Raw genomic sequence first — 288,358 nt, forward strand, 5'->3', positions numbered from 1 at the left:
TCGAATACCTAGTTTCAAAACTGCGGTACTTAACTGAGAGGCATTAGAGTGGCAATAAATGCTATAATTTCTCTTGCATTTTTTAATGCTTCTCAGTATATATGAACTGCAGTGTCGTATTAAGGTATTCCTACTTGTAAATATTTACATGTAAATAGTTCTGTAATAGATGTCGTGATAGTCATTCAAACGACATGTTGTTTTGTTTCTTTAGTTTTTGCTTCTTGTTTCAAATTGTTTCCACGAGCCTCCTCAGCCTCCGATGACCACGTATTCATTAGCTCCAGTGTCACTCTCCAGCTGCAGTGTCTCACAATTGCCATGGCAACCCCTGGAATGCAAGCATCATGTTTCTCCTACAGCAAAGGAAAACAGACGAAAGAAAAGACATGGCTACCAACCAGGGGCTGATCAATACTCTTTTCAATGATCACTGCAGAGGGACCCTGCTGCCCATCCATTTTCTTACTGCTTTGTCCAGTACAGAGCTGCAGGGGAGCTGGAGCCCAGCCCAGCAAGCAACAGGTGCAAGGCAGGGTACACCCTGGATGATGACCAGTCAACCACAGGGCACACACAGACCACAGACATAAACACACACACTCACACTCCAGGACCAATTTTCCCAGAGGACCATTAACCCACGATTATGGTTTTGGACGGTGGAAAGAAACTGGAGCACCCATAGGAAGCACCCAATGCAAACATAGAGAGAACATGCAAACTCCACACAGACAGCACCCCAGGAATTAAACCCAAGGCCCCATTGCTGCAATGTAGCAATGTTAACCACTGCTGCCCTGAAAGAATTTTAGCAAATGTTGAGACTTTTCTTTTTGAATGATTTGCAGGAGCCTTAATATACCCTAAAAATGAGACACTCACGATTTAGTTTTTTTTTTTAATTTTCAAATATCAAAAAGTATGATTGAGCACTCAAGAAGGAAAAAAATATTTTTCAACGGATATTACAGACTGCAGTATGACAACAGAATAATATATTTCCAACAATATGTTTATTGCAGGAGAAGGTTCTAGATCTAGGTTCTAGAAACACTAGATCTTTATTGAATCTATATTGCAACCAAACTAAGAGCTTATCCTCTACTGTCTTAATTCCCTCTGGAAAGAGGAAAGACTGTAACAGAGCACATCTCTTACTCCACCAACATAATGACCATATGAAAAAGAATGTGCTTGTTGATATGGTAGACATAATTGTATAAATCACAAATATATCACCATTACTCATCAGGAAACCTCAAATGACATGACCCTTACAGTCATGCTGTTGCCTGAACTCATAGTTTGCCATTTGAAGCTTGCTTGCACACATTCTTCTAGAAAATTAATTTAGGTTTTGTTCCTAATTTATTACATTAAAATTACAGACAGTCTACTACAAATCTAGTCATTGGCTTAACTGGTTACAGTCCTGAGTGTCCAGAATGGTGACCAGTGCACCAGTCTGGTGTTCTATGAAAGGAATTGGAGCTGCCTACAGAACACCACTGTAAATCCTTTGATAGACATGAAGCAAATACATCTAAAACCTAAACTTTCGTACTTCATATCATTCTTTTATTTGATTCAACTGATTATAAAATAACAGTTATATATAATATGTATGCCTATCCCAATTCTAATAACTTAAGATGAAGTAACAAAAACCTGTTGTGATTTATAAAGCATAGGTGCACATAAAAGTCACACTCCCTATTTGCACTGCCTGAAAATCAGCCAACAGCTCTCAAGATCGCTGCCGAGAGGCTCTTAACCTTGTTATTTGTCATGCTTCCATGTGTATCATGTCTCACAAATAACCAAACCACAAGAGTCTCTAATGGGCCTTTGGGGGAGTTACATGACATTGGCAGAAAGAATGTGTAAATCTTCACTGTTATTGAAATTGTGTAGCGATTCTGGCACTACTTCTACAACAAGCTCTGTAATGGATAAAAAAGCATAATATATGATCCCGTGAGGCTTAAGATGTTAGAGTGCATAACAGATTAAGATTTTAATTCCCGGTGCTGCAGAAAGATACATGTGTCAACTAGGATTAAATTAACATTTAACAGCTAAAAGACACAGTATCACAGAAAATCCAAACAGCAATGCTACTGCTATCATATTAATCGCTTTAACTTTTTGACCAGGTTAGATACAGGGTCAGAATCTTTAGTATACTTTGTAATCTGAACCAAAGTAAATACTGGACGTGTTTAGATGGTGACTAAAGCCACATTTCAACTTTCTGTTTCTCTGGACTAGAGTAATCCCTGCAATACCTTCAGGTCAATACATTATTTTACGTCATTATAAGAGTGACACTAAATTGTAAAACCAACAGCCGAAGCAGTCATAGTTTTTGTTGCAGAAATCTCACCTGCCTTTCCTCTGTGTCACATTAACATACAGTACTACCTTAATCATAGGATTCATCGTAACCTCCCACGAAAAATGGTTTAAAAAGTCAAATTCATCAAATCATACTGATGCAAATATTTTGTACACAAAGGTTGCCTTCACAAATACTTGCCTTATGATTTACAGTAGTATCTGAACTTCTTTCCTGCAAGAACCCCAAACACACAGTTCACTGGTAGGCTAGCTCAATGTATTCACTTCAGTACTGGTGTTTAAATGCATTGGCATGGCTTTGTGCTTGTCTGCTATGAATGTTATCATCAAGCTTCATGGAAATGGGCTTTATTTTTCAGACATTTACACAAAAGAATGACTGCAGGCAAGAGCTGGGTCATATGTTTGTGTCCTGTGCTTTTTGATGAATCATGCAGTAAGACATTTAACTAGAGATTCAATTACAGGTTTCTACAATATGCTGTAAGTATGTAATAACAAGAAATGTTGCTGCAGGTGTTAATATTCATGGATGGATCACAGATTAATCTTCATTTTTGGTCTGCTCAAATCCGTTTCACAATATTCCAAAATAGTGTTAATCTGCGTACATCACTTGTATAAAACACACATGGGAGAGTGATGGCTGATGACTTTCTCCTAATAATACTCAGAAACCACAGCTTAGACCTACCCTAGGCATATAGTTTAATACTAAATGGGATCTGAATTATAGAAAACTTGTAGAACTTTCTAAAGACCTTCCTGGGTGTCCCATACAGAATGGAAACGTGTTAGCTCTCCAGGGAACTGAGAAATATTTGCACTTATTTGCAAAATAAAGCTGACTCAAATAGTAACTGTTGGGGAATGTTCTATGTGGTCCCCTACATTGCTTCCTTGAGATAATAGAGGTCCCTTTATTTAGCTCCCATTGCACCAGGATACTGAGTAAACACTTCGGGGTGACCCTTTGTAAAGCAGCTCCCCTCTTCAGAACATCATTAAAAGCTTGCATGCACTTGTAAGCGAAACGGTACCAAGGAGCTCATCCTCTTTAACACAATTCAGCCAAAATGCCTTCACAGAGATCTTGACTACTTCTGAAGAACTGGAAATAAGTTCGCTTGAAGTCGAATTAAAAAAAAATATTTAAAAACAGCAGGCAGGACCCGTGGTGGAGCTTTGCCAACAAGGAACTAACTCCATGGCTTTGACGGGATTTAACAAGTGAGAATCTCTCCTATTGATATCCACGCGCGCTGAAGTGTTGGCTGTCAGCTCTCATCAGCGTTAAGACGCGGTAGATCGTTGGTCTTTTTCAACGATTTCTTAATCCCGTTATCTCCTCCGTTATAAATACTAATGGCCTAACTGATAATATTTCATTGTATTTTGCCAGCCTTGCTGCTCTCAAGCCAGGCACTCGAGATTCATTCACATGCTTCCATCAGCATTCCCTACGGATCTCGGAGAAATGGAAGGAGCGTTCCTGGATACTCCCGTTATGGACTTCGTAACGGACGTCAACTTTCTGGACTTGCCTCTGCAGTCGCCCGGGCAGCCCAAACCGACCTCGGCCACGTCACTCGCGGACCTGCGAGGGCTTTATGGCGATATCGCTTCCGTTCGTGACATTGGGGAAGGGCCGGTTCCTTTCGCTGGAAAGGTGTGTCTGGGCTCTCTGGGGATGGAGATGTCGCCTGAGTACGACGTCGGCCCATTAACGGGCCGATCGAAAAGGAAACGCGTGATCACCACATCCCAGCGCCAGGCCGCCAACATCAGGGAGAGAAAAAGGATGTTCAGCCTAAACGAGGCCTTTGATGAACTGCGGAAGAAGGTGCCCACCTTCGCCTACGAGAAGAGACTCTCCAGAATCGAAACCCTTCGGCTAGCTATTGTGTACATCTCCTTTATGACAGACCTCCTGAAGGAGAACGAAAGAGAGACCGAAAGCTGATCATGAAAAAACGGCGGATGGCTTTGAATGACGGAAACAATGTGAATTAAGTTATGTTCATGTCCTTTAGGACATCCTCTTCAAAGATTTGCTATTTTTTTATTACAGACATACGAATATTAGATATATGTCCGCATACATATCATCATAATAAAAAGAACATTGTATACATGTCGTGGGCATTGCGACCCACACACGATGCACGCTATTGCTGGATGTTTCATTTTTCGATTAATACATTTTTAATTTGTTGAATATTGAATCAGCGCGTGAAGCTGACGGCTATTAAAAGGCTCCGAATTTAAGACAGGCAATTGTATTTTAAATAATGGGGGAGGACAGTGCCTACTGTAGTGTGATCCAGTATTGTGGATTTACAAATCTGCAAAAAGTCATGTAAAATGAATACGTCTGTGATTATGCAATAAATTCTTCTTTTGCTTAATCTGAGTCATACCAAAGGTGGTTTGGTGGCTCATGGTTTTAGTAGTGCTGCGTGAATACATTAAAATTAACCACAGGCATAAAATAATGAAGGCGCGGAATTATGCTGTGTGTTTATAGTGGGAGTGTTTTTCGTGATATCCTGGCTGGGGTTTAGTTGGAGTATTATGGAGACGTGATAATAATTCGTTTGTTTTTTTTACTTCGCAGAGAGAAATTGGGATAAAGCACCCGTGTTTAGATATATCTAGATTTCTAGCTTATTCGGTTGTACTGTACGTCAAATGTTTTGAAACAAATAAAGGTCAAGAGAGGTTGGCTCCCACATAATTTATAATTAATTCCAATTGTATTAGTATCAAACACACAGCTTTGTTCTTCAAATCAGTGTTTAGACTGCAGTAGCAAGGTTATTATTTCCCAGAACAACTCAGCTCAATCGATAGTTTCCTTTTTTGAAGCGAGAGATCTCTGCTACATTTTCCAAACTACAGGTCCGCTTTTTAAAAACATTATGCTCCATTAGTCCAGGCTGTTTTGAGAACCGCCCATGTTGTTGTCATGGGCTTCATCTTGTCATCAGCGCGCCTCATTTGAGGTTTGTGAAAGGTTTGATATGGCCCGGCATTGGAGGATGATTCCTGAGAGATGAGGACAAGGGAACATCCCTAGAGAGCTAAACTGGGAAGAATCCTGATTTTTAAAGTAAGGCTGTACCGTGAAATGGCCAATATAGAAGTACTGAAGAGACTACCGGCGTTTATTTAACAGGATTAATTGAAGGGATCACAATTGTTTCAACTGTGGTGTTGCCGCGGACAGAAAAAAATAGTTTACAGTATAAAAATAAAAGATTTTTGTAATGAATTGGAGAGCAAATTCTCCACACATTCTTGCGTAAAAACGACGTTTTGTCACATTTATCACATATGTACATTTACATTTTCTATAGAAGCAGAAGGAAAATGTTTTTGCATGTACCCACATCAACCCGTACTACGGTACACATCTACACTTCACACACTGTTCCTGGGAAATTAAACACTTACTATTGTTAATTTGAAAGAGTAGTTGGAGACCTTTATCAGTGCTTTAGTCTGGTTTCAATGAGCAGACAGTTATCTAGTAAGAAGAGTCAAGATATTAACTTGAAGGGCATCAGAGAAATGAATACGACAGGGTGTTGTTCAGCTGTAGTCATACCACACTTCTCTGTGGTTTTTGAAAGACTGGCTTGTAAGACATACTCGGGCATCCAGCTACCGAAAGACGGACACCTTTGAGCAAGGATTTTCAATTACGGTACCAAATTACTCTGTATCTGTGGTCTTTTACGTTTAAGCTCCATTATTTAATTAAACATTTCATTTAAAATACATTTAATGTAATCAGACCTTCTGCGATTTTTTATTCTGAACTATTTAGAGATTGTAAGGTACTTGCAGAATTTCGAAAGTCACTTAAAATCTTCTGCTTTGCAGAAAACTGGAACAAAAATAAACATCAATAAAAGAAAGGTACTGTAGCTCGCTCGGAACAGGAACCGACAGCTCTGGGGTTAATATAACCAGAATGAAAGAGGGTTATAAAGGACTGGATGAGAACCTCGATCGATTAGCTGAAAGAAACGAACGACACGAGCCGAATTAACTATTTTTTTCGTTTTGAATACAATTGCCAGTTTTACAAAGAGCACGTCAAATAATATTCATGAGCTTGAACGATACACGTCTTTCTGGGCCAGACAGTGAGAAGGAATTGTTACAGCCCCTACCACCTGCGATCTAAAACTGTTATACTGTATTTGCCTTGATAGCTGAAAATTAAATTCTCATGCGGTTGTAATTCACTCGAAGCGCTTGTCTGGATATCTGACGCGTGGTACTTTGCGATTTGTGCAAGGTTTTGAAATGTTTCCTTTAACAATTAACATTTTAAATGATGTTTATTTTAACTTGGAAATAAATCATGGTCCACGCCGTGATTTCCAAAAGCTGTGCAGCTACATTTTGTAACAAGACATCTCTAAATGTTCCATGCTGTTAGTTTTTGTTTTCCACGTAAATAATTCCATACCTCATAGGAAAACAACATGAGTAGATGTCTCAGACGTGGAATGTCTAATTAGTTTAGCGAAATACTAAACTGCGGTTTAAAGGTTGGACAGTGTTTCATCTAGGCAGCCAAAGCAGGAGACAAAATGAAAGTCTTGGTACTGTAAATGGTAAAGGGGTTTTCTGTATTTTCCTTCTAAACAATATCACTTAGGTTTACGAGAAATGCGGGAAAGAGCACACAGAAAGGCTGTCATAGAATATTACGGAACATATCTAGAAATCTCGGTTCGGATTTTGGAGAATTCGGAGTAGCAGTGCCAATTTAATGTACAAGTTATTTCAACGTGAATGACTTGATGTGATTTTAGTTTACGCGGTTAGCTCACTAGTTTTCTGAAAGAGAACTAGAGGGATAGATAGCCTTATTAGACCTTACTAGCTCTCCCCGTATTGACTGTTTGCATAACACAGCGCGGGCCTGATCTGCTGTCCGATCCGATATTTCATCAAAATAGCGACGTTGTATCTTGTTTCCCCACTGATTTTCTGTGAATGTGGTACAGACACCAGACCTCTGCGGCAGACGAGGGTGTGGGACTCAGGGCCTGTTGAGGGCCTGCAGCCTTGGCACGTGTTGCCTTGCTCCGTTTTGTGCTTAGTGTTCTACCTCGCAGTTTTAGTATCAATGTCAGTCCAAGGTGATGCAGGTACTGTCATTATACATGTCACTCCCCTGCATTAAGACACGTCCCCCACCAACACTAGCTCCACCCTGCACACACACCGCGAACACTTTGTCTTACACAGTCACAATTAAAAACAAGGCAAGTCTCGTCAAGGACTGTATCTCATTAACACACGCTTAGAAGGGTGTCCATTAGAAGCGAACATCCTGTAACAGGGCTCAGTGCAGTAAGCATTTCACTGTAGTGGCGCAGAGCAGAGCTACCGCTGGACGGTTTCATCTGGAAGGAGTCAGAAAAGAGGTACACAACCGTCTTCAAAAGCAGACGCAGAGGGTTTGTGTTGGGCGCATAAAGGAGTCACATAGAGCACCAGTTTCTGCAGACGTCCGATATCAATTTTCTTAATACTTTAAGGCTGCTTAAAAAGTTTGTTTTTTTTTTCAACAAAGGACATAAGGTTATTCCTATCAGTATTCTTAAACTAAGAGAATACGTTAAAGCCGCAACTCGTTTACGTGTTTCGGGTAACAAGGGCACCGAGCATAAACATCGCCACTGGTTTCGATCGGTTCTTCTGAATCGTCACAGAACGTTCTGCTGGGTCTCCGCCGGGACCGTCTGGGCCAGGAACACAACTGGCCCCCCATTCCGCCCCAATAGTACGAACTACCTCTACAGATGGCTCTCTGTGCGCCGAGCTCGGCTTGGCGGCCATGGCAACCGCTAAACTAGGGCCTATAAACACGAAATACCCTTGTACTGGTATGCTGGAGTTCGCTCAGACTTGCTAAAATAACGAGAACGCTCGTGAGGATGATTTCAATGTCATGATCATTTTTTAAGGTTGTTTTATTGCAGTTAATGGCAGTTGAAATCAGTAGAGAGTGAATAACAAAGTTCTCTTCAATTCCACCCCCTGCTGAAAAAAGTGCCACTACTCCACTTTGACATAAAATGTTACTTACAGCATATTTCAAGTCTATCTTTTGTACACTTCTGTTCTTTTAGAGCATAAAGTATATCTTGTGTTTTGTGATGTCACGAATACTCTGCAAGTATGAACAAATTATTTAGTTGGGGGCACACACTTAAAAACTCACAGATCCTCAACTCATTACGCTAATGCAACTGTTGACAACTAATTCTGACCTAAATTCAGCATGACCACATGCATGCAGGCCTAAAATAAATCATATTTTAAAATAAGAGCTAATTGGGTGCATTTGTTTCAAACTGGTTCTGCAGTCAGTGAGGCAGCCACTGCCTTCGTCTGTATTAGGACTTTAAACTGACAGTGTGTCCTACAGTGTATTTCAATCACTGCTTTTCTCTGCCGTTAGGGTTCCCCACCTTTGACTCGAGTGTGATGTTGAGCTTCCTGTATAGAGATTCATTTTCAAAGACTTCATTTTAAAAAAGAAAAGAAAAACATAACCTATATTTATTTACATTAAGGCAGTTTTGATTTCACATGTAGGAAACGGTGGCTGGGTACAAATAAATCAAACTAAATTTAAATGAGTTCAAGAGCAGCATCACTCTCGTACTCTCGTACAGAATGTGTCTGTTTCCCACACGGTGTTATGCAATACTGAAGAAGGCTGTAATCATTTCTGTCTCTTGTGTGCTTTGGTTACTTGCGGAATTTGGTCTGTAAGGAGCTTTTCTGGAAGGTGAATCAGATTATGAAAAAAAAAACGTTTTGGCAAAAATCTTAAGTAGTATTTTTACCACAAAGGAAATAGCAGTAGGGTTTCATTTTGAGAATTATAGAAAAAAAATGAAGAAAATAAAAACACATTTTGGCTGTGAAAATTTCCTCAGGTGTGTTAAAGTGCTGCATGCCTGCTTTGAGAGATTTTTGTCAGCATTTGGTATCTATTGCAATAATATTTTTCATCGAGGTTTTAAAATAAATGGCTGAGTCGAAATGTTGATCTTTTTACCGAAACGCTCTTTCTTTGTTCATGAGCGGATTCCTCTCTACATGCAAAACAGCACTTCCGCAGCTCGACTTGAAAGTCTGTCAGGCCAGCTTTGAGCAAATTGAGGTTTTTATCAGTTGTGAAAGTTCTGTCAGAAAGTGCCCTTTCACTTTTCCTCTGCTCTGACAGATACATGGGAAATCGCGCCCTCCCGTGGTCGGCAATGATGCCTGCAAGCCACTTCCTTCCCCTTTGCTCCTCTTTCCTTTAACCCCGTTCTGTTCAGGAAGTGTGCAGTATGACAACACACGCTAATCACTTCAAGTAGTTCAGAAGATAGATGCACACAAGCACTACTGGAACTCGTACTTCATTTCAGGGAATAACCTCAGTTTCTCCTAGCTCTTGCGGAGGAGGACTACGGTGGTTAAGTGTAAGGATGAAGACTCATTTCAATAGGCGAGCTCCACATCCGTCAGCTGAGTCGGTTTCTCAGTCGGTCGGTCGGTTGGTTGAACTGCTGAGTGGCAGGACGCTCAGAGAGCTGTCGTTCAAAGCTCCGCCAAATGTGGGTTTATACAGAGACGGACAACCTCAAACAGAGGTCATACGAGGTCACAGGGGCGATGCCCTGCCTCGCTAGGACCTGCTCTGACCTTTTCTGTACGGAGCTATCGACGTTTTCCCCCCTTGAAATTTACCTTTCAAGCGCTTTCGTGGCACCTACAGTTTCGTATTTGGCGGGACTGCAAGCAGAAGCCCACAGCCCCGGTGTGCAATTTCTGGGGTAACAGCCGTGGAGATGAATGGTTTGCCCACCAGGCGGTTTCACACTGCATCCGTTGACATTAAAGCGTTTTATGTGTTAGCTGTGGGTGCCTGCTCTCGTGTGTCTCGCCAGGTAGTGTTGGCGGTGCGCTGCGGCCTCTCGTTGTGGGTCTGAGCAGCCGCCGCCGGTCTGCCCGCCGCTGTGCCCAGCCCTGACAGGGAGAAACCGGGCTCACCGGGCTTGGGAGAGACGCTACACCTATCCCCCCCCAGAATCGTGGTATAACCTCCGCACACCCCCGCTTCTTTATGGTGGACAGGTTTTTATTACTCACACTAGCACCTCTCTGAGCGACTCACTCGGAACTAATAAATGAAAATAAATGTTGCGGTCACCTAGTGTCGAGGTGGAAGAACTTTGCAGGTCCCCTACTGACAACAGAAATAACCTACTGAAATAACCTCTTTCAATAATAATAAAAAAAATAAAAGTGCTTTATCAGCAATTCAGCAATAAAGAACAATATTTTTCTTCTTTCATTGTTGGCAACAGCTTCATCTTCAAAGGCTCAAGGGTGTCGTTTTACTTGTATCCACATCATTCTCATTTTGCGCCTGTGTGATTCTTCTCCTTCTGTGCTGTCTGTTGTAAATAATATAATAACTGTAAATATTATCTTTTGTCAACACCGTCTACAGAGGTCCAAATGTGTCCTTACAGCTAGTAACAGAAAATGCGGGTGGATATTGCATTCGCCCTATTCCCTTTAAATCACAGGAAGGCCAGTGACACGGGAGGAGATAGAAAGCACAGCTGCTAATTAAATTGACGATCCAGCACCAAACAACTGATTTCAGTCTCGATTACCAGCTCTGGATTCAGTCTGTTAATTCGAAAGAAGGCCGAAACGGGAGTCTATTGAAATAACCTGAACACAAATTAAATAGCATTTGTGATTTCCATGAATAATGACGTTTATTACACCTAGAGTGACATTTCGTTTGACAATATTAGCTAGTAGACCATTACATTTTGCTTGGGTGTATCTATTGTTTGTATTTATACAGACCTTTGTAAGAACATGCTATGTCATTACTAGAATTCAGTATAATTAGTCATACCTTTCGCACTTTATATTGTGGTATTTGGATCTATTTATGTTTACGAAACCCCTGCGCCGGTGATAACATCATCTTACCACGACCCATTTGGCCTGCTTGGCTGCATAAATACGTGGGGCCGGCATCCAGGCTCCTGAGATATCCGTTGATTTATGTTTGCAGCAGCAATATTTCTGACTATAATCGTACTGTGGAATCGTAACAACTGGTAAATATATCAGTCTTTTGCTATTTGCTCCGCGCCGAAGCCGGAGAACAGCTTCAGCGCCGCCTGCGCGTCACTCCAGGTGAAATAAAGCACGGAAAGCGCGTGTGAAATGTACCTTTTATAGGTCCCCCCTTTCACTGGCATTGTTCACCAGGCTGCTACGCTACTCTGAAAGGGCTGCATCTTGAAAAACGGAAACTTTTTTGATGGTTCCTTGGACACCTCCGTCCTTCTTAGTCACGTCATTTGCTTTCTTGACCAATCGCATCATTCTCCAAACACTTAGCGCCGTCCAGGCTATAAGAACTCCCAAAGTTTCCAAGAAGCCAGAAACACCTCCGTGGCTAGGACGCCAGAGTACGGATATTTTAACTGACTTTATATAACAAGGGACTGAGGTCTTCAGTTTTAAATTAATGAAATAAAGAAGCGCGATCTTGTGTCTTTTCTAAGTGGAAGCTGATGTTTGAAGAAATGATGCAAGAGGAATCCGGCTCCCCTGTGTCTCCAGTGGACAGTCTAAGCAACAGTGAAGAAGAGCTCGACAGGCAGCAGAAAAGATGTGGGAGGAAAAGGAGATCGAGCAGGAAAAATGGGGAGGATTCAGATAGCCCTACCCCTGGGAAAAGAGGAAAGAAATCCAGCAGCAGCAGCCCGCAGTCTTTCGAGGAACTTCAGACCCAGCGAGTCATGGCTAATGTGCGCGAACGCCAGCGAACGCAGTCTCTCAACGAAGCCTTTGCTGCCTTGAGGAAGATCATTCCTACCCTTCCTTCAGACAAACTGAGCAAAATTCAGACCCTCAAACTGGCTGCCAGGTACATCGATTTCCTCTATCAAGTACTACAGAGCGATGAACTGGACTCCAAAATGGCAAGTTGTAGTTATGTGGCTCATGAGAGACTAAGCTATGCCTTTTCAGTTTGGAGAATGGAGGGCGCCTGGTCCATGTCTGCATCTCACTAGCGTCTGTGAAACTAGGCTAACATGGTATGCCTCTTTTCCTCAAACATATCGTAACTTTTGTAACATTACATTTGTAACTTTTATAGATGACAGAAGCAACAGACCTTGAGTTTTTAACTCATTTGGTCGCCTTGGTTTAATTGCTTGTACGCTGGCGAAGTGCCTTTTTTTTCTCCCATTATTTTTAATTGATCGAAACAGAATGTATTTTTATGATGACGATCGTCAGTATTGAAAGAGTTTTGTTCTAATGTAATAACGGTTTTTTTTTTCTTTCTCGGTGACTGCCAGCTAGTTTCCATTTTAAGGTTTCCCTGCGTTAAATGTCGCTACATGTTAACATTGCACGGGCCACAAAAACAAATTTGGTCACGCGTGGATCTCTGTCAAATTGTCTCTGACTTATTTTGTTCTTTGCAGGTGACAACTGGTGTCCACTTACCCACCCGTGATGGGGACTCTCGAGTCTGAAGCTGGATATGTACAAAGCTGCGTTTTTTGGGGGGAAATACGAAAATCTTCCAACCCAAGAGGGCAGGGCGGGGAGCACTTAGAGACAACGAGGCGACGGACACCGACCAAGCACACGTGCGACTTCACGGTCACAAACTCGACATTCTGATCTGTGTTTGAAACATTTCTGTCTGACGATGAATGTTGGAAATTTATTTCATTATGCATGCCTTTTGACCAGCTGTGCCTGTGTTCTATGAAGGGGGTGAAAAAACAAAGGATAAAAAGCATCGAAACTTTTCATTGCTAGGCTGTCGATGAAAACTGTCCTATAATATAGTCTGACACCTGGCTCATACCTGTGCAAACCTTTTTAAGGTTTTTTTTTCCTGAAATACATTTATTTATTTATTGATGACCCATGTTATAATGCAGAATAGATCCGGTGTCTAAATGCATTCTTATTTTTATGATTGTTTTGTAAATATCTTTGTATATTTTTCTGCAATAAAATAAATATGATTTTTAACAGTACGTTCTGGTCACCTTTAACTTATCGAGCACAGCGCAGAGATAGAGGTAATCAATTAGGTGATAAAGACTATCCTGGGACGCAGAAACACAGAAACGTGGGCAAACTTAAATAAGCAGCGGTGACAGACAGATGATCGCTTCATCTTGATAACGTGACGCGAATCAGTCTTGGGGCTGCAGTCCTCTATTCACATCGAGGACAGGAATCTTACACGCGTAGGTCAGAGAAATACATTCGATGGACTTTGGGAATTATTTAGGAAAATATAAATTGGTAAACCTCAGCAGCCGTTCCGTGAATCGTATGTCAGAACCTAGGCAGTTTCTCTGTCGGAAGTTCACACGGGTATCTGTACATAGAACTAGGGGCAGGATGGTTAAAGGCTTTTTTTTTTTAGATTAAGGCATTCTTGTCCTAACTCCACACATATTGGAATGTATTTATTTTACATGAAAATAGTCATGTATATCTGCCTGTTTTTAGCCTCAACAGAAACAGTTTAGCGCACATTGAACAAAATAATTACTAGTACGGATACATGTTGATATCCAATTCTCTGAAGTTTTGCATGTACAGTATGAAAAAGATCTAAGTCTTTATGAGATGTAACTTGACTTTAAAATTTAGTCTGGCGTATCATATCTTCGCTTTAGAAGCATATTCTGATATATATATATATTTCGACTTTGATTTTTGGCAAAACATGAGCTGTTAACGGTGACCTCATTCGAATGTTTTGTATTTGTAAAATCTTTATTTTTTTAAATAGCGAAATGCATTTAGTTTAGTGATGTGCAAGACGGAGAAAACAATGGCTTACACTTTGATATATAACAATGCCAGTATTGTAAAATAACAACCAATCTCGAAAAATTGGTTATCCGTGGTGCCACTGGAGATCAGATCTCGGCCCTGCAGTTTTCGGGATGTTTGCACGCCTTTCTGTGCCTTGAACTGAACCCATGGGCGCTGGTATTAGGTTTTATGTTTGTGCTGCCAGTCGCTGTCTTTGACACTTTATAATACATAAAAGACTAGTAAGACATTTCCGCGTTCATTTAAAAAAGGGGGTATTTAAATGGGATCAAATGGTTAAAAGCAACATTTTTTTAAATCCGATTTTATTTATCTGGCCTAATACCCCGCGCTAATTTAAAAACGAGATGAAAGCCAAATAACCAAAAAATAATAATCCGGCCCCAAACTGTGAGTTACAAATTACCTACGCTTGCTTGTTGCTACTGGGATTTTGACTAGAAAGATATTTTTTTTTTGTTCAAAAGGAAAGAGCGCATTAAGTTAAATGATTGAAATGGCAATTTATTTAGTATGCATTCCTTGTCCCGTCCGTACGAAACTAACACATTCAATAATAAAAACTCCTTTATGTTTTGACGCGGTTTTTACCCTGGAAGTTCATACTGCTGAGGTCCCAGCTACAGCACGTTCAAAAGTAATACTGTGGAAGTATTAGTTTGTAGCGCAACAGTTACTTTCACTCTGTCCGTGGAAGCATGACTAAGGCAGATTAATTTTCTCCCGTTAAGCACAACCTCTTTGCTTTCACGTTGAAGGGAAACGAGCAAGGAGGCGATTCTGACGGTTAAGAGTTTCAAAGGAGGAAATATTATCATTTAGCCGTTATTAATACTACAGTCATCGCCACCGTCATCATCTTCACCACTGCTGTTGCTAGCTTGTTGGATTAGATGAGCACTCTCGGTGTGTTTTCTTCTTCTTACTTGGGGTGGTTGGCCTGGCTCAGCACTGTTGTTCTTCAGGCCAAAAGTATCAAATTCTTCACTGACAGACGATTTTGATCCAGCGGTTCCCAGGCTTGCTTCAGAGACACGTACAGAGCAAATAGGTAAGTTTGTCATTTTAACGAGACAAAACAAATAAGTGTCTATTAATATCTTTCCACCACCAGTGAAAGAAACCGCTCTTCTGCTCTGCTGCTAAACAAATACGCCAGAATTACTGTATGTGAGTCATAGCACCAGGATTATAAATTGTGTAATATAAAGCATTATATAAAAAAATAAAAATGAACGAATTTAACCAAATAATAAATCGAGTTTAAAATCTAATGGGGTTTTAATGACAATTTTTATAGCGCGCTTGAAGTAAGTTCTGGCCATGCAGTCATCGGTAGAATGACTTTAAAGTGCGCTTTGGGTTTTTAGTTTAGTAATATTTTGGTTTGTGCTCAGCAACAAACACTGCCGGAGAGAAGAAAGCTCTTGTTTCTCGCGCGGCGTGGTCTGGAAAAGTATTTTAGAATTCTCCGAGCTTAAACTTCTTGCAAATCAAAGCACGTGTCCGTTTGAAGAAGGTGTGTAATTGGGGTTTAAGGCATGTTCGGAATTCCCAGATGTCCATAAAATAGAAACAGCATTTGGCAGGTCACTTGAAGGTGGAGCAGGTTAAAATCACTTGCACAAAAGTTCTTTTTACGGCTCCAACAGTCAGCCATTTATACGCGTCTGACTTGGTAAAAAATAGAGGAAAGCACAGAACAAGCTGGGAGAAAAATTAAAAATATGAACGCACACTTTGGGAGTTTTTTTCTTCTTCTCGTTTTATGTATCAAACAGGCCCTTTGAATTAGTAACCCCTATATGGCCCACCTTACAGTAAGTGGAATCTCTGTTTTACAAACACCTGTTTTCGACGTTTCTTATTTTTATACATCCAGTATTGAGCTGAATATAATAGTTTGTTGCACTGGACGTACTTCAGGGTGACCCGCTCGGTATATTTTTCTTTTTAGTAACACGAACGAGAAAATATACACGAAATCGTTTACAAGGCCTGTAGTTTGACTTAAAATACAGATAAACACACAGTGTTTTCATTCACTTTTCTAGCAATATTCCTGCTTTTCCTTATAGATCGTGGTTGTTATTTTTTCACTATCAAAGATTAAGTAAGTATAGGATTAAGTGAGAGTTGCTATTGTTGGAGGATCTTGGCAAGTGAAAAGTTACGCAGGCACCTGAAGGAAACTTATTTTCACCAGATGTTAGTATTTTTGTTAAACGTCACGTGAAATGAACAGATGTGCAGCTTTAGTAGAGACACGCCTTCGAATGCATTGCAAGAGAAAAGTGGTTGAAATAAGATTTGGACATAAATCACTCTTATTCTAAAGAAGAGAAAGGTGAATTTTGTTGGAAGATGACGTTTGTTATATTTTGTTAATCAAGGATTTGTTCGAAGCGGCAAGAGAATCAGAATCAGATCTGGGGACATGCTGAGGCTAATCGATTGCTTCTCAACGCGTCTGAATCTGAATGGTAAGAAGGAGAAAATACCGTTTTGACTTTTTCCTTTCGGTCATGAAAAGATCAAGATGAAGACTGGCATTCAGCCTAAACTACATGACCGTCTTTTATAACCGATTATATATAATAATTCTGTACTATGTATATAATAAAGTCTACCATGTGTATTTTATGTCCTACGTGGAGTACGTATTTACTTACAGTACATATGAATTAGAATACAGACGCGACGTGCGCTCTAAGTGAGGTGATGATGTGTCTTTGTATGTCTGCTTACGAGATTTATAGGCCTGATTTTCCAAGCTGGCAAACCCGAATTAAGCAGAGGAACATGGTAAATCGTTTTATAAACCTTTTTACTTGTGCTTAAATGTCATCATGTTATTGTTTATGCATTTTAAATTAATAAAGTCCCAACATGTATGGAATTATCATCACTGGTAGCCGTAGTTTTAGCAGCAACAGTATGAGAATTAATAGTAAGTGGGGTATTGATGGTGTTACTATTTCTCCCTGTTGCGGGTTTAGTGTACGGACAACATATTTAACAGGTTGTATAAAGACGTTTTTATATTATTATTTTTGTGTGATTTAATATTTTGTTTTGTGTACTATTGCACCGCGATTATGGCTTTATCGATGATGCGAGAATATCCCGAAGCTTTTTTCTCCGTCTAACTGAATACTTGTTAGATTTTCGCTAACTTCCGAAATCCAAAGGCAAATTGTATCTTTGTCAAGGTGAGTGCATTTCCGCTCCGTGACCGAGCACACGGAAACTGTGATCACCGTGAGGAAAATAGTCCAGGTCGGATTCAGCTCCGTTTATCACCCTCAGTCTAGATGTTTAAACATCTCTATGGAGAAAAAAGGAGAAATAAAAAACAAGTCCAATTGTCGTGTTTTTACATGTATTGAAAGTAAATCATTTAGTAAATCGCAATATTAAGAGTAACAAGTCAACCCATTTTACTTTCATACTCCACAATAACACTTTATATTGAACTTTCCGCACTGGGCAACAGGTGGAATTCCTTTTATAAGTATTGATGGATATTGATATTTTTTTATAAGTATATACACTAATATACAATGAAACGTATAACAATTTGATCAACGTAAACAATTGCTATTAGTTTCAATAATCATTGGTCACGGTCTTTCATGCCTCTCAATAAATCTGAACAAAATCCGCCAAGTCAGGAGTGGGATGAATAGTTTGCATTGACGTGTGTACTGTGTGCATATCCCCTTGAGTGGGGACGGTTGGGAACCTCAGGAGATAACCCTCAGCCTCTATTGCAGCCGGGCGAGCTTTCTGACAGGCGCGCAGGGAACTGAGCAGTGCAAACTCTTGGATTTGATCAAAGGGCCGTTTGATTCTCCAGCAGAAATCGATTCCCACCCTTTCAAGTGACCGTGTCTCTGTTAATTTAAACTTCAGTCTTTTTTTTTTCCTTAGGTGCACGTTGTCATGCTTGCCCGTTTATAGTCCTTGACAATTAAAACGAAATTCCATTGCAGGGAAATGTACCTTTTTCTCGGCCCTTTCATACACACACTCTGATACAGCGTGTACAGTTTAAATATGAAAGATAACGATATATTTTATATATGACTACATACTGTTAAATGTATTTTATAATAAACATAATCTTCCTGTGCTTTCGGAAACGCGTTTGTTTTTGAAACAAATACAGCTACACTGTATTATTTTTTTATTGTTTACTGTGCCTCTTTGAACCCCCAAAAATACTTTTTATTTTTTAAGGCTTCTGCGTGCGCCTGTGTTTGGAAGTGTGATATTTCCGAGTGGTTTACCGTATACTATTTAAAATATTTCACAATACGTTCTCCTTTATTTATAGTCAGAAAAAAGTGTTTATGGTTTTAAAAAAGCCATCCTTTGATGTTAAGGTTTAGGATTGAATGTATGAGGAGTCTCAAGGCACCCATTGGATTTGGACGTTCATCGGTGTGATTTATTACAAATGTCTCTTGCTCTGACACTTCCAGAGGGTCAACCCACCCCCCCCCCCCCAGCCTTTCAGCACTCACAACAGAGAAACCTGTTCGCTTCGCTGCTGAATACAGTTCAGCCTGCAGTGAGTGGCAAGGAAGGGTTAATCAGAGTGTAAAGGCACCATTACGTATATTTTAGTAAGCTAACTAACGTCAGAAGCGAGTGGCAGTATTAGTTGTCTGCGCGATCTGTCCAAGGATGACAAGGGAAAAAAAACAAAGCCAGGGACCCATTTTCCAACCCCCCTTCCCCGAATTAAGAAAACCATTTTTTTCTGACATAGGGACATAGGCTCATTAAATACCTGTCACAAATACAATTTGTTTACGTATTGCTTTAACAGAAAACTGGGTAATTGCGGCCGTTTTGTCCACGAGTCAAAAATCGGATTTTTTTTAATTGCAAACTGGGCTTGATCAGGCGGGCAGTTAGACGCGTGACAGATTCACGTCGACAGGTGTTTCTTCGTATTTGTACATTTAAGCTTCGAAGTAGCCCAGACCACATTGTTTATTTTCCTTTGAAGGTTTAGCTAATACGAAGGTAAATCGAGTTTCCAATATAAAAGGTACGTGGCACAAATCAGATTACACGTTTTACAGTTTGCTCATTGATAAAATATCAAATACAGATGAAATACCCCGTTCACGTAAGGTCTGTACTTGTGGCGTGGGTAAAATATATTTGCAGTGTAGCGTTACCGCGAGCTGCTAAGGCTTGAGAGTGCACCTGTTTTAGAGGTACTGAAAGCAGAGAAGTCTGTAAAACAACACATTTAAAACAAAACACAGATTTTAATACAGGCCTAAACGTCATTCAGAATCGAAATGGAGGAGAAAATTATTTTGCGTTTGCCTACTTTCTGATTAATCACTTTATTTGATTTTTTTTTATTTGTCCGAGTAAATTATGTAAATCCATTTCCGCCTCCTAAAATTTAAACCTGAAGCCTTTACTTGGAACAAGTCTGGGGGGGGGGATGTACTTTAATTGGAAAGGAATGCTGTTTTAAATGACACGCACTTGAGGTAATACTCTTGTTTTAAAACGGCCTTCTTACATCTATGCTCTTGAAACGTATCCTTTTGAAAATCAAACGGGCAGCAAAAAGAAATCTGTTGTTCGAGGAAACCTCAGTCTTCAGTGGGTCTAAATTCAAATGCAGGTGAATCATGGTTCACTTCAGACTTCAGAATTTTTCCTTAATTCGTTATGATTCGGTGTAGCAGCTGCATCGCGTTAAGCAGTAGTAGCTGTAACAGCAGAAGCAATAGAAGCAATATTGTTGCAGGTTCACATTTTAAGACAGTAAAGTAATTGTATGTGGACCGTCAGGGATATTTTTACGATAGTTCGTTTGTACCCTAGCTTTGAACAATTACCCTAACTAAAAGAGTAACTGGAGACGCTTTCTAATTTCTGCAACAAAGCGGTAAATTTAAGTGTTTCAATTTGCAGTGTATAGTAGGCATCAGACTTCATGTGCAAAACGAGTGTGCTTTCTAAAAAAATCGATACATGTAATAACTCTTGCATTACTATTTTCAGTTCCTTATTGTGTGAACTATATGACAGATTATAATCTCCATTTTGTTTTCGTCGTCAAATAAATGTTCAAGTATAGATCTTTATTAAAAGGAAAATACTTTCTACAATTACCAACTCTGATTTTAAATAGTGGTTCATATTCTCGGTGAAACATAAGTACAAGGTTTTAAAACACACGTAACAGACAAGGCTGTGAGTAAAATGTAATCGTAACGTGTTATATTATTTTTATAAAACACACAATACGCATTTACCAATGCGTAGCAAAACTTTATACTGAATAAGTATTGTTAGGAAATGTTTGCACCCCGCGGTTATTCTCCAAGTTATGGGAAAGTATCCACGGGGGATTAAAGGTATGTATCCTCATGGACCTCTTTCTGTTTTTGCTTAGCAGCTAACTGTAGCCCATTACCCATATTTAATAACGCTAGGCCTTCGCCACACCTGTATCCTGAACGCGTCCTGAGTACACAATTTATTGAACACCGAAGCTGGTAATTCTGCATCCTGACTCGGAGCATTCCCGAAATAATAATAATAATAATAAAAAAAAGAATCCTGTATCTAATAAGCCTCTCAAAACGTAAACGATTCTAGGGTAGTGGACGAGACACACACACACGAAAAAGAAAGAAGTGTAGTGTAACTACGGATGGTTGTGTATCCGATGCACTGACCTGTTTATTTGAGACTTGACCTAAGTGTGGTTCATCCAGACTGTCAATTGATCTTTAAACACACAGTTACGGGCTTGCATCCCACACGCACAAACAGAAATCAAACCCTGCTCTTCAAAGTTTGTTGTGAGGTCGTTTTTCACTGCAACAGTGATCCCCTCGTCTCTCCCTCGCCCTTCCGTTCTGGATACACGCTCTGAGTCCCGTAGGCTCGCTGTCGTTGAATTGCATCACCATCACAGAACGGGGGGAAAGCGTTTTTAATTTTTTTTATTTTAAAATAGTCGTAAAGACAATATACAACACACAGGTTTCATCTCCGTATAAAATGTAGAGCCAAAACATACAGCTGAGTGCCACTCTAATGACATGATCATGTAGTTTTGTAGTCGGAAGCAAAACACAACACACGCAAACGGAATAGAAACGAACAAAAGCTAAGCAAAGTGAAAAAACACATTGATGCACAATAGAGCTTTATCATAACAGTACAACAACTATAAATGTAATATAGTATGTGAGTACACAATTCAAAATGCCCGTTTGTGCCTTTTGCTACATGTAAGGAACTCTCACAGGAACATTTCTGTGGATATTTCAGAAATTTGCACACGGTCAACTTTAGGGTTTGAGGAATTAGAAATATCAAGTTCCCTAACGAAATCTGTGTAAGAAGGTATTGTTTAGCACACACTGAATATTTCACATTGATTCATTCAAAAATATTTAGTTGTACACAGAATGTCTAACTTTGTTGAAGTTCAATCATTTTGTCGCTCTGATTTGAGAACACAGTGACCTTATCTGGCTTCAGTGTAAGTGCTTCATAATAATTAATTTAATGCAGATTCTACTTTGTTACACTAGACATATCCCTGTCTACTAATTTTAATGATTACATTTTTATGTTTAAATGTACTGTACACATTGTGTCTGTCCTGCTTTCACAACTATGTCACAAAACCCTTCGTGTTTTTAATTCACACATGCCCAAATGGTAAGAGAATGAGCAGGTGAAACACTTCCCAAAAATGACCTACAAAGTTTACTTACAGATGTTCACTTACCAATATTCGGAAGCGATGCTGTATATGGAATGAGTTTCACTTCTGATTAAACACCTATCAATCACTGATGGTGAGGAGTGCAGTCCTGAACAGGGGACGGTTATAATATGATAAAAAGTAACCTTGTTAGAAAATGGTTAGACGATATAAGATGTATTTAATACTATTGTTCTTCTTATTAAAAAAAACAGTAATCATGATTTTCCTCAAATGGAGCTATTAGTCTGAGTTGCTGCGGATTATTTATTTATCAACCCAACACAAGGTCATCATCTTTTCTCTAACAGTTAAAAAGGCTTGTTTAATGGTTGATTATTTTAACACAGGCCAGAAAATGTATGTGAAGCAACATCACACTAATTCACTTTCTGCTTTTTATAACTTAAAACCTCAGTGCTGCGTGAGTCCTTGTGGACCAAGGTTAGCATCCTAATTCACAGAGGGGAGCCTTCAGCTGCAGGTGGACCAGCCAGAGTTGGTGTATAAATCTGATCAAGACTTGAGGCGTCTATCTCCATACGCATTCAAGGCGGTGAGACAGGAACTGTGGAGCGTGCTTTCTCCAGCTTGAAAACCCCTCACACTCTGAGGCCTGACCGCAACAAACCATCGACGTTTTGATACAGCTGAGTCTTGGGACCGAACTTTTTCCCTGCCTGGTTTCAATAGACATTCAACAACAATTCGAGAACATATTTAGGAATTGACAGTTACTGTACTCTAGCCCCCACCCCCCAGTATATGTGCTGTTAAAATGATTGTTTGGGTGAGTGCAGTTATCTCAAATGCGTGTTAGTAGATTATTTCTTTCTCTTAATGTCTCCATTTGTTCTAAATTTAATTAAGAATTTAGATTTCTGTCATAGCTTAACCCATTTACAACAGACATCCAGTCCATTTTATCTGCTGCAAAATTGAATGAATGAATTTAACCTCATTTCTACTTTATTAGAAATAGAAGCAGCATATGTTTATCATGACTTAATGATATTCTGACAGAATTATGATTTCTTCCTGTTTTCTCAAGATTTTACATTGCCAAATAGGCACGAGTATATGGATGATAGAAAATGTCTAGAATATTTTAAATGGAGTAATAGTCATAGTGCCCTGATACTGTGACTACCGGCTGCTGAGCTGGGCCTCAGGTTGGGTGAGGCATGTTCCCTCTGACCTGTCACACACATTTCTGCAAGAGCCAAGCCGCATGGGTGTTTAGCTGGTGAAAGGAAATTGTTTCAATTCTTATGCGATGATTGCTTGATGATAAGGAACTTGGCAAGGCATGGAGTTAGCCAATATTGCCAAAAACAGTTCACCTCATTTAATAGATCAATTAATTAGCATGCATTTCTGTATTGAAATGTAGTGGGAGCAGTTTTTTTGCTAACAAAAATAAAACTGATAATGTGTTATATCTCTTTCACTGCATAACTCATATTCCCTGGTCATTCACATCTGGAACAGACGTGCTGGAAGATTATGTGAGCCACACGAACACACATGGGATTTTACTGAAGAGGAGCTTTGCAATTAAAATGTATTTTAAAAATAATAATGCAGAGTTTGCTCAGCTCTACGTCTGCTCTCCATAAAAAAAAAATCAGTTCTTTTGTCCTGAGCTTCCATGATTCAGTATAAAACAAACATGCAGTGTTGCTCATCTACCTTGCGACAGTGACCTACCAAAAATAATACACTAACGTCAAATTATATAAATGAAGGAAAAAGAAATCTGTGAAGCTAATGGTTGCCTTAAAGCATTTGTTAGGGAGCTCCATTAGATTACCCTCATTAATATATCAAAGCGTAGTCAAATAGTTTAAATAAAATTGCACTCTTCGTTTAATTAAATGACCAATAAAGCAACATTTTAAATTTCATCAAAAGGACCCATACTGCAAATTTAGCTCTAGTTTTTTATTTTGTTAGGGGCTCTATTGAATAAAAAAAAACAAATCCATAATTTTGCATAATTGCATATTAATTCCGCTGTGGAAAGAAATAAAATGACAAAATGAAATGCACATGGGAAATCAGTCATGTAGTGCACACTAAAGATTCTTCTTTGAATTCTTTTTCAGTCTCACAACAACAGTTATGAGATAAGGGTGTCAAGCATACAGAGTCTCTTCTATCTTTTAAGTTTGCCATTACACAAGAAAACTGTCAATTGTTGCATGGACAATATTATTAATAAGAGAATAATTCAATATCACAACCACTTAACTAGACAAAATTAAAGAAGAGCTGTTATTCACAGGGCATGAGTACAACCTTTCCTACATGGGTGTACAACATTGCATTTCAAAGGTTTAGTATTCACAGTCACCCTTAAGGGTTAAAAATCTGACCTCTGGATCAAACATACAGTAGAAATAATGTGATGGCTGAAGGTGAGGGCATTTACTCCAGACTTTGAGTTGAATAAAAGACGTTGAGTAGCTAGCTATTGCTTTTAATAAAAACAACACGTTCAATTTAGTCACATCTGCTATTTTCGATCTGAGTCACTGTAAGTTTTAGAGCTATAAAAATACTTTAAAATAATAACGACAATCAATGGCACTTACTAAGAATATGAATGACCTAATGTGTTTTATACTAATCTGAATGAGCTGTATTTCACTCAACTCTGGAATATTAATCACCTGTAAAATGATTTTCAAGTACTAATTACTAGTGTCCCTCATTCTTTACAAACTGCAGGACAAGGTGGCTTTTTGTACTGAAGCTTAAGTTTTCATCTTCCTTTTCAGTATGGCCAACCATATTAAATTAAATCAGACATCGCACACATTGAACTTCATTTTTATATTACGAGATATCTTGGCTTGGACTTGTAAGTATTGCAGTAACAATACATGCATCCAACTGTCACCCCTGTTGTGAATTACAATTATTAGGGTTAGTAATCTGTTACAATTGCATTGTTCAGAAGGATCTTGATGTTATCTGTTGTTTACTACACACAAGGTATCTGCATTATTGCAACCTGCACCCGTGCTCCTGGTTTAATTATGCCCATTACTTTCCTTTCTCTGTGACAGGTTCATCTCAGGAAAGGTTTTTTGTAGCAAAGCTGCAGCAACTTCAGGGCACGAGCACGTCACTCTCAAAAGGTAAGTGGAATCTCAGCATCTCTTATACCATGGCTTGCCACCAATATTTTGTCAACATACCTCCTTGAGCTCTTTTAGAACAAAAACTGGAATGACATTGTATTGTTTTTAAATAATCAGTTCTCCCTCAATTCAGTCCTTACAGCTGTTGACTATTAACATTTGCACACTAGTCATCTGTGCTGTTTTGTAGCTCATGCCCTTGTACTGAACGGTGCCCTATGTTTTGAACGGTGCACACTATGTTTTCACGATCAGTTGTCACATAAATAGATGTATCTTGTGACACAAATAAGCTGATTGACTGTTTTCACAGAACGAACTCATGGTTACTTAGTATATGAAAAGATAAAACCTAAAGGAATCCTTAGTCTCCTACTAGGCCATAAATAGGATGTTCATGAGAACTGCCTTTTGACAGGATCTAGAGGTAGAACTCTGGATCATCTGGATGTGGAAGGAGTAAAAAGTTAGCTGTAGCAGTCAACTCCCAGTGTTACAGAGGGTGCAGGTGTCCAGGATAGCCTTTAAATGTTCACTCTGTAGCAGAGTGCATTCGATAGTGTGCCTCTTCTCATTTTGCAACATTGTCGTTGAGTGCAGTGAGCAGCACAGATACTAGCAGGCTGTCCTTCCTCAGCCTGTTACTTGAGGCTGGGTTTTCACAGTTCTTGGACAGTGGGTATGCACGTATGTCACTGGATGCTACATATTGTACACACATAATGTTACACACTTTAGCTTCTGCGCTGACAGAGCTGATGGCCTATAATAACCAGTATGTTGAGACCAGGGAACACCTGTCTGCCCCTCTGATGTGATTCACGTGGATTCAGACTTTTGTCTCAGGCAGACATCAAAGCCCAAGTGAGACTCAAAACCATTAGGTCACTTTTGAGATGCCAGGGACTTTACTTGTTCCAGGTATTATCCTGTATGTCCAAATGTGGGAAGTACTTTTGTTATTTGAATGGAAGGTGCTCAAGATGACAGTATCCGTGCACTCCAGGAAAGACAAGAGAGCTGAGGCTTGCAAACAGGGAATTAATATCATTGAACTGCGGCATCTTTGACAAGTTATTTGAAACTTTTGCCTGGGACCACCTCTTCACATACATGTTCTATGACAGGTGTGGGCTGCAGTGTCCGCGATGTGTGAGCACCTTGCTGTCGTCTGTGAGCACTGAAAATGGAAGTACCCAGCATTAACACACTCATATCCTGGCAGTGCTGTTCATGGATCCAGTATAAACAGGGTGCAGTGATACTTGGGTGTCTGTTTACCACAGTGGAGTCTGTGTATGTCTGTACATTTTTAGCCTCAAACCTCTTGCCCTAGGTTATAAGATGTTTTAGTACTTTCACATGTGCTGTATATAAAATATAAAATTATCTAAAACAGAAACTGTGAACATTACAAACATAGATGGAGTGATAGCTTTATAGTCGAGGTACAGAATAACAAAAATAGCAAAACTGTTAAAAGAAGAAGGAACTAGCAGAGGTTCATTCCAGGCTGAAGAGTAATGTTTTGGCTGTTTCTGTGCTTCCTTCAGGTGTTTGTGCCTCTTTCTTTTCACTTTCCACGTAGAATAAACCGCTGTTCCTTCCTTTGCAGGCTGATACAGCTCCCACCTCGAAACTCGGCTAAAAGCATTTGTCTGAATGCATATTTAACAATTTCTCTACATCGACGCGTAACTGACTTTCACCTTTGATTAGAAACCTTCCTAAAGATCACTCAGTCTTCCTTTATTTCTGACATTTTATAGTCTACAGCTTTTGGCACTGGTAGACAAAATTAGATTTGCGCCTTTATTAGTTTTTCAAAGTTCTTTAGGGATAAAACACATTGCTCAATAGCATTGTTTACCTTTGGACGTTTAATTGTCGACTCCCCCCCCCTCAGATATCACCTTTCATTATTTTATTATCTGAAACAGAACCCCTTCAGGAAAATGAAATGACTGACCTTATTGCATGCCCAAATGCCGAAAAAAAAATGCCTGGCCGGATGACAAAAGAGAAATCTATAATTCCATTTGAATGAAATCTTTTCATCTTTGATTTACAGGTTTCAGTTGCCTTTAACTCAAACCATATTGTTCGATCTTTCATATCATCATAACCTTTGAGCAAAGCTTGTTCTAATTAAGGTTTCCTTCAAATTTCTGAATCGGGACACAATGCTCTTCGGCTGTGGTTTTAAGGCTGTACTTGAAAGCTGCTTAGTTAGAAAAAATATAATGAACATCATAAATTACTCAGTAGTTAAAGTGTCACTAAATAGTTTATAATTCTCAGAGTTTTAACAGGAATTTGAGCTATTAAAGTATCTTATTCTTGTTAACCTAATTGCTTCTAATTATAATTTTATTGTTGAATTCCACTCTTAAAGCATTTCTTTTTGACTTTAGTAAACTTGAGGCTTATTTTCATTGACTATCATCTTCTTTGGAATTGTTCTTTGTTATTTTTAAATTTTATAACTGTAAAATAATTTTAATATTCTCTACCCAGGATGTGTTTTTTTTGGAAATGCTGCAATGTATTATTACAGATAATGTGCAGTAGTTTTAAAAAGAAATAAAAATCCCATCTTTTTAGTTTGTGCATACACATAAATTCGAATCTACGTGAAACATGAACTGAATATATTGTTTCGCTGCTATACACTGCACAAGTGTCCTGTTTTTAAGTAATTGAATAAAATGAGCGGATTCTCAAAGGAGAATATAATAGTGAAATTTTAAAATTTTATATTTTAAAGATAAAAACAGAATCAAAAAGTCAATGCAAATGTTTATGAAAGAAGTGCGTTGCTCAGTAGTTTTCTTAATTATGGCTCTGTTTGATTCCTCTGGTCTTGTAAATAGTAGTAAAATTAGAAAAAAAATAATGGATTGAAGGCAATAAGCAAAACTGACACACCTCAGTTGTACACAATAAAAAATGTCTTGACCCCACAAAATGATTTTTGCTCTTTTTTTATAATTATAAAACACTGGGCGCGTTTTCCCAAAATGCAATATTGCTTGATAAAAAAAAGAGCCGCTGGGGAAAAAATACCATTTAAAATAGGGCTTGGCAAAAAGACGAATGTAGCTCCTTTGAAATGGTAACAAAAAAAAAGTCTGGGGTAACGAAGTGTCAGTATTATTCTGCACTGTAGGTCATAGTCGTAATTAAAACAGACTCAAGGCATGAGGGTACAGTATGGCATCTTTAAATTAAGAAAATCTAAGCCCTCCTTTCATACATGTCCAAGGAACAAGTGAAATGAGTCCTATGCACCCCATGTTTATGGGCCATCTGACGTGCGCCACCCAAGCAGCAGACAAGACATGTCTCAGGGTGCCCTGAGGGGTTACACAATGAAGTCACATACAGGAAATATCTTGGAAGACTTGGCACTTCACAGAGCGGGTTCCTCTTCCATTGGCTCAGCTGCAGTTCTGTAAAAATAAACAGGCAATCAGAATACGGCGCAAGAGTACACAATGACATTGTAGAGTTTCATGGATAATCAAAGCTGATTTTTCACTTCTGTGTGATGTTTATTTGCGTTATCCAGTTGTCCATAAATAGAGGTTCTTTCACAGGAAGTATAAACAGAATGTCAAGTGGAAAAACAGTTTAAGTCCAAAGCAATGATTTCAAATGTTCCTGTTTACATTATGGCATGTTTGAATATCTGTATATTTGAGTTAAAGTTATGGTTTAAAAAAAGATCCCCTTTCTGAGGAAAGAGAAAGGAAAGAGCCAAGGCAGAGAATGTAAACGATTTTACTTTCATGGTAGTTCAGGCTGTTTCACTGTGAAATCAAACACCCACTTATCCGACATGCATCTACAGCACATGTGGACAGGGGCAGTGTGCATCTGAAACTCATATCTTTTGAACGCAAAGTAGCAGGCCATACATTTTTGAATACAGTTGCAGTATAAAAGTCATCTTGCTCTGGTTTTCTGCAGTTTCCTGTGTGAAGACTTTTTGTAAACCCGAGCTTTTTTGTGTCTTGCAGTAAACACGGGTGTAACAGACCACACAGAGAATTGTGAGAATGAGAGAAGTCTTCGGACCCGAGACATTTTTCCCAAGTAGATCAACTCTGACGTTTTGCCTGAGGCCTGTGCAAAGTCATTAAATAAGAATAGCAGCCAAATGAACACGGACTGGTTTGCAACTTCTTACCTGCCTTCTCGTCCTTCGCCAGACTGGTCTACATCAACAGACAGTAAAGACATCGCTGTCACAGCGTCTGTTTCTTCTTTGTCGGACTTCTGGAGCTCCGAAAGAGAGAGGTCCACAGCTGAAGAACATTTCTCGATTGATTTCCAGTACTTGCCTGAAAGACATGCTGAAAATTAATATATAATAACACCAGAAAAATGACGGTTTTCCTTAATTACCCTACAGATGCACGTATTTGGATAAACACAGGCACAGATTTTGAACTCTACGAATATTTCAGACAGTAAATTGAAATAAGAAAATGACCCAAATAGCCTTACCCATCTGTTACTGAAAGAGCGTTGATGCAGGCAAAGGGAAATACCGTACGTGGCCAAGTCTGAAATAAGAGCTGCTTTTTCTGGGGCTGCACAGAGCAATAGACAATTTCGAGTGGGGTCGCTCGAACATTATTGTGGGCTGTGGGTTGTGGGAGTGTGGAAAGAGCTACCCTGCCGTGTTGACGAAGCCGATGCCCTGATCCTCCAGTCAGGACTTGGTGTACCATTTTACTCAAAGGACTGTGGAAGTGTAGAACAAGCTACTCTGTCATGTTGCTGAAAGCCAACATCCTTTCTTCTTTCGAGAAACAGCTGGATGAGATTGTGAGACTGATCAAGCAACTGCTAGCTACCAAACGTTCTTGTTGGGCGAAATTGGCCTCTCCTGATTTGTGACCCGTCATCTATTGTTATTGGTACGGTCCTCACTTTATTTGGAGAAGGTCCTATTTTGTTGAAACTTGAACAGAACTTCTTAAGCTCTGTTATATGGGATTACTCTCTCTGTGACAGAATCTGTTAGAGTCTTTCTAGAAAGCCTTGGAACATGAGAGCAGATGAACGTAATAACGTTACCACAGAGAGCAGTTCATTCGGCCCATCTGGTCTATTTTGTAGTTCGTGACTCATTGATCCAAAGATCTCTTGAATGGAGCCATGGTATCAGCTTCAGCGACATGGCTGGGTAGTCTGTTCCTCAGCAACAACCACTTAATGCATGGCCACATGTGCTCAATGTGGTGCCAATTTCCACCCTGGCTCCTTTTCCATCTCTGTGTTGCAGAGCCAGATGGACCTACGGCACCATCTTCCCTAGGAAAACCGCTCCATCTGGACTGAAGAGAGACCACTGGCATAACTAAGCAGCAGTCCCTCCAGGACCTATGGGAGGGAGGAGGAAGCTATTGAAGTTGCTTTGCAACAGGAGGACTTGTTGACTGTCTGGCCTGCCTGCAGTCCTGAACCACGCCTCGTATAGCTGACACCTGCCACTGGGAAAGGTGAGGAGACATTTGTAATTGTTTGCACGGCTGTAATGGAATGACCTACCTGTACATTGTGTGTACATCGGCTCTGGGTCTCCAAGACCCACATGCAAAGATGGATTCTGTCTTCTGTTCAATCAAGAGATCATTCTGTTGTCAGTCTTAAGTAGAACGCATCCGTTTCTTGGAAATGTCAAGCTAACATCTACCAATGTCAACTGTACTCCTAGATTTCACCTTGAATCCCCTGTTTGTGGTATGGTTGTCTGCAGACTGAGGCCTTTTCTGCTCTTATAGGATGAGATAATGTATTTCACACACCTAACTGAATCTAACAAACTTTCTAGTTGTAAAGGTCAGATGTGTAAATTTTAATTCATAAAATCTGTTTAATGTATTCAAAAACAAAAGGCATCATGATTCATGAAATAAGTATTTTAGGTGTGGTGTTTGTGCAGAGTGAGTCATTATCCCATACAAAGCACAGGCTGAATTATTAAGTGTGTATTTCATAGTATTACAATAATAATATGAATTTATTAATATAATATTATTAATTTAATGAATAATATACATAATGAAATTAATCTATTAATTCAGAAAGCAGTTATCCAAAAAAGTGTGACAGAATTAAAACAAATTAATAATTTACAACAATTACTAATAATTTAGTAATTAATAATTACATGGATATAGAGGTCAAGAAGGTAAACTAGTGCAACAGAGCTGAGCAGAATGAAATCATGAAGTCTCATATTCAGGAGGTAAGGCAGCAGCTCTCTGTAGTCCCAAGAGCAGAGCTCCAGCAGTGTCATGGCACTCTAGATGTGATATCATGCATCCCTTGTCTAGTTAACACCCAGTGAATACACTTTTAAGTGAAAAATGAACCTTAGAAGGGAGCAGAATCAGAGTTTAAATGCAAGCTGATTGGATATAATGCTGACAAAGTAGTGTCACGCTGCACAATCGAATTTCATAATGAATTATACGAAAGTCTTTGTCCGAACAATACCGTGAATCAGAACACTTGGACACATTAAGGAGTCAGAAACATACAGCAGCACACCTTTAAACTGCGTTCGTTCGCTGTGCAGTTTCTGAGCCTCTAGCCTGTCAACAAAGTCTTAATGAAGTTTGGTTTCCACAATGGGGAAGGAACCAGGCAGCTCTGTCCTGCTTTCCAACCTCGACCATCTACAAAGATCCCTACGAACGTCCTCACCAGGCAGAGGTTTTGCTGGGAAGGCAGGAACACCCTCCCTGTACATATCCATTTGTGCAAATACTGTGCAAGTGCCTGAGGAATCAAAGATGTTCAGTTGGTAACAGAGGTTTCTTTTCTGTGTGTACATGTGAGTACATCATAATTGTCATTGTGCCAGAGAAGCTGGATGACAGTGTGGGCTGCACAAATTGAAATCGCATTCCTGTTATACGCCTTTGCTCCAGGTCTCACTGAAACCAGAATGACTTCTTATTCACAGCGCCTGGAATTCAAAGGTTTGTGTTACTGAACACAGTTCACAGGAAATGTGGTTTCCTGTCATAAACTATTAGGTTGAATCCACTCATAAACAGTGCTCACAGAAGGCGTTTTGATTAACTTGTTTTTGTCAATAATCGGTTTACGTCTCGTTCTTTTTTCACTGATTTAGGGTCATTTTGGATGGGCAGAAGTAGTTATTATTAGAGATAATTATTTTTGACGTAAATCGACAACAGAGAAAATGAAGGACAAATAAGAGGTTCCCTTATATTAGCCTGCAGTGGACAAGCCTGTTCTTAGGAGAAAGAACAGGGAAAATGAACAGGACCTGACCTGCAAGGTTGTCTGCCTGGTGTACTGTCAACTCACCACCATTCATCAGCGTTTTTAAAGGACCAGGAACGAGTCGGCACACCGAGCAATCTCAAACTGTAGCCCAGCATCTGATCTGGCGGGGTCATTCATTATCCTACTAATTAAAATAGCGGGTCTGTAATCTGAGTTGGGTCAGTAAATCTTTACCTCTCAGGAGGAGGTTGACAGGTGAGCCAGAGTCCTGATCTTTGCTGGGAAAATGGTGTCAACCAGGCTAACCCCAGAGATCGGCAACAGTAACAGTAACATTTAAAACAATAAGATGTCCAACAATGAAACAATGAAATGATGTCCAAACAAAAACAGAAACTCACGTTGAATCTCTATTGTCTTTGCAATAGAGGAGACAGCATTGGCGTTTGGTTTTGAGCGAAGAACTTTCTCTGGGAGGGCTTCCAGCTGCAAGAACAGATACCATTACCTCAGATAACATTATGAAAGGTGGAGTGTAACTTAAGTAAATATATTAAAAATGTGGATTTGTTTTCTTTTTCTCCTTACATTCTTTGAGTGTGAGAGAAAAATACTTGACAGAAGTATTTGAAACTAAAACATGTCGCTCTTCACAGAATGTGCTGTAAAAGTTTTTTTTAATATGCTACACAGCGATTCTTCTCACCTCTGGGTTCTATCATTTATTTATTTTTCTCAGTTTGTGTCTACAAAGGAAGGCAGCAGGGCTCATGGGGAACATAAGTCATTCTTTATCGAAAGTACAAGTGCTAGCACTACCTAATAAAAGAGGTGAACATCAAATTTCAGTTTTCTAAAAAAACACAGGTATAGAAAAATACAGATCACATTTTGGCACTGTGCTTTCCTTGCTCATACATCCAATATTCCATCATACAGTACATACACAGCGGATCATAGTTTAGGTCAGTACTTACATCAGCCCTCATGTCCTTAATTTATAAATAAACCTGCCTTACCTGTTTAAAACACTTGTGATCCATGCAAAAATAAATAATGTAGTTTACAGCCGTATGAGTTAGAAATAAATAGCTTTTTGTGCTTTTTCATAGTGTATAAAAAAAGCCATAATGCTTTCTTGATTTCCTCTTAGCGTATGAGATAAGGAAGGCAGTCCCACTGTGAGGCACAGTAAGTTCAGGCAAAGTGTCCCTGGTTTCAGTGTAAAACTTATTATGCAACACTTGAAAATCAATTGGAACTTTGTTAGGACAGCTGTGTAAATTCTAGAGTTCTTCTTATGGAGCTGATAGAAGTGGTATGATGTCAATTTCCAGCATTTCTGAAAATCTTTCACATGTATATTTATGTAGCTGGTGCCATTTTTGTTGTAAATTTAATCTGTTTGGGTTTGAGAAAGTATGTCTGGTGTAACGCTAGGCAATTTACATCTCCTGGCTCGCTGGCTCTTTTTATAGAGCGATTTTAATTTGAGGTGAAGCTAACCATGGATACGAAACAGGAAGAAGAAAGCCTGTTGCAGTTTAAGGGACACCTTTAACCTGGCCCTCGGCACCCACTGCCAGCAGAGTGCTGTCCTCTCCTCTGTAGGAATTAGCTGGAAGTGACACCCCCTCCCCTCCTCTCAGGGGGTGAGTCCCTGGCAGGCTGGAGGCTTCTGGTTTAATTAACTTGAGGATCCAGAGGGGCTGGTGCCATGTGGCCAAGGAGTGACATTTATTTGAAAGGAAGAATTGATGTGTTGTTCTTAACTATTACAATGAATCTCTTCTTCCTTCCCTAGTGTGCCTGGTCTTTTAATTTGGGCTAATTCAGGCTAATCCCTTAGCACATCAGGAGGTGGGGGACGGTCCATCACCCTGGGTTGTCAGCTCTGGTCCCTGTGTTTTCACATCTTATTTAGAGACCTGCGTTCATTAAAACTGGGATTTTCAATCAAGGCGACATTCAATTTAAAGTCCAGAGCAGAGCCCTGCACTGGAGATAAAGATAAGCCCACCTGGAATGAGAGCAAATCACTGCGGTGTTGCTGAATGTGTGAGGAAGCATTTAACAGCGGACAGCGATTGCCTCTTAACATACTGTACTGTGCTGCTTAGGCAGAGTATCCAAAACACTGAACCAGGAACTTTCTGAGACACTGGCAAGCTCAAATTATTATATGTATGAGAAGATTTACGAAACATTTTTTTAAGAATAAAATTAGGGATTTCTGTTTTATGTCCAGGAAAAAACAGCAAAAGAAATGAAGCCTATATACTGTATTTGAGTTAGTACAGGACAGGCAAACAACACAGGAATGTAAACGTCTACTTAAAATCCCTCATTTTGAAATTGCTTTAATAAGAAGTGACTGTGTTCTAAGAAGTGTTGTTGAATCAATGCTGCACGTGGAGTTTCTAATTATATGTAAAAGAACAGGCTTTTCTGAGTAAAGAAACAACAGAATTTGCTATCAGCTTACAAAATGCACATCAAACATCTGATTATATCACACCCTGAATATTCTTTACCCGTTTACACTAACAAAGTGTCATTGGATGCACATTTTACAGGAATATTTAGAAAATACTAGGGAAAGTATCTCAGTATGTAACTCCATAGACATAAATGTACTGTGACTATTTCAAGGTCCATTAATGCTAGCAAATGACTGCACTTCAGATGTCTGGTGAGATAGTTTTATTGTTGTCCAAGAAAAAGCTGACTAAGGACTAATAATTTGATTCTGCTTCAAGACAAACAATTAGGGTATCACGTGCCACGTGCTACAAAGCTGTAACATCTTTTCCATTATTACAATACAGCCATATTCTTACAGCTGTCAGCTTTGTGTCAATTTTCTGCAGCTTTTCTATCAAAATTACAAAGACCATAACCTGAGTATTCTCTGCAGTCCCGAGGAAGTATCTGTACAATTCAATAGATAACTCTAACTTTAAAAAAGCTATACTGCTATTTCATTGCATTATGAATAATTAGTCTTAGAAATCATGGCATTGTTGTATTGACAGCTAGTGGCCAAGAAAAACAAAGAAAAAGAAATAGTGCCTGAAAAAAAACTGCAAGCTGTTTATGAATTCTAATCCCCCGCACATGAATAAATACATCTGACAAACTGCAGAGTGCTCAAACAAAGCTTTTGCTGACCTTTCTAATTTGAGTTCAGTCAAATTTGCAGTGTATCCTAGCCAAAGTAAATCTTGCCCAGCTATAGACCAAAGCTCTACCACCTACAATTATTTGTAAAGCTGAAGTACTAGATAATTAGTGATAATTATCCTATTAATCATGTTGAAGAAATGGCTTTGATGGGGAACATATCTGTAATTATAACTGTTGAGTCTGAGATGTTTATTTAGGCAGTTTTATGGTCTTTTATTGCAGATCAATAGGATAGGCAGCATCTCTAGCTGCCTGGCTCTGCAGAGGATCATTCCACTATAGAACGTCTCAGAATCTCCTAATATAAAATGATAACCTCAAAACATAAAAAGTAAAGACCGAAGCATCGAAACTGTTAATGAATTGAGACAATTATTGTTTGTCCAGTTCTCATTCAAAATTTGACCACAAGTATGTTTGCAAATGAACTCAACAAAAAGTTGGCAGATGTATTAGAGCTTGAACATCATTAATTCATCTCCATTAATGCTTTTATATTACAGATAGTAGAGAGGAAAACCATACACTTCGAAGTGATGCTTCTGTGTTGGTTTCTAAAGGCGAAGGAACCATTCTGCTCTGCTCTGCCCAAAGGCCATGTGTGCTTATAGAAGAATTTTTAAACTGAACTGAAACAGAAGTATTTCTCCTCTCAGAAAAAAACCCAACTAAATGACTTTAGTGTTTTGTTTTTTAATACTAACACAAAATGTTGCCTGATCAGTTATTGCCCAACTGTTACCAACAGCCCTTTTTTTTGCTGTCATTGCTCTAGTTTTGTTTCCACATCTTGTACAAAAGTTGTTTCTCGCAGATTTGGACAAACACTGAGTTTTGTTACCTTTAATTGTCACGCACTGTCAAATTAACTCGTGCCTGGAACTCAAATTAATCTCAACTCTGTAGTCTACACCAGACTAGATCAGTCCTGTGTCAAAGGTGATTGGCTGTGAATGCTCATTCCATCCATCTGTTGACCGTACAGACGTTATACACCCTATGTTTTCTTTAGCCTGTTATTTGTCACTTCTTGTTTATTGTTGACTTGTTGCCCTTTGTGGTTTGTACAGTCCTTCCTCCCCTGTGTCTGAGCTCTTCCAATTGACTGCATCATCACATCCCTGCGATTTATGCAGCAACTGAGACTGAGTGTGCATATTTACTGCATCGCGTTTCCAGTGTGATGTGTTAAGGTGTTGTTTAAAGTGTAGCTCTTTTAGGTAAATTAATTTTAATCTGTTTTGTGTCAGCGGGTAAAGCTTAAACTGGACTGTTTATAGCTCTTTTGTCTGCTGCATACACATTTTTCAGTGCAACCAAATGATACCAAAAACGTAAATGAATTGTGCGACACGTTTGCTTATTTTCACCTGTGTATTTTGGTTGATTATTAGGTCCAGTGATTGTGGCTGGGCTTTATTTTTTGACTTGGCACCGCCAACTGACTTGGATCAAGGTGCACTTATTCGGGAAGTTCAATAATTCACTTATTCGGGAAGCTCAATAATTTTGCTTTTCTGATTAAATGGAATGCAGCCTCTGTATTTAAAAGCCTTTTAGAAACGAAAGCCCAGCAGAGGAGACAACCCCGGTCTCTTACCCCTGACCCAGCTTCCTGTCTAGGACTAAACACAGGTCATTAACCCTTCCTTGCCCGCTCTCACTCAGGCAATCGAGCTGTCCCTAGATCTGCCTGACAAGGTGAGGGCGGTGGTGGGACAGACTGGTCCCCACGGCTACGATCTCATTGCTCAGCCAAGAGCTTTGCTCCTGTGCAGCGACCCCCCGAGAAGGAGGCATGGTGCGGCTTGTGAGTTTACGGAGTAAAAATGTTTCTGTGTTGATTTAAAGCCTCTCGTTAGCCGTCATTTTGCAGTAAAACTGTCTCATTCAGATGGTCAGAAAATATCTTTTACATCTCAAAGACTGGTGTCAACCAACCGTACCATGATTGAAAGGGAAGGAAATGTAATCTTGCAATTAAACTTTTTAACACCTTATCCTTTAACAAATATTCCTTTTTCCAAATATTAGGGAAAATCCAAATGTTTGCAAAGCATGAGGCTATAGGATATATCATGTTTGTTTTAATAATACTGTTGGGACGGTGTATTTAAAGCCTCTCTCTAGCACAGTTGTTACTAGATATGAGGTATTATTAGAGTTTGGGGTTTCATTGGACTAAATACAGAGTATATAGTTATTCCCTACAAGAGTACAACAAACCACCTCATGAATACATGCTCAGAAATACACAGTTGTAGATATGGAGATGTAGAAAGTCTGAAAGTTTCTTGGCTTGCTTAATTTTAGCGTGAAACTAACAAGAGTAAGTGACCTGGGGGACAATGCCATTGTTTATTGTGCAGCCCGATGAACAGACCATGTCGGTATGCGAGGCACTTTGCTGAAAATCCTGGGGTATCGATTGCTATTTGTAAGTTGCCAAATCCAAACCATTGCCCAAACTCGGTGATGCTTACGAGCTTAAATTGAGCAGATCCCTTCTTGCGATAAACAGTCTCCAATGATTATTACTGCAATGTGTTGTCTAGCTTGGAGTATTTCTTTCTGTGGCTGAAAACTTCGCGATGTGCAGTACATTGCGACAGGTTTGCCCCACTTATTGCAGTATTACAGTATGGGCTTCAAGAAGCAGCCCGGATGAACAATGGGAGGGCCGTACAGCTCCTTCCATTGGTGCCTTAGGAGTCAGATATTAACCCAGTAGAGCATGTAGCAACTGTTTGGTCAGAGACTTTAGACAAACTTTTCGTGTCCACTTTTGATCACAGGGGTAGTACAGTACCAGATTGCACTTTCATGTATAAGCGTTCTTTGTGTAAGCATGGAGATCACGGAATTGACCAGTACAAGCAACATGGCACTCAGTTGCATTGTGTGGAGCCTTTCATTCTCTTTCACTCCACTGTGGATGTAAACCACAGCGATATTTATCGTTATTGTTATTAATATCTCACTGCGGCCCGCTGCAGTGCACGCTGGCACCGAGCCAGGCCTGACTTCAGCGCTGTGACTCATCCTCTTTTACCTCATTTCCCAGCAGGGCGTTCACACAGGCCTCTGACGCATCGCAGATGGCGGTAAGATCGTGTCCACCTTCCAGCGCCAGGATCACCCGTCCGCCTGCCAGCTCCATCAGCTGTTTCGTCAGGTGACCAAAACCTTAACCGCAGCGGGGAAAAAAAAATGAAGTCTCCTGTAGGGTTTATTGTTTGAGAGATTGAACGGAGCCCAGCTTACTGTGGCATTTTTTTTCCCCACAGGGATTTTTTTTTTAATGGCCCCAGTACGTTTATGTGTTTAAGTCAGCAGAGCTATAAACAAGAACAGAGTCATCTGTGATACAAAAACAACAGCTAGCCCTTTCGTTTGGCTTATGGGTTTGGTGTCCTGAATGCAGTTTAGTTCAATATTGCACTTTGCACATGACTTTCTTTTATGCCTATGAGTCACCTTAAATGCACAGATACAGCCGCGCATCATACAAACATTCTTGACACCAGGGACTAAAAAGGAAGTGTTTATCGATACGTGCTGCCCAAGATATTTTTGTTTATGAGCCCGTAGATATTTACTGTCTGTGAAAAGTCAACCAAAAAAAACAAAGTTAAAAGAAACGTTATCTAACAGTAGTTCAGAGCTGATGCTGATGTGTGTTGAGGAATGGTACTGACTGCCTCTGAAGCAGACTGTACCTACTCATCGGATGCAAGCTCATCAGGCAACCAGACCATGAGATCATGCAGCAGTGATTTGCTGAGCAATCATTTACGATATTAAGACGCCCCCTCTTCCCGAAAAATACCCCCCAAAATATTTGTGTGCATGCAGCCCCTTTTGTTTTAATCCTGGGAGTTTAAAACATTGCATAAATACTAACTAGTGGTGAAAATATTTTAGCACTGTGTTTCTACTACACTGTAGTTTAAATATGTATGCAGTCTTTTTGTGTTCTTAAGTACTCTGTGCTTTATTTAGATTATTTTTATACGGTTAACAAATTCAAAACACGAACAAAACGTATACAGAACATCCAAATACAATGTTATAAAAGTAGTGTGCAAAAATAAGCTGCTTTGATGTGATTATCTGGCGTTTTATAAAATCCAGCGACCCCTTCTCCTCTAGGGCACCACATTATTGGTGATCCTACTGTAATTATAGAAATTAAATGAAAAAAGTGTAATTTCCATCTGCATACTGTAATTCCCATGTCTTTTGAGTTCACATAAGTATAATATGCCAAGCTGAACTGCTAATCCACTGCTGATACTGACTGAGCTGTCAACGGGGAGCAGGGGGGTTAGTTCCCACACTTCTGCCTCTCTGTGTTTGACTGAGACCTTACCTGGACTAGTGCTGATTTGTAAGGGGGTTTCTACTGTACCTGATCATTGTCTGTCCTCAGCCTGTTTTACACTGTGTAGATCTAGAGACCGATTTATACTGTATCTTTAGAAGCCAGTCTATTAGTAAGTAAGCGAATAAGCAAATTGGCAATTTATATTAATCGAATTCAACTCAGCTCTTTTTGCTCTTAAACTCCTTAATATATAATTTAACTTCCAAAATACAGATGGTTTTTCGTGCCAAAGATCCTGCTTTGTTTTCTTCCCGAAATTCCTCGTCGTCAGCCGACGAGAGCCATTAGGGACCAATTACCTACTGTATTGGGGAAGGAGTGTTCATTTCTTCATACCTCTTTGAGGGTGCGTTTTACAGTAGGAGCCCTTTTGATGGATCTGCAGCACTGAAGGAATGTGCTGTTTCCCTGTGAGGACACTTGTGATGTTAAATGCTTCCAGATGAGGCCAACGTTTCATGCATTTTGAATCTAAACAGTCAAGCAATCGGAGACGTTGCAACAGGAGGTGAAAAGTGCCATCGAAATGACAGGAGCGCAGATGGAAATTGGACGCATGGGATTAAGAAATAAAAAAAACAACAACCAACGAAACAGGTTGAGTGGAAGAGCTCCTCCAGAAGCAGTGACTCACTTGCTTGATTCTCCATATTCAGGAGACACGCACAACCTCCGAGTCTTAGTGTTTAATGTTTCACATCTAAGGCGTGTTTCAAGCTAGGAAAGAACTTGCAATGCGCTGAGAAAGGATCGGCAAGATCATTATTGAATAGCTAGATTCAGTTTAGATACAATGGCAATTAAATGTTCTTTTTCCTAAACAAGCTGTCATCACTTGTAGTTTTCCATCAGAACAACTGATAGAAGAAACTAGTTTGGCACAAATCAAGCTGATAGTTTTGCATTCCTCTGCATTATTTCATGACAGTTTTGGTGACTGAATATTTTCCTTTGATTCAAATATTCTCAGAACATGCTGCCAACTCTGCACCAAGCTGATCTGTGCTTTATCCCTGTGGTTGCATTGTGACTAAGTGATTGATACACATTGATACCATTCCAACAACTGTATCCAGAATTAACTAGGTCAGGTTTCTCGCAATATTGTGACATACTGTTCAATATGCCCCATATACAAACTCCACCAGTGTTTGCTTGAAACATGAAACTAGTGCCTCACCAAGATGTTATTAAGCTATAAAACTTAACTGTAACTATAAAAGCTATCTTTGAAATGTGATTTTTTTCAAATAGATTGTATCAAATTCGATAAACAGTCTTAGTTTTAGGTTTAAAGACATGATAACAACATAATTTAATCATTTTTGCAATTCAGTAGGTGTCAACAAAGTAAATGCAATGGTAGGTATAACTCTTGTGCATGGACATTAAGAACCCTGGTAAGAACAGGAATAAACTTCTACAGTGACAGTTATAGGATGTTTTGATCTATGACCTGTATAGTACCATTGTTTCATCATTAGTGAGACATACTGTGCTCCTAATGGCAAAACACATTTTAAACATTACTGAAATCCTAAACACTGGAGTCATTTATGTCTGTATTTAGTTTTTTTTTTATGAATGTATTTATCCATGATTTTTCTAAATAAAAAAAATGCAATACAAAAATTAATTGTTAAGTTTATTATTTTTATCGCTAATCTTCTATGTTTACGAGAATGTTTTATTGCAGATTTTAAAAAGATCAAGAGTCTGCAGCTGTAAACTGGATAAACCCTGGTCTTCAAAAAGAGGCAGTTTGTGGTATGTCTTTGCTTTGTGTGATTTCTAAATTTTGCTTTATAAAATTAAGTAGAAATGCAAGGCCTCAACTTCAGTATTTTTTATGAAAGAAGAAAAATACTTGAAATAGGGTTCAACATTTTCCCTTAATGAAAAGTGCTAAGATTAATTTAATCCAAGACTGTTTAATTCTCTTTAATTTTTGTGAACTATATAGAAAGGAAGAACATATTATGATGCAAAATAAATTGTTTGGTTTACAACATTAAAAGGATTGCATTTACTTCTTAGAATATTGTTCCAGTTCTAGAAAGTTCTTCATTTTTGTTGAAAATCTCAAGAAATGTCTTTTATTGGTAATTTTTAACATATTAAAAATAACATTCATGAAGGGGTTTCGTGACTGAATTGGTGCCTATATGGAAACCGTGATTCTCTTTTGTGGAGCAGTAGCTAGAGGGAGTAGAGACCAGAGATCAAGACCTATAACTTAAAGGTTGTGGCTTCAGACCCGGAGCATGAGGCTGCTTTTGTACCCTTCTGAGAAAGGCTGTTCCCTCCAGTCAACTGCCCTGCCATGTAAACAGTTCTTTAGGTTGACGTTATAAGTGTGGATTTGTTTTCAATTGACATACCGGGTTAAATAATGTATTATTATAATTATTGTCATTGTTATGGATTGTTAAACGACCAGCAGGCAAGAAGGGGGAGGTGCAGAGCTACTTTTGCACTATTTTTTTTTGTTTCTTTTGTCACGCTCAGTACATCGCTTGTTATTCACAATTGTGTTGTATTTTTCACTTCATTTACTGTTTTTACTTCTGTTTACCTATTTGGGATGAAAAAGGCAGTTCCTGAGGGGAGGTCTCAGTACAGAAACGTCCCGGTGAGAGCTAGCCAGGATGGTACACCCTGCCGCAGAAGAAGATGGGGAATGTATAGTACAGTACAGGCAGGCACAGTCCTAGAGTTTCCTCGCTTTCAGTGGTGAGAAGCTATCGCTGCTAGGACAGCTAGGACGGCACACAGCAATCTGAGCAAAAACCATACACCAGTATGAAAAAAGAAGGTAAAAATATGTGATGAAGGATGTGCAGAAGATAAGCAGAAAAACGAGAGGAGAATGCAGACAGCATGACGTAAATTTGGTCTGGTGATAGGTTGGTCCCATTGCCAAGCATGGCTGTATTTCAATGCACAACTGAACTCTTCACCATGGAAATATTTCCACAGCTCTCAAAAAGCACATTAAAAGTCAGTCTACTATCATGGAAAAAGTCTTATAAAATATGTTGGATTTCTCTGGAAGGAGGACAAGACTTTCTAAATAATAAACGGTAATCTGTCACTGCTGTGTATTATCATGTGACGACGACAGTGATGCCGAGAAGGCTCAGCAGATGAGTTCCTGGACTACTGAGCTTGAATGTGCCGACGAGCGGGGCTGTGAGGGCCTGGGAGAGCAGAGCTGGAGGGCAGACGAGGGACGTGAGACGCCCTCGGCCCCAGCCACGCGTCCGGGGCCCAGCCGCCTTCCGGACAGAGACGAGGCCAACTGCAGTCTCGCTACGCCCTCTCCTCTCCTCCTCCGCGTGGTTGTGAGGTAAAGGGTCCGTTAGTAGAGATTTTTTCCTTTTCATCAACTCATTAAAACTCCCAAGATCTCGTGTTTATAAAAGTATGGACTGTTCTGCCCATTATGTGAAGGCACTTCCCACAGTTCTATTTAAATTCAATTTACAGTAATGTAACATAAACACTCCGACTCTTAGGGACAGAGAGATGTGTGGGGGCTGATGTCTAAGCTGATCGAGTTAGAGGAGCTCACAAACCAAAACGAATTTTGTTTAGCTCTTGGAAGTGTAACATAAACACAGGTCTTGACCCAGTTTTCTATTTGATTTATCAGTCTTCTTTGAATGAATACTGAGCACTATGTATTTGGGGTTTTGAGACAAAAGGCCTTCTGTAACAGAAACGTAGGTATAAATGAGAGCACAGAGACCTAATTTAGAATAATATAAATATTTTTTACTAAGAGATGGTCTACAGATTTTTTTGGAAGACATGGTATCGCTATTTTGTGTCTCAATAAAATAGCTTTTAAGAAATGGCCATGGTAGATGTCTCTATATTTTGCTCGCGTTAGCACAGAACAATAAAACTGGATGTTACTGTTTATATAAGATCTATTATTACGCAAAATGAATTAATTTAAACAGTAATTTTAACAGTTGTGATTAGTAGTTAATCGTGGATTATTTCTCTTAAAAGTCAAAAAGGATTCTATAACGTTACAATTCTAAAAAAACAACTTTATGGAATACCTTGAACTAAACGGAACACAGCTTCATGAATGGTTTGAGTTAGGAGTATTTAACATCTTGTTAAAACACAGTCCTAAATCTGAGCCCTAATTCCACAGTGTCCTGTATACATTTGTACACTTATCTCCACAGGATACAGGTCAGGAACCAAGCAGCTTATTTCTGCTTTTTAAGAACACTTAAGGTAGACTTTATCTTCATTGACAATCACCATATCACTAGGGTGCTGGCACCAGCTACCAAAATAAAATCTAGCAGTTTGTGGACCTCGTGGTAAATCAAGTTCAAAGCTAGGCATTGCGTCCTCTGCGGTATTGCATTTCACTGAGGCTGTTAGAAAACGCCCAGGATCCTTTGGGTTTTGTCCGCATTCATGGGCCAACCCAGACAGAAGCTGACAGGGCCCATGAACAGCTTACAGCCACTTTGGATAGATAGTGTTACCATGGAGATTAATCTGATAACCTGTGGAGATCAGCTAATGGAGCTATCAAAGTTTTAATCTACCTTTCTTTCTCAATGCACATCAAGGAAACTGACACAACTTTTGCAAACCCTGATTAACCGATGGGGGTTATGTGGGGGTGGGGGGTGCCATTCGCTTCCTTTGTATTCTGTACTTTGTTCAGCAATAAGAGAAATAATTTTACCTTTGTAATATAAAAATAAACTTTGAAGTCAAGGCATATTATTTTTTATGAGTCTTTTTGGATCTTTTACTTTTTTGTAAATGTATCGTCAGCCCTAGCAGTTTAGATCACTCACTCCTGAAGATTTCGTAAAGCAAAAAAAAAAATTAACTAGTGCCGTTGACATTGGCATTCCTCGGGATTTCTCCTTAAGACCAGCTGCAAAGTGCCTGATATTCTGTAAACGGCTTAATTCCATCTTCTTTTTCTGCAGAAAAGTATTAAATACGTAATATAATCACTGTAACGTCCGGATTCTTAGTATGTTAAACGTTTTACATTTACCTTCGTATTCTTCGTAAGCCTGGATAATTTATAATTGTAAGAGGTTTGAGTAATTATTTTTTTTTATAAGAATGTTATTCCTTTTTTTGTTCACAGTATTTAATAAGGCCTTAGACAGAGAGAGTTCCTTTAAGATAAAGTAGAACACAGACGTAATAATTTCACCTTTAGTTTCCCCTTTGTGGTATCTGCTCCACAGCCATTTTGCAATGGTCTGAATAAATCAGGCACAGGTCTATAGTAGCTCTGAACAGACCTGGAGATTTGTTTGCTCCAAACAAATCAAGAACTCGAGCCATATGCACCCAACCTCCATACCTCCCATTCAAAGGAAATACCTAGTTCTGGGATTCTTATCCTCAGATCTATGATATATTATTTTTCACAGTTTTTAAAGACTAAGAATGAGATGTATAATTATTAAAAAGTATATTTAATATTTTAAATTAAAGAATGAGAAAAGGTTTGTCATTTTCTTTCTGTAACTGAAGCATTAATTTGTTGGATTGAAATAATTAATAAAATATATTTCAAGGTATTCTGTACTTTGAGTAGACTGTTTATAATTAAATTTTAACTGTTTATTAATAACTTGCAGAGTTTAACAGCGCCAAAGGTTCATTTAATAATATCTTTCCTGTATTCATCGTTACTATTTTTCTTAGGAGAAACAAGAAACATATTGCATGTGTTATATCAGAAAAACATTCCTTGAAACTTGTTCTTGGACAGAAATAAAGCATCAGGAGAAATAAAGAAAGCAGGTGGCTCAACATTCAGTTGTGATCAGTTAACAGTGTTCTGCGCAAACATACACGAACAGACACACATGGAAACATCAGTTCTGATACATATATAACACTGGGAAATAAATAAGATGCCTAAAAATAAAATATTTCAGGAGACAGAGAGTTTTAGAGAGAACAGCAAAAACATGAACATCTTAATATTTATCAGATAGCAGAAACAGCAAAATGTGTTTCTCTTCCTGATTATTTTTATATGCCTCATAATATACAATATGTATTTTTGATCTCATGTGTTTAATATAAAAATCATCTAGTCTTTAACATTACAGTATGTGAGTCACGTATACATTGTTTTGTGTGTTACTATAAATGTTCTTATTTTTTGCAGTTTAACTTTAACTAAGGACATGAAAAGGTAGAAAGATGAAAACAATTTTTACCATATATATTTGTTGTAAGTACAAGGATAATGTTTTTCTCCCACACAAAGAGAGGTTTGCAATCTGATTTTTTAAAACAAAAACAAAGATTACCATGCAAAAAAAACACATTCTAAAATTATCCGCAGAGAATAAAATCACATTGTCTTAGCTCTTCTATTTAATTCTACACTCTTTTTACATTTTTTTTACATTTTAAATACATTTTAAGTGTTTATTATTTTTAGTTAACAGGTAATTCAAATGTGTTGACAGTCTTCTTGCTAGAAAAAAAATCCCTGAAGTTCACATCACATTTATTCCACCCTGCTCCTGCCCCTCTGAGATAGATCAGACTGCGAGGAAAATAAAGAGAAAGTTGCAGACATTTTCCCCAGCAGGCTGGCCTTTTGCTGTCCGAGGAATGCTGCCTCTCTGAAGAAATTTATGTGTGAAAAGAAATTTAGTTCAGAGTCAACTGAAAAATGCTTCTGTGGTTACAAAAGCTGAACTACAGAAAAATGCATTTCAAAACACTGCCAAAATTAAAGAATTGTGCATAACTATTACAGTGATGTCGGTGTGTTAATAGAATGCGTTTCTAAATTGTATTTTTCAGACCTCATAACGCCGAATTGAAAGTTTTTGTTTTCAACTTCCTTGAACAGAAGACTTAAAAATAGTATCCTCACTATTAAGTCACTCTAATTTTAATTCCCAAGCTTTTTCTTCTTGTTGAGTGTACTTGTAGTTTTATGGGTTAGGTGCCTGATGCTGAACACAGCGAATGATTTTGTGTTGTTCACTCAGGCACTTGCTGCAGGTGAGGTTGTCTTGACATTGGAGTTTTAATTTCCATGGTTATGCATAACAGTTGCTGGTTTACTTCTGAATTTTCTTACAAAGGGAAAAGGAGCAATATCAGACACGAGAGTTTGCTGCAGGGCACTATGAAGTAGATAATTAAGTTAAAACAGGAATTTAGTCACCCCTAAGTACTTCTTCATAAAGCAATATTTACTTTTATATTAAAACTAATTTCACCATGAGGCCGAAAAAAAAATTCCAGCAAAGGTAATGAAATCCTCAAATGATCATTATGGCAGTGGCCAGCTCCCTGGGGTTAAACATTAGTTTGTCTTTAAGGGTACGAGGCATCATGGCATTTTGAGAGAAAAAATACTGAGCTTAGCAGACCGAAAAACAGATGGTCACTAATCACCCCATGTGGCTAAAACACACAGCAACAAACAGCACAGACGCCTCACCTTCTCTCTGTCTGTCCCTGGTGAGATAGTGAGCTGCCACTTAGGGCTATTGCCTCTCTGCCCTTCCCTGTGGCAAGCTTTTGAAGTCCATGGTCGTGAAATCTTATGTGAGAATACTGTTACAGATAAGAAGTGTTTGTTTTGCAAAAAATAGCAGGAAAAGTCCATCCGACCTTTAATGCTTTGGTAGGGAGCCACAAATCTGTGCAGGAGTACCAGTTTTCTTACGTGACATGTTTCCTATGGATCTATTCCTTATCAGTTATTACTGTCAGAGCATAACAATGCTGCAGAGTAGGATATGTCTCTCAGTTCCACTGCAGTACCATTGTTAAGAAGGTAAGGGCTCCCTGCCTTCGGTGCTGGACACACGCGCTCTTCATATCAATGACAAAGGAGGGTGGAAAAGCTCTAAATAAGGAGTAAGGAGTGTGCGTGCACGCGTGTGTGTACATGAATTGATTTTTATATCAAATATCAATAGAATCTGGAAGCATAAAGTGCTCATCTGGAATACATTTGACATAAAAGACAACAGTAAATTGCAAAATAGAATCTTCATTATTGATTATGAAGCTGTCATGTAAAGGAATAATGATATATTTCCTGATACGTAAGAGCACCTAAATGACAAAAAAATAAAATAATGAGTGTTACATGCCAATATACAGAAATGGTTGTAATTTTGCAACTGTAAGCTTATTGTATTTCACTGTATGTCGGCAATAGGCAACCCCCGAATTCCCTTCATATTTCCAGCTGCTCTATATTTTCAGAAAAAAAAAATCTGCAGTTTAGTTTAGAGCAGATGTTCTGTTTTAACCCTTCGAGCTGCAGTCTGATCCCCAGCTCCCGCCGGGGTCCCGCAGGCCAGGTGAGCGAGGTGAGCGAGCAGCAAGAGCAAGGGACTTACATCTGGCTGTGACCGTGTACCCGCCCAGCAGGGGGTCGTGGCCTTCCACGGCATCGAACCCGGCGGACACCAGGACCACGTCGGGGCTGAACTCATTGGCAATGGGGATGATAACAGTCCTGGGGAGGAATTCATACAGGGCTTTCAATGGCAAAGCAGAACGAACAGGGCTGTGCTGGCACGAGCAGCGCTCGCATGGCAAAGGAAAGGAGCTGACAAGCTTCTCTGACAAAGCACTGGACCGCCCCCCCCAGACGAAAATCACAAACATGCTTCAGTTCGGGACTTTTATTGGTGTGACTCACTAGGCTTCCAACTCTGTCCTCTCTCCTTCCTTTTTACTGTTGCATTCCTCCGGATCCGCTCGCTCTCAGGCTCTGTTACATAATCCTTATAACATAAAACTTGATTTGTAAGGAGGTGCAGGATTAAAGGTTTGCGAAAGAGTCTTTAAATCTTGGAGTTAGTGAGGGCTTATTATGCAGGACACTTGCTGTGCCTCCAGACAGTATAATTATGCAGCCCTGGGTTATACCTGGGTTAGACAAGTGGCGATTCCTTTGTTTTTAATGAACGTTCCCAACTATCTATGAGTGCAGCTAAGCTCCAGTGCTGCAAATGTACAGATTAATTAAAGTGCCGCAGTCAGTTGGCATGCATACCGATCTAGCCATAGCCCAATGTTATGCTGTTTTTGTACTCAACAGTCTAGTACTAATGATTCTACAGATTCCAGTCCAGTGTGAAAGGAGAACACACGCTAGTGTGGTCTGCACCAAAATTGCTGTAATTAGGCATTTAGTACTGCTGCGTGAAGTGCCCATTACAGTGAAGTACCATGACAATTACAACTTTTTTCCTGTGTTACAGTACATTAACTCTCTAAGGGCAAGACTCCTTCTAGCATGGGTACAGTGTGGGAAAATGCAACTGTCTCCTATGAGACAAAATAAGTCATGTTTTTTTTGCATATAGAACATTCAGTTCTTTTTATCCGTTGTGTCATGTGATCTGAACAAAACAGTACAAAGTGAAGCTTGAACGTTGTATATCTGTGCACATTGAGAGCTAAAAGTGTTCAGGACCATGTTTTCATCGTGTATAGTTTTCGATTGCGTGCGAGGCAGTTAAGGGCTACATTCCTCACATTTGATTATTCAGTAAATTATTTTTTTCCTTTCAAAAACAAAGTAGACCACGAGTATTAAAAAAAACTACATTCCATCTTCCACTAGCCCTCATCCTCAAAGCCAAACAGAAAGCAGAAATTACTGTCATTCTTCATTTTCGACAAGTGACTTGGTGTATGATTTAGTGCACACTGAATGAATCCAACATGGAGTCACGCCTAGCTGTTCACATGAACCAGGGTGTAAAACTCGTTCATCGCTTCACATGTCAGGAGGGTTAGTGCTAGGGAGGGTATCCAACAGGATCCTTTAGTTCACTTGATTACTTTAACAGCTTTAGAAGACGTTTGGGTCGCTTCACTGTGAAGTCAGTGTGAGACCCGGCTCAGCAGTTCAGTGATAAGTCTCCGGTAGGAGATCTGTAGGAGGCCATGCAGGTAGACAATGTACACAGTTCCTCACCCTCCCTGTCCTGCACAGGGATTGTAGGGGGAATATGCAGAAGGACGATTGCCAAATCCAAACCGGGAAATGAATTGGCAATTCCTAATTTAAAGAAAATTCAAATAAAGGCTGTATTGGAAACACTGTACATCTTCAGCCTTTGTGATGTTGTTATACTGTACTTGTATAACCAACACATGGTTACAGAGATGGAATGCTGCTATTCATTTGGTGGAGGGGGACAGGTGGAATTCGGACATCCAGAGAAGTATTAAAATATTTTAATTTCCATGAAAAAAAATATGCACATTTGCATTTCAGCATTTTTGCATTATATAGAAGTATTGTCTGTCTGTAATACATTTTAAGAAATGTGAGAATGATGGTTTCTCTTCTTCAAATTCAGTCAAGATATTTTTACTATGAAAATGTATAACCCTTATCACCATGCTTTGTGATTTTCACTTTTAAATGAAAATGAAAGATTTAAGAGAATGTTTGCTGATGTTGCATAAATAACGTATTTAGATTGAGAGACGTGTGTTTATATTCAGCATTTTTAATAAGGCTGTTTACATATTAGTTACTGCATGTTATTAGTTGTTTAGTAACATAGTTTTTATATTCTTATTCAGCAGGTGTCACCAAGAATGAAACTGAGACCTGATATCATCCAGACTTTTTGAGACTCCTGAGCTCAGCTCTAGGATTTTCTTTTACACAGAAAATTGAGACTCCAACAGAATTGTGTTCCTGCAATAAAATAACAAAGGCTCAATCTCTGAGGCTCTAAGTTACCATAAAATTTTGTGGGTGGTAATTTAATGCAAATAATTCAGACGCAAAACACAGAGGCAGAACGAATCCCTAATTACACAAGCACATCAGCGAGAAATAACTGTAAAATTATGAGGTAGGAGGCCATGCCAAGATTTAGAACCATGAAAATGAACTTCTGTGAAAAAATGGTGTTTAGGTTGAATGGGACAGCTGAGTTTCATGTGATTTAAAGCTTCTTTCTCTCTCAAATCAAAATGCATTGTATGACATAAATGCATGAATGTCTACATACAGTGGAAAATAATAAGTTGGAAATAACATTTTTGTATTCATAGACTTTCACAGCAAATATTGTTGTATGTCCATAAATTTTCAGAAGGCCAGGAAGATTATGACAATGTAATGCACTGGTATTTAATATTATTATTACTAGACTGTGTGTTCCAAGTGCATAAAAAGATTAAAGATGACCACTATTCAGATTTGAAGAAGGAGGTATTAAAAAAAAGGCTAAGAAGAATTTTCAAAAGTCAGATAAAAACTTGTATCTATGGTTTTTAATTTTTTATATTTATTCCAGGAAAGGGTACTGTATTTTCTTGAAGAAAACTTTGCTTTCTACAGCAATATGGTTTCCTCAAGACATTTATTGGCCAAGATTAAAACTCCCAATCCTATCTGAGTGCAAAAGATCTTTCCCTTAATATTCTCTTACTTCACCTGTCGATCTATTAATGTAACGTTAGTTAATTAATTAATGTAATGTTTAATTCAGTATAACTTAATTTTGGAAACAAGAATGATTTTTCCATTACCAGTAGTGGATATACTAATGCAAAACATTATAGTATAAGAATATTGTGTATAAGCAGAACAGACCTATTCATAAAACAGAAAAAAGAGCAGGAAGTCTATGTTAGCACAATCGTCATCAGGCAAGACAGAGATCCATTACACCCTCCTCTGAACTGCAGCCCCCACCTGGGTGCTGCCCGGCCACCTCATCTGATTATAAAGCAGCAGCAGCAGCCTCACTGTACAGCACATCAGCTGGAGGAGTGAGGAGTCGCTCCACCAGTTTACTTAAGGGATAAATTTAATTGGACAGATAGACGTGGAATTTAACACCCCCTTGCAAAAACTGCTCAGGGGTCTTTAAAAACCATGTAATCATTACTGTGGGATTATGGAACAAGCTGTCACTGAAGCTGATTTCTTGGCTTCTTTCAAAAACAGGGATCAATAAGCTACTAACTACCAAATGAGCTAGACAGGCCGAATGGCCTCCTCTCGGTTGTAACTGTTCTAATCTTCGATTCAGGACGATTTCTCGTCTCGTCTGAAGGATGGTGTCTTGTACAGCCCAGAGTGTTTACGCTGGGGCATTCATTTGGAAATTCTGGTGCAGAGGGAAGAGCACCACCTACTGGTCATCCAAGCACCGCTTGCAGCGGCACGCTGGTTCTCTCTAGAGGTCCGTCTCAGTACTGAGCAGGCCCAGCCTTGCTGAGCTTCTGACGTCTGACATGTCAGGGTTCATGGCGGTGAAGCTCCTGCCTGTTACCGGCAGAACACAGGCACAAGAGCAGGACAGCTCCGCAGAGCCTGAGCTACCGCTGTCTTTCCAGTGACAGATGTATGTGAGCTGCGGTCGCCTTTTCAAGAAAGAGACCAGGACGCATCTTTAATGAAGCGCTCCCTCGCAAGCACACATGCATGACATTCTCAGTCTTCATCTTTGTGCGCAGTGGAGAAATGTGCACCAGCGAAAAAACGACCGTTCTGATTCACACAAGTCATCAATGAAAATAAACAAACACATCAGTCTAAATGAAAGCAACAGTAGCCTGGCCCAGCTCCCTTTAAAAGGTTCAAAGCCTTTATTCATTGCCCGTAGTCCTGCCAAGAGCAGGCTAGTGTTGCCCTGACATGCATGGAAATGATATGAGGCATGTAAATCAATTAAAAATATTATCATTTAAAACTTATTTAAAAAAAACACCATCTCTATGTAAAATGGATGTTACTTTCCTGTAATCATTTTCGAAGGGTTAGGTAAAGCAGGAACTCAGAAATACAAAGCCTGAGATCTAGCATTTTTCTGCCACTATGACGTTTTGTAGATGCCTTGAAAGTCTCAAAGTGAAACTTTTTTGGCTCCCTCGGATGACCTTTACCCCTGGTCCAAAAAGAGCTGAATTTCGATAGAACACATAATGGCTCCTTTCCTGTGCAGTAAAGTCAGCAATAAAGCCTGGTAATTAAGGTAACCAGGGAGACCCAGCCCAGCAGGCCCGTGGTGTGGCGAACACTTTGAGAACTTCAAACAATATCAAAGTCACGGAGACTGGGACCGGTGCAGTCCTGGTTTGAATTAAGGCTCACTTCCACACGCACTCTTCAAATCCAAGCTCAAAAAAAAAAAAAAAAGAGAAAACAACGACGAGGCCTTCTGGATTTCATTAGAACCAATTATCTTATCTGTTTCATCTCAAGTCTGGCCCTGAGGCTGGCAGGCAGCTCGTCAGAGTTTGTGGTTGTTTGAGAAAGCCTGCAGCCAGCCAAGGGCCTGAGGACCTGTTAATTAAAACACTGTTGCCCCCTGCCTCTAGTGATTAAATATTTTCGTGCTTTTGTAAATAATTTTTCCATTCTTAGCCCCAGGCCTCTAAGGTCCAATATATGAGCCGTTATTTTGTTTGTCAGGGAATACTTCTTTGGAACGGGCGTTTACACTAGAGGCTTCTGTTAGCATTTGTATTTTTTTTTTGTCTTCGGCTGTATAATTTCAAAGTGCACGATGTGAAAACAAAGCAGTGCTTTATTTAAAAAAAAACTAATTTGAATCACATATACAAGTTATTTGAAGGATATCCAAATTGGTCTGTACACCACATGGTCGATTAAACGTGTTTATTCTTCATATCGCACTTTGGCTGTATAAGGGGCTGACTTGCTCCTGCTGACATAATAGGCACAGGTGTTTTTAACAAAATTAAACTGTCATGCCTTTGGGTTATAGATTATTATTAGCATTGTATGTATCTATATATCTGTAATTAACAACTTACACCTTAATATACTGTAACGGTCATTACCATTCTTCCTAAAATTTGCCTGGTCTCTAAGAAGTGGTTAATAAACATTACATGATTTTTTAGAAAATAAAAAATATTTAAGACACCAATAACAGCTACCCATAATGAAGCAGTTTTTGATAAACACTTATAGTATATCATTTTCTTATGTTTAGCATAAATTTTATTTTCATGACATTGCCTAGCTTGTTACATTTTTCTGCAAATAGCTTTAATGGGAGTAAGTTTAAATATGTGTGTGGCAGCGGTTTTTGTGTTACTTAACTCTACAGGTCTGATCACATTTATCTGTTCATTATTTCATGTAGATGTGAACAAAGCCAGCAGGAGTATCTGAACTTACTTTGCACAAAACTCATTATCAGGTAAACATTGTTTATTCAACAATATGGAGCTCTAAATTCAGGGTCTGATGTACCGATGAATCAATTATCAGATTTCACGCTTTCAAAATAAATGCATTATTACTGTTTAAGTCTGTGAAAAGGTGAAGGTTTCATGTTTTATGATCTTATGACACAGTTTACATCCAGAGAAGGTCATCTTTCTTTCAAGGAGTGACATGAACCACAGTACTTCAGGCTGAAGGCACCTAATCTCCTGTAAACATTGCAACAAAAGATGTGGAAATGTTTATTCATGGAACTTCGACAGAAACACTAACAGAAGCTTTGGTTTCCATACATCTTCAATGCATCTTTTTAAACTGGTTGAAATAAATCTTTAATAAATTAAATGTGTTTAATATTTCCAATCTCTTACATAAAATGGTTCAAATAAAATGTATTAAGTTAAATAAAATTATATTTTGTAATTTGCTTAATTTTTAATTTTTCTGTCAACTCATTTTATTTCCCCCTTTGTGCCAAAGGCATCTCAAAGAGGTGTTTACAGCCGACTATCAAGGGCCATTTTCAGAGCGTTGACAAGCAAAATGACTATGGCATGCCAAAGGCCTGTCTCCTGATTTGCGAGCTGATCAGTTGTAACCCTGTGACCAGCACTTTTTTTTGAGGGTGTTGTTTTGGAAGAGCAGCAATTATCATTTGTAAATGGTTCTAGGATTGTCGGCTGTGGACATTTATAATATACATACTGGTGTCGGGGAATAGCTAGACCACATCATTGTGTAGCTGTCCATCTTTTCCTTAACCACTTTATGCAGCGTGGGATCGTGGGGACGCTGGTCCCTATCCCAGCATGCAACAGGCACAAGGCAGGGTACACCCTGGACAGGACACCAGTCCTTCACAGGGCAGACAGACAGAGACACGTTCACACTAGAGCCAATTTTCCCAGAAGCCAATGATCCCACCAGCATGTCTCTGGACTATGGGGGGAAACTGCAGCACCCGGAGGAAACCCATGTAAACATGGGGAGAACACGCAAAGTCCAGGCAGAGAGCACGCCAGGGCCCCAACGCTGTGAAACTGTACGGTGCCACCATGCCACTCATGAACTGAGAATTTATTCTTAAACTAAATCCTTTTAGGAAGTGCAAAAAAACAAAACAAAACAGTGATGTTCTCCATATTGTATTCCCAAGCAATTTTATATGGGTGGAAGTAAAAAAAATTCTGGAGACTTTGAAGTTTGTTTTGCTCGGCTCCACCAGAGTCTGGCTGGAAATGCTTCTGGGGATGACCAGCTACACAGGCAGAAGTCTGTCTCAGTCCATTAGTGCTATTTGTGGTCTTTATGCTACGTTATTTGCCTTAGTCACACAATCCGTAGCAAATGTACGAACCTGAAGGCCATGAGGTACTCAACATCTCCCATGGGTGGATCCAGGCCACCTGTCCAAGCAATATTTACATTATAGCCTTCACCGGGGCCACTTCCACACTGCAAAACAGGGGAACACCAGGGCAAAAAACAACATCAGATCGTTCTGCTTTTGGCAGCAATCATCAAACAAAGTGTCACGCGATCTCTCCTCCAGACTTCACAAGCTCTGGGCTCTGCACTTGTTCTGTTCAGCGGTAGAGTGTGTGTCTGCGTGTGTGTGTGTGTGTGGGGGGGGGGTGGTTTGGCCCCACAGGGCAATTTCAGTAATCGGGTGCTGTTTAACTGCACCAGAAAAGGGCTGAGAAAATAAGAACTAATCATGGAATGCAATTTCAGCAGGAGGCTGGGGTAGAGGGAGTTCTGAGAGTGAAACCGAAGACGCACCTCGTCAGGGGCTCCGCTGCCCGGGAAGAAGTTCCCTTCATCGTAGCGGTGGAGGGAGATGTAGAGGACACTCGGGTCACTGAAGAAGGCCTGCTGTGTTCCGTTGCCATGGTGAACGTCCTAAAGGACAGAGGAGACACATGACACATACAGCAACATTTAGCAGAGTCTAAAACCTTGCTTGATCCAGCCTTCTCTTATTTTCGACCTACCCTCTCCGCTTCCCAACCCCCAGCCGCCCAAAACCCTCTGCCTTACCCCCCCGCCGACACTTCCTGAATGCTTCTCGGGCAAATTACTCCTTAATGCGCTCATTTTTTAAACGGGCTTCTAAAAATCAGGAAACCGCAGTGAACATGCCCTGGAGACTCCAGATGAGCAGTCATTGAGAAATCCCAGTCCTTTCTTCTACAATTATATATTTATACACCACTTCTTTGTACTATGGGTCCTAGTGATGGAATCTAGCATCCTGTTTTATGGTGGAATTTTATGACTTATTAACTGCCAACAGTTCATAACCCCTCAGGCTCAATTAACTTTGCTTTCTTGGCCCCCAAAGAAATGCAAATGTTTAATTTGGCCAAAACGAAAAAGAAAAGCTGAACTGAACATATTTTGCAATGTATAAAATTTAATACCCAGCAGGGGCAGATTGGGTCGTTTTTGCATAAATAGCAACTGTCAGCAGTTGCAGAGATTAATAAGCGGTTACAAGGAGAATTACAATTGTCAGTATCTACAGACTTCCACCTTCATAGATTTACTTGCAGACCAAATTAGATATAACTGCTGCAGCTTTTGCACTTTACAGGTGTCTGACATAAAGTTATGGATGCAACAGAATTTTCTTCAGCTGAATGTATCCAGATTGACGCTGTGCTTACAGCACAGTTTACAAAGTTGGTGACTTCTGTGCTGTGTGTTGATGGTTCTGATATCAAATGTACTGTATTATGGAAGTTAAAAACCTTGGTGTTACTTTTGGCCTGCCCATGTTATGTTAAGGTGATGTTAGGGATATCACAAGAAACATTACTGATTTAAGACTGTTGCCGTGCTTTTCTGACGCTGAACTAGTGCTGCTTTTTTTAAGATTAGACTACTGTAACACATAACATACTGGAGTATTTTGTAAGGTACTAAATAAACTTCAGTTTGTCCAGAATTGTCCAGACAGTCCAAACCGCACTGGCTTCCAATGAAAATTATAGTGGACTAAGGTTGTCCAGCTCACTTATAAGACCATTGGTCTGTCTGTACGTTATCTTAATTCAGGTCTTCTCACTCTGCTAAAGACCAGCATACACACACTATTTTACAACACTCAGTTTTTTAAAAAGCCCTTTTAAATAAAATATTTATTGTTGTTCTAAGGTTGCAAATGCAGTTGTTTTTCATGTAACACTGCTGCTTAAATAAGTACTGTATGTATACAGTATGTCTGAATATTCTACATCTAATTATAAGTATGTATATATATGTCTAGGTTCCCACAGCACTGTAGCACATAATATTGACATAATTCTCCTACATGAAACACTACAGGTCTTACTGGAGTCTCTTGGGTTTCTGTAGCATTATTGAGACTGTGAGTAGAAAGCAATCATTGTAAAAGTTAGGGAGGTACAGTATATGCAGATATTGTAGTAACAGAAAACTGTTATTACCAGGTTTTGTAACTGAACCACAATAATTTATTTTAAAAATGATTTATCAATGAATAAAGTATTTTTATAAATGGAATAATGGATTAATTATGTGTAAAACATTAATTACCAGCACCATAATAAGGGGTGTTATTGTTAAAAAGTCTGAAATACAAACTGTAATCTACAAAACTCCATTTATGGGGACATGAAAGACTCACAGCTTCCTCATTTAAATTGTAGTGAGTGGAGTCAATAGATAGTTTGTCAGTTATTCAACATTGTTAAAAAAGAGTTTTCTGCTGCTATCATAATTTTAAACTACAGTATTAATAAAAGCATACATGATTGGGTTACTAGAAGAAGACCAGTAGAGATCCATGAATACTGTAATTGAATGAAGTGCAAGTTTGTGTGAGAGTCTTGTTAATATGACTTATGCCTTGTACAAATCACCTGACTGGTCCTAATGCAAGCCATTATCAACATTCAGTACTTTAACCATCCTGATCAGGCATTGTAAATGGAACACAATGCCGAGCTTCGCTCTTTCCAAATTGTTATTTAATGACTATTTGCACATCCTTTGTGATCGGCCAAAACTCCAGGATTTCAATGACAGATATCTACTTAAATACATATGTCACATTCAAGCTATACTGATGATGTCGATTATGTGTTTAATTTACTGCGTGGTCAAAATAAAAATGGGCAAAGCAATTCAAATAAAAAAATTGATATAACACAGCCTGGCACCTCAAATAGGTTTGCATATTGCGTGATTTAAAAGGTCTGCAGCAATGCACTTCAAAGATAATGTGTCTCCTATAGAACCATTTTTTTGTCTGATAAAATATAAAAACAGTTAAAAGCAATTTATGGAAGTACGTCTGCAATGTATTTCTGAGTTTTCAACCTGTCTGGTCATCATCTGCAAATTTAACTATTTCTGTGGTAGAATCTATTCAGTGATCAGCAAGAGCAATGGACCTAATACAGATTCCTGCAGTACACCTGTGCACACAGATGAGACAAGACACACTGTTTTCTGTTTGTTAGCAGTTCTCAAGCAATGTGCATACTATATATTACCTTGGATTCCCATGACCTTTTTCAGAATCTAAAAAATGTGTATCACATATCTAAAATGATAAAATACTGTATTATACCATATATCCTTTCATTTTAATTATAGCAAAGTGTGAGTAGTGTATGTATTAAAATTACTAAAAAATGCCCATTTGATGAAGTGGAGATTTCAAAATGAAAACAAAGAAATGTCCCTTCTGTGTGTGAAGACGTGTAGGATTGTAGGCAGTGAGCTTATTTTCCCAGAACTGATTTGGCTCAGACAAGAAACCACTGTCGCAAACTCATTCAGTCAGCAAACGCAACCAAACCCAGGCTTTTTTTATGAGCTCTCAGAAGTCTTTGTAAACTTACTTATTTATGTTTAGATTTTATAGTGTTATTATAGTTTTATAGCGATTTCATAGTAATTTAGTTTCTATTCATTTGTTTAAATAAAAACTGTGTTTTATGAAACCAGCTCCCCTCAAAATAAACAGCAGTGCCCAGGACACAGCAATGTGTCACAGGCAGACCCTGCCTTTCTGACTGCACACTGACATGCTCTCTCTGTGGAAGCAAGGTGGGTGGGCAGCAGCCATGACGACTACTTCTCTAACCTGCGCTACAGGTACCCTGTGCCCCCTGCAGCGTGACGGGACCTCTGATAGAGCCTTGTGACATTTTAGAATTGCCTTGCAGACTGGAGCCCTGGGGTCAATTCTAGACCTGGTACAGTAGGTTAATTGGGATTTAGGGAAAACAGGCCCTGGTGTGAGTGTGCGTGTGTGCGCATCTGTGTCTGTCTGCCCCACGATGGACTGGCTTCTCATCCGGGGATGTACCTGTCCCTGTGCCCTTTTCTTGCCAGCTTAGGCTCAGGTTCCCCCACGATCCCTGAGTTGGATGCAAAAGAATGGTTGGATGGATAGGTGGATGCATGAATGGTTTCCATCTTATTTTTTATGTTCTGAGCTTTGCCTAAATAACACCAAGTGATTGAGTACTGATGTGCAACAGGTGCTTTCTTAGCAGAAGACACCCAGCGTAACTTCCACAGGCACCTTGCCCTGGGGAAGCTGGTGTCCTGTTTGCCAGTGCTTTTACACCGCTGAACACTGGAGGAGGAAGATCTGCTGAGGGCCGTCTGGTTGCTCATAACACTGAGAGACCACCCCCTGGACTCTGCAGTGCAGCTCTGTCGGGCGAGGAACTGAGAGGACTCGGATGCGGGCTAAATGCAGGAGTGGAAGGACATCCATTGATGGGAAAAGCATTAGTGTAATTACTGAAACTACTAAAGTAAATGAGGTCTTTTGAAATAGCACCTTTCAGGACCAACACTGCATTCATACTGTACGTACCCCAGCTAGGTATTTTCGAATCTGCAGCGTCCAAACGTAAAAAATTAACCCCTGAGCCGCAGGCACTTCACTCAAGGCACTCCACGAAGTGCCCTGCTGTATAAACAGGGCTCAAGATTGTCGCTCTAAATGAAAGTGTGTTTTCAATTGACTTACCTCATAAATGAACCAAATCAGTTTGGTAAGTGTGGATTTAAAACAAAAGTGATGTAAAGTGGTCTTTGTTTTCCATTCTACTTCATGTTCTACACAGAAGGTTTAAAAAGAGGGATTAACAAGGTACCTCTAACCTGTTCGTCTCAGCATTATTAGCAACATTCTTCCATAGAGCTCCTTCGAGTTTACTTTTCTCTGTACGTCATCTGTGCTGGAAAGAGCTTGAGTTTAAGTACATCAGCTGTTGGGCCTTGAACAGCAGGATACAGTTTGATTATAGCCTTTATTATGCCATCATGTGTTCCCTGAGAAATTGTATCACACTAGTCTCTAAATCTTTTATCACTTGCCGAAAAAATAAATAATTGGCTCCAGATGTAACTGATTAGAGTTTGATGCCAGGGTTCATTTCCTGTCTACGCTTTGTCAGACAACCTATTACACCTCCTCCAGAACCGTTGGTAAAATAAAGGTTGTACCCATAAATCAATATGCAAGTTTCCTCAGGTGTCAATGAAAAACAAAGTCTGTGAACAGTTTAAACAGTAGAGATTTAGTAAGAGCTGCCCACCTCATTATTCCAGCTCATGTACAGCCTGACCCTGAATGCACGAGGCTTTGCATATGCCTTCTGAAGCTGAGCACTGTTTCAAGTGTGTGCTGTTTCAGTACCCTGGTCCCTGATCACACTTTTCCAAAGACTCAACCTCTGAGGGAAAAAAACAAATGAATTTGGAAGTAATTTGGAAGTGAGGAAACTATGCAACTCAATGAACAAAAATCATGTCAGTACAATTTTACTAACATTACAAAAAATTTATGAGATCATGCATACACTGACTTGCAGAGGTATTCAGCTCCTTTCAATAATGTTCTATCTGGCTGAATTTCATGTTTTAGGCACATTCTTTAAAGTAGATTTTTGATTAAAATGAATGCTCAGACCGAACACTTCTTTAGGTGAAAGGAGCTAAAGGTCAGCAAAACTTGCAAGGAAAAATGACAAATTTAAGGTTAATACTTTGCAGAAGCACTTTATAGGCAGACTTACAGCTACAAATAAGTCCTTACCAACTATGCACACCAGAATGATGGAGTTTCTACCTCATGGAGTTTAAAACAAAATTTGTGAAGAAGGCCAACACTAATCTCACCCACCTACCTGTATATACATTAAATACCACGTTGCTTGCCCTCTCCTCGCACATTTTGTTTTCCCATTCCTCCATCCGCCCCATCTTCACCCCTACGGTAGCTTCCCGGCTCATCCCTCATTAAGAAGGCTGCAGGAGGTTCAGACAGCCTCATCCTTACAGTTGTTGTTTGTTTGTTTGCTCTTGCCAGGTGAGTTACTCCAATTAAACTCGCTATTCGATTCACTCCTCTTTTGCTCTGTTGATTGGGGATTGTGGATGGACAGCAGCTTTCAAGGCTTCACACAGACTTCCCATCGGATTCGAGTCAGAACTGTGACTGCGCCAGCCAAGGATGTTTTCTTCCTTAATCCCAAGCCACTCCTGTAGAAAGGTGAATATTCACCCCAATTCTAGGACTGAAGCAGGTTTTCCCCTGAGATTTGTTTGCAATTTGCTGGATCCATTTTCCTCTCAGTCTTGACAAGCACTCTGGTCCCTGCTCGTGATTAGCACCCTTATAACATAATGCTGCCACTACCATGCCCGACGACAGATATGAATGATGTTGCCTGGGCGCTGCGCTATGTTGTGTTATTGCCAGATGCTACCCTCTGCATCTGAACACCAAACCCCTTGCCACCTGTTTGCAGCGTCACTTAAACGCTCTGCTGCAGACTCCAAGCTGGAGTTGAGGAGTCACTGCAATATTGCCGATTCATGGATTCTCCCATTTCTAACATTTCATCCACTAAGCTCTTAATGAAAGTATTAATGATTGATGAATGATGATTTTTATATCCTTGCTGTAACCTGTGTCTTTCTACAACTTTATCCCTGAGTTGCTTTGGAGGCTCTCTGTGAACTCAAACGAATTTGTTTGCCGTAACAAAGTGGGATGGGCCCTTATGCAATCAGCCCTTTTTAGTTTTTGATTTTTCCTTGTACTTTTGATGACATGAAACTCCATTCACCCATCAAAGTGTTCAGGTTCGGCAGTCAAGTTTTGATTAACTGTATGAATAATTCAATTCAAAGGGTGAGAGCTGGTAGGGGGTGAATACTTTTTCAAGGTATTGTGTAATGGTTCCAAACTATCTTTTATACAGGCCTGATTCTATGATATTTAGCAAAGGAAATGAGGCATTTGTGCCCGAGACACTGATATAGAAAATGTTGCTCCACACCTTGTTCTGGCGTTATTTATGGAGAAACGTTCCAGCTTTGATGACGGATGATCATAGAATACTTTGATACCCATTGATGTCTGCCAAGTGGGTCTTTTTAACTGAATTGTAAAAAGTTAAAAGGTTTACTTGAAGCTTTCCCTGGTGGGATGGCAATTTCACACAAGGGTCAAGGAGAACCTGTGGATTGAATTTTAATATCTCATGCGATTGCACTAAGGATCAGGTCCCTTGGGGACTTGCGCCACTGAGGTCACATGTGAAGCATTTAGAAAAAGGAGATAGGCAAGCCATAGGAAATGAAACTGCTAGTTCCTGCTTTGAAACTGCTGCATATTATCAGCAGTAATTTTATTTCATAGTAAGTGAGAGTTCAGTGCACCATGTACTAATATTGTTTGCACAGTGGCATCTGTAGAAACTGACCATACTGTATATTAATTTTATCTTAAGTTCCTGCTTCAGAAAAGTGCAGCACAGGTCTGAGTGGTGATAGTGAACAGCTCTGCCTGTGAAACCTGATCTTTACTTCGACTCGATTGCTCTGGACTGAGGTCATATCTTCTCAGCAGTTCTCCTCTAGTGACTAAAACTGCCTGCTGATGAACTGATGCAGCTTAAAGTGATTTTTAAAAGACTTTTCAGCAAAATATGGGACAGGATATTTTTTAATTATTGATTAATGCATTTGGCTTATTTGATTATATGATTGTGCAGAGCAGCAAAGGTTGAATATTAATAGTATAAAGAGTTTCTGCAGCAAAGATATCATAAAGACCTGCTAAAGCACATACATTGAGTGCTGACAGTATTCTTATTGTTGCGTACGCTTTTGAAATGTCAAAAGCTAATGCTGTAATTATTAGAAACTGCTAATCCTGATTCTCACCAAAAGAAGTAGTTTTGTCCTGGCATTCAAAATGAATAAAGTCAGTATTTATTCGATTAGGAAATACCTTTGGGATACTTCAGATGATAAAATGTTTAATTATGTAATTGCTTTACGTACAGCACAATAACACACTCCTAAATTCTGTGTAGATACTGTACAGTGTGTCTCCCATCGATTTGAGAAACAGAACAGAGTTACTCTGCCAGCTGCCCGGTGCGGAGCAGGATTTGATTGACTCCTGTCCCTGGTCCTGTTGTTGAATCAGTGCAGACGGCACCTCCAGCCCCTGGATCATGGAGCACAAGAGTGCCAGGGCTTCTTCACCGTGTGGACTGCCACACATATTCAGGGCCGTGACGGTAAATCAAGCTCTCATCCCCCGTGGCAAAGCCTCTGTTAAAGCCTGCTTCCAAGGGGATGAGATTGTTGCAAGAATTCGAAAATACAGTTGCTCTTCACATGTACCTGTCAGCATTCTGGCGACACAAATTCTCCACACTTTCTTCCTTCCACAATCATCCTGCAGGGTTTTCCACACTGAGCCCACACTCATGACTAAGCTGTCAGCCGTCTGACACTGTATACTTGTAAAAGCAGACCAGGAAAAGCCCTGATGTTACTCCCTGTTAAGCTACAGTATACTGCCTCATGGCCAAGACCTTCATACCACAGCTAAATACCGCTCTCTTCTCTTCATTAATCCCCGAACATGCAGTGCATTCAACAGTTTTATTTTGTTCTAACATGAAGAAAATATAACAGAATAATGATTTTTTTGGTAATAATGATCATATCTGCTCTCCCACAGCTGGCACCCAGTGAAAGCCCATACTACCCCTTTGGGGGACAAAAGGCACTTCAGGGGAATCGAACCCAGGACCCAAACGCTATAAGGCAGCAAGCTTAACATCAATGACACCCATATGCAGATATATGCATTTTAAACATCAGCATAGCAATATACCAATTTCAGTTAAACAGGTTTATGTACATTTACTTTACCAAATTATCAAACGCATATCTAACGTACGTGTTAGATCACTTGGAAACCTTCGCATGAGTCGAGGCAATTCAAAACCATCACAGTACGGAGAAACACCACTGACTAGACTGGCGGCAAGCTGGGTGGAGACTTCTACAGAACATAGACCTCATTACAGCACAGTGGGGACCTGCAGTAAACAGGCTCTTCATGCACTGTTTGAAGAGGAGGCATTGGACTGGCCATTGCTTTCATCTGAGCTCAACCCAACATCAACGTTAGCGGCTGAACATGTGACTTCCAGCAGCCCAACTAATCAAAAAGCACAGGATCTACAGGCCCAGCAGTGAAGGACAGGTACAATTACAGGGTGTACTCTATAGTCATTCAAACTGTGAAAGCAAAGACAAGGGATGACCTCTTAAGTTCTTTGCATAGAATGTATTCATACTTTTGTTCATGGATGACATTTTGACATAGAGTTTTATTATTTTGGAATCTTAACTGCTGTTTTGCTGTACAGAACTTGATTGAAATGGATCCTTCCACTGAAAGGATGAAGCAGCACAGTAAAGCTTCACATTTTGCTGTACTAAATACTTATTATCGATCATTCATACAGCCAGGAAACATCCTTTGGATTTTTTAAATGTTTAATTGATTTCATTTTTTACTAGAATTATCCTGCTAGTGTATGCAGCGCTATAGAAAGAAATGTATACTCTTTTTGATTTGAAGGTTTATTTTAAAATCCCCCCGCTGGTCGCTTCGGCCTTGTTGAATTTACAGTAACTTGCCATTCAGTCAGATTCTTGAACCCAAAGCGTTATACATACCAGATCTATGATTAAAATCCGGCTGATACTGAGCTTTTGCCTCAGGTACTTGGCAGCGATTGCGACCGAATTAAAAAAGCAGAATCCCCTGTGGAAGAGAGAAGAACAGAAAAATAAGAAAACAAGAGAGCAAGGAAAATGATCATAAATAACATTCTGGTTGTTTTTTCTTCTTTTTAATGCTATATGATTTCCGAGGTCATAAATCTGATTCTGGGAGTACCTCGAAAGACTTTCCTTCAGACCTCCATTGCCATCTGGTAATAATTAGAGTCCTGCCAGGCTCGGAGCTGCACAGGTGATTGCGAGTGAAGCTGGTGCTCTTGGGTGGACAATAGCCACCGACACTTACATGGCTGTAGATTCTTCTGCGTGATGGCCGGGGGGTCGCACAATCGCAAAGCCGTTCTGCAAAAGCCAAGACATTGCAATCGCAACACTGTTTCCTACCGGATGCAGTTCAGACGTGCACAACTACCACAGAGCGGTTCAGAGCTGGTTAAAGGGAAATCCAGTCGCCAAACAGCAAAGGATGGAACAATCATTCAGTATAGCTTTGTTTTGTGATCGGGCCTGATTATTCAACTGAAAGTGCTTAAGCGTGAAGAAGCACTAAATGTAAATTCCTATGTTATTTGCACGGCATAAGGCAGGTAACTGTAGGTATGTGGAAATGCTTTACACTAGAATGTAAATGAAGAGGTCAAAAGGCGTCCTGGACTCCAACAAAATCAAGTGTGATTAGACCCAATAGAATTTAATATAAATCTGTTACGGTTGGGTTCTGTGTTCAAAACAATTGATTCATGTGACTCAAGCACTCAAGCCCACTCTGCTGGTTTGCGTTCCCTTTTTAATCGCCAGAATCATTTTTCCTGTAACGCGGCAGTCCTGCCCCGCCAAAACAGTAACGCCGAACCCCGTTAGAACCGCTCCCCCCTTTTAAAACCATCCCTGGACCGATGTCACGAGCGCGGGGACGAAAACAAACAGCAGCAGCGTGGACGCTACTCTGCTGCTTCACACGAAGAGAATTCCTGGAAGAAACAGTGGGACGGCGTGGGACAGAGAAACGCGCTCCGCGTTGTGCCGTTTCGAGACACATTCCGCAGATCATTAAACTTTAAAATCAACAATCCCTGCGCTCTCCCAGCGCCCGCAGGCCCCTCTTTCTTCGCTCACTTTGGTCTCTTTGTCTGCACTTCCTCCACCCTTCCCACACACGCTGCCGCCAGACCTCACCTTCAGCTCTCGGGAGGCTACCCTGGAAGCCAGCTCGATGACACAGCCCACGGCCATGCGTGCGCCGCTGGGTGAGTGGAGCTCGTTCCAAATGGTGTCACTGTCCACCTGAGCAAACAGTCGGCAGAAGAAGAAGGAGAGGGAGAGGGAGAGGGAGAGAGAAAAGAGAAACAAATCTGTGAGGGAGGGCTGGCAGGGTGACAGCCAATGTACAATAACATTAGTCTTCCGTCTTGGCCCAGCTGAGTGAGCCTTCTGGACGCGACTTTCCTTCAGGTTTTTTTTTTTTTTTTTACACAGAACGTCTCCAATGGAAACACATTCCTGTCATGCCTCGCTGCCATTCCCTGTTTAGATTTCTCATTACAAACAGCATTACACGCATGGGCCGGATCTGGTCTAGTTACAGGCCTGGTAGACGCTAAGCCACAGTAGTAGATTTGATATGGGCTAGGGACCTTGGCGTACAGCTAAGCCCCGTCAACTGCCAGAAGGGGAAAAAATGCATTTCAGACTTTGCTAAGAAAGCAAATTCAGCAAATCATCACAGCTCAGGTATCCCAATATCACTGTGTATACATAAGACATCATAGCCACCAAAATGAAGCTAGATTTTATTACATAGAAGAGCTAGAAGATTGGCCACGAGATAACACAACTTATTAACGTTTTTTTTTTGTACTTTGCAAAAGAGCAATCATTTCCTCCCTTCCTTTTATTGAAGCTGTGATTTTTTTTTCATTTTAAATTTCTTTTACTGTTGGCTCAGAAATCTATCCAGTCCTCCTGCAAAACATGACAATCACAATCTTTCTCAAGAAATAAAAGTGCCACGTTTGCTGTTTCTAAGGGATTATGTGTCAGAATTCCTACAGAAGACAAGAAAGTAACCACAGCTCTCTGGCTTTCTTATGAGGGCAATGATCCCAGCAGGGAAATACCAGTTATTGTTTCTTGAGTAATTATTAGTTAACACTCTGCATTTACTCCAAGTGGCATGCAATCATATTTCTCCTGATATTGCATTATCTGCTCAGTTGTGTTATTCTGTTCTGACTTCTGGCAAACAGTACTAGCCTTGTTTCTGCAACAGAAAGCTTGAAAGATATTGAAACCAGGATACACAAGAAGGAAAAGGGTAGTTTTACTATAAGATTTGACAGATACCAAAAAACAAACAAACAATACAGCCTATTTTTAAATTTAAAAATTGACTACAAAACTTGTTTACATCTGTTGTTCTGTTACTAGAATGATTATTGAAGGCCAAATATTATAAATACATTTTAAAATAAATTATTTCATGTGAATACCAACTACATTTATGTATGTACTATCATGGCAGCCTTTTTTTTCTTTTAGTTATGTTTTTAAAATAAGATAAGTGCGTTCTGTAATTTTATTTATAGTTTTAGGTATTAAAACTCGTAGCAGAACATAATTGTCTGTCGTATTACAAAGGTGCAGAATTATTTACCTAAATTATTCACTCTTGAAAACTACAAATTCTTAACACATCAGGGAGTTGAAAAAAACCCAGTACTATTGTGTTGTATTCACTGAGGTCAAAGTAATGTGAAATGTAGAAATATGTATATGGTTACTTTACGGATTTACAAAATTTGGAGCCTATAGCTGTTCCAATAGTGGGCTAAATGTGAGATCCGCTCTGTCTTTAAAGCCATGTTCTTTTAGGACATGATAATATGGAAACCTACTGTATTTACCTCTATTCTGTTTGGAAGACATTCAGAATACTAGAGAAGAAATGTCTTTTTCCTCCACTTGTACTGTAGTGATCCAGAAAAAAAAGCTCTTCAAATTACACACCCTGAACTAGGGATTTATGAGTGCAGAGTGGGTAAGTCTCAAAAGGAGGCAAGAGTTTTATGGAAAGCAGGGTCCTACTTTTGTATTCTTTTTATATCCTTTGCCAAATGATCTGGGCTGGCCTGTCCTCTTTACTCTTGCACTTGACAACATAGCTCGATCCAAGATCTCCTGAACGCTAGAAGAAAATGCCTGTCATTGGGCAGCTTTGATTAATGAGATCATCTTATATGAACCAGGGAATCACCTATAAACGCTAACAGACTCCACCTGGCAGAACGCCGAGTATTAGAGTAATCCAAGTGCAAACAGTGCAAACCCTGGGCTGAGCCAGCAGTGCACAGGATTGCCGATGCCGATGTCTCAGATTTAGCTGCTGGATAGAAATATATAGTAATCCTTGTCGCCATCAAAGAAAATGATGATTGAGCCAGCTACCACACAAAGTCAAACAGTGACTCATCGTCTGTGAGCAACACAAACGTTTTTTGCACATTTTCTGGAAAATCCCAAATGAAGTTATAGGTGATACACTGAATAATGAGAGCGCATTCTTGTTACCAACCTGGTTTGCTACGGTTTTGTTTTTTATTTGATTACTAAGTGTACAGTTTTAATTCAGCTTATCGTTGTCTCACACGCTCAGATTACACAAGCAGCCCAAAATAAATACATTAATATTGAATTGTTATGAAAGGACAGATGACAACAATTAAAATCTAGATACTGTGTTTGAATAAAAAAAAGTCCTTTGATAAACTAAGTTTAACTCAGTTTAAGTATGTTAGTCTTTGTGGAGAAGCAAGAGAAACGGTTGGATATTTAAGACCTGGAAAATATAAGTTTGAATTTGATAAAATTCTCCTGAAGAAATGTGAACCTCTTTAACAAAGTTCTTGTGCGCAGAGTAAGCCGCTTTCAGATTCAGTGGTGTCGAATCCCAAAATCTGTGCCAGGACTTTTAACTGAAGGAAACTGGCAGGGAAAGCAAGGCATGTTAAGAGATGACATCTTGTCACATTGTTCCGTGTTTATACTTCTCGGGGATAAAAACGGAATTCTTGTCCATGATGAAGGTGTAATTCCTTCTATGTCTGCAAGGCCTCTCTCTCTCCTCGGGGCAGAGAATGAAACCCAAACTTATATAAAATCATATCCTGTTTGCAGAAATTATATTCCCTCTGCTACTTTGCTAATCCAGCCGCAGAAACCCCTGCACAGCTAGGAAGCCCATTCCTCTTCTAAACAAATGTCATCAGACCCTTTTATGCTTTTATGACCCTGTCAAAAAATAATATTGACTGCCAATAGTGATGTGATATGAACTCTCTCCTCTGGGCCATAGAGAAAGGAGCTAGCAATCTGTTATCAATTTTGCTAAGCCTGTCCAGGGAATTGCTCACTCCTTCTCCTTCCAAGAAATAAACGACAACAAACGCAGCCAGAGCTTTTGAAGCCATAGAGATGATGACGACATTATCATAAAAGCCTGCTCTTCTCTGTTTTTGTGGTTCTCTTGCCTATTGAAAGAGACTTGCACGAACACAAAAAAAAAAGAAGGCTGAAAAATGATTTCAAGATTTTGCTCATTTCTTTGTTCCGCAGATCAGGGTCAGGAGGAGCAGGGGAGCTGTTTCTATATTTAGTCATAGGATCTGTATGAGTCCGAGCCATAAAAGAAATTCAATAGGCAAATAACATTCCGTTTGCCTCTAATCAAATTCCCACAACCAAGGGCTTTTCTCTGAGAGAATTATGTGGAGTAGTATGATTCCCACAATTATGGACGATCATTCAGTATTTTGTAAGTTTTTATTACAAATGTGCATCCCCTCTATATTAGTGCGCTTCAGCACATGTCTTTTTCCACTTACTATAATAAAGACCAGCTAATAAATGATTTCTGCAACCACCTCTTACATCTTAATTACATTTTTTATCTTTAGTTATCTGTTACTTACCCCCAGTCCTCCACAAGGCAGCACAGTAAAGTTTTTCTGGGGTGATGAACCTAAATATAAAAAGAACTGAAGTTGAATCTTTGCATTATAGGAAATAGGACATGCAGTTTATGAACTGGAATATGTAAACTGCAGCATAAATCTTCTGTATCAGTCTAGTTATGTGCCCCAGTGTAAACATTAGTAGAGGATAATTACCGTACAAATGGAAGGATTGGAAAAGCTCAAAAGCAAAAAGAAAGGAGAACAGAAAAAAACATTCCAGATGAGTTCTGAAATGAAGGGACATGTGAAGGACAGGAATATCGGTGAATGGAGAAAATGACAATGAAATTAATCTCTGAGAGCTGGGGGAAAGGTGTGAACCCAGTTTAAGGTACATTTGATTTCTGACTGCTTTCTGGAGCAGGAGCAATCATGCTTTGTCTCGGAGAGATCTTTGATCCTCTCTGCTCTGACATGTTCCCTAAAACAGTTGGCCGGTCTCTTTCCTGTTCTGCTGATAGTCCCCCCTTTTTACCTCTTCAGCCCATAATTACACTGACCTTTCGGTCTGTGTCCCACACAGGAATTCCAAGACTACGACTGCTGAAAGTCCAAGTGTGTGCCTTAAACTTACATTCACCGAGCTGGCTCTGAAAGACAGACACCTTTCCTTCTGAATCTCTCCCTTGTTCCCAGATTTCTACCGCCCACAGTTCTCCTGGAATTCGTCTCCTGGGTTTCTCTCTTTCTCAGCTCCCCCTGCTCTCTCTCTCCGGCTGCTTCATCTGCTCCTCTTTCCTCCCCTTCCCTCCCTCACACACCTGAAGAGGAACCACAGCTGAATCGCTGGTCTTGTTGTTCTTTCTTTTGACTTCTCAGTGCGGAACTAACCTCTGCTTGCTCCTTTGCAGCTCACACTCATGCTGACACAGCTCCCCACTCTAATATAATGTAACACCCAGGGACTGATGAGCGACACGTACCCACAACTCAGTTACACACATGGGAAAAGAGTTATTTCTGACTTTGAATATATAGGAAATCTATTCTAAATTAGATTGGAATTGCTTCCTTTCTAACGTGTTATTTTAAACTTACCTTTTTTATGAAATTAACGGTAAAGGTTCATTTAGGAACATTACAAAGACTGCAAACAAGAGGAGGTCACTCAACCCACATAACTCACTTGATTGCTAATTGATTTAGCTTATTTAATCATTTAGCTTCCACTTTTATCCAAAGCAGCTTATATTTGTTACTCTTAATACAGCTGGCAGTTTAATGGGAAGAGTGGAGAATTTCCGTTTGCCTTTGTTATTGCTTCTCAACATTGTTTAGAAGATGTAAATCATGTGTTAATATAAAAACCCACGTATTCTTCATAAACTGTCTCTTCAGGATTATTGTTTCCTAATTTATATTTATATACATTTGGACTTTAATCAAAACCTCCTGAAAATCTGGTTGTACCATATCATACGTTCTGTTTGTATATTATACTACTGTTTTTGTTTTTCAAACAATATTCTGATGAGTTATTCAGCAGGACCTACCTTTTCTAAATCCACGCTGACTATCCCTCAGTGTTCTACTGTCACACAGATGATTCCCTTCTAATCCTTCTAATGACCATTTCTGTAACCTTACAAGTAAGAGAAGTACAAATTTTTGTTCGGCTGTTTCCTGACGAACATTTCCGTTAGCCAGTGCAACAGTGGCCTGCAGTTCCTTGGATGTTAATCCAGGGTTCTTTGTAACTCCCTTGATAATTTTCTGTTTTGTTCTTAGAGAGATGTTGGTAGGACAACTGCCTTTGATTAGAGTGACTGTTGTCTTGAACTCTTTGAATTCTGTGTCTGACAGTGAATTGGTGGATCCTCAAATAAAAAGGGTTTTGTAAACCTTTCCAGACCGATAAGCATCAATAACTCTGTATAGTGAAGACCAAACTCTCAGCTTTTAATTTGGATTGAATCTTTTCTGTGCTTCTAGCAGAATATTGTTAAACTGTGACCATCCATTCACTACTGATTTCATATCTGACTAGTATCTTTATACTTCTTTTGAAATCTGGCTCTTTTCTTTACGGTCTGCTCTCCGAAATTTTATAAAACTTTTTGTTTTTTGATTTTTGTTATGCGCTTATCGGTATCACATACTACTCCAAAATAAGAAACTGCACGAGTATTATGTGCAATTCCTAACGATGCAAAACCTAACAAATATTTGTTTGGTAGTTTAGTCGATAAATGAATTTATCATTTTGTGGAGTTTGAATCTGGGCCTCAGGCATCTAACTATACTCAACTCTCCGTGTAAAGAAACCTTTCTTTTTCTCCATTATAAATTAATTCCATTTTCCAACTGTAACCTAGTTTGCTAAGTATCTCAAACTGTTGATTTTATTGAGGAAAGCAATGGACCTAAAATGAATCCCTGCAGCACACCACTATAAGTAAATAGAAATGGAAGTCACCCTATAAAAGTATTGACTGTTAATTAAAGTTCTCATGTGCATAGATTGCTTTGCAGTTACTGTATATACAGTACTGTACTTTAGTTCTTATGAATGCTCTTATCAAAAGATTTCTGGATGTCTAAATATATCGTGCTACAGTATGTGATTTTCCTCTATTAAATGTCCTTGTTGTTTGTTCCAAGATTTCTGTTAAGTTAAAAAGGATCTCCCCTCTTAAAATCCAGTTGTTTTAGAAATATTTCTCTGGTTAACTTTCTCAATCACTCCAATAAGCTTACCAGTTACAACCAAATATACCAGTTACCAGATTTACCAGTTTCCATCCTTAGTGAGAGCTGAAGAACCTAAGGGTCTCTGAATGACCTCCCTCAGTTCCTTACGCTTGGCTGTGAAAATATCATCATGCCCCAGTGATTTATTAGGTTTCAGTTGTCCCAGCCTACTTTGTAATTATTCTTCTGTGTCTCTTTCCTGGCAATACAAATATGTTTTTCCAGCTGAGTCAGTAGTTCAGTACACTCTTTTTCTATCTTTGAATGTTTGGCCCCATTTTTAAAGCATCTATAGTGCGCTCCCTTCCTTCTGATTTCCTCCATTAAACCTTTTACAGTAGGTTAGATTTTACTCTGTGCAAATTCTTTAGTTTGGGGATGATTTTGTTCTGAATTTTTAACTTTAAAGTATAACAAACCTTCCTATAGTATGTAGGAATTTATCTGTTTCCAGTTTACCGCTTGTAATTTCTAATTTTTTTCTTCATAGTCTGATTTTCCTAAATATAATATAATACTAACCTGAATGTGTCCTGCCTTAAAGGCTGGGTCAAGTAAGAGAATTTTCACTTGCTGGTGCCTTTACAAACTGGGTTAGGAAGCAATCGTTAACCATTCCAACAATATTATTGTCAGCTTCTCTATCTCCCATCACAATTAGTGTGCAGAAAATTGAAATCTCTTATTAATATAGTGTCACCTTTGCTACATACAGTACGTTCCGAACTCAACTTGCAGCTCATGTTTTCATCAGGGGGTTTATAATACACATCTAATGTTAAGCTCAGGCATTGTCAAGTCTAAATGGTCTGTATACCCTATGCACCTGTCCATTACAGAGTCCTATTATGGTGATGATGATGAAATGACTGTAATTGTAAGCTTTTAATTAATCCACAGAAATTAAAGCTAAACAAATAAATTAAATAATAAAATTCTCAATATGTGTGCCTGATCATGGAATAATATTACGAGAAGTGTAATTCTCAAAACAAATGATCTAGGATGTGGTTTCCTAGTATGTCTTTATTATCATTTGTAAGCCACTGGATGCATTCAGCTTGGATTATTCAAATCTGTTTATGCTCACTGCACAAGCAGCCAAAGCAAACTCTGCATTCCAGGAGCCTGTCCTGAAACTCCAGCCTCCTTGAGAGTAAGGAGATAGTTCACTCTCCCTCTTCTTATCTCTTTAATAGAGTGCAAACCTTTCAGTTTGTGATAAAGAAAAGACTGATAAGGCCTTTTTTTTGTTCCTAAACGTACTTTAGTTTGGTATCCAAACTATTCAGAAGTTAAGGGATACGTAGCTGCTGAATAGTTGATCAATGTTGACTTAGCATTGCTTATGCATAGTAAGTTGCTGTACTGTATATACAAAGATATACTATATTTCAGGTTCATTTTGGCATATACCAGTCTTATTCTATGCCTTTACACTCACATTCTATTATTAGTAATACTTTAGAACACTTAAATCAATTCTATTAAGCTCTGCAGTACTTCATTATGAATTGAACAGTGTTCAAGTAATGACTTCTCCATGTATTACAGGTTCACTTCATGTGGAAGGTAATGATCTGGAATAAATTCGAAAAGAGATGCATGACTCAGGGACGTTACATAAATATTCGGGTGTGAATACCATCTGGTGTGAAGCCTGTAATAAGATAAGATAAGATCGCTTTATCAGCCATATACAATTTCTTGTATTAGGAATTTGTCTTGTCACATACCCCAGCTTGCTCTCCATGAGACACACAGACAGGGAGAGAAGCTTGGGATCAGAAATGGGTTGGCCATTTATATGGCACACCTGTAGCAGTTGGGGTTAAGGGCCTTGCTCAGGGGCCCAACAGAGTAGGATTCCTCTGCCAGCCGCGGGATACAAACCGGCAACCTTCCAGCCACAGGCACAGATCCTGAGCCACAGGGCCACTGCACTGCCCCGTCATAATCTAATCTGTTATGAATATGGAGTCATTATATTTGCGTGTTAGCCTAATGGATCATATATATGTACAGTATGTATTTAGCAGATGTTTTTATCCAAAACAACTTTAATTTCAGCTCAGACCTAGAAGCTTCTTGGTGTCCAGCTTCTGCCGGTTCAAAGGGTTGGTGCCGTATAACAACGAATGACGCTCTGAGTGAACCAGCTGGATTTCTTCAAGGCTGGCTTTTCGACCCCGGACACGCTGATAGAAGAAAAAAAAATGCATAAGAACAAATCCAGGCATTTTGGGAAATTTCAATACTATTTTTTTAATTCATGAAGTGGAGTTAAACATATTTTGATGTGTTTGACTCCACAGGTAGATGAACATAGAATGGGAATATGTCATTAAATAGCATTAATATTTAATGTACATGCAGTTTATAATGTTGTGTTTTTTCAATGCACAATTCTCTCATTTTCACACCTTTATCTGTTTACTTTATATCACATAGGCGTCCACTCACTTTGTGAACACTCTTTCATCATACAACTTAATCCAAGTATTTAAGTAACTGACCCAGGGGACCAACCACCTTGTACTTATAACAGGGGATTTTTAAAACCTTTTTTTGTAGGGACTATGTATTAGTGACAGCAGTATGAAGACCAGTGTCAGTCTTTTGCATTAGCAAGAATAAACAGACTATAGCATTAACATGTCAAGCTATTGAACAAGGTAAAATTATTTCACTCTCAAATTATGGGTTTTCTGAGGTTTTCAATGAAAGTATGTACTTCAGCTATTTAATGAACATAAAATGGATTCATTACTATTACGTAATCTGTGTAAAACTTACAGGTGAATGTGCCATTTTTCCCTTTACTGTTAAAGTAAAGTTTTAGAAAATATTTTCTTTTAAGGAAATTGCCAGTAGAATGGATATAACAGGTGTTGACACAACTTTCAGCTTCACTTTTGACTATGGAAAGAAAAGAGATTCAAACATGAATAAGAACAAATCCCAGCTAGGTTCTGGCTCAGAGTACTGAAAGTTTTGCGAGTACACACTGCACATAGCTATACACATAGCTGTACAGTACGTTACCAAATATTTAAAGTGCCCTGCAAAGGTATTCAGATCTTTCATATGGTGTCCCATTTTGTCAAATACCAAATGATTTTTTAAACTTAATATTTTATTCAGAACCTGAATGCTCAGACAGAAGACTTCTAAGGTTAAGATGTTACAGTAAATGTAGGAAAACCCTGAAGAGTAAAACAAGGACTATGTTGATTGCAGAAGTATTCAGACCCCTGAACGCAATATGTAGTGGAAGCACCTAACTGTTAGCTGCAATTAAAGCCACAAGCCCCTTAAAGTCTTTTTAGACATTGACTTGTTTTATTCTTAAGCCATTCCAGTGTAGTCACAAGCAGGTTTTCTTCTAAAATTTACTAGAACGTTGCTCCCATTAGTCTTGACAAACTTCCCAGTCCCTGCTGATGAGAAGCAGAACTATAACATAATTCTGCCACCCCCGTGTTTGACAGTAGGGATGGTGTTGACTGAGTGATGCATTATGTTGGTTTTGAGTCAGATGTAACGCTTTGAATGTAGACCAAAACGTTCTAATTTTGTCCTGTCTGACCTGACAAAACCTTTTGCCACATGTTTGCAGTATCACTTATGTGCTTTGTTACAAACCCCATATGGGATTTGAGATGTTTTTTTTAAAGTTCCATACAAACTTTCTTTGTGGAGTAACTGTGATACTGTTGGGGATTTTTTCTCCCATCTCAACCACTGAGCTCTGAATCTCCTTCAAAGTCCCCATTGGCTGCACAGTGGCAACCCTAAACACTTTCCTCCGAACCCAGCTGTTTAGTTTGGCCTGATCTACTCAGTGTCTCAGTACCTTCCACTTCTTGAAGATTGACTTCACCTTGCTCAAAGAGATGTTAATGGTCTCTGAAATGTTTTTACTGTATACCCTCCCCCTGATCTATGCCTTCATATGAATTTACTCCTTAACCATTTTGAAATCTCCTTGGTCTTCATGGCTGAATATTTGCCATAGCACATTTGAACTATTATTAATGATTAAACACAGAGGCCACTCACCTAAGCCCATTTAAAGTAATTTTGTGCACCTTAAATAATTTAGGTTAGCCACAGTAAAGAGTTGGAATACTTATAATCATACTTATTATATACTTATCCTTGAATACGTCTAAATACTTTGCTTTGAATGTGTGGAGTAAATTGAATTCTTAACACATATTAATTGCTGCTTTAAAGTGTCATGACTGCAAGCCTTAAAGTGTCTAAATGTGAAATGTGTGAGAGTGTCCGAATACTTTTGCAAGGCATTGTTAGAAGTCCTGCAAGTCTCTGAGCTTCACTTTCCCTGACCCCTGAGTGAATTACTCAGATGTCGAGACTGGAGGACCTGGGAGGAACTCCTCTACCTGGCAGTAGTTGATCAGGCCTGTCTCCTGCAGCCGCGACCAGATGCTCTGTATCCTTCCTCCATGCTCAGGGTGATCGGTGTAGTTTCCACAGATGCACTGGTGTTTCAGCATTAAAGCATCATACGCAATCCCTGCGATTCCGAGACAGAAGCTTCCATTAAGACTCGCATTCTAAATTAAGATTCGGTGCTCACTTACAGTTAGTTTTAAATGAGTTTATAACGAAAGTTCGAGAGGGATGACCACAACCAATTTCAATGACCCGGTCGTCAGTAATTCGTAATCAAACCTGACATCATTTCCTCACACTATGCAGACAGCATGTGATCCCCTTCTCTGTCTTGTACAGTATCTGTGCTTGTGTCTCCCACCTCCCTGTCATGTCCACCTCTGCACATTGCTGTTGCTCACTCCTCACTCTGGATCAGCCAAGCGGGACAAGCCAGATTTCTGACTAAAATACCCCAGGAACCTTTTCAGGACACTTAATTTGTGGGTGTGATTATTCCTAGTGAAGTCAGTTTTATTAATTGCTCATGTTAATCCTATGTGTTTTTATGCTAGAAGGTAACATTACCGTACTGATACCAACAACAATTACAGTCAGAGTCTGATTAATATTAATGGGGTAATTAACGAGGCCATTTAGGGTTTTATTCTCTCTTTTGTCTCCTTAATTGTTCAGATAACCAAACTGAACAGACAGAAGTGAGAAATCTGAAGCCAAGGAAAACTAATAAAAAATGGGTTAGTAATATGTATTCACTCATTTTTAAGAGAGCCCATTTGTGACTGAAATCACCAAAGCGCCATGACACCCGAAACACAGAAACCCACGTCTGCAGTCATCCAGAGCATTTTGTAGCAGCTTTTTTTTTTTACAGAAATAATAATGCGAAGAATGTAAGATACTCAGCTCATGCCGCCCAAAGGCTGGCCTTAGGAAATTCTCTACATGGAAAAAAGAACACCTGTTTGCAAGACACTTCCACGAGTTCCTTCCATAATTTATGATTATTCAGGGTGGATTATCAACAGCCGATAAGAGGTGGTCGTGCCAGCTGAACTTCAAAATGCGAACTGTAGTGAGCGTTATATCTAATGTGCAGCTATTCGCGGTATTCGGTGCATTTAAATCAGAAGATCCTTCTTGAATGCAGCGGTTGCCCTGCCTGTCAGAAACACCCCCTGGGAGCCTTACCAGTAGAAGAGGCGTGTGTGACAGTCTGGTCAGGTGACAGGCCCAGTAGAGGAGAGGCAGCAGGAGACGCCTGGGCTCGGGAAGCAGGCCGTTGTTGGTCTGATCCCGTCACGACGGCCGTTGCCGCCTGCGCCTGGTACCGTCGGAGCTGGTGGACGCGTTGGTGCTCCAGGAGTTGCTGTTGCCACGGAAACAGCACAGTAGGGAGACATGTGAGAGGCTCAGCCGAAAACGCTCGGAGGAACATGTCAACAAATTAAGTTCATTAGGTCAGAACCATAATAAACAGTGTGAAAGAAATCCTGAGGCAGGCCCTATAAATCCATTCAACAGATGTTTTCACACTGTCACTCACGGTCTGATTACCCTGTTCCAGCTCCTGGGCTGACAGTAACTGGCCTATCATTTCTCACTCCCAGAGTGGGACACTGGGTTACGTTCAAAGGGAAGCTGTCCAGAAAGAAGCACATTTCTCCGGTCAACAGCATTCTCTGACCGCCAGATCCACACCTCAGCACAACCCACTCGCCTCTTTTTTCCTCAGGCAATTTCAGGAATATCTTTAAATACAGATTTTAATAAGTGCCTTAAAGTGTAGACAGAGGGAATTATTACAGGTCCAGCAGAAAAAATCCCTGTCTGTTCTCGGTCACCTTCTTGGCCTGGAGACTTTGAAGAATATAAGAAGAGGAGTACGCGTGGCCCAGCCAGCCTGTTCGGATACCTCAGCAACTTGCATTTGTGGTCATTATTACAGTGGCAATCAGAGAGAAGTATCTTGCTCAAGGGTACAATAGCAGTTAACCACACAGTATTCAAACCAACAGTCTTCCAGATAAGTTTTTAGAGCCCTAACCACTAATCAACACTGTTATCTAAACAGAGTCCTGAGAGAAAGCTTCATATTAGCAGTTTGTTGGTAGTACTGTATATCATTTTGTGTAATCAAGTACACTTGAAGATTTACAGGCTACTCACAGCATTTAATTGACATTTTCTCTCTCGCTTTTTTACCATGTAAAGGGTGTTTCCCTTTGCGGACAGAAAACCCCACATCTTTGCTTTGTAACGTCTGATGCAGCTTCATCTTGCTTTTAAGCAGCAAGGAACTTTAAACTTTGTGACTTAAACTAACGTAAAGGTATGCATTTCTAAAAACACGGTGTGTTTTCCAATGATAGTTCTGCATTTGTGCTGTGCAGAGGTAATAGGCAGACTGACAGACCCTCGTGAAAATCACACAACAAACATGCAAAATCCAGTATACCAGTGAGAATGTTTCAATCATAAGAAAATTAGATTGGTAATTACACAACTTAGTTGAACCAAGAACTGGGATTTTACCCTTTACACTCACCCGTCTCCTTTATTTTTACTTATTATTTCTGTCTCTATTAGTAGTGCTATTATTATCGTTGCTCTTACTTTATAAGAGAGGTGAAAAGTCTACTGTATATAACTTGCTCCCTGTGATGCAATCTTCACAAAAAAGAAATTGTAGGAACAGACTTCCAGAAGGAAATTGTATCTTAACAAATGCCTAATAAAATCATCAGAACATGTTCTGCAAGTTTTCCTACTGTAATTACAGTATCAACTGCATCCCATTCAAGACTGATATTTTAATTACTTTAAAATAATAATTCTTTTGGTTAGCTTATGCATTTTATCTGGGATACATTAGAATTATGGACTGTAGTGTTCCCCTCCCTTAGAGATAAAGACTTTCTTTGTGGTTAAAGTTCTTTTCCCGAAAAAAATCCCTTATGCAGCTGAGTCCTTGAGTATTCTGAGTTAAAATTTCTGTTAAATACTTCAGATTTAATTAAGCAATTTGTCTTAGCGGACCATACTCTCAATAGCTCTCTCTTTCACACACACACATAGTTACGCAATGCCTTGTACTGTTCTTTTGATCATTTTAAAATCATGTCAGCAATTATTACAATATGTGATGAAATACTTCTTGTAAAAAAAACATTTTTTGTAATTGGATACATCGAGACATATAAATAAAATATGCCTAGTCCTTTAGTAATTCAGTGTAAATCGTGATTATAGAAACAGAGCACCATTAATGTGTGAATCATAATATGGCTATTTCATTGCTTCATTAAATCAGTATTGTAAAACCTCCTTCAAAGACAAGAGGTTATAACATGCTGGATTTCTTGCCTCTTTGCTCAAGAAACATTCCTACAGAAATACATAGTTGAAAAAGGCTGAAAATTGGTTAGTCATATCAATGACACCAACACTGCTGTGGATGTCTCTGAGATTGAAGTGATACACACTTAAAGCTGTTAGCTAACTGGTGTGGAGCTACTGTAGGTAAGACAATTGTCATTAAACAAACTTATATATTCTAAGCAGTGTTATTTTCACTTGCAGTATATATCAAGGTATGTTCAGACAAAAGCTTTTTCGTAATATACTGTAGCTATGGAAAGCAATTTTCTAAACTTGCCCTTTTTCTGTTATTGTCTAAAATAGTAAGTGTAGATCAAAGTTCAGGACTGACCAAAAAAACCTTCACTTTTGATCGAAATTGCTACTTTCTGTTTAGACAGGTTTCATTTAATCAAATGCTGGATTCCACAGAACTGCTTTCCTCTTCCTCACCATGATCAAAAACTAACTTAAATTTTGAATATGAATGCCATTCCAGCTCATCAATATCAAGAATGTGCATAATCACCAAATTTGTTCTGTGAAATTGATTTTGGTTTCTTTTGAAAAGGGATCTGTAACGTTTAACCCATATTGTTGAAGAAAATCAATCTTCTGATTAGGATGAAGATAGAGTTTCTGATTAAACTACTTGCAACTGTTGCTAAAATTACTGCAGACATACAGGATCAGTTATGGCAGATTCTTCGCATTCCCTCTGACAGGAGATACCCAGCGTATGACATCATAGATAGCCTGTAAAACTGATAACACTGCAGAGAATGAACATAAAAAGCCCATGAGCAGGTTCTTCCTATCCACATTTACAGATATTATTCTTTTCTCAGGAGTAAGAAGGCTGTTAAAGTCCAATATTCATTAAACGCGTTTCTAAGGATCGAATGAAAACTAATGTGCCATTATGAAGAACCAAGGCAAAAATCCAGTTCTCCATTTCCATAGCTTCTGCTGGGATGTGTCATATCTGCTTAATGCACTCTTAAAAAAGAAATTGAATGCTAAGATGAATAAACCTTCTGTACACCCAGCAGTAGTAGCGGACAACGCGAACACTAGATGCATTGGTGGCTATGGCAGAAACATACAGTAATTGTGTTGGTTTTTCATATTGTTTTCTTTGGAGGAAGCACAACAGAATGCGATCCGATACACTGTGATCATATGGGGTCGGTGTGGTTCTTTTGGATACACATCACTGGCGTTTTTGGCAACAAGGGAGACATTTATAACAATGCAGACTTCTTAGTCAAAACCGTTGGCATCATATAAATGAAAAGTCATGAGGAGAAGTACATTTCTGTGAAGTCTTGTTAGTGTCTCCATACACGCGGACAAAGAGCTTTGTGTTCCTGAAAGCTGTGAGATTCATGGGAAGATCAGCATGTACACCTGAGGACCTCATCCGAAGGGTCGGCACCTTCGTCTGCACAGTTTCCCTAGTCACCCTGCTTGATTTGGGAACTGCTCTTCCAGAGGGAAGAGAGCCACCTATTGGTCTACCAAAACCTGGTGTTCCCAGTACTGACCAGGCCCAGATTAATCTGCACCCACAATGGACTACTGTAAGGACAACACGTATAATACAGTATGTACTATTATGTTTTATGTATGCATACAGTAATTTAATTTTCTAGCTTTACACTTTTAAGGGCACAAGACATGAAATACAATATGTATAGCTTAATGTGCATCACTGTTTATACGCACTTTATTCGTTTTATTTAAATAATGTATAACATTTCCCCAAAATATTATGTTTATTTTCTCATTGCTTCGTGTTATGCAATGCTTCTCATTACATGCACAGGATGTGTTAACCGCTGTGCATGACCTTGTGGTTTTCCGAACTGTATCACTTTTTTTTTCTAAAAGTAACTCACATGCTCAGAAATCATTTATCTGAAGAGAGACTGTGTATCAGCGTATTTTATCCTGATAGCTGGTGTTTCTGACTGTATAGGGTTCATGACACTTTACAATAAAAATACTTAAGGGTGAAGTCTAAACTCAATGGAACCAATAGTTTTCGTTTACTAGTTTACAGAACTTAATATTACTGGATTTCAGACATGAACAAAATTACAAAACACAGCAAAGTGGCAAAGCAGTTTGTCTGGGGTCCTTTTTGTAAAAATTCCCAGCTCATCCATCCATTACCTACAGCTGCTTCCTGTGAGGGTCATGCTGAGCCAGAGTCTAACCCAGCAGACACAGGGGGTGGCACAGGGGGTGAGGCAGGGGGAGACGCAGGGGGTGACACAGAGGGTGAGGCAGGACTACGCCCTAGATGGAGGCCATTCTACTGCAGGCAGCCCATGCATCTGGACACAGGTACAGTTCAGAGACAACTGCAGCAGAGGATTCTTCGAATGGTATTTTTTTATTCCTTGGGCCTGTTATTTTGCAGGTTTCCTGTTTGCCACCTCCGATGTGTGGATTTTCTTTACTGAAGTTACACAGACAAGCCCCAGTGCATCTTGCCTCTCTGCTCTCCTGTCACGAAGCTCTGCTTTAACTCTGGAGCAGCTGCACAGCAGTCCTTCCTCTGCTCTTGATCTTATGACTTATGACACAGTAAAAAATCATAGAATTTCTCAGGACATTGTCACTTGTAGAGCTGGTTAGTCTTGGCATACTGGAAAATAAATTGCAACAAGCTGACTGTTTTCTGTCACTCATTCACTCATATATACTTATCAATGTCATTTTTTCACTGAGAGAACTATTTCAGTGCCTAGATAGTTTACCAGTAGTTTTTCATCTTTCTTCCTTCTGTCAAATATTTCCATCATCTATATTTCTACATCTGTGTCTCGGATGTCCAATTTCAACAGAAACTTCTTCTCCTTTTTTTGCCCGTGTCTACCTTTGCAAATTTCTAGCAGAGAATCAAGGGGAAAAATGGTACAGTAGCATGATTTTGACCATTTAAAAATTGAAATGATCAGGGTTTGCTGGCCTGAGACAGAGAAAGGCACCCCCCCCTTGATGACAGGCAGCAATGGCAAGAGCCAAGACTATTGACCTCCCTCTGAAGACGAGATGCTGAAAAACAGTATCCCAACCACGCAATGTGGGCAAGAGTGCTTCAACTTTGAAATTTCCCAGAGCTTTTTTTTTTCAAATTTGCTCTCCTATTCTAAAGCCACATTATTCAAGACACACGGAAGACTTGCTTGGAAATTATGTACTGCTGTGTTGTGCTAAATGTGAAAGAGATGATGGTGAGAAGGAGGAGGAAGAGTATGAGGATGATGACTGGCAGTAGCAGTAGGCAGGGAAGCACAGTAGTAGCAGTATTTTTCCAACATGAATCTTGAGGACGACAAAAATGAGCCAGCTGACATCTTTACGCAGAGGAAAAAAAACGCTTAAAAAAAGGCTTAGGAAAAGTTCAACCTTAAAGCACGAATCAACATCGAATGAAGCTCGAGTTAACCCCCTTCTCTCCAAAAATATAATCTGTTCCCTGAAGCAATGTGCTAAACATCCACCTCTCTCTGACCAGTATGACCTTTGCTCAGACCACAGGCCAGCACAGTGACCAAAGGACAACTAAGAGTGTTACTAGTAATACTTTACAGCTGTCACGAGAAGGAAGTCTCGAAATAAAAAATGAAGGCATTCAGTCCAAGAGGGACACAAGGCTTGGGCAAGGCCAGGATATTTTGAATCCTAGTTCTAAGGTCAGTGGGAGGCACATAAAGATTAGCGATTAGAGGCATACAATATCAACTAAGTGTTTCTGACTTCTCCGAGAAGTCAGTGCTTTTATGATTGCAGAGCAGAATGAAAAGCTCAGCCCTGGGCTATTTGTATAAGATATTGAGTTAAGCATAACCTATTTAGCTTCAGCATTCCAGAAAATATTCTTGATGTCTGCTTTTCTTTGCAGGAAAAGTAAACAGTATTAAGGAAAAACAGGATTGATTCCAAGAGATAAAAGCCATAATTAAATTTGTCTTAAAGTCAAATGTTATATTCTTTTCTTTTTTCAGAAAAAAGGAGTCCTTTGTTTGTTTAGTTTTGGCTTTTTGTGTGTCACCATTTTATTTAAAAATAAAAAAACAGGAAACATTAATGGTTAGCGGTCCTGTAGTATGTAGACTCCTGATTTGTTTCTTGTGGGAATAAGATTATCTTTTTTTTTTCAATGTAATTTGCAGTTCTGTTTTTTCCCCTTTACATCAAACCTGGAAATAGGATTACAATATATACAAAGATGATGACTATTGATAAAATATGGAATTGTGAAGTGTTACAAAAATGGTAACTGAAAACATAAATATTTTTTCCATACTGAATATAATATAAACTATACAGATTACCGGCTTCTGACAATCACAGTCATATTTTTGTCATTAGCATTAAAAAGTCAGATTGATTTTTATTGAAGTACATAAACAGTAAGTTGAGTAAATTCAGGAACATTATCTTTGATGTTACTGCCTGTAACTCTTGACCTCTTTGGAAATCACTGTGATAAAGAGTCTGGTTTGATGAAAATGTGGATTATATTTGCAGAGAAATACACAATTGCTAGACATAATTATGGGCGATTACAAGGTTTTTAGAAGTCTGCTCACTGTTTTTCGTTGGTACTGTATGAAGTTAGAAGTCCTTTTTTCTCATTTATATTTCAAAACCAATATCATAAACATTTGCCATCTGCTTTCTGAAATGAGGGTCTTAAAATTCAAGTGATACTTTCAGAGCTACTGTTATAACTTTAAGGGTAGGTGATCTTACCACTTACTCATAACTTACAAATGCTCATTACTACACAATAAAGAGTCTGAAAATCACAGAAATTAAAGCGAATTATATGAATGAAACAATAGTATCATAAGAAACCTGGTGGATTTAAATAATACTCCAAATTAAGCCATGTTTGTAGACTAGGGTGTATAAGCCCAACGTACAGTATAAGCCATGTTGTAATTTTCCAGTTACATGAGGGTGTGAGCATTCCTAACACTGCCAGGCTGACAGTCAGCACTCAGTGAACCACTAACTACAAGCAGAGCTGACTGGGAGAGTGGAATAGTTTGGCATTGGCTTGCAGTGGAAAGCAAAACCGATGAGCCCAAGGGGGTCATTCATCCCCACACTGCATTCAAGCAACCACACACACTGGTTAGAACCACACATCTGTTCTGACAAGGAAAGGACAGGTCTGCTCTCACAGGCAAGAGGACGCTACGCCCCAGAAACCAGCGGTGGGGAGACCCCAGTGATGCCCAGGTCGTGCTGCTGCTTCCTGCAGGGGAGGCCAAGTTTGCCAGCTTGTTTCCCAAAGGGGTGCTGCCTTCTTCAGGCCACTGGGGTAGCTCAGTATCACCTATCAAGGAAGCCAATCAAAGCTTGAGATAAACCAGCTCCTGCCTGCTTCCTACCCTTTGAACACTCCAGGGGCACTCCTCCTCTGTGCCTCTTATCTAATTAAACTTGAAAAGAAATATTAATCCTTAAAGGACTCAGATAACAATATAGATGACACTGGCCAGTGAGACTGACAGCTCTATAAACTGTTTTCTTTTTATCTGCTCTTGCGTGTTTGTTTCATCTCTGTTGATAGTTCACTACTGGAATTCTTTTCATTTTTCAAGACAGAGCAGCGAGTATGATGCTGGTTTTATGTGTTTTTTTATAAACGGTTATGCAGTTGAATCCCTGGAATCTCAGAGTGACTTGTCTAAGGTAAATGAATTTTAGGATCTTTGGTTTGCCTGCTTTAAGCACCACAGTAGATGAGGTTTATTTAAAATCTGCATGTCCTTTAGGGAAATCGTGACTTTCATAAACACACAACAATACACATTTCTGCAGCATAGCCCATTCAAATACATACAGGTGATTGCAAAAGAATTTGGAACAAAGGAATGTTTCTTGTTTAATCTTTCTGCTTTACAACACTCGAAACAACACAGAATAAAACCTGGAGTGTACAGGTAAAGAAAAAGATTTGGTTTGTGGTAACCAGGCCACAGAGAAATCACAGAATTCGGAGAACAGACAACCAAACAGAAAGCAGAAAGAATACTGTGCCTCTATCTGTAGGAGATAAAGGCACAGTGCTCAATACATAGGCTAAGCTGGAACTTCTGGTGCCTGTTCTAGAGAAAGAAACAAGCACTTTGTATAGATCGTAAGTCAAAATGAACAAGTGACTATAAATAGCCCCCAGCTGTTTAGTCCTTTAACTTTTGTATCTTAATAAAGCCACCTGCCCATTGAAAAGTGTTTGTAGGAATGGCCTTTTTATTCACCAAAACCCATGGTAAGGCATGGTGACATGGAAATTAGTGTAGCTAGAGCTGCTTAAATCATTTGTTATCCATCAGCATGCATGCTCTGAACCCTTTAGTCAACAAAGGTCTTTTGTTGCAGAATATGTGTTACCTTTACCCAAGCTGGAAAACTTCAACGACTGCAGAGCACTTAGGTTTGACAATCTGGAATTAACATTAACTCCAGCTCAAAGGATCTGGGCAGAGAAATAGTAAGAATGAAATACCTCCGTTATAGCAATCAAGCTGCCAGTGTACTGTTTTCTAGTTAGAGGTGGTCCATTTTTACACTTTGCAAAAAATCTTTCCTTTACTTTAACGCCAGAAACCACTAAGCAGCACTGTCCCACCGATATAGCACGTTAATAACGCATGGAAAGAAAAACAAAACATTACATTAATTCTCATACTTGGATCCCTTCACTCTGTATTTCTTCAGCAGAAAAACTAACAAAAAAGTTGGATAAAGATAACAAGCCTCAATCCACAGTATGTCCCACAATTATTTTACTGCCATCTTCAATTTAGCCACACAAGCAAAATTTGCAGAAACTGGTTTGAAATATTGCTCCTTTATGACTGAGTTGACTGCTCGGAATAGGTTTGCTTGATAATTTTGGAACCACCAGTTTAAACTGGCACAACAAAGGATCTGTACAACGCTATCTATAATAATCGTGTCAACTGCCAGTACTATAACATATGCTGTTTGGGCGTTTCTTGGTCATGGTTTCTCAATCCTCATAGTATTATTTTAAACTTGGTTTTCGGGTTCTTTTCTGTGCAAATCAGCAAAATACAAAACGACACCAAAGCAACACAACATTCACACCCCATAACTCATCCAGGTGGATGCTGCACATTGATGATGGTGGAGGGGAGTCCCCATTACCTGTAAAGCGCTTTGAGTGGAGTGTCCAAAAAAGCACTATATAAGTGTAAGTAATTATTATTATTATTATTATTATTATTATTATTATTATTATTATTATTATTATTATTATTATTATTATTATTATTATTATTATAATAACCTGCGTCTCCCTCTCTGTCATCCACTCCACTTCAACTTACTCTGGGTTTCCCCATGGGCCCTCAGAATAAACCTGGGCAGTGAAGACAGGAGGACCATGCAGAACAGATTGTCCAGGGATGTGATTTCCACACCCCACAGGAACATGGGTCCAAGCAGTAGCGAGCCCATTGGAAATACTGTGAAGATGCCAGGATCTGGTGATTCCAGGTTGAGCAGATGTGGAGATTCCCAAAGAAGAGCCATCGTCTGTTTAGCTCCAATCAGACCAGGCAATAGGATTTGTTTCCGCCTCAGCGAGAGGCTCAGACTGGAGTTCTCCTTCAGCGAGAGAACGAGCTGAGGGCAAGGAGCCTCCTCAGCACCCCAGAGTGCTGCACCATCTCTGAGATCCTACCACAGGATCTGTGAAATGATCTGAGTAGGGATCTCCATGGAAGTACTGTGAAGAGTACTGTGGGATCCAGTGATCGGGAATGTGGAAATTCCCAGCTCAGCAGGTATCGGACCTTTTTAACTCAGAGGCTCAGACTGGAGTTTTCCTTGTTTGGAAAAGTAGAAATGTGTCTGAAGCCTCTAAAGACGTTACTATATTTTTAAGAGAGAGAAAGACAGACATTTGTTTTTTTTCCTGGATTTTAAAAAGCATAGTCAATTTTTTAAGGTTCTGGTTGTTCTTAGAATATCCTGTTCCTCAGTGAACTAAAGTAGTGGAGAAATTAATCACAATCAGCTATTTCAGTTGAAGATGGAGTGCAGAAGTAATAGTTTTTCTTTTTTACGTATTACTGAAATGTTTAGTAATAGCGCAGATCTGTAGAATTATCTGGAGAGCAAAAAATTATCGTCTGGCGAAGTAAATCAATACCCAACCCAGCTTACAACAAGGGTCGAAGCATCACGAGCACAGATGTCAGCCAGAATAAAAGAGAAAACATCAAAGGCCGCAATGTTTCTTCTTCTTTTATGAAGAAATGACAGATAAAACATGTCTCAAACACACCACACCTCTTCTCAGCTTTCTGTTAGGAAACAGAAAAAAAGCCCTTCTGTAACATGTGCAATGAAACACCAGTAACAGTCATGGGATTTTATACACTTCGACATCTGAAGTCAAATGTTACCTTCTAGACACTGTTTGTATTTATTTTTTCATATTTAGGTCTTTCTTTCTGCTTATGTCAGTATTAAAGAATGTTCATCCTCCAGCTTTTGCACAAGAGTTTCCTTAGGACATGGCAGCCACTCTGGAAAATAAATTATAGATTTATTATGTGTAAAACAGTATGCTACAAACCGTTACATCTGGTTTATAGGCAATCAGCACCAACATCCAAATGGTCAATGATTAGCTATGAGTTCTTGTCAACAATGGTGATTCATCACACCTGTCCCAAAACTATTACGCTTTCTCCTAGAAGAAATAAGGCTTTAAAAAAACTTGGGAGCTACCTCATGTGTTTTTTAAAGTCACAGTCCGGCTTATTTTTATTTTTAACTTATTAAAAATTAAAAATTTAACTTATTTTTCTTTAGTCTGTATTTATATTCTGGCCTTCAAATAGCTGTATGCAAACCAAAATACAAAAATGCGTCCTTCATCCTCCTATAGAGACCTCATACAGTATGTTCGTAAATGACTCATTCGCCTCTCAGATTGTGGTGGGGTGGTAAATGTTTTGTATTGTCTGCAACAGACACGTTTCTCTGGAGCAGGTTCACCACAAGAAGAAACAGCAGCCATGCAGGCGGATCGTGCCAACACTTGCCTGTCCTACAGTAGTTGCTTTTCTCTAATTGGATGCATAAGATCACTTCTCAATTTTGAACACAATCCAGAAGGAAACTATTTCAATAATGCTAATCCTCTCAAAGTATTTGCTGTTTTCCTTGCATAGGAATCAAACAGGACTATCCACGTTTATCAAGAGATCTAACTGAGAATGCAGAATATAAGCAAAGAATGCTCTTTGGTGGGCAAGCTGTCCTAAGCCTGCTAATAATTCACTATGATCAAAACATTTTTTAAGCCTTGCAACTATTAACTCGTTTTTGATATTCCTAGAGTTTGAAAGCCTTACACTGGCAGGATTTAAAATTGCTTGACTGTAACTGAAACATTTGTACTCAGCATTGCAATTCTAGATTAAGGGAATTCTGATCACATGCTGATCACTTTGCTGAAAGTGCTCTACAGAGGATGTTTAGGCATCTGATAATATGATAATATTAGCATAAATCTGTTTTGTTTTTTCAGACTAGAAAATAAAAAAAATCTTTCAGTTGAAGATTCAAAATACACTAGAAAATTGTAAGAGTGTTTTTTTATCTTGCCATCAGTATGAATCAGCTTTGTTCTCCAGTTTCTGTTTGGTTTGCCTTTTTAGCTTCTAGGTAATGTCCTTATTTTCTACAATTTCACACTTGGAAACTATGCGTCTCTTCTCCTTTCACTAGTGACAAAAAGGCTTAGTCGTGGGTGCTGACCAATTGACCAAAATTCAAGGAAAAGAATAGGTCCTATTGACAAAATGGAAGTCCTTGACTTTTCCAAAGGCTGTTCATTCCGAAAGTGTATTTCTAGCACACTGAACAAAGCAGTGCCAAATAAAATTACTTTTTTAACTAAACAGGAATAACACATTTAAAATTACTTGGTGATTAGTTATCAATTACCATTGGTAAACTGCAACATGAAATCTTTCTATAAAGACAAACCAGTCCTACATACACATCAAGGTATATTGTACCTTGTTCATCCGTCTGTTTTTAATCCATGCATTACAATCCTAATATTATGCAATATGTGTCTGTAGCTTAAATCACAAGCATACACAGTTCACAAACATGAAAGAAGCAATTCGATCGCAGTTACCATTAAAAAAAAACCTTATCAATACTCTGTAAATGTTTTGGCACCTTACCAAACATGTTGTTAATTCGAACATGTTTCAGCTAATCAATATAATATGACTTCTTATTGAGGAATACTCATGAGGAATATGTCTTGTCTTTAATTTGCCAGCAAGTTTTTCCACACATGTTACCCAAAGAACTAATACTCAGGTCTGCAATGTGCTTATTCACACTTTCATTCATAGACTCTCTTTTGTACTATGAGACCTCTGTCATTTTAGCTAAAGAGCAGTTGTTGTGGATTGGTCATTACTGCTTCTTTGACACAGCTGCACTCCTCACTTCTGGACCTCTGTAACAATGCCAGCATGGTTTCACAATGGGCTTTTTGGGGGTTTCTGTGATAGGATTTGAAGAAAGCGCACAGAAACAAGTCAAGTCCTGGGGTGAGGCAGACATGAGGCTGTCTTCTTCCTGCTGGCAACGAGACCTTGGGCAATGCAATCAGGGCTCTGACCCAGACAGGTCTGTTTTAAATGAAGGCGTCCCATATCCTGTTGTGGAAAGCTCTGGGGGCAAGACTCATTAGGTGATCCCTCTCTGGATTAAGTTCTCACACAGCAAAGGATGGTCATTATAGCTGGGACCTTTCTTCTCTGGTACTGGTGCTTGTGATACAAATTGCCACAGTGTCTCAAGGATGAGATGGGGTTTTTGCCTTTTTCATACTCACTCGTATGCAGAAATTAGAACCTCGGCCTTTTTTTTTCTTGCTGAAATGTGTTTTCCAGATAAACACGGACACACCAGCAGCCAATGCTCTGGGCTACATCACACGCTGAGATACATGTAAAATACAGCTTGTTTTAGACTTACAAGTAGGCTGAGTCACACCGGGCCGCGGATCAAACCCACGACCTCCCAAATGAGTGGTATTTAACCACCAGGCTATTCGCTTGGTCTGCGCTAAATCTGACTGCTGCCTCAAAACAAGGTACACCCTCATGAGCTTAAAGCTTTTAACAGCTGTTGAAAGCAATTCTCGTATAAGAGCTCGGCCAATGAGGAAAATAAAATGGCAACACTCAAACGTATTTGCGAAGAAACACTGTAATGCACAAGGAACATGCCCCGTGAAAATTAAAGTCACATGTTCATACTGTAGTTCACATGTTCATAGTAATTCCAGACGATCAGATCTCTCACAGGCTTCAGACAGTTTTTGGTGTTTTAATATTCATACTTTTTGTTTAGAAACAATGACTTAAATGAGAAACTACAACAGCATTACTTTGTGTTGGATTAATTTTTCATATTAATAATTACCAATTACAATAAACAACAAACGATGAGGCAGTATTTTTGCATGGTCATTGGATTTTCACACAGCTTTTCCACAGCGTTTTAACACGATTTATGTTTAAATTTATAAAAAATTCACCCCATGGTGTTATCACTGCAGGTTTATCAAAGAAGCAACAGTGCCAGAAAACCTCTCAAACTAATGAGCAAAATAAAGACCAAAGTTTTTATAGAAGAATATTGCTATTTATGTTTCATTAATTGTCTTTTAATAATGTTATTCTTTCAATTTAATGCAGACACTTTCTTTCCTATTCTAATATGAATGAAATCTTTTGCCGTTTCAGGAGGAATGCAGCGCAGGTCTGCCCAGCAGGGGCTCCTCTTTCAATTTCAGAAAAGATCAAAAGCAAAAGAGGGAGAGTTCATTCTGGCAGGATCTTCCTGCTGCCAACAGGAGCTCTTTCCATGCCTTTTCTCATGTATCATGTTAGCATTTAAATGCATGTTGTGTGCCAAAGTATTTTACACCCTGCCTGGCACAACAAGAATACCCCTTGTCTTAGCAAAACTAGTCTATAAATACATACCCGTTCATTTACGTGACTCACATTTCTTTATATACTTTTATATCTTTCTAGAACAGTTAGAACTAATTCTGTGAGAGTAAAAAGAAGGATGTAATTCTCTCTGTGGAATTCCAATTCGGGGGTCATAAGTATTTTAAAACACTGCTGCATTACTCATATTATTCGTACGCAAAATTAGTTCCCCATAATACCGACACTGATCCCTCTTATCGCTGCAATCCAATGCGCTGTCTTCTAATGCCACATACCCGACATAACATGCCAGACCGAACGAGAGTCTGAAACAATTTGCATTTCTTTCACAGTGAAGGTGGAGTCGGGTTCTGATGTTTTTTCCTAGATGTGTAATTGTTTTCGTGCTCATGCCTGCACTGGGGGTCGCGCGCCGCGCTCATCTTTGCCCACAGTGCCCCAGCAGACTGTGGCCGCGGGGCTGTGCCAGCACACAGCAGAGCCCCACCGCTGGGTCAGCCACACTCCCTCAGCAGCTCACCCCACCCCCCGAGTACCCCGAGCCAGACTCCGTCACAGAGACTGTCCCTTCTGGAGCGACACTCTTGGCTTGGCCTAGCCTGCTACCTCTTGAACTTTCAACCGGAGCTCAGATCAAGTGCCTAGAGATATGTTTGCCATCGTTTTGTTTCTGTTTGTCAATTGTCAACGATCATCACTTGATTTGGCTACAAAAAGTTCTGTTAGCAACTCAGAGGCCCAGCGGACCCATCAGCATTGCTAAGGCTGAGCAGTAGAGCTGGGTTGAGCTGGGTCCAGCAGAGTGATGATCCAGCTCCAGGTCTAGACTTCACAAACAGGACTGAGCACCAAAGGAAAGTGTTTTCAGAAATATTGAAATGATTTTTTTTTCTTGGAGTATTCCTTCTCTGGACGTTCGCTGGCTTTTCCTGAACTCGGGTGTTTTCCGCTACATACTGTAAGGATTTGTCACACCTGCCAAGTCTGTGCATGGGAATGCATTCACAATTGGCTTGCAGTGTCAGAAAGAGAGAGGTGAGCATGAAGCAGATATCGCTCATATTGAAATTTTTACCCCTCAGGCAGAAAAACAAATAAAGAAACAGCTCAACACTGTCCATCTTTCTGACAATAACAATACTTCATAAGCCTAAGGCAGAACGCCCCTGGCTGGCACGTGAGAGATGTCATTAAATTAAATGGCAGGAAACATCTCTTCCGTACGTCTGGCCACACACAAACTGTAACACTAAATCCTTTCTTCATAGGCTTTAGGGAAACATACAACAAACTTGGAAATTTTCAGTGGACTGTGTTTCTTAAAAAAAGAGAGAGAGGCACCCATAGAATAACAGTGAGTTTCCTCTTTGCTTATTATCCTGGTAGTCTGGCCTTAAAGAAACCTTATTTGCTTTCACAACTGTTTCTTAGGGAGAGGGAGGAGGGCATGCAGGTGGTGACACACACACACTCACACACTCACCACTGTCACACTCACACTCACACACTCGCACACACTGTCAAACTCACACTCACACACTCGCTTACCCACTCACACACTCACACTCAGTCGCACACTCATACACACATTCACTCACACATTCACTCACACACTCAAACACACTCACATTCATTCTCACACACACACTCACATACTCACACCAATACACACTAACACACAAACTGTCTATATTGCTTTAACAGAGCACCCTAAACTGAACCCTAAAACTGAAGGTAGTGGTATTTTGATATTTGAATACTTAAAATCTAGAAATACCCTGTGCGAATTCTGTATATACTCTTATTTAGTGTACCTACTCTCTTATGCAATAACCTAGAAAATGAACATGAGGAATAGGCGTTTTTCTGATGCATTGTACCAGCCCTGACTTTATGGCATGCACAGTAGCCCTGTGATCCTATTAGAATTGGAAAGGAAAGGGAAAAGTAAACCTCAGTCTTAAAAGGATTTAGACATTTATATATCTTGTCCTGATAGAGGTCTTGAGATCAGCTTTAGTCCACTTTCATAACCTTGTATTTTGTAGTTTAATTCTATCATATTAGTCATTTTCTAACATTCTTTGCAGAAACATTTTTTCTTGTTTTGAGAGATTCTGTAATATCAGTAGTACTACAGCTTCCATTAAGGAGCATTTTATATTCCTAAGAGTTTATTTTGTTAGAAGGTCATAATATTGGCCTGCACTAGCTAATATTTGAACATCTAAAGATGTTTTAAAAGAACATCTATAACGGCACATAAATTCTCTAAAATGTTTCTTGAAACTGTAAATTGCTCATCAAATCATAGATATCTTGGTGGGGTGGCTGACTTAAATGGACAGCTTCTGAGAAAGGATTTTTTTGCTGCTCCAGTCTCCTGGAATTAAAAAAGCAGGTTTGTACTTATTTAATGTGCCAAGTAGTTCCATGAGCTCTCGGCACAGGACTGTGTGGCCCCGAGCCGCCTGGCTGGAGAGAGAGAGAGAGAGCACAATGTCAGCTCCACTCTGGATGCTTCTCCACAACCTCTCAGCTGATTTATTACAGCTCTTGTGCTCTTGAGCATTTGTATATACCCAAATAATGGTTTTGCACAACTATTACAGCTCAGGAATAATGTTGTTGGTTTTTTTTCAGAGGGCCCTTGACAGACTACCTCTTGAGGTTCATACGAGATAGATTCAGCCAATTAAAGACTGTGTATTCCAGGACACTGTATTTTGATTAAATGCGGCAGACTGTGCCCTGTAAAAGACAAAAAACAGTAAAGTTATTTCTATTAATGCTATTGTGCTTTATATACTATGCTTGATATAGCTTTACTATTGTGCTGTTTAATTTTGACAGTTACCAATTGTGAAATTCCCACTCTCCTGATTAATGTACAAAATGACTGTATTCATAAACAGGCAGATTTTATATAATGGAATTTGATACCTTTGCACAAATGTTATTTTCAGGGGTTTTTTATTTTGATCAGTCTATCCTGTCAAATACAGGATAGCCTTTTGCTTCTTATCTGTGCAACAGGTAATTTTTCTTGTGCCGTGCATCACAACCAATTGAGAATGTTTTGAATAATCAAGTAGCAAAAGAAACATTTTGACAAATTAGTTGGCCATAGCATTAAAAAAAGAGCACTTTACGTTTGTAAATACGTTTGTATTATAGCACCAAATCTTGAAGAACAACAATATCAATATTCAACAGTATCTGGTGCCGTTTTGGAAACGTTTAGGAAGAAACGTTAATTAATTCAATATCTAGTTGCATACCTTGGTCAAATGTACTAAATTCGTTCTTTCTAATATCCATTTACTTCATCAGGGGAGAGTAGCTTGTTACTTCTTCTGTAAACAACTTTTTTCCCCAAACATCATAAAATTCACTGCAAAAACCATTTCCCACCCTGCACGAATCCCTTGCACCCCTCCTCCTCAGTGGTGCTCTAATGTTTCTAGCCTAGGACCCCTAAAATACAACCAAACGGCTCCCCTGGAACCCCTGGACTGCACCAGCAGTGACACCCTAAGCCTGTTCTGCCCCCCAGTCGCCAGTCAGACAGGCCAGGATTGGACACTGGGGCTCCCAGCACAGTGCCCAGGGCTGGCATCAGACCAGATAGCTACTGTAGGTCTACTTTCTGTTCCCGAGACCAGCATCGCCCAGCAAGAGGGGGAAACGCAGAGGAGGACGCAAGACGCCACTTGTCACCCGAGTCTCCGACACCAGCTCCATTTCTGACCACTGAGCCTTTTGTTACTAAACAAATCAATAACTCCCTAGCTTTGCCATGCTAAAAACCAAAAAATCCACTAAACAGGAGAGATTAACTCCACGCCACAAGGAGTAAATAAACATCAGCCATACAGCACCACCCTTAGCTTACTGCTTTAAGCTATGAAAGTACAACTAGACACCGTGTGTAAAACACACCCGCAATGATAAATCCCACTTCAGTGATCATGCAGATAATGTAGTTTCTCTTTACAGGAAAATCTCAGAAAACAATTCTGCACTGATTTCAGAGCAGCAGTGCAGCTACTACTTTGCTGCTTTGTAATACAGCACTTTATTGGAAAAATTCTGTTTTTAAAATGAATTGGTGACCTAGGTTTACATTATAAGTAATGTGCAGTACTCAACTTTTTGTGCATACAGTAATTCTATATATATATTCCTCATGTTCTACATTATATTATAAGTAAAATCTTTTGTTTTCAAATTGAGTGGCATAATGAATTAAATAACAGTAAAGCTGAAACTACATGGTCCTGTTATCTTATTATGATTTTTTTTTTCTTAGTGAAAGCAACATTATAAATTAAGGCAAAGGCAAAGGCAGAAAAAGCAAACAATAGTGTTAAACGAGCAGAGAATCTAGGGTTATAAAAAGTGCCTGGATTTAAACAAGTTAGTGCGATAAAAGAGCTAAACTAATCTTAATATGTTAAAAGTGTCTGAATGTACAGAATGTACTTAAAAAATCTGTGTATTAATATGTTGTTAGGTTTTGATATGTGCAATAACTCACTAGCTGTTATTATATTAAGGAATGGGCTGGACATGATTTTCTGATCTATAAGATACTTCCCATCTTATAGAATCTTTCATAGTTTGCACACGCAAATATTTAGGTAAAATGTTTAATGTACATAAATATATGTATATGGAACAAGTAAAGGTTTATTCCATGCTGAAAAGAGAAGAAAGAAAATACAATGTTTCGGCTGTGGAGCCCTCTTTGGGTGAGAGTATTGTTTGTTACATATAATGTTTAAATAATTAGGTATAAAAAATAAAAATGGGTGCATACTGCCAATTATACATTCACTACATTTACATATGATTAACACAGATTAACAAAGTGTGAAAATAAAAGTCGTCAGGCAGCACATGAGAAAGTGCCCTGCAGCCTCAAGACCTGTATCAATGTGCAGTACGGCGAGTGATAGTGCTGAAGAAGTTTAAATGCTGTATGTGGTGAAAACTATGACCCTTGTAACGAAATTGAATGCGATAAGAGCACATAAATCAAAGCCGAAGAAGGCATCTCCTATTGACAGATCATATTCCATGCATGCCGAGGAAGAGTCACGAAACCAGTACTGTTCGCAAAATGAGTGGGTGAGAAAGCCAACTCAAACTGTGAAAATCGTGTGTCACATTCCTTAGGGTACAATTCGACGTGCAAGGCGGCGGATCCAGAAGAGATCCGGTGAAGGAGCTCGCTGCAGGTGCTGCGCCATTTTTGTTTTTCGAGAACAGTAAGAAATGGCTGTCAGTGATTAAAAACATTTGCCTTTGCCAAGTGACATTTCCTTCCTGGGTTCACAGTGTCCATCACTCATTTACAACCATGCAATTATCATCATGGTACTCACTTAATAAACAAAGCACAGTTTGCATCATACAGTATACCTTATTATTTAATATTAGGTGTATATTATTTCTTATATTAAATATCAAATACTAATATGTATATGAGTGCGTATAAATAGAATATAACTTTACAATTGTAGTGGTACTGTACATCATGTCAATATGAGCACAAATATGTAAAGAACAAACTTGGACAACCTCACACTAACCTTCGCAGTGGTGTCTCCAGAGTCACTGGTGCTGCAATCCTCACCTGTCCCAGTGTTAGAAACCATCACCTGCGTCACTACCAATGGATTTCAAATGTCATTTGAAATAGAGCTATTTACAGTATGTGTCTAATATACAACGAGAGCCTGTTGGTAGCTGTTTGGGAACAATGTCTTTAAAATTATCATTTGAAAGAAGGCGGATTTGGCATCATTATATGGATCTAGCTTTCTCAATGCCCTGGAATGGTATTATAAAATAATTTCTATTGGTTATATCATGACATAATATTATATAAATATTACTATAGGCAGATAACACTACAGTACAGTATATTGAAAACGTCATAGGTACACTGTAAAGTGTCCATTTTGTTTTTTTGTAAATCACACTGGTCAAAGTGGGGGATTGTAAGATCCTGCTGATCTCAGATGGGTGGTAAATGAAAAAAAACCAACAAATAAAAATAAACAAAAAGAAACAGACATTAGGCATGAGTTTTACATACACATAACATCAGGAGTTCTGCCTAATACGAAGGTCTGTTTTTGTTTCCCACTGTTCCCATGCGGTCAAGTTTTCACACTAAGACATGGAGAGGACTGAGGTTAGAAGGACTGGAATTGAGAAGGACCTGTTCTTTTGGTATTAAGATCATGGTTCTTCACCTGCAATCCGAACTGCAAAATTCAAGCACAGCATCCGCAGTACAGAGCCCAGATCCTCAAAGGCTGAAGCTACTCTGGGGTTTCAGTCTTTAAACTAGCTACTCCAGCTAAGAAATGATCTGCTTGAGCCAATTCCACATACTTTTAGGGCTGTAATTCAGAGGATGCATAATAAACTATAAAGCTCAATGGATTGCAGCTCTCAAGGGTGATGACTGCTTTGGAGAAATTATCTGAAGATACATTTCAAGAAAATACTGTAGCATCATGAACAACTTAAACCACATTTGATAAAACAAAACATTCCCCTAACAAACACTGAGCCTTTTTTTCTTAAATCTTTCTCACAGGCCGAAAAGAATCCTAAATATTATCGGGGGGAGAAAAAAAATCCTTCTACAAGAATGTGATTTTAGAAACACTTCCTGAAAAGAGTTAAGAAAGAGGTGATGGTGAGTTTTGCCGGAAACTGAGCATGGTTTGAAAATATTCATGTTCTCTGAGGATTGACATTAAACTATCCATAAAACACAATATCAAGGATATAGCACATTGAACCCTTGCTTTAACGAACTTCGGACTTAACGGACAAAATTTGATAAAGGGGAATTTTGTCTGTAAAATCAGAAATAATGGACTAACTATTGTTACCACCTACTGTATTAGTCCTTTAAACTGGGGATTTACCATAATGTCAATTCATGGGAGTAAATAAAAGGAATTCATGCACAGCTACTGGACTAAAAAAAAAACAAAAAAAAACATAACATTATCCATTAACATGAGCAACTGCACACTACCAATATCTTTTGTAGCCTGGCAGTTCTAGGATAATGAATAATATTCACAATGTTAAAGAAATATTCCAGATTCACACACTGGGATGTGTCCCTCAAGGAACAAAACAGACACACATATATAATTGAACATATATGTACAATACATACAGAATTGTTGTCCGTGCAATACATGAAAGTTTAAACTGACCAGAATAGAGCACAAGAAAGGGAATGAACTTTATTTAAAAAAAGATAAAAGATTTTTAACAGAAGGCAAAATAGGGAACAAATACAAACAGTAAATAACAACATAAAACAGAGTTTCTCCATCAGCAGTGAAGATGAATCTCATTACAAATTAAAGGAATAAGTGAACAAGTGAACATTTTGTTTGTTGGTGATTTTGATTTAGAACAATACGGAGCTTGATGACTCGATACATTAAAGAGTTGATCTGTTTCGTTTCTAATCCCCCAGGTGTTTAGGTGTTTTACTGTGACAATTCAAAATCAAAAACAAACAAAATGTATCACACTTACATACAACATGATTGATTGAAATTAAATTTTAACCCCCATCTTTTGTAGATAGAGCATGCTGTATCTACTGTACATGTAGGAAGTAGATGCCATTTACAGCTACATTGATTCAAAGGACTGTTTTTCCATCAGCTTTTTTATGCTTTTTCACAAAACTAGGCAAAAAGAGGGATGTAATCTTTTTTTAACAACTTGAAGCCTACGATAAAAGGTAAACACATCATGAGGGAATATGAAGGAAATGTTTTGTTGAAAAGCTTCCTTAACCATTTCTCCGCTCACTTTGTTATTTTCTGACAATAAATCAATTCACAGGCTGCCCTTTCCAACTTTCTGAGTAAAATACTAGCCTTTTCCTACATTCCTCAGCAAATGAATCATTTGGACTTCTCGCTTCCAAAAGGAATTTCCTGTCCAGCCTCACGGAGAAACTTCACTGCTGGATCCTAGCAGGAACTTGACAAAGCCTCGATTTAACCACAGAAAGACAACAGTGAGCCCAGGTTCTCTGTTACTGTGGAACATGCCACATTATATCATTTAGGTGTTTTTTCTGTTTTTTCTTTGCAGATGTTTGCAAAAGTTAACATTTATCTAGATTGTATTCCCAAAACAATTCCTTGCCTTCATTAAAGCACTCCTTAGAAACAGACTGGACAATTTTACAGACACAAAATAAATAAATAGAAAAATACTTTTTGATTGTGAAAAACATCATGATTCACATTTGCAGCACAAGTTAAAAATAAAATTTCTTGTATTTTTACGGCCCTGGCTATGGCGTGGCGATGTTCAACAGCCTTTGCAGACTTTCACACTGTAGTCTTTATTTGTAGACATCTAAAACAGGCAAATGAATGCTCCACAAAAATAAATAAAAATCTCTCTGAAATAAAAAGGAGATAAAATGCACAGGTACAAGAATGTCTGCTGAGTCTGGCAGAAAACACTGGCTTTGCTATTTAGCTGGAAAACAGAAGGATGCAATATTTAGGTAAATTTTAAAGAACTGCTGGGAAACTAGTAATCAGGCTGTTCTTCCCAAAGCCAATTCTAGTCTATGACATTCTCCTCTTGCAATATTATATACAGAACATTGAGAACGAATGTTACAGAGACCACGACACAACTTCACAAACAGAATTTGTCAAGGGATTTCTCTCATCACCTTCTGACCACCCAAATCATGTCTGCAGCAGGCGAATCATTTGCACACAGCACAGGGACAAAATCAAAGCTTTGCCATTTATTCAGGGGCAGTGGGATAACTCAAGAAGACACTCACTGTCACTATGCTTTGTGCACTGGGAACCTGGCCTCTCAGCAGTGAACATGGGCAAGCTTACAGTATGTTCTGTGCACAAACTCAAATAATAGCTTTAATGACCAACCTTCGGGCAAAATCTTTCCCCTTTACCTGCTGCATAAATCCAGTCTGTTCCTTGGCATCACTTTGATTGCTTAGGCTTGCATCATCACTGTCTGGCGGTTCCTCTTTCACTTTAATAACTCCGAGGTGCGCTCCAGGGAAATCTCCTTCTGAGCTGCTGCTGCTGTTGCCGCTACGGTTCCGGCTGACGCCACAAGAGGGGGCTCTGTCCTCCTGCATTGGCTGATCCTTGTGATTTTCTTCTTCCGTTTCCTCCAGGTGGCTGTTCGGCTGTCGGAGCTGCTCAATGGACTTTGAAAGCATCTGAAAGGCAGAAGTGAAAAGTGGTTCAAACCGGGATCAATCTGTTCTGTAGAAGCACCAATATAGCTTTAGAAATAAAGCCCAAAAGGTATTTTTATCACAAATAATATAACAAAGGCCAATTATTATGGTTAGTTCAGTCATGTCAGAATGACCTTACAATGCCTGGTGGTGTATCTGGGCTGTAGAGTACTATAAAGAGCCTCATTACAGTGTGGCCAAAGTAAGATAAACTAGGACAACACATGAACACATTTCTGGCAGTATATGTGATCTCCAATACTTGACCTTTTCTTGTTATTAGTCCTAATGTGGATCCAACGGTGCCATAAAAAATTATATATATATATAACACAAACATGGTGCTTTTAGGAGAGCATTCTTATAGGTACTTGGCTGAAAGGAAAAGTAGAGTGAGCCAATTAAGCTGTAAAATAATATTGTTTCTTTAAAAAAATCACTCTTTGTCATGTTAAAAAAAAAGTAACAGGAGCCAAACTGTGCAAAACGGAGCCAAACTGAAGTTTTACATGTTTTCAGGAAATTAAACGGTACCTAATTCACAGGAGCCCCCATTAAGAGCGCGCACACAGAGACAGAAAACGCATTAAAACAAGTCGCTGTGTAGCTGTGAGAGCCCAAACATTGAGGACATCAAAGCCAGGTCTACCTGCCTAGCACGGCAGGAAGGAGGAACCAGCAAAGAGCTTGGCCTGAGAACACAGGCCCTTTATAAATATCCAGCAGAGAATCACCTTTCTTCTTCAAGCATTAGTAAGTGCTCTTAGACCTCCTTTTAAATCCATAAGCTCTTGTAAAGATCCATTAGCGTCGCCAACAATGCAGGTAAAATGTTGCTAAATGCAATGCCACTCTTGTTAATTTCACAGCTTGAGTTTAATTGGGGTAATGATTCAGAAATTCCAACTGGTAAACAAAGGCCCCTAATCCTTGATTAGGATCATTTATAGCTCAGCCCACTAAAGTGTTATGCTGTTGCCCATAGTTACAGCACCAAATGTGACAATTAACAGTTGTGCTGATTATTGGGGATATGATATTGACAAGTAGTCAAACTTTTACATGGGTCACAAGAGCACCATAAAAAAAACTGTTTTCCCTGTTAATTGTTTAAACCCATAATCGGACTCCTGTAGTAACACCGGCGAGTAAAAAGCATGAACATTTATTTTATCGCAGGTAAAAACCTATCCAATGCAGCACCCTTCTCCATAGCCTTGCCAGCTGGTACAATGCCAGCGTTGATTGAGTCAAAGTGAGGAAAAGATTATTTGTGCACTAATGACATTTTCTTAGGTGTCCCTTTCTCTTTATTCGAGCAGGGAAGAGCGGACAAAACCCTTACGTTCATCATTTTGAGCATTATGAGCAGGACTAGAAGAATACCAGTGGTAAAACTGAGATCCTCCAGAGATCAACCTCCCAGATTAAGTGTTTTGCTCCCTATGCAATACTGGGCTTATAGAAGCAGCAGCTTTTTTTCTGCAAAGACAGTGTGTGAAGGCCCATTGGGCATGGGCATGGGCTACTGTTGTGTCCACACAATGACTTCTTTCTCCCCTTTTGCTATATATACTCATTGGCGTGCATATTTACGGGGATAATTATGGCCAGTGCCTGGTCTGATAGCAAGGTCAAGGCATGCAGAACACAGAAACACAAATATTGCCATAAAGGAACAAGAGCTTGTATTCTGTGCCTCGGTTTCTCTGCTGAACTTGGTCGAATTCGATTACACGGGGTCACACACTTGTGCTGCAGAGACCCAAAGATAACAGAATTAGTGCGAGGTTTGCTTTTCAAATGCATTTGAAAGTTAAGGCCGCCTTTTCTTTCCGAGGTCCAGAAATGAAAAGGCGTGCAAGGGTCTTAGTGAATTAGCGCTATGTACAGATCACCACGGGATTTTCACCCGCAATGACAGAGTCTTAAAATAAACTGTTTTGCTTTTTTAATCATGAATTGTAATATGCAGGCTTCAAAGGGATTTGCCAGTTTGTTGTCAGTTTATTTTTAAGCCTTGTGTATCAGAAAAGATTGTATCAATGCTCACAGGAGGATGTCCTTTATACTGTACATGTTCAAAGTTTTCCATGCCAGTGAAGCTCTGTGCAGTTGCACGGGCACAGAACTCGCTGATGGAAAGAAACTGTAGGAATATCTTTGCCATTAGCATGTTAGATAACGGGCACTTTTGCTAAATTTATTTGAGTTTTGGATATATATCACCTGCGGTTTTCAAAAGCATGGTTATCACCACAAGTCAGCTGCAGATTGTTATTTTTAGCATGGCAGGAATATATTATCATTAATATAATGTTGGAAAAACAAGCCATAAAGCAATAGCTTAAGAAAATAAAAATAGAAGTTTTAGAACAGTCTACACATGATTAGAAAAAAAAAGCTCTGCCACTGCTATATTATCAGTGTGCAACAATGATGAAATTAAAGGCCACTGCTGGCCCGGGTCTGGAAGCAACCGGTTACCTTGTTAATCTGGATCTGCTGCTGATACTGTTTCTGCTTCTCCAGAAACTGCTGGTGCTGCTGCTGGATAACAAGCTGGGCCAGGGTGCTCTGGGGCAGGGGGGCAGACTGCGTCCTGTTCAGAGGCCGGTGGCGCGGCAGTTTCTGCCTCCCGCTGGACACAGGCCTGTCCTTCATTGCCAGAGGGGACTGAGGCAGGACAGGAACTGAGCCTGGACCTGCAGGACAGAGAGAAAATCACCCTACAGGAGCTGAAGCAGGAAGCCCCAGTAAATATTCCAGGCTTGGATAGAAATGTATCCTTAGTGTACAGTATGTTTCCACCCGGCAATCATTTCACCTTTGTAAACCCTAAAATAAAGCCTTAAACCAATATCCTTTATAAATGTAACTTGAGCCAGTGGGTCCTGAAAATAGAGAAAATAGAGCCTGAATATGAAATCCTGTAAACTATACATACAGTATGTATGTCAACAGTACAGTATGTCAACTGTACAGTACTGCACAGGGTGGCAATCTGATAAGACAAGAGAAAGGGTGTGCCTTTCTACAGGTAGAACAGTGTTGAATTCTGCCCTTCAAAGCCTCCTGTCCTTAAGGTTCACTTGTACTCTTTCTTTGTGGAAACGTATTCATCTCTCTGATAACAGCTGCAGACATTTATTCAACCTCTCTTGCACATTTGGATTAGAGATTTGCACCGGTGAATCACCACTTGGTGCTTTCAGAATCATAAAAGCACAAACATTTCAGGGGAACGTACCAGAAGAGAGCATCTTTTGCTGTCGCATTTGTTCTTTTAACAATAGATGCTGCAGGAGCGCCTGGTGACTGTTATTCACTTTTGCTTCCAAGGCAACAGGAGGAAGACCTGACTGAAGAGGCACCCCTCCGACATACTGTCCTGGCAAGGGCTGCCTCATGGCCTGCACAGCGGCCTCTCCGGGCTTCTCCTTCAAGCTGGTGGCAGCCTGCGCATAACAGCAACAACAACAAGAAGATACTTATATTCTACTGCATGTATTACATCTCATTAGGTGTCTAATAATAGGAAAGTATGGTACCACCGTTTAAAAAATAAATTTTATTTACACAATATGGTGTGCTTAAACAAGGTCAAATTCTAATCTCCACCCTCTTATGGCCATCATTTCTGCAGCCTTCCTCCCATCCCAGCTGCCTCCCTGGTGTCAGTGCTGATCTCTGACCAGTATTGTCACTTCCTCAGCCAGGTGAGTTAACACCAAGGAATTAAGTACTTTATCCCTTTATACTCATCAGCACCTTTCATCCTTAATATAATTTGACCCAGCTACTGAAATATATAATATGGGAAATGCTTTGTCACTCCAGCCTGCAAGGATATTTCTTTTGCTTGTGTTTTGACAAAGGCTTTAATGTAGTTATTGCATCATGATGGCATAAGAGCAGCATACTGGCTCTGCTTTTGTTAGGTTGGCAACTAATAAAAGTTTTGGGGATTTTTTTGTGGAGAGCTGGAAATACAAATCCAGTGCTTGAATGCTTCTCGCTAAACAAAAAAAAAAAGAAAAAACTGATCCATTGCATGATGTATTATCTACAGTTAAAACAAAGCATACAATCACTGCAATGTTTTAAATGCTGGTGATGAATTAGGTGATAAAGAGAGATAAGAGCACTGCCAGAACTGGACACTGGAGCTCCTTATTTATCTAAGGGATATAAAAACCACAGGGGTGAGAGTTCACTGCCCTGAAGCCATACATTAATCCTGTGTGCCACTGCCTGTGGGTCTCCCCTCCACCAGCCCCCAAGGCTCCTGCCACTGCAAACAGGAACAGAAGGTATTCTCCAAACCGCACGATCACTAGAGCTGAGACCTCTCATCAAAAAATTGTGTGCACAACGAGAAGCACTAAGAGGCTCCGAGAGATTCAAATGCATGAAAAAAAAACACTTCAGCTGATTGATCTACTCACCTGCATTTCTTTTCCCCCATACTTCAGTTTTGTAAGAAACAATAACTTTGCAGTATGCAACTATGCAATTCTAAAAGTCCGCAAGTCACGGTTGCAATAACTTACATTAATTGGTGAGGACACAGCTGGGAGTCCCAGGGTGATATTGGGTAATGAAGGGGATGTGTAGAGACTTAGTAAGGTCATTGATTCTTCGGGTTTCAAGACTCTTTGATGTGAGAGGAGACGCTGCAAGAGATAAATGGCATGCTTCAAAACTCGGACCCAAGGTGGCTGGATTCCAGAAAGACTATATAAAATAAAAGTGACTTGCAAGAGACTGTGGAGATATTATAGGCATGGCATATCCTGGCTCTGTAACAGAGAAGAACTGGTTGCACTGTGATATCTAAAGATACCTTCACCACCAAGCCACCCACCCCAGTATACACATCCCAGTGGGGATCCCCGCTCAAACACACTTCCTTTATTCATCAGAGCCATCCTTCAGCATGTGGTTTGAGGATGCCCTTGTTATTTCTTGCCACCCCCAGTAGTCATTATACAATGACCTGTATGTGGGACATCCGCTCGATACTTGGCCCTGGGGAACAGTTGTCTCTGAAAACGAATACCTAATGTAACAGTACAACAACATTGGTTGCTTATGCTGCAAACAGGAAGCATATGGGAGACTCCTGATGAACCAGTGCTTTCGGAGAGATAGTTTACGGGGGTTTAAGCTTGTGTAAATATAATAACAGTTCAGAATGTTGTTAGAATCTAGAAGCCAACCGACTGCGCCTGGAATATCAATTAACCTGGAGAAAGACAGCCCCTGTTCACTCTTCGATCTCTAAGGCTCTTCTACAATTTCACTGAAGGTTCATGGGAGAGTAAACATTGCGCCTGTTTTCCAAAAACACAGCCGGTCAGTAAAGATTGTTTGGAGATGCGTCATATTAGTCACTTTCAAATAATGTACGCTATTGTGCCTGCAGTCCCGAGGAAATGTTCACTCGCAAGAGCAATAAATCCACAAGGGAGTGCCTGAGCAGTGCCTCAGAACACACAGTCACTGGCATGGTAAAGAAATACGCAGTCATCTGATGGAGAAAACAAGGCCATTTAGGTTTTTTAATTATTCTTTTTACTCAGGACCAAATTAGAATTTAAAGACCCAGGATGAATTTATTTTTATGTAACAATGCTGAAACCTAGGAAGGACCTGAGTAGTTATTTTAACTCACGATACGGAATGTTCAATTTATTCTCAAGCGATCTCTGTTACTAAATACTTTTACATTAGAGGCTGAAAAGATTCAAGTCAGCTTGCCTTCCCAGTATCACTTTCTGTTTCCCTTGACAGGAAACATATTTCCATAAGAGCCTGATGGAGGGAAAAGTGATGTATCCTTCTGACAGGTCGCGTATATATATAGCATGCGCTCTGCCTAATCCGAGCAGTGAGTATGTGTTTTGCTGTTCTTTAAATACCAAAGAAACACCTACACTCACTCTTTGAAAGTCAAACCCAGTAGCCCACTAGGAATATTAATATTATGAGGATTAATAATATGTTTGCTCAAGATAAAGCACCTACATTAATATCTATTTTTACATGCTAGAGGAGAATAGTGCATGAGATTGTTGTGTTTGTAAAAAAAGAATGAGTCATTCGGAAAGCCCAAAGTAATGATCTAATAAAGGCTTTTTGGTGTTGTTCAAACGAATCTTTTTTTTCCACAAAAGAAATTAAATCAGAAATTTGAAATTTTTTTGCAGAGTTTCAGTGCCATGCATAGGGAGTCCAATTGAGCGGGTCATGATGACCAATTGAGCATTGCAGCCTCTGACAGTTAATACAGCTCTTCAGAGCCCACCAGGTCCAGACAATGTTCCATTCACAGCATCAACAGTCACTAAATCACACTGCATTTGTAAAAACTATCTGCAGAAACTGCAAGTACTCATTTGTAAATCTATTCATATTTTAAAAAGTACAAAATACATACTGTACCTACAGTGTACAATGATTCAATTTAAGAATGGATTTGATCGTGAAAATCAATCAAAATTGGGTTTAGTCCATGCAGTTTTTAAACAAACAAATTGAATTTTCCTTGTTACAGCTGTGGCCCTCAGAAATGGTTCACAGTGTTCTCAGAAACAAAGGGGATCTTTCTGACCTGTGTTCAGGAGTAAGCTCAGGAGTGTGCTCAGGAGATGTGTTCTGGTGTGTGCTAGGGGGTGTGCTCAGGGGTGTGTTCAGGAGTGTGCTCAGGATATGTGTTCAGGAGTGTCTTCAGCAGTGTGCTCAGGAGTGTGTAAACTAAGTTCTCCCACACAGTGGATCTGTTCTGACTGCACTTATGGTGGATGTCCTGACCTGCAGTTCGGTTTTAAATATCGTATAGTTGAATTATTTCTGATCATTTCAGACTTGATTTTTGGTTTTCCATCTACGGAGAGGGGTGTGTTGAGCCGGAGCATGGGCTGAACTGTACCTCAGTCTGAGCCGCAGTGGGCAGCGAGGAGGGCCCGTTCTCAGCCCCCACTGCAGTGGACACGCTGTTAGGAGAGCTGGGTCCTGATCCTGGGACACTGCTGCTGGGGGTGGTGTCTGTGCCGAGAAGCAGATGCAGAACCCAGAAGTGAAAGCAGAGCAAAGCAACAATTGTAGCCTTTCAAGAAGGCAGAATCAGGGGCTGAAACTGACTGACGCACGCAGCATCTCTACACCCAGGCTTTCCCTTATTTTTTCTTTAAGATCGTTCTTTGACAGCAATCAGATCCCATGTAGTGGGTTGTCCTGCTTGCTAATGGCCCGCTGTTCTCCCATGAAGAAATCAGTACTGAAAGCCCACTGGTGGGCAAGGCAAGCAGGACTGCTCTTAGTAAAGAGGCAGATCTACACTGTGACGGACCTGTTACATACTGTAATGAAATCTTTCACTGGATGCACCAGTCAGTTCAGCGTAATACACTGGGCCTCAAAGGGCCACACCAAAAGCACTGAGCGACACACACTGATGTACAGCATGTCTAACTGTTTCTAAATCCCTAACAGAAATAATCATTCAAACACCTCTGACATGGTTATAACATCCATCCATCCATTTTCTAACCACTTTATCCAGTACAAGGTCACAGGCGGAGATTCCAAACAATCTAAGCAGATTTGGAATCTCAACAGGATGTAACAAATCTCTGCAAAAGCCCATTTAAAGCAGGCATGTGATACGCGATATGTGCGATATGCAGAAGTGCAAATGGTCTTGGAAATGGTAGGAAATTGTATTTTCTTACCTGTCAATTCAAATGTCCTCTTTTTGTATGAACTGATTACATTTCCATCTTTCCTTCTTAGTAATGGGCTGCTTCTTCTCTCTGCTACCTTCTGTTTTAATCTTGAACGCACTTTCAGGTTGGGTTCAGAAGCTGGAAGATTAAGAACAAAACAATTGAGCACTTGCACCTGCTCAAATCACACCTCGTAATGATTGCAGAATGCAACTACAGAGGTTTAACGATTCTTGCAAGTGAAACCAACACACTCAAAGTCCTTTTTTATATAAAAAATCACCCTGAACAGCCTTTTTTGGGCAATGATATATAAATGAAACAGGATTGTAAATTTGTTCTAAGTCATCTGGAATAAATTAGTCTCACCAAAACAGTGCATAAGTGGATAAATCTGCTACCTGCAGCCCTCAGTGACCACAAGGCCTGATACAGTAGCAGCACTTAAACTAACAATGGCCAGCGTTATAGCTTTAGCAGAACACCAGAAACCCTCGTTCTTAATCTGAACCAGAGATGTTAGGAATGAATCTCTACTACATGGTTTAGCACTGAACTAATCAGGACAGGAACCTGAAGTAAGTAAAACTGACACTGTTGAAACAGTCTTAACTCAGGATTAAAATAGTTTTTAGGTAAAACAAGTCATTGCCCTTTTATAAAATTATAAGGTGCAAAGACAAGTAAGTGGTATGTGTTCTCAGAATTGAAGCAAAGGAGATATAATTACCACTGAATTAAAACTAATTCAATCAATAGAACAAGTAATGTGACATTTTCCTTAGCATTTGGGAAGCTGTAGTTAAATCAGAATCTTCCAGAAAAATCTGCTTATCAGGCACTGTCTGACTGATAACCCCTTCGATAGAGCTGAAAATGAAAATAATAAAATAACATACTTTTTATCAGCCAGAGAGAAGAGTCTTTGGAGACACCGTGTCACTGCATGATTTTTTTGAGGATTTTTTGGTGGGGCAGTGGATGACAACATTGTTTATTATTTGTCGGCAAATTGCATTTGGATATTTTTTTTTATATTTCTGTGAAACGGAGGCACGCTTGCAGGTTCTGAATGTCTAGTTTTGATTCATATCAATGATATAAAAAGACATCATTATCTGTCTGGTGCTGCCTTGTGAGTCTGGCTGAGTGAGTCTGGAGTCAGTAATGAGCAAACGAGGAGGCGCTCTTCACCATGAAGAGGGGAGGGCCTGAACACACCTCCTGCTAAATACCATGATAGTTCGTTCAAAACGATGACCGTTTACCAACAAGCACAGAGGACTGGATGAAATTTGCACCACATTAAACAGAAAACTATGGAGAGTTTTACTGACATTTAGATGATGATGGTGTTTTGGATTATTGTGCGGTGAAGGTTTTTCATACACATATCCAGATGTACTATTGGTCTGGAGGCTCAGTAAATTAATGCAGGTCACCCCAGTGAGTATGTCACAAACTCCTGTGCCCTTCTCTGCTTCATCCCTCATCCCTAGTTAAAGCAACGTCTCGCCTGGTTTTATTGAGACATAGTTTTCCCTTAGAGAAAAGAGACACCGTACAGTAGCTAACAAGGTGCTGACCGCTTGTGCTCTATGTAGGTGCAGAGCCCAAAACCGCCGGCAGTATCTGATGCTGTTGAGAAAATCTATGTGCTGCTGGCTTAATTACGACGCAGAGCGTTAATTCTATTTATACCATCTCTCAGCTGCAGAGCAGCAGACAGTTTCCAATCCAGTGGTTTCCTAATGTGATTCAAGTCCTGCGGCTGTGGGAGAGAGCTCTTCAGAGCCGGCTGGGGAGCTGCATGAATCTTTTTCATGCGCGGCTGCCCTGATTGCTTTCTATTTTTATAACACCGCCATCATGCTCGGCATCCAAATCAGTGGCTTGAAAAACAGGCAGGAGCCCCAGAAGCAGGTATGTCTGCTCTGCATCCTCAGTGTGACGGCAGTGCAACAAGAACTCGGGATTTGAAAAGAGATTTCCACTCTGAAGCAGACGTGCAACACCTCATTCTTTCAGACAAACTGCCTAAGGTTTTCAGGGCTTAATAATGATAATAATAATTGGATTTGTGAGTGAGGCCAGAGGTGATATCTCTGTGAAGTACACCAATTTTTAACATCTCGACATTAATTTGGTTTAATATTTCCATTTTATTACGTAACAAATCAAGGATTCTCACAGTTTTACAGTCACTGCCTTGGCTCATTATTAACAGAAATTTTATTAACATGCACTAAGTCACATGAGTGCCAGGATAAATGCCTTTACCAGGTTTTACTCCAGTCTACTATACACCACGATTTATAGTTCAAGAAGTTTTTTGTTTTACTTTTCAAAAGCCCAGACAAGGCAGTTATTTTTGTGCTTTGCTTGAAACTTGGTATTGCTGAAAAGAATAAATTCAAACACCAAAAACAAATAAATAAGGGCACACAGAGCTGCACTCTGTCCCATAAGCTCGAAAAAGAAATTCCACCTCTAGGGCCCAGTGAGGACAGACTATAATTATTCTTCTTACACAAAAGCAGTCCCGAATGCCCATAGGAGGCTTTAGAAAACTGGTTGATTTTAATTGTAAACTACTGGCTAAACATCTAACATTAAAATAGCAAAATTCACCTGTTTTGGGGTTGTTCTTATATTGACATGTATATTCTTTCTGTGCAGTAAATCAAGTTTATGGTCAGGTTTAATCAACCCAAATGAAATGAGGGGCTTGAAGGATTATGTGATCATCAAAATCCTCTTAATGATCTTAGTGCCTAAGATTTCCACATAACAACAGAATGATGTCGCTAAGGCTGCTTAATGAAAATAAAGAAATAAAAACTAAAAGGATACAAAAACATGTGCCAAGACATGAAAGCATTATACTTGAGAATACCACTCTCTGAAGCACAAAAGAGAACTTTATTGTCATTTGTGACATTTAGAGAGAGAAAATATCCTCTATGAAGGGTATTTACTGTCAAACGGCTACTCATCCCCTTCTGTAAATGAAATAACACTAAACAGGTCAAGACACACAGAAGGGCCACACTTCTGTGGGTCACTAAGGCTGCCTCAGCCAGTGCTCCATTCCACATGCCACGACCTGAATCTATTCTGGTCATAGGCTATATATAAGGTAGATGACCGGCAAGCAGAGATTTACAAGAATAATCTACTTTGCAGTGGCTAAGCTTCTTTTCTGGGTAATGTGGCCAGACCTCTTTCACTGGATTATTGTCAAATACTGACCACAGAAATGTGCCTGTCTTTGCTGTTTGATGAATACATGCTATAACGCAAGACTCATTTTATTCCACGCAGCTGCAGACATAGCTGTGAACAAGGACCTGCTTCAGGCACAGAAATCATCACAAGTCAGTTTGGATTCCTACAAACGTATCTGATTGAGAAATAAAAGGCTGGCAGCGCACTTTTACTGTAAACCACAGTAACGGAAGCACAGAGTGACAGAGAGAATAGCTAATCTACTCACAGTTAATTGATGAGAAGTGTAAAAAAATTCCTTTGACATGGACCTGGTACTATAGGTCAAAACAATTAGGACACCGTCATAAATTTATTAAAAGTGTGCTGGAATGTAATAGGGTTGTACTACATGGTACTAGGAAAAAAAACAAAAAAGAAAACTAATATAAACTGCAAAACAGATTTGTAAAAACATAAATCAACCTGGCTGTAGGTGTTCCTCCACGACAAAACAACAGCATCATTGTAAAATTCTTTTTATTCTGCGGTGCTTTCAATCATAAGAGCTTTTGTGAATTGTTTCACAACAGAAATATGCACCCTAATGAACTTATGCCATTAAACCAAAACATTCATTGACCTGAGGGCTAACAGGAACATCTAATGCCCTATGAAATGATCTGTTGTTTCATCGAATTAAAAAATAATGAAAAAACCTACAGGTGGGCAGGTGTAATTGGACACCAGTAGTCTAGTATTTTAAAAGTAGGATATGTTTACTGTACAAACTGTTAACAGAGGGCAAAAGTATTACAGCAGAAAACAATTACATTCGTCCATTAGACAAGTGAGAGGTAAATGAAAAGTACATTATCTTCTGCCCCTGTTTTCAAAGAACTGATGGAAACAGCTGACTGGCCACCTAGCTGCTTCCTTCTGATACCAGTACTAGAGAGGCTAAAGGCTAAGTCTCTGAAGGCAGGGAAACTCCACTTCTGCTCAGATCAGTAAAAAAAAAAATCTATGGAACATTTTTCAATGCTTCCAGGAATAAAGGCACTACAAGTCCACCGTGCTATTAATAAATCCAGAATGCGGCATTAATATTTGATTTATCCTTCAAAGGGTTCAGTGATAGAGCCTAGAAATACATTTTAAGGGACTTTTTCCCTAAAAGCTTCTCTTTCTTTGCGGTAGAGCTGGTTAAAGCTGTCCAATTAGAAGAAAAAGTGTCAGATATGCTGAAGCAGGTGTCAGACAGAGAAAACTCCTGGAGATATTTTGGAGCAAAGGCAAAAGAGGCAGGGTAATAAAGCACACGGCGCTGTTCGTCTCAAAGAACCTGCTTCACACACAGCTCAGGCAGTGAGTGAAATTACACAGCTATTCAGCATCGAGGGCTGGGGAACATCTGATACAGTATGCACGCTGTAGCCGATGTCCATTTTGAGAGCTGTTAGCACAGTACGTGACAAATGCAAGTGCCACAATCATTTATCTAAATGTGTAGGACTGGATGAATGTTAAAGCATAACAGGACAGATTCATCACTAAGAAAATACTTTTGAAGGAATACTAAAAAAATAATGTCCCCTGGCTATTGTTATCTTTTGTACCATATACTTCTTTTTCTAATAACACTATCATATACCCCCTTGTAGTTATTCTTAAAAGGTTGCACAGAAAAGTGAATATTTTATTAAAAACATCAGAAGGAGGCCTGCAGTAATGTTATTCCTTAAGAAAATACTGTTGTTTGGGCTAACTGACACTTGATGAATATTGGCTATTAGAAAAATACCACAAAAATATTTGTTCAGCAGTTAGAGTAAAGGTTTTACACGTATTTAATTTGATGAGAAAATATATATGGTCTACATCTATTGTTTATGTAAAGGGCTGCTACTAAATAATGTTCTAACTGCCCAGTCATCGTGGTTCAGTGTGTTAAAGCAATGACCCATTTAAATAAATATCGCAGAAAATTCAGGAAAGTCATGCAATGAGACTTGGCTCTTACCAAATGCACTGTAGCTTCATGTCTGTATCTGCAATAACCTTTATTTTCTCTACAAGCTTCATAATAAAACAGTCATTTCAAGCTAATGACATTAAACATACTGTAAATAGCTGTAAATATGTGTAATATTATAACTATATGAAGTCTGAATTTCAGTTAAAAAAAGTTCTAAAATACAATATTTGTTTTGTACTGTACAAAACAGAAAGTCAATTACATCCAATTACACCTAAATAATTCTGTCGACCATCTGGTAGCATTTACTCTTTCATGTAAAGGGAATATTTTCTCTTTCACACATTATAGAATAACCTAAAAGGCAATTCTGACTCCTCCTATTTATTTCAACGTCGTTTAGTGACTCAGATTATCGTTTCTACGATCTATAATTCACTTTGAATAGATTCCATGATTAGTAACACATTCATCTCCAGATGCAAGTGTGATAACCTGGAAGCTACTGCAAAATGCAAGGAGGCCCCTGTTGCTCATGAAGTTTTTAGTATCTGCTCTGAAGGTCTCATGCAGGCGATCAGTGATATCAGTGAAGGCAACAGCTTCAACAGCGTGACAGGGCAGGTTGTTACAGACTCCAGCAACTCTTCATGTAAACAAGGACGTCCTGTACTTGGTTTGAACTGCAATTTGTTGCAGTTCCAATTTAATTCCATGTCATTGTTTCCATGCTTTGTGTTTCGCGGTTGATGGCGTGCATTATAATTAAGAGCAGCCGCTTTCTGCAGACCCGCCACTGGACAATTGAAAAAATCAGGTCTCCTCTGTTCAAGACAAGAAGATGGTCAGGCAGTGTAACTCATCCTGTTCAGTCCAGGAACGCATCTGGACGCTCTTCTCTGGATTGGTTCCAAAGCAGCAAAATCTTTTTTTTATTTTTCAAATGTGGTGACCAAAACTGCACAAAAATTCTAAATTCTAACAAGGACATTGTACAATTTTAACACAGAACTCCATGATTCGAATTCCACGGGTTAAACTAACAGGTTCAAACAACATTCTTTTTAATGGCTTCTCTACACCCTCTAGAAGATGGGATTTGTGTGTCTACATAAACACATAGTGTAGTTTTTTATATTTTTTTTACCTTCATGTAACGAACCACACTTGCGTCAGGTGTTTGCCCTGTCTTGAATTTTGTCTTTGACTGTTTCTTTCGTCTGAAGTGATTTAACAGCTGTACCCATTTATACAGCTGTGCATTTTACTGGCACAATTTTTCTCAAGAGAAAAACAGCGGTGCCTCGCACAGGATTAAGGTAACAGCCTTCCATTTATGAGTCTGCAACCCTCACCAATACTCTGCACTGCAACACTAGACAGGCATAAATATTAGCACTAGAGTCTACCAAAGCACTTTTCCTCTTAAACCAGTGAACTGGAATTATATTACCTTTATTATAATTTAATAATCAACCACACTCTCTTTAAATTCGAGACAGCAACAATATTAAAATTGCACATGTAGTTTTAATGCAACTGTTATAGGTTAAACCTTATGTAAACTAAAAGCAAGGGATCTTTTAAAGCAAGTGAAACAATGATCATCAAAAATCTTGTTCATACATTTTACCTCTAGAAACTCAAGATTCTCTTTTTATTTCACTCATACTGCATGAAAAGATCAGGAATACAAGTGCTGTTTTACCGGCTTCCCATCTTTATTAATAGGAGCCCACTTGGAAAAATAAACTTCCCTGTCATGTTCAATTCTGCACTGTGTCGGTTCCTCAGGTCGGTGACAGCTGCCAATCCCCCTGTTTGTGATAGCAGGCGCAGTGCAGAACAAGTGGAACCTTTGTCTCCCACATGCGTGCCAGCCACAGAGCAGGCTTTAATGAGGACAGACAGGAAGTGGAGGAGGGGGCCTCTTGTGGAAAAGACCACATCTAGAGGCTGAAACCTGAGGAACAGGAAGTAAGCTCTTGGATGCTCTTGTCAATGCAGGGGAATTATTATTAAAGCAGGAGAAGGGCTATTTTTAATATCATACACCCTGCGAATACCCCCCTCCCCCCAAACTTCTCAGGTTAGCGCTGGAATTAATAGGAAGGAATAAAAATACGCACAAATTGTGGCTTTGAAGTTTAGCTAACAAAACTTTGTTTGTGACTCCCTCATCAGGATATATTTTCAGAAAAACGCCTTTCAGCTCCATGACTTCCTTTAAAAAAATACGTAGGAAATTCCAAAATAACATAAAGAGCCCCGAATGAAGTCAGGTAACAAGGCCAACTTGAGGTTATGTTTATTTTCAATTTAAAACAAGCTCAACTATAAAATTATTCTAGATTGAGATTGCTGTCGCATACTGTAATGTAGTTGAATAGAAAGGCATTTCATAAGTTAACATTAATAACAGAATCTTCAGAAATACTCTAGGATTTCCCTTTGAACACAGAATTAAAATTAAAAGCTAAAACCATTCAAATGTGGTTAATTAATGATAATTCCTAAATGTGTCATTTGAATCTTTCTACAAAATCATTTCGATTTTTACATTCTTAACATCCTCATCTAACTCAAAGAAGGACATCTTACATTGCTCATATTATAACCTTGAATTATTTCTGCAAATGAGCCATTATTTCATGGTTTGGTGGCTTTTAAAAAGTGCTTCCCCATAACCTGTGATTTCCAAGAGCCCTCCTAAACGTATGAGTTCTGGCACAGAATGTCTGTAAGGTAATTGTTCAAATGAGCATGAAGTGACAGACCAAACACAAAGCGCTTTCATGTCCTTCTGAAGTGCTTGTTTAAATGGAACAGACTTTATAATTAACTAAATTGAGTTTACATTATACATATAACTGTCCGCAAAACTTAGGATATAGTCCCCACTGCCTATCACTTAATTACATACATATACAATGTGCCACTCCATATGGTAGGGTAATTTACTACATACACATGTATAGTCCTGTAATTTGAAAGAGGACAAAGGTGGAAAAAGCAAAATGGAATTTCCTTAACTTCACAATAAATCTATGCACAATTTCATTATGCCACAGATTTCTGAGGGCCTAATCGACGAGAATGTTTTTATTAATTAATTTCAGTGCTGACTTCTTTCCCCTGATGTTTTGCTGAACACAGATATGAAATGTTATAAATATATCAACAGTCCTTCTATATTCTCTTGACTCTTATTCATCTATAATTAGCAACCCTTAATGAAGGCATTCAGGTCTGAATCTTCCCTCTTACTGGGCAAGAACACTGTCAGCATGCAACCTACAAAAGAGCAAGTGGAGATTCATTCTGTGCTGACAATCTTGCTAAAAAAGGACAAAGAAAACTGACTGCTGTAAAGGATCATTATCCTTTTTTAAAATGTATTTACAGGGGTTATCCTATTATTAAGAGTGTGATGGTTAGCCCTGGTTTGTCGAAATTTTCCAGCAAGCTCTGATTCTGTAATATCGATTGATCTGATAACATAACATCCACATCCAACATTTGCACTAACATCCAAATTACAGCCAGAGAGGAGCGCAGTGGACAGATAAACCATATTTGAATATGTCAACGACAAAGCACATTGGTAAAAAAGAGGCAAGAATTTGTGAGAATTTTGTTCCCAACATGCAGTAAAATGCGGACGGAATAGGATATTGGTTTGTCTAAACACCCTCTGCAAATATTGGAAAATTAAAGGCACAGTAAGATGTATGATATGTCACTCTTGTCCTGTTTTTCAGTGTTATGTAGTAGGCTACATCAGAAAGAATAATTAGGTGTTGAATTGAATGCACTGGCCAGCTTAGTTGCTTGACCTTTTAAACCACTGCAATGTTCTAAGACCGGCGTGAGCAAACCAAAAAAAGAAAATATCAACCAGTAAAAATGCGATGTGGGTGATGGTTACGACTGGACCGCAAGGTCACGAATAGACAGTGAGGCGCTGCTAACACTGTGTGGCAGAATGGCGAGCACAAGAGCAGCTGAGATGCTGTAGAGGAGAGCAATGCTACGATGAGAAAGTGTATCCTGTCTAGATTCCAACTTCTGTGTTCAGGTGTAAAAACGTGTTATACAGCTCAAGTCCTAACTCGATGCAGAACGTGTTACTGTTTCAACCCTGATAAAGACATTTGGTGGAATGTACATGTCCTGCTTTGCCTGCTTTGTTACAATGGATTTTCCAGTCCTTAATACAGTTAAATGCCCTGTTTTCCCACCTCTCCTCTCATTCAAAGATGAACAGTTCATATTGCCATGAATGTCTAAAATATAAATCTTAAGCTTAGCCAATATCTTAGGCTTACCACACTGGTGGTCAAAAATATGTTTGCAAATTCAACATGCTGTATATTTATTTTAATTAAGGAGATACTTGCAGATTACTTTAATGAATTTAAACTTTACAGAAAAAGGACAGCACTTTATGTACCACTGAATCTGCATACATCACATTGCTGCTTTTTTTAAAATACTATATATGCAAATGAATGGGAGAGGAGAAATTGGCTATTTTTTAACAACACTTGCACGCCAATATTGTGTCTGCCATGACTTTTTTACTGTCTCTGGCTACTCGAAATTTGAAGTATATGGTAAAAGCATCTAGCTAATTTCAGATGCCCTTTTTACAACTCCAGAAAATGGGTCTGAAATGCTAGATCTGTCTTGTGGCACATTACCAGTGGTGTCACAGTGGGATGTGGGCTTCCCTGGGGCAGAGGAAGAGAGCTCACCCTTGCACCAAGGGTCAAGCTGATCCAATTATCAAGGCTGTGGTGGCTCCTATGGCACCACTGTCCTCCTGGAGCCCTCCCAGGCCAGAGGCTCTGCAGTGACCCAGATGCAGGACGCTGTGATCACATTCTGGCTGATCAGGGCAGGGTCAGATATGTCTCTTCCACACTGCGCTCCATTCAGACTGACCTCCTTCAAAATCATTTGTTAAACCCTGCATTAACCTCAAGATTATCCACTATAGAAAAGTACCCTTTTTCATTACTTTGACCTAAAATGTAAACAGGAGCATTTGCTGGAACAATTAGCTGATGCTCTGAGATGTCAGCTATGTGACACTCACCATTGACCTCAAACCACTGTGATTAATGTCTGTAAGGCTCATCTGCAAACATTTAGCCAGCCTTGGTCTTTTTTTATTGTTTCTTCCTGAACTTCTCCTCTACACTTTAGCCCACATTTGTCAAGACAGTACAAGCTGCTTCTCACTCTCACCCACCCGAGGAAAGTATAACTACTAGTCCAGCAAGTCGAACACACGCACAGTTCAGATCAATCTAGCAGCTGATACTGTAAACCTATAAGCTCGCAAAAGCCAGAATATAATCAATGCATATATTACATGCACAAAGCAAGGCCTGTGTAAAAGCAGGGAAGTCAGAGTGATAGCAACAGGGTATCTGTATGTTCCAAGGCATCCTAAAACCCCTCTCTCTTCTGAGAGCAGTGCAGATGCCTGAAGGTTAATAACCAGCAGTGTTTCATAAAACCCCAAGGAACTCTGAGCTCCCATTGGACCTAACACTGTGAAGTCTCCCAACTATAAAATTAACAGTGCATGAAAGCTTTTTTTTTAAATGATTGATTAGGCTATCCATAATTTTGTCCTAAAAAAGACAGCAAAAGTATATAAGGAGGATAATTTTAGCTTTAATTGATACCAGGAGCTCAGACGGGCGATTGACATACCAGTTTTCCTCAGTGGAAAGTCATCCTTTGAGTCCTGTGCCGCTGGCAGGGTGTACTTGTATGTGGGAGACGTCCCGCCAAGGGGAGGCGAACTCTGATCCAGTGAGGTGTGACGGCCTGCCCTGTTCACAGTAAAGGGTCCAGATTAATTCCAGATTTCCGTCTACCTGCCTTCAGTCAAGGGCAGTGGGGAATACTGGTGGAGCAAGATGCAAAAGCCTTGCCTGGAGGCCTTAGGAACTTGACTTTCCATTTGTAGAATTTCCCTCCTGCGGGTATAAATGAATATTTGAGCAGACAAACGTGTTTTTTTTTCCTTGTTTGCGAAGTAACTCTGATCGCTGTTGCATTTCCACATGTTAATCATTCCGCTGGTACAGCGTACAGTCCCTTATTTTTAATAAATATCATAGCTCTCTTTTTGTGAGAGCGCTTGGATGGAGGCTTGGATGGAACCTTCCAGCAAATGAACCGTGTGGAAGAACAGACAGTAATTTCAAACTGGGTATTTTAAAATGTATGTTTACCTTGCAGAGTCGGACATAGTGGGCCATGTTGCTGGTATGTTTTTGTAATGTCAGTATTGTCCGTAAATTCCTCCCCTGCCCTGTGTGCCCCTGGGAATGAAAACAGCCTGTACCCAGGCGCTGAAACTCACGTGTGCCAGAGCTTGGGCCTCCGGACCAGGGAATGATTCACGTCACTGCCTGCTGTCTCTTTACTGGCCGATTTGCTTAATAAAAACTCCTGGAGTTTCTGCTTGACTTCCGTGCTGGCCACTGCACCTGCCGAAACAAAATCCTGGATCAATACGCTTCTGAAAGGGGCTCACATAATTACTGCTTGTTCCATGTAATATATTTACAGCTGCGCTCACAGAGAGGGGACCTCCACTTGGTGAAAGCAATAAATTGTGAGGTGTCAGTGCTTAGATAGAACAAGTCGTTCTATTGCTATGGGGAATGGAGCAGTTTTCGGATTAACCCCTGAATGAGCGGTTTAACTAATGAGCAAATGTCTCCCTCTTGTGGGCAGTTAGAAAGTCTTCCACGACAAGGCAGTGGGAGTCCTGTTCTTTCGGCCTTCATGTGAGAGACCTGCTGTACGCAGGACCAAGACAATGAGCTCAATGTGCCCCTTTTTCAAAAGGATGAAATCTGCAGGCATCCTGCAGAAAAGGAAATAGTATCCTGCAATATTAGGGTGAGGTTTTGTCGTTTCATTGTGTTTCATTACCAAAATCACTTCCAGTATGGCAGGGAAAAATTTTAAAATATGGGTCCAGAATACAGACGATATACTGTGGTACAAAAAACTCAGAAAAGCTGAACAAAACGCTGTCGAAATAACACTATTATCCTCTGACACCATATTCGTAAACAAAATGCACCTTCCAACACAAAGCCCTATCGCCCTTCAACAGCGTTACCCAAAAAACACACACGGAGTGAAGAAACGTCTGTTCCATCTGCGGACGCCTTCCTCCTGGTGCCATCTCACCAGGGGGCAGGAGGGATCTTTACATCCTAATGAATTCTGGGAACAGCTCATGGGACTCGAGCCTCAGTCGCAGCCTTCAGGCCTGCCGCAGCGCACTGCCCCCCCAGACACACAAGCGCGACACGACCGGGACGGAGACGAGCGCCGGGCCTCACTTTCTCTGGCCCTGTCCTTGTTGCGGAGCAGGAAGAACTGCTGCTCCCGACGGTGCCGTTCCATCTCCTGCTCCTGGCTCTGCTGCTCCGCTTTGCGCTCTTTTTCCAGCAGCTCCTGCTGCTGCTTAATGGCCAGCAGCTCCTGTTGTAACTAAGAAGTACACAGCATTAAAGATCTGCGATGGGCCGTCCGGCATTTTTTATCAACACCTGCACGCGGAGAACAAGCCAACTACGGCAAAAAACAAAACTGCCAAAACCAAGATCTGAAGGAATGGACGGCATCAGTGGAAGAACACATTCGCCTGTCGCTGATGAGTGCGAGATAGTGTAGCTTTTGATTAATGTTGTATTAAAAAAGTTTTAAAAATGGAAAATGCAGCTTGCTTATCTCTGATTGTGTCTGTTTTGTTTAGGTACTATAGAATAGAGAAAGGGCAACTAGAAAGTTAAACTAACAATAGATACTACTTCATACACAAATTGGGTTTCTGTTTTGGCTATTCGGATGATGCCGTGTTTTTTTACACCTCAGATGTGGTGAGTGTGCCGTTGAATCTCAACTTTCAGGCCCGGTGTACTGCCAGTGTTTTGGATTTCCTTGTTTTTGGGGTCAGATTTTACTCTGCAGTCCAGTAAAGACTTTGAAGAGATGACTGAAATTAAACTGCTGACTTTTACAGCTTTTGTTTTATTATCACAGTTTAAAACTATACAGTATTTACATACATGCATACGCATCATATACTGTACACACACTGTATATATTATTTTACCAGGTGTTAAGGTGTACTTTTTGGGGTTTTGGGTTAGGGGGTCTATCCTTTAAACTTCATACTGTATTTAGACAAATATTATATCTAATTACAAATAGAATTTAAATAGCATGTTCAATCTAGAATTGAATGATTCTGAGCCCGAGGAGCTCAATCAATCATCAATAGTATTTCAGAAACACAATCACAGAGTCACAGAACATTTTATTTTCAACCTGTGTGATCAGGCACATAAATACATCATCTGGTGTTGCCGTGACAGCAGTAATTGTAGAACATTCTGCATACTGGTAGTCGTAAAAATATTTGTGTATGGCTGATAAGTTTAAAGAGCAGCAGAGTAACAGAGTTTTTTATGCTGGGATATGAAAGTACGCACGATTGATAGAAAATAAGCTCAGTTTCTAAATAAAACTCATTGGCAGGGACCACAGGGGAAACATAATACTATCCTGGTCTCTATTTGTGGATCAAGATGTCACCTCTGTTGAAAATGACGTATACTAGATGGACAAATTTTACTGCTTAAATGAAATCTTGCTTGATTATTCAGCTGCCCATATATAAAGGGAAGGAGTTATGCATGAGCAGTTTGTGTTCAATGTCGCTGTTGTTTGACGAAGGACAGAAATAATCACCCAGCGGATGCTTTTGTATAATTCAAGACGTGACCACAGAAATCCGCAAATGACGAACGCTAAAAATATTCCGTTTTATTCAGCACAGCCAGAAGAAAGCTGCCACATGGAAGGCCAGAATTGTCAGTTGCCAGCAGTTACTGAAACAGACCGGCTTTCTCGGCGGAGATGAAAAAGTGCAGTCCGAGGTCACGCCTCACCTTCAGGTGCTCCTGGAGCTGGGCCTGGTGCTGCCTCGTCAGGCTCTCGTGCTGCTTCTGAAACTCGCTGATCAGGAGCTGCTTCTGGATCTGCTGCTGCTTCTGGATCAGGAGCAGCTCCTGGTGCAGCTGCCTCTCCCACACCGTGGGGTCGGCCGCCGGCATCGTCATCCTCAGGTCGGTCCGGAGGTCCAGTGGCGTGACCGGCTCCGGCCCCACTGGCAGCTCGGGCTTGAGGTCCACTGCGGGAGAGGCGACAGGCCGCCGTGAGCCGGGGCGCACGGCGTCCCACGGGGGAGGGCGTTCCGTTGTTTCATGAGCAATAAACGAGCAACAACACTTCTGGCACTCCTGCAGCGCGAGTGTCTGACAGACCAGTGCGAACGCCTTCAGATCTGAAGCGAAATGTCTACAATGTCATCTAGCTTTTGGACAGGAGCTGCTCTCGCACACTAGTCAAAACAAATAGCAGTCACTGCATCAGGGAGTGTCCTAGTCAAGGGACTCGTCTTCAGTGGGAAACACACCTGCTTCTGGTTCAACTATAGGCTTTGAGGCTCTATGTCACTTACAAACTGTACAAAACAGCCAGCTGCAAAGGTGGCCGCGGTTTGACTGAAGAAACTGATCTTGTATAGTGCTGTTCGTCTAAGGTCACTTCCCAAGACATGACCTCAGAAGAAAATACATTGTAAAGCAGAGTCTAGACAATTCTGAGCCACAATGCAGAAGGCCCTTTTATGTCCTCAAGCCCCACAAAAGAGAAAACACTACCCCATTATTCCCACAAATATTTTCTTAGCTATCAAACAAAAGCCTTCCCATTGAGACTAAAGCTGTTCCTTTTTAGATTTAAAACACAGCACTGGCATAAATACGATAAGCAATGCTTAACCATTAGGACTATCACTGTTGGAAAGCTTTAAGAAGATATAGAAAATACTCTTCATATAGTCAGGATACAATTTCTGACAGGTTCTTCTTAGCATTTCTTTCAGATAAAAATAGGCACTTGTAACACCTTTCCCTGTCCTATTTTATTCTATTTTCTCCCAGCACAATTCATTTAATGTTTCAGCTTGCCTGCTGAAACTTTTGAAGTCATCACTCCCAAGGACTTGTTTAAAAAATGATATAATTTCACTGTAACAGAGAAATCTAGGCTAATGGTAAACTTCAAAAAGCTACTTGGAAAGCAGAACATGAAGAAAAGAAATAATCACTCAGAACTCAAATTCAGCAAAACACCAAAGAAGCCCAGATAAAAACCTGAGAAACACCAGAGGATTAAAACGCACAATAAAGCCTTCAAAGGCATAAATCTTGGCTCTCGTGATTATAGGATTATTTTATCATTTGTATAAACAAATAAAGGACCGACATCCATGCATTTGGTACACACTTGGAAAGACCCAGAATCAACTTGAACAATTGAACAGTTTAGCACACAGGCCGGAATAATTCTGGTGTCCACTGGTGCATCGGTACTGAAATCGAGTCCTGCTCTTGTCTACAGGTAAATTACAAAAATCCGAAGACAAAGTTCCCTGTTCTTCTAATCTCCTGCAGTAGTGATTTGAGGGGCGTCAGGCAGCTGTGGCAACCAAGTCACTGCTTTGATTTCATTTCGCTGTTTAGATTTGTAATTTGTTCTCGTGATTATTCGTATTCATAGCAGTTTTATTAGCAGGAAAATCAATGGCATTATTACAAATTGCCCTTGTTATTTCCAAAGCTGCTCTTGATTATAAATAATAGCTGTTAAGGTACGAAGGACATGCTAGGCAGGAGCCCAGACTTTCACACGATGTATTCAACAGCAATCCACAACCCATTTGTCTAGACTAAATATAGCACAGTTTACACAAGAAATCAATAGCACTTTCTGGGAGCACAGTGAAGGCATTAATATTTCATGACATAGAGAGATGGCAATCAACAAACTGACATTTCTTCGCCGTCTGACTGTGGCCTTCTTGATGAGTCACAAGTACTGGACCTGGACACAGACTTGTTTTGTACCTGTCACAATCTCCCTCTATTTTTACCATTTATTTCCTTGAAGGTAACAGAGTTTTGGCCCTTCCGGCTCTGACAAGATAGCAAGCCTCCCTAGAAAAGACAGCCTTGTGTTTTTGGGAGGGAAATGCTTGCTGTCCATTTTGAAGGTGCTGACTTTTTAGAAACCCAAGAAAGCAAAACTCCATTCAAATATTTCAAAGTAAAGGTCTTTTAAAAGGGAATTTTTAATTTAATGAATTACTTTTTTTTTTCATTGATGACCTTGTTCATATTGATGCTACTGGGTCCAGTATTTGAGTGCTGAAATTTTATTAACTCTCACTATAGAAATAGTACTCGTGTTAAAGTACTTTCTGTTTCTGACCAACTAATTTATATAAATGTTTCTAATTGCTCATTATACAATACATTCTAAGGGAAGGCAGTGCTGTAGACCTTAGTCCTGTCCTACTCCAGCAGTTCTGATGGTTTTTGTCCATATCACTTCATATGACAAAATATTGGCAGCTTATATGATACATGTTTGCAAAGGCACATGTTCCACATGAGAGGTAATTCCACAAGTAATAAAAAAGAGTTCCACACTGAATAAATACTGCCTCTTTCAGCCAAACCGTTTACAATCACAAGAATAAAACAGGTAGGCAGAAGATACATAGACTTTAACATGCATTAGTCTTCTAAATGAAAACATATCAAATTTAAAAGATAAATACAGCCTTACTGTTAGTATGAGTACCATTGACTTTGAAATCTTAATTTTAACGATGGAACGCAGATAGAACACTCAAGACACATATAGATTATTTTTAGTTCTAATTGGTTTACGTGTCCTGATTTCTGCTGTATAAGGACCACAAAACAGCAGACTTTGCTAATGTCTTATCTTAAAATGCGGTTAAAATTGAATGAATGCCCCATATTTCAAGGATTAAGCCACACAAACAAAAGAAAAAAAGATTACACAGTCCTGAAGGTACCATGGCTAGGTATCTATAAACAATTTATATGTGAGTCATAATTATTACATAACATGATCTGATTCCATATTTCATATTTTGGTTTGTGATTTCACATAAGTGTTTAATTTCATACTTTCATAAATACTTAAGGCAGTAGACTGATCTGTAGGTCTCAGTAGGGCTGGGCTGGGGGTTTTCCCAAAGAAAACCAGGTTGCCGCTGTATGTTGGTGTTGGTAGACCAGTAGGCGGCGCTATTCCTTTTGGATCAGAAATGATTTTAACCTATGCCTGGATCGTGTCATAAATCCTGGATTTATAAATAAATAAATAAATAATGGAGTTGATAAAGAGGAGATCATTCTGCCCACCTATCTCATTTGGTGTTTACAACCGCTTGGTCTTTCATAAATATACTGTGCCACTAAAATCAGAAATTTTCACTGTTAGACTTCATCCACGAGTGGGTGATACTGGCATTTTTACCTCACTATCTGGCTGTCATCAAAACACAGTATTTTTTTTGATCACCCTTTCCTTCTGCAGAATAATTTTACCGATCATACGACTGGGCAGCTGTAGCTAGAATTTTTTTAGGCATATTTTTGGAACAAAAACGTGACCTGCATGCCACCTGCCTGGTGAAATATTTCTGGCCCCGTTCAGCAGTGGCGCGATCTGCTGTACGACTAGAACCAGAAATAACCCAGGACAAACGTCCGCTGCAAGGCTCGTCTGAATCTAGACCTGTCTGAAATCGGAAAGTAAAGGGTACAGCAATCTTCTTTTCAAGGTGAAGGAGCCCAGGAGTACAGGCAGAAAAAACAGACCTCTCCACTTAGCTGTTAGAGCTTTGATACACATCACACGGTTTGCTTAATTCACGTTTAAAATGCGGCTGCAAACCTGATATGAGCAAGAGGGATAAAAAAAAAGGGAGGTTAACTCATGCACGCCGAGTCAGGAGAAGGTTTTTCATCTTTATCAAAACATCTGTAACTGTGCTTGGAGTGGTAATTATAAATAGAAACATGAAACCAGGCGGCTTAATGACAGGGCTGTGACCTCCCGTTGTCATGGCAACTGTGTCGACATAATTATGTTAGTAGCATAAAGATGGATGCAAGTTGCATTCAGATAGTGCACTCTTCTCTTCATGCAGACAGTAGAATGCTTCCTTTCTTTTTCTTTGTGTCGGGCCCAGGGATATTACATGTGAAATCCAAGCACAGTCACGTAGAAAACAACGTGTCAAATAAAAGCACTGACATCCACAGCAAATTGGGAGGCTAACTCGAAATCGTAATAAAAAAAACGAAATACACTTTCATCTCTCTGACTGTGCTCTGACTTCATCGTTTCCTCGGGAGTGGTGCTTTCACAAAGGGCTCCTGTAACAGGAGAGGACGTAATCCAAACACAAGCTTTGAACCTAAACTTCGGGCTAATTTCAGTAAAAATTGAAGAACTGTTTGCAGACAGGGAGCGTATCTGCCACAGAACTGAGTCTATTTATAGCTCTAAAAGATTTGTTCCAAGTATTCAAAGCTTGCAGAGTAAAGTGTGCAGGTTGAACACTGACTTGTGTGAACAATTGCAAAAAGGTATTTAAACCACATTGAATTTTCGACAACTGTTAGGAATTATAGCAGAGGATGATGCAGCACATACTATGCATACACACGATGAGACTAGAGCTGTGAAATACATACTTTCATGTGGGTATTTCCAACATGTGTTTAAAATTAGGACTACAAAACTAAGTTTAAACAGAGACAGATTTATTCATGGCATAATACTATCACATCACTAGTCTATAACTTTACAATCTTTCACTCATTCGTTACTGCCTGATTGATTTTAAAATTAGCATTGACTCCTAGCATTAGTACTTACAATCAAAGCTGATATGTTTCTCGTATTTCCACTATGAGAAGCTTTAACAAGCGATTACAGAATCTCGGATGGCCATGAGTCAGGTCTTCAATATATGAATATTCATATAGAATTTTACACAGATATACCTCTTGACATAACCTACTGCATCGCCAAATGTACTGTATAATTAATTTATACTAATCCTGTACAACAAGGATTTGGAGTCACTAAGCAACCGTTTTATTGAAACTAAGGTGTAATTAGCAATTAAGCTATGAGTGATCACCAACAGTATATTCCAGTTTGTACAGAATCTGCAGTAATCAAACTAATCAAGTTATAAATCACACCTGCAAGGACTACAGGTGAACTGCAATGAACCTGGCTTCCTTATTCGAGCTTCCACCTGGACTCTGACTCTCATGTCTCTTGGTATCTGAAGCAAAATCTCTGGGTGTGCCACAGGAAACCTCTTAATGCTCTGCATGATTTCCTGCTGAACAGACTGGGTTGAGTAACAATTTACCTGCAAGAAACCTAAAGTCTTTCAAAATGACTGGAAATGCCTGCATTTAAACACCTACACAGTAAATACTGTCTTCAATTCCCAAAGATACTCCTAGCCTGTGGTCCTGAGCTACCAGTCATTGTTTCCCTGTGGCAAACACTATTCAGCAGAGGATGCTGTTTATTGGCCCATAATTTCTTCATGAGGCCTAGAAATCCCATCTTCCAACGTGGAACAGAGGATAGCCGATTCCGTTTAAGGCTGACAACCAGACAGAAAGCAGAATTCCAGAACCTGGTGGAGTATCCACAGTGTTTCAGGAGTGTAGCTCTGTGCCAAATTACTTCCCAATCTGAGGGGAGCTTTGCAAAGGGACAATTGAAGTAATAAAGTCATCCACAAGTAAAATGTTTTTTTTTAACAAATAGCATTGTTCAAGATGAGCAAATTCATTACCATAGGAAGTCTTTAAGTCAGCCATAACCATGTGATTCATCATGCCAAATCCAAATAGAGTAGCTGACTACTAAAAATCATACAAAATACAAAAACCACTGAAATGGTCTTGACATTTTTACTTTAGCATGTTAAAATACACATTGTGACAAGTTTATTCTCCTGATTTTTTTTGACAAGAGCACACTAAAGATTTAACAGAACCTTGTTAGGTGTTTCTTGATATTTAATCATTTTCAAACCATTTTTTAATTAAATTCAATTGCATTTACACAGTTTACTATACATAAAATTTAATAATCAGGATTGAACTGGATGTGAGCTGTAACTGTCAGCAACCACAGCTACAGTATAAAAGTAAAAGAACGGTCATAATCATGTCACAGGCATTTAAAATACATTTACCCTGCAATTCACTATTTAGAGAAAGTGGTTTATATTTAGCTTTAGAAAAACCTTCTCATGCAATGCTTTAAAAAGATTCACAAACTGAAGCACTGCATGTTTTTGTATCTATTTTACACATAACAGTTTCAGTTTGTTTAAGAAAACCTCATTCTGCATATTCAGAGTGGAGAAAGGACATGAGAAAAAATTCAAAATGCCAAAATACCAAATGATTTTTGAGTATAAATAAAATAAGGCATAAGAATAACTAGCAAGCCACTACTTACAAAAAAGGATTAAGTGTTTTTTAGACATTATTTCTGTCTTTCTAGACAATTTTGGGAAGAAATACAAGGGCAAAGTATTAAGGTATACAGTATAGTTATAAGAAAAAAATTGAAATCAAGGGGTGTCATGTGAAAATTTCACAATACACCAGTAAGACCTCATTTAGAATATTGCGTACTATTTTCCACATTACAAAAAACATATTGCTGTTCTGGAAGTAGTCCAGAGTACAGCGGCCAGATATACTGCTGGTCTCAAAGGAATGTCCTACTCGGACAGGCTAAAAGAACTAAATATTTTTAGTGCTTTTAGGGACGAGATTCAAGTATTCAAATCCTCAAAGGCATCAACAAAGTCCATACTATAGACTGTAGGATCAGCAGTGTAGCACAGACCTGAAAACACACATAGAGACTAAGGGGAAGACCATTTCAAGCTTTTAGCATAAAAGAGGAAGCACTTTTTTACACAGATGGCAGTGGGAGTCTAGGACAAGCAACCTCGTCTTTGTGTTAAAGCTGATACTTGGTTTCCTTCAAGAAATGCCTGGATGAGATCCTGGGATCAATTAGCAAACAATCGTATTAGACAGGCCCAGCTGTGTGAGTAACTTTTTGTTCTTATGTCAAGACTCCTGTTGTGTGAGACTGTACAGCAGAAGACATTGAAGGGATCCTCACTAGTTGACTATTAAAGGTCCCATGTCAACGTCTGAAAGCATCACAGTCTACAGCAGCAGCTAAAGACCCTAGCAGCTCTTCAGCTTTATAGCTTTTTGACAAGTCAAATGTTCTGAAGAAAATACGAGGGTAAGACCTGGACATAATAAACAATTAAAATAATGCTAGTTCCCGATATAATACATATATACTGTATATGCAATTATATAGTATGCAGGAATCTTTGTAAACAGTAATTTTCCCCTAATACCCTGTGCTGTATGTGAAGACTGTATGTGTGTTAATATGTACTGTAAAGGAAATACCAAGAAAGTGAATGGAACTTTGAAAATCCAGTTTGTCTCTGAAGTCTGGAAATTCCTAACTCCTTTCCTGAAAAACCTGAGGCCTATACACAACTGTTGAATATTTATAAGAGGTATGAAATCAAAGAACTATGCTTGTCACTGCATTTGAATAAACATGCCCTTGTACATTGAGGAATATCTGCCCACTGCCTTTTAATCAGACAAAAATAAGTTGTTTAACAGCTGACATATAGCAAAGCCTTCTTTTCGCACTACACAGTGACAGTCACTCAGTTAAATGCCTAAATCACACTCTCTAATAACCCATCAGGCAACACACAAGTGCCAAAATGCATTTGGTGCTTTCAGTGGGAGAAACTTGGTGTCACATCTTACTCTGGAAAAAGAGCTGGTTATTAATTATAGAATCATATAAGAAAAAAGTATTGCCTACTGAGCTTTGATAGGACTGTAGACATTTTTCAACTGGACTATGACCTAGAAAACGTCACTTCAGTTATGGACAGACGGATATCAATGTTAGGCTAAGCAAGCAAATTTAACAATGTCTGAATTCTAAATTGGAATTTGCACAAAACTGTCAATGAAAAGACCAAACACATGCAAAACCTTCAGTTTACACACAAAAGCACGCATTAAAATATAGTCGGAATTAACTGTAGTTTTCGTTTTACTGGCAAATAGTGTTGACACCTTATCCTACAAACCTACCCGATTAAAAGGAAAAAATCATCCACTTTTAGTCCCTTTTGCTCCACTATCATATTTTTAGAAGCCAAGTTTGAAATTCAGAAACCTCAAGGGAAAGTGGACAACTACTTATTATTTAATCAAACGACAAAATGCTTCTTACTTTTAACGCCGTTTCCCTCATTTAAGAGCCCTCAGTTATTTCAGGCAGCTGGCTCATCTAAAGCAGGAAACATGGTTTTATTTTTAAACCTGGGACATGTCAGCACAGCCAGGCTGAAGTGCCCAATCTATGGGTATCCGTTACCAAAAAGCAAAGTTCCTCACCGTGAGGCTCAAGTTAACACTTCAGACAAGCTGGTGTCACAGGGCTTTCATGGAATACCTTACACTGACTCCTCTCAAGAGGGGTCGACACACAACCACCCGTGAGCTCTCCTCTCTCAGTTGGCACGCAAACTGCCTGGGAAGGGGGCAGAGATGCTGTCTCACTTGCTTGAGTTCTAGGTGTGTAAAAAGTTTACAACGACACATCTTGTACCACTACCAGACAAAGCATCTTGACATGCATCACACACTGCTAAGGACTGCTAAGTTATGTTTTTTAATGGAAAAAAAACAGCTTTTTTGTGTGTCACACTCAATACCTTTTACTGAAGAACATATATGACCAAATTCAGCTCCAATTCAACAGCAGCCTGGGACATGAAGCTAATTTAATTTAGACAAAAAGGAGACAGGCCCCGTTTAGCTCTCTGATTTGTAATTATATTCATGTTGCTTCCATTGTAAATGTTGTAAATATACAGTATATATATTTGTTCTTTTTAACATCTAGCTACTCAGTTGCTTGCAGACAGGTTAAAAAATCTTAATTTTGCTAGTACCACTGATATTTCAGCACCTTCACCACTCTCTTCAATGGCATAAAAAGAGGAAGTACAATGAGCAGATACTAATTAAAATCTAGCGATATTTTACCTACTTTCTATAGCAATGGGTTGACAAAGATAAATCTATGAATTGTCACACAGGATTTGAATACAAGACACAGGCAGCTTAATGCAGTGCAGAGATTTCTGTTGGTGATTCCATGACAAAAACAAATAGACAGATCTTGTTCAAGGGGTAGGGAGTTAGTGATATTTTCATTATTTATCTGTGTTGTTTTCTTGTGGTTCTATTAGCCTCTTGAGTATACTGTGAGATGCTAAGATTTCTATCTTACTGAGCTACAACAATCTCACTGCTCACTGTCTTTTGCTCGCATGGTCTCAGTTAGTTACGCTTTTCCTTCTTTATCCAGGAAACACGACAGTTATTCTTGCTAAAGAGTAGAACAGTAAGGCTATGGCTGCATACAGAACATGTTAGAGATGTCAGATGTATTTGCAAGGCTTCTATGCAAGATAAAACATGAAAAAACAAAACTTACAGGAAACTTTTCCACAAGGTGCCCTGTGATAGGCCAACGGCTCAATTGAGTTTAGGAAGATAAGTGGAAATGTGCTTTCATTATTAGTCACCAGAACCAAAAATATATGTCGCAATGGAGATAATAATAGTATAATGAGTTGTCAATCTAAAAAAAGGTAATGGGATTTTTTCTAATAACAGATGTATTAATAGAATTTGTTTAGTTTAAATAATTTCTTCTTCTTCTTAATATTATGATGATGATGATGATGATTATGATGACGATTATTATTATTATTTTTACTATTCAATCATCATAATCACCAGCTTTTCCAAACTAGTGGGGGTGCCGGCCTTAAATGTATTCATAATACAGCATGGACAGCTTTTCAGATCAAACACCAGTTGTTTCATTTGGATAGGTCATCAAATGCCAAATGTCTAATCAACTGAGTCATAATTAACAGATACCGTATGTTTGTTAGTGGTATCTGGGATGAAACACAATAGTTGTTTTAGCACTGTGTCAGAGTAGTCCTATCATAATTTCACAAACACACCCCTGCTTATATGCTAAAAAAACAGGGGATCCCGATGTCTGTGCCCCCCTTGCAGCTGAAGTGTCAAGCTTCAGGTCGACGGGGTGAAATGTTTTTCTGCCTGTAGTGTTTCACACATCGCCCAGCGTTTCCTGCCCTCTCCGCAGTTGCCCGGCGTGTACCGGGGTCTGACTCGAGCCGCTCTGGGCACCAGCCTCCTTGCCTCACTTCGGGGGGACTTCCGTGCCAGTTTCGGATTTCTGAAACGCAGAACTCCCACCCTTTCATATCAGGGGAGTAACATCCACATACTGTAAATGCCTGCGCAGATCCCATTATTTCTGCCTTCCTCTTTCCTCTTCCCCGTGCTGGATGCCATGGAGCAAGGGCCGGGCCTCGACAGAGGGGCAGGAAACGAGAGAGGTCCTGTGAAAGAGGACAGCTGAAGACGTGCAGCGTGTTTTGGAGTGAGCCCTCACAGCTCGAGGACTCCACAAGGTTCATTCAGTGCATTTGGTCCGGACGAGACGTCTGCTGATGGGCGAGAGGTGAAGATGGCTTCTTTAAGCCACGAGATCACAGTGGATACTGTTCTGTAGCCACTGGAGGCGTGTACACATTTGTTTCCCTGTTTCTTTCAAGGTTTTTACTTTTCTTTCCTCTTCTCTCTAATTTCACTGACGGACGACTCGTTGACTGTGTGATGCTCTTACAAGGGCCGGGCGTTCAGGAGCAGGACAGTCAGCTACGATAGGGTGAAACCCGTTCAGGTCCTCACTTTGCTGTTGCCGTTTTCTCTGAGGATTATGTGGTTCCCAAGTTTGTTAATGGCTGGAGCATTCTGGATGATGGTGGCGTTGGCTTGAATTCTAGCCGGGAACTCGTATTAACTTTAAGGTGATACAGTAACAGCCCTCAGATGCGCTGCTTGCCAAACGTCCTCAAGATATTCCGAGTCCTTACAATCCGGGCTTCTGGTTTTGGTCTTTGGTCTTCCATTATCACTCTATTATGTACTCTATTATTACTCATTATTACTCTATTATTATGTCTTGTTTTTTTTTTTCAAATAAAAACTAGATATGAATGACAAAACTTTGGAATGTTTCTTCAAAGCATTTTAATCACCGGATTCCAAGCAGCAGCAGCAATCTGGAGTAGTTGTTAGTAGTTGGGTTTGAATCCCAGGTGGGGTGGCTCATGTTGTGCCCATAAGCAAAGACCTTCAGTCAAATCACTCCAGTATATGCCCTGTTGTGTAAATGGGCCTCCTGGTTATCAGTGTAAATGAGGGTCTGCTCTCAACTGACTATTTCTGGTGAAATAAAGGATCAAGTTTTTAAAAAGTGTGCTCCTGTAAGACTGTTCTCTTACTGTCAAGCTGAACAATCATAGAACTTGTGGATGTGGCAGGTCGCCTTCCAGCGCAAGGAAGCTTTGATAAGACAAAAAGTAAATTCACAAAAGGGCCAGCAACCTTTAGCTGATCAGCGAGTCAGCCAGTGACAGATCAGAATTTCACAGTGATCCCTACACTGTGTGCTTGGTCAAATTAACCAGCACGATTCCAATGACAAATTACCATTTAAACCCGCGTTTAACACCTAATGTGGTAACGTGTTGGCCATAGAGCTAAACAGTCATCACTGTATTGCTGTTGAGTGATGAAGTTCCAAATGAAAACGATTTGACTGGACAGATGATATTATACCCATTTGTCACTTACTGTACATCATTCTGAACATTTTCCATTAAAGCTTCAACCTAATGCAATCTAAAATACATTTGGTGTTTACTTATCTGATGGAAGACTACAAGTTATAAATCTCAATTCAGACAAAACCATTTGATGAAAGAGCACACAGCCGTTAGAGCTCTTAAAGGGAATTGTCTCCTCATGCCCTTAACAATCTGAAAACCCCTGTTTACAATTCATTTATCCCTTACCTTTCTGGAGTTCAGTGGCCCACTATCACAAACATCAAAACAGCAGGTGGAGCCCATGCTGAATTCTAAACAGATACAGCTGTGATTTATTTAAGCTCGCAATCATTTACACAGGTTATATCACAAAGACATACAGTATGCACCTCCATAACCATTACTTCATTTCTAAATTTTGATGTATATACAGCATATAACAAGAAAGATTTACCTTTGTATGTTAGCTTGATTGCAGTAAAGAAGCAAATATTACACCGCCTTAGTTCAATCGAGATTTTAACTACAGTATATCTGAAGGAGAATTATTTCCCAAAGCACTGCGAAGTTATGAAATGTTTTCATGTTTACTACATGTTCTCAATGTGCAACGAAGATTAATTCAGCAGCTCCAGAAGGTAGAAAATACCAGTGACAACTGCTGCAGGATCATTGTAGATGCACAGTCTCACAAGAGCCACAGCATTCAGATGTTCATTGTTATGCGTTTTATAAAGATTAGTAGTTAAAAGAAGATTGATAAAAGAAAGAAAACATCACCCCCATTGCTCCAATCAAAACAGATCTACTCTCCTTTCTTCTTTTGGGTAAAGTAAGAAGCACTTCATCCTATTCATGTAAACATAAAAGCAGAGCACAACAAAAGGTTCCTTGAGGCTGGAGTGTAACAGGTGAAAATAATGAGTTCCCTATTTATCTCTTATAAAGGGGTCTATTGTTATATAGCAGGAAGAATATCATTTATACCTCAGGTACATGAAAGAGCTGGAGATAATTAATTCCTTTTTAAAAAAATTCAATTGTCTCTTATTGAGATTAGATTATGAGCACCATTTTAATGAATACTTGTTCATTTCTTGAAACCTTTTGACAAACTTTGATGTTATTGACACCACACCTTGAAGTACTTTAGTTTATTTAATGTTAAATTAGTATATCTGGTAACTACAATGTTCAGATTCTGATCTTTAAAGGTATTATTCTTACTTCCAACCCCAAAAACCATTACTATGCTTTTTCAAAATCATACATATTTCAACACAACTGAAACGTCTGAATGTGACAAACTAAAGGATATGCAATCTTTAAAAATGGAAAAATTTAAAACATAATTAATAACAATTAGTTAATGGGGCAATGGGATAAAGTATACCAACAATACTCTGGAATACATAAATACTCTTTTAAAGTACTATTATTTTGGATAAATGTCAGAAAAATATTATTTAAAATAGTTCGTTTCTGGGTCTTATCATAATTGCCAATACTGCAGGATACCTGAAATGTATTGTAAACACTGCTTTTAATGTAGTTTCCCTTAATATGACTACATGAGATTCTGAGGAGTGTCAAAACACAAACTGTATGTTATAAGACAAAAGTGTCCCACACTACAGAGCCTGGAAAGTGAGCCTTAATAACCAATGTTCATATAATTTCCTAGATCTCTTTGTGCAGACTAAAACTCAGTGACAACTCTTAAAATGATCTCAGAAGGACTCTTTAATCTGTTCCTGAGGGTTTGGGTGGTACTTATCATTGATAACTTTACAACCATCTTGCTGTGGTAAATGGGTGTTGGTGGACCAGTAGGTGTCGCTCATCTCTCCGGGCCAGAACCTCCAAACTTATTTCCCAGTATATCGGTGCTGTGCTTTTCACCAATATGTTAAACACCTGAAGTGGGTGATGCCTGGAGATCACACCACAGCCTGAACTTTTTATTTCTTCTCTACTAAAGGAACAAATCCAGTTTTTTCAGCATTATTGAATGTCAGCATGATGGTTCATTTAAGATAAGATCACTTTATTGTCCCTATACAATTTCTCACATTAAGAATTTGTCTTTCTACATACCCTAGCTTCCTCTCCATGAGACACACAGACAGGGAGAGAAGCTTGGGGTCAGAGCGCAGGGTCAGCCATTGTACAGCGCCCCTGGAGCAGTTGAGGTGAAGGGCCTTGCTCAGGGGCCCAACAGAGTAGGATTCCTCTGCCGGCCACGGGATTTGAACCGGCAACCTTCCAGCCCCAGGCACAGATCCTTAGTCACAGGGCCACCGCTCCACCAGACAGAAAGTCATGTCTTAGTGGCCATGTTTATGATATTCCCTTTCTCTTTCCTATTGTACTCTACAATCATCATCCAGGTGGATGCTGCACATTGGTGGTGGTGGAGGGGAGTCCCCATTACCTGTAAAGCGCTTTGAGTGGAGTGTCCAGAAAAGCGCTATATAAGTGTAAGTTATTATTATTATAATTTGTTTTGGATTTTGAAAGAATGTACAGAATACCATGATAAAACTCATGCACTGCCTTTTTAGTCTCTCCTGGAATATTTTGCTTCTTCCATGATTAAAATAAGCTCAGAAATAGCCATCGGTCTTTCTCTGGATGTCAGCTGTGAAGTGCAGGTGAAAGGTACCTTCACCTACATCAAACCTTCAACATTTTTATATGTGGAAATCCATGCAGACATCAGGGGTGCCTGCTTGCTTTATACAGGCAAGATTACATTTATTTGTGAAAATACATCAAAAGCGTATTTCCTGTTCCTGTGCCTTGGAAAAACAAAGCAGGCAGGGATATTCAGATGCATTGTTTCAAACAAGCACATTTTATCTTACTATTTATAACCTGGGACTAAACACTTAACGTTTAGCAACGGAAGAGTCACAGGTAGCCAGCTCCAAACATTTACCTCAAGACAAACCCACTAAGCAGGGCGAATCTGCACCCTGGCCGAAGCTTCATGCTCTAACTGATTCAGATCTGATAGGGAGGTATCACATTACCCAGGCTTGTGGTAAGAGTCTGTGGTTTCAGACAACATTGCTCTTCTTAATTTAAACAGCTAAAAATAAAACTGAAAAAATGACAGAACACACAGTGACTATAAATAACTGTTCCGGTGTACAGTTATATTAGGAGGTAGCTCAGATGGAATGATAACGCCTAACCAGTTAATCTTAGAACTCTAATGCCATAAGCAGAAAATAACAAGCCTAAGAATAGCTGACCCACAGAATAAGTAGTAAGCTCGAATTGTGCACACAGTTCAAAGGATGCATTTATTTATAAAAAGTAAATCCACTTGTTTATGTCTTTCAAAAACAATTCCTGCACGGTTATTCAGCCAATTCACCATCATAAGTAGAGAACTGTTACAGTCAAGGGCAGTGTGCACTTTCTTTTCCTGAGCGTAATAATAGATCGACTCACTTCTTGTTCAAAGCTTATTCTTGCATGCAGTTGGGATTTTCTTAATGCAGGGTGGTAAAACGTCGTGCTAAAGCTATAAAGTACATGCTTTGGGGCATTTATAATATAACAGCTCAGATTCACAAATAGCCCCAAAAGGAAACAGATGTGTTGATACTGCTCAGAATTATTGACAAGTGCTTAAAAAACATACTCTGTGCAGCCACATCTCCACACAGCAGGTAAAACAAACATGATTTGAAAAACCTAACTCCCACTGCACTCTTTTACATTCCAATTTTGGCATCACAAATTGAATAAATGCACTTCAGTGGAGTGATAGATTGAGTAAAAGCTACCTTTATGATTAAACAGCAAACTTGAAAATAAGACAAGTGGAGTATGTGTCATGTTCCGATAATACAGCACATTGTATTGCTCACAGTGATCTCATCTACCATGAAAGACAAGCATTCAAATGCACACCTTTTGAACAACATTCTGAAGAGTAAAGACGTTCATTGATTTTGGATTTGTCACCACATATGGTTGAAATGGTCTGTTTGTATGGTGCTCCATTGTGTAGTGCTATATTGAAACATTGTGCACATCCTGTTGCTCTGTGGCAACAGTTTGCCACATGAAAGCCTACAAGTTTGCAGAGGGACGATTTAAAAGTGGTGAGCATCACACAAAACACAGACAGAATACAACTGTAAAAATTCACTAACACTACCCAAGATAAAAACGGTTTGTGGCATACTGGATGCCTCATAAATCCGTCTTTTGCCTCATTACAGTATTATCTCTGTCATTTCCTCTTGTTAAAACGTAAACTGTTGCAAACAAAAAATAATAAGGCAATCTCCTCCTTGCTTTACAGTATGAATTTTGAGCAAATTCAAACTTCTATTCAAAATAAACATACACTTATGTGCTAAATTCTTATTAGTACAACATATTGCACATTATCATTATTACAAATAAACAAGAAAGATATTCAAGAATAATTCTATACTCACTTAAAAAAAATACCCCAGGAGCAAATCCAAATTATAACTGTTTAATCCGAACAAGCAGCAAAACCTATAGCATTTCAGAGCTTTGCTCATAGTAGCCTGCAGAGTACAGTCCAATACATGCTGAGCACAGTAAAAAATATAAGCAAAAATACCTTGAAACAAAAAGGAGTGACTGATCATAGCCGCCTGCTTATCACAAGTAATGAGGTCTCTTCTGAATAGAAACAAGTCTCCCCGAACGAGACTGGTTACCTGAGCTGATCATGCTGTGCATTCTGTGCTGAGCCAAGAGCTGCTCTCGTCCAGAAACCCCATCTGAGGAGAAACACGATTCACTCTCGTAAATTGTCTGCAGCATATTCCAATCAGTCCTCACTTCTGCTACATGAAAGATTCATCACAGCCCTGCTCTTGGAGTTGCAATGGACTGTCCCTGGCCAAGCAGAGTCTCAGGGGAATTAGTCCTACTTTTTTCTATGGATACACAGTATGTTAATTACTTTCCTCTATCTTTCTCTTGCTCCCTCTGCATATACCAAAAGCGAAAAAGTCACAACGAAGACAGTGTTAAAAGAGCATTTTGCCAGTGTATTTTTAGCTCTCTGGATCCCCACCGGATGACAGCTGCCAAAAAAAAAAAAAAAGAAGAAAAATTCTCAGCTCTAACTCTAGGTCGATGAGAAAGAACTGCTATCTTTTTCTTTTCTTTTTTTAAAACTGAAATAGTGTTTCCAGGTACCCGAAGGCTTCTCTGAGGATTAAGTCAAGGCAGCTACAGCTCCGATAAGTGTGCTCTTCCCCTGTTTACTCTCTCCTTACTGAGAAGTTGGCTGAAGCAAGTGACAACTCATTTACATATGAATCAACAACAGCGTGGCCCACAGGAGACAAAAATAGAACAATGGCCAGCCTGAGCCAAAAATAGGTCAGGCATGGCAAGGGGATTGGAGGGGCATTAATGCATGTAAAAATATCACTGCAAACACAGCTGTCTGTCTCTGTCTTTCAGGCGGCCGGACTGCAGGCAGCACAGAGCCTGAAGCTGCGCTGTTCCCTTCTCTTCCTGCTGTTTTATCCAGGTCTTGGCAGTTTGGGAAATGAGAAAAGGGAAAAAGGATTCGGGGGGCATTCCTGTTTTGCAGTGCGAGGGCCATTCGGAGAGGTTGGAGAAGACTTTATAACGCACGCCTGTGTGGATTTGACAACAGTGCCGTGAAAACCACAGCTGTTTTGAATATTCCATTTTTTCTGTTCCTTAAAGATCATATACTGTATATAACTAGGAATCACAAGGACCCCTGGGATCAACCCAGAAGGAAAGCTAGCACTGCCCATTACACATGATGTTTAATTGAAGTTAGGTACTGTATAAGTAAATGCGGCTGAGAAAACACATTTAGTCAATTTTCCTTGTGCTATGAGAACACAAAGGTCCCAAAACACAAACATGGCAGACAAATACCAGATTCTGGTGGGTCAACACCCCTGTTCAGAGCTCCACAGTCCAAGATCTCCCCTTTTTAATAAATATTCAGAAATCACATCCCAAAAAGGTTGCACTGCATTTCACAATTTCACTATTTATTGTTAAATGATGGTAGGAACACCGTGTGATTGCTTCATGGGTGATTTTGCACTCTGATTTCCTTTACATTTTGAACTTGGCCAATATAAGGCACATGCCAGCTAATCAGAATAACAGTTTGTTTTGTAACATTGATGCTGTCTGACCCAATGAACCCTCCCTCTACTGCTGTCAACTCTGCGTAAGTCAGGTGTTGGTGACTCATCTGGTTTCGACCATGTCAGAAAACAAGCTGGCCAGGGATTCAATTTTTTAATCTTATTTCTTCACTCATTTTTCTGTACAATTCAACAATGGCGGTCGAAGAGGTAGCAATGCTCAGTAAGATCTGAATGTTTGGTTTTTTTGCCTATGAAGTCAATACAAAATCTTAGTAAGAGGCACCCAATACAAAGACTAACTCATAATCAAGTATCCTTGATTTGACAACAAACCTTCAGACACAAGATTGGACACTCATCCTTACTTTTTTAATCTAAATATCTAAATAATCTGGACATCCACAGAATCAATGCATTATAAATGCATACTGAGTGTTTAAGAAGAATAGGTTTTGGCTGCATCTGCTGGGTGTAGAGGCAGCCTCCTGGCCACAGGACCATGAGGCTCAACCCCCATCTGGAGAGAGGAGTGACCAAGGGGCAGCTGCAAAGGTGGAGGAGGGATCAATGTTCCTGAGTTATACACTGTATGCAGCGAAGGTGATTTAAAGCAGCTGGTCAGATTGGTTTTATCGGTCATTTTCCCTCCCAAACCTCAGTCAGGACCTTCCGTGATCACACACAACAGTTTCTATGTTTGCCGTGTGTCGTCTTTCTAAAGCTGTTGTATGGGTGGGATGCTCCGGTTTAAGACAGGGGCATTAAAAAAAAAACATCTTCACGCTGAGTAACCTACAGCAGGGGAAGTCCGCATTGTGCTGAAATTTCCGCAGGCATAGCAGAGAGAATAATCCCACGGGGTCCTGTGTCTTTCCAAAACCCTGCCACAGTGTGTCTTCTTGTCGGTAGAAAACTTCTTTTCTGCAGAGGGCTGCCCGAGCCTGATTCCCTGCAGCAGGACATAACTGTAGCAGACAAATGGCTCCTTCATGCAAACTCGGTTAAAGGCAGCAAAGAAGTTGACAGCGACACCTTACAGCTCTACTGAGCTCTCCCCTTCAGGGCAGGGAATGCTGTGACAGTTTTTGCACAGGTGATGAGATCGACAGGCAGATGTTGTGGATACCAGTTCAGGTTAGTGCAGATGTTGACATTCGTTTCTCTGGTTTTAAAGCCCTTGAAATCACGTTCTTTTACAGGAAGAAGTTGCATGGTCACCTGAAACCATAACAGCAACTTAAGCCACACTGCAGACCATAGGGTTCAGAATTTGAAATTCTCATTCTAATTCTAATTGGTCTGTTAGAATTAATAAGGTCTAATTGTTTGAGAGTACTTTAAATGTTGATAACATTAGCAGACTTGTGGGGGAGTTGACTGTCTTTAATATCCTAAAGACTAGAGAATTTTGCAGTTTTTAGGTGAGTGATTTGTCACTAAGAATAACACCAGCAATGAGGAATGGATCTGATTTCTTAGTTACTATGTGAAGATTTTATAAGTCCAGTGAATCCACTAACTACTGTGCTGTTTGCAAGCTGAGAAGGAGTAAAACTGAGCTTGACCAGCAGTTTTAGCGCTCACTATAATCAACAACTAAAAATAGAAATGTGTTCTGCATCCAATGGGATCATTGCACTGGCAGGCCCTCTGACAGAGGATAGCTGGCAAGCCAATTTTCCACAATTTGTGAATTTTGGGAAAAACCTATATGCACATAGTCGGCCCCCTGAAATTCCCTGTAGAATATCCCCGATATCCATTCTAAGAAGATTCCCAGCAAGCTATTAAGAAGGTAATGACTGAACAACAGAAGGAAATACATCAGTCAATCAATTTCAGTATTAACATCATGAATGTTCAACAGTATATTTTAGTAAAGCAGATGATTGCCTTAAAAAGCAATAGTCAACTCTGCATCTTAAGAAACTACAATATTTTACAGTTTTACATAAATCACTCACCATTAACTGTGGAAATATTTTTCACTCCGAATGCTTTTTAAACCAAATACCCAGCAAGGGGCAGTGGTACATAATCTTATTTTAATTTATCTGTAAATTTAGAACTACAGGATGTGGTATCAAAGCATTATGTCGCCTCTAGTTTTATAAGAATCCCCTGTAGGTGGAAATAAACACGAGTTATATAAATTGTGAGCTTGAAAATTCAGACTAGGTCAGACAAATCCGAGAGAAACAGACGTGGGTGGAGAAACAAACCTGTATGAGGAGCTCGGTCCTGCAACACATTTCGCTTCTGCTTAAACTTTATGGTCACCAGACTGAAAAGAGAGACCCACTATATTTGTCCAACCACTGTACCTTTAAATTTTTTCTATCTTTCCACATAATATGACCTGTCCCCCAGCCACACGCAGAGAACCTGCATCGCTATTTTTAGCTCTTGTGCCTGTGGCTGCAGTGTGTCTGGTACAACACTGAGAGATATAGTGTACTGCGTGTCGCTCTCGCCAGAAAAACATCCTATTGTAAAAAAATATTGTTATGCCGTCACGAGAGAAGCGCAGCTAGCATACAACAAATAGTACACTTTTTAGCTCTTGCATAATTATATCTTTGTGTATGTGAATATACTGAACAGGTATATCTGTCTGCTTATTACAATAGGTGGTTTATTGAGCACACAGTATGTAGTGTAAATCCCATTATACTCCGATCGAGACCGAAGTATACGTATACAATATGTATAAATGCAGTGTTGTAACAAAAGTTACTTTGTCGATGCCTTTCAATATTTTTTTAGTATTTGGGTCCAGTCCCTTTGCAGTCTTTCTGTTCTTGACTAAAAAGAACAGAATGTAAGACTGTCAGTGTAGGACGTTGCTTTAATCATAGGAATATTTCTGGTTGCTCTTCACTGCATTGATAACAGAATTGCAATATCTTTTCATCCATTTTCTAACCGCTTTATCCAGGACAGGATCACAGGGGAGCCAGAGACTATCCCGGCAAGCAACAGGCACAAGGCAAGATATATACAGTACATGTAAATACCCTGGGTGGAAGACCAGTCCGTCGCAGGGAGTTTTCTATAACATGGTGATAATAATTGCACACAGTATTCTGAATGAGGTCTTCTCGGTGCATTGGACAAATCTGACAGTTTTTGTCCACTGGGAAAATCTGCTGAAAGCTTTGGAAATGTACTGCATACCTAATACAATGAATTTTAATGATTCTTAATTTAGTCCACAAACAGAAAGTGCTACAAGGTGTCTATAATGCTACACCTTTGTGTGATGAGGGGAGCTCTTTGACACCATACAGAAATCACCTGTAACCCATCCCAGGACTGTGCTACAGTGTCCCTATATCCAGTTTTTATAATACTGTATCTTATTGTTATCTCTGGGTGTTACATTTTATCTGCACTATAATTAGATCAATCTAAATCTAGACGTTCTTATTACATCCAGGCTTCCTTTCCGCAAAGCTGACAACTGACTGCATTTCCCCTTGGCTTGGCATGCCTTTCTAACAGTGTTGCCAGACACTGTCTTTTGTACTGGGCTATCAAACACGTATCTGTTAGTACTAGAAGACTGAGTCATGTGCTGGTTTAAAGCCTTTTTTAGATATCTTGTCTTTCCCTCTCTGTGAATGTTTCACTGACATTTCTATGGTACTGCATTTTGTTAACTGAATATCCTTTGCTGGTTTTGGTTAGAGTATTATTTGAATTTTAAATAAAAAAAAACTGTTTAGCAAAAATAGCCTCAATGACTTAAACTTAAAGCCATTTTGATGGCTTCAACCCAGTTCCACTGTCATCATGTACCACTGAAAAAATGTGGCAGTAACATCCTCACAAACTGGATGGTAAATAAAAAAAAAGATGATGCACTAATATGAAAAACCATGATGTACTGGCAAATACCACTGTTATGACATTGAATGGATACGTTTTGTAACACATGCAATAATTATTTGTGACTTTAGTAATATATTCAGTGACATCTGAATCACTTGTATTTCTAATCAAATTGGCTTCAGCCTCAGAGATGAATTTATTTGCACATTTTAGTGAGAAATATTCATTTGCTTACAGCCAAGGACATTTACTGAACCTCCCAAAAAAAAAAAAAAATCCATCGACTGTCTAACTGCATCCAATTCAGGACTCCAGCAGACAAAAATTAAGCGTCAGACAATATTGATCAATAGTACTACCATAACTACACTGATATTTCTCAGATTAAAAAATAAGATTCGAAATTATTAAATTACATCGTCACACAGGGTAGATTTAACTGCACAAGACTAGCACACAGCTCTTGATATACTGAAGTATAACCTCAGTAACACCTCAGTAATTGAGATATTACTGTAGTCCAATCTTGATTAACCAAAAACATTAATTAATATTTCAGCATTGGACAGGCAGAGTAAGGGTTTTAACTGAGCAATTTTCTGTGGACAAAAGGATACCATTTGCGAAGCTAATGTTGTGTGCTGGGGAGCACATACTGTATTCTTAATTTCTTTATAATTCAAAAACAGAAACATATAGTAAGAACATATGTAAACATCATCGGACATATTTTTGTACTTATCCTTTTGTAACGTTTCCAGAAAGAAACTCTCCTGCGTTAGCTTCTGATCTTTTTCTATGAACGGGCGTCATCACTCTGCTCTCCTCCCCGCTGAGAGCTGGTGTGTGGGGAGCATTCTGGCGCACTGTGGCTGCTTTAACCTCATCCAGGTGGGGCTGCACACTGGTGGTGGAGGGGATCCCCATTACCTGTAAAGTGCTTTGAGTGGAGTGCCCAGAAAAGCGCTGTACAGTATGCTGTAAGTGTAAGCAATTATTATAGTTACTACTTATAAACAAGTGTTTCCATGTAACTGAGTGTGTTGGGCAACCTCATCCAGCTGTTTCACGAAAGAAGCCAAGAAGTCAGCTTCAGCAGCATGACGGCATGACATGACGTACTAGATTCGGATCCCTGCAGATAACCAAATGTGTCTGGTAAAAGAACAAGGTTGTGAAAACCTCAGACAACGGTGTCCTTCCATGTTTTAACGGAAGGAAAAGGCACAAGTCCACTTTCAATGGCCACTCCTTACAGCCAATAGTGCAGGTTTAGAGCTTGCAGCACCAGGGGGGAATTCAGCGCGCAAGCCGACGATCAGAAAGAAAAGCTGAAGCACAGATTGAATCACACAGGTCCCTAAGGAGCAGGCAGTTCTTGTTATGAAACATTCCAGCTTTAAACAGCCTCCTAAGACTGACTTCCTGGTCTATGCACGCAGGTTTCTTGGCATCGCTCTGATCATCTACAGATCAAGCGGAATTCAATATGCAGTGTCTCATCCTGCATTCAGTGTGAAAAACCACCTCCATTGTTACATGACTGGGATTTGGGATCGATTCCCTGTTTGGGTAATTCCAGCACGCAGCAGCAAGGAGATACACTGCAATGAAAGCACACGGTACACTACTGAAATGAAGTGCTGGAAGAGATCACACTGAGCAGTGCACTGTGAGCATGCATCTCTTCATCTCGCGCCTTGTAGCCAAAAACAACTTTCTGTGTTTCATATTTTATGTCTCTTACATTAAATCCATACTATAAGTCTACCTATGCATGTCTGTCTATAATGTAAAATAATAAATGATGCATTTGAGAATTATAAGTCCAGCATGATTTAACAGGTCTTGTCATCCATCCCCAGTGGATGTTAGTGCAGATGGACAACGGGCACGCTGCTTCACTTGAGCGCAGTCGTAATAAGAAAATCACGGAGGCACTTTGCTGTTACTTACACAAGAACAGCAACACAAAATTAAGTAACAAAGATTCTTCAGCACAGAGGTCTGCAATAGCTAATATGAGATAAAAACAACCACTTTATGTTCAACAAGATATCGCTATTGAAGATCAGCATAACACTTTACAGGTTGTTTTTTGTATATGATAAGAACACAATGCCAATACAGCTCTTGGCTCATTGTTCTACTGCTCTTTTTACTAAGAATATCAACCCTAACAATTACTTCCCATCATATATTAACATACACTTTTTTATTTTTAGATACCTTCCTGTTCTAAAGAAAGGATAACCGGATTTTAATTAGTATTCTAAGAAGCAAGGACCCAGAAAACCAGATCCCTTGTAAACCCACAGTCATTCCATTACAGTCCATGCGTCATCATTAGCCTTTGTCTTCTTTAGGCCTATTAATGCATTTAAGTGCATACGTCAATGAGCTGGCCGACACGTGGTTTGACTTTTAGAATCCAGAGAGTCTGTCATCTCCAGCATGTCAATTAAATGGGGAAAAGAGCAAACCGCCTCAAGCGCGCTCCCAGTTGAAAAAAAAATTGCAATTATCGTAACCTCGAAGAGGCAGCTCAAACTCAAAGGTCACAAAACAATAGGTGCTGCGTTAGATGAAAGCAAAACCTTGTACAACAAGATTTGTCATGTTTGCTGGAGATCAGACAGACAGAGCAGGTAGTGCGCTGTGTGCTCACCGCACAGGGCATGAGAAGATTAACGACAGTACGGTGCTCGTGTTGTGCCTCCACCTCAGGAAGAAACTCTCCACACACCACCGTCAAATCGTTCATGCTCAGAAGGGAATGCTATGCAATTATTACTACCTGAATAAAAGAGCCTATCATAAGAACATGAGAAAGGGTACAAATAAGATGAAGCAATTCGGTCCTTTTGACTCTTTTGGTTTCTAGTACTGTAGCTTATGGATCCGGGGAAGGAGCTTCAATGGCAAAGTTTGCGCTGTACCGTCACAACTGGTGGCCGAGAAGTGCCTCCTGCTCTCCGTGGGAAGTGCACCGCCTTCCTCGATTCACTACGGGCATGGAACCTTTTCATAATCTTACACCCATGCGTCCAGACCCTCGCAATGCCCCCTGCAGTTTACACCTCCAACATTGCATTGCCTGCCATGGTTCACAGGGTATGAAAGGTTTAGGGATTGGGGTTAACCTAAACCAATTCAATAGAAGAGGGAGCATCCATCTACTGGGTTGAAGGGCTACCAATCCATGGACACAGAGGGTCAAATTTGTTTTGATAGTAAGCCATAATGTAACCTTGTCACTCCTGGCTACATTATACAGTATTATTGTATGTCCACTGGTCCTACGAGCTGACGGCAATATACTAACAAACAAAGCATATTACTTAATGACAACAAATCATGTAGTTTCTTTTGTCCCTGCAGCCTTCTTATAAAGAATGGCATGGCAGGATATTTCTTAGTTGTTATTTTTTTTGCTAAAATGAGCTTTAGCTGTTAATCCCAGAAGAGGCAGTGCTTTTCCTACTGGGATTTCATCATGCTGTTTGGAGACAGGACGTCAGTATTGCCAGGTGTCAGGTATCTGAATCCCTGCTGCCTAGATACAACTGATCTGCAAGCACCTGGAAACTGGAAGCTTTGACGTCATTACTGCTTGCAGTTTGCAATCCCCAAGCAGACTTGAAAACCCCCCAGTGAACCCATTTTGTGCTGGGAATCACTGCAGGGCTACAAAATAAATCATTGCCAACAAACTTGCATCAGCTCACATTAAGCAGACAAGATGTTTAAAACACATTTTCTCTTGCTGACCATAGTAAATTTATTTTTCATGCACCCTTTCCCAGCTCCTGTGTTATTATTGTGAGACTTATCCATTGTGTGAAATATTTAAATATTGACATTTTTTAATCATCATGAAGACGTGTTAGTGGAGCTCTTGATTCAGAATACCTCCTAAAGCTGCAATGCCGGTCAGAAGAAAAAAGGTTTCTGTTCTGTGACTGAATGTCATGTTCCCTTTTCTCCAAAACTGAAATTCAGTCATCAGATTTCTGAACTGTTGTGCTTTTGGAGATGTTGAAACAGGCAGGCAGTATGTCACGAATGAAGGTAGCACTGAAATATAAATACCAAATTATGAATTACCTTACAAAATACAGTCTGTGTTCTTGAACCGAACCTCTAAACTGAAATTTTATATCACAAAAAAAATCTGTGTGCAAGGAAATCTTTGAAAACAGATCAAACAAAAAAGATGGAAGAAATATCTATTGTTCTACATCTGCACAGCCCTAAAATAATGTAGAATAGTTTTCATTTCATGCCTCTCAAAAAATGATGCACATAATCTTTGATTAAGATCTAAATGGTAGTTACTTGAAGAAAGCAGCAGATTAAAAAATTACTAGAAAATATATCCTCAGACTCCCAGGGCTCCCTAAATCTTTACGACACCTTACTGTTAGATTTAATGACTGTCACTACTGTAAATTAGACACTACTGGAAGGCTACTCAGCACAGACATTTCATTATGTGATCTCTAGGTATCAGGTCATCTGAATCCGAATTCAGCTACTTTATGTTATAAAAAAGTTCACCTTTCTGTGAAGACAGATCAAAATATTATAAAAGCTTTAAAATTTTTATTGACCACAGATGTCCAACATACAGCACATAGGCAGTTTAACTGCACTGTTAGGCAGTTCTCTTCAGACAGAACACCAAGGGCCTTACCAGGGTCTGTATTGGTCACCAGAGGCTTAATTGTTCAGAATTACGGTAGGTTTCCATTTGCACTCCACTGTGTATTTGCAGTTTATTCCTATATCTTCTCTAAGAAAAGTGTCTCAGTGCTGTTTTTAAACTGCTTCTCAACATCTGGTATCATGATTTAAAAGGAAGGACATTTTCACTAACGATGATAGCCTGTTATATAGAAAAGAGCTTAAACACGAGCAAAACTGGAGCGAAAAGTCACTGTAAGAAAAATGCTGAGTCGTGCTGTTATTATCTGTGATGTGGTCATTGCGACTCGATTCTACAACACCCAGATCAAAGACTTGGCCTCCTGCTGGGAATGCTGGGTATAGAGCCAATAGATTGTCGTTCCAAACTCCTTTTCTTTTCTATTACAGTCAACCTCATACAAATACACAGCCCTGAAATTGTTGCTTTAATGCCAAAAACTAATTAGCCTTTACCTTGCAATGTGTTATGAGAAAGAGCTCCCCTACTAATGGCTCGAATTCTCGGGTTTTATTAGCTGATGGAGTCTAGCTTTCTCTGGTATTTCCTGTTGCGCTTTCAGGGTGATACAAAGTCAGCTTTACAGGTTATATCAAATAGCACAGAAGAGCTTTAAAAAGCAATAGTGTTTGGCTTCAAAATTTGAAAAAATGTTGGGAAATGCAGCTGATTATCAAATAATGAGAGAGGCCCGAGAGGTTTTGATGTAAATACAAAGATTTTGGCAGTTATTTCGTTAAAAATGAACCAACATAAATACTATAATACATCTGACTTTGATTTTTTTTTAAATTGTACAAAAACTCTTTGATTGCTGAGAAAACAGAAATTAGAATATTCATAATGATTTAATTTCTCTTCCCTATGGAACGTTTATAAACATAAATGCTTTACACACACTTTGAAGAATTGCCGAAAATGGAAACACATCTCCTCTCCCATCAGTGTGCAATGTGATACTGTGATCTAGAATAAACAAAAATGTCAACACAAAAACAGCAAAACAAGATCATGTCACCTGATAATGGCTTCCTGTTTCCCAGAGGCCTCCTGTGGATACAACTGGCCCCAGATTTATTTATATTCTTGATGCATTTTATATGAAATCTGGTTTAAGCAAAAAACACGTATAAGTATTAAGTATTTGTTGCATAAAAATGAGATTTTGAACAACTGGTGGAACAAAACAGCATCAGGTGAAACAAAACACCAGTCAAAGACAACTATTTAAAAAAATTCTAGAAGTTCTAATTCGCTCAAACACTATCAATATTGTATACTGTATGTAACTTGCCAATGTTTTTTTTAGTCATCTGGTAATTTCACAAAGCCTCTGAGAATACGTTCACGCTGACAATATTACTTAATTTATGCATCTCAGACTGCATAAGACCTATTTTCCTGTAGCACATTCTGTGTCATTCTGCTTCAACGCTTTTTGTTGCAGTTGTTTTATGTCACTGTGACCTGTGCTTTACACAGTAACATTCATTAAAACACAGTCCTGTAACTCACACATTGGACAGTTTCCCTTTAGGTGTAACGTGTGCGGGCACACCCCGATTGAAACCAGCTCACACAGGCACCTGGCTAACCCATGCACAATCGCAGCCCCTGCTGGAGGTCTGGGGAGAGATGGCACTGCAACAGACTCATCTGACCCTCTGTTACCCTGCCGGCACCGGGAACTGACATCTAAACAAATTATTCCAAACGCTGAGGTAATAAGAGGAAGAACTTTACATCAAAGTTGATGCATCGCGTCTTGGTTTAATCCAAAAATAAATTCGTAAAGTTCATTTTATCCTGAAAGGGAAAGAAAACGGACGCAATGTTTCGGCTTTGGAGCCTTCTACAGGTGTGTCACAAACGTTGTGTCCCTTTTTTTTTTCCCTTCCAGCATGGAATAAACCTTTACCTGTTCCTTTGCAGCCTACGCATGCTGACGAGCCTCCTAATTGAACGTCTTCATCCCCACATTTGCACCAATTCATTGTATCCTGGGCACTGCAGATCCCAGACCTCAGATTCTACTTCTAATTTATCTTTCAAAATGTAAAGGAACATTCTTATTTTTTGAAAAATGGGTGTGGGGAACCTTCCAGACTATGAAGGCCCCAGAAACAAACCCCAAGAAAACTCTAAAAAAAGAAGTAAAAATGTTCTTCACATGATTAATTCCTAATGGATATTTCCACCCATGTTTAGCTTATTTATACTTAACGGGGAATAATATTAACTTCCTGTGACATACTGCCAATGAAAATTAATCAGGATTCATAGTAACATTTATACTCTTTAGTAGGGAAGACATACAGTACTAATTCAACCTTCCTAGATGTACTGTTTAGTTTACATTTAAAACACTTCTCAACACATAAAAACACTCCAAATAAGGACATATACAAAGTGTATCCATAAAGAGTGTCCCACAGTTGGTTTTGGTACACAATTCTGTTCAGGAATGGAACTGTGTAAATAAAAAAGAGTATTTCATTCAAATTAATTACTGTATGTCATCAGGATTAGTTCCCAAAAGAAAGTGCGAAAGTATGTCACAGGACTAGAAGGGACAGACAATTGCATAGAAAGGCTTATGTAAGTGTCTGCAAACGCTAATTATTTGTCAGAATAATTAATAATAGCACTGCGTTTTCCAGAACTACAACAAACAGAAATTTTACTTCAACAATAGTGGGACTTATGTACAGTAATAGCTCGTTGGGGTAAATTAACAACAATAACAACTCATTTTAGAAAATTACAAAAAAACATTACCAGCGTGTGACAGCCTTCTCTGTTTTAAGTATTTAAAAATCTCACAAACTAAAGGAACATTCAATTACTTTTACAGCTCTGCAGGCCCAGGAAGGGCTCTCCCATAACACAGATGCTGAGAAAATGTTCAAGTCAAGGTCAGCAGTTAAAGTGCCACTCAGGGTCATGGAGAGCAGAGCTACTTCACAGATCTCTCTGGAAGAAGTCTTACATAAACAGCAGTGTAATAGTAAACCAAAGGAGGACTCCCACTTTTTCAAATGTGCTGTTTTATTCATTTCCTTCCAGTCTTGCAACCGCCATGAACTGCAAAGCATCCTTCTTCTCAAAAGAGAAGAAAATCTGCATTTTCGGTCTGGCAATTGCAGTTCTGTTAACCTACAATGATATTCGGCTTGTGTGCATCGGGGCATCGAGTGAACTCTAAAAATACCACTTCAATTAGAGCCGACGTGTGCTTCCCTGCACATCCATGGGAATAAAGGACAGCCTGCATAGGGCAGTGGTGGATTCTCATTTACTCGTCCAGTTGATCAGCATGCACCGTTCTGAAGGAAACTATTGATTTATTGTCTGCAAGGGGCGTGCTCTCTCTCTGCGTCTTGTCCAACACAGCTTTCAAATGCTGCGCTTTCCTTCATTCAGTACAGTTAATGCAAATCGTTTTTTTTATTGCAGAGCCTTCAGGCTCAGTTGCTACACTCAAATGTCATTCACTATCCCCCTCCTCCACGCCTTGTCTTCCGCCCCCTCTCCTCTGGGGAAAAAAAGGATTTCTGTGTTATGAACCATCTCACCAGTAATTTTGAACTGCACGTTTAAGTGAAAAAAAATCCTCGGAGAAAACTGCGCTCTTTAATCATTTTATTTATGGTCTGCGCTTATTTATCATAAAGCAATAACTGAAGAACTGACATGCATGATTCTGTGCCAATCTGCAGTTTACTGTATAGGCAGTGTTTATTTTCTCTAGCAAAAAGCACCTGTCCCTTGAAGGAAATCAAGATTTATTTATGCAAAATTAAGTCTTAAATCAATGGTCTGGTTTAGTAATTACTCTTGTGTGACGTGAGCCTTTTTACATGTTCAAATACTAATGGAAAGTAAAAATAAAGGCATAAACTTTCCAGACTTATTTAAATGCAAATAATAATAAAATAGTTAAAAAGCACACAATGGGCACTTTGAGACTTTCTTTTAGTATATGTAATCAGCAATGGCATGATGAAACACAATGATGAAAAGCTTTTTCTCCTTGTGTGTGATGATGCAATACAGACCATTTATTGGTTAAATCAAAGCCATAAGCAAGCATTCATTCAGCATTTAGTGCAAGTAACAAAAACGACCCCCACCCTATCCCTGCGCCCAGCCACTGATGAACTTTAAAAAAGTAACAAAAGGCTACAAAGAAAAAAGTGGAAAAAGAACAAAACTTACGTAAAATAAATATCGTGCATATTTATTTCAAAATAGAAAATCGGCATGAACGAGGTTCGGCATTAATCTGCCTGTGATGGATTATTAAATCCACAGTATCCAGCCCACAGTGGCTTATTTGTTTTCCCATTTAATCTGAGCACTGTATCAAAGATGATCTTCAATATCCAACACCTGCCAAGTGGATTTAACGTTTGCACTGTAGCAAAATCCTATTTTATCATCTTCTTTGCCCAATATCATGGCTGCTGGGATGAGAAAGCCTCCTGGATCCTGAATTTTGAAGATAACAACAATGGGCTCAACATCACACTTTCTGCAGTTTCTCCTTCAGAAAATTTAAGTGCAGTGACTGCTCGATCATAATTCACTTTATTATTTTATTTGGACTTATTTCAAAAGTAAATCACCTCACATAGTCCCTAAACAAATATTTTAATTCTATTTCAAAATAGATATATTTTATATTGAAGACAATCGATATTGTTATTTTAATATTTTTAAATTATGACGTATTAAGTAAACTTAGATTGATCGGGAAGTTTACAGAAAAATTTTAATGCTATGGTGATTGTGGAGCCTTTTATATATTTTTTAGTCCAAAAAAATGAAAAATCAATTTTCAAGTCCAGCAAAACCTAGCTGGAGTGAACATCAAGGCTAACACCAACCAGCTTTCTTTCCTTTAGCAAGCACTCCACATCTGTGTCAACATTACAGTACACACCAATAAATACTGCCACAGATATTCTCCCTCAGGTAAAGTCCAACTTAAAAGATAAAACTAAAGATGGCAACAAAGCAATAAGCCCTCAACTTGCTCACAGATAGAAAATTGGCAAAGTCTAACAATCTCTGCATGCTTGGAATAGGCAGATCATTCCAAACTCCATCATTCTGTCAACAAGCAATATTCTACAAATGCACTTTGAAGCCTGCTACTATCCTTAGCTACATTCAGCTATTAAAATCAGTAAATCGTTTTCTAGACTTATTTCATGTTCCAAAGCACAGCTGGAACAGATCACGGTACAGTATAACCACCTAAAATTGTCATAAGATAAAGAGAGATCAGGAAACCCAAAGAGAATATGCAACTCTTGTAAAACACTGTTAACATCCAGCAGGACAAAATATTAGTCTATTATAATTTTGGCTGATGTCTTTGTGCCAGACAATTTACAAGGGGCCCAGTACTCAAAAATATATATAAGCGCTTTGAGCAGCCAGCTTTAAAAGCACTATATAAAATAAAGTTTATGAGTATTATATATAAGAAAAATAAGTTAAATATCCAAAAACGTCATAGGTAACTCAGTCTTCAAAATGTGCAGTAGTTTACATACAGTAGTTAAGGAAAGTGCTGATTATAAATGACTTCTTTAGTGTCTATCATTATATCTGACACCCCTGTACACCAGTGCCTCACAATTCTGGTCTTGGATAATTCTTGGGTCTGCTGGTTTTGTTGTAACCCTCATTGGTGCCTGTAGCAGAACTGCTTGTTGGTTTTGACTGAGTGTTTTTCTGCACCCAGACATTGGTTTTAAAAATACCCAAGATAAAGTGCATTCTTTTACAAATGAATGAGACTGTGTCAACAGCTCTCTCGATGAGTTACTGCTTTTCCTTCACCTTAAGAACAGTTGGTTATATCCGAGATAGCACGTGTGAATGAGGGCAGTCCTGAAAGTCTGCCCTGAAGGTCTCTAATTAGCACAGGGTTCAGACCAATTACAAATCTCATTCAGATTGTTTAGAGCTGTAAGCAAATTAAAAATCCAAAAAGAACATTTAAATACAAAAGCTCAAAAGCTGTGGTTAGGAACTCGGCTCAAGCAGAACACCAATGACACAGGGATTCCCAATGGACCGGTTTTGAAGCCAAGGTCTGTGTGCAGAAAGTCTAAACCAGCAAACAGATCAGAAACTGGCAGCTATTAGCGCTGGTGATTAAGGGCCCAGCTGGAACACCATTCAGTGGCCATGGGGTTAGTGCAGGACCAGAGCTGAGCACCACTGATGCTCACCATGGGAGACAGGATTGCACTCAGAGCTGAAGTCTTTCAACATTTCATTGAAAGCCTGCTTTATTGTGCCAGCATTACATTAAAAAATCTTCAACCTGAAAGAAAACAAAAACAGAAGAATTAAGCTCAGGGAGCTTTAAATGTTCGTTATGAAGAATGAGTCATGCATTGGATGGAGAAGGTCTGTGACCATTTCGTTTAAGTCTCCGAGATAAAAACAAAGGCAGCCCATAAATCTCCGTTATGGCCTGCACCCCTGAGACAGTACCCATTTGAAAGTTTCATTCTCAAAACAATCTTTTCTCCTAGGAAACTATATAACACTCAGAGCTGGGTCTTTTTTCATTCTTAGGGGAGCACCTGAACATCGGTTTTAATCACACACATAACCCCCAGCTTTCTCCTCCTTCTACTGTGGCTGCAGAGGGGGTGAAAGGTCACTCCACTTGTTCTGTGAAAACACTAGGCTGGTTACGACACCCAGATCACATCTTTCTAAAGTCCTCTGTGCTCACTCCAACTCACTCACTCCAGCTCGCTCATTACTGCTCACTACAGCTCACTCACTCCAGCTCACTACAGTTCACTCACTCCTGCTCCTCCTGTTTTCTCCAGCTCGCTCACTCCAGCTCACTCCAGCTCACTCCAGCTCACTCCAGCTCACTCCAGCTCACTCCAGCTCACTCCAGCTCACTCCAGCTCACTCCAGCTCACTCCAGCTCACTCCAGCTCACTCACTCCTGCACTTCCTGTTTTCTCCAGCTCACTCACTCCAGCTCACTGGTTTCTTATGCAATTAAAACCATACCTGTAACAATGCAGGTATGTCACATCCATCTATCCATTTTCAATCACTGCTCAGTCCAACACACGGTCATGGTAAGCCAGAGCCTGCCCTGCCAGACACTGGGTCAGGACAGGACTGCTGCCCTGGATATCACACATATACAGTATGCATAATAGGGGCAATTGAGAGATTTAGAGCTCAGCACTCAGTGCAAACCCACACAGCCATGGAGACAACATGCAAACTGCTTGCGAACTCCACACAGAAGGCATCCCAGGCTACAATCCAAACCAGGAGCCAAGAGCTTCAGAGCAGCAGGGCTGGCCACTACGCCATTGTGCTGCCCAGGTACTGTATTTCCCAAGATGCTTTTATTGCTCCTGTCAGAGGAAGAGAACAGCACCTATTCTTTTCACTTTGCTTTATTTTCCAAGAGCAAAAAAAAAATGCAATCGACTTTACAGTTTACCACAATGTATTTTTTGATGCATTTCAGGAACACTTCAATAATCTATGAATGTCTCATTGTGTTGCACAACTCTCCCCCGTGTCTGACGTAAGGCTGTGGATAAAAAGCTTTTCTTATGTCTGTGCTAAGGTTCTCTGTTAAAATAGCTTGACTGTTCAGTTCTTGTCAGTGTGTCACCCAAGGGCTTTGCTCCTGTCACTCCTGCACTGCTCTAACAGGACTGTTTGCACATGCCATGACACTAGAACTATATGCATCTGATCATAAGATACTGTAGCTCTTTCACAGTTTCCCACCCGACTGCTTTTATTATTTAAAACACATAGTTTATCTTCGAAATGTTGCATGCATATTGCACAGTATAGCAAAGATGTTCATTAAGGCTCAAGACGAAGCCGTTTTATAACCGTCAACTCAGAAAAGTGCTAAACTCAATTGACGATGCCTTCTTTATTGAGAGGCTACAATTAGGAATAACCCATTGCCGTTTCAGCTTTTCCCTTTCATTTAGACAAAGAGGAAAATCTTAGGTTACTGCAACAGAATGACTTCCGACCCATGCCATGCCAGCACGGGGAGAACATGCAAACTCCACACAGACAGCACCCCTAGGAAGTGAAACTGGTGTCCTCGCACTGCAAGGCTGCGGATCACTGGGCCACCATGCCACACTCCGTGGATGATGACGATTATAATAATATCTACTGCTATCAGACAACAGGATGTCCCACACACACTCTTGCGCAGCGCCCTGGTCTTTTATGGTCACGGGTAATGGCTGTTGTTCCTAACCTCCAGGGGAAGGCTCCACTGAGAATCACATGCACCAGGAATTCATCACAAGGAAATTCAATCACACTGAACTTTGGAAGGAAAGAAAAAACATCTTGCAGTTATTATAGTGTGCCATGCATGGTACCATGACTAACAGCTTTAAAAATAGTTTATTTGAGCCATATTTTGCTAAAAAAAGATTTTCTTGTTGTTTGCTTACAGGGCATCAATAAAAAAATCGAATTCATGGACTGGAATATTAACTGTACGCCATTACCACTAAAAACTAATATCATCACATGAACTAGCTGCGTGCAGGAAACTAGGCATGTCAAATGTCCAGCTTTAAAATCAATACTGAGGACTGTACTGCACAATCCCCTATAGCCACAAGGTTTTTTTCTGTTGACAAAAATTCTATTGGCAACAAGTCTGTTGTTCTATTTTTGTGTCAAGGACAAACACTGAAAAGGTTTTTCACACTATACGGAACTAAAACATTTCAGGTTTGGGATGGAATAAAGAGCATTTCTGAGGACTATACATTTCTGTAGCTAAAAATATTGATAGATTCTGCATTATATAAGTGTAAACATTTCCACTGATTTTAAATAAAAGACCTAGTTTTCTCTGGGTTCTGAGAGATCCATTAATCTTTTCTGATGATTGCATATATCCGATATGATATCCAACATAATTGCTGGCTTGTAGACGTGATGAGAATAGTATCACAGTTAGCTCATGGTTCTGAGATTAAGATAGCAAAAGACAGTTCTCAAATTTTGGGTTATGAGAAATTATAAACTCTAATAAGAAACAGATACTTCTGAAACTTCAGCGCTCCTCTTCCACGTACGACGTGATAATCACATTTTGTTAGAGTATATTTCATCACAGTCATTTCTTATTCAAATTTTCCCGAGGCTCTTTCATGTTAAACATCTTAAAGCTGTCACCTCCAAAGAAAAGTATTATAGCTGAGCCCTTTATTTCAGGTTTTATTAGTTTTACATGTGGTGCTCAACTCCTGCTAATCCTGTGAAATCAGCAAGCAAATATTTCTTTCTAAGTGGCTCTTGAGAAAGTCTTTCAGTGTCGAGGAAGAGTCTCTTCTTCACATTTGAACTGTACTGTGGGCTTAATGTGCAAGACATTACTTGAGGATTATTTAGAGAGAAATTCACAATTATTTCATATGCATTTATTAACCATAACAAAAAGTGACCTTAATGGGAAAAATACTGACATGGGACCTAAAGAAACAAGGTACAGTAAATGACACAAAAGTGAGAAGACTTTGATTTTTGTTAAGGTTGAAGTTGTCAGACCTTAAAGGGCATTGTGGCCCAGAATATATCAGTTCAAGCGGCTGTTACCAACACAAAAACACACAAGCATGCGTACTGCCTTCCTGGCAAAGTAAACCGTAAACAAAAGAGAGCAGTTTAATCTGAGCTAGGGTGAAACAAAAGACCCACTGTCTGCACATAATGTGGCATTGTCTCAAGATCCGAATTCCTGTCCTCACAGAATATTTCCTTTTTAAAATCTGAATAAAGTGGCAGTTAAATGTCATCTCTTTTTATGTTCATTGGGGTACTTAAATTTGCAGGCTACACCCACCCACTTCTCAAAATTAGTCACGCCGTAGTGTTCAGAAAGAGCTAAGGAGTCTGTTAGTGGATCATCTGCATATAAATTACTTTCCTGAAATATCATTTTGACTGATTTCCGTGCTTTAGGATTAAAGAAGCTCCACAGATGACACTGTGTTTCTTCTTTCCTTGTTTCATGGAGACTTGATCCCTCCGCAACAGCTCCCCCCAGAGGCCACCACGCCAACAACAGGCAAGAGAGAAACCCAAGTTGCGGAAGCAAGGTCCTCCGCAACACAAGAACTGCAGAAATAGTGAAAGAACCAGACATGATGGCAACATGTTGAGACCGCTGATACAGTGCAAAATGTAATGAAATAATAAAAATACACTTTCCAAAACACCTCAAAGCACTTAATTTGTTATATAGATGATGGCAGTTTACATTGTTTTAATTCTCATTACTATTCCTTAGATAAAGAAACTGAAATTTTAATGTCCATAACTTTTTTAGTATCATATTTGGGTGAAGAAATGCATTGCATAGCTATAACTATAAGGAATGTTAATTTGTTGAATAAGCAAACTGGTGTGACTGTTTACCTAACATTTACATTCCCTAATCCCTGAATTAAGGGAAACCTAACAATGCCGAGATAATGTGTCATGGTATAGCCCAGATCACAGGACAGGCTTGTTATCTTTAAATGTTGCATTAACATTTTTCTACAAAACGTCTTCAAATACTTCAAGACTGTAAACCCCAATGCATATATTAAATTACATAAATAAACAGAAAAACATCCTGCTGTGCATTTGGCAATCAAAGCTCCAATACCAGTCCCTCTTCTCATGGTTCAGATCTGTGTGCTGTTATCTCAGTGCTATAATAACGCTGTCACTGCACTTGGATCGTGGAGAATCATCAGATCACTGCCCAAAACCAAGAAGTGAAAAAAACAGACACACAGTAAAGGCAACGAAAAGGAGCAGTTCTCAGCAGTTCATTGTTCTTGGAAATGCAGAAAAAAAAGTGCACAGAGTGCATCTGATGGCTAATCTCACATTTCACGGTAATTGGAACTCATACAGAAGATCGGGGAGAAAGACAAACATCAGTTCTCAAGAATCACTGCGTCTCCCTTAATAAAGGGCATTTAAACCATTATTTTCCAGCACCCATCATGCTAACAAGCCTGCATCATCCTCAGAACCCTCACCAGTACTTCAGCTTTCTGGTTCTCACTTCCTTCCTTTCCCACAAGGCCAGGTGATCATCACACAAACCAGGCAGGTTAAAGCCAAACACATCAGTAAAGGACTTCATCACATTCGCATGAATGGGGTGTGCCTGTATCTCCTAAATACGACTGGTGATAATGCTATTCTGTACTAATAAACAGTCAATCAAATTTTGAAATGATGGAGGGAACAGAAAACGTAGTCAGTGCAATTCAGCATTTCAAAGGCACAAGACTGCCTTTCAAAACTTGAATCTTCACTAAGCATACCATATTAGTGTTCGGCACAAAATAATGATTTCTCTGTAGTTTTAAGATGAACTGGGACAAAAGTGTATGCAAATACTGTTTAAACCAGGAGTGTAATTTAAGAAAAATAATCAAAGGGGTACGAAGACCTTTCTCAAAGCCTGTTTCTAAAGTTGCAGTGCGCAGCCCTGGTCTTTCAATTACGGCCCAAGAAGGTATTTCCAGCGAATGACATGCCGAGCTGGAAGGAGTGCCCCCCGGCCCCATCAGGGCCCATCAGTCACAGCGCGGACGGCCTCGCACAACGCTCAGGCCGCAGATGAAAGACGAGAACAAAGGCCGGAGCTGACAAGCAGCACAAGCTCTGAGCCATTAGGGGGAATGAAAGGATTAGCAAGAAGCTTCACGATGACACCTTGAGCGGTCTGAAGTGTCTCTGTTTATGTAATCAAGGCCTGTGAGCACCGTCAATAAGGCCGTAACCAACAAGGTGACATGGGGAGCGCTGGGCCAGGGCCCCTGTTTTACTGGAGTGATTAATCGCTCAGGAGCGGGAGCCCGTTTCACAGCAGACAGGACTAAAGGGGGCCGCACATCAACCTGTCCTTCCACCGGAGAGCACAGAAAAAGAAGAAATCCAGAAATAAGTCAAATAAGATTAATGTACTTACTGTGAAATGTATTTGCCTGTCGGCTTCTTACTTGGTCATTTGAATGCACTTACTCAAAAAACACAAAAGCACAGTTCAAAAAGCACAGTGTATACCCTTGAAACCCATGAACAATTATATGAAAACATAATAACTATAACATAATACTATATTATATTATATCTGCGGATACAGAATTTCAAGAACGTGTCTGTTATTCTAGTTATTAATTCAGCACACCCTTTTTCTATTACCAGTGTATTCAGTGCTTTAATAAAAAAAAACTGCTTTGAGATATAATTTGAATAAGGCTCAGTCACATAATAAAATTCAAAACTGAATACTGTAAGAGTACACTAATTCAGTATACACAGTAACCCAAGAACATATTACAAATATTATAAAGAAAATGAGCCAGTAAACACTTCTGTCAGATGTTCTTGTGTTTCTTGTGAAACAGTCTTTCAAAAAGACTGGAAGTAATTTTATGAATATCCTGGGTGGGAGAAAACGTAACTGAAAGGTATTTAAAAAAAAGATTCAGCTTTTGCTAAAAGTAAAACTAATTAAAGTGGATTTTCATTGGTCTTGGTGAGGATGCTCGGGAGTGCTTCTCTGACTTTTATTTTCAATCTGAAGAGGCTTTGTAAAGGAATGAATGATTCATGTTTCTGAATAAGCTCTTGAAAAAGTGAATGGAATGCAAGGGATGGTAAAAACAAACAGAAAGCATCCCACAGGACTCGTGTTTTAATGTGGAGTTGAATAAATGAACTGTGAACACCACACAACTCCCTCAGGGCGATTCATATTTAAGGCTGCTGGTACTGCAACTTGGTCCTGGTAAATGTAGTGGGGAGTTTTCCTTTTCTTTTCCTGCAAATTTTTCATTCATGTAAAAAAAAAAAAGAAAAAAGAGATGAACTCTGTTCTTTACAGTACATTAACCTTTTCAACCCTTAAAACTTCTGGGAGAAGAATAATAGTACAATCTGTAGAACATGGTTGCGGTTTTCCATGGAAATCTATTGTTAAGTGGCGTTTCCCTAAATACAGTTTTTTTTAATCAATATATCACGCTTCTTTTTCTCAAAAAAGGGCAGAGCAGTGTTCCTTAGAAATCCATATTCATTTGTACCTGCATTCAACAACATCCACTCTCGACACTTATATACTTAAAATTAAAAGTTCTATTTTTTACTTTTAGATTTAGTTCAGCTTCCAAAACAGATGCAGCGTCAGCAATAAACTGCAACAAACAATGCGTTCATGTGATTGAGTTCGAATGGAGAGCACAATACAGAAAAAAGACTGAGGAAAGAAACAATAATGTGTACTGCAGCCGTAAAAACATTAATTTAACTGAACGGATCTGGGATACTTTTTAAAATATTTTCTGTAGTATTTCAAACATTATTACAATCTTAATACTGTATGTGTCTGCATAAGCACTAGGATCCTACTGTACATCTCTTTTCTCAGCAGCTGTAAAATTCTAATGAGTGAAAACAATTTCTAGTGAACAACCTAATGTAAGACGTTGCAACTCTGTAAAAGTCTTGCTGTACAGTATATACAGTACATATGCATTATATATTTCAACAATAGTACTGTAGTTCCAGGAATGCAGAAACCATCTGACTGATTTTGGGTGTAGCATTCAATAAGGAATTCTTTTCTTCTAAAATCATTCTAAACCAAACATTTCCAGACCCATAGGGATTCATTTGTGAATGAATGTATGATTTTGTGTTAACAGAAGTAATTGTTTTTCTTATTTTGTAGTGAAAAGGCCGCACGGTCGCGCTAATTTACTAAAGCCAACACACTGAACTTACATTTCTACGTAACTGGAATATATCCAAGGCCAAAAAAACAAGTACTCTATATATGCAGTTAAATTATTAGCAAGCTATGTACCCCTATAGTTAAAAAAATACTTTCCATTAAACTTCTGCAAAGAAGCGTTCAAGAATGGGTATAGAAAACCGATAAAATAATTTAAACATACAGTGCCTTGCGAAAGTATTCGGCCCCCTTGAACTTTTCAACCTTTTGCCACATTTCAGGCTTCAAACATAAAGATATAAATGTTTTATTTTATGTGAAGAATCACCAACAAGTGGGACACAATTGTGAAGTGGAACGAAATCTATTGGATTTTTGAAACTTTTTTAACTAATAAAAAAAATGAAAAGTGGGGCGTGCAAAATTATTCGGCCCCCTTGCGTTAATATTTTGTAGAGCCACCTTTTGCTGCGATTACAGCTGCAAGTCGCTTGGGGTATGTCTCTATCAGTTTTGCACATCGAGAGACTGAAATTCTTGCCCATTCTTCCTTGCAAAACAGCTCAAGCTCAGTGAGGTTGGATGGAGAGCGTTTGTGAACAGCAGTTTTCAGCTCTTTCCACAGATTCTCGATTGGATTCAGGTCTGGACTTTGACTTGGCCATTCAAACACCTGGATACGTTTATTTGTGAACCATTCCTTTGTAGATTTTGCTGTATGTTTGGGATCATTGTCTTGTTGGAAGATAAATCTCCGTCCCAGTTTCAGGTCTTTTGCAGACTCCAACAGGTTTTCATCCAGAATGGTCCTGTATTTGGCTGCATCCATCTTCCCCTCAATTTTAACCATCTTCCCTGTCCCTGCTGAAGAAAAGCAGGCCCAAACCATGATGCTGCCACCACCATGTTTGACAGTGGGGATGGTGTGTCGAGGGTGATGAGCTGTGTTGCTTTTACGCCAAACATATCGTTTTGCATTGTGGCCAAAAAGTTCGATTTTGGTTTCATCTGACCAGAGCACCTTCTTCCACATGTTTGGGGTGTCTCCCAGGTGGCTTGTGGCAAACTTTAGACGAGACTTTTTATGGATATCTTTGAGAAATGGCTTTCTTCTTGCCACTCTTCCATAAAGGCCAGATTTGTGCAGTGTAAGACTGATTGTTGTCCTATGGACAGACTCTCCCACCTCAGCTGTAGTTCTCTGCAGTTCATCCAGAGTGATCATGGGCCTCTTGGCTGCATCTCTGATCAGTCTTCTCGTTGTCTGAGCTGAAAGTTTAGAGGGACGGCCAGGTTTTGGTAGATTTGCAGTGGTCTGATACTCCTTCCATTTCAAGATGATCGCTTGCCCAGTGCTCCTTGGGATGTTTGAAGCTTGGGAAATCTTTTTGTATCCAAATCCGGCTTTAAACTTCTCCACAACAGTATTACAGACCTGCCTGGTGTGTTCCTTGGTCTTCATGATGCTGTCTGCGCTTTCAACAGAACCTTGAGACTATCACAGAGCAGGTGCATTTATACAGAGACTTGATTACACACAGGTGGATTCTATTTATCACCATCAGTCATTTAGGACAACATTGGATCATTCAGAGATCCTCGCTGAACTTCTGGAGTGAGTTTGCTGCACTGAAAGTAAAGGGGCCGAATAATTTTGCACGCCCCACTTTTCATTTTTTTATTAGTTAAAAAAGTTTCAAAAATCCAATAGATTTCGTTCCACTTCACAATTGTGTCCCACTTGTTGGTGATTCTTCACATAAAATAAAAAATTTATATCTTTATGTTTGAAGCCTGAAATGTGGCAAAAGGTTGAAAAGTTCAAGGGGGCCGAATACTTTCGCAAGGCACTGTAGCTGTTCTGTAAGAAAACCACAATGCAAGATAGATCTCGTCATAATAACAGCTAAAGAAGAAGCTCAGTGCTGTCGGCTCTCTTCCTGCACTGTTTGTGTCACGATTCTCCTCTTCTCTTTAGAATAGATGCTCAAATGAGCATCAGCAACGATAACACACACACACAAAGGCGAGAAGGGGGGGGGGGGGGACCCCACTTGGCCAGTACACGGTGAAGCGGGCCCAGCGGGGTCAATGTGGATTCTGGGGCTCGGGCGGTCCGTTCGTGTCCCGGGCCGGCAAGTAACGCTCTCCCCGGCGCGCAGAGGAGACCGGCCAGCGCCGCACCCTCCCCCGCCCTTCATCACCACCTGTCTCAGCCCCCTCAGGGCAGGACCGCCTGCCTCTCAGCTGGCAGCCCGGGCTGCAACAACCAGCGCCCTACCAGCTTCACCGCTGCCGCCGCTACTACGACCACAGCGACTATATTATCAGGTGGGTAGCTGCGTCAGCATGCGTAGGCTGCAAAGGAACAAGTAATAGGTTTATTCCATGCTGAAAAAAAGAAGAAAGAAAACACAACGTTTCGGCCGTGGAGCCTTCTTCGGGTGTGTCAAGGCTCCACGGCCGAAACGTTGTGTTTTCTTTCTTCTTTTTTTTCAGCATGGAATAAACCTATTACTTGTGACTACATGATCACGACCCTTGGGTATATCAATCACACTCCGCGTGCGAGGCTGCGTAAAACCCGACACCACCGCAAATACAAACGAACAGGAACTTTGAGTTCTGGACAATACTGAAGGCTTTTTTTTTTAAAAAAAAAAACCCTGACTTTTTAAGCCCTGACTTTTGGAACAGGGCTGACCGAATACCAGTCACTGTTTCTCGCCGCTGCAGTGCCGCACTCACCGCGCATCAGAGGAGCGGTGCAAAGCTGGACATGATCACCCAGACTACAATGGAAACTGTAGGTGAGAAGGCAGCTCATAATGGCAATTGTGCAATCGTTTTAGCTTGTGCAGAGCATCAGGGCGATAAGAAGACAGCTGTATGTACCCGGACTATGCACTGACCCGACAGCAGCAATGGCACTGTGTTCAGACACTTCTGCCACGAAATTGCACGATTTGCATGATTTCATTTGAACAATTCCACTATTTTTGTTTCTTCTCTGTAGCAGCCCAGTTGGGGCTGAACCTCCGGCGGGTGAAGCGGGTCTAATCGTGGGGCGCTTTTGGGACCCTTTGGGGCGAAATGAAAAGCGCTATAAAAATGCTAGAAGCTATTTTTATATACTGTACAAACAGCGTGACCGCCACGCAGAGAACAGAAGCAGGGCTGCAGCGAGATGAGAGACCGTGAGATGTAACTATGAATTTCCATTCGGACAATACAGCACAACAACATATTCACGTTCAAAATAATGGCGTATTTACTCAGAATCATCGCAAGTAACACAAAGGTAGAATAAGCTGAATTGTATTGAATTGTAGAATTGTAGGGAGAAGTAGGACAAGTGAATATTAAACAACGTTAATGCAGATGAGAAAAAATGAAAATGTTTAAAATTATATATAATGCTCATATACAGTATGTCTGCTAGACGTCAAAGTAATTACACATTCACAGATTTAAAATAACAAAATACTATAAAACATACATAATTCAGTTATTCTATTATGGTATTTATCCAAAAGTGTTTTAGAAAACGAAATACACTTGCACACGTGCTGAGCAAGTGAATGCTGCTCCTGAAACAGCTGGCAGTGGCTCGTTAGGCGACTGATCGCCGTTTTCAGACAAAATAGTATTGAGGTTTTCAGCCAGCAGAGGGCGCATACATCACGCATCCAACAGATAAAAGGCCGACATAATCAGAAAATAAGGGTAACGAAGTTTTAGAAATATGCACCTTGGTTACTCTAGAACAGCAGCTCCTACTCTAAATGATCATGAATATTTATTAGCCTGAATAATAATAACACTTTGTAAGAATACATGACACAGCTGACTTAAAAAAGGTAGGAGGCTTTATGAAAATCTAAGAGTATACATTAAAATAAAAATAGTTTACATTTAAACTGAAGCTCGCAGTTAATTAGTGTAGTGAACTGGCCAAATTGCCTCCAGTTCTGCTGTGGAATGTTCTCAGTTTCTCAGTGTCCTTTTTACAGAATGTTTTAATTAGAGAGAATGAAATACAAAAACAAAAGTTGCTGGCTTTCAAAGACACAGGAAGTAGTGCACTGCACTCTTACAGAATAGCAGTGTGAATCACTGGGTAAAAAGATTAGCAGTCAGGTGCTCGAGTGTGTTTAATCAGGTATTTATTTGCTTAGATCCTGTTTGAAAAGCAGCCAGTATTCTGTGGGGACTGTGAAGGAACGGCTTGTGTATATTGATGGAAGGTGTTGGCTTAATCAATGTTTCTCCATTGCCAGGTGGCAAGTGGAAGTTCTGGAGATTTAACCCTGGCAGAATATACCAATTCAGAGAGGCATAGATGCTCAACAAGCATCTGGTTTTAAGGAAGAACTAAAATTAGCTTTCTTGTGTTTTTTTTCCTGGCATTATAAGGATAATAAAGATATTATATCATTTACAAGGATATGTATATCCTTTATAAAGATAATGATAAGGACAATAATACACTGGCTTGTGGGTTAATTGCTTCCCAGCTGCTGAAAAGTGGGCAGAATAAGATTACAACCCTTTCCAAATTTAACACCTAGAGCTAATCGGATAGTTCACAGGATACTGCACTCTTAAAGAAAACCGTCAGCAGAAGCCAGCCTGATTGGTCAGGACTGGTGTGCACTGAGGTATGCACTGACTACATGCCTTTACAAGCACAGTTCATCTACTGTTTTAATTCTGTCAGGCTCGACTAGCCAAAAATAGATGACGTGGTGATAGGCGTTTGCTTAGAATATTAGACATAAAGCAGGTCATACCGTTTTTCACAAACGTCAGTGTGCATAGCTCTGCAAACAGGGAACATCAAGACCTAATGGAACAAACTGACTCTTTTCTAATAGGGATTCTATAAATGAATGCGCATGCCTCAATAATTACACCCAATTATGGTCTTTTTCTTCTGTACACAAGAGAAAGAAGATAATTCTTCCTAAAATAATTCATGACAGAGAACAAAAACATGCATAAAAATAATACAGTTCAGAACTTCTGTTTTAAGGAAAACATCATAAGGGATGGAAGAAGACTTAAACTTTTAGGTACAGAATATTGTAAATGGAATTTTATCATGAAAAATGGGGACAAAGCACCAGAACACACTGTATAAGAGACAAAATGTGTAGAAAAAGGACTATAACTGCAGAGATAGTCTGTCTTAATGATTACCTTCATTCATGTGATGTGTTTCAATAAATTACCTTCTCCTCAGTTTTAATAGAAACTAATCTGTACAGTTTCCTGTACAGGAACTGTTAATAGGTTAATTTGTAAAAAAATATTTTCAAAGACCGTGTAAAAATACTTTTTGCAAATAAGACCACAATGAACAATTGTCTTTTTATTATTTAAACCAATAAATAAGTTATTGGTAAAGTGAACGATAGAGCAAAGTGACCAACTGTACCAGACTTTAAGGAAATATTTCAGGTAGCATTGCAAAAATGGGACGTACCATCTTTCAGTCTGACTGCTTTTTTGTCTAATATTCAGTACAGGATACTTCCATAACTCATTTTCCATTTATGAAACACATAGGAGGCACTTTGTCTTCCGTAGGCTTTGTTAAGGAAAAAGAAAATAAGTTATGGGGATTGTAAGGAATTGTGACTTGGACCACATGCTGGGCAACTACAAAGCTCCTTTTATAATAAAATCCAAATTTATCTCGAGCGTGGGCAGCGGTCTGGAGGATATGATTTCTTTCCAGCAACGGCCGCTTTGTGTTTTTGCAAGGGAAAGTTTAACCCTCACAGCCATGAGCGTCAACCACAGGCCACGCCCCAGCTTAAACTCAGGTACGAGCTTATTCTGACGCTGCCTTCTTCCTCAGACCAATCTGTAGAGGCCGTTTCTGAAGGCGTTTCTCGTAAAACTGCACGACACTGAAAAAAAAGAGGAAGAAAGCAGATTCTTGCTCTGAAATGGGCGGCGGGTATTTACTTGAACGTATGAGGTCTGATAAACAAAGGAAGAAGAAAATCACAGAAGCGTAGCGCAATATAGCTGTTACCACAAAGTAGCTCGAACAGCAAGCTGCAATTTGCTGTTTCAGGAAGGAGTGGGCCATCAAATCCAGCGGAGTGAAAAACAATGCTACAGACCACAATTATTGCTTCTCGTTGCTTCCCACTTAGTGTAAAAAAACAAGGTTATTTCAGACTTGCATTCTTGCCTCACTTTCAGTGGAATTCCCTGTTTAGTGACGAAAAGGAGAAGTTGGAAAAGGTCATGCTTTTCTATAATTAACTGAAATTTGGAAAGTTTAAACTCATTTTTCAGCGTTTCCTCTTTAAAAATCCACAAATCTCTTTCATTATGAAAACCTGTTCAACCAGCCGAAAACATCATTCTGTACCAGCATCTCAAGGCTCCTACCCAGAGTGCCGTCTGAGCCACCAGAGAAGTCCTGGACTCGCTGAGGAAGATTAGCCTAGGCTTAGATACTGTATTTAAAACCACAAACAACAGCCAAAGTGAAGTTGTGTTTAATTTCATTGTTAGTCTCTTTTCTTCTTATGAAACCACATGAAACTAATTTTCTAACATTGTAACTCTTTCAGAGCTTTTATTATTAGCATAATAAAAGGAATGAAGTCTAAATCGGTGTAGGTTCTAAATTTTTAAAAAGTTGCCATTACTACTTTCAGCTCTTAGGTTTACAGAACCAAACTTGCTCTGTCCCTCATTTTAAAATAATACATGGCTAAACCTTCTATACTACTTTATTAAATAAAAATTAATTGAATTTACTTATTTAATGTTAAACAGGAACTAAATCGCACTGAAGTCTAAACTCAGCAGGCTACATTCACCTGACTGGTGCTAGAGACCACATTACTCCAGTTCTTTAACATCTGCTTTATCTCCCAATTTGTTTTCTTTTTTAAAAACTTTTTATTTAGATTTACAAACAGAACATGACCAAAACAGCAATATAAATGTTTGCCTTCATCTTTCATTTTTATTACATTATGTTCATACATACTTATAAAATAAACCTCCCATTTTGTTTCCATATTGATTTTGACCAACCACAGTTACCTGAAGTTGACTAACAAGCCAGTCCACAGCTCTGTACCATCCCATTTCACAGATTTCCAAATGCAGCATCCACCCTGCCTACACCTAACCTTTCAAGGGCCTTAGGAATCCTGAGTTCTCCTAGCATACTAGAGGAACAGCGAATGACAGGTTGTTAAGTCCACATTAACACCAGCCATGCTAGATATTCAAAACTCATCATCAACTTTGTGGAGAGTTTTAATACAGCTAGTGGCCACGTTCGATACTATACTTTAGAAACAAACTCTAAAACCACCATCCTTTGCATTTTAGGGTCTTCGCATAAAAACAGCTGTTTCCTGATCATTATTTTGGGGGCTGAGGTATCACAGTTAGTGCCGATAACATGGTATTAGTAGACAGACGGGCTGACTGCTTTTAACAAGCTTTAGACAAAGATCTGTGCTGTTTCTCATCTACAAAAAGGGGATTGAATTCTATAAATAAGTGTGGGATTACACACTGCATATTTGTATACCTCAGAAAACTCTAATACGGTAAAACACTGTACAGAATCGCCTTATAAATGGCCCTTAAGCTTCTGATTTGCAGATTGTATAACAAGGATCCTGGAAAAATCCCAGGATCCAGACAAAATCTGTGAGAAATGATACAAATCCAGCTTCTTCCTCAACAAGTGAAGGCAACGGAGATGTAGCTACTGGAACTGACAATCAAGGAAGTGACAAATCCTACATTCATGAAGGTCTGAACCCAAACTGTGAGGCTGACAAGACAGAATCAGTCAGAGGGGACTTAGTCCTGGGTTATCCAAAGAAGCCAAATACAACAGCCTGTCCAGACAACTCCATTTAACATCCTCAATCATATTTGCTGGAAACAGTCAAGACCTGGGAGCTCAAGGCAGCAGCTATGGCATAGACTGCCAATCAAACACTAGTAACAGAGTGTGAGCACTGCCAGGGAGGTCCTGAGTCAACAGCAGTGTGTCGTCTCCCTGGACATGAGGTGGCTGCCATCATCCCGAGAGGAGACCAGCTGCCATTCAGACACAGGACCTACTCCTGGAGGAATCGAGAATCTCAGATCTACGTGATCAGATTTATACAACAACATTCAAAGGGCAAAGTGCTAGGAACATGCAACAGGCCACCTAATCAGGATGCAGGCTTATATATTGAATTCAGGTATCTACTGTACCTGTAATGCAAGGAAGGGGTTATATTTTTGTATGCCACCAAAGATTGGGATGTCGTTCTTGGGGTTTCCACCCCTGCCGCTCCTGCCCTGCCAGTTCGTCCCTCACTGCCTGGGCGCGAACCCAGGTCTCCGGCGTCACGCAACAGGGAACTTGACGATTGAGCTAAAGGAGATCTCCCCCAGCCCCGGCTTGTAATGGAAATGGTACTCATGGCTAACAACTGCTTATTCAGTTTGCCCCCAAGAGAGAACGCTGGTGTAGAATGGCCGCTGTGTGTCTCCCAGGTGGGGCTGCTGGTGCAGAATGATCCCTGTGTGTCTCCCAGGTGGGGCTGCTGGTGCAGAATGATCCCTGTGTGTCTCCCAGGTGGGGCTGCTGGTGCAGAATGATCCCTGTGTGTCTCCCAGGTGGGGCTGCTGGTGCAGAATGATCCCTGTGTGTCTCCCAGGTGGGGCTGCTGGTGTAGAATGGCCGCTGTGTGTCTCCCAGGTGGGGCTGCTGGTGCAGAATGATCCCTGTGTGTCTCCCAGGTGAGGCCTGCTGGTGCAGAGTGATCCCTGTGTGTCTCCCAGGTGAGGCCTGCTGGTGCAGAATGATCCCTGTGTGTCTCCCAGGTGAGGCCTGCTGGTGCAGAATGATCCCTGTGTGTCTCCCAGGTGGGGCTGCTGGTGTAGAATGACCGCTGTGTGTCACCCAGGAAGAGCTGGACTTCAGCGGGGGGATGACGTGGCTCCCCTCTGATATGCAAAGCATTGTGGGATCCTCTGAGGTGAAAATGCTAATTCTTTGTGAACTCTGGGTCAGCTCTGCCCTTGGTTAAATGTGTCAGTTTTGCCTTCTCTCAGTAAGAAGCAGAATAAAGGTTTGATTCAGTGACCAACTTTTATTGTTGTTTGAGCTACGTGTATTAGCGTTATCTGTGAGTAACTTCTGTCTGTGTTGTGCAAGAGTTCTGAACTGCTCTCAAAGAACAATACATAATGCAGCACTAAGTCTTACACCATCGCCACAGGGAAACGTGTTCTATCTTTATAAACATTGAAATAGACAAAAGCCTCTTGCCCTTCTGAACACTTGTTTTAGCCTGTGGTTTCATACAGCTGCTATCTCCAGAGAACAGATCCATTTTTTCCATCTATGCAGTAGCCAGATACAGGCTGTAATCTGTTACTCAACGTACAGTACAGACTCACCTCTTCCAATTTTAACTGTAGATCAGTTTGCTCACGCTTTTCAAAGCAGGGATTTGAGTAGATCCAACGCCTTGAATCTAGATATTTAACATCCAAATGCATGATACTGGATGTAGAGCTCTACCAATATACTATGTTTTTGCATCCACATTTTTTTTTAAAATGTGATTTGAATGCACGTACCCAGATAAACCAGAGAGCTCCGATCCAGCACTGACTCCACATCAGTGGTTTCATCTGGCCAGCTAAAAAATGTCAGCTTGACACCGTGGATCGCTGTAGTTTATACCACATCAGGATATACAGAATTTCACACATTTATGGGTAAGAAAATTAATTGGTTCTTGTTACAATACCAGAGAAACAGAGCCATCCTGCAACTTCATATTCTACTTTCTGCATTTAAATACACGTAATAATTGTATTTACTACATCTATTATCTATCCATATTATTTATTACATCATTGTATTGCATTTATTACATATAAAAAGATTTACACTCAATAAAGTATATACAGGTTCTACTGTATTATACTGTAGATTATAGTATATATTTTATATCATATATTTATAAATAAAATTATATACTTATTATATCAACCTTTTCTCCTTATAGACACTAATCTCAACGCACAGGTTAAAGAGAAACAGATCGACCTAATTGTCCTTTGGATTGAACACAGGCCATTCAAAGGTGCTTCATACACTATCAGGAATATACTGGGGGCAGCTCAGGAGCCCAGCCACACTGACTGACAGCCATCTCTGGCCCCTGCTTGCTGGCTACCTGGGAGTATAATTTTTATATTTGGATAAAATGAAAATAAATGTGGTACAACCCCCATACAAACATTTTTTTTTCTTCCCAACGGTGTCTTGCCCTCTCAAAAATCAGCAAATGCACAGCATGACAGTCATGTAACCTTTTCTAGATCACACATAATTAATCTTCGAACCTACAGGCCCCAGAAGCCAATATTCCAATCCAGCTGTTCGCAGCACTGCCACTGTTTTGATCCTCAGCTATTAGACCCATATTGTTGAGCAGACATGATTGAAGACATTATTGAGTTTCAGCTTCCACTAAGGACAGCCTAATATAGCCCTGCCACATGTAGCTGTCCCTCTGTGGAAAGATGATGTCAAGCTTGCAGCTCAGCAGGCTGGTAAGAGACATGCCAACAATTCCGTGTTCAGTGACAGTGCAGATCGAGGGAAGGCCTTCTGCCTCAGAGACAGTGACCAGGGCAGTGCAGTTACCACAAGATGTAACCATTCTGCACGGCAGACAGCAGCCATGATAGCAACCTGCAATGTGTGCTAATTAATGGGATTGACTTCTCGGAAACGACTGATCGCTTATGTGATTTCTTTCAAACTAAGGCCACCAGAACAGAACTTATTAAACTTTAAAGTTGGAGGGCATCACTATCACTTAATGCTGATTATCACGGGTTTTCATTTGAAAATTCCTCAATTCAGAGGGGCCCTAATTTTAGACAGAAATATTTACTGAGTGAACACAGGCAGAGCTCAGGCCACAGAAACCCTTCTCGACCTTAGCCTACGTTAAAGAAAAAAACCTTCACAAAGGAAAAATGCCTCTGCCAGGAACATACTTGTAGTTTTGTGGTTTGTCTTGGTTTACATAATCCTAAACTGCCAAACCCTTTTTGGAGTTCCTAATGGTCTGTGTTTAAAGCTAAGCACCACAAGTCCCAGGTGGTTAACCTGGGTAAGTGCCTGTTCTGAGAAGCAGAATGCAGGGGGAGTCCTGCTGCCCACAGACTCCTGGGTCAGGTCCAGCTGTGCCAGTAGCTCAATGTTAGATTCTGGCTGCCTAATCAACAAGAGACAGGACAGGTTGTTATAGAAGTGAAAGAATTTAATGTGTCAACTAAAAGTTACACCTTAGGTAACTGAAACTGCAGTTTAATTACTCCACCCGGCAAATATGAGGCTTCTGTGAGGTGTAATGTGTGCATGTCATTCCAGGAAGGAGGAAGTTTTGTTCTATATGTATCAAGTATGCGGTGCTGTCAGGGGCAGATACAGAAGTGAGGGCTCTGGACTCCTCACTGTGGGTTCAGGAACCCAGTAGAAACACTGCAGCTGGATCCCTGAGCAGAATCCATGAACTTGATTACTTAGCTGTATAAATGGGCAGTGATCTGTCCTTTTGAGCTGCCAGCTTCAAGTGTGGGCTTGAGGACCTATTCTGTCACAATAATGGGCAATGTGTGATAGCGTTTGTAAAAAGGCTTCTAAATATGACAGACGGCCAAACTGTAAAAGCTGAACTGCCAGAGTTTATAACAAAGAACAACGAGCCATCCTGTAAACACAAATATATCTAAATGGTATACTTTAAAAATGAATTTGAGTTCATATTTAACAAGCACTGTCATCGTTTTGAATCACAACGATGGCAGTGCTTGTTAAGTATTAACTCATTAATATCAAAGATGTTATTGATACCTCTGGTGCTACGAAACAGATGCAGGTAGTCGGAAAGGTCAGCATCAAGAAGTGACTTACCAAAGCCCCAGTATCTGTGCCGCTGTATGGCCGGGACATGCAGGACAAGGGGTCTGTCTACACGGCTGTATTCCCTGGTCTGGATAAGTGATCTTTGGTAAGGCACATCAGCACTGTAACCAGGTCTCCTCCTTTCTAAAACAGCTTCGGTACAAGAATGAAAACACTAAATTTGCAAGCAGGAAGTCTGTGTGGTATAAATTCAGAGGCCCAGCGTATGTTTACCTGTCCTAAGTTCCTATGAATAGAGTTTGGGGTTTTAATGTCCTTCAAATAGCCTGCAACAACTGCAGTTGTTATGTGGTTAACATAAAGCCTGCATATGAACAAAAACGTAGATGGTGTTGAAATAATTCTTTCAGAAACCCACATAAATTCTTTAAAAATTCACCTATGTTTTTCAATAACTCAGGGGATTTCTGGTAATTTTCTCCATGGTACAGTACATTGCCGGTCTCTGAGCTTCATAATAACACTACTGTTTTATCCACAACTTAGTGTAAAGTGCACAGAGACAACTCAAACAGTGAGATAACTGTAAGGTGTGCTGTAATAAGCATTTTTTATAGTTTAGTCCAAGAAACATATGTGTATACTGTACTTTACTGTGTATTTTAATTTCTGCAGAATTTGCCTGCAAAAGCACTGAATGACAATTTCTTTAAAACCCTCTTGATTATGTTTAGTCTTAATCAGGTTTGTGGTTACAGCCTTTTATAAATACATTTTCAGCTTTCATCTCAGCCAGCAAGAGGTCAGCAGCCACAGGCTTTTTAAGAAGCTCAAGTACATTAGCACACATAGCAGACTATACAGTTGTATCTTATCCATTCATTAAAATATTTCAAACTTATATTTCAAAAGACTCAAAGGAAATGTTGAACAAAAACACAGATCAAAGGATATTTCAGCAAAGTTCTCAGTGTGAAACAAATACATTGCAATGTTAGTAATGAGCATGGCATCCTTGAACATTAACAGCGCGGGCAGAGCCAACGCACAGACCTAAGGTGCCTAAGCTGTGGGCTGTTCCACCACTCTTTCTGTGCAGCTGCAGCCAAGCTGGCTGGTCCCAGTTGTCTTGTGTTGTTGGCATTGTTGACCTGGCCCCAAAGCAGCCATACTGATATTATTGTCATCCTAGCATGGTGTGGGTAGACATTGTCCTGCTGGAATACCGAGACTTCTTGATTGGCTAGCAGGAATGGGAAAGCTGCTGGCATAGCTTGCACGCATCATCTTCCGCCAGACCTGTCAAGGGCAAAATACTATTCATCTGCCACCTCCTCACACCTGTTTGCCCCACAGAAGATGACTATTTCACTTCATTATCAATATTTTATCCCTGAATGTCCTCCAGGCATGCAGATCCTTTTTACAGACAGTGAGCTTCCTGCCCAATCATTCTTCCAGTTATTTCTCATCTTGCAGCCTTTAGATGATTATGCAGATGATTCAGATTTCTCAGATGGATGTACAGTAAGTGTCCATTGAAGCTGTGGTGATTCTCTGTTTTCCCACGATGTGGCCTTTTCCTCACACATCTGGTTTCCTGGTTTCTCTGAGCTATTCTGCTGAATGTTGCACAGAGCTTGTCTCACAGAAAGGCTGCCTTCAATCATGCCAACAGCAACCAGATGACATTCGTTGCTCAAGTGAGGTCCAGTCATATCCTTTGCTGTTCTTGTATTGATATCATGCCTTTTTGTATTTTACCTAAATCAGAACATCAAATGCTAAATGCCTGTCATTTTTATAAAATCCTGTGATTTGGGTCCAGTATGTTTAAAATGTCAATACAAATAAGAATGTGTCCAAGGAGATGTTGATGTAACATGTTGACTACTGTGTTGTTATTGCGAATCTGTAAATTCTTCTTTCAGAACTTGATCAAAATTGCATTGCCGGTATAGCCACTGTAATGCTGTGATCAGTCTCAACTTGTGGCAAGTCTGCAACTAAAATATCCTAGGACTTTGTCGTACTGCACCACTGCTCTTAAAACAATAAGAGGCTTGCACAATACATTCTTAACATTAAAAAAGCAGCAAGAAAGCATGCAAATAATAATCACCCAATTATTATTTTCTGTCATAGAATATACCGTTCCAGTATGTGGTCATTAAAAGGCTGGAACTCTAGTCAGATGAACCTTCGGGCCTCTGATTCTCCTACGTGCAATATCCACGCCACACTGCAGCAGCTCAGTTTGTTTGTGTAAAACACATATCCACAGTTATGGTCAGTTATTTCTAAACCTGAATTTTACAATTTAAGAAATGACAAAAAAAATAAAATATTTGTTTCTCCTTAAGAAAGGCATACTTACACAAGATAGTCAACAAAGCCAATAATATAAGGTATAAAAGATTAATTGAATACTCTCCTGTGGCCCTTCACACAAGTTTTAGGATTTTTAGTTGTCTACTAGTATTTGGTTTACATGCTTAAATATAGCTCACTTGCTTTTACTACAACAAATGTGTCTTAAGTGTTTAACACATTTCAAGACTGCCCTAGAGGGATTTTCAGGGTTCCTGAAATCACGACTGACATGTCTTCACTTGCTGTTATGGTAATAAAATGAAGAAAGGTGGTGCAGTAAATCATAAATCATTTAAGCAATTGTGTCTGCTCCTTAATTGATCTATGCAAATTGTGTGGTGTTCTTTTTCATTTTTTCAAGGGGATATATGTAAGGAGAAGTTTTAAATTTAAATGAATCTAGGGATGCAAGTCACATACAGTTATATGCATCTTGTTCAGTGTGCAAAGCTATGGAGGGAGTTTTAGATGACCAGTATTTCAAGTAAATATCACTGCATTACAGCGCCGACCTCTGGTTCCCCTGCTTCTGCAAAAATGAGGCAACTCTTAGAGGCCACATTTTGCATTTCTGTTTGTGGGATCAGAAAGTAGTGCAGTAGAATCCTTCACTGCTGTTCCAGCACCAAATGCTTTTGTTTAGTCATACAATCTGTATGTGCAACTGCCTGGAATGGGACAGCTGTCTTTCAGCATCAGGTCTATTCGATTATGAGTGGAACCAAGAGGGGAATAATCATAGACTGAATCAAAGTTGTGCAACTTTAATGCTTAACAGTGCAGTGTTAGAAGGACTGCAGTACGTTTAATGTTTTGCAAGTACTACAGATACAGTGTTAATAAAAAGTTGTTTACATTATGCAGTTTCAATTTGTCCTAAGTTCTCTAATTTGCCAGGATCAAATCAGAAGGAGAAGTACAAGCTAGAGTTGGCTCAAACCTTTCTAGGCAGTGTGTATCCATTCTTTATCTACTGAAAACATTATTTATTTTGCGTGGTCATTGAGGTTTATATTTTAAAAAAGAAAAAAAAAAGTCTGCCTTGGGCTCATATCCAGGGAGTTGCTTTTGGTCTGTATCTATGAACAGCCAAAACACTTCACAACTCACAAGCTGAAAATTAAGTTTTACTTACAGGTTTTTTTTAAGACTGCCTGCCACATAAATTCTAAAAAAGTTGCGCAAGTGCAGTATGTAATTGAAATTGAAAGCCTAGAGAGTAACATGAAACACAAGAAAGCAACAGAGAAGTGCAAAAGCACAACAAATAGCACAGCAAGCTGTTGGGGTTTTAAGAAGACGGTCTTTACTATCAGTTTGGATTTGGTGCAGCACACAAGACTGAACTGCAAAAACATTACAAATACAAACTATGATAAACAGCTACAATATTAAGGAATTAAACAAATTACAGCACACCATTCAGTCTAATGTTATTTGAAACAGGGTTTTTAAAAATCTATGATTGCACAGTATTAAACACACTGGATAAGCAAGGCTTGTCAAACATTAGAACCATTTCACCTTTCAGAAGAAATACAACAGTGGTATTAAACGTGAAATAAAAAAAAACTTAAAATGAAAAGAAAGAAATGAAAATATGTAACGGTGCTAACTTACCTGTCCTACTTTTCATGATCTCCCCTTTTTAAGATAACTCCTACTGCTAACACTGCGTGGTACACAAAAGGCTTGACTGGACTCATGTATCTCCTAGTATAAGCAGAAACAATTAAAGGAAGTGGTTAGCCCATTTGCTAGTTTTGTCACTCCCTCTGACAAAACAGATGAAAACACCTTGTGTTTTTATTACAACAAAATTGAAGTGACTGATATGCCTTTTCTTTTAAAGCTATAAACAGCTTTTTTCAAGTGTTGGCTAATAATTTTAGCTTCCAGTCTAGGCCCTTTTCTCATAGGGAAAATAAAAAATGAGGGTTCAGTATTTTATATAAATAAGTTTGCTCCCCATGACAATATAAAGTAATTATTTTTCCAAAGGGATAAAACCCCTTGAGGTGCACAATCTCATTTTCATCTGCCCTTAACCTTCCTAAGAACAAAGTAGAACTAAGAACTAAGAACTGTTGACCGTGAGACAATGAGTATTTATAATAGAAAGTGAACTTGAAAACTTTGTCCGGAACCACAAGAACATAAAACAGGTTAAAAATGAGAGGAGCAATTTGCCCATCTAGCCCATTATGGTTGTTACTAGTTAACAGATGCTCATTTGGTTGTTACTACTTAATTGATTAATCTAGAAAGAGGTCTGGACATCACTTTCAACAACATGGCTGAGAAGCATGTTCGAGACTCCCACAAGCCTTTGGGTAAAGAAATGGCTCCTGCTCTCCACATAGTTTTGACCCGTGTTTCGCTGCTCATTCTGAAGAAATCTGCTGGCTGGGCTCGGTCTGTGCCTTCAAAAGGAAGACCACCTCTTCCCAGCTCTTGGGAATGAGGCCCAGGCCACAGCAGTAAGGATCCCAGCCACCTGACCGCCCGGGGGTATCACCCATCTCTCACAATACTGTATGAAGAGCATATAGTCAAAGATCTGCAGCACATTAACTTGATCCAGAGCCTCTGGGAGAGTGACCAGGACAGCAGAGATGCTGCCCATTGGAAAAGCAGCACAGCTGGCCAAGTGCTGCATAACCTCAGGTAAGAAACGTCAGCCCCATTCCAGTTTATCCCAAGGGACTGCATCAGAGGGTGGCTCTGGCTCTTATTTACTGCAGGTTATTTAGTGCTTCGATCACACTAGTTGACCTCAGACCTCAAACAGGTGCACTGTGGCCTCGTAGACAGTAACTGAAGACCTCTTTTATAAATAATCTGCAAACAGAGGCACAAAATGCGAGTCTATGCAAGAAAGCCAGCACCTTATGCACCTCTACATCAGGAGCATCAGCTGAGAGATTGAGTGTCATGGTTGTCCTTGCAACTTCAATTTAGAAAAGTCTAGGTCCTCAAAATTCAACTCGGCCAACTCTGGCAACATGTTCTGCATCCCAGCATCGTCCCTGCCACCATTGCTCATGCCCCCGGAGAGGGGTGACGGATGTCTCTTAGGAACACTTCTGCTCCTCGACTGGAAGCACTGCTTTGCATTTTTAGTCCTACAGTGACTGCATACAGTGCCAATTTTTATCGGTACACTGTTCGACATGCACACACTCACAGTACAGTAAAAATATTTTATGCTGGATTTTAAAAAAATATATAGAATAACGGAGCACATTATAAGCTTGTCACATTTATTCTGGAAATGAAGAATGAAGTACTGATAATAAAAACACATTTGTTTCTGAAATATTCTGTAGGCACAAACTGTGTGAAGACCTGGCAGATGCCTTTAAGGGCACAAGCTACCAAAAATAAAAACACAGGAGCTATTGGTCCATATGGCTGACAGCTCACAATGGGATTAAGTAAACATCTACAGAGATACTTCATGTTTAATTATGTATGCATATCAGTCTTGCTTCTATTTATAACACAGAGAGATGGGTTTGAAATCAAAGTGTTATGGTTTATCATTCTTGCCAAGCAAACAACAGGGAGACTACATAATCTATTTAACATCTGTTGCAAAAATGAAAAATAGTATCAGGCATAAGCAAATTGGTTGGCTATGGGTCTATTTAATGTATTTTTTTACCTGTCCTTCCTAATAAAAATAGCCATTAGCTTTGTTTTTTTTTTCCATGAGTGCAGAAAATGGCTGGTAGCAGCTGTATTATTATGCAAATGGAGCAAACCGAAATCATGTTTCTTTCAAGGTAAAGTGAAGAGACTGTTCCATCCTATTCTGTGCTATTTCAGCCGTTTAAACCTTCCAGTTATACCCAGGGTTTCGTTAAAGGTATATACCCTATACATGAGGTACTGTGGTTTCTTTCCATATTCATGCCACACGTAGAGATTGTCCTGATTTCTATGTCGTTGAAAGTAAATAACGACTCGCTCTCTGGACCTCTGAATGGGACACCAGTCCATTGCAGTGCTTAGCAAAGACTGGTCCCTGTTCATGCAGTCGGGTGGACTGGAGCCACTGGAGTAAAGCACCTCACTCAAGGTACACTAGCAGAGTCTGCAGCAGGAACTCAAACCCACAGCCATGAGTCCGAAGGCTTGCCCACTATGCTTTACCACCTCCCTGTACATGAGACTAGACAGACTTGATTTCATGATGAATAATTGTATGCATTTCTTTTAATCCCAAAAGATCCAGCAGCATTTGACAAAATAGGAGGCCACCCCATCATAAAAAAAGAGAATGCAACAAAACAGAACTGTTTTTTTTTCCCCAAAAGGAACCTTGAATGTTATAGCCATGACAAATGAGAAGCATAACATAATTAATGAGTTTCAACCAGCACAGGAATGGGAGTATTCAAACTGCTATTCAAACCACTGTGTCAGGATTGGGAGCATTGTTACAAAATATTCAATCACAGGAGCTGAAGAGGTATCACTTTTAAAATAGTTTAGAACTGATGTGATAATTGAAAGATAATGTGACAAGTTATCACACCTTATGTCCAGATGTAGACCTTAGCAACTGTGAGGAGAGCGCTCTGTTCTGCAGCTTCTATAATTTAAATTGAATGTTCAAAACTTATGGAAAACCGAGCTCTTTCATATTGGAAATAAGCAAAAGATCTTGTTTAAAACGCAATTCTCTCTGAAAACAACCAAAATTCCAGCATACAAAAAGGAGTTTAGCTTCTTAAAAAAAACAAGTGATGCATTTATTTGTAATTAAGCTCTCTACATTGTGTTTGGCGAAAGATAAGCAGTTTATTCATTCTTTAATGGTGATTTATTTGATTTACTACTAGAACAGCAGAAATGATTATAAAAAGAGCTGAGAATCTTTTCTTTTTGAAGACCAACAGTATGCATAAGATAATTGCTTAACAGGATAAACACCCATAACATTGTAAATTAATTTGTCTATAAATTAAGACATTAAAAAAAACAGAATTACATTAAGGAAAAAGTATATTTTGTGATATACAATTAAAAAACTATGATACCCCGGATCTTTGTAAGACATGAAAATTATATTTTTCTCAGAAATCTTGCTATCTTACCATGCTTGTTTTGCTTTTATTTTTTTCTCACTGTGCCTCAAAGTTGCCTTTAAAATCTCAGGTTGATATTAACCAAAAGTTTACAGTCTCAAAGTATAATGGATCTAAGACTATAAACTGAGCAGTGAAATGTGAAAACTGCCCCTTAGGCAAATGCATAATTACTATCATTAAACACACCATGATACACATTATACAAAGTTGTATTGTCCCACGGGCCAGTTTTACCTACTATAGGAAGACAAAAGATTTTCAGGGAGTGATTATTGACGGAAAGTTTTATTACCCATTTCCCCTTTCATGTTCATTATTAAGTACTGTAAGCAGCTTAAAATAACATTGGTAGGCTGGGCCTTATTCTTAAAGTAAAAGTAAAATATCTTACCAGTGTAAAACTTATTCCATGGATTATCTTTTTATTGCTTATCAAGTCAGTCATAGAACAATACAGTACATGATGTCTCTATCTGAACCACGGGAATTCCAAATGTCATATCATTCTTGACAGTTCATCTTATTAAAGGACAAAGAAGCAAACTAATTATTTCTTTCAATCACTGACTTGTCTCACCCGTCTGACTCACAATGCAGGGAGCAGTACTGACAAACGCAATGCTAATTAGTTGCAATAACTAAAGACACTTAACAAATCAAAGTGTTGACAAACAAGAGCACATCAGACATGCAGGTCGTGTTACTGGGTAATAGTGACACACAAGTTTTAAAAGTAAAGGATATTCATATACACCAAAAAACAAGAATGAACAGTTCCATTCCGCCACACCTGTGACTGAACAAGTATGTGGTGGAATGCAAGTATTTCAAAAGCGTGTGGTGTAAGTCATCCTGCTCAGGCTACTCTTACTGCTTACTGAAGCTTGTTAGTGGAGGCTCACTAACACACTGAATGTGAGAGACACTGAATATGCTACAGTGTAGAAACATTCTGAATAATGAACACATAAAAAAAAAATACCGATGCCAAAACTATGAAGGCATGGTAGAGGTTTCAGGAAAATAAAAACACTTTTGAAATGCAAAGCAATTTCTTGACTGAAGTAAACCTGACAATCCTTCCTTTGCCACCAGGAACACTCAGATACCTGTCCTCACCAGTGTCCTCAGCAGGTTTGCTCTTTCACCCCAGTTCTGTTTTCATGGATCATTCCATCACATAATGAAGAAGAGCTGCAGAGTCATAAAGCTCCTTCCTTATATCTTGCACATACAGGGAACACGGTGCATACAGTACATGAAGGTTCTGTGCATCAACGGTATGCATATACAGTAAGTATTTTCCTAACTGTACGGGTGTTTGTACATATAAATCTCAGCTCAAAGTTCACTGGCATGCCTGTGCACATGTCCACAAGGAATCTGCAACCCTACTTCTCAGATGAAGTTATTGGTTCTTGGAATCCCTCATGAGGTCACGTATTTTGTCTTCTTTTGCTCGCGACAGGTCAATCTAGGTTTTTTAGGAATGTACTCTTGCACTTCCACTCTTACATATAAATACTTGCCTGTAGAGCCCCCCTCCCTCCACCCCACCTTCACCCTTGCAACTGCCTCCCTGGTTCATTCCTCATAAGTGAGGGGTGGGTTGGCTGTCCTGACCTTATGACCAGGGCTGTCATTTCCTCACCCAGGCCAGTTAAGTTATCTTGCCTATAAAGCTGTGTTCTGGGACCACTGTTCATCCTGATCCACAGTAAAAAACATAAGAATGGGGACAGTGAAGTGAAATTTGTACTTTTTCCTCTGTACAAATGAAATCAGTATTTCAGATCACAGGATTAATATGAGGCAAAAGTACAGAATTACAGATTTCAGCTTATGTTCATTTTGCACACGTTTAGCATTGTTAGAACAATTTCATTTGTCGTGTTCCATATCCCCCCATTTTAGGTGAGGAGAAGTATTGTCTGCTGGGGGAACTTTAACACACAACCCATCTGTCAGTGTCCAGAGCCTTAGCCCAGTACCACTGTGTCTTGCAGCCACCAGTATAGTGAATGATCTGGATACAAAAACAGGTGAAGTTGCAAATGGACTTAACATTTTGGACATAATTCGACAAAATTAAAGAAAGGGCAATTGCCTGGCAACAGGCAATTTAACTTGAATGACTAAATGCTTGAAGCAAGAATGCCTCAGTATTTCAAATGGGTGGTAGTGAACAGGAATAAACAAAACATGAGAAATATTGAGGAGTTTACTGTATATAAGCATCGATAAAACGGCAACAAAGTTCTTCTATGCATTGTTAAAATAGTAGAAATTAAATCATGATCAATCATGTTAAAATTACAAAGTAAGCAACAAGTGAACGTTTATTCCATGCTGAAAAGAGAAGAAAAGAAATACAATGTTTCAACCATGGAGCCTTCTTTGGGTGTCCACAGCCGAAATGTTGTGTTTCTTTTCTTCTCTTTTCAGCAGAGAAAGAACATGTACTTGTTCCTTTGCCATCCATGCATGCTGACGCAGCTCCCTACTGGAACTACATGTTAAAATTACACACTGCATGAGTTAGTCCCAACTTAAGAAGGGTGACAACTTAGATACTGCCATTTGGTTCATACTGAGCTCAGTTTTGGTCACCATGCATTAAGATATTTGGACCTAAGGGCAGTAAAGAGGAGAGCAAGTTCACTTACTTACTGACCTGAAACGAACGTGATATTCACAAAGTCTAAGAGAGCTTAATATCATTCTCCTGGAACACAAAACCAATTACAGAATTTAATCAGGTGTCTAAAATCCTGTCGGATCTCGACCAAAACAACTGCTGATGAGGGATCCACCACCCATGCCTCCCAGCACCTGGGGTAGGACCACAGCAGGCCCCTCCTGACTGAACCAAATCCACGACCCTGCTGAGCGGATCACAGCTCAGGTGCTCCAGCTTGATGATGGAAGGGTGGCCTGCAAGGCCTGCTGGACTGTGGCTCTCCACGGCCCACTGTCCTCCACCCCTGATACACAGCATGTGTTCAAAATGCTTAGACAGATGGATCACAGGACCACATTACTGACGTTTCACTGTTCTAGGGTCGGACTGCATTTTCAGTAGGCTTCTGCTTTTTAAAGTAACCATGAGGGGTATTGAAAACTGTGCATTTAACATATTTTAGTTGTACTTTCAGGTTCTGTTTGCTGTACTCTCAATATCATATCTGGTATAATCTACTTCTCTTTATTACTGGCCCTAAAGCGAAACTACCCTTTCCCTAAAAAAAGATGTGACTGCAGAACAGAGAAGGCTCTGGCTTCCACATCCTCGCCACGTGCCATAATCTTCTTGACTGAAGAGGTTCTCCTTCCCTGATTGCACTGCTCTTCCTATTTATGCAGCGTTGCAAAGCCGGATATTACTGTATTTCACTGGTTAAAACAACATCCAGAGCTGAAGTTTCCAACGAACACGCTTCTGAAATAACCCTTCTAGAGTTAATCGTATTAAAGGCTGGAATGATAAATTAAACTGATGGGATTTTGTTCAAGCCAGTTTCAGACCACATCAAGACAATGACCAGATTTTTAATTAACGACAGAAATATACACTACACCATAATGAGCAAAACAGAAGTGATCTCTCTGTGTTTTCATCAAAACACAGGTGGTTTTTAATGTTTAATTTCACTCATAAGCTTAAGTCTTTTCTGCATCACTTGAAATGCTGCACCTTCAAAAAGGACAGCATGCTAACATGACTTGCGTAAATGCACATGGCAGAATTTCCTCGTCAGAAGCCTATGAGTACAGTGGCAAGCCCAAGACCTCCTGGCACCCAAACTCTATACAGCATCTTCCATGGGCCTTTCACCCTCCAAATTTAGCTCTGGCTAAGAAGTGGCAACCCTTCACTGGAGTGTATGACATCCTCTGACAGCATGTCATTCCAAACACGCCTCATGACTCAGAGGAAGTTGTGACATGTTGATGAGACCATTTCTTTCTGTTATTCTAAAATAAAGAAATAGAAACTGGGTTAAAATTAAAAACTGGATTACATTCTTTTTAGCAAATATTGTTTCCATATCATTTTCATTTTTTACATCTGATTGTGTTCCTAGGTTAGTGCGTATCTATACGAACTTAATTCTACCGTATCACTCAGGTCTGTCCAATTACAAGCACGAGAGAGCGCATTGTCAAGTGTTTCCTGCCTTTTAAATGTAATCAGGGTTTGACTTCGAGTAAACATTCTTCAGTTCAAGCAATAGAATTTTTCATGCAGCACTAATACCTAACAACAAAACAGCTGCATGCTGAACGTCTTTTCATTTCTCCATCTCTGCTTACTGTGTATGACATTAGAATTCCAAATTTCCACTTTCTTGCGAAATAATCAGTTTTAATTTGTTTTTCCATATTTGTCTTTTCCCATTGCAATTTGATTTGAAATAATCTCCAAACACATTTTCAATATTTTTTTTGTTGCATATGTTGAATTTATCAAATCAAACTGTTCTCTGCTTTGATTTTTGTAACATGCCCCTGGCCTTATACAGTATGTCAGGATAATTTCACAGTACTAAGGTTCTCATTTGCTGGAATTTTATGGAACAAAAACTAAGAGGTGGTAAAGAAATCATTCAGTGAGAAATCCCAGAGCACTTTTCAATTCCTTCTTGTCCACAAATAGAAACAATGAAGCTGACAGGAGCTTGCAGACTCACACTTGACTAAAGAATCTCTAAAACTACTGTGAAGCTAATTTCTGTATCAATTTCTTAGCAAATTATCTAAACTCAAGTGAAAGAACACAGGTATTTCCTGAGGTAGAGATTGTCAAACAGTTCCATTTAATAATTGTGTTACCCACAGGTCAAACTGTGTGTTAGGGCAAAGTGTGAACATATTTTGTTGAGGATCTGAAGATTTAAAAAAGCTTACATGATCCACACAATATTTTAACATTTTGGGATTGTACATTCAGATAGATAAGAAAATTTTGCAGAAACAAAAGATGGCTACAGTCCTCTGAAGACACATTTATCAACCCAACAGTTTGGGAAAAACAAATTAATGAATATGTCACGCTATGCAATAAAAGATCCCCCAGGCAGTGCAAGCAATGAATTGAAAAATAAAAACTACAGCATGGCTGTCACTTCATCACAAAATACACCAGGAAGACACAGCTGGATGTCAGAATAGACACTGACTGATAATAAGACTACTGGAGAAACATGTTTCCAGTAAGAAGGCCCCCTCCTGCTTTAACACACTCCACCAAATCTCAGTTTTGGCAGCTATTGCTTTTCCATCTGCCAAAGTTTCATAAATAAAAGGACAAATAAAATGTGTTTTTAAAACAAGGAACAAAAGAAAATAAGAAAGGTCACAAACGAGAGGAGGTCATTTGGTCTATCTATGATCTATTACCTAGACGGAAGGTGACTGACCTCAGGGTCTCATCTAGCTGTTTCTTGAAAGAAACCAGGGCATCAGTTTGAACATGAATCTATTTTATCTTGCAAAACTAATTTTAGGATAGCTATTACTTTTTCATATTTAAAAGGTTCCTTTGTAAGATTCTTTTTAAATTCTGGGGAACATCCTTTAATGGGCACATTAAAATGTACATCAGATCCACTTTTTGCTGGTGTTTGAGTTCCTTCAGTCACGTTTGTTGGTCTTCTAAAACAGACAGTGTGAACCTGCCAGAGAGCAGCAATATTATGAGCCAATAACTCATGATAAAAAAGGTTAAAAACTATAAAACTTTCATAACATAAAGTGAGTGTATTTCAGGCTTTTTCTGTTTCAGTGGCCAGATGGACTAAAAAATGATGTTTTAGGCAAAAAGGATGTGCATGCTGTATTAATTATTCATTCCTTTTTCCGTCACACAGAAAAAATGTTTTAAACAGAAAGAAGCGATGGTCTCACATTTATGAAAGGAAAGCATTTTACGTTCATTCAAGATCTGGACTTTAGTTTAACAGTTACTTTCAATCCACACTTATTGCTAAATATTTTAGTACAATGTGTGATGGAGTGTTTTATGTATGAAGAACAAAAAAAAAAAGAGTTTCTCTTCTGTTCATTGCAGAGGAGGAAATTGAAGTTATCGTCACTGTTCTGGCAGGCCAGCACTATTGTATGCACTGAAGAACATGTAAGACACTATCTTATACGCCTCAATTCAAGGACCTGCACATTTGTAGGTCACCTTAAAAAGTAGGTAATTGTATTAAACTCCATGCAGTCCTGCCTTAGCAGAGTGAGGTGATTTTTGTCTGTTACAATGGCATTAAGAAACTATATTCACTACCAAAGGATTCAGCTACAGGCTGGAGGAGGGGGTGAAAGGCGGGGCTACATGGAGTAGCTAATATTCAACATCTTAAATTCAGATGCTGACCTCAACTTGAAATCTACAGAAACAAATGTGTCAATCGGTTGTGTGAAATTAGTTTCAACCGATTAATAATTCTTAAAATCTACTTCTCCATGGATTTTTGGTTTCCTATCCTTTTTCTAAATGAGAACCTTTCAAGGTGAACCTAAGCCATCGTGTTCCAGGAAAACACTATGACTTGCAAGAACCCCCGAAAAAAAAAAAAACTTTATCAGACTCAGGGGCAGAGAGCTGCTAAAATTATCCTGCTTTAAAAATCAAACATTCTCTACTTCACAGATAACACCTGCCTACTCCAGTCACCTGATAAATTAGACACCATCTGTTACATTCAATTTTACAAAGAGTTTCCAAAGGATGTCCAGAACTTTTAAATGTTGCAAGGGCCTGCAGGATATTGAATGTGAAGATTAACTTTATCAGTCCTCTACAAAGATACTCTTTAACCTGCTTAACAGTTACAACATTTGGGACAAAGCCACATTCTCCTTCTTCACTTAGACCTTGGCAGCACTAAATCAAGATATTGAGAATTGCTGGAGCTATTGATAAGTGATCAACATATTTAAAAATGAACATATGTTCTCTTGGAGCTGAGCATCCAAAGTCTCTGTGGATGTAAATGTGTCCTCAGGCAAGCATACAAAAACTAAAACTGATTTCCTCCAAAATGAAGTAAATTTTCATCTAATGTGCAAACAAAAATGAACTCTCAGTATGGATAAAATCAATGGCACTCTGTAACTAAAAAGTAATATTTGTGATGACTTTTAGCTGCTTTTTAAAGAATTGCATTACTTAACCTTAAGAGTAGTTCATAGAATAGTCCATAGGCCCATGCAAATGTTTTACAAAGTATTACAGGAAGGCTAGACATATTTCTTGATTATCGCTGGTGCTTTCCTTAAAAAGTCTATGGAAAAGACACGGATGTGGATATGGAACAAAAAGAGCATGATTTAGAGGTGAGGTAATTCAGCCCTCTTGCCCAATTGCAAAAAGGCAAAAATCTGTTGCAGCTTTGTGATCCCAAGGTACTTGTGTCACAGCAATGGACATCATCAGGTAATGGTCTTGGGGTTTGCTTGTTGACAGCTTGAACTAAACTTTGACTTAATCCAGTTCTCTAATTTATAAACAAAAAACACACATCTGACAGCACCATCCTATTTTTTAGTCAATCAGAGGGTCAAACACGCTGAGCCTTTGTGGCAGTGTGGAGAAGGACAGCAGGCACAGTCATAAAGGTTTCAAAGGAATTTGCCAAATTCAGGTACAAGTATACAGATAGCTCTGGTGTGCATCCAGGGATTAATCATAGAAAAATCAATCCACTCATTAGGATTGAATAACAGCTAATTCCATGCCACGTACGCTCCATTCTGTAAACCCCACACTTCGCACTACTTGAGTCCATCATTCGAACATCCATCACCTTTCCTACTGCTTGTAGGGCTGTGTGGGAGCTGGAACCTATCCCAGCAAGCATCAAGCATAAGGGAGGATTCACCCTGGATGGGACGGACATCCAGTCATAGGGCAGACACACACTCACACCGGGGCTAATTTTCCCAGAAGCCGATTAATCAACAGCATGTTTCAGCATGGAGCGTGGGGGGAGAAAAGAACCCACACAAGCTTGTGAAACTTCATGCTGACAGCACCCTGGGGTTTTGAACCGAGGACAGCACTGCTGCAAGGCCACAACAATTACCACTGAGCCACCCTGAATTCACTGTGTGGTCTCTTCACATGGAAAGAGTTGCCACTGACTTGCGGAATTATTACCATACACACACAAAAAAAGTTTTATAATAATGTTATAAAATGCACCATATATCAAAGTAGATAGTACTGTATTTCATCACAGTACCTACTTCCACAATGTGAATGTGAGCAACTGTTCTTCAGAAGTACAGTACGAGTTTAAACATTGCACCACACATTGCATCAGGCCTGCCCGCGTCAGACTCTTCTGTCATCACAGAGGCATCGGTTTTACTATAGTACTGGAGCTGCCAAACAAGCTGATCCCGTAGACAGCGAGTTCATGCTGGTGGAGTCAAAAGAGAACAGAAGGATTATGCACTGAATCCAGAATGCGGAGCTTGTCTGTGGCGTCACACGTAAGACAGGTTACCTTTGAAACTACACTGGTAAAACAGAGAGGGGAAACTACATCTTTTCACAAGGTTGTGGGAGGATCCCTGCTGCAAGCTACCCAGCCATGCAATTGCAACAGATACCCTGGTCTAGATGGACTGGAGGGCCCCCTCCATGTCTGAAACCTTTCTTATGTTCTTAAGTTGTTACACACAGGCCGCCATGTTGTTACACATGAGGTTCATAACACCACACCAGTGATTTCTATTACTAGGGAGGCTTCTTAGACAGGTATACCTTTTATCAATTGGTACTGTATCTTTTGATAAAACAATCGCTCCTACTGTATAGTCATAAATCCATAATACAAGTTTGCGGACAATACTTATTTACTTCAAAATAATTCAATAATCTACTAAGAAATTAAGGCCATAGACCAAGACTTAACTTCAGAGATCCCTGATTGATCAACCCTAGCTAGACCAGGACAATCCACTATAAATAAAACTCAGCTGAACTGGACTGAAACTAGAATGAAAGGGGAGATAGCACACACACAGGGAGTACAGTCAAAAACAGAAACTCAGGGAGAAACAAAAAGTCAAAGGAGACTGTAATTAAGTTCTTGCACCTAAATGCCATTACTATTAGAAAGAAAGGTCATGAGACAGAGAAATGTAAACTCCATTAGCAGGTGATCCTGACAGAATCAGAATAACAGAAACATTCCAGTCACTGTTCCACTATACTCCTCTGTATTATACAGTGGCCACTGCCAGCAGAAGACAGTGCAGGAGGTAACTGTAGTTGACTGCCATTCTAGTACATATAGCACACAGTACACAGCCCTCGGCCACCCACTGTCACCACAGCGCTGAGTGCGAGGTGCTGACCTCCCTGACCTGCTCTTTCACACACACACAGGGTGAGATCCAGCCCCCTAACTGGAATCTCCAGACCCCAAGCAAGAATTTGCCAGTCCTCAGTGGGGAATGCAGTGGTGAGCCACACTCTGTCCCAAAGGTTCTATAATACACTTTCCTGAGATGGTATGGATGGAAGATGTCTTACATTACTTGAGTGAGGTGTGTATGAACAATAAACTCTAGATTTTACATCCATATGGATCTAGATTTGAATGAACATGTTTTTTTAATATTTAGTGTTTCTATGCAGTGTTAATTACGTCGATGCGTCTTCAGGGCATGGCAACAAAGACGTCCATTTATTGAAAACTGAAAGCCATTATTCAAGAGGAAATATCTGTTTAGGAATGTATGGGTGGCTCCCAAAACCAAATTCATACTACCTTAAGTAACAGTCTTACCAGGCGATTCAAAAATCCCCCAAAACTGATCCAGTTATATGGTAAAAGGCATACTTAAAGCAAAGTTGAACTGAAATTCAAGAGAAATTGAAACAAATCTTTGCACCTGTTTAGGCATTACTGTTAAGGAACATTATCAGTGAAAAATTTAAAGCAAGACCAACACAGCTACATATAAAAGGTTCTTGTAAAATGAGTCAAGTAAATGTAAGAAAACATCCTATTTATCTTTTACTTTTTTAAACAGTTTAAACTAATACCCAGGTGGCTCCAAATGTAATAGTCCTTGAGCAGAACAATGTCATTAACCACATGTGATTTAGACATGCCAAACTGTAGCATACATGATATCACAGATCACCAGAATTAAACAGACTTAACATTAAAATGAATTTAAACAAGAAAACAGACACAGATTGCAATTTCTTAATGATTTCCAGGCTCATATTTTTGGCTTATGCACTGTCTTTTGATAGCAAGCACTCCGATTCCATAAACTGGTTTCTTTTTAAGAACGCTGAAGCTTTTTTCTCAATCAACCCATTGTCTGTATTGCTGTACGTATAATTAGTCTTCACAGCTGTACTGTATTAGCCTAGTTGCAGATGCATTCATCATGAACCGCAGCAGTAAGGAAAAGAAGAAAATGCAGAAAGTCAGAGCAAACGCACCTGTATGTGTCGGAGAAGACATCCCTGGATCTGACTCTGTAACGGCAACACTAGCGAAGGAACACCCTTTTGGAATAAGACGATCTCGACTTGCAGTGGCGAAGGGTAATGCACATCTGTGCAATCCCAAGAACAGCACAGCACACACAAGCTAGCACAGACACCTGTGAACAAATCCAGATTGAGCCAATTACCAAATGTGCACCCACCTTGCAATCCTGTCAGCAGAAATGCAAATGTTATATAATAGCCAACTGTGTGAGGAATGTGATTTATGTTCTCAGTTTGGGAGAAACTGAGTTTTGTTTCACAGGATGGGTAGTGAGCTCTTACCTTAGCTGATAATTTATGAACTGCAAATTAACAACAGTATTAAAACTTGCTGTAGCAGTAACTTTATTTTAAAAAAACTGTGAACAGTAAAGACTTGGAACAAAATAAAAACTGAAATTTACAAAGAAGAGAACTTGTCAATATAAATAGCCCACACACTTTTTACTTTAGCTTCTGAAAGTAATACATAAACCCAGGCCACATAAGAGCAGGGGCCAGCAGGGCCATTTGACCTGGGCCTCACCTCAGGCCGGGGTGCGTGGTCCTCCACTTTAACCCTTTGGCTGCGTTTCTCCACTTGAGGCGAATTTGTAACCTTTACCACATAATGCGATTCTCGACTAAAGTCCACGTCAGTGATAAAAACATCCCCTTTTCAGTTCGGTACTGAATCTACCGTTCTTTAGGAGTTTCAAAATTCCTGACCTAATCTTCCCATCATGCCATTCTTTATATTTAAATATTTTTTGCCCCTCTTCCCAGACAATGAGGGTGTCACACCCAACACTCCTCCCCTAGAGGGCGCTCCACTACTCCAATTATTAGTGCCGTGAATGTTGCTAGGCTCCCCAGGTGTACCCTGTTATGTGTACTGTTATTTAAAGTCCAGCTCCTCCAGTCCTCGGGGCTCATCATTAGGGTCAGGATGTCGCGAAGCCCGTCTGGCACCAGGAAACCCTACGTCCGTCTCCTGAGGGCACAGGCCTCATCCCCGACACCTCCCGCTTCCTGAGCCCGGGGTCTGGAGGATCTCGCCCCGTCACCCTAGGACCTCCATGTTCTCCATGTGTTGGCGTGTTCCCCCTTCCCAGGCATTTTGACCTTGTCGCGTCCCAGGATGGATTTATTGTTGACGGACTCATGGACTGTGCCCTGACCTGCCTTTGGACCTGCTCGGATTTGGATGCCATTCTTGTCTCCCCCACTCGCTGTCTCACGGACTGTCACTGTTATTTTGTGCTGTATTAAACCCCTGTGTGTTTTCCCAAACCACGCCTCCTGTGTCCTCCAGCTCTTACCACATCGCACAGGGTCTACTACAAAATGCAACAGGGGCTTCAGCCCCTGTCCGTAACAGAGGGGGCCCCACAGTGTGAAATGGCCCGGGCCTCGTCTGAGCTCTCGGAGGGCCTGCATAAACCAACTGGCATGAGCTGGAGACCTGGCAGTGGTACACATTTTTACTGGAGGGGCGGAGCTAACCCACTGTATTTAAAACACCTTCTACAACAGAAAAAAACATTGAGCCATGATTTAATTGTATTAAAAGTCTGGTCTTGACCATTGCCACTCCAGATTTGTACTTTACAGTGGCGGCAAGAAGTGGGTGAATGTCAGCTGTGTCTTGAGAGTCATTGTAGATGATATCAAAGACTCAGTACGTGAGAAAGGTTAGAAAGGAGAAAGGAGATCATTACTGTAGGTCCTCTAGTCCACTTTTGTTTAGATCATTAGCTTATTGATCCGAGGAGCACTTCCAGCTATTTTGTGAAAGAAGTTAGGGTATCCGCTTCAACACCATGGCTGGAGAAGTTGTTTTGAACCCTCACACACACACCATTTCATTTTCCATTCGTGCCCGCTGATTCTGAAGCCATCCACCGTGTTGACTCTGTCAATGACTTTGAGGATTTTGAATACTTGAATCGTGTGTTCTTCTCAATTCACAACTAAAACAGTTCAGTTCCTTTGGCCTGTCGGTGTAGGACATTCCTTTAAATGTACTGTCTGTGGCTGCTGTTCTCTTGACTGATTTCAGAGCAGCTGTGACTTTCCTTCAAACGAGGTGACCCAAATAATATACAACACCCTAAATCAAGCCTCACTTCTACTTTGCATAATTTCATCCTAACATCCCTAAGATTTCATTCCTACATTTTAACGATACATCTTGACTTTCCGTTTCCCTTTTTTGTTTCCCTACGATGGTGCAACTGAGAATTCTCTCGTCTTGTAACGAGGTGGATTAAAAACACAGATACCTGCAGCAAGCGAGCTTGATTGCGGAGGAGAAACAAGAGCAGCTAAGAGGCGTGTCTTTTCCCTGTTGCAAGAATAACCCATAAAGACAGCGCTGCAAGCGTGATAGCTGTGATATATTCAAGAGGAGGCATAACGGCATCCAGGATAAATGGAAGGAGAAGAAGGGGAGAAAGGATCATTCATCCTCTTATCTCACGGAAATGAGGAGGAAATAAAGCACAGGTTTTGGCTTTGCAAAAGTGAGCTGGTCAACTGAATGTTGTTTTCCAGGAAGCCAAGGTTATTTTTGGAACTGTGCAGTGAAGGTAGCATTGAATAGGCAATCCCATAATATTTTAATCAAAACATAAATGATATTTGTAACCCCATTTTAGAGTTTGTTGATTTAAATTGATAACCTCAGCTGACCTGCCCGTGCCGAGATGCTCACAGAGATTGCACAGCCATGACACAACTGTTCTTGCACTATCTTACCGTCCAGTATTTATAATGGGAAGGCCAAAGAAATCACTGAACCTGGCTTGAGTTATTGAGGATGTAAGAAGAGCAATGTGTTATTGTAAAGTTCGTAGGATAAATCACACTTTTATTAAAATCAGAACACCTTCAATGGTATTCTAGCAGCTGTATTTTCCATAAGTACATAAATTAATTGATATCTAATATCTTTAAAATTAATATAGTAGTAGAAAATTTGCAACAATGACAAATAGTAAATTCAAATAGATTAAAATACAATAAGTGTATCTAAAAAATTATAAAAATGATAGAAATAGCTATATTGTGAACTAGAAGCCTAATTATTCTTGAATACTGGGTAAATGAAGGATTATTAGTAGTAAAGCATTCCTTAGAATTTTTGTGTTAAAAATATACTGTATAAAATACAATCTATTGTACATATTCATCCACCATATTACCATGATACTGGAGTAACAAAATAGCCCTAAATTTTGTGCAGTTCACAAAATTTATTAATTCAATGTACAGTGATTAACAAACTTAAAATGTAAATATAACACATTTTAATTCATTGTCTTCCAGAGAATAAAATGTATACATGTATACATATGTTCTTAATTTTTAACTAAACTAACTTTACAACCCTGACAACACGAAGGTTTGTCAGGGTTTTTAAAACTCGTGGTTTTAAAAATCAATACAGAATAATTTCAGCTGAAGAGTATCTGGCCCTTGATATTTGTTACAACCTGAAGCCTCGAGCTCTTGGATGCCATGCCGTACTTCTGCTGTCACTGATCAGAATCAGAACCATGGCTCTTCCTAATTTATACTGCAGAAGATGTCATTCAAGGAGGATCAGCAAAAAGTGCAGAAGCGGCAGATGAAATTCAAATGCATTTAGATCAAATTAAAAACTGTGAAACACCTGGCAGACGATGTTGGCAAGCAATACAAAGGTCAAACAAAATGTTAGGATACTGCATTTAGTCAAAAGTGTAGAATTTAAGTCAGGAGTGCTGTTGTTAAATTGTATAACACACTAGTAAGACCTCATTTAGAATATTTACCACATTACTGAAAGAATATTGGTGATCTGGAATCAGTCCAGTGAAGAGCAACCAGATACTTTCTGAGGCTTAAAGAATTCTCCTACACTGACAAGCTGAAGTACATGAAGCTTTTTACAGTAGTGTCGAAGCAGAAGGGGACCTTATACGAGTGTATAAGTATTCAAAATCAAAGTTACTGACAATGTCAACCTCATGGACGACAATGAGCAGTGAAAAACAGAACAGAGGTCACGAGTGGAAACTACACAATAGAGCATTTAATCATATAAACAGGAGGCACTTCTTTCCCTGAAGGGTTGTTTGAGTACAGAACTCAGTCATTATGTTGAAGCTGATACCCTGGAACCTTTCAAGAACAAGCTGGATGAGATCCCTGGATCAATTAACTGCAAACTTCACATCAAGCTAGTGGTGCTGAAAGGCCGCCCCTGGTTTGTAACAGTTCTTATGTTCTTACCAAACGAGCTAGAAGGATGAATTGCTTTCTTAAGTTCTACAGGAGATGGAAATGTCACAACTTCTCTTTCTATCTATTATCCATCAAAAGCATGACACAATAGGTCGAAAGACAGTTCTGTTTCCTGTAACGCTGCGATTGGTCCATGTCTTGGTTCACCTTACAATTAACGTCGGTATCAAATGCTGATAAAAAACACCAGTCTGATCCAATCTATGGATTAGTCCTAAACTCTGATAATCACATTAGCAGCACCATCTCTGCCAATCCTGACTGATCCCCGCCATTGCCCTACCTTACAGACCACACAGTGCTACACATCACACACACACGGTCCTGTCTCCGCTCTGAGACGATAATGGAAACAATCGATCAAAAAAATCTGTTCTTACGCCTCATCACTTCAGGCAAACAACTTTGTGCCATTTGCCTTCTTATTCACAATTTCTCCTGTAATCCTATTTTTTTTTTTTGCACGATAACATCCTGTTATGAATGCAAAGCGCTTTATTGGCATGACAGACGAATTACAGTGTTCCCAAAGCAATAACAATTAGTCTAAATATTTACAGGCATTTTCAACAAAAACATATTATTGTTATTAGACCCATGTAGAAAAACCCCCCGTTATTATTTGAGAGGCTGACTCTCTGTTCCTCAGGCTGGGACAGGAGATCACATACTGGGCTGCAGTTCTATTGAGTTTCCTCCCCCAGGAAGACTAGAAGCTGCTTGGATTCTGGCAGGAATGGGTCCTTGTTTTGCTTGGAAAACATTGCTTGGAAAACTCAGGGTTCTCCTGCCAGCGTTCCGTCGAACCCCCCGCTGCTGGCAAGACCTCGGCCGGTGAACACTTGGGAGTGTGGGAAAGAGGGGGTGAGATTCTCATGGCCTCAATGGCCAACACGCAGATTTCTCCCTTAGAAATCACAAATCAACGGGGCGAATTATGGAAGCCATCCCTTCACCTGAACACGACGGAAACTTCCCGAGAGGCGTCTGGCTGTTTCTCGGGAATAATGAGTATACTGCACGCAACTTCTCCCGAGTCTGGTTTTCGATCCAAACATTTAACGCTCTTTCCATGTGCTCGAAGCTGCGATCCAGAGGAATGTGTGACTCTCGCTTTTCGTATGGTGCTGATGATCGACTCTTTAAACCCATTCACCTGCTCGCCAAGGCAAAAGACTCTTTTTGTTTCTTATCCAACTTTCCTGCCCTTTTCGCACAACAACTCTTTTTCTGGATCATATCTTTTTTTGAACAATACAGCAAGAAATACACCTGAGCAACTTTGAAGTCATGATTGTTTGATAACTATGACAGCACAAATGCTGAAAAAGCAAAATAATTTAATATGTTTAAAAGGACACTGTCATCACACTCGCAGGATTAAGTGAAAAATATGTAACTGACTGATCATATATGGAATGTGTTTGAAACTCTTGCAATATACTTTGCAAAATTACTATACCTACTGAATACCTTATTGAAGTGTGTATTAAGTTAAATATTCTTTAAATACTGAATGAGGAAGGCATCTTAGAACAATCCTCATCTGAAACTCATCCATCCATTTTCTAACCGCTTCTTCCAATCCAGGATCAGGGTGTCCAGTGCCCCTCCAGCAAGAAACAGGCGCCAGGCGTGGTACCCACTGGACGGGGCGATAGTGCATTGTGGGGGACACACACTCTCACCCAAGGGCCAGATTTCACAGAGGCCAACTAACCTACTGTACCAGTATGTGTTTGGATTGGGGGAGGAAACTGGAGCACCTGGAGGAAGCCCACACGAACACAGGGAGAACAAGCAAACTCCACACAGACAGCACCCCAGGTGTGCAATTGAACCCGGGGCCCCAGCGCTGCGAGGCAGCGATGCTGACCCCTGCACCAGCCTCCAGAAAATCATATGCAAAAAAAAATCAGTGGCATGAAGAAACATCTTTAAATGACTGAAATGTTGTTTTTTCTACCATGCCCCTTGTTAAGACTGCTTGAACAGAAACACGTTAAATTTATCAGTGATGTTCAAACAAGATGAACGGCGCTGTCTTCAGTGCTGCCCACTGCTTGACTGCGAGATTATTCCACAGCCTTGGAGCAACTCAGGGTCTCCTGGTGTTCCGAGCTTCGTACCGAGAACTGAGAAAAGGCTGGAGTCTGAAGAGGGCAGGGACAGCAAAGTGTGTAGGGAGTTAACAGTTCACTGATGCAGTCAGCAACCACAGCTTTCCAGCCAAATAAACGTGAGCAGCAGCATTGTGAGTTTTATTCTGAAATCCACAGGGAGCCCATGCAAGGAAGCCAAAACGGACTAAAAGGCCTGAGCATATATCACCGGAGTTAAGATACAGGACTCCAAGTTCTAACATACTGTACAGCAGGTTGTCAAGGACGTGCATGGAAATTTCACAAGAGTGACAAGTTCTGCTCTGTCGCCAGCAGGACTCGATGCAGGATCGCGGGCTCCGAGTATACTCAGCATCACCCCCGAGACAGCAGTGACCTCAGCTCCACCACACAGAGTGGGGCCACTGCCACAGGCCAGTTCTGCCCTGGCAAGGTTAGAAAGTCAGCTGGGGGAGGCTGTAACTGTCGTAACTGGCTCGGTGCCACTGAGACACTGCTACACACATGCCAGCAAGAACCAGCAGCAAAAGTGATGCCTGGAAAATACTCAAGCAAGGGGATGGACGTGCACAACGTAAACTCCAAAAAAAAAAAAAAAAAAAAAAAAAAAAGACACCTTCACAGCAATGAGAAGACGATCTTTAAGATTTGGGTATCCACGATTCTTGACCTGAGTGCCTGGAATGATTCCAGGACCGTCAATGGTCACATTTGAGGTTGGCAGCATGCTTGGAGGGTTGATAAACATCGACATGACTCCAGTCTGGTCAGAGCTCATGCTGTTTCCAACTCCGGACCCCTGCAACCACAGCTGTGGTGGCCCACCTGCACCTGGAGTGCTGCTCAGCCTTGCTCGGCTCACGGTACACTGCTCCGTCTGCTACCACAGGGGCAGGCACGCTGTCTCTTCTCTACTCAAAAATCATGCAACAGACCCTCGTTCTGTGTCCTCCTGTCCAGGCCAGCTTTCCTTACACATCTAACGCTTGTGCTGGACCGGCTGGGTTCTCCTGAGAGGGTCTTTTTTTGACTCCCACTGAGCTCCGCATCCCTCTTTCAGCTCTTAATTGCCTCTGCTCGGTCCTTCTTATGCGTTATTACCCATGAGCCACCTTCCCACAGCTGCATGGAGCTGGCCTCTGCTTTCCCTGTTTCACTCCCCGCGCCAGCACCACATGGCAGCCACTCGCAACACTGAACTTGTAAGAAAGAAGCTAGAGTATTTATTTAGGTGAAACACAAGCACAGCATTCATCATCAAGGTGCTGGGGATGAAACTCTGCCCTCTGCTACACCACCAGCGGCTTATAGTAAAAAAGGGGGAGAAATCAGCATAACTGTGATTATTGATAATAATCAGTCAATAACCATTGGTCATTTGGGTGTACACTAACAAATATGTTATCAAATGCTGTTGGTTGAATGTTCATTGTTTGTTTCTAAAATAAAAAGAAAATGTTGATCGCAAAAAATATCTAATAATGATAGAAAATGACGTAGGACAGACTAAGACTGGATTCACATCCTGCAGTAAAAATATACAGTAGTTAAGTCGTTTGCAACACAAAACCTAACCAAGAATATTTCCTTAATTCCTACAGCTTGTTACGGCAACTCATCATGTTGCACAAATCTGAGAAGACTCTAGTCTTCTGCATTCTTATTTTGAACATTGCTATTTGTGTGAGCTGAAGCAAACACAAATTAACTAAAATAGTAATGCTTTAATGAAGCTAGAAGAGAGATCAGCTCTGGACAGGAGATACAGCAGAATAACATCTGAAGCGGCTCTTGAACACGAACAAGAGCCTTTACTGCCCTCTTCTGACACAAAAGTGCACTGCAAAGGCTGGCCCTTTTCAGAAGTAGTTCTCCCTGAAATCTGCCTCATTCTTTAAATTACTTCACATATGAGCCTGGTGATGAGTTTCTTATTGATCAGGAAACAAAAAGCTCATTACCTTTGTAGCATCTATTATAAAAGTACTTATCTTGTTTTTTCTCCAGGTTATATGAAACCAAAGATAGAAACCAGTCCATGTGGGACTCCACCAGGGCTGTGGTTTCCTCTCACTAGTACAAAGACTTGCTGTCTGTACCGTGGTGTCGCAAAACTGTTCATATGTTTTTGAATGTTGTTGTCTGTAATTATATTTTGTAAAGACCAATATACTTTTGTTATAATAATTTATTCAAATTGATTATATACTGTACATACGATTCTGACTACTAACATTCCACAAATTCTTTAACCACTAAACACATCTTGATTGTACGAGGTCAAAACACCGGAAAGCTCAAGGTCCTGTTGTCGATCTAGAACAAGGGGGTTGGGATTGGGTTAAAAAAAAACTCCATTTCACTCAACAGTTTTCCACAGCTGCTTAGCCCAACAAAGCTGCTTAAAAATGCACATCGCAATATTTTAGATGTTGCACACAATATACAAGTTACACCGCCTTATTGTAGCCTTGTTCAGTAATAAATGTTTATCGTACTTGTAACACTAATGTAAATGGACGTGTGAGAAAGGACACATCCCGTGACATGTGACATTTTTAACCACTCTTGTCCGGGGCTTGGAAATCCGTTTCACAATAGTCACAAGGAAATGTGACATGCCCTGTAGTTCTCTTTCAGTATGCCACTATGTCTGGGACAGGCATGGCCAGTAAGCTGAGATGTTAAAGAAGGCAGCGTACTATACCCTCTTTGCTAAAGACCAGTCCAAACAAAAGATTGGCAGCATTTTAAAGACAGTACAGTTGGACACTGCCGTGCAGTTGGATATCTTAATTAATAGAGCCATTCTCAGGGTGAGGATGCACTGTAGCACACATGCTGTACAACAGACCGGTGACATGTAAAGCAAATCATAATAAATGATCAAAGGAGGGGCATTTTTAAATGAGCCAGTGGATGATAGACAAAACATGCTTCAAAGCAAAGTGCTTTAATTTTTTAGCAGTTACACAAAACAGGTGGTCCAAATATGAAAAGGACTTGACACGAACAAGATTTAGAATGTCCAAAGTAAAGGGAGATCTGCAGCAGTCAGATAGAAACGTGAGAATATTAGAGAAAGATTCTGAAGAAAAAAAAAGACACTATTTTGAAACGTTGCATTTCAGCTCATGTTATATCCAAATCTTAAAATTTAAAATTGTGCAGAAACATATCACAAGATATGATAATATCGTTGTTCCCCAAACTCTGAGTGAATCCATAATGTGGCGGTGAACACCCAGATACCAGGCCAGAAAAGCCCAGATCTGTCAGGGAATGTTGTTACCAAGAGTTTTACAAACCCGAGTTTAAAGAAATAAAAGAAATGAGGCAGAAGTTAGTCATAAAACCATTATGCTGGATGACTGAAAAAGCTCGACATCCTTCTTTAAGGGAATCCATACATACTGTATCAGGCATAAACCTTTACCAAGTACAATAATTACAGATTATTATAGCTTTTTGGGGTTAAAAGGTATAATAAGGATACCTTGTCGAATAACCTATTTAAATTACACCGAAGTCTAACCAAATTGTAATTGAGATTAGTTAAGCTGTAATATATTGAGAATTTTAATAACAGAGAGAGATAACAAAGAAATTCCGGTAGATAATTACTGGGGGAAACGCTACTACTAGTATTAATAATGCACAGATAATAAAATTTCTCAGACTCACGGTTTGGCAAGTTCAGCTTCAGGACAAAAACTTAAGTTCCTGAAGGAGCAGCAAATCTATTGCTTTGCCCAACTACGCCTCTGCCCCTGTATTGACCTTGACAGGCTGACAGAACCGTGAGTGCACTAAATCGGACGTTCACTGGCTAAACAATTTGTGAAGCAGAGCAGTCAGTGGAACAGGGCACGAGCACGTAAGGCAACCTGTGGGATACAAGACTGAGGCAGTTCTGGTTGCGATGAAACCTGCCAAGTTTCAAGTCAATTAGTATCATAGCTCATCACTGGAAGTTTGCATTTTGAAAAAAAAAAACATGGTGATTGTTTCGGTCATTTGGAGCAGCTCACACCACTTCATCACATGACAACTCTACGGTCACTAGAATGATAGCTACGGAGTTAATTGGAGTCAAGTAGGCATTCAACAGGAGCAGTCTGCACAAGAACGCATGGCAAGCTGAGGTCCTGGGTCAGAGGGGAGAATTATCACGGTTTTAAGGCACAGATCTTGGTTGACGCAGGACCACCATTCATTTGCTCAGTTGCCCAGTCTCTGGACAAAAAAAAACATTCAGAACACTGCTTGGGAGCCTAATAGTACAGTACTGTACAGTATGTCCAAGGTAAGATTGAAAATGAAGCCCACCTGAAAATGGCAAAAACCCAGACCGCACCTGAGGTTACCTTTCTTACAGAATCCTCTTGTGTCTCCTTCAAACAGTTGGGTGTGGCGTTTAAGATCTGGTGGGTGCTTTACTTCCTGAATTTAACCCGCTCCCGGTTTCGCTCTGAACAGCGTCTCAGAGCATGTTGTGCGTGGTCAACAAGCCAGCAAAAATGTTTTATGCTTTATGTGCGTCAAATGCTCAACCAATTAACAGATTGAAGTCTGTCATACATTCGTATGTCACTCACGTCTTGGGTGATCAGTTGTTTGCTAAATGTTAATGAGTTCTATTTATAGTCCAGAAATGGCATCATTTTATGCAGATCAGGAACGGGAAATTTATGCCTTTCATGTGCACCGCGATGTTGCCGCCTTAAACGGTGTTTAAATAAACACCGAAATAAAATAAACGTTATTATAATCCATAACAATTAAAGATGTCTTTTTAAACATTATGGCATCAATTTAGAAGAAGTGTACATCTTACAATAATGTATACGACAGCTCCCATACCAACAAAATTGTCCTAATGTTCTGCGCATGTTGATATTTAACATTGGGATGTACACTATATTGTGTAATTGATTTAAGTTCTTCCATCACGAACTGATTAGGAACCTGATTAACACCTCTGTGCGATATATGTCACAACTTGGCATCATTTAAGCCGTTTGCTTATTAAACTGGTCTCATCTTGTCGTGTCGCCTATGAGGCACGACTTAATTATTCATGCTCTTTAGTTATTTTGGTTTCCTTGGATTAACTAATGGCTAAAATCATTTTATAACACAAATGAAAGCGACCATAAAACGCTTCAGTCGCATGGGGGAAAACAAGAACAAGTTTTCAACAAGCTAAAATTGGCGAGCATAAGGCTCAGGGGCCAATCACTTGGAAATTGTGCTAATTACAAACTGCAAAGAAGTCACAGTTAACTAAACACAGCAAAACGCGTTGCTCGCGGTTGTCCTATCCCCTTGCTATTTATAGAACAGAATTACATCATTTTCTTACCTGGTATTTCTGCAGGGGGAAAAAGATCAAAACGCGAAAGGTTCCAGTATTAAGGTACAGTTTTTAATCTGGATGTGATCTTGGATATCGTGCCTTCCCGGAGAGCAAGGAGACAGGCTGAGAGCAGTGTTTTCAAATTGCAGTGGCAGAGAGATGCGATCAGAGCCTGTGGCGACACAAGTAGGATCTACTATAAATAGCAACACAGTAGAAAGCAGGCGAGATTGCTGGAGCTAACAACGAGGATCATTCACACAATGAGGGAAAATTAAGGCACGATAAACGCTGTTTATCGCACTAGTTCTTAAAACACTTCTGTTGTTTTTTATTGTGATTTTAAAACTACTTTGCGCCCCAAGAGAAAAAATGCCTTTTGAATCAATATGTATTTATAACCTTGTCTGCTGTAACTACAGTAGATAGAGAATAATGATTTATTATGATATATTTCTGTGCGCACTTTGCAAATAGGTTGTCTTGCAATTAACTGTGAGTTTGGCCTCAACTCATCTTTTTTTTTAAAAAAGGTTCCTTTCTAAAAATCGCTAGAATTTAGTTTTTTTTTCCTTAAGTTGATTTTTTTTGCTAAAACCCATAATAGGTTTTTCCTAAAGATAAATGTTTTTTTTCACTTTTAAGTTTCATGCCTCTTTATATAATTAATTTCAAATTATTAGCAAAGTGTCCATAGATATCAACTGACTTATTACCAAGTTTAGTTTTCAAACTTTGTTTTGTGCACCTCATATCATAATATATTAAAAGAGGATATATATTATATAATTATATATATATACTTTCCTGATTTCCATAATTTTATATTAAAACCCCGAAGGTACAAACGTAATAAATATGATATCTTTAAGGAGCAGACACCTTTTACATATTTTTAACTGTGTCTGTGTTAATAAAAACCCTCTGAAGTCTAGCTTCCTGCTGGTCATTAGCAGATGGTCTTAAGTTTTGTTAAAGTAATCACAGCTTGTGAGATTTCATTAAACAACTCTCTTAGGGGCTGGACAGAACCATTTTTTTCTGAGAATAATAATGAAAAGGACCCCTTGGGCACTTTTTTACTCGATTACCCAAAATGTTATTTTCATTTTAATTAATGGAGACCATCATGCACTGCTAATTTATGAAGAATAAAAAAGCAGAAACAATTACTTTTCAAATACAAATGCCTTGTGTCTAACCAACCAGTTAGGAATGTGTGTGTTCTTCATATAGCAAATCAATTATTTTTTTTCCTATAAGCCACATAAATCATTTTAAATGAATATTTCATTTTTGGGGAAAAGCATCATGACAGTCACTGCTATAGCCATACAGTATGCACAGTAGTCCTGGATAGTTACAGAAACATCTTAAGGAAGTGAAAACAATGAGTTGAAATTGTATGCTGATTTAACTATTTAAATTAGCTGTTAGTTTATGCAGAGTGGTGTTTTTGTGGCTATTAAATAAATAATTTTCAGTTACTTGATGAAGATTTACCGCAAACCACATGAAAAACATAATATTCATCAAATGCTCTTTCATGCAAACATGATTCTGAAGACCTTTTCCATTTTAAATCAACAAAGACAGCACTGTATCTGTCATACCAGTAGAATCTTGATCACAACAGATCAAATAAATATAGAATTATATAAAAAACACAAAATGTAATAAGGTATTTAGAGAGGAAACTCATACTAATAGTTTCCTTGAAAGAATGATCCTAAACAGACCTCCCAAAAAAACAACAAAAACAAAAACTAGTATATGAACAACACAAGAGACAATAATACAATGATGGTGAGAAAGACATGCATGAAGTTTTTAAGAAGCATTTTCATAAAGGTGTTTCCAAAGTGTCAATGCCTTTGAGGAATACATGAACATATACAGTAGGAACAAATAATAGGTGTATTCCTGCTGAAATGAGAAGACAGAAAACGCAACATTTCGGCTGTGGTGCCTTCTTCAAGTGTTACTTGTTCTTCTGCAGCCTACGCATGCTGACGCAGCTCCCCGCCTGAACTACCTGCACATACGTATGTAGCTCATATTAGCAAGTGGAGCTCCACTTAAAATTTCTCATTTTTGCACATCAAACACATCATGCAAAAGTGGTACTTTCACTGTCTTCGAAATGGCACCAGAATATTATTATTTTTTAATATTAATTGCGTAAATTGGCCTGCCATCCCAAAAGTTCTCTCTTACTGCAGACCTTTCCAGTAGGAACCATTATGAATCAGCAAAGATCTAATGAGATTAATATACATACTGGTCACAGTATGATAGAATAGCAAGTACTTGATCTGTTGTATAGAGAATACACCTAAAACAGAGAGCCACTCTCAAGTTCTGGGTTCTGAATTGTCATCATCAGTTAGGAAAAAGGTTTAGATTTCATCTTTACTGTGTTTTAAAATAAGATGAGTCATTTGTACAATATTCACAACTCCATGTGGTTTGAAGACAACACTCAGAAAAAAAAGTAAATTTGACTTTTAGCATGAGTGGTTCTTTGTTTGACTTTGTAATGCAGATTTTCAGATAAATGACATTTTAGCTGGATTGCTAATTTCTCAAGACTGGCTGCTTTGAAACTCTTCATTCTCTGCATAAAAATATATATACTGTAAATACAATTTATCTTGCTATGAGATAAAATTGTTCTATTGGATCTAAATTTGTAAATGCACAAGTAATAACCCATTAAAAAATACAGTTTCCGTCCCCAATGTCTTTATATAGTCAACTACAGTATATACTTTTGTTTTAGATTGCACCTAGAGGAGACTTAAAAAACTGTATCCTGTTATCTGATATCCCCTGTGTGGCTGGGCTTTTTTAACCTATTGCATTGTAAAACAAGAGTAAAGGTAAGGTGTCTTGTGACAAGTGCTCAGAAAGCAGTACACTGAATATCCTGACACCAGCTGCATTAAACTTTCATTCCAAAAGCAGAAAATCAGAATTGGGTTGGACAGGACAGAGTGCGTCACAGTGCAGTCACCTTGTGGGACTTACTGTAGACCTTCCTGGAACCACAATACACTTTACCTTCCTTGTGTGGTATCTCTATGATGCTTTTAACCCGTAAGCACATTTAACATTTTAGCATATTTTTGCTTTTATCATATCCACAAATCTGTCAGGAATAATGTTGTAATTATGTTTCTTTATTAGCCCTATACAATTTCTTGCATTAGGAATTCATCTTTTCACATACCCCAGCTTTTCTCCATGGAGACACAGACACACAGACAGGGAGAGAAGCTGGGGGTCAGAGCACAGGGTCTGCCATTGTACAGCACTCCTGGAGCAGTTGGGGGTTAAGGGCCTTGCTCAGGGGCCCAACGGAGTAGGATTCCTCTGCCAGCCGTGGGATTTGAACCGGCAACCTTCCAGTCACAGGCGCAGATCCTGAGCCACAGAGCCACCGAATAGCTGGGGAAGGCAGCACCTGCTCTGATATTTGGATTGTTACTGCAAGAGAGCTTCTTATTCTTACCCTAAGAGTAGCTACTTAGTTTTCCACTAAAACGTATTTGCAACAGTTGCAAAGATTAAAGAAGTTGCACTGAAAAGATAGAAAATAGCCTTTATAATAGAGAAATGGATCATCAGATTATAAAAAAACCCAATTGTATTTTAAAACTAGTTCTAGGAAATAAAATGCCGACCTTTTCTGTGTCAACACTTTCACTTGTGTGTGTTATTAGCTGCAGAACGTGTGGCTGAAAGTTTTACAGCACAAGTGTACAGTTATAAAGCAGCAGTGGCTGGTAGGACTGAACTAGAAAGCAAAAGTTCTTTTATCAGGGCCTTTGTAAATAAAAAGTACTATCCCAAATAATTGAAACCCTGTAGGGGCAAAGTACAACGTCTTGCAATAGATACGTGTAAGGAAGTGCGACCTGGAAAATCTGGTGTCTGTTTCGAAGATTGGGCTGCTGCCATGTACGAAACAAGCCAGAGCTTTTTATCCTCCGAGCTGCTCGTTAAACACAGACGGCAAGTCTGTCATAAAGGTGGAAATGTATAAACAACGAACACTGGGACCCAATTAAAGTCCTGTTGAAGAGCAGCACTGCTTTCCAGAATGGAAAATCTTGCACGCATGGTACATGACAAATCAAGCAGGCCTTGGGACTGCGTTTTCCTCCAGCCTTACCTTGTTTGGGACTTCACTGGAAGCTCGTTTTGCTGGCGACAGGTACCGTACTGAAGTATTTCTAAAAATAGCTTCTCCAAAAACTGAAGGACTGCAGCCTCTGTGTTTGCAGCTGGTGCTTTGTCTACCTTTTTAGTAAGAACGTTGTTTATGAAACAAAATTAATTCTATGAAAGATGATTTTATACATTTGTGAAGAAACAGGTCACATGTACTGTATAGGTAAACTGTAATTCACTTACTGTATGTTCATCTGAATGAAAATATGTGCCATGATTACATGTTATTTTTACTGAAGGAGTCATGCTCTTTGAACTGGTGTTTAAAATCCATCCAAATGTGACAAACGCACAGTGCCTTAGTTAATTTACATTTACCACAGCTATGCTGTGCAAAAAGCACTTTTGGTTCTATGGATGCTTTTCAACAGAATTGACAACAATTTACAAAATACATTTATTTAAAATTACAGAGTGCAAAGTGGTGTAACCAAAATAAATAGTGTACCGTTCAGTTTTACTGCTGTCACTAAGGAGAGTGTCACTAACAAACACAAGGAATTTAGAGGTTTTGAGAACCTGTTGGTTAACTTGCATTGCTCAAGAGGCAGGTATCCCAAGACAAACCACAAACTTTAAACTTTTCAGAATTTCAGTAGAGAATGGATTAAAAATAATCCCATACCTACAGTACGTCATTGTTCTTCTAGTAGCCTTTATTCAAATAAAGGATGGTGTAACAGGCTGTCTCAAGATCTGTGACTGTTTCAGAGTACATTATACTGTATGTGTTTACCTTTGAGCTGCAGAGAAACACCCTAGTGGAAAATAAGTGAGGCTGTCGATTAATCTAATAAAAATTCATTGTTTTGCATGAGGATCAAGTAAGTCTTATAAAATGTCAAAGATTTACACGAAAATTGAATAAAGAATGTCTCTGGAATTTTATTAAATGATCTGAATCTTTGAATTTTGTATTCTTCTTTCAATCAAATTTGTTGTGATTTGGTACAGTACATGTCTAATGGACAAACGATAAAAAGAGTAAAACTCTTCTGAAATCAAATGTTACATTAGAGCCTCTCATTTTTTTAGTGTCAAGCTAAGCTGTGTTTAAAGAATAACTTAAATTGCAATGTTTCATACTCAGTTTTCTAGCTGAATATATATATATATACGGTACATAAAAGCAGCAAAACTAGTTTTAAAGATGAAAAATTTAAGTATTCAAACTAGTGAAGAATTTACTGATACTTTTAAACAAACAATACTGAATTCATAGCAAACATGAAAGAGATCAAGCTTTTAGAACAATTCCACTGTTTTAACCAGCCAGATACGTGCTAATTTGATTGCCAAGAACAGAGATAAGCTTTACTCAAAAATACATGATAAGTCTTAAAAGGAGTTACTAACAAGAGAGAGACCCTGTTGCTCAATGTACTCATATGGTTGATGGTAAGTAATTAATCCCAAAATCTTGTAAGCATAGGTCTAAACAGAAGAACATAAGAGTCTTTGTTGTAGATGAAGAGAGAGAACCCTTTGTAATAACACTTTGTATTTTAATCTATATTATGAAGTATACTTTGTATTATTAATTAGTCATATTTAATTTCATAGGAAGAAAACTAGTACAGTACAATGGAAACGGTTGACATTTCCTAGACCCTTCAGTCATACAGAGAGTTTTTGATTTTTAACATGTCTTCCCAAAATTCATTGCTTTATAAAGAGACATAAATAAATTTTACAGAACCCTTCTTGACACTTCATGTAAAAACATTTGCAATCTCATAGGTATTTCTTTACTGCTGTAAAATAGTCATCTGATAGAAGGACAGAGCTACTGGGCATTTTTGTGAGCATTACCCATCTGAGTTTATTATCAAAACACAGTGCCACGTGGTGGTGAAAAGGAAATGAAGCATGAATTCATGCTTTAAAAATAAATGTCTGTCTCTTGATATAATGAGATTTCATACATTTTTTTATTTTGTTATATTATTTTGACAAAGAAGCACATTTTAAAAGCTTATTTATGTAACTGAGAATTTTATTACCCCATTAATACCCCAATGTTATGGCATGATTATACAAACAGTAAATATGCAGTATATAATATAGTCTCAGAATTACAGAGTAATGACCATTTTTAGGAAAGCAATGGATATTGTATAATTGTACATTACAAAAAGTGAAATTAGAGGTGAAATTAATATAACACACAATTATTTGTTGCAGTTTTAAAAAAATGCAGTCAAATTAATACATTTGTCTGTACAACTGACAAATGGATTAAATGATAACACAGTATATTTGAAAAAAAAACAATTCTGTGTTTAGAGGGGCATTTTCAGAGAGAGGCAGTAGAATGTCTATTTTTATTTAATTGTCTAGGGAAGCACTTATTTAACTAGCTTGCTAGAATTCTTCTAACAAGCAGCAAGGACTTAAGATAACACTAAAGCATGTGATATGATACAGTATATCTAGATGTGCAGAAAGTGTTTGATAAGGACAAGTATGAACAATTGGTTCACAAATTAAAAACCAGGGGAATCCAAAGGAATGTGCCATATGTACAAGGGCAGAGAACATGTGAGCACACAGGAAACAGCCTGAGCTCTCGCTGGGCAGATGTGAGTAGTGGTGCCACAGGGATCTGTTTTAGGTCCATTGTTCTTCCTGATCCGTGTTTAAAGATGTATAGTAGATTGCGGTGCAGTAAGGGAACCGGTCGGAATTACGAGTGATGCAAAAATCGGGCGAGTAGCAGACGGAAACAGCAGCAGGGGAAGTGCAAACAGACGTGGACAGAACCAGGGACAGTCTGGCACTTGGCAAATGAAATTCCACACTGAAGCGTCAAGTGGTCCACGCTGGCAGTAGGAACACACACTGCACACATCACACGGGTGCTTCTGCGCTCCGTCAAGGTACACATGAGAGGAATCTGGGTGTCAGTGTAGATCCTTCTACAGCCTCATCAAGAAGCAATACGTGGAGAACCAATATAAGAGCAAAATGAATAGTTCACAACCCATGGAGGGTCTGTTTATTTTTTACAACACACCAGTAAAGTGTGAACCTCTCTTAGAATTTGATATGTGTCAAGTGTCACATGGCTTCTCTTGCGCTGCATCAAGTTACACATGAGAGGAATCTGGGTGTCAATGTAGCTCCTTCTACAGCCTCGTCAAGACAATATGGGAAAGCAATCAGAAAATCAATAACAATGCTGAGGTCCAGTATCTAGCAATTTAAGTTATGCTTGAGCTCTATGATGTGCTAATAAAACCTCATCTAGAAAACTCATGGTCAACATATTGCAGAAAATATAAGTGACCTCATGGCAACAAGTGAACTGACAATGGCTGGGGGTTGTGTTGGGTCAGATAGCTGAAAGCCAAATGGCACCTACAGTAGGTAGATCAGAAAAAAATATACATTCCCTACGCTATTTTCTACTATACAATATGTCACTCATTCAAAGTGCATTTAGAACCAAGAAAGGGAGACAGTTCTTTACCCAAAGAGATGTGGGAGTCTGCAACGAGCTAACCAGCCATGTTGCTGGTGACCATACCCTGAAACAGCTGGATGAGATCAATTAACAACTAACTACCACACTACACGGCCCAGATGGCCTCCTCTCGTTCGTAACCTAATGGAGGAGTTTCAGTTTTGTCAAGTGCAAGCTGACCGGACTGAGATAGTTGACACCATTTTACTGACAACCTTTTTGCTCATGTTGATCAGCAAAACCTGATGAAATGTTAAAACAGATGAAGTACCGCTCACACGAGCACAACATACAGTGTGCTATGAAGGTATATTTTAATGGTACGTGTTTTTTTTTGGTTGAAATATTGCAAAAGGAATATTGGTCCGCCATAAAAACGTTTTCTCAGACCCCACTCTCAAGGAATGCTTTATAACGGCACATTGGAAAGTCAGCCCATGGCTCTACTGTATATCAACGTGTCTGCAGGGTCACTAACAAATTAAGCGGAGATACGTTTTGCTTCGTCTGCTTCTTCTTTCTTCTTTACCTCCGCTTCCTTCTTCTAAGCGCTTTGGGAAGCCACCTTTAAAAGGGCTATATAAATAAAGTTTATAATAATAATAATAATAATAATAATAATAATAATAATAATAATAATAATAATAATAAACAGCAATTGTCTGTCTACAAGAATAATACTGGTATCCAGCTGATTATTATTATTATTATTATTATTATTATTATTTACAGAAAATTTATCCAGAACTGCACTCTAAGGAGGAGACAAGCGGTAAAAAGTATTTATTTTTTTTTAAGACTATGAAACGTAGAGAAAGGAAAAAACAGAGACACGTCAGAACAAGATGAAATGAGACGGCGTGCAGAACCGACGTCCAGCAGACAGGAGCCGCCTCCCCGGTCTCCGTGCGCTGCCCGCTCACACGCCGCCCCGGGCCGCCGCCAGGTGTGAGGCCGCCGGCCAGCGGTGCCGCAGCTGCGGCGGGGGCGACGGTCACGGGGCTGATGACGCGGCCGCCGCATGCCAGCCAATCGAGGGGCGCGGGGGGTGCGCCTGGATGTGAACCGAGCAACATGGCGACTTTCCGGCAGGAGTGCGGAGACTGGGAAGGATCCCGTTTTTAAACGAGCGAAACTGAAGGCGTAGACGTTCGAGTGTGTTTTATGCAATGTGGCGGGGTTAGCGGGACGCGTCTCCAGCCTCCACGGTTTTTAATAATGTTAGCAGAGGTAAGGGCCTCCTTTGTGTAGACATGAAGATCTGGGAGTTTGCGCTCCTTCCGTGTTGGGAGTGTGAGTACAGAAGGCAGTGGAGGTAAACACAGGGTGTCAAGGCATTGCAAAACAGACAGGCTGGCCGCTTATCAAAGCCGTTTCTGCAGCACGGCCGGCGGATTACTCGCTTAGTGCGAGGGGGTTTAGCGTCTTCTCCGCTCAGGAACAACACTATGGTGGGGGTTGGCATGACAGTGCATGGGTGACGCTTGGAGTGAAAATCTCAGAATTGTTCAATCCGATCAGGTGGGAGAGGGACTGAGGTTGCATTTGAAAATTTGGACGCCAGGAGCGGCGTGAATTGTGTGTGGCATGAAAAAAAAAACCCGCAAACAAATCACTGGTAGGAAATACGCTTTGACGTCCTCGATTGCTTGATTCCTTGTTTCTGATTGACAGGCGTTAACGTGCCTGGAGAAAACCTTGGGCTCTGCTTGTAATGAATGCTTTTTGTAATAAATATCTCTTAACGCTTAGCGTGTCGTTTTAAAGGCAAGGAAAGTTGTGTTTTCCTCTGGAAGAATAATTAGACTGATTCCTTCTTTAATGCTCTTCAGTTTAACATAAGATAATGAGCGTGCATGTAACGGCTATGAGTTTATTATTTTTAGTTTACTACTTGAACAACTGACTTGCATACAGTAGAACTTCACACAAACTAGCTTAGTGTTATAAAATAATTTCATATTGTAATAACGGAGTTATCAGTGTTAGAGCAGCGATAAATCCAAGCTAGTGTTTTTAAATATCTTCATCGGGGCCTCGACATTATATATTACATACTTTACAATAACAGCTGTCAGGCCATATAAATCAAAATTAAAGAAATCCTGTACAGTTTCATAATCTGCAAATGCCTTGTCAACGAGTATGCTTCATGAGATTCATTTTGCAGCATTCTGAGTGCTGTGTCCAGGAGTGAATAATTGCTGTGTTGTAGAATTAAAAGAAATCCCAAACAAATCCAGGACCTTAATCTGAAAATACTGTGGATGGTGGAAAGTCAATTAATAGATTCTTCGCTGATGATGCTTCAGTGGTTTAAAAGAGTGAGTATTTCCATTGCTATTCTGCTTTTACTGTTGTGGATGAGTAATGCTCAGAGTGGTCTAAGTTTTTCTGACAGCATCAGCAAATTTATTTAGTAGCTTCTCACTTCTGCTTTAAGACGTCACACTCATTTTCAACATTGTTCAATTTCATGTACCTTTTAGGGTTTTGATTTTATGTCCTGTGGGCGTGTTCTTGTTCCCCAGCTTGGGCTGGCTCATGTTCGCAATCTTGATTCACTTTGCATGGAGTTGTAATCTGGAATTGCTCCTGTAGCTTGGCGTCACTCACGGGGCTAGTAACAGGTGTGTGAATAGTAAACCCAGGGCCCCTGCTGTCAGATTGTATCAGTTTGCTAATTCAGGACTACCGATTCATTTGAATGCTGTAAGGATTAGATTTACCTATTGGTTTTGAAGCTTGTGGGTTGACCTCATTAGTGCTGGGTGCTGTTGCCACTGGAACAGTTACGTGGGCTGATTGGCCTCCCTTCTGTGACCTTTCTTGTGCTGCTGGCTCGCAAACTGTGTCAAGATGCAAAGTATGGGTCTTGGGTTCCGAATCTTATAATGAGATAGAGGTCTATTGAAGAGTAACGTTGATGTGTGGGGCACTTAACTGCAATCATGTGAAACATATATGTCCTACTAAAAAAAAGTGTAAACTGCTTTAGTGGGCATAGTAGTTCTCATGTCTAAAATGTTTGTTGTGTAGAAATAGCCCATTTAGGATATGCCCTGGTTTTAGGTGTCCTGGCCTGACTTTTTTCTAAAATGATGTTGACCAAGTATTTGTTCTGTTTGCTTCTGTGCAAATTGTGCCAAACCTTTGTAGTAGAACAGACAGGAAGGTCCAGTCTTGCACTGTCTTTTGCAAGATCATGAGAATGTAAAAAGGTTTAGACGTGAGAGGAGTTCGTTTATCCTGTCTAGCTCATTCAGTGCCCTTTTCTTGAAAGATTGGCTTTAACAGCATGACAAGGCAGCTTGTTCCACACCCCCACCCCCCTCTGTATAAACAAGTGTCTCCTGTTCTTGGTTTAAAATGCAGTTCCATGTAGTTTCAGCTCCTGTCCTCTACTTTGTTGATTCTGAAAAAGTCTGTAGGTTTGTCTTTGTTGAGGCTTTTGAAAATGTTCTTTAACTGCATCAGGTCCCCTTGGTTGTGTTTTAGATTGATTGAGACCTAATATGTACATTTCTATTAGCCTGTCAGCATAGCTGAGGAATGAATCTGGATGCTGTTCTCTGGACTAATTCCAGGGCAGCAATATTTTCTTTCTGTAATGTGGTGACCAAAATTGTACGCGATATTCTAAATATAGTCTTACTATACAAGTGCATTATACATGTTTACCATAACAGCTCTTGATTTCAGTTACACACTTTCACATATATATCCTGACATTTTGTTGGCCTGTTTTGTGGCTTCTCCACATTGTTTAGAAGCTGATGTAATCTTCGAACGTGGATAATATAGGAAAACAGTGTTCTTGAAATTCAGACATTTTCCTCTTACACTGCAATTTATTGTGTGTTTGGAGCAGAGATGTTGCTTAATGCTTACAACCTACCTATCTGGTACAAGTTTAGTTTTCCAGTGTTCTTAACTCAATGTCCCAATCACCTTCTCTGTTGGTGAAAGGTGGGGACATTACAATGCCTAATGGGATGACCTGATCGTTGTTTTTTTGTAAGACACTTAGCTTTCTGGGTTCACAGAAGACTATGTTACCAAGAAACAGAAAACAATGAGCACTTCACACTGACTTTCTGTGCATTGATTCTACACTCTTTGTATGTACAGTAGAGACCAATCTTTGTGTTCAAGAAAAGACCCTTGAAGATTCTAGGCTGGTGTTCCTGTACAATGTACAATGTGTGCATAGATTTTATGTTTTCTACAATTTTTTTATTTTCTTTCTGTTGGCTGGTTATAAGGGTGGTCCTAGTTTTGGAATACCCCCATCCCCTCATTTTGTACCAGTAAATAAATTTGAAATTCAAACCCATTTCTTGGTGTATCCGTTAACATTTTGGGGTTGTTAGTAAAAGTTTTACTTTATATCTGCATTCACATTCTGAAACGTTTCAAATAAAATTAAGCCATGCTGTCATTTTTTTTGTTTGTTTCTGGAGCATTCTGTATGATGTGAAAATGATGGCAATTTTAAATTCTTGAGCACTCCACAAACTTTCTTTTTTTCTGACTGCTCTAATGACCTGATTAGGGCTGGCAGAAGCAGGAAGTCAGTAGTACTGAGATGTTAAGAGTTGTTTTCATTTTTCTGCTTTAGATTTTTGGTTTGTGAATACTTTACAAGTTTGAACAAGTGGCTTCTGTCCAAGAACCACCGATTTGCTCACCATAAAAAAAAAAACACAATTTGCATTTTGTTTCCTTATCTGTCTGTTTCCCCATATGGTAAAGTTTAATAAACGGTCTGTGATGCTGTCTTGGTACTGTTTCTTTACAAACACATGCTTTAGTTAGGTAGTCATGTTAGGAAAAGTTTCAAAAGAATAGAAAATGTAAAGGTTTACTGTGGTAAATTCCAGAGCTTTTTGGGTGAAATATTTAATAAGGCAGAGCTGGAGCTACTGTTCTCACTTGACCCCACAATCTCAGTTCTGATAAGACTGGTTTTGAAATGTTCCCTAAGAAGAAGGGAGTTTCGATGCATAGCACACATGCCATATCTTGAATTTACAAAATTTTTTAGCATGTTTCTCAAGAGGATTTTTAATAGTACTAACAAGAACGTTTTCTGACAAATGTATATTTGTTTGCATCTTTATAATGTTTAAATACTTACAGTAGACAGAACTCAGACTTCCCCTCAGCCCAAATCAGAGTAGATTATGCTTATCACCTTGATAATCAACTTATTGCCTAAGAGTAATGTGAAATTAGCCTGCTTTTTTTTGTCATTTTCTGAAGTCTGTGCTGCAGACATTTCAGAAACTGTCACATATTCAAATAACCAGGTTTCTCTTTTAACGTACTCATTAAATGTGTCAGGTATTTCAAGGTAATTAGTAATTGACAGTTTGAGTGATCTCTAAATGGCAGAAATGTAGCTCTTCTCAGACAGGGTTAGCAACCCTAGAAATAGTTTGGCCTATTTCCTTTGTGTTCCTCTAAAAAACATAATTAAACCAGCGCTCTTTCATGCGCATTATAAAAAATCTAGATTGATTTTTATAAACATTTGGTCATTTGCCATGGATGGTGGTTAGTCATCAATAAAGTCTACAATATACACATCAATCAATTTAAAGTTGAAGCTTCTGACAAGTAAACCCTCTGTATGACTTAAAATATTTTAAAGTATTAAGTTAAGGACATACAGAATCTTAGCAAATGAGTTGATTGGTTAGGCACATTATTGCCAAAGGTGCTGAAGCCTTTTCACAGCAGAGTCTCGCATCCAAACAACAACAGTTGCTTCACAAGGGATCCACAGCACTTTAACGTCTAGGAGGGCCGCTTCAGTTGTGGATGAAATGACGCACAGTCGTCGTTATGTGCCAGCAGTCTCACTACACAGAAGATGCTGTATGGAATCAGCATGTTCCCCCTCCCCATAGCTGTACTGGCTTTCACTTGGTGCTCCAGTTTCTTCCCACCATGTAAAGACATGCAGTCAGAATTGTCCCCCTTTTGTCCGTGCCCAGGGATGGACTGTTTTCCTTGCCAGGTTGAATCTTGCCTTGTGCTCCTTGTCGGCCAGGATAGGCTTTCATCCATTATTACTCATTTTGGACTAAGTGGTTATGGACAGTGGATAGAATTTAGGTAGGTCACATTGTGGCGAGCCCAAAGTGGCATTCGTCCAGGACATCTGGGTTAACGCCTCTATTCAGACAGTGCTCAGGTTATCAGGACCTTGCCTTAATGTCTTATGGATGTTAACGTCAACTAACTACTGCAGAGTGCCCCTGGTCACTTGGGCGTTTTGGTTCAGAAGGAAGAGTAGCACCTGAAGAAGGATCCACAGCTGAAACATTCTTTTTTCTTTTCTACGTGGGAATAAACCTTAAATTGTTTCTTTGTAGCACCTGTTGGCCTGCCAGCACCACCTGCAGCAGTAACCTTGGAGGGGTTTTATCCCAGTCCAGGCCTTATTTAGCTTCTGAGGTCTGACAAGAACAGGGTACAAGGTGGTAAATGCTGCTCTGAAAAGTTCTGTAAAGCTCTCTTGATTTTTATATTGTCTTATTTAGCTTCCTTTAATGTAGTCATCACTACTGACACTTACATATGTGCGTTATAAAAAAATCTAGATTGTTTTACTTACATTTTTTTCTAATACTTCTGGATAAGCAGAAGTCACTTTAAATCCCTTTTTTCTTTCAATGTATTACATGCACAGGCTCATCCAACCTATTGTATGTGAAACTCTATTTAAATTGGGTTAATTTGAGAAGCATTCTGTCATACATGTAAATTAAAAGGGCAGAAGTTGACCTGGCAAGCAGAAAAAAAAAATCAGAACTCTCTTTGGCTTCATGGGGCACTTTGACTGGTGCAGCAGTACTTTTCCATCCTGTATCTCTGTTCTTGTGCGTTTCAACAGGTAGCGCACACCTGGAGTGCACAATCCTGAGAGTCAGCACTATTGTACATAACACAGAACTGGTACAGCACATAGCACCTGGGCACAGCAGGCTATAAATCAGTAATGCTGTGTTGTCTAGACAGACATTGGTCTTTCAAAGCAGTTCACATTAATCAGATATTTTCAGAGTTTTACACTGATCACGTTCCTTTTTTGTGTAAAAGATCGTTACAACAGTGTGACCCATATTCTGCTATAAAGCTTTGCATGGTTCTTCCTTGCATCTCCAGTAATCTGTGGTAGCAGTTACCAGAGGTGGTGAAGAGTTCTTTGGGGGGAAAAAAGTTTACAGAGAGGAAGTAGATGATTATAATTAAATTATGTGTTCATTATAGCAGGTTGGTGATGCGTGTACGATTGTTTCATTTAAAGTAAATCTAATTTTTATGCACATAGTGAGAAATGTAGATACTTTTTTTTTCTGGAAAGAATTGTGAGGTGCCAAGTTTTCTGAATGGAAAAAAAAGCACACAAACACAAAGACACTCAACCAACAAAAAACAAGTTGTATACCCACAAATACAAGCCAAGAAAAGAAAAACAGTAGAGCAATCAACACATCAAAACCTTTAGTCACAGAAGATTGTAAATTGGATGTGTCAGTAAAATATTTGACTGTTCTACTTTCTAGGATTGTAAAATGGACAGAGCCAGGTATTACTCACTTTACAATAACTACTGGTCTTAAAAACCATTACTTTGAAAGGCTTTTGTAGGATGCTTGCATGCATCACTTCTTAGAGCCAGCTATATAATGCTGATGAGCTCTGATGAACCGCTACTGTATTTGGCTTCCTCTCGTTTGTAACCAATATCATGATTGACCATCAGCAGAAATCGAAAGTCTTTGATTTTTAGATACATCGACCAAGATAGCTGTTACAGTGACTTTAGAGGTTATGTAGAATTTTGTTTTTCCATATTATATCGTGAATTGTGTCAATTATTGGGGGGGAGGATCTCAGTTAAATGCACTATGATTCAATATCGTAACGCAATAAAATGTGAAAAGTCCAAGGGGGCTGAATTCCTTTGATGGCTGCTGTATGTCACACACCTGGCCAACACTTGTTTTCTGTCAAAGCAAACACGTATAAGGAAGTTAAAATCTTGTAAGAAAAAGCTTACCAGAATCAAAACACCATATACAGTATATAATGATATATGTAATCGCTAAAAACGTATACTGAAAGGAAACATTTAAAAGGCCGTATGTTAATTAATGAACCTGAAATAGACATGATTAGTCCAGCAGTACGGTACAGTACCTCTTGTCTTTATATATGTTTTTCCTCAATCTAGTAACGACCTTGTGTTTTCAAGCCATGAATGTACTTATCTGCTCAAATCCATTTTATTCCTTGCATTTGACTCTTGTAATGCTAATGAATGATACTCGGTAAGACGAAAACTATATTAAAGTGTTTTCTACAGAGATCTTCTGCAAGACTCAATCCTTTCTTTGTGCCTTAGCTCAATTGGCTAAGAGCAACTACTGCTACTACTACAACCAAAATTACTAACAGCTAATTGGGCCATATATATAATTAATTGCATGTTCATTCTGCACTCAAACATCAAAGTTCATATAGTTTAACACCCTGACTCAATAGTTAACTATCTGGTAGCAAAATTAAGAAAATCACTGAATTCATAATGAGCATCCATATGTTATCAATGTATCATTTTCATGTCTGAATGTTCCAAAAATCTGTTTAAAGTTTAAATGTTTTTCAACAATCCCAGTGTGGACGTTTGCATATCCATATGGGTTTGCTGCCTTTACTTCTGTAATGTCTGAATAAAATCCATTAAACATAACATAGGTTTTAGTGAAAAGCAATTCTTTAAGTACTCGAAAAAACTCCCAAGGAGGTTAAATTCTCATGTCTAAAACATTTACAACAAGGCTCCATTTCTGATTTCTCAGCAGTAACATTGCACTGTGATTCTGCTTCAGAAGATGCCAGTAGATAATGTTCTGGAGTCAGCTCTAGTTCACTAATTCATCTACGAAAGTCACTTTGGGTTCTTTGAAAAGGAAGGCAAAAACAGAATGTTATGGTAATCGCCAAATGACAAAGTTATTTTAGTTCAGAACTTTTGTATATTGGTAATGACATTTTCCTGAGTGAATTATTTGATCAATAGATCAGTCACTGCCCTTTAAGACAGTAGGCAACCAGGAAACACCTGGATTCAGGTTACATTAATGGACAGGGTACTGAAGGTGTACATAAGGAGCAAAAGCACTGATTGGGATGATGTAATTAGTGGAGTACCTCAAGTATCTGTTACAGGACCACTGGTCTTCCCAATTTAAGTCAGTGATATAGAGTAGGAGAAAGGTTGCAAATAAAAAGAGGCCAGTTTGGTAAATAAGGAACAAGTAATAGGTTCTTCTCCACGGCCGAAACGTTGCGTTTTCTTTCTTCTCTTTTCAGCATGGAATAAACCTATTACTTGTTCCTTTGCAGCCTACACATGCTGACGCAGCTCCCCACCTGAACTACTTCAGTTTGGTAAATGCCTTCTGAAAATCTACCAATACCAGTGTGCTCTGTGCATGTCCATTCCATGTCCTTCAAAGTGCTCTCACAAGATAGTTAAGCAAGAACTATCTTTTCTAGATCCATAATGTTTTATGTCATAGAAGTTAGACTTATTGGTCTGTTACTTGGGTCAGTCTCACTGTCTCTCTGTCACCTGTCTAATGGATGGGCGCAGCATGACCAGTTCTCTAGTCCATGGGTAACTTTGCTGACTTGAGCGACTGTTAGAAGTGCTCTTTCAGGGGCCTCTGAATATCTTGCTTCTTTTACCGTCTGGCGCTGCGTATTTGTTGATCTTAACTACTTTCAGTAACTAAAACACTTCTATTTAGTCTTTGATAATAGTACATAATACAGAACTTTGTCCTTCTACTGCCGTAGGGCATGTTGTTGATACTTTTCAGTACGTTCACCACTTACCTTTCGTTGCCTGGATGTTTTCCATTTTCATCCCAGATACATTTTCTTCATCCCTTAGTCTACCTTTGCAGTTGTAAAGTAGTACTGAAGGAACCTTTTATTATTGTTATTGATTTTAACCTCCATTGCAATATTTCATTTCTTCTGTCTCTGTGCCATTCTAGCTTGCTTTCTTACCTGTCCCTGCAGTTTATTGTAATCCTTTTCTTTAACTCGGTCCTGCGGGTTTTTTTATAACCATTCCAATCATTTCTTTTTTCTTTGTGTTTTTCTTAATGCGTTTAACAGTATGGGTCACCTCTTAAGCCTGTGCTTTTGTCACTCTTGGGATAAATCTGGAAGATCTTTAAACCTGCCGCCCATTCTCACCAGTCCCGTCTCTGTGCTCTGCCACTCTTAACTTATACTCCGTTTTATTCCATTAGGTGCTTTTTGGCGAGGAATGCCTGGGTCCTGAAATTGTAAACTTCTGATGTGTTGTAGTTAATGTAATCTTTGGTGGCACTGGCAGTGCAAGAAGGTGATGGGACTGGTGTCCTCCGAGCTGCTGCCTTAAGCTTTCAGCTCTTGACTGTCCAGGCTCGGGAGAGAAGCACGTTTGTATTTTGTTATTTTCTGTGAGGATGGGCTTCTGTGTTTGATGCGCATTAACCACCAGAGATCAGCTTCTCTTGGTTGCTGTTTTAATAAAGATGGAATAAACTTATTTTGTTTAAAGCTCTTTGTTCTTCTGTCCTGATGTTCCATTTCTTCACTTTGTTTTTCACAACGCCTTACATTCTTGTTCCACTATGTGACAGAAGGATTGTTGTGCTTTATACATGGAGTAAAGTGTTGTTTGATCTACATGTTATAGAATACAAGGTAGGTCATTGCTGTGTTTGGAAACATGACTATAGCAAATTAAATGTGATGCAGAGTAATTGTGAAGCTTAAAACATAAGTACTCAAGTCCATGCCTAGAAGTCAAAGGTGCATACCCTGCAGCTCACCACTGGAAGCCCACTGGAGCTCAGCAGGTGTGAGCCTTGCCAGTACCTGGATGGGAGACTCCTGGGAAAGCTAAAGTTGCTGCTGGAAGAGGTGTCATTGAGACCAGTAGGAGATGCTCATCCTGCGGTCTCCATGGATCCTAGTGCCCCAGTATAGTGACTGGGGCCATTATACTGTAAAAAAGGTGCTGTCCTTCTGATGTGTCGTAAAACCGAGGTACTGACTCTCTCTGATCATGAAAAAATCCTGGGGCGTTTCTCAAAATGATTAGGGGGTTGTTACCCCATTGTCCTGCCCAAATATTCCCCTGACCTTTATCAATCATGCCTCCTAAGAATCCCCCTCTATGAACTGGCTTCAACACCCACTGAGAGCTGGTGTGTGGGGGGTATACTGGTGCACTTTGGCTGTCGTTGTATCATCCAGGTGGGGCTGCACACTGGTGGTGGTGGAGGGGATCCTTATCACCTCTAAAGTGCTTTGAGTGGAGTGTCCAGAAAAAGCGCTATATAAGTGTAAGCAATTATTTTTATCATTATAGAGGAAGCTTCACAATACATTTGGGTTTTATTATTAGCTATTGAATTAGGGTTTGTTTGTGAAGTGTAAATATTTCAGTGAGACTGGAATCTTTGATGATTGACAGTAAAAAAAACTTAAGTGTATTCTGTATGTTAAACCGTGAAAATGGTATCAGAACCTTCCATTGCTCACTGTTAAAGTCTTGCAATTCATGCGGAATTCAGATACTGTGCATGTAGAAATTGCCTAAAGGTGTTTATTAACAGCAAAACTGAAAATCTGGACATTACTTACAGTCGGTTGGATACAGCAGGATATCATGGCAAATATTGTTGCGCTCTGAAGAGAGTCTTTAGAGCACAATCATGGAGATCAAATTGCTTTTACTGTGATAGAAAACAAGTAGGAAATTGGCTAATAGGACATACAGATGTCTCTGTTAATATTGTTTTGTTGGGATTACTCTTCAGTGTACATGTTAGGGTGCATGGGCTTCAGAGAGGATTAGGTACAGACCGTTGTTTTAATGTTGAGTTTCACTTTATTAAACCTGTAAAACTATGGGTTAAGTCTAGCATAATAAGTGATAGAAAGTGTGAACCTTTCATCTTTGTTCACTGTGCCCTTTACTGTAATGGAAACATTTGAATACTTGAATCTAACATTTACACAATGATAAAGCTTTACTGTGTGGTAAACCCGATCTACATTTGAAAGAACAGTGGGTTCTCTCAGACCTACTTCAAGGTCATTTGCCAGTCATAATACTAAAAGCGCTCAAGTGATCATTTAACGTTTCTTTCGTTTTCTTGCTATAAGTATGATTTCAACATTACCAATTTGTGACGCAGCATGCCCTAGAGATGCTGTGGCTATTTAAGGATGTTTCTTGTACATTAAGTTTTTTTTTCTTGAGTAAGAATACTTACAGTTTACCCTACCAGATATATTTAGAGATCTTTGTTGCTTTAAACACTTTTTAATGACTTCAAAACAAAGATGACCATTTTTTGCAGTACAGTTCCATACAATGCCCAATTTAATAATGCTCCTTTGTGTACTTGATACTCCCATTTGCTGTTGTATTGGTTTAACACTTGACAGAAACCAAATCAATTTTTATATTAGTATATAGAGTGAACTTTTCTAATGTTTTTTGTACTTAAATGTACAAATTCCTTGCGGGTCCTATAATGTCACGCCTGTATGCAAGTACAGAATACAAGAGAAGGGAGTCAGTGGGCTCAAGCCACAGCGCACGTCGGACGTGTCAGATTGGTAGACGAAAGGCAAGAATTAAAAAAAAACAAACTTGAAACTCATTTCTGTGAGTTTGAAATGTTGTGAAAAGATAAAAAGGCTTCTCCTTAAGTTAAGATGAGATAAAACCATACAGCTGATTGTATCCAAAGTGTAATAACCACCCTGTTCTTTTTTTCGCCATCAAGGACGCAGCGCATAAGAATATTGTATATTGTTTCAGGAGTTATCTGGCACTCTGACTTACTTGCACTGTATTCAAATCCTGTTACAGGAAATGACCTTCTCTTGGCATGAATCACTGACTTTGTATTGATATGGTTCAGATTTGGGCCTCACGAGAAGGTGAAGTAATCTCACAGAGGAGGCAGCAGCTTAAATACTTACTCTAAACGCAGGTGTTGTCCAACCTCTAGGCGCTATTAATAATGGTGGGGCAGGTTGATTACTTACATCCTGAAGAAATTCAGATTGAACTTGATTTATTGTACTTTTGTATGAGTAGTTTTTTTTTCCCCGTTTTACACTGAAAAGACATGATCCTAATTAGTCTGGATAAGTCCTGCACTCCGGCAGTGATCCATTATACAGTATATATTCCTTATGAGTTCGCTTTTAATTCCTTCTCTAGTTTTGCTTCAGGTTTCGTAATCGTTCTTTGGAAAAGAAGTCACATGGAGTTAAAAATCTCCTTTCCAAGGAGTGTTTGTTTAAAAAGGATAAAAGTCGAAGTCTATTGTACTGCTGAATTCTTCTGCTTAATCAGGTTTAGAATTTCTGCAAAGAAATCCAATTTGCTTTAGCAAACATTCCAGCAGTGTTGATTTCTGTATCTCTGTCACTTTTTACTTTTCATATGATGTATTTTTATATTATTTTATATATATTATATATACATTTTTTTGTTTGGTTCAGTTGATTCTGTTCTTTCTTTGAGTTTAGTGCTTTAAGAATCTTTAGAGTTTAGTTTGTAATAGTGTTTCTTTTATGTTCTTTAATGTCTCGGCAACTTTACTCTAACCAGCATCATTCATAATATTCTGTACTTCTTTTCCTGTGGTAATCAAAGTCCTTAATTACATCCCCTCTTACAATTGTGCCCTAATATTATTTTCACAAAAATAATATTGTAAGCTTTTGACTTTTTTTGGCCTTTTTTATTTTTTCACAATAATTTTCAATTTGCAATGCCATGTATACTTCATGTTGGCCAGAAAGAGGAAAAAGTGCTGAAGAGCTTGTTTTTTAAGAAGGGAAACGTGTTCGAAAACGTTTCCAGGAGACAAGCCGTGCTGTAGTCAGTCTACCAGCAAGTTCAGCGACTTGGTTTCCTGGATTCACAATAACAGGAAGTCTGTTGCTCTTAGCATATGCTCCATAAACATTTTTCCTGGTCTGTGGTAGAGATACTGTACTGAACCAGAAGCAACATTTATGTGAATGCTGTTTTTTCATGATAGGTGCAGAATTACGAATTGTCTCTTTAGAAACCCATAGTAGCATTTGTAGCAGGCTGGTTGTGTTGACTGTGCAATGCTGAGTTCAAAAGTGAAGTGAGGTACGCAGAATCAAGTGTTTAGCAGACTGAATCTGAATCACAGGCAGGTCTTCGGCTCACACATGGAAGAGCTTCTCCTGTATTTTCTCGGCTTGGATATTTAGTGTCCGCTGAAAGACCGCTGTACTTGCGCCTTTTCCTCCAGCGAAGGCCTGGGCGCACAAACGCCCTCTTTCGATGGGCACAACAAGGGCACGACGCGCGTGTGTGATTTGATGTTCCTGGGTGGGTAACCTCTCCTCCAGACAGGAAGTACCAGTCTGACCTACTGGCTGCACCCCAGTAACAGTCCTCTTCCCCGACTGACCCATCTTCAGAACCGGTTACATCACAGGGACTGCTAGTGGAGTGTCTCTCAGTGTGCTGGACTTATTTTTGCCATTTAAAATAGTTCTTATTCATATGTACAGTATACCATGTTGTTCCTTGATGAACATAGTGCAGATGTAGATAAAAATTGTAGCATTTCCTAAGAAAGAGTGAAAGATTTGCAATGATCTTGGAGAAACAATGGACGGTCTTGATGAATGCTGGTATTGTACATGCACACAGTATCTGACAGAGGATGTGAGCTGTGATAATTGGTAATTTAATCATTTTCCATCAATGACATCAAAAACATTTTAATATATATAATATTTATATAGGTTTAATCACCTTAAAATATTCTCAAGATATTAGCGAACATAAAGGAAAAATTACATTCACCTGTAGTCTGCAGATGCATTTGTAGTTTGTGCATTGGTAACAGGCTACAACAGTTATTAACTAAAATATTTTCCCTTCAGTTAGCCCTTTTAACTGCATGCTAAAATGGGATTTTAATTGCATACAGTAGTGATGAAGCCAGGCTGTACTTTACCTATAAAAGGGGCTTGTTCTGCTAGCTCAGGCAGTGTTTGCACAACACAAGTTTGTGCCGCTCAAATTTTACAGATCAGGGACCACTGGTCTGCATTACCATTAGTGTCAAGCCCCGTAGAGTGAAGACTGCAGTGTGATGCGTTTTTTCTGCATTATTCTCCGTAGGACGATTAAAAAAAAAAAATTCAGTCCAAGCATTAATTGTAGTCTAATTTATGAATGTTGAGTGGATTAAAATTGTTTACCACATGTTTTTGTGTTATCAGTGGTAATCAGATCAGTGGTATGGTATGTGCTTTAGGTTAGGAGGTATGACCATTCATGCATATTCTGAATATTGTGGCAAAGAATTGTATCACGTATAGGAGATGGCTGCATAATGGATGTTTTATTTTTCTGTTGATATGTCCGGCTGCCAATCGCAAGGAAGTCACATGCAAGGGAAGTCCCCTTTAGAAATGAATCTGTGCAAGGCTCACTAAGTTAAACCTTTACTTAAAAACAAGGATATTAACAAAATCCCCTGTCCATTTCTTTGTCCTGTTCCTTGGGGAAAACGGTAAAGGATAGTATTGGAGTTTCAGCAGAAAATATTCATATCCAGTAGAACTGTTTTCATACTACTTTAGGAACTGGACAGTTTTGTTGCTAATGAATTACAAAACATCCTGTTTTTAGTTCTTAGCTTGCAGCTTTTGTTTTGTGCTTTCTGACATCTTTGCACTGTACACTGAACCGGGCAGATACAGTTAATGACTGTAGGCAGCCTAAAGCATAGGGCAGCTGTTTACTGCAGAGACTGTGGCACAATGCAGGAACTCTTTTACTGAGGTGCATGGAAGTTTGTTCTGTCTTTATTTTTAAATGATGGTGTAAATTATACATCAAAACATGTCCTGCTAGTACAGATATGCTAAACAAAAGATGTTTACCTTTTTAGCTTTGTTTTCTGTATCTTAGATGACAGATTTGTGGAGTATATTGAACAGGATTAATTATTCATTGGAGCACTGCTATTGTTGTGTACTAGTAGGATGATTTTTGAAGTTCATACTCATCTTTTATTCATTCTGGAAAATCTCACATGTTTTTAAGAATAATTACAAGAAAAAAATACTGAAGCATTTCCCTCTGCCTTTAATGCTTTTTTTGCAGTCATTACTTTGTTATTGGTTATATTAATGAGATTTGGAGTAAACTTAGATACGAGGAAAAGTTTATTTTAAATATCACTTAAATTTCTTTTGCTGTTTGCAGTTTAGTATAAGGATACCAATTATGATAAGGTATCTTGGGGAGTTAACTGAATTGGCAGCTTAATGTAAAATATACTGAGCAAAATATGTTTATCATTGTGTTTCACTGTGGATCAGTAATTGAGCTTTTTTCTCCATATATTTTTCAGGCCAGTCTTTCCATATGGGGATGGGGAGGCCTTGGTGTAGTGCTTTTTCTTATCACATTTGGGCCTTTTGCAATATTTTATTTTGCGTTTTATATCCTCTGCTTTGTTGGTGGGTGAGTATGATGTCTACAAGAAACGTTCTTTGCAATCTCTCAGAGAGCACACACTGAAAAATGACTCCTGTCACAATTAATTATTTGTGAAATAAATTAATTGTGAAATTTCCACATTAATAGTACTGTAAGTGTTGCCAATTTCTAAACACAGGTCCCAGAAAACCACATCCCCTTTCTGAATCCTTACCCTTTGTTCAGGCTGTACATGTTTATTGCCAGGCTATACGCACAGGTACTGCAGAGCTCGAAAGAATAATAGTTACATTTCCATATAGCCTTTTAACTTCCACATGCAGAGAATGTTAAGCCTGCAAACACAAACTTTATGTATTTGTCAGGGTAACAGATTAAGTTTTTATCTTGGTATCACGCACAGAATGTAAGTAAAATCAAAGTGACACAGAGATTAGTTATTCTTAATGAATATTCCATTAATGCCAAGTGAATGGCTGTTTTTCATTGGTTTTAGTTTCCAATGTACTTTGTACTATTTCCATATTGTTTGCATTGATATCAAACTATTTTGCCTGTTTTGCAGAGGTTTTGTAGTTACTCTTTTATTTGGAAAAACAAGCTCGGAAAAATATCTTGAGAAGTGTGAACACTCTTTTCTTCCTGTTACACCAACTGGTATAGCTAAGGTAAGAATCTCTAAACGATTATTATTATGATTTAGGAGACAGATTTTACTGTTGTGTCTCAAGTACTTATATTCTGTGCTTGTAATTCTTTTTCTAAGTTAAGATATTTATTTTTTATTTTTAAAAAGACATTGGAAGAGCTGAGACAGGAGGCAAAGCCGATAAAGATTGATCGAAGACTGACAGGCTCCAATATCATTGATGAACCACTACAACAGGTAGGCCTGAGCACATGTCAGTAACACTACCTTCTGAAGCGCCGAACTTTCAAGAGATGTTCAGGAAATGGGGTTAACCTGCCAGGATGAAGTGTTCACCTGTTAAACCAGAGATGAACTGGGGCCGTCTGGCTCCTTGGAACAGACTGGAAACAATCCTGACTGGGGCGCCATGTGGATTCTACATTCCCTTAGGATGTGATTGGACACCTCTCTCACTAAACTTGCTGGCGCAAATAGAACTGGCGCAAAGTGGCATGTAGGGCTCCGAGACCAGTAAAAAGGCACGCACTGGTTCGTACTCTACAAGAGGAGCGGGACAGAGTCCTGAAAGAGTGCACCCACCTCACCGTGCAAAGCATATGTTCAGCGATGGCCGCGTGTAGCTACTGTACCTTCACAGTAGGCTCCCTGACAATCACCGTGGTTTTAGACAAACGTTATCTATCATGGTGCTTTTATCCAAGTCACGTCTGTTTAACAAAAAAATATCAGTGCACCTGGTACAACATTTTTTTTTCTTTGTAAATTTGTCCTTTTCTTGAGGGCAACCTCACTGTGTGGCTCTTCATTGCTCAAGGATGGGAGCTCACCTGCAGTCTTACTTTAACATGACAGGGCAGTGCAAGTCTTCATATTGTGTAAGAACCGCTGTCTTGCAAGATGAGAGGGTACCACTTGCACAGTGGATGCTCTATTTACTATACTTGAGCCAATGTGTGACATCTAGGACTCATAGGCCAGTAATCAGACTCTTCATCTTTAAATGTCCAAACTCTACAATAAGGATCTGATCAATCCCATTCTTCTGATATTCACCCTGCATTTTTCTCTGGTGTGCTTTCATGCTTTGTGTTTCTGCAGCACTACTTAAACTTACACAGGTTTGGTCTGAGGTCTCCTGTTGTTTGTTGTTGTAATTGTTTTATTCTCAGAGATGTGACTAAGCAAGCTGAATGAGGAAGAACAGTAGCCACACGAGTTGTTTGCTGCATTAAGAGTACTTGTTTGTCAGTGTAATTATTAGCCTTGTTGCAGACATTATTCTGTTTAAAATAGTTCTAAGTTAACACCTTCTGGTTAAATAATAGTTTTCTATAATGTGTAATTTGGATTATTTGTTTTTTTATATTTCATATGTCATTTGTGTTTTTTTTTTACTTTATAGGTAATCCAGTTTGCCCTGAGAGACTATATTCAATACTGGTATTACACGCTCAGTGATGATGAATCTTTTCATCTTGAAATCAGACAAACTGTACAAAACGCACTGGTCCAGTTTTCCACCAGGTATTTTGGAGCTGTGAACCCTTTAGTCTTGATATCAAGTGTCCTTCCAGCTTAAGTTTTGAAGGGAAACGGTGATATTCAAACGGCATGTGTGAGAGCTGTTATTGTATTTTTGCAGGTCAAAAGATGTGGACTGGCAGCCTTATTTCACAACAAGATTAGTGGATGACTTTGCAACCCATCTTAAGGTTTTCAGAAAAGCTCAAGAAAGGCTGACAGAAAAAGAGGATCAAAAACAACATAAGGGTATGCCTTTGACAGAACTGCTGCCTCAGCTTGTCTTGCAAAAAGCTTGTTCTGATAAGAAACCCCAAGTGCCATTCCTTTACTGTTCAGATTGCAGTTCCTGTGCCTGCATTTAAGTAACATCTGTGTGCCTGTCTTTAATAGCTTAAGTTTACTTTAATTGTTTTAATTAAACATGTTTAACTTTTCACTTGTCAGTTTCTGTTAGATTGTCTGATATATGCATTTCCCAAATATATTGAAAACAGTATTGGAACAGGATTCAACAATTGTCTGTATTTTTGTTTCTTTGATGATAGTTTTAAATGCTCACTGTCCTTCCCAGGAAGGAAAAAGATGCAGCTCTCGTAAGAATGAAATATTTATGTAAAAGCAGAGGTCACACCTGAGTTTTCTAACACGGTTGCATTGTTGCAGGAGATGCACCCGAAGAGCTTATCGACTCCTTCTTTGAAGCTGAAGTAGAAATGGAGAGGAAGATCTGTCGAGACCTCGTGTGCACCTCGCCAAAAGATGAAGAAGGTTGGTAATTTCAAAGAATGTCAGCATGAATTTCACAAAGGACGAAGCTGGTGGAAAGATGGACAACAGTGGAGGCTTGGCAGTGACGCCTGACTGAGTTATTGTCATTGAATATTCTGAATCCCTGTAGGTTTCATTACCTCCATCTCTGACCTTTCCTGAAATTGTCATGACAAAACAAAAACATTTTGTCAAAGGTTAGTATGACGTTTAAAACTGGTGTGGCTGTCCATTTAAAGTCTGATGTTGACCTAAAGAAGTCCTTTAGTTTATTCAAAGGATTCTGATGAAATTTGTGTTTGATATCTATTACCATCTGTGTTGTTGTTGTTGTGATTGTAATGATTTCTTTTTCTTTCTGTATGGCAAAGGGTTTTTACGAGACCTGTGTGAAGTTCTGCTGTACCTATTGCTACCTCCTGGAGACTTCCATAATAAGAACATGAGATACTTTGTGAGGGTAGGAGTGACAGATTTTAATCACTATTCGATATAGAGATCTTTGCACAGGCAGTAGCATTGCAGTGCTGTTTCAGTAGAATATTAAATTAAAAGCCAGGTGAATGTTTCATCAAAGTGGATGTCATATTCTTAAATTTAAAGATGCCCACTGCCGTCGTGGGTTTCTTTCAACTTCAGTTTCTGGGGGAATTTTTCAGTACGAATCACTTGACAGTCGGTGCCTTCATATAAACCATTATATATGATGATTTGTTAAAAAATAATCGGTGATGAAAATTTGAATTCCATTGTGGCTTTTTAATGATTGGAACGCTGTCATTTTCATAATTTATTTATGTTGTTAAAAAGTAATGTGAAGTGTACAATTTACAATCAAAAACAGAGACTCAATTGGAAATAACATTTTGCTTAATACTTGTATATAATTAGCTTTTTTTAACACTAGGGTATTTATCAAATAATTTACTGTCTCCATGAAACACTTTGCTGTTTAAAATTAAGTGCTTTCTGAAATATAACATGATAAAGTATCACTCTTATTGGAAAAACTAAAAAAAGATGTTTTCACATTCAGTGCTAAAGAGTTTGTATACTCCATTGTTTCAGTGCATATAAAAGAACTGACATATATGTAATATATATATTTATGATTAAAATATCAATTTTTGGACCACCCATAATCATGAAATCTAAATCTAAAGCTATCTAAAGTCCAAAAACTCTACAGACATTGTAATATTTAATGCTATTCAGCCAAAATAATACTTGTAGCAGTGGCCTTATATAAGATAATTTTGTTTAAATTGCTGCTTAGGCTCTTCAGCCAGCAGGAGGATTTACTGTTTATTTAAAAGGGATAAATTGAGTATTTGCTAAGAAAAATATCGCATCAAAATATCGTATATGAACTTTCCATGAAGTAACATGTCAGAAACCACATTTTACACATTAAACTACAACAACGAGGGTATAAGATGTTGATAAATTTAAATCGAAAGTCTAAAAATGATCAGATTGTTATTGATTACTTTTATTATAGAACAAGGCTGAGAAATATGTGAAATAAATGTTTCTCAGTTCATTATTGTTATACTACACTCTGCACATGACATCGAAACCTCCAGATTATCTCACTCTGAAAACCAAATCGATTTTATCCTTTCTCTTTTAAGCAAGTAATTGCACAAAATAAATAAGCCTCAATTGTTCAAGTGTTTTTTTTTTCAGTCAGAGCAGTCATAGAGTACTCAGTGGTCAAGCCATGGCCTTGGTTTAAATTGTACATTTGACGGTCTCAGTGACATCAGGTAATCATCGGTAGTTGATTGGCTGGTGTGCACTAGCACAACACTGTGAACTACGAACAGTTTTTTGAGGGGGGAATTGGGGTACCTTTGCAACAACATTATTGTGAGTCAGAAGTGAAATACCGTGACTGAAAGTTAAACGTCTCATAGCGCCCGTTTCGTTTTTTTCTGTGCAAATGTGTGTTTTCTGCGGGCTCTGTGGTTTTCTGCGGTTGCCACAGATGTCTGCCACCAAATTTAAATTTGCTCCGATTTCTGCAGTCATGAATACTGGAAGGCGGCTGTAGTGATTGTAATGATTTCTTTTTCTTTCTGTATGGCAAAGGATTTTGTTGCCATGTTTGTTTATGTTGCCTGTTAAACATAAGAAGGACTTTGTGCACTGTTGTTACCAGCAAGAGAAATTTGACAGACAGGTAGACAGGCTTGCATGCGTTTTTAACATAAACTGTTGAAGTGTCACTTGTATGTCAATAAATGCGATTGTGAATAACTGTGATAGAGCAAACCGAGTCACTGATTTAAACTTCAGGTGAGAGTTGCTTGTAGATGGTCTTTAGCTGAGCGGTTGAAAGGATCGTCAAACTCCTTTTTAACCTTCAGCAGGCTGTGATCGCTGCGATTTGTCATGTTATCAGTGTCTAACGAGGTGACAAGGCGTATTTTCTTTTTTCAGGAAATCCTTGCAAGAGGGGTTCTTCTTCCACTGATCAACCAGCTCAGTGACCCTGACTACATTAACCAGTATCTCATATGGATGGTAAGCAACCTGCCCCTGCCGACTGTTTGTCTTGACGTCTGCAAGCGCGCAGGAAGCGCGTTAGACAGTTAGGCAGCCCGTCGTCGGGCGCAATACTAGCCGCAGAAGTCAGATGGGATGTTGGTGAAGGAGGCAAGGTGACCTAAACGTGGTTAGAAAAAAGGGGGTGGTGCTGTCTCCTGCAACCAAGGCGTGTTCCTGTCTACCTTATCCCAGTCAAGACTCGTATCTCTGTTTAGGCTTCATGTACAGTCTGCATCGCACAGGTCTCTCCAGGAAGATGTTTGATACACAAACGGAAACTTCTGCTGTGACAAAAGCACGAGCTCCAGGTGCCGCACCTCGCACAAGCTGCAAAACTCGGGGGCGAACGGCTCGCAGAAACCAAGATGCGTGCCTTGCGGGGCGATTCCGTTCTCCGACTTCGGGGGAGCAGGCCGAGCGCCTTGCCCGCGTGCGTGGTCATACACCCGCAGAGCCTCCGCAGCCGAAGTGTTGCTCTTTCTGCTGTGCTTTTTGCCGTGGAATTGCCTTTGGGGCAGCGATGTGGCAGATCCTGAATCTGTGTCAATACTCGCCGTGCCTTTGTTTCCAAGATAAATACTTTAAGTGTTCTGGGGTTGTGGGTTCTTTTTCATGTTATACAATAGATGAATTGTTTACCTTCCATTTTGAATTTGATTTTGTGTGAGAAACGTGCATTATGTGGTCATTGTAAAGCTTTGCAGCATTTTGAGATCGCATGAATTTCCAATCGAGTGGATCACTTGGTCATTGCTGCTTCATTGATTCCCAAATCTTGTCCATCTGCTTCCTGAAGTCACGTTCTCTTTTCACCCCCAGCTCTGATGTCCAGAGATCTTTTGTTTTCCGATGAACCTGTTGAATTCCCAATTTTTTTGTTTTTGCCTGTCTTGTCCTGTAGATCCATGATTCAAGCTGCAATTATGAAGCCTTTATGAATGTTCTCAAACTAACTGACAGAGTGGCAGAGCTGGAAGCTGTGAAAGACAAGACTATGGAGGGGCTGCAGTTCCTTCGCTCCTTAGACACTGCTGGAGATGGTAGGCCTGTGAAAAGCCTCTTTCTAAACTAATAAGAATTGGCAATGCAACATAAGGCTTTATCAAACCATTTAACCGTACCAAAAAAAAAATACTTATAACATTAGAAAGTTTGCAAAGAAAATAAAGCCCTCCAGTTTTATTTGGTTGCTTATAGCTCATTGATGCAATGATTTCTTCTGGCTTACGGTATTATTTTGAAGGAATGTTAGCTGGAGTCTGTGACAGCGGTGTAGCTCTACAGCTTGTCCCAGACACCTGCAACACTTTACTGGAAAGATATGCCTGCTGGTCTGAGCCATCAGTGCAGTCCTCTCATGTTCTACTTTTCATATGTGAATACAGCGTTCCATGTTACACTTTTCTTAATTTCACCTTGCACAAAAGAGAAACAATCGCTTTATTCATGGACATCAACTGTTACAGTACCCCTATGTCTTTGTCTAATCCCTTCTGATCTTTTTTTTCCAGACATTAATATAATTAAGAACCAGATTAACAGTCTGCTATTTGTGAAAAAAGTTTGTGAGACCAGAATACAGAGGCTGCATTCTGGAAAGGTAATGCAGAACAGTTCTGTGCTTTGAAAGACATCTGTTTACAATAAGAAGCAGCATCCTTGACAGTCATTGGTATTATCCCAGAGAGTTAAATAATATAAAAATAATTTAAAGAAAAGTTTAAGAATAATACTATTTGATATTATAGAAAGAATCTATTAATTTATTAATGCTTTTAGCGACATTTAATTTGGTCATTTTTTACTATAGCAACACACGCTTCATGTATATAGTGACAAAAACAGTTAAGAATAGTTTTATTTAATGTACAAAATTGATGTAACTGTTCAGTATAATAGATTTTAAAAAGGGAATGTAGCCAAAAGAATGAACTCCATTTTGGATAATCTATAAAACTAGACAGTCTAGTTCTGTATTCAAGGTAAAAATGGTTCCTGGTAAAACGTGCAAATTTATGTCAGCTTTAATTCAGCAATGTCTGCTGAACCTTTGGTGATTAAATAGTACCCTTTGTAGCACGTCTGTTTTTTAATGAATGCACTACATTATAAAGAGTTTTTTTCTTTGTTTTTTTGTAGGAATTAGACACTTTTAAACTTGCTGCAAACTTTGGGAAACTCTGCATAATTCCTCTGGAGCATATCTTAGTGCACAACATTGCACTTCAGTTCTTCATGGGTAAGTATTTGAAATATGTTTTTTACAGCACTGAATGTGCATCTTCCTGCCAAGTGTTCGGGACCATGAACACCTGCCTTTTTATTGTGCAGCGCTGAACAACGAGATTGTCCTGCTTGAACATATAGTTTGCTAGTGTGCACAGAGAAGAATACTACCTTTGCACTTTTGGTTAGATAGTTTTTAAAACCCCTCAGTTTTTGTTACAACTGTTGATGTGTGAATTCAGCACAGGCTTTAACCTGGAAAAATGTGTGGTTACATTATGAAACGTGAGCCTATTCTGCTCTGGGGCATTGTAAAAATGAACTCCTCAAAAATGCTGGAGATGATGAAACCTAGAATTTAGTGGTTGTAGCTCTGTTCTGTTTGTATTCTGTTTTGAAGGTTAGTGTCACAGTTAAATTTCCACACCAGTATCTTATTAGAAACAGACTTTAAAAAGTGCTGGGCAAACCATCTTCATTTACTACCTTACTATAAATTCTAATCATAATGTACTTATGTTGGCTGATTTAAAACACATACTGCTAAGCCCTAGAAGAATGATTGGCCAGCCACCTGCTGAGATGCAGATGGGTGTGTGGCAACACTGAGAGCATTAATATGAAAAACAGTCTGTTTGGGAGGAAAACTGGAAGGATGATCACTGCATATTGGAAGTGACAGAGCTGGGGACTCCTATTCCTTGGTTTTGGACAGGAATGAGGAAGGTGGGGAAAGCACGAGACCCAGACTGTGTGTTTGTGTCTTGCTGCAGTGACTGAACTAAGTTCCTTCCTGTGTTTTATTTATAGCCTGCATTCCAAAGTTGTTTTGCCGTACAGTGCAGACAGATTTATTTTATTACTGTGTTTTTTTTAACTGCAGCCGACTGGTGGGTTAGTTAACTGGGAAAGGACAGCTGAAACGTTGGCTTCAAGAGATTCACTTTGTGAATGATGCGATGGCATGGAAAATAGAGTGATAGGGCCAGTTCTCGTGGTATGTGGGTTGCGGCGCTGGAAGAGGCTCGCGACATAGTGTGGCAACAGTGTACAGAGGTCTCGAGGCCACCTGGATCAAACTGGACTTTAGCACTGGGGCTTGAAGTGCTCTGTGGGCTTTCTGATGCTCATGTCCGTGTTCGAGACGTGCGAAACGGCTTGGGGCCGGTGGAGCTGCAGGAGTGACAAGAGGCGGCGGCTCAGAGGCGAATGTCTTTCGCAGATTACATGCAGCAGACGGGCGGGCAGGCGGACCTGTTCTTCTGGCTGACGGTGGAGGGGTACCGGGTCACGGCCCAGCAGCAGCTGGAGGTCCTGCAGAGCTGGCAGAAGGATGGGAAGAGGCAGACCAGCCAAACCAAGGGCTTGCTGAAGGCGGCCGCGCTCGGCGTGTACGACCAGTACCTGTCCGACAAGGTGGATCATCCCGAGCGGCACAGGCCTTTCACAGCTACTTCTTTTCCTCTGCAGTTTTTCTTGCTCCGTCCAAGAGCGGCTCTGTCTGGGGCAAGAGCAGTCCTGGGCCCTGCCCCGCCGCCGCGGCCCAGCGACCCTCGGCCACAACACGTGGCTTCCTGGATATTAACTGTTAAAGTACCAGGTTTCAGTCCGCGGTTTCCTGACTGGTAAATGCACGTCCCGTGACATAAAACAAAAGGCGATTCCTAAAAAAATGGTTCATACCAGTCAGTGTCTGAAAGCCACATAGTTCCATTGCAGGAGAATGTGGGGAATTCACTCTGCATGTTGCTAAGAATGTAAGGAGGACATAAGATTCGTTACGAAACGAGAGGAGGTCATTCAGCCTGTCTGGCCCATTTTGTAGTTAGTATGTAATTGATCCCAGGATGTCGTCCGGCTGTTTGTTGAAAGGAGCCAGGCTATCGGCTTCAACAGCATGGCTGGCCAACTCGTTTCACACTCCCACTTACTCTCCGCGTAACGAACGCCTCCGGCGCGGGTTTTTTAGTGCACTTCAATGTCCCCCTCAGGTTGGCTTTTCATTCCGAAAAGAGCTGCTGGTTAGTTTCGTCAGTTCCTTTGAGGATTTTGAATGCTTCTTCAGTCTTGACACAGCAGTTAACGCCGATAAAGGAATACGTATGCACGAGGTTTACAGCTGCAGCACACCTTTGTTTGTTGTGTTGTACAGAGCCTTGGGATGAAGTGCCATGTAAGGCGCTGTATAAAATAAAACTTGAATAACAATCCGTGACCTCGTATAGGATAAGCGTCCGCCTGTGCTCTTGACAGGTATGTGATGCTTCCAGCTCCCCATGGCTTCGTTAATGGATATCAGTGTCCTTGGAACTGGGGCGTGAGAGCTAGACGTGCTGTGCTTACTAAAATGGAACTGAAGATGATGACTTGAAGTGAATTAATGTTTGCCTCAGTCTTGACACAGCACGAAAGTGCAACCTTCACCATCCATTACCATACAATCAGGGCTTGATGTTCTGTTATTGTCTAATTTTAGGCTTCCCCTCGAGTTCAGGTCGATGAAATTTTGGTTCAGAGGTTGGCTGAAAAACTGAACACGGAGGACCCCACGCCTGATATCTTTGATGAAATTCAAAGAAAGGTAGGTTAAGTGTGTTAAATGCGACGAACTCTGACTTTTGCATCTACCGCGAGACTTGCAGGGAGAGAAGTGCTTGAGGATAGGAAGGTCGCTTTTAAGGATGCTTGTGTCGAGCCTCCTCCTCTGCATGTGGGCTCAGTGCCTTGCGGTCGGGGCCGGAGCAGGTCAGAAACAGTGCGGTAGGGGCCGCTGGGGGGGCTACAGTGCATCAGAAAAATCACCTCTGTCAATCTGTGGGATGTAGTTTTGACTATGTTTTCTGCTTACCTCTGGCACCACCCCCCCCACACACATCCAGGAGAGTCTGAGGATTCGTAGATTTGAAGACTGAGATCGATCTGTATCTTTAAGGTTCTGAGATTCTGAGGATCTTTACGGTCTGGCTGATTTCCCTCAAAACGTAGGCAGAGCCTGAGCTGTCAACGGCACCTGTGTACAGGATGTCACTACAGTATGTCGTTTTGTTCCACAGAGTCTTTCTACTGGTTGAAATGTAACGGGGGGAGCTGGCAGATGAGCTTTATTAATAATTAATTATAATTGCTTACACTTATATAGCGTTTTTCTGGACACTCCACTCCCGTCCACCACCACCAGTGTGCAGCCCCACCTAGATGATGCACCAGTACACTCCCCAGACACCATCTCTCAGTGGAGAGGAGAGCAGAGTGATGAAGCCATTTCAGAGAGGGGGATTATTAGGAGGACGTGATTGTTAAAGGCCAATGGGAAGTTTGGCCAAGATTGCCAGGGTGACACCCCAACTATTTTTGAGAAATGCCCTGGTATTTTTCGTGACCACAGAGAGTCAGGACCTCGGTTTTACGTCTCACCCGAAAGAAGGCGCCTGTTTTACAGTATAGTGTCCCCCGTCACTATACTGGGGCATTAGGACCCACACAGACTGCAGGGTGAGTGCCCCCTGCTGGCCCCACTAACACCTCTTCCAGCAGCAACCTTGGTTTTTCCCAGGAGGTCTCCCCTCCAGGTACTGACCAGGCTCACACCTGCTGAGCTGCAGTGAGGTGCAGGGTGACAGGGCTGCTGACGAAGTAAGTAAAGGCTGTTGATGGGTAAAGAGTAGAGAGCAGTTGTCCGTATTCACCCGAAACCGCTCGTGCTTGTGCTGCTATCCCCTCTTATTGCCGCCCCCCCGTTTGTCGTGATGTACAGGTCTACGACATGATGCTGCGGGACGAGCGGTTCTACCCCTCCTTCAAGCAGCACCCCCTGTATGTGCGGATGCTGGCAGAGCTCGACATGCTGAAAGAGCCCAGCTTCAAAGGGTCCGAAGATGGAGATGGGGGTAAGCTGGCTTCCGGGTCCCGCTGAAGCAGCTGGAAATGGCTCCCTGTTATTCTGAATGAAACACTGCCCCCCCTAAAAGCGTTTGTTTTCAGACTGTGAATTATTATTGTTTAATTATCTATCTCTCTGCATCAAGCAAATCCTGTATCATTGTTCTAGGAGCGTGCAGCTGTGAAAACCAGGCCAGCCTCAGCTAGTTGAGGTCAGGGTGCAATCGCATTCAAATGGTAGTAAAGGTATGTTGTTTGTTAGGCTTAAAACGGGTCCGGACTAGAACGTCAGGACTAGAAATTCAATCTCCGGCGTGCTCAACGTGCAAATGTCACCTATCGTAAAAGAAAAAGGTGAAGAAGAAGAGCCGTGTAGTTCCGTGGCATGAGAAGCTGGAAGATTACTGTGCGTGCTCAGAAGATCGTAAGAAGAGCCTGAGAAAGGTTATGAACGAGAGGAGGTCATTCGGCCTTTGGTCGTTAATTCGTTAATTGATCCCAGTCAGAGTTAGGTCTGTATCATCATCTGGCTTGGGTCAGCCGAAGACTGGAAGTAGTTTTTTACTGGCCTGTGATACGTGCATGTCAAGTTATTTGGCTTCTCCTCATTCCCAAACTAACAGAATATCTCAGACTTGTGAAGGTTTGTTTTTTCTCAAGTGTCTCAGTAGACGTGGGCTCTGAGCCACTGATACGGAGCTAAACCGAAGGGGCTTCCCAGACATCTGAAAGCCAGCTCCAATAGGTCCCGTTTTCTCTGTTCTGATCTCCCAGTGGTCGCTGTTGTTCCGACTTCGAAATTCAAGAAACTTCGGCTCAGAAAACATAACTTGACAGTGTATGCCCTGATGAAAAGGTGGTCCCCAATAACTAGAGAAATCTGCCCTTGAATTCAAAACTGAGTCCAGAGCTTCCGACTCAGGGGGAGTATAATGGAAGGTTACAGAAAAGAGGAGGCCTAGCTATTGTATAAGACGTGTCTGGAAATGTGATTTAAAAAATGTTGACAGTCGCAGTCTCCAGCAGAATACATGTGCTACATGCAAAAGGTGTGATCACGCGCTGTGTAAAACAGGGGTGTCGAATGTACGGCTCGTGGGCCACTGGGTCAGGACCATCGGCCAAGATCCATTCGCTGACGCGGGGGCGCTTTGTGATGTATCAACCAGTCTTGCATGCGCGACACTCTATGGTTCTCTGCCTCTGTCCAATCGCAGTGCCCCTCTTCGATGATGTCACAGATCTTGTTGGACAGAGGCGGGGCTTTGCACAGAAAGTGCAAGAACTGTGCAGTCAGCACCGGGTGCTTATCAGAATCTCGTAAAGGAGATTTTTTAACACAGTTACAAGGGCCTTGTAATGATGTTATGTAGGAAAATAAAAATAACGTTCTGTGATTCAATTTGCATTTCTCTGTAGAAGTAAAAGAAAAGCAGACATGCTTGATTTGCACTTTTCAAAGAACAATAATAGTTGTACAAGTGAATATTTTGTGGTTTTTATCTCCCTAATATCTATTTATATACTGTATGCAGTTGAATAGATCTAAAGTTTAGTGTGACGACTCCTGTAAAATAAAAATGTTTACAGGTAATACAGTTTTAATCAATAAATAAACCAGAAATAGGATGTTACAGTAGTTGCTATGTTCTGTTGGGTACTAGCCAGGTGTTTTAATACAGGCGTGACAGCTGTAGATTTTAAGGCAATATGAACAAGAGCAGATTCTTGTTAAATAAATCATAGAAAAAAAAGCAGAAAAGGAAATACTCCATACACTTCTCATATAACAGTGTTTTAGTGCCCTCTTATGGCTAAAATACGCCTTAGCCTTAATTCCTTCTGGATTTTACAGAAACGCGTTAAAATCTGTTAATAAAGCATTATCCCTTCCAGATTTACAAAAAAAAACTTTCTTTCTGAAAGAAACGTTGTATAGGCCTATATTATCTTTTTGTCATTTTCTTCTCATTTGAAACGGCTGACCTTTGTTGAGATGTTTTTGAGCTTATAATATCAATTGTCCTGTACAACGGACTCTTACACTACGGTGTATTTTCTTCTGAATATTTCATTAAAAATTGTAATTTTTAATATTCCGTTTTCTGTCAGAATACCGGTATCCAATACCCATGAAGGCTATTTGATACTGATGGATTATTCTTAATAGTAAATTGTAATGAAGGTAACGCTGTGATAAGTAGGGAAACTTTTGTTATCAAGAATACATTTTTCCACCATAGAGGTAAATTTTTTAAAGAACGAAATTCAAATATAACAACTTCTCACTATCTTTAAAACTTCTGAGGAATGTTCAGTGCTATTTTAAAAATGATCCCCAAGGAGAGTGAATTTTAGATGCTTGTCTGCAAGACTCAGTGTGTAACATTTCCATCGTGATTTACTGCTGTGTTCTTTCAGTTTGCTGTACTATTATCTCTTTTCTTTTTCTGTTCCACTTAATGTTTGCTAGACAGATTCATTTGAAAATATGGCCTTAGACCTCAGATTAATTGCTCTCCAGTGTATGAATAACCTATTCTGTATTAGCTGCAGGTGCAGCATACAATTTGTTGAGATGTTTTAGTTGGAGTCCTCACAGGGATAGTAGAAAGGGATATTGGTTGTTTGCCATGGGTTGATCATTTTTCTTTGTTTTGTCATGCAATTCTTTTTGTCTGAAGTATGACCTTATATGTTATTGTTTTTCATACAACCTTTGCTAAAGATACTTTTTTTTACCTTCATAGAATCATTTAATGGATCTCCAACAGGAAGTATAAATTTGGTATGTATGACTTTTTAAATTTGTCTGAAATAATGTCCATTATCTACATAATCCAGTCAACGTTTGCAGGGTTATAAAAAATTAGGTTAATGAAGATGGTCTCACATTTGTTTTGGTGTCTCCTAACAATACAATACAGGTGTGTTATGCTGTGTGTAGTGTTCAGATATAAAACATTTATTGTAAATTATACCTTGTGTGTTATAGCTGGAAACTGTGCAGTTATGTTTGTTTATGTGTAATTGGAATGTAGCATTTTTCTTCCAGCACAAGTGGTTTGATTTTTTCGTTTTTGAGGTAACTGTTCATGTTTGTCTCGTTTTTAATGCTGGTTAGAGTCTACACTGCTTGTGCAGGTGTTAAAATGTTTGGCAGCTTGGTTTGTTCTGGCTCAACTCCATGTCTGCAGCAAAGCCTGCTTGAATAATAGAGCTCTTTTGTGTTGTCAAATAACATAAAACAGAGCAAACTATGAGTAGGCGAAAGGTCAAGTCTAGGGTCAATGGGTTGTTCTATTTGTGTATTTATGTGTTTATGTGTAGCAAGACGAAATTTAGGATCGAATTATAAAAAGGAGGGTAATGCTTTGAAGAGGAAAATATTGATAAATACAATATTAAATACAAAGCTTTTTATAAAGCAATTGAATTAAAGCTCCATTGAATTTGCCATAATGCTATCATCATTTATAATTACATTTGTTTGTAGAAAAAAATACTTTTTAGAGCAGTGCAGCTAAATGTCCTAAGAATGGGAGTGTTGTAACGCTTGCAATGTCAATTAACATAAAACAGAGCAAAGTTCAGGTCCAGGGTCAGTGGTTTATGTTTTTTCTGTTCTCAATTCACTCAATTTGATACGTTTACCTAGTTTTAGCTAAATTATTTTTTGGTATGCGATTCAGATTTTGTAGTTGAAATGTATTCTACGACGGATTTACAATAGACTGTGTGTGCCGTCTGTGTGTGAATGTACGGATTGCGTGTGTCTTGTTAGCATGTTTAATTCACCTTTCAAAATGGTCTCTCTCCCTCCTTTGGCGAAAGATGTGTGGATAGATGTGTGTGTGAAGTGGTTTATGATTTATAGTCTAGAAATGGACAAACCTTTTTTTTTATCAACAGAACAATATGTTTCTTGTTTTTTCAGTCTCTGGATGACCTCTCCAATGCAAGCTCAGATGAATCAATGCAATTTCATGCCTACATTTCTGACACTGGTATGTATCCCAGTAATGTCAGAATTGAGCCTTTAAAGTTTTGCTGTATTTTCTTGTTCAGGTTCAGATTTCAAGATTGTAATAAACATTATTACAATTATTATTACATGTTCTAATTAATTGTGGTAATGTTTGCATAAATTACGCATTCAGAGATAATAACTATCTTGTGAAGTACAGTAATCTCAGACTGTTTTTAAATATTTTGAGCATCACAGCCAGTGATAAAGTAGTGGAGATATTTCTTCACACCTGCCCAAACATTGCATTGTTTTGTGACTTGTTTTATGTGTTTGATAGCAAGATTTTATACCAGCCATTTGACCTTTTCATTTATGCCGATTATTCATTTTAAAAGTAATTGTTAAAAGTAATAGTTCATTCAAACTTTGTTTTAATTTGATATTCAGAGTATCAACAGCAACATTTAAACATTTTTTTTCCTCTGACAGGAAGATTAAATTAGGTTTGACATGAAGAGGACCTTATTGAGAAATATTTAAAACACACATTGGGTTCACGAAGTTTGGGTGTCTGGTGCCTGTAGTCCATACTAAAACTATAATATCATCAAATCTAAAACAGCCCTGATATATGATGTCATAGTTCAGGTCTATGTTCATGTTTTTTCAGAAAAACCTTTGTGGCACATTTTGTTGGCTAAATGTCATCAGAATGGAAAAGCTCTGTGGAGTTCCTCCGTGTGGCACAGTGTGTGCACTTTTAGTCAGAGGTCTCCCACGTAAAGCTGACGTGCTCCCCTGTCCTGGGTGACTCCCATCCTGTCTTATTTTAAGCCCCCTTCACTGTTCCTGAATCATCTGCCACTTGGCCGATCTCCCCTGTGAGCTGTGTTGTCCTCCGGCTTCTTCTGCGTCTCCCCCCCGGTCCTCCGTCGTGTCCGTACCCCCTCCTGCCCCCTGGCGCTGGGCGCAGTTGCTCACCTTTCCGCCCCTATGCCCCGTGGCAGGCGTGTGCAACGACCACGGGAAGACGTACGCGCTGTACGCCATCGCCGTGTTCCGCAGGAATTCCGATGGGAGCGAGGACACCTGGAAAACCTACCGGCGCTACAGCGACTTCCATGACTTTCACATGCGCATTACAGAGCAGGTATGGGCAGAGCGCGCGCTCGCGAGGGCAAATGCTTCAGGGGGGGCTTCTGAGCCGAGTTGTTTGTCCTGCTCTGTCGGCCCCCCCCCCCCCCCCCCCCCCCCCCCGTCTTTAAGATGTGTCGTTCATAGGTTTCTTTTCCAGAGGTGCAGAGGAGTGTAGGGAAGTGTGTGTTTCGGTTTTGTCATAGATAATAAGATGCTGCTTTCAGTGCTTATTCAGATTGCTCAATCAGAAAAAGTCCAGAACGTTAGCTCTGAGTCCTTATTACCAATAGTAATCAGAAATAGGCTGCGGTGCATTATATGCAGTGTTAAAGCAGACAGTAACAATGTTTAGTGTGCATTGAAGTAAAAGCTGAACACGAACAACATTGAGAACATCTGTAAAATGACTATATGCTTTTAGTCACGGAATTTAACGGGAATAACATGACATTCAGTACGGTTTCAAATGCCATAATGGACAGTTAATTACCAATAATACTAATTACGTAGCAGCTGACATCCTCTTGGTGTGCAATACCCACCAATACTGGTGGTTCCCGGAGTGCTCTCCCGTTGCCGTGGCAATTTTAGCCATAGATACAAGATGATGACCTCCGATTGGCTAGAGGCGATGGGAACACACAGCGGTTCTCCAGTAGAGAAAGAGGACCAGCGAGTGAAGGTTACTTTCTGCTTTCGTTGACTTTTCCGCATTATTCATTCGTTCACGATCTGCTTACCTCTGGTGAGGGTCGATAAGGTAACGGGTTGAGCATGGCAGGCCAGACCGCCTTCTCCCCAGCGGCAGTCTCCAGTTCCTCCTGGGGGATACCCAGTCGTTCTCAAGACAGCCGAGAGAGAGAATCCCATGTGTCCGATATCTGCCGGGGGCCTCTCTTCCCAGTGGGACAGGCCCAGTACATCTCCAGAAGGCATTGCTTTGCAACAGATTTCAAGATAAAAAGAAAAATTGTTAGCTGCAATATTAGTCATGGAAAATGTGAAAAAATATTACTGTGCATTCTGCATCTGATTAGTCACCGGTGCTTTTGTAAAAACTTTTCTTATTTGGGGAACTCACATTTAAAAATTATCCTTACTTTTCCGAAATGTGTCCTTGTTTTGTGGGGTAATCTGTAGATTATAGTCATACGTAGAATTTCATCCATTCATAGAGGCAAATGAACATTACTGTATGTTTATTGCCTTGCCTCCAGTTTGAAAACCTTACCAGTATTTTAAAACTCCCGGGGAAAAAGACCTTCAACAACATGGACAGGGATTTCTTGGAGAAAAGGAAAAAAGACCTGAATGCCTACCTGCAGGTAATGATTTTGTGCGTCTCTATAAAAAAAGTTTGGTGGCCACCTCATGAGAGAGCTTGTTTCTAGTTTTTCTCATTCATTTTTTTTTTCTTTTCAACTAACAAAGTTAGGTGTTGGCAGGGCAATCATTTTAAGTCACATTTTTTAAAACGTACATTTTGCAGTTTCTAGCTTGCACACCTTTTTGTCTTTTGGATTTTCCTCTGTGCTCGTGCTTCTTCCTGGAATTGGAATTATTCGATGGAATTGGACCCCTGCAAAATCCTCATGTAGTGCTTCAGCCGCATCCTGGTGATGCTGTTTCAAGTCAGGAAGATCAGATCACTTTATTGGCCATATACAATTTATTGCATAAGGAATTTGTCTTTCGCATACCCCAGCTTGCTCTCCATGAGACACACAGACAGGAAGAGAAGCCCAAGCTTTTCTCCCTGTCTGTGTGTCTCATGGAGAACAAGTTCAGAGCGCAGGGTCAGCCATTTATACGGCACCCCTGGAACAGCTGGGGTAAAGGGCCTTGCTCTGCCTCTTTGCCTCTGCCGGCACTGGGATATAAACCGGCAACCTTCCAGCCACAGGCTCAGATCCTGAACCACAGAGCCACCGCACCGACTTATCAATAAAGCACTTTGGTGGGTTGCACACGTCTCTCTGGGTTTGCAAAACAAACACCGAGGCAGAGAGAGAAGGTCCAATAAAGAAGTGTTTCTCTCTCTGTTTCTTCTTTCGGGACCTGTCTGCACACTGGTGCACACTGGTTACCTGCCTGCCTTTCGTCCGCTGGGGGGTTTCCCTTGTGTTGTCGCAGTATCCTCTCCTATCCTCTCTGTAAAGGGCGGTTTACAGCTAAGGACCTTTTCTGGTTGTATTGGACCTTCTCTGTCTGCCTCGGTGTGTGTTTTCGTGGACTGAAATGCTTTCTTCTTTTAGCTGCTGTTGAATCCAGAGATGATGAAAGCCTGTCCTTCTCTTGCAATGTATGTGTCTGACTTTCTGGATAACAAAGCCTACAGTAAAGGAAAGGGAGACTTTGCACGCAAGGTAAGACTGCCACCTACTGCTCAGTTATTTTTATTGCAACAGCCCAAATAAGGCCTCTCTGTTTCCCTTTCATCCACACGGGTAGCCTCAGAGCCCTTCAAGAGGAACCTGACTGGTACCTTTGAAGCCCTTGGGTTGCTATGTCTGAACAAGGAATGGGTTACCAGCAGCCCTGCCACCTGTTACGGGTGTGAATCGTGCATGTGAGCCCCATTGACTACAGCCTGGAATATTCATTTTCATTGTTGCTGTTGTTTAATCGTGAGCAGCTCTATTTGAAAAGGGGGATCTTGGGATCTAATGAGGTGAGGGATATATTCCCTATGACAGTATCTCTGGGACGGCTTGCTATAGGGAAGACATCAGCTCATGCATCCCAGCAATTTTATCTGGGTGCGTTTCTCAGTAACAAAGCAGGGAAAATCATCTGTACATTTTATTCTGTGGTTCACTGATGTATTATGTAAATAGGAACGGTAAAAATCAGTATAGCACACAAGATATTCTAGGTGTGTTGACAGAAAAGACATTGTAGGAATCCCTGACTGTCATACAGGTTAATACAGTAGAACTATCTGATGCTCAAAAGAATTGGAGAGGGAAAGGTACTACTCTCTGTTCTTTGAATTAGTTCCAGGAATTACTCACTGAAATTTTGGCATTTGTGGTTAGAAAGCCACCTTCTCTTTAAAGGTTTAGGCCAATGTTCCTAATGGCAGCCCAGCACATTGTTGGTATTCTTGGGAGATTGGGAAATATTCGAGTGCAGTCTGTTAAGTCCGTAATTGCACAGATCATTCTTAACATGATTAAAGTTAGGTTTCATTAAATCCTCACCAACGTAATAATACTTTGAATATATTTCAAGACCTTGGCAGCCCAGAATTGCTGTAGATCTATTTCTTTGAGCAGCCAATATCTCACATTTGGCAAGCCATTCAACTTATTCATCTGTGCTTTGGTTTTATAAAGATATAATATTTAATTGTATTAATTGTAGTGAATTAATACAGGGGTTATTATGGAATAACTGATGGTATGGGTGGCTGTGTTCTCCAGATGGACACTTTTGTGAACCCTCTGCGCAGTTCTATGAGAAATGTCTCCAATGCAGTCAAGGCCATCCCTGACAGTCTGGCAGAGGGAATGACAAAAATGTCCGACAACGTGGGAAAAATGTCCGAAAGGCTGGGGCAAGACATAAAACACTCCATTTTCAAGGTAGCTCCTTTTGAAACTCTTGCATGTATTGTAGCAATGCCAAAGCAGCTAAAAATGCAAAGTGCAGTTGTGAGTCTTTCTTTTTTTCTTTTCTTTTTCTTTTCTTTCTCTAAGGTTCCACCTTTGATACAGAAGTCGGATATTGACCCCGAGCACTGTCGGGTCTCTGCACAGCTGGATGACAATGCAAGTAGTGATTAATTTCTCATTTCTTCTCCGTTTCAGTAAGCGCTAGCGCCCTGGATTGTGCCGTATGCAACCCTTTTGTCAGGACTAACCTTGTGCATTGCTGGGCATTAGCGTTAGGAGTTCACATTTCTGACTTAAAAGGAGAATGGAACCTGACTGCAGATACCTGTAGCTCTCATTAAAGAGAGCAGCGCTTCAAGTGGAATCTGTGCTGGCATTTTCCCACTGTTTAGATTACATCACTGATCGTTTATGCGAATTTTAAGGAGAGGGTTGCTTTTATCTTAACAAGGAGCGAAGGCGTGTAAGATTGCTGCAGATTATATGCAGATTTGTCATCGTCATAAATTGCAGCTGTCCCGCACTTCACATTTTTATTTGTCACATCAAAGCATTCCTACTGTCTCTGTGTAGTTTATTGTTTAGCCAATCTGACAAATGTCTTTTCCCTTAAAAAAAAATCCTCCCTTTACTTTTTAACCTTATTTAGAGATTCTGTTTATCTGATATTTTCAACCCTGGGTTTTTTTTACACCCCCGTACTTATTTTGGTGGTGACATGCACAACTTCCTTGATATGAATCTGCTTTGGATCTTACAAGACAACGAAAATGAATGTCTTTTTCCTGGGCGATTAAAGGTGGATGACAACATTCCTCTCCGTGTCATGCTGCTCCTGATGGATGAGGTCTTTGATCTGAAAGAGAGAAACCAGTGGTTGCGGAGAAATATTAAGAACTTGCTCCAGCAACTAATTCGTGCAACCTACGGGGATACAATCAACAGGTGAAACTCATATCTCAAGCAGTGTGTAGTTTTTTCACACCATCCCTGTTCCGGTCCTCTTTCTCGTGGTGGGATGGTTTGTGTGTAAGTAAACAAATCTGCAGCTGTAGTTTTTTTTTATTTCACAATTGAATTTGTTTTTTTTGTTTTTTTTTTATTAAAATGCTGTTTTTGGTGTAATAAAGCAGGGAATGAGCTTATGCCTGCCGCAAGACTGAATCTGATTTTCCCGTAGAAAAATTGTCGACCATGTGGACTTCATGACCTCTCCGGAGCAAGTGGCGGACTACGTCAAGCGCTTCAGGTAACTCCAGCCCGGCCCTGCAGTCGCCTGTTTGTTTGGTTTTGCCAGGCCGCTTTCCTCAGTGTGTGTTGATCCTCCCTGCAGAGATGCCTTCTGGCCCAACGGTATTTTAGCGGAAACTCCCCCCCGCAGGGATAAGGCAATCCGGATGAGAACCAGAATAGCTGCCAAGACCTGTCTCCTAGGAATCATGCCAGGTGAGAAGCCCACTTCCGCTGCTCTAAAGACTGTGGCCAGTACCGCAACTCCTTACTCCAGGACGACTTCATTCATAAGATATTTTAACCTAAAACCTCAAAGTAGCCTTGTAATACTAGTCATTTTTTTTCAAAGCTGTGTTTGTTTCTTTTTTTCCCCCATAAAGGCTTGTGTGCTAGTAGTATAAAGCTTCATTTTAGGATCTTATTGTTCTGATCTGAGGACCATATTTTCCTTTTAGTTGTTGCGTTTGCTATCTTGCCTGGATTTATTTTTTGCTTTGATCCGTCTTGTCTTCTATTTTACAGACGAGATGAAGCACATCATTGGTGCCGAGACCACTAGGAAGGGCATACTGCGGGTCTTTGATATGTTCCAGCACAATCAGCTGAACAGGAGGCTGGTGTACGTTTTCCTGGAGGGATTCCTCGAGACCATGTTTCCGCAGTACAAGTTTCCCGAGCTCTTTATCAAGCTGCACTCCCGGTCGGAGCGGATGCAGAGGTACAGCCAGAAGTTGAAGACTACCCAGGTCCCCTCCTTGCAAAAAAGGTGACGAAGCAAAATCATCGCAAGGCTTGTGCCCTGCAGACACTGCAATGTCCGCATCCAGAGCAGGTGAACAGTTGGGACACGCTTTGGGAGAGTTCAGGAAACGAGTTCAGGAGATCGGCGGTGAAGGTACCCATGGACAGCGATGTGCTCAAGACGTGTCAGTTCACCCCAGCTTCATTCTTACACAAGCACTGTTCGGATAACGTCGTAGCATAGATAATTTATTTTATCGTTATGCAATATTCTGAAGCACCAGGTCTTCACCAATCGAAGAACTGTAAATCTGTAGGACACTTCAGAGCTACTGATATCAATTGTAAATGCTAATATTAGTGAAGATATCTCTGAAGGAGACAAATGATATCCCTGTGGAAAATTCCTCAGACACCCCACAGAGACAAGCTACAGAGCAGCTCAGGGGAAAGCACAAACACGTTTTATGTTGAAGATTAAGTGGAGGGAAAATAATTTAATTCATGTGTAATATCCAATAACTTAGAAACATGTAGGTGAACGTTCTGAGATAATGTGAACTGGAGAATGGTATATTTTAAACTAAATTGGGCTATTGGGCTGTTTGTGGCCCACATTTTGACAGGAAGAAATTTCAGTGGTACAGTACAGTATTTCCACTGCTTCAAAGTTGTCCATTTGATTAAATTAAATAAAGTAGATTCCTCTAAAGATCTGTCCTTTATTCCTTATCTGGTTGCTTTTCACAGGGATAACTCAAGATGTTTTTTTTTTAAAGGGATTGTAATTTGTACAAAGAATACTGTCATTACAAAGGCAGAGTTTGCTTTTAAGTGCATTGTATGTTTTGTCCTGTGTTTTAACTCTGTGCACACAAAACACAAGAATTAATAATAACCAAATAAAAACAGGGCAATGAAGAGAAACTGCTGGAATTTTAGACTTTTCCTCAGTGGCCCATTTGAGAAGGAGAGAGGAAGAGTAGAGATAAGTACCTTTAAATGTTCCTTTGACATTGCTGATTTTTCACTGAGCATTAATATGACAACCAAAGCAAACTCACCTGCTACTGAGTATTTACGATCCTGTGGTAATGTAGGAAAAAAGCAGGCTTAGTAGCGCTTATCACAAAGTAAGCTGAATCACATCCTTTTCCAGAGATGACTGTGAAAGCATTTGAATGTTTGTAATGGACAAAGGAGAGGAAAGGATACTACAGTTTTTATAAGCATATTGAGATATGCCTTGTAGAATGTACTTATTTCTGATGTAAAATGTCCCTTTGTATCAGTTTTGAGCCCTGCTAAATCATTTCTGCACCTTCAGATGCACCATGAAAGGCACTATATAAACGTTATATTTAATATATTAGCCTTCGAGATGTGATTGTAGGATGTAAGATGTGTTCAGCGCTTAAACCAGGGAGTGCTCTTAGGTCAGATAACTGTGCCACTGTATAATTAAGATAGATTCAGCCTTAATCTTTTCAGTCAGAGCAGAAGAAATTAAACAGAGATGGCACCCCTGAGAAACCCCTACATTTTTTTGAAAGTGTAAAAATTGTAATACCTGTTATTTGAAAAATATTCAGTTCTTGGCCTAGGTTCTTTATAGAATATGTAATTTTGTGCAATATGTTCCTTTAATGCATGTGTATTTAAATTGTATTTTGAGAATTTCAATGTTTTAAAATGAAAAACAAAAATGGTCTTCTGGAGCCAACGACTTACATTCCGTTGTCATAAACTTTTATTTAAGGACTTGTTTTATAAGTCTTGATATTTACTCCTTGTAACACTCACATATTAGCGATGGACTTTGTTCATCTGAGCATGGCTTATGTACAACAGGGGGAGTCTGAAGAGCACATGGCAAAATATTGACGCATTATCAAAATGTCAACATATACGAATCGATACATGAGAGAGTTGGAAAATGAGAGGAGGCCCTCTGGCCTGTTTAGCTCATTATTGTCAATTGTCATTATGTCTTGAAAAGTCCTGCATCAAGGGTGTTTCAGTTACTGTAGTTTACTGGACTAGGTGTAATTAATTAAATCAGGCAGTGGCCCCCTCTGCTAAGGTCATACATGCATTCACAGCCTAAGTCACTTCATGCACTCCGATTTAACGGCAGGCAGCCATAGGTCATCAAGTCCCCTATGATGCAGGATTTTTTTATCCTCTGTGTGTGTATATATATAAATCTATTATAATGAATTGTGCATATCATTGTACAGTATGTGTCAACAGTGTGCCTAATTGTACTGTCAATTCTATTTTCTTATTTTTCTTTAAAGAACAAAAGTCAATCAGAATGTCATGGTCATTTTTAATAGACGGAAAAGAACTCTAAAAATTTAGAGTGTTTGCATTATGCTAATAAAATGTTCATTAGAGCAGCTGAATACAATATTACACTAATAAAATGTTAACTCAAACTTATTGTGCTTTGTGGTGTGGATTTTCTGTAAGGCGTACATCAAGTGTTAATGTGTGTTTGTCATTTGTCACCCTTCAGCATAGATTTTTTATTCAATAGCAGTACTGAACAGTTATTTTTACGTTATACTCCTATTTAACAGCACATTATACAATTTCTGCATTTATGTGTATGTCATTCAGGGAGAAGATTTAAGCTTTTAGATAAACACCTCCTGATAATATTTTCCTTTCGGCTTCCAAGAAACATGTCTGTATTTGTGCCAAAATACTATTTTTCCAAACTCAAGAGTACTGACAGCGAAATGTATTGAATAGGAAATCAGTGGGGGCTGTAAGAGGGGTTTGATCTGCTTGTTGTCTAGACTGGGAACCAGGATGTGATTGTCTGATGAAAGATGTCCTATCTGGCAACTTATTTTCCCTGTGATTTACAGTTGTCTTAATAAATAGCACCTGGCTGCTGAATTTAAAGAACAAAAACAAAACAAAACTGTACATCACAAAAATGTTCTGAAAGTCAAATAATAGCGAGGGTGCCCGAGATACAGCTCGACACCTGCAGCGTTGAAAAAGCAAAATAAACCATAATTCTGCAGGGCTCTCCCCCGGCCTCCAGGTCCCCAGCAGCTGGGTCCTGCCGGGTGACACGGCTTTCATCCTGTGATGTATAATATCCAGCTGTTAGCCATTCATCACGCGGGCTGCCTGAGAGTCAGTGGCCTCTGGTTGCTCGACGCACATGGCCCCAGTGCAGGCTGCCCCTCTGAGCCCCAGCTCTTCCCCCAGAGCTGCTCGATCACAAGGGAACTGTCCCGGGACGCCTCAGTCCCTCTCCCTGTCCCGGTGCGCCTCAGTCCCTCTCCCTGTCCCGGTGCGCCTCAGTCCCTCTCCCTGTCCCGGGACGCCTCAGTCCCTCTCCCTGTCCCGGGACGCCTCAGTCCCTCTCCCTGTCCCGGGACGCCTCAGTCGCTCTCCCTGTCCCGGTGCGCCTCAGTCCCTCTCCCTGTCCCGGGACGCCTCAGTCCCTCTCCCTGTCCCGGGACGCCTCAGTCCCTCTCCCTGTCCCGGTGTGCCTCAGTCCCTCTCCCTGTCCCGGGACGCCTCAGTCCCTCTCCCTGTCCCGGTGTGCCTCAGTCCCTCTCCCTGTCCGGGGACGCCTCAGTCCCTCTCCCTGTCCCGGTGCGCCTCAGTCCCTCTCCCTGTCCCGGTGCGCCTCAGTCCCTCTCCCTGTCCCGGTGCGCCTCAGTCCCTCTCCCTGTCCCGGGACGCCTCAGTCGCTCTCCCTGTCCCGGGACGCCTCAGTCCCTCTCCCTGTCCCGGTGTGCCTCAGTCCCTCTCCCTGTCCCGGTGTGCCTCAGTCCCTCTCCCTGTCCCGGTGCGCCTCAGTCCCTCTCCCTGTCTTGGGACGCCTCGGTCCCTCTCCCTGTCCCGGTGTGCCTCGGTCCCTCTCCCTGTCCCGGGACGCCTCAGTCGCTCTCCCTGTCCCGGGACGCCTCAGTCCCTCTCCCTGTCCCGGTGCGCCTCAGTCCCCCTCCCTGTCCCGGGGCGCCTCAGTCCCCCTCCCTGTCCCGGGACGCCTCAGTCCCTCTCCCTGTCCCGGGACGCCTCAGTCCCTCTCCCTGTCCCGGTGCGCCTCAGTCCCTCTCCCTGTCCCGGGGCGCCTCAGTCCCTCTCCCTGTCCCGGGGCGCCTCAGTCCCTCTCCCTGTCCCGGTGCGCCTCAGTCCCTCTCCCTGTCCCGGTGTGCCTCAGTCCCTCTCCCTGTCCCAGCCCCAGCAGCGTCTACGCTCACGTCCGTCACCACGCCTCTGCTCCGGGACTGTGGGAGGAAACCCACACAGGCTCGAAGAGAACACACAAGGTCCATACGGACAGCACCCCAGGAACTGGACCCAGGGCCCCGGTTGGAGGCAGTAATGCTACCACTGCGTCACCATGCCGGCCCAAGGAGCATCATGAGCAACAAGTTCAATCCGGAGCCTAGAGACATGTGAGGTGTTGTGTTTGGGGGGATAAAATACCATTTTATTTCATTAGACCATGTGAAATTCAGATTAAAATATGAGTCTCAAAATGCCAGTTGGAGTTCCCCAGCTCCAAGTCATTCCTGTTAAAAAAATAACCAGAGATGTACAGAAAAGGCCCTATTCCTCTGTGAGAAAACAGGTTAGAGCTCGGGTCCAGGAATGGCGCTACTGTATATCAGATACAATCATCACCAGGCAAGGAAAAGAGAGCAACAAGGAAGAGGATAGTGAGCTCTAACCTGCAGGTGCTTTTGGTCTCCGTGTGTAAAGTGTAATAAAAAAGTTACAGGGTCACAGGGCCAAGAAATGAACTCAAGATGGCACCTGTTTTCACCATCGCGATTTCTTTTCCTTCTCACTGCATTTTACACCTCTTAATTGAATTTGTCACCAGGCCTCCCTGCCCCTCCCAGCTGCCCGGAGTGAGCGCGCAGCCCAGCTGGTGTTATCGGGAGCTTAGTGGGGTTTAGGGACAGATCCGAGCGAATTACCGAGGACGCAGCCAGCGGCGCAGGGCTCAGTCTCCCACTGCCCGTCTCACCTCCCAGCGGTAACCCGAGCCTCCGCATCTGAAATTGAGAAAGCATAGCTGGAATACTTTCACAACACCGTTACCCCCCGTCTAACCCCGCCGTCTTGGAATTAGAGAGCCTAGGGGAACAAAGCAGGCCATTGACTGGAGCTGCCAGTACTGCAGCGTTTACAGTGATTCCGCTTAGATGGATTTGGATGGGAAAGACAGAATGTCGGAGTTGTGCTCATATCTGAGATGTTTTCAGAAACACGTTTGCTGAGCAAACATACTTGTCGAACAGTATCTGTTAACATCCGACGAATGCACAAAAAAACAGTGAGCAGAAGTTTTGTCATACTGTACATGCACGCTTCTAATTAGATTTATTTTTCTTATTTAGGTGACCACAGCCCTGCACGGATAACTAAAAGCTCAATTGACAATTACATCATATACTGTACATCACATGAAAATGGCCAGTGATACTGGAGTTTCTCCATCTAACATTACTGGGTTTCAGCAATGAGGATCACGTTTTTTAAGTCGGACTACTTTATTAGGAAATAATTGCTGGATAAAAATACTTTTTCGGAGTCCCACTTGAAAAAAAACTGAGTATCGTGCCTCATTGAACTGTACTGTAATGTGTTCCTATTTTAGAAGACGGTTTGTTAGGCTGCTTTGACAAAACAAAACAATATGATTTTTTAAACCTTCTTTGCTTTATAATGTTTGGCACCTTTAGCAGTGGTTTTCCAGAAGAATTTCTAAAGATGTACCATAGTTGCATCTTTAAATCTGTTTTTACCATATATTTCAAAAACGCTGTTTTGAAAAGGATTAACTTGTTCGGAATGGTCACCTACAAGACAAACTCCATCACGCTGTCTGCTCATAGAACCGGAGCGCCCCCAAGTGTTCTGTTTGTGAAAGTGTTCATGTTTGAGAACGTAACTTTTGGCTTTTTACCATATCATGAAAAAACTTGTATCTTTTCGTGTGAGTTAAAAAAACGGAATCTCTGTTTTCTCCCTGATTAAAACTCGGACGTGTTTAAAATGCCATATTCCCAGCGGATCTTTTTTTTTATTATTAAATCATAGCTATAAAGTGCTTAAAGATCCATCTACCCGCTTGTAAAAAACACTTTGCCACAGTGCCACCTAACATCCATCCGGTTCTGTTTCTTCCAATGGCACTTCTCGCACAATCCTGATTTGTAATACAAAGCAACTAGAATAAGAGATAGTAGCCCTTTTCTTTTGTTACAGCTTGTCGGACGGTTGTTTTTTTGGGACACAAACACCACACTGTTCAGGCTGCTGTCCAGAACAGTGCCTTTTAGGAAGAGAGTAACATTTACTGAGTTTCATGACGAGAAGCAATTTGGATTTAAGGCTAAAATAAATAAAGACAACTCTAGATTCCATCTTAAGCCTTAGTGTTTGACACATGTGGGCTCATATACCCGACAGCTCTTCATTTTTCAGCCAGTCGTTTTATCACATTACTTTTAAGATATCTCATCATAACTCTTTGACAAGTTTGGAATCAACCCAGATATTCATAGTCCCTCAGAATGGTATTCAATCTCTTCTCTGACTGGGAATATTGGGTCTGTGAGGCCTTTTTACACTCCAGCATGTGCAGGATTTTTCCTGGAGCCCTGCCATCTTGGCATGATTGCTGTGTGTGTAGACTAAGGTATTCAGACTGTCTCTACAAATTATATTCTTGCGCCATCAGCTGCTCCTGCACAGATTGCCTATTGTTTCCATAATATGCAACAATTGCTGGTCTCACTGTTAATGCCAGCCACTGCCAATCCTACAGCAAACAGAGCCCTGCGTGTACCGATCAACATTCTCACACGCTGTACTTCACTGAAACCTGCAGAGCTCCCATTCCTGCACCAGGCTCAGATGAAATACCCAGGTGGTTTGAGCGAGGTGACACATGCTTTCCAGCTCTGGGTCATGCAGCGCTCAGCACAAATGTCTGTACGTTGGAAAGCGTAAATGTGTTGAATGGCACAGCCAGACACAAAGACCTGGAAACCTAATAAGAACTGAATCCGTCTCTTCTCAGCTCTCATTGGTGTACGTAGGGGGCATCTATTTTTATGTTCTTTTATCATGAGAGGTGTTTGTACCCATTCTTGATAAAATATTAACTTTCCAAGTGTTATTGTCACCTCAGCAGCTCCTGTATTTCCTTCCCTGTTCTATTAGTGCCACCTGTTCAAAATGAATAATCTCTCCTGCTTATGTTTAGTAGTGCTAAGGTGGGTTAAAGCTTGACTTCAACGCTTTTTTCAAGTGGAAGCTTTGAGCACGACCTCTCCAGGGGAATATGTGGAGGGAAGAGAGGTTAAGAGTGGTCCCGATTCATGCTTCTGCTGAAGGACTGTAGGGAATTCATTCAATTAAACGTGTGACCCACTGGGAGGCGGGAGAAGAGCCAGTCTTGACACAGCTTTTTGACCTGTTCCCACACATTGAAAGCGCTGAAGACAAAATTATCTTCTTAGGTATTTGTCTGTTTCCACTTAAAAACAGTGGTTTTAAAGCTGTTTTTTCAGGGCATGTTCAATCCAAATCATTCTAGTCCTTCTTGTCTGGTATAGCCAGAATATCAGATTTTAATTCAGTGTCCCAATGCTTTTCACTGTATAGTAAGTAAGTCTCTTGAGGGGGAACGATGTCCTGTCCAGACTGCAGCTCTACCCTGGGGCTGGTCTCTGGTCGGCGCACGTGGGTTTGATGGCTTCCTTCAGTGTGATGACCTTGCAGTGTCATGGCTTCTGCTCACTGCAAACCATTCGTAGGCTGAAGAGGCTGTGGATAAGGGATGGGTAAACACAGTCTCATAAACAGGTTAGTCATGAATAATTGATTCTTGACAAAAATGTAAAAGCTAGAGATTTATACAGATAAAACGATGCTCACTACCTCTCAAGCTGGGGGCAAAATGGCACAACTTATTAAGAGAATGTGTTGAGTATATTACAGTACAAACCAACTACAACTGAAGAGCAAAGCCATTAGAAATTGACGGCTCATATTGTTGTCCTTGGCTCTGTCTCAGGAATCTGTCCCTGATTTCAGCAAAAAAATACCAGACAGTAAGATGTGCTCAGCACACACTTCATTAAATCCATTGGGTCCAACAAAGCACATTCATTTTAGATTGTGCAAGTGTTGAAAGAAGAACATTGTACAGCCCTCTGCTTCTTCTTATACCATTTTAACTCCCAAACATTCTGATAAGGAATTTGTAAAGTCTTGTTGTTATTATTATGTTTTCATTTCCAGAGCTTATATTCAGGAATGAAAGAATGAAAAGAAGAAATGGTTTCTTCGCCAAATAAAGTTTTTCCTGAGCTTTTTGTACGAGAACAAGATGTTGTGCCTCAAACACATATCATTTATTTATCCTCTTGCTACTATTGTCATTCATTATTCATTCAGTCTCCTTGTCCCCAGTCATCTTCAAGGTCACGTTGTTTGTGCTCTCTGTTCCATGGAGGCAGAGGGTTGGAATGCACAGCAACAGCAGGTACCAGAAGTCAGTGTGACAGTGTGCAATCTGGAGCTGTTTGCAGTATTGGATAGTGGAATATACTATAAGCACTTTAAGGATTAAGTACTAAAAGCACTCAAGACAAAACTGACAAGGAAACAAGAGGTGCTATTCATAGGCCATTAATACAACTCCTCTAACAGTCACTCAAGACAGGGGTAGTATCTAGTGACTGGAGAGCTGCTAATGTAGTTCATCCATTAGAGATGACAAACTTTAACCAAGTTTAACACACAAGTAAGGCTTATTTCTACTACAGTTAGGGAAACAATGGTTAGAATTAAACCAGAGGAGCACCTACAGTATATGAAAACAATGCCCTAAGGGATAGTCAATAGTTCTAAAAAAGGAAGGTCTTGCTTAACTAAAAAGTTACAGTTCTCTAAACTACTGTAGCAACGACAGTAATAGCAGGCACTGGGTGGCAGGCATTGTAGTTCGTTTCTTGAAACCTGAGAACCTTATTTGGTTCTTAGAAGACTTAGATGATAACTCTGATGCACAATGTTCCAAAATACTAATTGGCCATAAATAATTATACTGTGCAAGATATCATTTAAGTTTTATAGGTCATTTAATACATTTCATGAATAAGACCATAATCATCCAAAATAAGATTCTTTGTACTGCTGTTCTTCAAGCTCTGAACAGTGCATTCAGGTTTAACCTCTACGGTCAGTTAAACAAATTGCTAGTTTGGAACCTGTTTGTGTTGAAGGAGCAGAAGTATCCGACCGATTGGCTGGGCGTTGTATTTTGTCTGTGAGGTATTTGTTGTTATGGCAATGTTATGGTTACCATTGTGATCATCCTACCAACTTGTCTTGCTTAGACTTCAGTGTTTGTTGTCCATAGTTGAAAGTCAAAATGAAAACCACAGAACTGTCTTTTAAAGAAAGGCAGGCAATTCTGAAACTGAAAAAAAGAAAAGCTCAATCAGTAACATCAACAATTTGCAATATACTGAAGAAAAAAGAAACCACTAGCGTTACTACCAATCAAGACTGGGTCGGCCAAGGAACACATCTGCAGATGATGACAGAGAAGAAGGGTTGTCAAAGAAAACTCTAAAACACCCGTCAGTGAACACAACAACCTCCAGTGTGCAAGAAAGAAGGCATCAGAATTCACAGTTCACGGAAGATTACAAAGCAGGATTACACAGACAAGAATGGAAACCCTCATCAGCACCAAGAGCAGAAAAGCTAGATTTGAATTTCAGGCATACAAAAATGAGCCAGGAGAGATTTGGAACACAGTTTTAGGGACATGTGACACCAATATAGACCTTTACCAAAGTGATGGCAAGATTAAGGTGTGCAGAAGGGAACTGCAGATGCTTAAGTGAACACCACCTCATCTGTGAAGCCTGGTCGACGTTCACTGTAATGTCATAGAGTGAGCATGCATAACCACCCCTGGAACTGGTTCACTGGTCTTTATTGATGATGTACTGTAACTAGTGATGGCAGCAGCAGAATGAATTCTGAAGATTACAGAAACAGCTTAGAAGAAGAAAATACTTCCATACTTAGTGGGTGGAACTTCATCATGAAGTAAGAGAATGAAGCCGAACATCCAGCCAATGGACTGATGTTCTCCAGAAGAAAGAGTGGAAAATCTTAGACAACTCAAGTCAATATTCAGTTTCAATTGAGCTGCAGTAGCATGCTACGTGCTGAAAAAACATCAGAAAGTATGGGATATAGAACAGAATAAAATTCAAGGTGGCTGCAACACACCATCGTCTCAGATGACAACACAAGGAGTCTGATGAGCTCAATGAGTCGCTTTAAGCAAATGTTACAGATCTGGACAGCATTTGGCACTCTTCATGACTGTCTTCATGTGTGACAGAGAATAGGAATGTGTTTTCTGGTTAGATTTTGGTTCGCAGATATGCAACCAGATACTGACTTTTATATTCTGAAACTCACTTAAACTAGATGTGTCCCAAAGCATGTGACTCACAAACATGGATTTGTTATAATAGCATCAAATACATTATATACACAACATTGTATGTTGTTTTGTACTTACAGTATAATTTAACTACTTTCCTTTTTCTTTTTCAGATCTGTATCAATGATTTAGATTCTGGTATAGGTAGCAACCTCCATTTATGATGGAGAATAGGAATTTATTTTTGCGTAAGGATGTGGGGAACCGGAACAGGCTTCCCAGTCAAGTGGTTGAGGCACAAACTCTGGGCTCCTTCATGAAACAGCTGGATTAAAGTTTGGATTCACTCAACGACTAGACATCTGTGAGCATGATGTATTGAATGGCCTGTTCTCATTTGCAACCTTTTTAATGAGCTTAACATTGACAAGATCTGTAGCCCCTGACAGGAGACATCTATGAATCCTTCTGGACTGGGACTCTCCAGGACGAAGGATGAGGACCACAGCTCTAAATATAACATCTAGAACTATAAAAAAACCAACAGAGCTTTCCTACGTAATCAGAGACTGGCTAATTCTTAAAGACTCTTAGACTCTTAGGCTCTTTTACCCACTGTAATCACCGGATCCTTGTGTATTAGGACCAAGCAACTGTCCTTTTTAATAAAGCCTTCTAAAAGCACTCCTGCCAGTCCTGAGACCACTACTGTGCACATTGCTTTTGTTCTGGCTGAGCTCCCTATTGTCTGTTGAACCTTTATTTGAACTAAAATCAGAATTTGATGGTTCACCTCTGAAACTGTTCAAGCTGCCTGATAAAAAAAGCATAACAACCTTGTACTCTGCATGTTATTGGCAACTAAAAAAAATCTTAGTGATTCGATTAGGTGTTCAATGAAGTAATTGAGAACTCCGCTGGAATGCAAACAGGCAGAAACTGGTGGCTCCAGAACTTGCACTAATCTCGCCTTTGATAATCCTGACAACCTGAAAAACCACTTAGGAAGCTGAGGTCTGCTTGGGACTGTGATCATCAAGCCAGTTTCAGTGCAGCAGTCTTGAGTGTCATTCATTTTAGTAGCATTTCACCAGGTTGGCTGAGTGGAAATGTATCAGAAAGCATTCTTGGTTACATACTGTAGGTTACAGTATATAGCTTTGTATGCTTAAGATCTATTATCTATCTATTAAGATCTATTATCATTGGCACATTATTGACATTCTAATTTTATTCTCGATAAACGAAATTTGTCTGCAATTGTGAGATGAGAATGCTTGTGCTCTGCTGTATGAAACAGCTGGGGTAGTTTTCCCCAGAGAGGAGCCTGACTTTGTGTCATTAAATATGTGCTGATGCTGTCATGTATCATTGAGCACATTACACAGACATCTCAAACGTGTCACAGGACTAAAAGCATAAAATAAATAAAGCACAAAATGAATAAAAAATAAAACATTTGATGGTCTGACATAATAGTGAAAACTTTGTTTTTCTTGCTCTGTGCTGCCTCATTGCATTTAAAGGCTGGACTGAATTACTAATGTTGGAAAACAGCAGTGTGATCAAATCAAAAATAGGAATAGAAGAAATGTTCCAGAAGACAGGAGGACATTTGGCTAATCTTGCTCATTTGCTTGCTTGTAGATTCAAGGATCGTGCCCACCTGTTTCCTGAAGACCCTAAAACCCTTAACAACTTTAGTCTTAAATGATTCTTAGTTTTCACTTGTGTCCTGCAGTTCCAGTTTCAGCTGTTGTTACTGAAGAAAAACTCTGTTTTGACTTTGTCAAAATGTCCATCTGGTCCACAAACATGTTTGTTCTCAGTGTGGTGACACCAAGTAAAATATTTTGGATGTAGGTGTTGTTGGAATTGCATTAACACACCATAAATAAACAGAAATGTGTCCTCTTGTTATGTTGCTCCAGAACAGGTATTCTGTCATATATTCATTGGCAAACCCTCACAGACAGGGATGATTCCTCTATTCCCTACACCCGGTGGTGACCAAAAACAGGATCTGCGCTCTCTCCGGCAGGTGGAGCAGGCGTAGTCTCCGGAGACGTAACCGCGCAACCCGGTCACAGTGAGCTCTCTTCAACGCCCTCACTTTGCTTCCTTGTATTTTAGTTTTTGTTATTATGTACATCTGTCCCTGGTTTCTGTAATGAACAGTTCTATTCGGACCCTATGCAGACGACACAATCCAGGGAAAAGTGAAGAAAACACGGGGGAAAAAGTCATGCAGGATACGGGGATGAAAACAGGGGGCGTGTCCTTGGTGCGCTGGTGTTCGGGGGAGGTGAGGCCGAGGCAGCAATCCAGGAAGAAGTCCAAAGGAGAATCCAAAAGGAGGCAAAAGTCCAAAGCCGGGTGGTCCATCCTAGACAGATGATTAAAAACAGGAACCGGATCAGAACCGGCGGGGAACAGGAACAGAAAATAAAATCGTTTGTCTTGGATGGACCTCCCAGCACTTGGACCCTGGAGTGCGCTCTGGTTTCCTGCTTGAACTTCTCTCGTTTGGACTCGTTTGCCTGCGCTGCCCCCATGCACCTGAGAACACTGTTCTCCATCCCTTCCTTTCCTCACTGTGTTTTCCCTGTAGCCCTTCTCCAGTCTCTTCCAGATTATACCGTCTGACAGGGTCCTAAACTACGCACTTCATGGGAGTCAGGACCGGCTCCCGTAACAGATGTCAGGGCTGGTTAGTCCAGGAGGTTGTGCTGTCTGGACAGAGAGGCTGATCGGAATTTACTACTTAGGATCTGCGCCTGTGGCTGGAAGGTTGTTGGTTCATATCCTTGTGGCCCAGTGGAGTTTGACTAGTGAGCGGCGCTTCGTGGCTCTAAACTGAGGGACTAATCCCCTCAATCCCTGCAGGGCAGAGCCGAGCTGGACGTGTGCCACAAACAAGCATAAAGCAAGGTACTGCGTACAACAGGCAGCAGCTCTACATAATAACGAGCTCTATATCATTTTCTGTTTAGTTTAATTATCCCACTTTCTCTGCACCATCCAGGTCACACTGGAATGCCTGTGTGAAGACACTTGTGATGTATGCAGGCGCTAAACTTTTTTAACGCTCAACTGACTGAAGACAGATTCACTCATTTCACTCACAAAAAGGCTGCAGCTGTAGGACATTGGATGAATCACAAAGATGATAGGTTACTTGGAATCTAATGAAAGGAAAAAAGCAGAACATGCCAAATGCACAAATTCCAACTGACATCTCTAGTTGGGCAAGATATACAGAAACCTCAATGATATTTACAGCAAAAATGTAGAATAATAAGTCTAACATTAAACAATATTGAGCAATTATTGTACTATTATGCAGACTGTTTCGAAACATATCTGAAAGGAAATTAGACAAAAGAAATGTCAAACTTTAGTCACACCATATGTGGTTTTATTACAAGCATTTGGCCTACAGGTCAGATTTGACTTACAAAAATACACAAGAAAAATGAGTAATACCATAGTGCTTTCTGGAATATCCTTGTTTTTATATAAGATGCCATATCATTTTCAATATTATATATATAGTAGTAGGGAGTGGCATGTTACATATAATGTTTGCTATTGTAATCTGATAAATTGCTTCTTTATACAGGCTATGAAATGCTGTAACAGTTTATGTTTTCAGAAAAGAAATGTTTATACGGTTATACTGCCTTTTTTAACTTGTGCCATTTGCTCCAAGGTCCGTAACTCAAAAGGTTAGTGTTTCAGAAGCTTCCCGTCCTCTGCTCCTTTTTTCCTGACAGCAGACAGAACTGGTAGAAGAGAGGCAATGGGTGACTAACGGGTATTTCTTTATTTTGTCTTCAGAGTAAAACCACATAGAAGGGCTAGGGATACAGTATGAAAAGTCCTGGGAGAAAACTCCCCCAAAATCACCTTGAAGCTAAAGAGATGAAACAACATAAAGGACAAAGTAATTATGACAGACAAGATATTATGTAAAACTTGAAGTGAAACATTCAACAGTGAAAGAATGATCAATTTTAAATCAATGGGGATTATTCCATGTTTTTATTGCTCTTTCTCTGTATGTAGAATGCTGAGTTTGGAAACCCCTAGTCCTGAAACAAAAGTACAATATGTAGAGTTTTGCAGCTTTTGCTGTTGGGTTGATCAACAGGACTCTTGGATGTTAGGACTGCAGCCATCAGAAACATACAAAGAAAACAACTTTTATGTGTTTACATTACAACATATTTTTGTGTTTGATTTACAGTGGGGACTGGCAAAACCTACTCTAAACATGGCTGTAAGCAAATGTTACAGATCTGGGTGGCATTTTGTGTCTTTGTGACACGGAATAAGAATGTGTTTTCTGGTTAGATTTTGAATTACAGAATAGGCTTTTAACAAATTAGTCTATTTTTGTTTTGTTACTCAACTTGCAAACATCTGCATGTTAAAACACCACATATAAGTTAAAACAGGCAGATACTAAAAAACTACAGGTGCCTTTATATTTCTATTTGGAATAAATTATTTTATTTTTACTTGAATAATACCATTTAGCTAACTAAAGAGTTTTGCCGGTGCGCTGTAAGATTTCCTTTACTTAATCCGTGCACTTCATTTTTGCTTGTTAAATAACGCAATAACTCTCTGGTGTATCACACTTAAAGGTGAACATCAGTTCCAATTTCTAAGACCAGTTAATAAATCTTGGTAACAAAATAAATTAATTGGCGGTATCACAAAATAATTTTACAAATTCTGAATAAAATAAAAACGGTAGTCATCATGTTGTCGACAGTTTGTGAGAATTGTGACATGAAGCAGCCCTTCCTGCTCACTAGTCACTGCAATGAAGATTATAATTGTGATTGTCACGGTTCCTCGTGGGCTCGTGCCCGCCCCCGCCACTCCACCCTGCCGGTTTGTCCCGCGACACCTGGGGCACGAACCCGGGTCTCCGGTGTAATGGAAGAGTGAACCAGCCGAGTGAGCTGAAGGAGATCTCCCCAAGCCCAGGCGGCTGAGGAGCCTGCTACACGCAGGGAGGGTGATGAGTGCAGTGCCTTTTCATTATCATTATCATTATCTTAAGAAATAAATTCATTAGCCACAAAAAAACACATCCCCATTTGATATTAATTTAATAGCTGGCACACTCGCCTAATGTCCTCGATGGAGATGTGTGTTCATCTGCCTCTGAGACCACCAGCACTGAGTGATAAAGTACCCTAGAGAGAGAGACCTACAGTAAAGTGTGTTCATCTACTGTCTTTCTTTTCTTTTCTTGAAATACCACCTTAGACAAGTTCATTTTAAATTTTAAAATTTAAGATACAGTAACATCCTTCGTAGTGTAGATAGTGTCGCCGACAACCCATTGATCGTCTAATTAGCTTTAAAAGTCCATCTTATTTTAAATAATGCCTTAATTCTGAAGCATTATCTTAGTGTAACATTCTGCGCAGTGTATTGTCCTGTTTTTAGATAAATGTAAAAAAAAACCTTAATTTAACTTAATTTAATTTTCCATGCACTATGCTATATTTTTTTCAAAAAGTTCACCTTATTTTTTGTCCTATAAAGATAACAGATATTTAATTCCCTAAATCATATAAAGTAATTTTTATGCCATATGCAAGGGATCTAGTCTCATCGTGCGGCAAATCAGTCGACAAGAAGATATTCGGAGAGATTAATTTTCCATGACTTCGTGAACAACAATAAATCATTGGTCAAGTTCCCCTGGTCTGAAAATATTTGGAACAAATAAAAAGTGCTTCCAAACCGGTCATATCAGTTGTCTGAAGCATTATCTTAGTGTAACATTCTGCGCAGTGTATTGTCCTGTTTTAAGATAAATGTAAAAAAAAACCTTAATTTAACTTAATTTAATTTTCCATGCACTATGCTATATTTTTTTCAAAAAGTTCACCTTATTTTTTGTCCTATAAAGATAACAGATATTTAATTCCCTAAATCATATAAAGTAATTTTTATGCCATATGCAAGGGATCTAGTCTCATCGTGCGGCAAATCAGTCGACAAGAAGATATTCGGAGAGATTAATTTTCCATGACTTCGTGAACAACAATAAATCATTGGTCAAGTTCCCCTGGTCTGAAAATATTTGGAACAAATAAAAAGTGCTTCCAAACCGGTCACATCAGTTGTGTAATGATCCGAATCAGAACTCTGTTTTGGAAGAAGCTGACAGTTTCAGCTTGCTGGCTGAACCCTGGTTTTCAGAATGCTTTTTTGGTGACATTTATTGTTTGGGAAAATGATCCCACATATTACAAAACCTAATTCAAAGGGCAGATGGTTGTGAGGTCAGAGCCTAATAAGATAGTTCTTATTCTTGTGTTTTTTTTGCTAATTAATGTGTTTTTCCTGTTCGATGCTGGGAACAAAAAGGAGAGTCATGTCGTTCTTCTGGAGATGATCGTAAATAACTGCCCGCTCTGTGTGTCTCTTGTGCCCATCTTCCTGCTGTGTTATGTCAGAGGTGTTTGTTCACTTTTCACTGTGCCTGGGAACTGGCTGCCTTGGAAACTGACCCAGTGAGCAGCCCTTGATCCCAAAGGTTGCCTGCACACACAGTAAGCAAATGGCGACCGTGAGAAGTTTCTTTGTTGGAAGAAATCTAATCCCAGTAATTGTAGAAATATGTATCTGCGGAAAATCTCATCAATGAGTCCTTGTCTTACCAGACCTTTTGCAAATCCAAAATTACAACGAGCAAATTCTTTTTATGCCTTAAATGCTTCTCTTCCATTTCGTAAGAATGAAAGCACACAACACTCCCTGTCTAGCTAACACCTTGTTGGGTTTATTGCTTGCATGTAGTCACATGAGGCACGATGGTCTTGGCATGGCTATCATTATTTCTTATGTTGAAAAGAAGGCTTAAAATATAAATGAAAGCCCAATGTTTTGCCGTCAAAATGTCAGATTGATGTTGGGTTTTTTTTTAAAAGAACACAACGTCTCCTGCCTTTTCACTCCTTACATTACAATGTGTGCAAAGAGAAGTAAGATTTATGAATGCAGTGTTAGTTGAGAACTTTTTCTTATCATGCAGAACGTGTGGGAGCAAAAGGGGTATTTCGGTATTTTTAACAAGTGTGTGTCTCCACATAGCGTTTACGTGCTGCATGAGAAAAGCAAATATATTTCAGCAATAATTTCGTAGCAATACCTTTTTCTCTATTTAGAGAGTGTGAGAAAGGCCAACATAATTTGCCCTGTGCAATGAAAGCTTTCCCTCAGATGTTGCTCAAGTTTTCATAACAAAATGTACTATGGTTCAGGCTGCTGCACGTGCAAAAATGAGCACTCCTTCGTGTACAGTTTTACTCTCCAGAGGGCACTATTGTACTAAAGCCTTACATTTTCCTTCCTTTAGAAGAAATATTTTTGTTTTTCGTGCTTTATACTGTATAACATAAGCATAGGTAATATTTGTGCTTCATTTTCCAATATTTCTGAATATTATTATTGCTGAAAACATTTTTCAGATGTTGGATTTAAAGCAAATCAAGTGTGATTCAGATGAGGTTAGTTTAAATTTAACACTGAACATTTTTTACCTATTTTTCACACAAAAAAATCTAAAAATTTGTCTAAAAAAAACATGTATATAAAAAATAAGTGCATTTTTTCCAAGTAAAAATTCTCCCTGATTATTTTATTTCATTTTAAGGTCATCTCCACAATTAAAAGCACCCAATACTTTATCTTTCTATTTCATTTTATACTCAGCGTTTACTGTGTATCCTCTAGCACAGACAGAGGATACACATCCACCAGCTTCTCAAGGACAGGAGGATGTGTAGTCTCTCTAGCTGTCATTACTGGTATCAGTTCTCAGGACTGTTCCTCAGTGTGCTGGGGGTTTATTAGGAGGACAAACATCACAGAGCCCACAGATTTACTTTACATGGGACCTGAAAGATATTTTAATTTAGGCCTCTATGGATGATAAACCATTTACTGTAATTCTTACCTCCCTTCTACTTTGCTGTATTGTTTTACACGCTTCATTGTTGTCAGTGTAACTCGTGTCTATTTTCATTTCATATGTCCTTATCGATGAAGATAGGTCCAGATGCTGCCCTATGCAGTCTTTTACCCTTAAACCTGAAATCAAATTTACTTTTCAAGATTTACTTTTAATTATAAAGCCCTAATTACACCGAAGCTTCCCAAAGGTTGTGCTTGTGGTTTCACAATGATTCAATAATTGCAAGGTCACTTGTGCAAAATCCAAGGTAGTTATTTATGCTGCTTCAGGAAATGTGTGGCTGTTCTTAAAAATGACATGTATATTTTGTGCCTAACTATCCTGCAGAATTCAATCAGACTTGTAATGACCTAAAATAGAATAATTTATAGAATATGAATGAATAAACAGATTAGCTTTTATTTTGTTAAGGATTTATGATTAAATGCTCTATTTTTCAAAATTGCATATTGTGCAGTCTCTTGGGATTTAAATCGAGGGCACCCTCTGTTGTTAAGAAGAAGCTACTTTCTACAGTAGTTCACATTTTGCACAGTACACTACTATTGAACTTAAGAGCACACTTTTAATGTTGTTAAAGTGGTTTGTGTTATCAAAGAGATACACACGAGAAACTAACAGCTAATTAGATCTGGTAAAGCTAATAGAAAACTGAAGGAGAAAGAGTCAAGCTGTGGCGTTTTAAATGACAGTATTACAGTAGTTTAGTAATTAGTGAACACAGTCCCGTTGAATCTTTCTTATTGCTGTAGCTTACATTTGGCATTAAAATGAGATACACTTGATCTTTTGTTTCCTGCAGGGTAACTGCAGTATATCTCCCAACTAAAGAAGTCAATTGTTTCTAGTTTAGCTTAGCTTAGTTTTAGTACGCAGTAACCTCCGGCATCTCAATAAACCTTTCAAACTGGTATTCATGTTTTTAAAAGCCTTAAACCTTTTTTTATGTGTTCCTTTTCTTTTCTATGTGTTCCTCAAATAATTCAGAGCTGTTGATATTCTCAAATGTTTTCATCGGAGACTACCTTTGAGCAGACTATTCAGAACATGATTTAGTACAGCAGCTCAATATGCGGTGAGAAAGTTGCAGAGATTTCGAGAGATGGCACTGAAAATGTACAGCTTCAGTTTTTCACAGTGTGTCAGTGCATTATTTATTTCATTTTGTTTACTGGGATAGTACCAGGCAAAATTTTTGTTTTAAGTAAACGCATTATTTTGTATTCAGGTTTCAGTCTCTGTCATTAATTTTTTATTAATGCCTTGCATTCTGAAAGGGAAACACACAGCAGTGGAATAATCGATCAGATATCTATCGCTCAGAATGCAGAAGAGTGCTGTATATACTCAGAATTCGGAATATTCTTTTCTCTCTTTTCTTTCCAGACCTTTCATCTGGTGTGAGCTGATGTTTTTTTTATGTTTTTTTGTTTGTTTTGAATTGACTCATTAGTGTTTTAAGAGGCTTTCAATACCTCACTTTCAAACTATTTGATTTCTAAACACTTGGGAGAGTGTGGCATGATAAACACGATAAATGATTTTTTTTTCATTTACTACTCCAGTCATTTTCATTCTTTTGCGGTCTTAAGCAGTTTCTGTTTTTTTTTTCTTTTGGTCTTTTACTCATAAATTGGTTACAAGTTGTTTTCTTGCCTAATTTCATGTTCCTTGTTTTAATCTTATATTGTACTGTGCCTTGTACAAGATGTTTCAATTTTTTATAGATTTCATTTGCGAAACCATAGCAAGCTGAATTTCCACATTGTGAAATAAAACAAATGCTGAACCAATTCACAAACCAATTCACAAAGTAAAGAAAACAAGCAAATGGAAAGGAAGAAACACAATCAAAGAACAGAAAATAAGCATACAGTGCCTTTCAAAAGTATTGCCCTACCTTCCCATTTAGGTGAATTACAAGTTATGTACAGTATAAACACTTTAGTAAAGTGAATATGTCAGTATGGTTGGCTATTATTGAAAGAACCTGAAAAATTAGACATAGCTGCTGTGAATGAGTAATTAGACCTCAGAGGGAGTGAAATTCCTCAGGAGGGAGAGGAACTGGTGTGATAGGCCCTGTGTGCAATTTGTCACACCTCTGGGCTAATGAGCCTTATAAGACCAGCTGGGAGAAGGGTTCCACTCTGTGTTCAGACTTCAGGCTGGAGAAGGTGAAAGAGAGCAGTGTGGAGGAGAAGTTCTCATCTAGTAGTAAATAGAGCTGGTTTACAGGGCAGTAGAACTGAGCAAATTAGGAATTCCTGAAAAAATACAGCTTAATTATATAGTGAGGGGCATCACAGGTGCTAGACAGACAGCCATTTGATAATTGTTGGCCAGGCTCAGTAAGGATGAAGTGTGTAGCATAAATGAACGCGGTGGGGTTGTCAGTATAGCTGTGTGCTTTTCTCATAAGCAAGAGAGAAGCTTAGATCATATTTCCTGTGTTTTAACATTAGCCACAAACGTTCGGGGGGTGAGATCAGAGAAAACAAACTGACTGCTGCTGTCAGGGTTGCCAGTTTGGGGTTCCTGGCCAAACAGGATCAGCTGGAAGCGTTAGCGATCTGGACTGGGGGCAATGTTAGTGGATGCTAGAAAAAATCCGGTGCTTGAACGGTAGAAAGATTCGTGTTACGGTGTTTAATAATATGAAGATGGGGAACTGGCAAATAAGTGTCAATGAACAGGGACTTCATTGAGCTCCCCAGTGCCTGCTGATTTAAGATATTATTGAAGCTAAGGGCAAGAGTACAAGAAACTACTCTAAGTGTGTATGAAAACGTGAGGGTTGGTTAGTGGCACGGAAAGACAAGGATCGTCCACATTTAGCATGAGGAGCTGGCATTGCCATACAATGTTTTTTTTTCCTCAAAACCAAAATAGTAATACTGAATGAGTGAACTATAATATTGAGTGTATAATAACATTACTTTACTAACCCTTTACAATTTCTTGCATTAAGAATTATCTTTTCACATACCCCAGCTTGCTCTCCATAAGACACACAGACAGGGAGAGAGCCTGGGGTCAGAGCACAGGGTCAGCCATTGTACAGCACTCCTGGAGCAGCTGGGGTTAAGGGCCTTGCTCAGGGGCCCAACGAAGTAGGACTCCTCTGCCAGCTGCAGGATTTGAACCAGCAACCTTCCAGCCACAGAGCCACCACTCCACCCGGGAATAAGTAATTACCCCCATTCCTATGGAAAACCTGAACGAGTTCAGCTGCACGAAATGACTTTTTTGGGTCACACAAATAGTTAACTATCTTCTAAAAAATAATGTGTGCAATAATAGTGGTTCACCTGATTTCAGAATACATACAGCTGTCTCTGTGCGGTCTTAGTCAGGTAGTGAATTTCAAAATTCGACCGTGGAAGCCAAGGAGCTTTTCAAAACAACTCCGGGATAAAGTTGTAGAAAGACAGATCAGGAGAAGGGTCTAAAATCATTTGACAAAATTGGATGTCATTGGAAGGGGGTGAATACTTAGGTGATGTAGTGTGTGTGTGTGTGTGTGTGTGTGTGTGTGTGTGTGTGTGTGTGTGTACATACAGTATATACACTGTCGGGAGAATACCAAAGGGAATGGAATATATTCAATATACAGTATAGGACTATTTGTCTACAGAATGGGGTTCTTGATGAGGGAGAATTTAGGAGAGAATGCAGTATGTTCAGGAGTTCCACCTTTCCATCTCCCTATACTCTGTGGCACTCTAAAAGGCTGCCCTGAAGTGTTAAGTCTGTCTGTTGTACCTTGTTTTTTCAGCTTTAATGAATTCAAATCAGTCACTGGGTCCATTGATTCTAGGAGGCTGGGGCTTGCATTAAGCTCTAAGGTTTTTGAGTGGTAAAGCGGCAGATGCCTTAGGTGTCTCAAGCCCTCTTTTATCATTGAGGTACCCCTGGCAATTGCTCTATTTAATACTGTCAGTTGTACTAGGATAGTTTGTAGAAAAGCTGTCGTATTGAGGTCCAGAGAGAAACCATCTTGACACATTAAGAAGAGAGGGTGGATTCCATTTGCAACTGCTGCAGGTCAGGTCATGGATCAGAAGTATGTTGGCCAGTCTAATTTTGCAGATGGATTGAACGTTCAATTTTAAACTAGTGGTCTGTGCCTGGGGCAGATAGAGGAATAGAATGCAGCTTTCTTCATGCTCTAAGAGAACAATGCCTAGTACGTGATGGTTAATGACTGTGCTGCGTTCTGAGTTAATTCATGTTTTGATCTGCAAAAAACAATTCTTTTATTTCCAGATGTAAATTGTACTAGCTGTTTATAAAACAGTATAAACTGTTTTTTTGCAATAGCAGCCAAATTGCTTTCGAGGAGTTACACAATGGTTTCAAATTCTCTTAACAAAAGCTTTGCTTTAATTTCTCATCTGTGGTTCTCAATTCCTGGTTGAGACTTTAAAATAAATGAGTGCCAGGAGATTACTTTAGATTTTTAACCTTTGCGAAGGACCACACAGGCATACCCAGTGCTACACTAATTACTTATTGGAATCTAAAAGTAAACAGCGGGGTTGATTGAGGAAAGTGACCGTGGAATAAATGTAGCATTTGATATGACAGTATATCTCAGCCAAAGTACAAGTAAATTATTCCACGGTTTGGCTACCCTAATGGTAAGTGCTCTTATGTTCTTTCAAATTTCATGTTAAACTTAACAGAAGGAGTAATTTGAGAATTAAATGCACATGCTACACTTGATTCGATTTCAGCCCAAGGATTTACTGTTCGTATTGTGAAATAACGCAGATTTATGACATTTTACTGCTTTTCTAAAGCATTTTAAAAGGAAGGATAAACAGGATCTGTAATAGAGAAATAGCCATGCAAAGAATTGTACATCCTCAGTAAACATAAGAACATCTAAGTTATTGGGCTGTACTAATTGACTGTGATGGAAACATCCAATATACAGATAAATGTTTAGAAGCTCCATTCTGAAACTTAGTAAGAGATGAAAGTGCTGTATATGAAACAGGGAGTACCACTACAGTATACATTTCAAATGAAGAATTAAATTGACACCCTTGGTGTTTTTTGAAAATAAAACAGGTGTTTGTCAACTGTAGAAAGCAAAGACCAACTCTACATTTATATAATTGAAAAATAAAAACATTAGACATACAGTACAACATTGGTGTAATTTTGGTTGCATTCATAAGTAAATATTTGGGAGATGTAGAGGCTGTGAATTTTGTTGCTTATACAAATATGATATTCATTTTATTGCCCTTTTTATATTTGGCAAAGAAGCAAAGAAATGTGACCTTGCAGCTATATTTAGAACTCATTTTCCAAGAAAAGTGTACTGCCTCAATATAAAAAAATCAGTTTTTAACCACACCTGCTTGGTATTTGTAGAGAGATTTTCCTCAAACAGACCAAGTACAACAGTATACGGGAATGTACTACAGGATAAGATCAGTGATTTAAAAAGTAAAAAATGACTTTTTAGATCCCAGCTGGGAACTGAAAGTCAGCGATGATTTATATTTCTGCTTAGAAACATGTGAAAAATAAACCTTTAAAGGATGTACTCCAGTACAATCATGAGAAAACCGGCGCTAAAATAGAGCTAAAAAACATAAACAAGCCCAAGAGTGGTGTTAGTCAGAGATGACACTAGAGCTGTCTGTTCTGCGTCCAAGACAAAAATGACTTTAAAGACTTTTTCTTTAGTCTCTGCAGATCTGCGGTGTCCACTGTAGGTGGCTAATTAACTGACTACCCATGCAGTGAGATCAAAGCCTGCAGCCTTGTCCTCAAGCAGACCAATCAGCCAGTCCTCAATATACTTTATTTTCAGAGGGCGTAGGACATCTGGCTGTGGCCTCACTGTGAGGAATCAGCCTTTTCACCAGGAATATCATGGTGAAATACAACCTCTAACAGTTTATTTTTCACTTAATAGAATGTTTTTAAGTGGGAAATTAGTTTTGTTACACAGCCTGTTAAATGTTATTAATGGGTAAAGGATTTCAAAGGGCTTCACATATAAGAAGGGGCCCATGTTATACACAACAGAAGTGCAACTCCAGCTGGTTGAGCCACAGAAAGTGTTATCTGTGAGGAGTTTTTTTGTTCACCCAGAGGGTTTCCTCTGGGTGCTGCAGTTTCCTCCCACAGTCCAAAATCACACTGGTACAGTAGGTGAACTGGCTTCTGGGGAAATTGCTGTGTGTGTGCACATTTGTGTTTGTCTGCCCTGCGATTGACTGGTGTCCTGCCAAGGGTGTATCCTGCCTTGTGCCCGTAGCTTGACAGAATAGACACCAGCTCCAACCACCCCCCTCCCACCCTTGGACTCTGAACTAGAAGAAGTGGCTGGAAAATGGATGGATGTGAACCGTAGGGAAGTTGGATTGCGCCAGCCCAGAGCAGAATTTAGCCAGGAAACCAGGGTTAACACCCCTACAAGGAATACCAATTGCACCAGTAGCAGCACTTTGGATTCACCTATTGGGCAAGTATGACAAATTGATTCACATGCAATCCGCACTTTAAAAAAAATGGTTTATGATCCATTGCATGACTGAAAAATATAAAAATGGTTACACTTTTTTAAAAATAAAAGCCAGTTTATCTGGAAGGTATTGGAATAAATGAAATATGTCATAAACCCTCAGACAGGGCTTATCCATGATATTCATGATGACAAGGCCGATTACTCACAGTGTGCCCAGTTGTTGGTTCCCAACCTTTTATTAAAGCTTTGTAATAAGGTTAACATAAAACAAAATATGAATATTACATTGCAGGGGAGTGAATGCTACACAGTAATTTAAATTTCTGAAGAAGCTTTTCAGAATTGGCCAGCAACGTATACATTCTGGCCGATCGGCCATGCCTCTAATTAGAACAGCAAGGGCCTGTGATTACATTTGCTTCAGCCACTCAGCTGGTAATTTGAAACTTGCATTACAGTGTGCCAGATACCACAATGACCAGTTTGCCTTTTTTGAAAGGAAAAAACAACAACAACAAACACACAGTACTTGCCGCCATTTAGATCTGAAAAACTAGATTTTTGAAAAAGTATTTTGAACACAAACTGTAGGCACAATATCTATCTGTTCCAATTTTAGATGTCTCATAATATACTATTTACTCCAATACAGAAAAATAATTCCACAATGAACATCTAACGCCAAACAATGAACATCTTTTAGCAATGACTACTTTTAAGCGCCTTACCATGTCTGTCTGGCCTGCGTTCTTGTGCTTGTTCCTTCTGTATTGGCACCTCCTCTCTGGCCTTCCTCTGTAGCACATGCAGTATGGCAGTTTTGGTGAAGATACTGATGTAGGTTATTCCTTTAAGTAGAAGTACTTCAATTATGGAAGAATATTCTTGAATTCATGAAGCTCAGGCCCAAGACATTTCTTCCACTTGGCTTTGAGCTCTGTCCTTGGCTTCCACAACTTTGTAGAATTCTGAGAATTCAATAATGCTGGCAACTGCAGATCATTAGTCTATTTTCACTTTTAATATTTGTTACATGTACCTCTCCCTTTCAGAATGTGAAAATCTTGTGAAAACAAGGATCTGTGTATTTAGGGCTCAAACCTATTGTTTTATCACCTTTTACCCTGATTTCAAGAGATTGCAGATGGACTGCGATCTGTGAAGAGGACAGATAGTCCTAGCCAGGACTATGATGGAAGATCTCCAAGAAAAAACAGGTTGTTGCTGTAAGTGGTGTTGGTGGCACTCTTCCCCCTGAACCAGAACTTTGAAATCAACGCCCTAGCATGGTGAAAGGGGAGAGCGTATGGTAGCAGATACTTTTCCTGTGATAATAATAACTCCTTGCTTTCGTGTAGTATTTTCTTCCCAAAGCATCCCAGGTCACTGTATATAAAAAAAAGAGACCTACTCAATGCACCATTGAAGTGTAGCTCCTGTCTAGGTGATGCTTGGCAGCCTTTCTTTCCCCACCTCACTGCACAGCACACCAGGGGGAGGGTATGAAACATATTGGGATTCTTCGGGATGTCAAGCAGTATATTAATGCGATCAGATTGATTATTATGATCGCGTTATACCTTCAGTGAGCTTCAGTTCACCTGTTGCTGGGTGAGGGCTTCATCCAACATTGTTTGTGTGTCCAACTTTAATGTTGCGTCCTCATTGGTCATGATTATTGTTACAACAACAAGCAGGGATCAATGCCAGTCACTCTCATGCAGGGATTTATGGTTTAAACTTTGAAGTCAAGACTACACTCAGGGCAGGACAAGCTGTTGGAAATGAAGGTTGCAATGCCTCCATTCAGCCTGCTCACAAACTGAGACTTCAAACACATTAGGCCTTTTATTAATTATGCTTGGTTAGTTATAATTATTTTATTAAACAGTTAGAGGAGTAGAGAATAGAAACTCTTCTTTACACAAAACAGTAAAAACATCAAAGAAAGGCTTAAATCCTTACAATGCAGGAAAAATGAGGATTAAAGAATAAAGAAACCTAAATGACATAAACTACCCCTTTGTCCTGTAATGATGTGGTGGTTTTTAATTTACTAAAACAAGTAGAAATTGGAACCATAACTCGTGAGCATGTTTTGATGGGTGTTAGGAATCAATAAAACATAATAACCAACAGCTGCACATCTGGATTTCGAATATACAATATACAATTTCTCAATATAAAACCAAAACATGCAAAACAAACCAACAAAAATAATAAGATATATTTGTGAACCAATCTACCACGATGCAAATAGTTGATCGATCATTCAGGAATGATAAAGGCAAGAATTAATAAAGTTAAAGTTAAAATTAAATATTTGGACTATGACATTTGTTCATGTCTACCTCGTAGCTTGTGTCAGTCTCATACTGTATAGTTGAACACATGTTCTCAAAGTAAATACGCATTTACTATCTTGAATTTTTAAGACTAGAGAACTATATTATGAATATAAAAGTTTTATACTCAAAGATCTGTTGGCCAAACGTTTCTTCAAAAGTGTTTTGAACTTACCACTGAAGACCGAGCTTGATGTGGATCATCCCAGTGGCTAAATCTACTTCCAAAGGATGAAGGATGAGCTTTGTTTGAAGACAGCTCTCCAGGAAGTTAGTGGTTTGCTGAACTTTTAAAACAGTCTGTTTATCAGATGTCTGACTCAGGTCCAGCCGCAAGTGAAATAGGAGGGAAAAACTAATTGGTCCCTGCTATAGCACTTCACCAAATATGCTCTTATATTCAGAATGTCCAGCTGTAGTAATTTCATTGACCAAGTCAAAATAATTGGTTCCTGATTCACAAGATTACTTCTGTTGCAAAGAAAACTTATCCAGAATCTTATGGTTATGTACGGACTCTACTCTCTTCGCCCAGCATGTTGAATGAAAGTTAAAGTCCGGCCTCAGACTGACTGCTGTCATGTGATTGGTAGTGTTGACAGATTGCCAGTGAGAGAGGGAGGGAGAAAAGAGGAGTGTGCAAATGAGCCAAGAAATGAGTTGTATATTAGCACCACAGTTGGTGATTGGTTATGATGTCATCAGGTGTAATCCTTCTGTCCATCCTGCAGGTTACCAACCAATGAGTCATTCCTAGGGTGACTCACAGTGACCTCTGCCTCAAAGGCTTGGCTACCAGACTGAAAGGGGCCATGTTGTTCAAACTATCATCGGGGAGTTACAGAATGAACAAAGTTTATGATGTCCTGGTTTATGTTAGAGACTTGGGATATGCTGGTTGTCAGAGAGGCCCCTTCAGCTGCATTCCTAGTGCTTAAAACAGAGGTACAGTACAAGTTATTGTTCTGTTAAGGCTACAGAAAGCGATATAACACTTAGTGTAATAATGTCTTAGCACTACATTCCTAAAGCTCCTAAAGTTTGTATTTTGGCTGCAGACTCCAGCCAGTGACCATAATGGAAGCCCATTGAGCACTGTGTTGCCAGTAAGCAATGGAAAGATTTTAGTGAAATAAGTCACGCCTAGGAACAGCTAGAGTTTCCACAATGGGATTCATTCTGTGTGACGCTTACATGACATCCCCGTGTTTATAAGGGGTTTCTCCAGGTGCTCTGGCTTCCTCCCACCTCTCAAGTAGTTTGGCGTCCCATCCCAAGTGCAGTTCCACCTTCCTCCCTCTCAATCTGGAATAGATTCCAGGTGACCAGGACACTCACCATCAACATTCACCATTCTGCTAACAACTAGGTGGAAGTAATGCTCATCTCCATTTCAATGCAATTTAAAGGTTCAGATTTACATTAATCTGGTTCTTTGATTTACCAATTCAGTTTTAATGCTTTTGCTTTTTTCCCTTTTTGTTGTTGGAAACACAGGGTTAAGACCTTGAAAGCAAACCATAGCTGCCTTAGTGTATCGGAGTGTCCTTCCAAATCAAAAGTTCTGGGTAACTGAGTAATCTTATGGCTTTTGAACAAAGCATGGAAATTAGTTATCCCAAATGAAAAACGGCATGTTTTCTTAAAGTCATGCCTTAAAAATGCATTTATGTTGCTTATTTTGATCTCCTGACGATGATTATAAATAACATCACCATCAAGTAATTACTAATAATGTTTGATCCAGACGAATCTGGACCGTTACCACACATTCTCGCGTTCCATGCGACTCCATGTGGAGATGAGAGGATTTATGGAGAGGAAAAAGGAAGGCTTTATTTAATTCCTAATTAATTCAGATCTTCATTTTGATTTAGACTTTTAAAATCTCCAGTAACATGAACAGTTGCTGTTTTCTATTACAGTGGTGTTTCAATTATGAAACTGTTAGAAGTTATATATACAGTATATGCCTTTTTCATCTTATCATATTTTTTACACTTATGTAAAAAAATTCAATGTAAATGTGATGTGTTAATGTGTAGCTTGGAGCTCACATTATGTGTTTTGTTGCTGTATGCCCCAGCTATCCATTTACTGTTTTATTGCTTCCCCACATTATCTTGATGTGGACATACTGTAGAATTATCTTCATAAACATCCAAATCCCTTTCAAGGGTAGGTGCCAGTGGCTCTGAATCACCCGTTTGATTTGTACAGCTTACACAATGTCCATACTTCCTGCATACATCATTTCGCTCATCAGTATAAAATTTCAAACGTCTGTCCAATCCACTTATAATTTCCTCTTTGAGTAATTCCTTGTCACTGTTTGAATTTTCTGTTCCCCTGCTTTCGTATCATCTGCAAATTTAACTAGTTGGCTAACAGCACATCTGCCCAGTTAGAAGTTGTGGCCCATAAGGTGACTCATACTTTCCTGTTCATTGCCCAGATCTTGATCTGTGTGTAGACATTACCTTGCACTCCTATGTCTTTTAATTTAAGAATTAAAGTTTTTAATTAGGGATCTTAAATCTCAGAATATCATGTTGTGTGCTTTAGCCTTACTTCAGATAGTAACGGTAGTGTTGGCTACTTCAGTTTGGTTAAAAAGATCTTAACTTTCTGAATCCACGCTGGCTTTTGTAAGATACCATTATTCTGTAATTATTCTAGTTTGACTCTCACTATCATTTTTAGACCTTTAACAGACATAAAACTGATTGGTCAGTAGTTTCCTGGTTCCATTTTATTAATTTATATGAATTGACATTACAATTACAATTCTTCAATTGGTGGGTAAAGGTGTCATTTTAACTGAGAGCTGGAGTATCATAGCCTTGGTATGATTTTCTTAAATATGACTAGAGAACATACCATCAGGCCCCATGGAGCAAACTATTAGCATTAGGCCAGCCTAGATCTTCATTGGCAGTTCTGATAAAACTACCCATTGATGTAAAGTATGAACTTTATACTTCTAATTTTACAGTGCATTCAAATAGTGTACAATGCTAAAGACTATTGTCACCTCAACTTTATTAAGTCAAATTATTGCTCATTGCTTGAGTTCACAATTTATTTTATTGGGAAATTTAAATTGGCCTTGACCATGCATTAGAAGCAGGAAAAGATCATCTTCCTCCCTCTGATTTTATTTTAAAAAAAAGTTTATTGATGGTTTATTGAATTGCCATCCAGGAAAAAAAATAAAATCAATTGAAATTGTAGAATCGCTCAGGTGCAGTCACCCTGCTCTAAGATGATTTATCTGTCAATGCTTGTTAACATTTAGGCAGGTGCTAGCCTCCATTTAGTCCTGATGTGAAGGATCCCAATCTTGGGCAGCATGGCTCAGGAGCCTACAGTATACACATGAAAGGTCCAATTCAGTTCCAACATAGCTCCAGCTTTATTCACAGTTGACTAAATAAACAAACTGTCAAAATAGAGTCTCCAAACCCTACTCACCAGCCTTTCACTGGTCAACCTACACCAACCCTTATATACACAAACAGCACACTGATTAAACCCATGTGAGAATGTATATCATAATAAGTCAATTATACCATTAGTGAGTGCACTCAATTGAACTATATTAAAAGCCTTTCAGGCTCCCTCTAGCTGGCTCTATCGACAGGCCTATGGAAAAAAGTCCTGTCAGGGAACACCCTGCTGCACTGGTTTTAATTAACTAGAACTTCATCCCAAGAGTCAAAGATGGTTGGATTTGTTAAAAGATTTTTTTTTCTTAAAATGAACAACAAGTATGCACCAGCTCTAAGGTTTAGAGTTACAAATCCCAGTAGCCTGATCTGTCACCTTGGCAAACTGCAAGGGCCTCCAGGAATCCAGCTGATCTGACTTTCTTTCAGAAGAATTACTGATAAAAGCACACAAGGCATTAGAAGCTCCAGAATGGGCCATTACAACCAACAGCCATTCCTCTTTCAACCAGAAGTTTTGAAAGTCAGTCAAATATGTGCTGAGCAATTTATTTCCATCTCTTACTCTTGTGTTAGGTACTGTTAGTAACAAATGGTTAATTTGTTCGTTGAACATTGCATTTATGCTACTTGTTTGTTGTATCAATACCTAATGATGCTGATTCAGGTGCGTTGAATGCTGTCTTTTTGTACAGTCCCTTTAGTTTTACATAATGCCTGCTAATGAATCAGAATGGATGTGTTGCATCACCCTTAAACATTCTTAGATATTACAATGGCTTTTGACAAAAAACACTCATATACCACTCTGTATTTGTATTTTCATCTAATGTTTTTTTTTTACCTCGGATAAGTAATTTCTTCTGAAGTCGTGTAGTATTGGTATTGACAAGAAACCTTGGTTACAGAACTATTTACACAATCATAAGGTCTGAGTCATTTCTCCTTTGACATTCTCACTATTACTTATAGTAGGCAACAGAAAATGACTATCTTATATTCAACTAAACCAGCTTTATTGCCACTTATAACCAATTTCCAGCTTACCTATACCTCTGATAATTGAGTTCCCCATTATCACTACCTCCCTTATTTTTGGAGGAGCAGGATCCTGGGTTTTTCATGCTTTAGCAACATCTGGATACAGCAAACTCTGGGGATGCCTCCACTGTGTGTTGTGCACAGCGTTCCCCACACCTGCAGTTTGTGGTCACCCAGTTCCCCCTCCCCGAACTAGGCGAAACATAACAAGAAGAATCGGTGCTTCGTCCATTTACTTACACATTAAGCAACAGCAAAAGCCCCTCGTTTGTGTACTGTAACAAGTAGTCAGTGTGTTAATTTCTGACTGGCTACCTGCTTCATGAGAGAACAGTTTTTCTTCCTGAGGAGGTCAAAACACAAGGGAAAAACATTCCTTCTTGGCCCTATAGACAACAAGACACAAGTTCCAGAAACAAAGGCAATTTAGTTTATACAGAAAAACACAAGACTAACACAATCTTAAAAAGTTCTCCTGCAGCCAATAACGTCCTGTCTAATAAACCATTGTAATGTCACATTATCCTTTGGCGTTATCAATAAACCTTATTGTTAGTTAAACAACTTCTTCCTTTTCTAAATCTTCTAGTAAAATGCCATTGCTTTGTAAGTAATTCTTCTAATATATTGTTTCCACACCATTACTTGTAACAAAAGAAAGATTCATCTGTATATTCCTGGTTCAGTTTTGTTTCCCTTGAATAAATCAGTGTTACATTTGCTGTTTTTGAATCTGTGTGTACAGGTCCCATCCTAAATGAGGTTTTAATCATCTTAGATGGTAGTAAAATAACATGGATAACGTCCCTAATTTCTTTATGATCGGGTAAATACTATCAGGCCACAGTGGTTTATTAGTTTTAAATCAAACTAATCTCTGTAAATTCAACACTGTAAAGTGTTGGTTGTCTAAAATCACCCAATTGCATAAAATGGAGCATGATGTTAGCATTTATCATGGTAAAAACCTGTGTGAAATATTCATTTCAATCATTATTTTTTTCTTTTTTATCTTTCTGTTGGAGATATTTTTTTCTGTCTCAATTCTAAAGCCTTTTTTCAGTTACTTTCAGCATCATTTAGGACATGTTTTTATAGACTTCATAAACACTATAGGATGAATTTAAACCTTTAAAATGCCATTTTTGAAGTACAGAACAGTATACCTATCTTTCTTGTATTGACCTTACAAGATCTGCCCCATTCCTTCAAAGTCTGATTTTCTAAAATTATAATCCCTAATTCTAGATTTAAGTGGTGTCATATTACTGTATGGTTACAGTTTCCATGTGGTACTATCACATCTGTTCTCTTAATTATATGCTAGTTGTCTGAAAAGACTTTGAGTATCTTGCCCATTAGGAGCCTTTGTGAACTGTGTTGAACGGCAGATATTTCAGAATGTGTGTTTACTATTTATTTCTAAAAAGTTTACTAACTGAATATTAAAAAAAACTGTGATCCTGCTCGTCATACCCTGACCACCGGTGATGTGTTATTTGTTAGCTTGTGCTCAAGGTGGTGTTTTAAATACTGGCTTATTATTTAGAGCGAATATTTGATTAATAATTTTATAATATTTGATTTGGAGCACAGTGTTGATAAATTATGTAAACCTTTCTCTTTCAACTTGCCATTTTTGTTACAATCTTAATAACCACTTAGTAACCTCACATCCTGCAGTAATTAACTGCCTACTCTTTCTTTTATAACTTGTGTTTTACCCTTTTTGATGCTACTTACAGTACGTGACTGGTTATTTAGGTAAAATGACATATTACATGTAGTCTCTGACTGAAAGAAAGCTTATTGGCCCCTTGTCCATTTTTTTCTAGCCTTCTCAGTAAGTCCTCCAAATCGGATCTTTTCTTGCTCGGCATAAAAAAACAAAACTGTGACCGCACCTGTATCACAGCATTTTAAGAGAAAGCCCACATGTATTTTAGAAAGGGAAAAGCCTTGTTTAACTAACTTACTGGAATTATGTGTAGACGTAGAAAGAATGTTCCCAGCCACAAGCTATGCTAAATATAAGACGTATATCTCATCTCTGTCTTGCATTCATTAAGATCTCACCGATCTACTGAAATGGAATAACAATAACGTTATAAAAGAAATTAAGAAGATTAGATCAGAACCCCACATGCTTCCACTTGCCTGTGTATTTATTGTAAGTCTCACACCAGGAGCGTCCTGTAACCACATCTCCCTCATACTCCTCCTGCCACCCCATCTACACCCCTGCAGCAGCACCCTGGCTCATTCCCTGCAATACTGAGAAGGGCAGATCTTGCTCTTCTGGAAGCAAGGATGGAAAATGCCCAAGCATCTCATTCCTCACTTAATATTAGACTGTTTTTCATCACCAGCCCTTATCTCCCTCATGGCTGAGAAAGGTAATTAGAGCAGTGTACTTTGCACAGGGGTAAAAATAAAATACAAAACAAAGCATGTCCACCATTTTCAGAAATATTCTAGAATGGGACTGGGTTTGAAAAAGAAGCAGACTACATCCCCTCCTGGCTATATACAGTAGATCGCAGAAATGCTCAGTTGACACCACAAGGAGGGTTAGGGTTAACATTCACACACTACTTAGACAATGTTTAAGATCAGCACTGGATTTTTAGGCCCAAGTCAGGTTTAGGACAAGTGTTTTTTTGCTTGTTTCTGAAACGTTTTTTATTCGGAAACTCTCTGGGGCCTGGATGTTGCGGTGCACCGCGTGGTAGTTGTATCCCAAAACTGAGTCAGTCAGATCAGAAGTTGTAACCAAGCATGATTGAATCTCATTCGTGGGCTTTGATCAATGGTCTTGATTGTTTCCCACTCATACTTTTTGGTTAAGGGAGAGAAGATTAGAGAAGTTCATATATACTGTAGATCGTGGAAATGCTCAGTTCACACCCCAGGTAGGGTTAGCATTCACGCAGTATTTAGAAACTGTTTAAGCTCGACGCTGGATTTTGGGGCCCTAGTCAGGTTTCAGATGAGTGGTTTATTGCCTCTTTCTGAATTTCTTTATCAGAAACTCTCTGGCCTGGATGGTGCACAGAGAGGTAATTGTATCCGAAAAACTGAGTCAGTCGGATCTAAAGTTGAAACCAAGCGTTATTTTATCTAATTCTCTTGCATGAGCTTTGATCAATAGTCTTGGTTGTTTCCCACTCATACTTTTTGGTTTGGGGAACAGGTCAAAATCCGATGCCCGGAGAAGTTCAGTATACTGTAATACAGCGTATTCATTAGTAACAGTCTGAATATATGCTGTGCATATAATAGAATAGTGTTGTTAATTCTTCAGTTCTGAATATATTTGTCATTTTTGTGATTTCTCTTTTAATCCTCTTTCATTAAAATAATAAAAATATAAGTTTAATATTTTTCTTCGGAATAATTACTTGTTGTTGAATGTGGTTGCTCCTACTAGCTGTGACTGTACAGAAAAATCTTACAGCTCTGGTGGAGGGATGTTTTTACTGTCATTCATTTCTGAGAGACTGGGCTAAGAATAGTTTCAGTGTCACTTCATTTGAATACTTGGTTTTTAATACAAAGCGATTTTGGCCTATGCTAATATCTCTGGTTTACAGTTCCCTAAAGCCTCTACCAGACTCTTCCTGTTGTGTGGGCCATTCTTGTCTACAAGCACTGGAAATGGGCACTTCTAACCACAAGGCTGTCTTACTAGGCCTGGAAATTCCTCTACTACTTATTCATGCTAATCAGGCTATGAC

At 39.7% G+C, this 288,358-nt stretch overlaps 4 protein-coding genes and 1 long non-coding RNA gene across 23 annotated transcripts; 4 read left to right on the plus strand and 1 right to left on the minus strand.

Annotated features, from left to right (window-relative positions):
• The first annotated feature begins 3,841 nt into the window (after nucleotides 1-3,841).
• On the plus strand, nucleotides 3,842-4,327 carry LOC102694956 (fer3-like protein). Its single transcript, XM_015357827.2, has one exon. It carries the CDS (start codon nucleotides 3,842-3,844, stop codon nucleotides 4,325-4,327), a length of 486 nt encoding a protein of 161 aa, XP_015213313.2.
• Nucleotides 4,328-11,849: 7,522 nt separating this feature from the next.
• On the plus strand, nucleotides 11,850-13,484 carry LOC102698905 (twist-related protein 2). Its single transcript, XM_006636041.3, has 2 exons — nucleotides 11,850-12,527; nucleotides 12,924-13,484. Exon 1 carries the CDS (start codon nucleotides 12,000-12,002, stop codon nucleotides 12,501-12,503), a length of 504 nt encoding a protein of 167 aa, XP_006636104.1. The 5' UTR covers nucleotides 11,850-11,999; the 3' UTR covers nucleotides 12,504-12,527; nucleotides 12,924-13,484.
• Nucleotides 13,485-15,008: 1,524 nt separating this feature from the next.
• On the plus strand, nucleotides 15,009-54,283 carry LOC107078691 (uncharacterized). 8 transcript variants are annotated; one of them, XR_011190575.1, is made up of 9 exons: nucleotides 15,009-15,358; nucleotides 16,701-16,790; nucleotides 25,147-25,218; nucleotides 29,244-29,778; nucleotides 30,518-30,734; nucleotides 38,747-38,857; nucleotides 41,766-41,836; nucleotides 42,663-43,418; nucleotides 50,675-51,153. It is a non-coding gene; the product is annotated as an uncharacterized lncRNA (long non-coding RNA). The 8 variants fall into 8 exon arrangements; XR_011190577.1 differs by lacking the exons at nucleotides 15,009-15,358; nucleotides 50,675-51,153 and adding an exon at nucleotides 54,226-54,283 and having other exon boundaries at nucleotides 16,595-16,790; XR_011190573.1 differs by lacking the exon at nucleotides 15,009-15,358 and having other exon boundaries at nucleotides 16,595-16,790.
• Nucleotides 21,284-206,386, minus strand: LOC102694761 (histone deacetylase 9). Of its 8 annotated transcripts, XM_015357930.2 has the most exons (29): nucleotides 206,213-206,386; nucleotides 194,405-194,568; nucleotides 180,446-180,538; nucleotides 176,501-176,644; nucleotides 140,732-140,794; nucleotides 124,183-124,424; nucleotides 122,569-122,719; nucleotides 121,572-121,698; nucleotides 120,914-121,035; nucleotides 110,008-110,139; nucleotides 109,206-109,321; nucleotides 106,825-106,947; nucleotides 105,522-105,729; nucleotides 104,759-104,976; nucleotides 101,975-102,250; nucleotides 78,740-78,917; nucleotides 77,536-77,669; nucleotides 75,204-75,324; nucleotides 70,391-70,440; nucleotides 66,600-66,707; nucleotides 65,710-65,765; nucleotides 65,358-65,445; nucleotides 56,091-56,210; nucleotides 55,666-55,763; nucleotides 48,466-48,584; nucleotides 38,735-38,868; nucleotides 32,898-32,982; nucleotides 29,414-29,567; nucleotides 21,284-28,673 (listed from the first exon to the last, which is right to left on the minus strand). In XM_015357930.2, the coding sequence occupies exons 3-29, from the start codon at nucleotides 180,459-180,461 to the stop codon at nucleotides 28,634-28,636; spliced, it is 3,423 nt and encodes a 1,140-aa protein (XP_015213416.2). In that variant the 5' UTR covers nucleotides 180,462-180,538; nucleotides 194,405-194,568; nucleotides 206,213-206,386; the 3' UTR covers nucleotides 21,284-28,633. The 8 variants fall into 8 exon arrangements, with proteins under 8 accessions (XP_015213416.2, XP_015213418.2, XP_015213421.2 ...); XM_015357932.2 differs by lacking the exons at nucleotides 176,501-176,644; nucleotides 180,446-180,538; XM_015357935.2 differs by lacking the exons at nucleotides 176,501-176,644; nucleotides 180,446-180,538; nucleotides 194,405-194,568.
• A 3,809-nt stretch (nucleotides 206,387-210,195) lies between these two features.
• Nucleotides 210,196-255,262, plus strand: snx13 (sorting nexin 13). Of its 5 annotated transcripts, none has more exons than XM_069194738.1 (27): nucleotides 214,787-215,526; nucleotides 216,124-216,232; nucleotides 230,429-230,541; nucleotides 231,083-231,185; nucleotides 231,314-231,403; nucleotides 232,572-232,693; nucleotides 232,812-232,939; nucleotides 233,357-233,461; nucleotides 233,833-233,921; nucleotides 235,907-235,990; nucleotides 236,916-237,054; nucleotides 237,526-237,614; nucleotides 238,154-238,253; nucleotides 239,463-239,656; nucleotides 240,717-240,821; nucleotides 241,995-242,127; nucleotides 244,870-244,907; nucleotides 246,057-246,126; nucleotides 247,097-247,239; nucleotides 248,444-248,551; nucleotides 249,482-249,592; nucleotides 250,652-250,813; nucleotides 250,928-250,999; nucleotides 251,643-251,788; nucleotides 252,024-252,092; nucleotides 252,177-252,289; nucleotides 252,599-255,262. In XM_069194738.1, the coding sequence occupies exons 2-27, from the start codon at nucleotides 216,176-216,178 to the stop codon at nucleotides 252,844-252,846; spliced, it is 2,931 nt and encodes a 976-aa protein (XP_069050839.1). In that variant the 5' UTR covers nucleotides 214,787-215,526; nucleotides 216,124-216,175; the 3' UTR covers nucleotides 252,847-255,262. The 5 variants fall into 5 exon arrangements, with proteins under 5 accessions (XP_069050836.1, XP_069050839.1, XP_069050840.1 ...); XM_069194739.1 differs by having other exon boundaries at nucleotides 214,787-215,138; XM_069194735.1 differs by lacking the exons at nucleotides 214,787-215,526; nucleotides 216,124-216,232 and adding an exon at nucleotides 210,196-210,425.
• The last annotated feature ends 33,096 nt before the right edge of the window (nucleotides 255,263-288,358 follow it).

This window comes from Lepisosteus oculatus, chromosome 10 (assembly GCF_040954835.1).
Source record: "Lepisosteus oculatus isolate fLepOcu1 chromosome 10, fLepOcu1.hap2, whole genome shotgun sequence".
Classification (NCBI taxonomy): Eukaryota; Metazoa; Chordata; class Actinopteri; order Semionotiformes; family Lepisosteidae; genus Lepisosteus; species Lepisosteus oculatus.

What these genes read in the sequence shown, in the direction of transcription:
- LOC102694956 (XM_015357827.2), top strand. Translation starts at nt 3,842, where the DNA reads ATGGAAGGAGCGTTCCTGGATACTCCCGTTATGGACTTCGTAACGGAC.
- LOC102698905 (XM_006636041.3), top strand. Translation starts at nt 12,000, where the DNA reads ATGTTTGAAGAAATGATGCAAGAGGAATCCGGCTCCCCTGTGTCTCCA.
- LOC102694761 (XM_015357930.2), bottom strand. An exon ending in GCAAAAGATGCTCTCTTCTG is followed by an intron (nt 104,977 to 105,521) that starts GTACGTTCCCCT and finishes TCTGTCCTGCAG; the next exon opens with GTCCAGGCTCAGTTCCTGTC. An exon ending in TGCCTTGTGGAGGACTGGGG is followed by an intron (nt 66,708 to 70,390) that starts GTAAGTAACAGA and finishes CTGTTTGCTCAG; the next exon opens with GTGGACAGTGACACCATTTG.
- snx13 (XM_069194735.1), top strand. Translation starts at nt 210,312, where the DNA reads ATGGAAAATCTTGCACGCATGGTACATGACAAATCAAGCAGGCCTTGG. An exon ending in CTCGCCAAAAGATGAAGAAG is followed by an intron (nt 233,462 to 233,832) that starts GTTGGTAATTTC and finishes TGTATGGCAAAG; the next exon opens with GGTTTTTACGAGACCTGTGT. An exon ending in TCTCCTAGGAATCATGCCAG is followed by an intron (nt 252,290 to 252,598) that starts GTGAGAAGCCCA and finishes TCTATTTTACAG; the next exon opens with ACGAGATGAAGCACATCATT.